A 288,358-nucleotide genomic window follows, 5' to 3' on the forward strand; every position below is an offset into this window, starting at 1 on the left:
TCTTACAAAAAGAAAAAGAGAAGGCCAAAGCCCCCAACTCCCCCAAACGCCGGGCCGAAGTGATGGCCACCAGAAAAAAAGTTTTCAACGTCAGATGACGCAAATCACAGGACTCCAGAGGCTCAAAGGGAGGACCAGTCAAGACCTCCAACACCAAAGAAAGATCCCAGGAAGGAAAGGACCGCACAGGATGAGGAAACAAGTTAAAAGGGCTCTGAAAAAATCTAGGCATCAAATGACCCTCATCAGAAAGATTACGCCACAGACCCCGAAAAGCCTGAATCGCAGCCCACTGCACCCGCAGAGAAGCCACAGACAAACCCAACTGGGCCCCATCCTGCAAAAACTGCATCACCTCAAACAGAAATGCCTCAGTAGGATCCAGCAGATGACACAAACACCAGGCAGAAAATACTTTCCACTGCCGACCATAAGACAGTAACGTGGAACGATGCCGGGAAGCCAGCATAGTCGAAGTCAAAGGGACCGGAACCCCCAAGCCCGTCAACCCCCTCCGTTCAATCTCCAAGCCGTCAAGTGCAACTGCCGCAATGACCCCAGAGGAAGGCAAGGAAACACCAGTGGCGAGGGAAGGAGAGGGAGAGCCCACATGTGATCGGAGGCCATCAACCAAAGCAACAGAAACCAATTTGCCTGTGGCCAATGCGGAGCGATCAAGAGAACCTTGGCCATCAGTAGATGTACCATCACCAGAAAAGCACAGAGCAACTGGAAGGGCAGAAATGCATACAGAAGACCTTGAGGCCAAGGACACAACTTCCCGTCCACCGCCAAAGCCATAGGGCAATGAAACTGGGAGCAAAAGCCCCTCACCTTCGCATTCTCTTGGGAGGCAAACAAATCCAACACCGGAAGACCCCACATGCGCACCAGACGATGGAACAGAGACAATTGGAGGGAAAAAATCCGGGATGAAGGAATGACCCGGCTCAACAGATATGCCAGAACATTGACCACCCGTTGAATGTAGGTGGCCCAAAGAGACAGAACCCACTCCTAAGCCCAAACGAAAATGTCCCTCGCAATTCGAAACAGAGACCGAGACCTGGTCCCACCCTGCCTGATCATGTACAATTTAGCCACCAAGTTGTCCGTCCGGAGAAGAACATCCAAGCCCTTCAGGGACCCCTGAAAATGGACCAGAGCCAGAAGAACCACTTTCAACTCCCTCCAATTCGAGGAGCGACCCGACTCCTGAGACGACCAAAACCCCTAGACCTGTTCCTACCCCAGCCATGCGCCCTATCCGGAGAAACTGTCAATGGTCGTCACTACAAACGGCTGTGAAGGAGACAAGGGCAACCCTTTTCAAAGATCAGCAGGCACCAGCCACCAACCCAACACCCTGCAAACGACTCCCGACACAGGAATCCTCACCCGAAGAGAGCCTGGAGCTGGAGACCAATGAGCGAGAAACCAGTTCATCAGGCAAAGAAGATGAAACCGCGCCCAAAGCACCAGAAAAACCACTGATGCCAAATGACCCTGCAGACGCAACCACTGAAGGACTCTGGGAGCACTCTGCGACAAGATCGACAATACCTGGGACTGGAGGCACAACAACTGCTTCTCTGACACAGTCACCAAGCCTTGGAGAGTCAGAAAGCAGGCCCCGAGGAAAAATAGATCCTGGGAAGGAACCGAATCTGACTTCCTCCAGTTGACGAAAAACCTGTGACTTTGCAGGACCAACAGTACCCGTGTCACATGACTCCTCAACAGAACCTGGCTGGGAGCCTGAATCAGAATATCGACCAAATACGGATGGACAAACACTCCCTCTGAATGCAGAAGAGCCACCAGATGAGCCAGCACCTGGGTGAAAATCCAGGGAGAGGATTTGAGGCCAAATGGCAGAACACAGAATTGAAAATGGTCCTGGCGTACTACAAAGCAGAGGAACCTCTGAGACGACAGGTCTACGGGAACATGCAGGTAAGCATCCTGCAGATCCAGAGACCCCAGGAAATCCCCCGGACTGATCAGAGAAAAAATCGTCTGAGTGGACAGCATCCAGAAAAGCACAGACTTTATCCAGGAATTCACCCACTTGAGGTTGATCACTGGACGAAAAAACCCTGACACCTTTGGAACCAGGAACAAGACGGAATAAGCACTCTGTCCCCTTTCCCCCACAGGAACTCGTGAGATGGCCCTTTCACTAGCAAGTCCCGGACACCCTCCATCAATGCCCTCCTTACGGCACTGTTCGCAGGCAGGTGCGTTGGACGAACACCCGTATCTGGAGGAACCACATTGAAGTCTATGGCGTAGCCATTGTCCACAATGTCCAGCACCCAGAGATCGGTGACATCCCCCTGCCAAATGTGAAGAAAGTGCCTCAGACGACCCCCATCGGCCACTTTCCAGGCCCACAGTGATTGTCAGGAACCCTTCTTGAGGCCACCCCGACCAGAAGTACCAGATTTCTTAGGAGAAAAATGGGTCTGAAAACGACGTTTCCTGTTAGAAAAAGATTTGGAATCAAACTTGGGAGAAGAGCGAGAGTGCTTCCGCCAACCCTTGCCAGACGAAGAACCACCCTTGTAAGGCAAGGCGTGCTTCCTCTCCTTAACAGCTTTCAAAAGCATGGAAGGCAACTGATACCCAAACAAATTGCGACCTTCAAAAGGAAGCCGCAGGAGAGCAGACTTCTCCCCTGGATCCGCCTTCCACATTCTCAACCAGAGGGACCGTCAAGCCCCAATCAAAGCCCCAGAAGCCAGAGCCGAAGTGCGGACCACATCAGACGACATGTCAGCCAGCAACCTGTCCTGCTGTTCCATAACCGCAAGCAGCTCCGAACATTCAGAACCCTCTGGCACAGCCACCACAAGTTTGTCAAAGTCTTGCACCAAGGATTGGGCAGAATAAGCAGAGAAAATACCAGCTCTGAGGGCTAATTTCTCCGCTGCAAAGGCCCTCTTCAGACCCGAATCCACCTTCCTGTCAGTGGCATCAGCAGGAACGCAGTCCTCAGGATTGACCGCCGTCTTGCCAATCAAAGTAGCTAAAATGGAATCCAGTTTAATGGAAGGAGGCAACACCTCCTCCCCCTCCAGCAAGTACAACTTCTGAAAAAAGCAAGGAACTTGAGACTTGTCTTCATCCTTCCACTCACGGAAAACCATATCCTTAACCGGGCCCTGGAAAGGCATGGCAAACCGCGAAGGCATCTTATACTGAGGGAACAAGTGGGAATCAGTACCAGAAGGCTGAAGAACAGGAAACCCCAAATTGTCCCGAACATAGGTCAGAACATCCCACATCTCCTCCCTGGAGACATTCTTCCCACCAGAAGACGTAGAAGGGGCGTCATCATCTGAGGAAGAGGATCCCTCTGCCACCCCCGAAGGACGGGAGGCAGAAGAACGTCCAGGCCGAGGAGCCCCTGCCTGAAGGGCTGCGAGGAGCCCCTGCCTGAAGGGCTGTAGACACAGCCACCTCAATCATGTCCTGAACTTCCTCCCTGGACATGAGAGACGCAGGAACCCCCAGCGCAACCTGGCGCCCACCAGTGTTTTAAGGGGAACCTCAACATCCTCTCCCTCCGAAGAAGAAGAAAAGACAATCCTGCGCCATTTGAAGGGACCTGGCTTGGACATGATCCCAAGATGCCAACAGCAGCCACTAAAATAAATAAAGGAGAAACTCCCACCCCCCTACAAGCAGCAAATGAAAACAGTGCAGTAATTAACAAATAAGAAAAACGCAGGCAGAAATACCCGCCCTACCGCATCCAGGAAGATTCACAGGACAGGAGAAGCAGCCAGCACACGCGCGGCAAAGACCCGAAAGTGCAGCCCCAGCCACCAGAGAGCCAGCCGACTCCGTCAGTCGACCTGGAAGTAGCTTCCCTCAAGGCAGCGCCGCCAACCCATAGGAAGATGCGACTACCGGGGGACCCACCGCGAGGAGCACTGCACCCGCCGAGAGTCAACATGAGCCCCCCGGCCCTGCCGTGGAGGAGGAAGAGAAGGTAAGTCTAGCGGGCTAGACAAAAAGAACAGAAGGTGGTGGGGCGGGGGGACTTTTCAAAAGGGAAGGGAAGGGTCTAGGGGGAGGCAAGGATCCTCATTGGTTGGGAAAGGAAGGCGAGGGAGGGACGGGAGGTAATGTAGCCAGTGTTCATGTAAGGCGCTCCACTGCCCGTGGGCCGTGTTGGCGCTAAGCAGTGGTTGAAATGGAAAAACATAAGTGCATGTAGTCTCTACCAGAGTACCTGCTTGTTTCTGAGAAGTGCCGATACTCTCCAATTGAAACTTAGTTTTTATTGAGAAGTGCAGGTACTCTGCCTCTCAAAAGATAAAATGTGCTGCTACTTAGTACCGGACAGTACCGTCCCATTTAAAGCACTGGCGCTAAGTAACACTGCAAAAAACACGGGCGGTACCCATGCGTTCATCTGCAATGCCCATCGCTTTCCAGGGTAGTTTTGTTAGATTGTGACGTCAACGCCCCACCCTCCGGCAAATTCAGGTCTCTAGAACTAGTATGAACACTGCTGAGAAAAAACATATATATGTTAGAGGCCAGAAAGGGTGTTGTTGTCTTGATGTATGTCTGGAAAATCTGTGTAAATAAAAGGACTCCAGAAAACTAAACTAATCGTTAATTTTGGCGTCCTTTCTGACGCCTGTTTCTTTAAATTCTTCCCCTTTCTTTCGTTTTATTCCCACACCCTGTTTTTTTTTTTTGGCTGGTTAAACACTGACATCATCCCGGGAACTTTAGGGCAGGGCCACGAGTGCTGTGCAGTTACAGGAACCCGCCTCATTTTCCTGCAGCTTTTGAGCAGAGAAGGGCGAGTGAAGCGTGTGCTCCGAGGTAAGGAACGGTGAGGCTGCTATGACTGAGTACTCTACGTACGAGGCAGCGGGGTACAGCTGTTGTGAGGCAGAATCCAGGCAGTGTACTTGGGCTTCCCTACCTGGGCACTAAAAACACCGCGCTAGCTAGTTGTCTCTTATCAGGTGTGAATGCCGTGCTCGTTGCTCGCTCGTACTTTGCATTCTGGTAACTGTAGTCCTACATTTTTAAGGCGGGGAAACAAAACGACAAGTACCTAAATGCAAAGATAAGGGTATAATAGCCACACACACCAGGTATGGACAACTTAAAACTCTCGGCGTGGGGGTCTGGGGAGAAGGTGGCTACCTAGGCGTGCACCTACACCATTGCTCCGCTTATGCTGTCTTCTTTCTTTGATTCCAAAGTGCGTATGCCGGTTTTCTCCTCTTTAGTGTCTTTGAAGTACATGGTTTTGTAAGGCTGTGGTGAAGTGCAGTTTCTTGGGTGTGTTTTATTTTGAGTTATCTATCGGTGACGCAGCTCATTGTGGAAAAAACAAACACTTGCTACTGCATGCCTTAGATTGTTAGCAGCCTCGATAAGCTAAGCCTGGAGTTCTATTTGTTTTAAGCTCAGAGGAGTTTGCCGAAGCAAACACACTTGATGATTACAGGGCCTGGGGGTCTGTGAATTCGCCTGAACTGCTAGAGCGGGGACACTGCTTTCTCGTGGGGGAGTTTTAAAAGTGCCTGGAAGTGGCTCGAAAAGGTGGGAAGGAGTTTCACGCTTAAAATGGAGACTTCTAATGGTTACCAGTGGATGTCCGGCAGATTTGATCACTTATAAGCGCCCCTCACAGCTGGAAGACGTCTTCCCTGGATGGGCAGGGTTCTCGGCTGGCTGGGGCTGGGGCAGGGGTTTGGTTTGTTCAGGTGGAGGCCTAAACCGTGGTGACTGTAGCCTGTCAGTGACCTCAACTCTTCTCCATACGCCGCACCAGGAAACACCGCATGAAGATAACCAGAAGAATCGTGCGTTTCTTTCCTGCCAGCTGCAGCAGGAGGCGTTGGTTTCCTTCCTCCTTGCAATAGCCCATTGCTAATTCAGCTTCCTGTCTACGGCAGCGTGCTACGAACGTTTAACGTGTTCTGTGGAAGGCATTGTGGTGCTTGTGCCAAATTATTGTTTCTTGGTCCCTAAACCCATATGCTTAGGCCCCGAAACCCATATGCTCAGACCCCCCACGTATCCACATGCAGCCCTCGTGGAGTCCTGCTGGAACCATTTCAGAGTAAGGGTGATGCAATTAATGTTACATCCCAGAAGTCAAGAGGTGGGGAAGAATTCAAGATTCAAAGAAAAAGTCAAATATATTCAGTTTAGGGGTAAAGGTGTAAGTAGTAGTTCATTTGGGAGCACAGAGTCAGAAACATAATACGATAACATGATGTGGTGGAACGATGTCACTTACAGTACGCACGCTTTACATTCAAATGGCAACTTAACTTGCACACGCATACGGTTGTCTGATTAAAATATATAGAACACGAACGATGAAGGGTCTAAATCGGATTTCACCTAATACTTCATTTGTGCTTCGCTAGGTTTATTGATTTGTTTTGATACGCTTTAAATCTTTCTTTTAATCATACTTCAAAATTACAAAAAAAAATGTGCTGCAGTTGTGCTTTCTTAACTGCTGATATATTCTGAAATGTTTCTACAGTTTTACATTTTGTGGGTGTTTAGTAAAAAAAAAAAAAAAAGATACCCAGCAGCTTTTTCTTTCTCACTTCCAGTACCCCAGCAATATGACTTTACAAAATCCTCACTTTGTAGTCAAAGAAAGAAAAGTAAGCACCAATCTCTGGGTTAAAAGAATATGCAAAGACAGCATTTAAAGTAATTTTTATTGCTCATTCAACTTCTGAACTCGAGCATGGTTATTTTGGTGGTTCTGCAGCATCCCCTGCCTCTTGCCCGCATTTTGCACTAAACTAGGGGTGGGTTATAAATTCCACTAGTGTTCACAAGTGAGATTTGGCATCCCCTAGTGTGATTTTTGGTTGCTAGGAGGGCACCCGGCGAGGTTTCCCCAATGCGTGCAGTCTCGACTGTTCACAGTTGGAAAGCTGCCGCTTGAGTATTAAATCTACTCAAGAGGCGGCGCCCTCCGGTCCATTCACATTGTTTTTTTTTTTTTTTTTTAACACAGAACAAGCTCCAGATGCTGAAAATCAGCTTGAGCAGGGTGACATGCCTAATGCTGCCCATTCTTGGGGCTCTGCAGAATCTCATAGAGTTTTCATGTAATTCCGCAAATTGAAACTTTGAGTTTTGTCCATCCGTACCCCTAATTCCTGTTTCTGTGCTCTGATGAGAGATCATGGGGTGTTATCAAGGGCTATTTGATGTTTAGCAGTCTCTTTTCTGCTGCTGCAAGTCCTCTCAATTTCAATGGCTATATTAAATGTATTTGAGATGGGTTTGATTTGTGCGACATCTGGAGTGGTTACCTAGAAGAATTTCTCAGGAAAATAACTGTAGTTTCAGAGTGACATGAGTAGTCTGTCTCTTCTAGAAGCGTAAGCCGTACTGACTGTAAATAACCCCCACCCCAAGTCATGGAGAAAGATACCCTCCAGTTGCATAGAGCCCAAGTATATGTGGTGTGGGATGTTGTGTAAACATTAAACAACCCCCCTCCAATTAAAAAAACATGCCTATACAGTATGCAGACGCTTTCCTGTGTATTACCTTAAAGCTACTTTCTATAAATTGATTTTCCTGTTGGTCCATAGGTGGGGAAACACCTCTTTAAAACAAAAAAAAAAACAAAAAAAACTTTATTTCACATTTATTGGTGTTTGATTGCTTGTAGTGAGGATGTTGCTTGTCACATGAGTGAGAGGAAAGATACTGGATTGGAAACCTCCTCAAGTTAGCGTCCAGAAAATGGAAGATACTCGGGTACCATTAGTCCCCTCCTAGTCACTTCCTTTCACATGATCAACAGCTGACGGAGGGGCGAGTAAAAGAAGAAGGGTTGTGATTTTTTTTATTTCTTGTGTTTTTAGTAAAGTACCTAGGGATTCTTCCAGTATGTCCGAAATTGGTTGTTAACTTATGCTATTTTTGGGGGCAGATGTAAGCTATGACCTATGCAGTATTCTTTCAGCACGTAGGAGGTAGTGTCCTTTGGGGTAATAAAACAAAGTTTGCACAGTTCAAAAAGAAATGTCTATAGCTTTCTTCCTTAGGGGAGAGCTACAATGGTCCCTGTGGATAGCCTATATCAGGAACAAGAGCCCTCACTCACCAATTGGTGACATGCTTCATCACCGGACTTTGCTCCTAGTCAGACCGGCCCTGCAATATCTGACGGCCCCTCTTGGGGGCTTTTTACCCTGAGATCTTTTGAAGAAAGTTGCCGTAAGTGAAAACAAATAAGTGGGATTGGTGAGCAGAACTGTTTAAATTGACTAGTAGGACCCTATAGTAAAGTAATTTATTAAGGATATGGGCCTCTGTCAAGATTAAAAATAGATTTGGTAGGAGGAAGTGAGTAATGTCTATCTTACCCTGTTCATGATGTAATATATAATGTTAGAGAACACTGTAGTCTAGAAATCAAGTATGTTTGTGGCAGAGTTGGACATCCCTACACTGCCGGTCGAGTACCGGAGAGCGGGGCAGGGGTAGGTGCACCTGAGGCCCTGTCCGACACCCAAACATGCTGATGAATACATTGGCAGGACCACATAGGCTCTCTGCTTTTCCCGATGGGGCCCAACCTTTAATATGGGGAGGGTTCCTGTACCACAAAGTTAACATAGTTTACCATAACTGTGAGGATTAGGTATGATTTTATAACTTTTTTTGAGGGCCTGACTAATCGCACCAAGATCTGTATAGACTTATTTTAGTGAGAAACATGTTGACCTTCTACATTTAAGGCGGTGTAGGGATGTCCAGCTCTGCCACACACATACTTGATCCCTAGATACATGGTTCTCTGACATTCTCTATTACATCGTGAACAGGGTAAGACAGACATTACTCTCACTTTCCCTGACCAAATCTATTTTTAATCTTGACAGAGGCCCATATCCTTAATAAACTACTTTACTATAGGGTCCTACTAGTCAATTTTAAACAGTTCTTCTCACCAATCCCACTTTATTTGTTTTCACTTACGGCAACTTTCTTCAAAAGATCTCAGGTGAAGGGCCCCCACAAGGGGCCCGTCAGATATTGCATCGCCGGTCTGACGAGGAGCAAAGCCTGATGATGAAGCATATCACCACTTGGTGAGTGAGGGCTTTTGTTCCTGATACAGGTTATCCACAGGGACCATTCTGGATCCCTCCTCCACTAGGGAGAAATCTAGATGGACACATTTCTTTTGAAACTGTGCATCCTTTGTTCTATGACATAGGGGAGTGTTATGCACAGGACCATTCTTCAAGAACCCCCCCACCGTATAAGCCCTTCTCTTGTTTTTTGTCCTTTGGGGTAAGCCAGACCTAAGCTACCCAAGTTCTCATATTGTTAAGGCACGTGGCACAAGATTTGGCAGAGATTAACTGGGCGGTTGTGGTTTATGGCCATAAGGCTTAGAAGATAAGAGATGATTTGTGAAAGGCGTGGCTTCTGAAAGTGACTGGAGGATATGCATATCTTCTTGGGCCTTTTTAAGATACTATCCGAAAGGGTGGATTTTGGTGGTGCTTATGGGGCAGGCAACTGAAGGCAGGAGGAGGTAGTCTTGGGGTTCTGGTTGTGGTGCTCGACTAATGCATGCAGGCTGATTTCATGGTGTACCTCAAGCAATAAGGGACAGGGCTATTTTAGATGTGTGTGGTATAGTCGCCCATTAGAGGATGTATACTTATGCAGTTAAGACAGCAGGAAATGGGAGGAGGCTCTATTTTTTAGGTAAATGGGATAGCAGCCCATGGGAAGAAGTATATTTGTGGGGTGGGTGAGGCAGCAGCCAACAGGATGGTAGAAATTTATGTTGAATGAGACAGCAGGCAGTAGGCTGGAGCATGTTTGTGGGGTGGATGGGATAGTGGTCAATAGAAAGCCGCATCTTTTTGAAGCGTGTGGATATACACGACTGGAGTGTTAGACACTGCTGCAGGGTCACAGTGGGAAAGTGTGGTGAAGGTTCTCCTGCAAGGTTGTTTGCGGATTGGAAATATGAGTACATGCACAATGCCTATTGAGGACAAAGACACAGTGTAGAGCAGGGATTTTGATAATGTAGGCACAATTTGGACGTCGTTTAGGGGTCGTAACTGTGACCCCTCACTTGCCCATTGCAACCCCTGCCACTCCGTTTGTGACACCCCCTGGCCTCGGAGGGGGCAACACCCGTGACAGGAACACAGGAGCAGCTCTTCCTTATGGCCATTGGTTGGGTCTCTAATCTCCTTGTTTGTAATTTTTTATTATACTAATAGTGAATAATATTGTTTTATTCACTATTAGTGTAATACATTTACAATTTGCTAGAATGTCCCTCCCTGGCAGCTGAGGTACGTATCAATAATTTTAAATAAATGTCTGTTGTGTTCAAGTGAGTGTGTTTTCATGTGAGAGAGACTGTGTGTGTGTGTGTGTGTGTGTGTGTGTGTGTGTGTGTGTGTAAGTATGCATGTGAGTGTGAGTGACGGTAACGGTCAAATGCCATGTGATGTCACTTCCGCTGCCCCTGACCTTTTGGTGAATTGATGTTCATGGTTCGTAGTATGCCTACCCACATAGCTCCCATTTGGTGAGCATCACCATTTTTTTCAATAAAATACACATTTCTAAAAAGTAACATGCCTTGATAGTCCTCCATACCGTCGTCTTTCAAGCCTGCATCATCTACAAAGATGTATTTTTCCATCCATTTAAATGAGATCACCCCTTAAACCTCTGGCCACCCTGGATTCATTGATGGGCAGTTGTGCTGGTGTGAAGCAGTTGTGAAGCATGGGTGCTAGTGCAAGGAAGGAAAATTAGACCCCTGGCTGGATAGTAAAATGCAGTAATAATCGAGGTTCAGTGGGCCCGCAGGAATTCGGGCCGCGGTACAGCTGTAACCTTGACAGCCACGCCCCGGCTGTGCTGGTTTAATGGCAACTACCACATACTGTAGGGCGGATTTCGGTGGCAGCGACAGTCTGTAGAAACGTATGTTATTAGTCAGTATGTGCACAGGAGAAGTGACGGTGGTAACTGGGGGCAGTGCTGTAAACGGGCAGGCACTGTCCGGTAGTGTGTACCTGCACTTCTTTAATTTGAAAGGGAGCATGCCTACACAGCTGCACTAAATTTATTGCATTCTGCGAATACTCGGATTGTATTTTAACTTGTAAATCTGCACTAACGTGCGCACATTAGATTGGCAGACTGCATGCGTAGTTGCGAAATGAGTATAAACCCAGCCCCTTCTAGGAGAACATTCCTGTTTTTGCCTGTACGTTGGTGGGCAGCACGGAAGGAGGGGTTCGGTCTGTGACTGCTGAAGGGCGGGGACTGAGCAACAGAGTCTTGCATCCTCCCCACCGAGGGCTTCTTTCTTCCAAATATGGTGTAAAGCTTTTTAGGGAGGAGTGCTCGAAGTTAGCTTCCTGACAAAAAAAATTATACTCGGAGAACGAATGTGAGAGCCGCCTTCTTGTCCAGTTTCAGGAAAAGACTGAACTTCCAAATTTGGACTCTTGGAATGTCTGCCATTAGCTCATTAATGGAGGCCGCTCGCGGCGCGGACACGCCTGGAGGGATATCCGGCTGCTCTCGCTAATCTTGCAGTGGCAGCCAGGTAATCTTGGCACGGGAATAGCTTTCTGAAGTCAGGGAATGCACGTTTCGTATTGCCTTCGAATGGTTATTGTGCGTTTATCCAGTTTCAAATAGGTACCAACTACTCCGCGCTGCTTAGCAATAGATGCATATGTGCACAGACACAGTATCGAATTAACCATCTCAGCGGCTGTAATCTGCTCAGCCCTTAAATACCCAGTCTTCATGCATGGAGTCATTTTTTCATGAATTGGCTTATTTCTCACCCCCTCCCTAGTTTTGGTAGATGGGAGAACTGAAGCTTATGATGATTAAATAGATTTGCCCAGGATCACACAATTCGGTCAAGTGTGCAAGGTAAGGATAGACCATCCAATACGTAACTTGATGTGACCTTATTAGCCGTGTTAACCACCAGACCCCACTAAATGCCCCCTCCCTTATAATCAGAAATGCTCCGACGACTGAGACGCTCCCTTCAAAATGACCTCAGTCGGTCCTCAATACAAGATCACATCTGATCCAATCATAGGGTCAGGCTACAAGTGAAACAAGTCTAGTAGTTCTTCAAAAACCCCATCGGGTTTATAATCACCTAACTCCTCCAAAAGATAGTAATTGAAACCCCTCCTCCTACTCGAAGAACTAAAGCCTACAAACTAGTTGTCGCCTTCCTCTTATCAAACTAAAGCAACCAAAGCATGCTTGGCCTGCTAACATCACAAAGTCGTGGAAAGTTTGCAAAACTTCACCTCAATCCAGACTGGTAGACGAGCCTTCTAATTGCTGACCAGAAAGGAACTGGATTAGAAGGAAGGTTCTTATGTCCTCCACAGTCTTGGATTAGCTTCTCGTTGACTCGCTGCTTTCACGCACAATGCCATAGGTTGTACTTTGCACAAAACTATCTACATACATGGAATGGGAGTTTACGGCAGAAATCAGCAATGCAAAAATACTGACCCTATGCTCTAAGCATAACTATCTCTAAGCATGAACCCCCCTCCCTCAGATAACTACTACAAGAATCATAAGCATCGTTAAATGAAGTGATAAACTTCTAATCTAGAAATGTAGTCATATTTGCAAAGAAATCAATTCAAACTGCACACATCCATTCCACCAGCCAAGAAGGCCTTCCCCTAAGTAGCAAACTGTGATTCCAACCCGCACCCAAGAGAACCAAAGTGATTTTCAAAACCTTTGGGTGTGATCAAACCTGGAGCATTTAATCCACCAATGTAGGATTTGGCTGATTAATAGGGCAGCCAGGCAGTGTTTGCTGGCCTGGTCTGACAGATCAGTGTGTTGGCTGTGTTTTTTTTTTTTTTGGCTGTTTGTGGGACTTTTTGATGGTGTGATGGTTGGTTTTTTAGGTCGATCACGCAAGTTGTCTGATGTGTTGTAATCTATCTGTGGGCTTTTAACCACACCCACCACACACCCATCACTATCACTGGTTCATGGGCCTGCCTTTCAAAAATCCTTTGTTATAATTGGTAAATACTTTATGTTTGCCCCTCCTTGGGGCAGTTTTTTTTACCGCCTTGGCCATTGACCCTGTTACATGGATAATTGCACGATTGCCGATACGTTTGACCGTGAGTGAACTTCTCTCTCCTTTTGTGACTTTCCTTCGCTCTCACACTCATGGCAGCTGTGTCACTTTAAATAGGTTTGCTTATGTCAACTGTTTTACTTTTCATTTTCGATTTATGTGACAAGAAAAGTCCAGTTAGGAAATTACAATGCTGATAGCTTTAACTTGAGCAAACACAAGACCCATTGCATTGCAAATGCTTGTTTTACTATTGATTTTCCCTGGATTAAAATACATGTTGCCTGCAGCAATACCGAATCCATGCAGTCCCCATACCTTAATAAACGCATAAATTGTCTTTGCAAATTCAAATCACCACCAATTTGCAAATATTTGTATCTCAATTCTTTATTGGTTTTTGAAAGAAGAAAAAGAACAAGTATTGACCGATATTTCAGAATCCTCATATAAACATAAAGTGCAAATGATGCACAAAAGAAGTAAAACCGTGACTAAGAATAAAAAGGAATGAAGTACCATAATCACATATACAGATCAATCATCTCATCAATGTAGGTAAATGTATACGTGAACATTAATACTAACATAGACAAAATACCTTTAGTAAAAATGAATCTAACAATAGTATATGTTTAAATAAATTTAAGATTGTCGTATATCAAGAAAGGGCCCCAAATAAAATCAAATTCTTGTAAGTTATCATTCAATTTATAGATCATTTTCTCAAATTTAGCCAGTTTTAGCCATGATGGCTGTTATTATTTTGGTGCCCTGGACTATTTTATGACCTTATGTACTCAAAGATTGTGCAGGTGCCGCTCTATAATTGGGAGTTCTCTTAAAGTAGCCTTCAAAGAAGGTTCCAAGCAACTGTCAAATACGTTATAATTAAACCACTTCTAAAACTGACAGCCTTCAATCACAGCTGCTAGCAGTGAAGCTCATATCAGTTTTCCACATTGACAATGGATATAATCTCCACATACGCAATGCCCTTTGCAATATGAGGTTTTCCCCATTCATGGAACCAAGTCAAATTGACAATAGTGAATACTGCACCTTCTTCATGTATTTACTATGTCAACTGCCTACATTTGGGGTTCCATACAGAACAACTAATCCAGTTGAGTGAACAACACAATGCGATGGCTATGCTATGAGATTCGCACATCTGAGGGTGGTCAAAATGAAGGGATGTAGTATTTCTTAATTGCAAAGACTGTACCTGTGGTGGTGCTCTCTTGGTACCGTCACCAGGCCACCATGGGTTATTTGTCAGTTCTGGAACAAGGTCCCAAAACAGTGAACTTATAGAAAGATGGTACCAAGCACACAATTGAGTCCAAGCAGCTTTGATAAATACACAGTCCATTAAAGTATAAGCACTAGAGATGACCAGAGTTTTTTATTTTTTATTTTTATTTTTTTATTCATCACGTTTTTCCTCAAAGCTCTATATTATGTACAACACATCTGCGAAACGGCAGCCGACACACGTTTTGTCTACAAGGCATATAAGTTGATGTACAATCCTATATCCATGCAGTATTCCATATGAGAATAAAGGCAAAAAGTCTTACAAATATGGTTTAGTTCCAGAAACAGGTAGGGAGTACATGCTGAGTAAGACCAGGTAATAGTGTGATAGCAGAGACCGTGATATACCTCAAGCATGAAGGCCATCTCTAAACCCACTGCTCAACTGCGTGCTTTGGTACCATCTTTCTATAAGTTCCTGTTTGAGTGTTTTTGATGGTCGACATTGTGCCTTCTAAAACGACAGATTAGAAGGGAGCATGTTAGCCCAGTCCTTGCCATTCTCACCATTGTTCCCTGTCGAAACACATGATATTTGAAAATGGGATCCATTGCACATAAAGGCTTGGCAGCAGTGCGAGCTTGCATAGCTTGATGAAATGTTACCTGTTCTACTCCTAACTTTTGGAGTCGGTTTAGCCATAGAAACACCATGTACTTACATACATGGAAACATGCTCAACCTTGAAGATGCATTTAACAGGCACAAAGAATTAATCGCTCTGAAATGTACAAAGCAGAAAATATTACACAACGTTGGTAAATGCTTGCATTTTGTTTGCAACTTTTACTCTCTGTTGTACTACTGGACATGAAACTACAATTTGCTTTAGTGTGTTTTTATTTTTTTATTTTTTATAATAGTTGGGCACCCCAAAGAAGGAAAATCTCAACCCACCCGTCAGACTTGCATTTACTTAAAATTTTGTAAAGTCATACAGAGAGGAACCATCCTACTCAAGTTTTTTGCTGAATACTTTCTCAAAGTAACCACTATCACAATTCTGGAGGAACCTCCCTCCAGACTGACATGGTTTAAACTATAGAAAATGCGAACCACAAATCTTTAGAAGTATGTATCTACCTCATGCCTTCATCCAGCAAGTCCCCAACTGTTGCTGATTAAACTGATTGGATTAATTGATTTGTATTCCCACGTAGTGCTTTATACCAGTGAATTTTAACCTGAGGGCTGTGGACACCTTCGAGCTCCACGACTGATTAAAAAAAATAATAATATTAGAACCTTAAAGTACATATACATGAAAAGAAAAAATGATCATTTTAATTTTTAAAACACACTGTAAAAGCAAAATAATTTGAAACTGGAAGATAAAATTAACTGGGTATTCTTATCTTGATTTGTGGGAGCCATGAAAATATAGCAAATGGAATTTGGTATGGACAATTGGCTTAATTTAGGTAGCCATTTTAAAAAGAGAGCATGCATTATGAGCTAGCAAACTACTTCATCTTTCAGAAATAAAACTACATTCTGAAAGGCACCAATCGCCTCATTACAATTTTGAATTTTGCCTTATTTTTTGTTTGTGTATTAAATAAAATAGTCCATGTTAGAAATGGGGTCTGTAGTTGGCAGAGGTATACACCCTTGTCCAAGTAGGGACCATAGCCCTAGTCAGGGTAAGTCACACACAGTCCAAATTATCCTGTGCCCACCCTTGGTAGCTTGGCAGGGAGCAGTCAGGCGTAACTTAGAAGGCAAAGTGTGAAGTATTTGTGCAATAAATCTACAGTAACACAGTGAAAACACCACAGAAACACACCATGAAATGTCAGGCGCTCCACCTTTCCAGCCCAGGAAGACACATTCAGTATGCAGATGTGACTGAAGTGTCCTGTGTTTGTGGTTGTCTGGGTGAAATGCACAAGGGAGCTTTCAACCAGCACCTACCTGACGTTGGTTGGACACTGGTTGCAAGGCACAGATGGCTTTAAGTGCAGAGAAATGTTCATTTTCTAAAAGTGGTATTTCTAAAATAGTAATATTGAAGCCAATCTGACCAATAAGCAGGACTTTCTCTTACCATTCTGGCATTACTAAATATGACCTGGTTACCCCCTGCAGATCAGAATCTACCACTAAAAAACTATGAGGGCAGTCCTAATGCTAGCATTTGAAAGGAGCAGGCCTTAATGTAGAGGAAAACACATTTAGAAGTTTTGCACTGCCAGGACATATAAAACACATATGTACATGTCCTGCCTTTTACCTACGTAGCACCCTGCGCTATGCGTTACCTAGGGCTTCCCTTAGGGGTGACTTATATGTAGAAAAGTGGGAGCATAGGACTTGGCAAGTACTTTTAAATGCCAAGTCAAAGTGGCAATGAAGCTGCACACACAGGCCACTTTAGTAGGGACTTATAATAAACCAAATATGCCAATTGTTACCATGTTTAATGGAGAGGGCATATGCACTTTAGCACTGGATGTAGTGGCAAAGTGCGCGGAGTCCTAAAACCAGCAAAAACAGTGTCAGAAAAGTGGAGGGAGGCACGCAAAAAGTTTGGGGGTGACCACCCTAAGGCTGTCGGGTCTAACAGTTCATAATATGTGTATTTGTTTGAGGTATACCTGTTTCTGTTTTGTTTTTAGGTTCAAATCATATAAATTACCAAGGCAGTGTCCTCCTACTTCCAGTAGTAATTCATTTGGTGCCACAGAAGTTAAAACTTTTAAGAACCACTGCTTTACACCAAGCTCCATCTATGTATTTAAATTTAATACATCATTGTTACCACACATGCAGTGTGTGGTTACCAGTGGTGTTGCAAATGGTGCTGCACTGCCAGAGAAGGTTGTAGATGCAATTTTGTGTGTACCAACAAATGGAAGCATGTACCAATGAGGGTGATAGGCCCAGAAAAGGTACTGGAAAAGGTTTGAGTTGGAAGGGCCCATCAAAGTGGAGTATGTTGGCAGCAGGGACTATATACTTTATTTTGCATGAAAAAGTACAGATTATTCCCAAAATGTTCTTTGTTGAACATGCTATCGCAAAAAAAATCTTTTGGAAGTGAAAACTGATCCTGATTAATTACCAGTTTCAACATTTAAAACAGTGTGTGAAAGCACTTAGGTGGGTATTCCACTGGTGGAGGATGAGAAGACTGTGGTTTGGTCAGTAATGAGAGAAATGCAACATTTCCTCTTAGTCACCCAAGATTTTTCACCTTCTGTTGAAACCTATAATTTTGCTGGCTTTAGAACTCTGCGCTTTACTACTGCCCCTCAGAAGTAAAGCAGGGTGCATGATATTTAAAAGTAGGACATGTAGAAATGTAAAGTTGACATATTTTTACAGTGACTAGCACCCCCAAATCTATTTATACTGTGCCAGGCGTAGCTGACATATGTAGAAAACCAAAGTACAGATTAAAAATCCAAAGATTTGTATCTCGGAAATGGTGTTAGCTAGCAATATAATGTTACATTTATTTTTCATAGTTACTAAAAATTTAATCCAACGGTGAAGTTGGAGTCATAAAAATATTAAGGGAACATAACTTTTACTAATAAACCTTTTACATGCTTGAGCTTCCTAGAGGCTAAATTTGCCTTTGTTCTCTCACTTCTGCCACCTAGTATTAGCGTTGAAGAGGTGTCAAAATTACTCCCAAAGCAGAGAACAAAGACCTTGGTATGGGGAGATGTTGGTGGTGCTTTGGCAGGATGACTAGTGGAGTTGGGGGGAGGAACTGGATTAACTTCAAAGCCAGCTCCCAGTCACAGACAAATGGTAGCTCACACATGGGCAGGGCCCTTCCTTTGCATGCCAGGCTGGTTCCAATCACAGTGGGCCTCTCTTTGAAATACCCATGTCAAATGCGATGGAATGTTAAACCCAACCTGACCGGTCTGTTGGGTTTTTACATATAAACACGGGGGCACACTTGAAAGGAAGGGAAACTGAATACCAAAACAATTCTTTACGTATCCATTATCTGGTTGCCGGAAAAACTACTTTGTTCTACCAGACTTCTGTCTCAATATTTATTGCGGTTACTTCAAACTGCATTTTGACAGTAGATGTCCCACTCCGAAGGAAGATGCTTGCAACCTTAGCATCATCTTGGACAGCAAGTGCACCATGAAAAACCAGATAAACAGTCTCTTCCGCCTGTTTCCTCACTCTTTGCAATCTCTGTATGATCTTCAAATTACTTCCCATTGACACCAGACGAGCTGTCACTCAAGCCCTAGTCACCGACCGGCTGGACTACAGCAAATCACTCTAGATAGGATGTACCACGCATCACCTGATGAGACAACACACCACACAGAATTCAGCGGCCAGACTCATCCTCAATATTCCCAAATGGACCCATACCACCTGCCACCTCAAGAAGCTCCACTTGCTCCCCATTCAGAAACAAATTCAATTTATGATGCTGATCCACACCTATAAGGCCCTTCACAATCCAGGGCCAGCATACGTTAACCACTGCCTCAATTTCCATCAGCCCTCCAGACACCTGCGCTCTGCTTCCCTCTCACACATCCACGGAAGCAACAGTGGAGGTTGCTCCTACCCTTACCTTGTTCTGAAATCCTGCAATGACCACCCCCTACACCTACAGACCTCTTCCACTCTTCTGGAGTTCAGGAAGGGACTCAAGACTAGGTTGTTCAACTGAACCCCTCAGCAGCTATGCTCTCAGTGCCTGGATACCTTGCAGGTGATTAGCCAGGCTCTAGAAAGCCTGTTTGAGAGATGTGAGAGGTGATGTGAGATGTGAGAGGATACCAGGATTGCCATAGTACACTCCATATACACATACACACCTGCAGCCTTCAGATCTCAAGATTAGCGGATAAGGTTAGTTCTAGGAACATTTACACCATTGGTTAGGGTGTGCCTAGGAGTAATTCCAACCCACTAGCTTGTGCCAGGCATAAATAAAAATGGCATTTCCATGCACCCTCTTCAGAACACTCCTCGAACTAAGGAAGATCAACAGAGGACTGAATCTGCCATCTGTGACCTGAGAAGAGGCCTGAAAGGACTGAACCTGGCCTCTCTTGTACCTAGGACAAGGAAAGTGGACTCCAAGGGTCATAAAGTTGACACAACAAGCTACAAGAGGCCTTTCCCTGCAACCTCCCAGCTGACTAGGGTCAGTTTGACCTGGACTGAACCCTGCTCTTTGCCAAACACCCTGTGAGTCCCTGATGTCTGGGGGGCTTTAGAAGGAGTCTGTTTCTGTTGTGGATTTGGACTTTAGGGACTAAACTGTTAAGGTAAAATATTTGATCGGGACTAACATGGTTGATGAATTTGACCTGTGCTGGATTGCAGTCATTGTCAAATTACTTCTAGGTCTCAGTCTACCTTGACCATTGACTATCATTCACACTTTTTTCTTTTTGGCTCTGTTTTTACTTAACAACTGAGGAAATTAATATCTGCTGTTCCAGGTGTTAGACTTCTGTTATTTTAGTGTCATATTTATTTATTATTATTATTTTTTTTTAATATAAATTTCACTCAGGTTTTCTAATTCAATTATGGATTTCTATTATTTAGAATTTTGTCTTTATTACCGTTTTGGTACCGCATAAGTACTTTACTCATTGCCCTAAGTGAAATCTGTGTGCTCCATGCTATCGCTACCGGGGAGTTAAGCTCATGTTAATTTAGTGACACTAAGGGTTATGATTCACCCTGACAAGGGTTACAATTGTTCTTTGAGTTGGGTAGTCACACCTCAAAATAATAATTCAGTTTCTTACAGGTAGCAGTTAGTGGGCGTTCTGTGAAAGTGTAAGAGTTGTGAGATGACTTAGATTTTAGGTGTTTCTGAATTAATTGGTGCCACCAATTTCAGTTTGTACTACCTTTTTTACTGACTTTTATTGTGTGTATATAAATATAAAAAGGCTGTATGCCAACAGCCTCCATGGCTTCCACAGGGCTGATTTAGGGAAAGACTTGTTGCCAAGGATTTATTTTTAATATTTAACGCACAGGCTCATTCTGAGTTAGAAAAAATATTCCATGTGTCTCAAAAACCTCCCACATGTGTGCCCTGCGCTGCCTTCCATCCAGTTTGTGAAGCAGTAGTAAGATGCAAGCAGAAGCTGGAAGTAATATTTATTTTGCTTCAATAATGAGGATCACCCATGCACTAGCTTTGGAAATGGGCATCGTAGATAGGGTTTTATTGTCTAATTGACATTTTCTACAGTGAACTTGCTATCACTGAAGCGAATACGTTTCCCTGTCAACTGCATAGTAATGTCTTCTATGTACTGGTTTTGGGATAAACAAAAAAACCTCTTGATGCACATTATGTTTGGGTCATGGGGAATAGTTCCTTTTTTAGTAGACCCTAGTACTGTGCTACAAGGCAGTTGCCTATTTTCGTCATTGTGCTCAACCCTCATTTACTGTGATCCCGCTCTAGCTAACGGCCTCTGGACCACTATCTGAGCTTTTTGTTGGGGGGGAGGGGATGATTGGAGGGGTGTTTTTTTGCGTATGTTCATTTTATTTATTTTTTTGGCCGTTTTATATAGAGAGATCTCGACTCCCAGGTATTAGAGCGCGTTACATGAGCACCAGTTAAAATACATCTTTTCAATCACATTTTTTTTTTTTTTTCTTTTTTTTTTAGCCACTGGTAGATTAAGAGGCCAGAATTACTGAATGTTGACCCAATGCGGAGAATCGATCCTTGTTCTCCACTTGCAAAGTCAGCAGCACTGGTCGGAATGCCTCATCCTCTTTTCTCTCCTGAGCAAGTCTCACCTGTCCACTGCTATAGAAACAACTGCCTATCTTAGGCTCAACCTAGCCATAGGATCATTCATCAGTGCACCGCTTCTATCACCATTATCTTCATCGCCACCCACCTACACCCACAATTTCAATACCTTCGTCAACAGTGGAAGCCAACTTTTCAAGTTCATTCCTGCACCTGCCACATCAGCCTGTTACAAGTAGTAAATCTCTTCAAATCTATTCTTGCGTCCGAATCAGTATAAACACATTAGATTTCAGCCAAATAAAGTACTGAACATGCTGTTGTTATATGGGATTTCTCCCTACAAGCTCCAGTCCCTAGAACACGCCTTTCACATCTTATTCAACCTCACTGATCCTTGGCCTGCAGCTTGCTGACCTTTTACTTACCACGAACAGCCCTGTCCACATTTCTTAATTTAGTTTCTTTCAAGTGCACCAATTGGCCTAACCCTTACCTATCTTCTTAACCTGCTTCATAACAAGCCACTACCCCATCACACTCAAATAGTTTACATAATCACTTAATGCATATTTTGCTTCCCACTCCCTATTCCACAACTCTGGAGCACTCTTCCCAGCACTATATAGGCTGTCTTGATCATTGTCTTAAAAAAAAAATCCTAACTCTGCATGACCTCTATCTTGAATGCCTTTGGCAGCATACAGTCCCAAGTGAGTCGTTTATGGACAAGGGACACAGCATTGTTAAGATTTGCCATATGTTGTGACCGATGTGCTATATATATATTTAACTTGGTGAAGTATGGCTAGTCTTAACCTCCAAGGGCAGGTGTGGCGTGGGATCTCCTATTACGCCTGGGTGAAGCTAAGTTTGTGAGTTCACCTAAATTGAGAAATGCTACAAGCCTCCGCTTTGATCTCAATCTCAGCAGCTTATTCCATTGGCGCTCTAAGCAAACTTTGTGAATCGAACCCCATGCCTCGGGTAAGCTCCTGGGCAGTGCACTGTGACCTGCTAGTGCCTTGGTTTGCTACTGACAGGTTACACTCAAAGGTCAAATTTGATGCGATCTGAGGGGCAGAACGTGCCCATAATTTTTTTTAATTTGACCGAAACCATTCCCCTACTTTATATTGAAAGGCAACTGCATTGGGCAGCGATTTAAGTGGGCAGGATCTGAAGGGCACAACGTGACCATACTTTAAAAAAAATAAAAAATTATGATATCAAAAACAGTTCCCCTACTTTTGTGAAAAGAAAACTGTCCTGGTGGTTAATTACGAGAGCTGAAATGTTTCAGCTGAAATATAAAGCAGGACGTCTCCTGTACTTTGAAATCAAGAGACAGGCGAGCAGCTAAGCAAGCCTTCTTGCCAGGGTGCCTACTTGCCTGAAAGAAATGTAAATGTGTGCAGTTGGTTAATTTACAATTTTAAAGGATGCTTGGAAGCCAGTATTGGCTTTAATTCATGGAATCACTTGAAGCTTCCTGATAACACAGATTTATTCTTTTTGTGTGGTATTGCAGGATAGTTACCAGCGACGCGGTGTGTGCTTGGAAAGGATAGTTATTAAAAAAAAAAAAAATAATAATCCCTACCTACAGTTTGGGTATTACTAAAATCTATATTTTGCAAGCCCTTTTTTTTATCTTAAACCTTTTTGTGAATTTTATAGCAGCCTATCTTCTACTGTGTTCAATGCAGGTTTGAAATACTGACTTGCATACCCACAGGGCTCTCTGCCACAGTCTAGGACCTGTAGCATTAAACATACACAGTCACTATTCTCCACTACACCAACCAGGACTCATTTCTGTGGCTCTCTGGTTACACACACACGAACCTCTGCAGTGCATTAACTAATAGAATGTTCATAAAGTATGAAAGTACATTACCCACTGAGCAACTTAACTTGAATTTATTTTTCGTTTAAGCAGTTTATTTTATATGTAGTTACCTTAAGGTTAAAGGCCAAAATAAATTAGAGAATATTGTGTTTTTTTTTTTTTAATTTATTTTTTAGGCTACACTTTGGACCCTGCCCTCATTCTCCCTATCCCCATGTGCACACGTCATCAGAGTTCCCATACCTTTCTTAATGCAGTTGGACCACTGGTACTGGGACAGTTAATTCCTACATTTGGGATACTATGGTAGAAGTGGAAGGGGTGAGTCTCCTCTGCTGTGGAGCCGGGGAGGGGCAGATAGCTAAAGAAACATACCTTCTTGACAGGTGCCAGCTGCCTGAAAAAAAATGTAAATATGCGCATTTGGTTAATCTGCAAATGGTAAGGCTTCTTGGGAGCCAATGTTAGGTTTAATTGGTGTAGTAACTTGAAGTGTATTCTTTTTGTGAAGTGTTGCAAGGTGAACTAATGAGCTGTGGAGTGAGTGCTTTTAAGAGGCAGTTAAAAAATGTTTGCACTAGGTACAGTCATATGTTGCTCAGATCTATATTTTGGAAGCAGGTTTTTAAAATCCTTAAACCTAAATCTTTTTGTGCACTTTGTGGCAGCCTATCTTGTACTGTGTGTAATGCCGAACGTACATATTCACGGTGCTTTCTGTTGGAGTATCGAATCTTGTAAGGCCATAAACGCACAAATCACTATTCCCCACTGCACCAACCATTAATCAATTATGTGGCCCTCTGGTTACACACACACACACACACACACACACACACACACACACACACACACAAACTTCTATTGCTTACTGCAATCACTACAGATATCAGTGATCGCATTCACCAATAGAGCTTTCACAACATTAAATTAAACTAATTTGTGAGAGATGCATTTTAATTTATTTTCCATTTAAAGTGTGTGGTATGTTATATGTAATTATTTGAAAGAACCAGAAAATAGTTGTAGTATATTTTGTTCCTTTTAGCCATGCCTTTGACCCCATCCCCACGCTCACCGCCCCCGCCTCCAGTGGATTCGGGAATCGCAGTTCCCATTCTTTTTAAATTAATTTTAACCACGGATTACACTGAGGCATGGACGGGAACTTATCAAGCAGAGCCCTGCTGTGCTTTGTTAAAGCCCGCTCTGGCCAGTTCAGAGCAGTGAACCCAAAATATATGGCGCCCTGCTTAACCTTATGAGGTATGTTTGGTATGTTCGGTCCCGTGGTGCTAGAGTTTAGCAGTAGAAAACTTTCCTCCATAAACGTTCACAAACGCACTCGACAAGTAGCCTCGACGTAAACAAATGCATTTTGGGTGTAACATACAATAAAGTGAATATAGATTGCACATGTGACTTGTTCTATTATTTTTCGTCATTTTTCCTGGAAACTAATGTTGACCAACCTAGAGATAATCCGTAATGATACTTATTGGTAGAAACACGGATGCATTGGTTTCAACACGAGCTAAACCACCATTGTACATGGCATTGAACAAAAATAAAAAAAAACCTAAACAACAATACAATAATGAAGTGGTAAAAATGTATACCTACAACGACCATGGTATACATTCACTACTCATATCTTTAAATATGTGTGTTGTTTTTACTAGAGTAGCGGTGGGTATCTTTTTCAGACATCTAGCCCCTCACCCACATCCTGTTTTATACCCCAACCATAGTTATTCGACTATCCCCGTGAGCTCTACATCATACACTGGTCCGTATCCAACTTCTGCCACCACTGCCATCTTTCCCTTCTCTGATCCTTATGCGTTTTCTCCTTCTATTACCTTTTTTGTGATGAATCTCCTTTCACACATCAGCAAAATAGCTTACCACTGTACCTGAGAATCTGGAAGCCCATTAACTTCTCTCCCTAGGAGCTGTAGGCACAGTCCAGTCTTTGCTATCCCAAAGTCTAAGTACAGCAGGTGCAGCCCTTCTGAGTGGGCAGCCTCTCTTTGTGTGGGTCCAAGGGCAGCTGGGCAGCTCTTTTTCGGTCCTCTCTCTGATTCTAGTATGATCTGAGGGTCGGGTGCCATATTAATCCCAGGAAAGTGTCCTCAGGGAACCATGCGGTCACTAGCCAATGGGCTACCGGCCCCATCCTGCCTATTGAGGACAGTACTGTGATGTGTTTCTTCTGGCTATCCCAGAATGCCACATTCTTGTCCCTTTCAGGATGTCAATGCCCTAACTTGGTTGTCAGGGCCTTTTGTAGCTCACCCTAGAGGTGTGGCTACCTGAGGGCCACACACAGACAGTAAAACCTATTTGGGGTGAGATTCCCCTCTCTGCCACTGTCTCCATGTGGTCTAGAGGAACAAAAGGCATCCTGGTGAGGGGTGTTGGGCCCGGCGCCCCTTCAAAGGCCCTTTGAGCTCACACTTGGGCTAACCAACCACAAGTGATCATCCTGCCACAAAAGGTGTCACCTTGCTGCTGCAGCAGTGCCTTTATTCCTAAGCCTGAGAGTCCTTCACATGTCTCCTGGGGTGGTTAGAAAGCTGTGCGTGTGCCTTTGTGAGGCTACTGGACAAGCAGAGCACAGAGTGGCAACTTTTTAAAAATATGCCTACCTTTCAATAGTGATATTAATTTCAACCTTGCCATCAGGTCGCATTGAATGCCAGAATTGATTTGATACCTGGTATGAACTAGTTTGATAGTCTCAGTCAAAAGTTAGCTGGGTTGGGATGGCACCTGGTAACCTTGTGTTAGCCAGTGGGGCTACCAACTTTACCCACAGCAAAATGGCAATTTGGAAGTGTTGCTGTTAAGACTTATCAGAAAACATACAATGTACTTAACAAAATACAGCTCCCTTCCATAGGACTCCGTAGGCCTTCCTTAAGGAAGACTTATAAATAATGTTAGGGGATAAAATTACTTTGCCATTGGTTTGAATGGCAAAGTCGAACTGGCAGTGAAAATCCTGCCCTTCTAGTCTGCAGTGGCAGGCTGGGAACCATTTTGTACTTTGTCACGCAGCCCTGAGCGGACAGACTGTCTTATATGCTCTGGGAACAATATACTAGGGACTTGCACCTAATTGGCAAGGCCTGAATGACTTATATCGAAAAACCACCAGCATCAGCCCAAAAATATGGGGGTGAACATGCAAAAGGAGGCATTTCCTTACACTTGCATTAATAAAGGTTGAGCAGGTAGTAACAAGGTGAAAATTACCATCTGTGTACATATGTGATTTGGCATGGTGAGGACCAGACACCTGATTTATGGGGGGTGGGGTGGGGGTAACTGGATGGGAGGTGAGGGGAATATCTGCCAGACTCAGATTAGACTGTCCCCACACACTAGCTCTCCCTCCGTGACCCACAAGAAAACGTCCATTCATCAAGGCCCCTCTGATCCCACGCATTAATCAACCTGCTCCTGCAACAGTAAGTGCACACCATTCACTGGGAACAGATGTCTGTTTTTTGCTGCTAATTTCAGGACGTATGTGTCCCATATCATGATAGCCGAGTGTGTAGTACCCTTACTGCCCAAAGTGATAAGCATGTCAGCCTCAGTTGTTGCCTATGTGTTTACGTCTCTGAGCCAGGTCTTCGTGTCCGGTGGGAACAGGACATTTCCAGGCTAGCGCAATGTGGTGCTTCAACAAAACCAGTGCCAAGTTGATAAAACAAAGGGCATACTTGTCTTTCTTTGCCCTTGGCATTAAGCCAAGCAGGTAAGTCTCTAGGGTCAACGCGAGTGGTTGTTCCGTCGTGTCCGACACCACCTCCAGCACCGCTGCACATGTCAGTAGCAATGGAGGGCAGAACCAGACATTATAATAAAAATCATGGACTGTCGTCTTCTGAGACAAACCAATGGTGCCTTGGGAAACATGCACTATGCAAGCTGGGGTGCAACATATGTCTGGTGGACATGATTAAATTGTGTAAATTTTAACCTAGAGTTCATTAACATTTGTTAAACTTGTCTTAATGCTTGGTCCCATTGTGCATAGGATATCTTGGAGCCCAGGCAGTTTTCCCACTGTTTATTTATTCATTTTCTTTCCCCTTTTTCTTTCTTTTTTTTATTTTCTTTCTTTCAGAGCCCCACATTGCTTGTTGTACTAATAAATCGGAGTATGAGGCTGAGATTTCCTTTCTCCCCTGTCCATGTGTAAGCATGCATTATGGTATATCTCATTAGGCCGGACCATCCAGCCCCCCATAGGTGCTGTAGGCCCACCACCAGAGCAGTGTGGGACATAATAGGCCTGGTCCCATCCCATGATGCACGTGCATGTCCTGAAAGGTATATGAGATCCTCCACCTTGTACCAGTCACCCATGAGGTTTGCCCATGCCGCAATCCCCGGTCTGCAGTTGTGTGTATCAGTAAGCTTGTTAATGACATGTATGTTCCCAAATAGGTAGACCCAGGGCATATGGATAAGGCCCCTCTACCAATAGGCTTTTGCGGTGATAGCTAGTCTGCCTAATTCCTGTGAGGATTGATCAAGATCCAGCAAGCAGCCTAACACCGAAGGACCCTTTAGTGCCCTATGCATGTCCACTCTTTCCTGATTTGGCCCATCACTCAGCCAGCACATTGGCGATTGCAATTAGACTACAGCATACCACAGCTCATAGTCGGGGCACCAAAGGCTCCACTTTCCAGTCATTGTTTGCACCCGGCTGAATGGTACCTGCTTCCGGTTCATGTCACCCATTATATTTGAGAGCAGACCATGTAGGAAAATGGGGAAGAATCAGCAATTTTTACTATCATCACATGTTCCCATCTGGGAGAACTGTAGACAGATTGCTGGGAGAAAGTGATTATATATTAATTATCCCAATATCCCGTAGTCCACATTTATTAGTAATAATGGATAGTAGGATCACACACCCATAGGTTCTCTCCCTGGTTTTGGCAGGACTACTATTAGAGCTTCAAGGAGATATTGTGGTACTTTACATGACTTCTTGGTTGCCTGGTACATTATCAGCAGTTTCTGTGCTCGTTGTGCTCTACAGGACGTGTAGAACTCCAATGGTAGGCCATCTGACCCAGGGTTCTTATGTGCCATTTGAATCATGGCTGTATGTATTTCCTTGAGTCGTATGGGTTGTTCCATTTCTTGAACGTGTATCCGGTCCATTTGTGGCAAGGTGATCAAGGAAAATCCAGTCCATCAACAAAGTATCCTCAATTTCTGGGGGGAGGGGGGCAGATACTGGATATAAGGTTCATGAATAGCTTATTTATGCCCACATGGTTATTCTGTATCAGTCCTTCCTATCTTTTCATAGCCCCTATTATGATTTTGCAGATTTCCAACCTCAACAACTAAGCCAGAATCCAGCCTGGTTTGTTCCTCTCCGCGTGTTGTTGGGCTCAATGGACTCTTTAGTCCACCATGCCAATCCTGCAGTGCTGCTCCACATGCTCTCAGCGTAGGGCTCAAATTCAACATCTAGATCTGGGAAGCCATCTGCCTCAGCAAGTTGTATCCATTCTACCGTGAGGATACTCTTTCTTAGCGTTGCTGGAGTGCCCCTGGTAGTCTTAGTGCAGTGGCTGCGTACTGCGACTTTTAAAGGCTTCCAATTCCACTGCTGCATTAGAGGCTGAGCCTTTATTTTCTGCAACGTACTGTGAAATACAAGTGCCTATCATGTCCTTCTAAGATGGATTCAGAAGGCCCCAGTATGCAGACATCACATGGGCATCGAGTCTCTACCCTGCCCCTACAGAATAGCAGCTTAAGAGGGCAGTGATCTGAGATTGTTTGGCCCAAATATTTGGTATCTAGCACATGCGGACAGCCAAAGATGCCTTGTTACAGAAAATGTAGTCCAGTCTTTTGTGTAGGAGGTGGGCTGGGGAGTAGAACGAGGGCTCCCAAGTGGTGTGATACATCACCTGGCATGTATCTAGGAGCTGTTGAGTAGCAAATGTGTTACTTCTCCCTAAAGCCCTGTGTGCCTGGCAAGGGGGTGTAGGCTGGTGACCTATCTGAGTATCCTGTATACAATTGAAATCACAACTCCGGACGCTCGGGCTGGAAAATCCTGCACCAGTGTCCGTGGGAGTGAGTCCAAACATTCTGAGTGATTGCCAGTTGGGACATACACAGCCACGAGTACTAGTGGATCCCCATCCACACCAGGATCCCTCCCCATGCAAACGTGTATGTCGACCCATATACTTGCCCCTTCCACCTCCTGGCAATTATCTGAAGTTCTGGTGCAGTAAAGTGTCTCATCTAGGTATGCAATGTATGCCTTCATGCACTGTAGATATGTATGAATGTTAAGGCGTGTAATGGGTGTAGCCGCACAGTGTATGTTCTGAGACCGTATTGTGCATCAACGAGTACCTAAACTCCTACACATGCCTCACGACACCATAAGTGCATCAAACCCCCAGTCCTCTGATCCCAGCCACTATCTCCGCAGATTCAGATCCATTTATTGAGGGAACCAACAGTAACAACAACAAACCTAAATCCCCTTCCCGGGGAAAGACTAAAACATCATCTTTGCCATTACAGAGCACAAACCAAAGAATGATGCTTGGAGCTGCCTAGTTAACCATTCCTGCTTGGGTGTTGTGAGCATGGCCCAGGGAGTTAAGGACTCCGAAATGCGGGGTCCATTTCTGTGTCTGTATGTAAACTGGGATATTCCTCACTACCAATAAAAATAGAAGGTCTAATAGCCCCATCCTCCGCTAGCCAAGCGTCAACATTGAGTTCTTCACCCTTTAAGTCAAATGATGACATCTGCTGCCCTGGGTGTCAAGACGGGGCCTCTCAGATATTTCATGCAATGCCTACATAGAGAAAATTATAGCAATCCATGGCAGCAATAAGAAGCCAAAATCTAGAAAGCTTGTTAAAATGTATCTATTATATTTTAACTTTTGTATCCGTACATCTGTTTGTTTTCTTATGCTTGAGCGTCTAGTGTAATCCAGGGATACTTTCCAAGTCTCTAAGAAATAATTCAGTTAAAGTATTGTGTAATCCATATTTTCAATGATATTGGTATGATAAAGTGGTAGAAAGTTGTTGGTTATGGCATTCAGTAGAAAAGAGATCCTTCAAAAGACAGACCTAAAGATGGTAAGTGAGTAGTGGTGGGTAATAGAGGAAATCCGAAAGGAAGAAGAGTTTACTCCCGTTCAGCCACATATATGTAAGACGAGCTACAGACAAAGATCCTGTAGGCAGGCTGTCATGAGGCGGAGCGTGCACTTCCACCCTTGGAGCCCTAAATGAAGAACTATTTGTTGTTAAACTAGTCTATTCCTATCTACACAGGCAGGTTAAGTGGCATGATAAAGTATGCTGCGCAATGGCAGTGAATTCTGAAATCTTAATTAAAATAGATTTATTAAACTGGCTTCATCATGGAATAAGGCACTACATGTGGGCAGAAGATACTTTATTGAATACACAATCAAAATCGAAAGCTGTCACGCTTCCATTACTCATTCCTGCCATTCAGCAAAGTTCTAAACTTTAGCACAAGAGTTTTCTAAAACCTTCCTAGCTTAGACATCCTACAGCGCCTTGAGACCCTCACGGGTGAGTAGCAGCGCTTCACAAATACTGATTGATTACTATTGTCATCTTATCAGCTAGTTTTCTAAACATTAATTAGATAAATAACGATGCATGCAAACTACTTTTATCATTTCCAAATTGTTAAAACCTCCATGTCCTGCCTTTCAATTCAGGTCTCCAGTTACTTGACCTTATCTCTGGATAAGACGCCGCCCTGTATTTCATTCTTTCTCTTACAACTGATTTACAATCTTGCCTACTGAGGCTGGAATGTAGCCCTAATCCTTCCTTAGTCATTTACCTATGCATCCCTAATATTCCCTAATGTAAATACGTTGACATGTATTTATTCACTAGCGCCATCAGTTTGTCTATTATTTTTAGGGTCGAGCCTGCGAGTGCATGCGCCTCACTTGTGAGACTCTCTTGTTTACTGAAAGGGATTAGAGCCTGCCTGTCTCTTGTGATTTATGCATGTCAGCCTCACTATTCTGTGCAGCATCCCTAATTGGATACTTCATCCGAATCGTCATTTCCGATGCCTGCGGAGCTCAGATGACGCATAGTTTAATTTAACTTGATTCAGTGCCTGTCCACTTCTCCTGTCTTGATTCGGTACTAATTCGCACTATTCCCAATGCCTGCATCTCCCTCTGTAGTGCTGCTTTTTTGTTGGATTAAGCATTTTGCAGATGTTGCTACTGCCTTCGTAGCACTTTCTTTTTTTCATTTTCGCGGTGTGATCTTACCTAAGCCTGAATGACTTTAATTAAAATGTCACATTTTACGCAGTGTATTACGTTAGGGTAATGGAGGTTAAATGCGACGCTGGTGAAAGAGAGGATGAAGATGTGCCGCCTTTTTCACTTGTGGACCAAAATTTGGTTGACTTGCACCTCCCAATTTTACACCAATTAAGATTATTATTATTATTATTTTTTTTAAATCATCAACAAATCTAAATTTAATTTGGACTGTCACACAATTTTTTTTGTTCATGTTCAGCTTGCTATGTAGAAGCTTTCCAAATTCGTGCACACATTTTTTTTTTCTTTTTTTTTTTTTCCCCCAATAAATTGAGTACTTCAAAAGCCGCTAGTACTTGGACAAATGTGCAAAAAAGGCTTCTTACCCACAAGCATATTGTACGTTGAGAGTACAGCCTTGCATTTAACAATGCTGAAATGCACCGCAGCTTTTCAACCTTTTTATTTTCAGCCCACTCCAACTACTTCAGTCTACCCAATCTACCTCACTAGTCTCCCTCAACCTCCCCTATCTCAATCTTCTTCTATCTACCCCACACAATGTCCCCACTCCAATATACCCCACCTCAGTCTACCCCACTTCAACTCACACCAACCTACCCTACATCAATCAACAACACTGCAATCTACCCCACTCCAGTTTATCCCAGTCAACCCACTCCAATCTACTCCCAACTACCCCAATCTTACCTACGCCAATGTAACCTACCCCAATCTACCACACTTCAATCACCCCCACCCCAGGCTACCACGCTGCAATCTACCCAACCTGCCTCAATCTACCACACCCCAATCTACCTTAGTCAGCCCCAGTCCTCCCTCCCCAGTCACCTCGCCAGTCTCCTGCTCCAGTCTACACCACCCTACCCCAATCTACCTCATCCTTCCTCGATATACCCACCCCAATTTATCCAACCCATTCTACCACACTCCTATATACCCCACCCCAATCTATCACCCCATTCATTTTTAGCCATGTTGATCAGCAGCCACACTGGTGTGGAGTATGGCTGAAACACATTGCCAAAGTCAATAGCTTTCACATAGGTGAGACCCATTGGCTTTGCCAGTGCTTGTTTTATGTACTTGTGAATATAGTATTAGCCCTTGGGATGGCCTAACATCCTGTGATTCTGGGCTAGTCACTTATACTCCTTGTGTCAAATAAAAAACAAAACTGACCTGTGTAATGCAGTTTGGTACTAATGCCCTTGGGTCACGTTTGTGCTACATAAAACTGAAACACAAACTAAGAGGCACATTCCAAAGACTCAGAAGTGGAACTTATTTTACTCTAATAATCCTGTTCATAGAGAATTTCAGTTTGGGCGTGCACTGTATTCATAACTATTCTAGAATAATGAAATGTACAGTATCTCTCTCGAGCATCTTCAGCGCTCAGTGTTTCACTTATGTATTATACAATTGAGTGAAGCACAAACCATGCCATGATTTCCTTTGGAGCATTAAACATAGAACGATCGAAAAATATGGAAAGGAGGATGTATATTGCAAGTGACAAAAAAGAAAAACAGGAATAACAGTTCTCCTTTAGGGAAGTGGAGAAGTGCCTCGGCGGGATACAGGCACCAAGTCCACCTTCATTTAAAGGAAAGACGGATTAATTCAGGAGAAGATGGGTAATACATAGGGTGGAACAGAGAGGCAATAGTTTTTTGTTATCCTAGATGGAGCTGGTAAACAGCTGCTACATTTTGAATGCATATTAGATCAGACCGACCTAGTGGTAGGTAGGCTGATGAGAAATTAACTATAGAAGGCATCTGGCTCGAAGTGGATCGGGTACCTGGAAGACACATGGTGACATTTAGTGCATGGTAGTATGCCTTGGCAGGGAGAAAGATTAATTGAAACTGAGTCAGGATGGGAGGCCTGCACAAGAGGAGAACATACACAGTGATAACGTATTGTTATATTATGTGGGGCAGAGGCACAAACCCACTCTCAACAGGTAGTGGTATTGGGGGATAATGTATTTGACATTTTATTAAAACATTGCATAAAAACTTTAACATGTTTGAAGACCCCATGAAGGGTTGAAGATATGTAACTTATATGTAACTTCCTGAAGCTTGGACTTTCCAGTTGTAGGCCTTCTTCCTTGCTAAAGTCCCTAGAGACACATGAGAAGACCACCTTCCTGGCAAGATAATGAGGAATATTACGATGGATCACTTTAACAGGAAGCTAGTCAAACAAGCATTGGCAATGCCAATCGATCTTGCTTGCATATAAAGATAAGCGCTACCAATTGACGTGCACGCTAGTGCAGGGCTTAGCACTATATCAAAAAAGAAAAAAGATTGATGTTGTACCTTTTTTTTATATTTCTGCTGCAGTTTTTCTAGTGACCAGTAGGCGGCATTGAAAGGCACCAAACTGGTGTGCCTGGCTCTGTTTCCAGTGCGTCATTTGGAGCAGGAAGAATGATTAATCTACCAATGACCAAAACAAAAAAGCTCCTGTGGGCAGGTCAAACACAGAAAGGGAGGAAAGCAATAAATAGGAGCAAGGTAATTGAGATTGATACAAAAATGATCCAATCTTGATCAATGATTCACTCTCTGGGACATGTTAGCGTTGCAGTTTTAAGACAGATAGCTGTAACTGTCTTTATCAAGACCGCAGGACAAGGACTTATGTTATATGGTCGCACTTGTGAATGCAAAGAAGAGTGTGAAACAGCAATTTGCATGACTCTCAGAAGGGCATATCTGACATTCAGTAGACCAGCAAGGAAGACATTTGCCCTAATCCAACTAGGACATCATTGAGGCCTACGCCATTACCTGTAGGTCTTGTTCAGCGGTGCAATTTTTAAAGGTTTGCAAGCAGGGGAAGTTAATCTTTCATACATTTTACTATGTTGTTGATATATAAGTTGTGTGAGCGTTTGCTATCTAGTGAAGTGCCCTTTGCACAGGCACTACTGTAGCCTAGATTCATTCTGTCTTCAAGACTGATTTGCAGTTCTGAATTGAAGGAAGTTTCTAGAAGAAATCTGGCCGTTTGGGCGCTCCTTCTTAAGTGCTGGTGAAATACACAATCCTAGATAAAAGTTACATATTTGGAGAGGTCACAATATTTTCTTCTGAACAGACACAGTAATGGTGGTGAACATCATCTGTTCACTTATCCAAAGAGCTGCTTGTCTGTCCTGTTAGATTAGCTAGTGGCACAGTATGGTCTTTGAAGGGCCTGGAGCGGAATAGAGCATCTGGGGGCTCCATGTGGAATTCCAGATAGTTGGATCTGGAGTCCACCATCCTTATCCATAAAGCTCACTTTTGGCACAACGAGGCAAACCAATAGAGGTGCAATGGATAACCATTGAAGCTTTGAAGGCCTTGAATCGATATGGTCTACAGTGTCCAATGGCAAGAGGTCCAGGAGAAGGCAGCAGCCTGCTTCTCCGAGGTTCCTCAGACTGAGAACGGCATCCATATACGTAAGATGGTTGTTTTGATGATGCTATGCCCAGGTCGAAAGCTGAATTGATACTTTACCAAAGTGGTCGTTTTTCGACACTTGGTTGTTAAGGATGCAAAGGCGTGCAGGCACGATGACATGATGGTAATTACTTCTGTATACGGAGCACTACGGAGAAATTGTGGGAAGGCGCGCTTAAATTATTAGCTCCCAATTTTACACCGATAACCCGAAATCACAAAGCTAGTTTTAATTTCAACTAGTACACCAACACGTATTCTGCATGTCTCTTTTGAATAATTCTTGTTGAAGTTGTTCTCAATTAATATGAACCTTTCAGATTGTATTGTCTTAATGGCTTTGCCTTTCTCCTGCATTATTTTCCCTTTAATGTACTCGCTCGTGTTTAATTCTCTCAATCTCTAAATGCAGTTACCTGCGTAAGGGGACTTGCTGCCGGGTTGGATGCCGTTGATGATCCGGGTTTATCGACATAATGTATATTTTTTCTTGTGAAACGTCAAAGTAATTGACTGGGATTAAGTACTATGCAAACTGTGCATTTTTTTGATAACCAAGGCGTCTTTTAAAAGTCCGATTTCAGTTAGTTTCATACCCGTACGTGCTGCAAATCTGCCAAGAATCTGGACACCTGCATCCTGTCGAGGCTGCCTTTCTCAAAATGGTGATTGATCGTCCGAGTCGACACCAGAGAAGGTATTGCATGGCTGGGTGCGGTTTTTCTTTCACTCTGACTTTAGTAATTCAGCATCCGGGACCTTTTCCGTGTGAGGCGACGGTTGTAGGAAGCCGGGGAGACTGCAGATAAAGTAGATTAAAGAACACTTAAAATTCAGTGTTGATTTAGTTAATCTAAAGTGAAACTCCCAATAACCTGTACCAGAAGATTACTTGCAGCAGCTCCAAAGGAAAGAGTTTTGTCCTGCGAGCTGTTGTTTAAGAGCTGGACTGCTTCAATCCACCTTCTCTGTTCTTCTTGCCTCAAACCTCTAGCATTACATGCTCTCTGTTTTACTTAATGCTTTTGGGTTCAGTAATGTCTAGCCCCCCAGTTAAGCGCTCTGGAGCATGCGTATCTAGTGCTCATTAGTACTTCTAGTTTGGGAGTTAGGGTGAGTTGGGGGTGTCATTTCACAGTGTTCAACCTGCCATTCAGTGCAGTAAGTAGTTTAATGTAAAATGTACTGCCCTTGGCAAACAGCAGCCGAGCATTGGGCTTCAACAGGAAATGAGCGTTCTCATGGTTGCCCCAGAGAACATGGTTATTCATCTGTACGTTTTCCTCCTCTCTACTCCGAAGTCCATACCTAGCAGGAGCCATTTGGAAATAGGAGCATTGCCTTCATCTGATGAACATGTAAGTGTTGCTCAAATTAGAATATACCTTTTAAAAGACCAGAGGCGTCTGGCAAAGCAGGAAACGGTATTGCTGGGAGAGTAGTTACAGCTCCGGGGTCTGAGGACTGTCTCTCGGTAACACGTTGAAATGGTTCATGTTTTATGCAATTCTTTGGAAGCAACAAACACAATTCTTTCCCTGGTGTAATTTGTTAACAGTTAAAAAGGAGTCATGTATTCAGTTTCCAGATAAGGAATGCAGGTGGGCCTCAATCTGGTGTGGGCACTATGTGGGCCGGTGAGTTTGTGTCCAGATGTCCAGCCTGAGGGGTTCATGGTCGCTGTGTGTGTTGTGTCTTGCGTGGCTATGTGTACCTAACTACATGTGGCCTCTGACTTCATGGTGTTTGGGAATGCATGCGTCCCTATGGCCATTTATGCTTTATTGGAGCCAATCTCCGGGGACCGTTGTGGTGTTGCTGAGTATGTGTGGGATCTGATCTAAGCTTGTGCGTTGAGCTGTCTGCTAAATGTTACCCCACTTATGACCTGTCAGTCATTAACCTTCAGGCCTGGGCTGCAGAGCCTGCCTGACTATATACCTTCATGCTGGGGATGATAGAGAGTTCACGATGGAGGAATCCAACATGGGTGAATTCATTTACTTTGTATATGAAAATGCATTGTTTGTGGTGTCTTGCTGTTGTTTGTATTGACCCACTGTCAACATAAGAGATTTTGGATGCCTGGAGCTGCATGTTTGCTCAGGATTACACAACCTGGTCATCACCATTTGACCATATGTTTAGTGTAATTGATCATTTCTGCTTGCAGTGCTTTTTGGTAAAACCTTGAAGAGAACTGAAACTGTTTTCTAAATACTGGGTTCTATTTTGTGAAAGGGCATGGAGTCATTTGTCTCAGAAAGGTCTAGGAGTCTACATTTGCTATTTCCACTGTTCTGTTCTGAACAGTCAATGTACGCCTAAAAGTAACAGAGTATATTTACTTCGCTCAGGATTCTACCATGTTATAGGTTTTTGGATGTGGCTTGGCAGGGATGATCCTTTAGATGTGAGGAGAATCGAGGAAGTCTCAGATTTGGCGGATGGCTTGCTACTCAAGTATTCCAATATCAGGGACCAGTCCATGAAGTTCTATCAAATATTTTGATTATGTCTTCAAGGGATCTTCTGAGTAGGCTTATACCTGCCCAGATGCTTATGGCCTGTGGTTGTTTCCTACTTATAAAACCTGGCGCAGCAATATTTTCTCCAGTTTCTAGCATCTCTGATAGACTGGTGAGCTTGTGTGTTTTATATAAATGGACGTGTGTCCCAATACAGAAGACTACAGTGTGATATTGGAGTATCCATTCTGTGGAGAAAAAATTAAAGAGTTTAGGATTTTTTCTTTACACAGTAGGGTATGTTGTCAGTTTATTTCCCCTTTCCTTGCAGAGCTGGAGGTACATTCATGACAGAAGGCAAAGTATTTGATGGTAACCACTTGTTCGTAATCTGTTTACCACCAACTGATGCTTTCTGGCGTTTGTCATCAAATCAGGATAAGAAAAAAATTATCTTCTCATTAGTTGCACAGTGGACTTTTGACCTCCACTGGATGATGCGGGAGGGTGAGGGAGCAGGGCTGAAATGTTAGGTGGATGGAGGAAGATCGGATTTAAAATGATGGCTCAATTTCAGTTGTCCAATACATAGTCACAAACAGTTAGGAGCACACCTGCCTAACATCCCAGCAAATAATCTGCCCCATTGCATCATGATAAATGTAGTTTCCTCAAAAAACGAACTCAGTTACTTTTAAATATTTCACCTCTAAATAGGTGCAGCCTTTGCTGTGCATCTCTGGACACATGTGTTTCTGGGTTAATCCCTTCTTCAGCAGAGAACAAGTTTGCGGGGTGCTGGAAATGCTGCCATTAATCATCCGGTTTCAATACCTCTTCACTAGCATGCTCCAGAGCTCGTCAGCCCAGTGGCTCAAGGGAGCCTTTTTAAAGTCACAAACAGTTAGGAGCACACCAGTCCAATACATAGTCAACAGTTCCTGATCACTTTCTGGACAGCCGTGTTTTTTATGGGCTTCACATGCACAATAGTTTTCTAAAGCAAGGAGAAAACAATCACAATGGTTTTGAGCCCTTCTGTGCATAGGATGCCACCAAAATTGATCTTGAATGGAAAATGACTACCTGGGGTAGAAATTGCTCAATTATTCAGCCCAAAACTGTGTTGCTATATTATTGCCAAAAAATAACAGTCAGGTGCGTGTGTGCATATGCATACCAGGATGGTGTAAAAGACATTTGCCAGAACCCTGCAATAATCTACTTTTATTTTATGTCGGCATCTTAGGTTCTTGCTAAAAAAAAATACTTGGTGTTGCAACAAATTCAGAAAAGTCTTTCACTCTCCTATCTTGCGTGACTATTTTTAGGTCGGTCATTAGATGAGACCTTTTGATCTTATTACAATTCTCCATAACTTACAGAGGCTTTCAGCAGACCCTCTTTCTCCATTGGTCTGTCGCATCATTCACGTTTTTCTCCTGCCCAGTTCTGCATTTAGAACTGGGCAATAGGGCAGCCCTCTTCAACCATTGGCTCCCTTCACTGTTAGTGAGGGCTTTCTGCTTTTTCACAAGGAGCACATCTACATATTAAGTAGTGCCATGGACTACTAATGCAGTCTATGCTTTTCGAGACTAAAATCTATTTTTACTTTTAGCCAATTATTTTTTCTTTTTAGATGGATAAAGGTTGGCGGGTCGCTCAACAATATAGCTATAATTATTTTAGCAGTGAGCCACTTTCTGTGTGTGAAGCCTCAATCTGAAACGTGTTTCAGCACGTAATGTTCAAGATTGCCTATTGGTTTACTTTTCTTTTCACTAATTCTGTAGCTCCTTGTAGGCTGGTGCATCTCTGTGCCGGGAAGGTTTTGTGGCTAGGAGGACTGCCAGGTTAAATACAGATGAGCCCGCTAATAAAGCATGCAATTATACAAGAATCATCTGGCAGCAGGTCTTCGAATTAAGAGGATACAGAGATGGTCGGAATAAAATCTAGTACATCACGGTCAGGATAGAGGGGGGAATATAAAGTACGGGGTTAGTGTGTTCAAGCCAAGCGTGGATAACACAAACGCCTTGCTGCTGTATGTGTGAACAGAGGTGGGCAATCACTTCTGTGCCCTATTAAGTGTGATGGTGACTCAAGATCTGCAGACAGGCTGGAAAGGTTGGGTGCATGTCAACCAGCAGTGTTAGCTTGAGCTGCTAAAGAATGTACTGTTGTATCCTCCCTGCTACAGGATAACATCAACTCCTATGGGTTAGAGTAACAACCTCTGAAGAGCTGTAAGAAACGCTACTGTGACCCCCCCCCCCTTCACCCACTACTAGTCTGGAGGAAAAAGCATGCAAGCGATAGAAAACGGTTAAATAAAGTCTGCGACAGGTAACAGATCACTGGCTGAATTCACTTTGTAGGGGGGTTTCAGTGCTAAAGTCTTTAGTATTAGAAATAGTGTAGCATATCCAGCGGGTAATTGGTTGTGTTACCAACGGGTCTAAATCTGGAAAATACCTTTTATTAATACCAGTTTCCTTACTCTAGAGGAAACATTATTAAACTGAAAAGCGTATTTTATGCACACTTCTGCTATGCGAAAAGTACAGTAGTTCCCAAGAATTCACAACTTGTGCTATAAATGTTTGAGCATACGCAGATAAAACAAGCATTTACAATGCAATGAGTCTCGCTTTTACTCGAGTTAGAGCTTGTGGCTGGGATGAAAGACACACCAGAGGAGGGGCCATAACACTCTATAACAGGAGAAAGCGTGACATAGTGTGATGACCAACAAACATGTTCACTTAGTAAAATTGCCTGGGAGGGAAGTCTGCACACAAAGGAGCACATTTCACAAAATGTACCAAGAAAAGTGAAGCATTTAAGACAAGCACAACAAAGAATGAATAGCGGTACTGGGCCTGGTTAAAAGCCCACAGAGAGATTACAACAGGCCAGAGCGCTTGCGCTCAACCCTAAAAACCAAAAACAAAAAAAACTATCCGGTGTAAGAAAAGGCAGAGCATATATTACTAAAAGTTACTAATTTATCTTGCAGTCTGATACAATCTTAATGCAAACAGTGTTCATTAAATTCAGCGAGGTATTGGCAGGGCAGAGACGTGAAAAGGTGGGTAAAAGTGCACGGAGAGGAACAAGGCAGAATCGAATTGGAACGAACAACTGGGAAGCAAAAAATTATTTGTTCCTATAAAGTTGAAATACTATGCAAATCACGGACCAGTATTTTATGTGCAATGCTCAGTGGGATGCTGCTTATGTCACGGCGATCCTCTTGTTACGGTACAGTAAAAAAAAATATAATCATAATCTAGCACAGTGAGTTATGAACTGCAATCAAAGAGCTGCATGCAAGCTGCATGGTACAAGTTAGAAAATGATGCCTTTTCTCAGTTTTTGATTTTCCTAATTGATTATCCTAATTTTGCTAAAAAGGGCTTGTTTGGGCAGAAATAAATTATTAGTAAAGTCAACCCTAACCACAATGTTGCATTCCAAATCCTGAGTTAATGCTTCCCCAGACACGCACTCCTATAAAATGCCTACCAGTATGGATGACATGTGAATCCTACACCTGGTAGTCCCTTTTGTCTCATAACATTTTCTGTACAATGAAACGATTGGTCTCTGTAGGTGTGGGTGATCTAAAGTGCTTCAACACCCTATGCTGTTAAAGGCTCTATTTAAAACAAAAAATGAAATACACGTGATAGAGGGGCTATGGAGAGACGAGGGGCACTGTTAGAGGGTGATGGTGAGAGAACCACTGAAGAGTCAAAATAAAGATTGCTGTGTCCTGGTGCACTGTAAGGTCACCATTTGTTATGCTTTAAAAACGAATGCAATTAAATGCATAGTGGAAAATGTGTTGTAGAATGAACTGTTTTTGCCATTTTCCCCAAAAATTTTGTTGGGAGGAAGAACACCCACCAAGCCTCATTGTCGTTGTCAGGATCGCACCTTACGGGGGCTGGTTTCCAGGGCTCCTTTGGGTTCCCAGTCCGGTCCTGGGTTTGGTACACATATATTAACTCAGTGTAGCAAATTTAATAGGTTTGGTTGCTCATAGGAGAGCTACCTACAGATAGATGGAAAGCTACCGGTACCAAATGAGCTACTTGTGTAGAAGCCTGTGCTTAGATACAATAGTAATGACATTACCAAAAGTGCTACTGAAATTTCATGTTAGTGTGTGCAACGTAGAACAGTGGTCCTGTCCGTATCTAAAGCACACTTTTGAAGAGTCACTGGATGAAGACATACATTTTAAGTTTAAAGCAGTCAGTATTTTTGGGGTGTCAAATGTACCATCTGTCCAGTCATCTAGCCATGTGCTCGCAGCATTCAGCAGTTCTGTTGTATTTGACCACTGGTGTTACTAGTGGTGTTCGTGCAGGTTTAAGCCACTGCATCGGATCTTGATCAGTCGAGAATCTGTATTTCCTCTAAAAGTCAGCAGAACGAGCCATAAAGGTCAGCCTCAGAGGCAACTTTAACTTGTTATGTAGATCGGTCAAAAGTTTGTCCTAAACAAACGCATGGCTGTAATCCTCCTGAGAGGTCCTGAATGCAACAATAGTGGAATATCCTTAGTCCATGGTAGAACAACCAGCTAATCCAGTACAGGTAAGGGGGACTATTGACAGTCATTTTTTGTTGTAGATGAGGAAAATCCCGTGCAGTGACAAACCGTATATTAGACTGGTACGACCTAGTCTGGCTCTTTGGGCCATATGTACGAACACATTTTCCCATTGACAGAGAATGGGAAAAACCCTTTGCTACATCTGGCCCTTTGCTCGAAATTGATCTAACCACATTCAAACCAGCAACAATTGGCGCAGCAGACTCCTCACAATAAATTTGCATTGGCTCCCAGTATCCTTCAGGTTCATATGAACATTTCCGCAGTAGTACTCAAGGTAGTTATCTCATAATCTGTGAGAAGGAGACCCCTCTGTACAGACGCTCCAGTGGCCGCTGCTATCCAATGACAAGCCGATCTGCTTCTTGAAGGCAGAGGATAGGTCAAGGGCTCCTAAGGTTTATCTTGGGGTATTTCCCTAGGACGGGCATCATATCGTGTTTTTTTTTTTTATGAGCTTATTATCCGAAGAAGTGCAACAAAGTAATTAAAGCTCCTGCAAGGTACTCCATATATAACTTATCAGAGTGCAGATACCTTTACAAGAGATTACATGAAAAGGCTGTTCACGCAGTTTTGTTTTATCAAGTAGAGATAGCCAGTTGTTCAGCAATGGTGAAAAAATGTAAATTAGTTTGATGCTCTTCACAAATGGTTCTTCGACGCAGACTGGAGTTGAAGAGGCTTTAGGGTAAGGGCCTTCCTTGTTCATCTAGTCTAGCCGCGTGTTATGATTTCTTTTAATTTTCATCTGCTGACTTGGAGTGTGCTTCTTGTCCAGCTTCCCTGTTGCCATTTGTTGTCAGTGCTTCTCTGTGGCTTGGATACCTTAATGCTGAATTTCGCTTTTCATAATTGAATCTTGCTGGCAGCGGTCTAGTAATGGAACATTTCCCTTCCGTCTGAGGCAGGCACCAGTAATAGGAGTAAAGCGAATTAGGCTACACTGGGCCTGGAAGGAGCGCTCTCTTGCCTCATTTCCTGGATAATAGGAGCTCGTGTTAAGCGAAGGGATAGGCCAGGTCTCGTTCATGTTGTTTCATTGGTTTGATGGATCAAAGAATTCATTGGGTTCCTTTTTTTTTTTTTTTTACCCCAACAATCCATTATTGAGTCCTTCATTACTTGGCCATCTTTTGTCAGTTACATAATAGAGAGGTAGAAAGCAGAGATTACACTCTGTTTTCCTTATCTGCCTTTCCTCGCAGCCTTTCGCTCTTTTGCAGAATGCAAAATGTCGGTTAACAAATATATATCTGATCAATATATGTAATCTCGCTATACTGTAGAACCACTTGTTCATATTCCCTGCAATGGTCCGTGCTCCAGGGCTATCTTTCTGTGGCTCGAATAGCCTCTTGCTGATCTGCAGGACATGTCTGTGGTCCGAAACAACAAGTATTCATATTTATTTTGTCCATTGGACAAAGTGACCCAACCCCCTGGAGCAGCAGTTCCCAGTACCACTTTATGATCTGTGAAAAAGCACTATTTGCAGCTAAGGTAACACACGTATCCATAATTGTAACTTGTATCAGTGGCTCATTAATGCAAAGTCTTTACTCTCAGGCTGAGCCCTCTATGCAAATGAAGTGACCTCGGCTTGCACTACGGACAGTGGTTCCTGTTTAAACATGTACACACATTTTTACACATTCAAACAATTTGAGGCTAGCTAGAATGCTTCCATGATGCACTCTGATCAGATGTAAATACTTTCAGAAGCTTGAAAGCAGGACAGATTATTGTTTCCTCTCGGAATAAATTGTAAAAAATATGCAGTTTTGAAAAAAAGGTTTTGCTAAACTATCGTGCAATTTTAGGTACCATTTCTTTTAATAATCCAGTAAAACATATTTGATATATACAAGTATTTCAAAAGCAAATTAAGTACTGCATCAGTGTAAAACCAATGTTTTGCCACGCTCATTAATGGGTTAACACGAAAATAAACAAACTCTCGCAAAGCCAATAAGTCTGGCAATGGTTTCCATCCTTTGACCTTATCATTCTATTTCTTGTTTTGAAATAGTTTTCATAAAACTTTGTTGTGGGAGCTACTGGGCCATATATGGAAAACAAAAACACATGGGAACGTTTGCTTATGAAAAAAATCTGCTGAGCATTTGCAAGTTGACTTTCACTACAACCCCTGTTCCCCAGCGCTGGGGAAAGTGTTGAGTTTGCCTGTGTCTTGAATACATTTTCATCCTTTCTATTTTTTGGAAGAGGTTAGAGAAGGGTTGTTGAAAAATATTTAAAAAGTAAGTTTGTAGTTGTGCATTGATTCAAAAAGGGCATTCCAACCATGAAATACATCCCACACCCCTGCCATTGTGTAGATTTATGGAAAGGCTGGAAAAACCCGGGCATTGCTAGAATCCAAAGTTTGATGTATAAAATAATCGAAAAGGTTATTATCAGAGCTCTGACATAATGAGAATATTGCCCAATGTCACCTGGTGACTCAAAGGATCAGGTGGATTTATTTACAGGACAAGTAGATTTATGAAGCATACGGTTCCATGGGCAAGTAGATATTTATTTAAATTCTACACCACTGTTTCCAACTCAGTTACTTCTAAGACTACAACTAATATTTGTACCCGGTGTCGCTTTACATAGGCAGTGGAGCAATACTGAATGTAGGTAAAATTCAGCCTCGATCTTATCTGTTTCTCTTCTGCCTATGCAACATAGTTTTTCCCTAGATTAATAATATTTGGGGTTATGTTGAGCAAATTGCCAAATCTCTGGGAGGTATCCAGGCATGTTTCCATTCGTGAACCGATCCACCTCCTTTTCACTATTGTCTTTTTCAATCTGTAGCTGTTTGCTTCTGAATACTAAGATTACAGTACATAGGATATAGATTGGGCTATCGATTTACCTGGATTTAGAGTATTTGACTTCAAGTGGATAATGTGATTGTTCCGGGATTGGCTCTCTCAAAACAAACATTCACTGAACTTGTGGTTTTTTAAATTTATTTATTTTTTATTTTTACATCCCATAGAATGGCTTTCCTCCATGTACAGGGCTTCACCTATTGCTATTTGCCTTTGGGGTGTATCCTTCCGCTGTTACTCGAGGGCTTGTATTGATCTGCATGAAGGACTCCTTTACAAATCAAGCCCTCTCTGTCCACTCCTGCGAGATGTCTCCCATGTACCAGCTATACTGTATTAACACTGCATTAATTAGCACATTAGACTCAAAGTTGTCGGATTTGCAACTGCCTCTCTTTTCTCTTTTGCCATCTTTGCACCTTCTTCCGAACGAATCCCTCTGCAAGCAAAGCACCTGTCACCATGCCTCTAAGCAATATTATCGCAATCTAAAGGCAAGTTTTACAAATAGCCATTTTGCATGTGAGCCTTTTGTGTTGCTCGGACATTCATGATTCCAGTCCACGGTCCTACACTGAGATATATCAGTGGGTGGGAGCGCTTGTGGCCTTGTTGTTTGTGTAACATGCAAGTCCCAGTTCATAATTTGGTCAAGGTTAACGGCCTTTCAGTCTCAATATCACAGATATCCTGTATTCAGCACTAATCATTTTTTATTGTTTATGATTAGGAGAGAACGTTCAGTTTGTTATGCACTACACAAAATGCCATACCACTGTTTGTGTGGTCATATACCACATACTGAAAAGTCACATTTTTGAAAATAATTTTTTACAACCAGGATGCGGTGTGAAATGGTCAGGGTTCGAATGACCAACAACTGGAAGTACATCTGTCAGCATAAGCGCAAAAAATGAGAACACTGTTGTCCAATGTGCACTTTCTAGGTATTTGAACATATTCTAAAGTGAAACCATATTTTCATTTTATGAACTAGTTGTGACAGAACTTTCAGTGTGAACTTTCCCATGGATTTGTAGCGTCAGAATAGGAGTTCACACAGAAGTCCAGTCAACCTCTTACATTTGGTGTAAATTTGGATGAGTGTGTGTGTAAGCTCGATCAACCTTGTTCATTGCCCCCATTCTAAGAGGTGCCATGCTTTTGAAGGTGGCAGCCTAGGGTGATATACATTTTTTTTTGGGTTTGTTTTTTGCGGGTTGAAGTCTAGCATTTTTCCTCTAGGATACATATTTCGAAAATAATACTGGTTCAAGCAGTGTGGAAAGAGAGTGGAGCCGGAGGTGTCTGAAATTCTTCATGCGTAACTCTTTTGCGACTTACATTAAAAATCTGCATGTTCTTCTTTGTGAAGGAGAATCGCTAAAACGTTCCACTGAAAAAATCAGTGCTGTGAAAATAAGGGGTGGATTAAGGAAAAGTCTAGGTTAACAAGTAGCCTTGCCCTATGCCCCACACTGGATCAGCCAGTATAACTTGTTAGTTGTAGTCTGAAGGCTAACCTGTTCTGAGAGACTCATTTATAAGCATTCAGTTCAGCTATTCATTCTTGTCTGTAGAAACATGGTTGCTTTTAAGATGCTGTTAAATGATTTCAGATTTAGAGTTAAACCCGCTGAGTATTTGGGAGAAACATGGCCATCAAATCCTGTGCTCTTATCGATTGTAGGTATAGACATTTCTTTGTGTAGAGATTGTAGGGAGTTGGTTTTCGTGCACATATCCTATTCTTTGGGCTTTGTTGATATCTGATCTCAGATGTATGTACTTTATGAAAAAATGTTCATGAAAAGATTAATTCAAGCCCCCTACTAGGGACTATTATCTGGTATTGCTCGTAGGGGAACCAACACTCGTGGTTCTACACTAAATTCATAGTGGACTTCTGAGCCTGATGCCTCCCCGATAGGGCCCACCAGGAATATTTGGAGGGTTTCTGACCTCACTAGTAGGGGGCTTGAATTAATCTTTTCATAAACATTTTTTCATAAGGATCAGGTACGTACTAGGGTTCTGAAGAATCGCATGAGATCTTTTTTGACTCAATATAGCGAGAAACATGTTGACCCTTTGATTGAGTAACACAGTGACTCTGTGTGCTCTCCTCTCGTACCAGCTTTACTACGAGTCCTAGTAAACTGTTTATGTTTTTGTTTAGGGAGTGTAGACATTAATTTACCATATCCCTATGCAGTGTTTTTTAATCATGTCAGGGGTATAAATATCAGAACAAAAGACTAATTTTTAACTTTTTCTATACCAATCCTTTTTTCACGACTTGACTGGTTTCACATCATTTGTCAAAAGATCTCTGGCAAAGTGCTCCCCTGTGGGGCCCGTCAGGCATTGCAGTGCCGGCCTGACTAGGAGCATGGCCCTATGATGAAGCATGTCACCGAAAGGTGAGTGAGGGCTCTTGCTTCAAGCATATTGCTTTCCCCTTTTTTGGAAACCTTTGGTTTAGTAAACCAAAACCCCATATCACAACAACCCCCCCCCCCCTACCCTCTTTGTAGTGTTTTGGAACTGCGTGTATACATTGTTTGGATCTATTATTGGGAGACATACACACAGGACCAGGAGTGACCTTTCTCCAAATCTCCCGCAATGCCCCTCCTTTGCTGTAGTTTGATAAAATATAAAATAGCCAGTGGAAAGGTGACTATACATAGTGTCATGCAGACAACATTTAGGAGTTTAGTGAAAGAACAGAGAGAGTATAGAGACACACTGTTTCATTGTGGCTGCATAACGTGCGTGGCGGAGCCTCAGGAAAATATTGGGCAAGGACCCAACGCATGCAGTCCCAGTGTTTCCAGGGTCAGAGGCACACCGTATTGGTCCTCTGCAGATGCAGGGGCACAGTGTTTGAATCCACTGCAGATAGCGGAGACGGGGACACCGGCAGCTTTTGAGACCTGAGGATCTATGGGAAATTGACATAGAGCTCACATCCCCAGACAATATATAGGACCATAGTAGCTGATCTATGGACTGGTACCTGCCACTGTTCCAAACTGGAAAAATTAGGGGGGGGGGGTGATGAGCAAACACATACTTAACGTTCTCGAAAGGGATGGGGTGTTCCTTAAAATATTCGGTAGTATTCTTCTAGGGTCAATTTCGTAAGTATTATTTGAAGAGGAAAAGGCCGATTTTCCACAACTATAGTTTTCCAAAAAAATCAGTCTCTGCTGCTAAAGAAGCTACTATTCTGCGTCTGTGAGGGGAGTTGAGAAATGGTGGTGCCTGTGTATATTTTAAGCTGTAGCGATGCCACATTTATTAACTTCTCTGAAGGCGGAACGTGCTGTGCTTGGTTTTTGGAGCTTAAGTGGAGCATTCTTTCACTAGCAAAAATGGAACGTTTCTTGAAATCTTAACTATTGTGGTGAAATGTATATATGGGCATTCTTTAGCTTCACGGTGGAACGGTTTTATTACTCTGGCCTAGAAGAGAGCGCGTTGACCGCAAAATGACAGCTGCCTCGTTCTTACTTCAGGAAGATTTTAAGTCAATCCCTTGATTAATCAGAATTCCAGACCAACCGGTGACATTCAGGAAAGTGAACTGAGCCTCCCCTGTCAGACACCGGGTTGAATAAGTAGTCTAGTCTACTGATTCGCGTAGTCGGTATTGCTGTCAAGTGGAAAGCTCAATCCTCCACACCACACACATTCCGCAGCGTTTTCAGCTTTTATTTACGTTAGTTACCCTCGCACCTGTCTGCCCTGCAAGCTTCCCCAGGCCATTTTATCAAATGTTTGCTTCCGTGTGTAAACTTATTTTTCTGCATTGTTTCTTGCAACAGTCGGCTCCCAAATTCTTGAGATTTGCAGACCTTGATGTAATGTGATGTGCAGCATCGTGCATAGCTACTGGCTGGGCCCTGAACACTAGAGCCTTCTTACCTGGTTCCTGCCATGTTTTGCCCCAGAGCTTAGCATGTTGGGACATTTAGCCCATCGTTTTAGTGGGGATACTTGAACTACAAGTTCCAGACCCTAAGCTATGGTGGCTAAAAAGATACGATTAGACAGAGTCAAACGAACTCATGAAAGTGGGTGTTTAGTGGCTATCAATTTGTCAAGGATTTCGGGCGGTAGTCCTGTGTACTGAATATAAAAGTTGCGAAAAATGTCTGTGAGCTCGTGTGATTGGATAGCCCAGAATCAAGGGTGATCTGTGAAGCTACTCTTTAACTAAGCCAGACCGCTGTTTGTGACTAATGATGGCTGGCGCGTTCTGTGTGATAGTGAGGCGCTAGATTGTGAGCACAGAGGAACTCGTTGTGGGAAACACGCTGCCCTCAGTGGGGTCCGCTTTTGACAACTTGAAAAATCAGAGCCATCTACAGTCTACATCTGCACTTTTCTGCCAGCAGTCTTAAGGGAACCTCTTGTGACTTTAGCAGCACATTCTGCTTGCTGCTCCCTCCACTATGGCGTGGAGTGCAGCATGCTATTTAAAAGCATGGTCAGGTCAGTCACGCTTTGCGTGAACATTTTGGGTCACATTTTATTTCCAGTTGCATACCTTCTCCGATGCTTAGCAGTGTCTTACCATGGATTGTGTGCACTTGATTCGTTATGTTCTTTTGCCTGAAAGTGTTACTTTCAGTGAGAGCTGATTTCCATTCCGATTACAATTATTGATTAATTAGCCAGACAGCAGATGCAAGATGTTGGTTCTCAGAGAAAATCATGCTTTCGTGACGGAGGTGTGTTTGGAGGAGAAAGGAAAATGAAGGGTGACCTATCCAGGACGGGCGTTGAGGAGAAAAAATAAATGAGCTCCATTGGTTAAAAAAGCTTCCATCTGCATGCATCCCTCTCCCAGCAAGAGTGACGGAGTGGTAGTGGTGTCAGAACAAGGTCCACGTGAAGACTTCAGATTCTGCAGTGTAATCTGATGTGAGTGATGTGACAGGTCGGATGATTGTTAGTTCACCTGAGGGCTATTTCCTGATGGAGGCAAACTGCTGTTATCGTGCCTACTACATAGGCCACCACATGGGCCAGATGTACACAGAAGGCCCCTTAAAGCTTTGCTGGTTGTAGAGGGGTGCAGCTGGGGAAAAACAAGCTTTGGGAAAGCTGATGGGGTTCGCCAATGCAAAATCTATAGGCTTTGTCAACTGTTTTTTTTTTTTTTTTTTTTTTTTTTTTTTTTTTACATGTTGCACAGCAGTTAAGCTTCTGTGCAACATGGTTTAAAGTAAAATATTAATACCAGCAGTCTATAACATGGGGTGGTGTGTCAACTGTCTATTGAGTTCTCTTCCCTTAAGGTACGGGGGAGGTATAACGTCTTTGAATGCTATTGTTGTTATGGACTCTCTGAGAACTTAGTGTCCAGTAGTGGAGTCTCTTGCATTCAGCTGCCAAGGATCTGAAGCACCTCTTTGGAAACAAACAGACCATACCTTTGGCAGCATGGTCTCAGAGTAATTGAATGTCTGGCGCCACCTGCATCCCATGCTTGTCACAACCTATGATCTTCTTCTCTCACCTGCAAACGCCACAGCAACAACCAGTGTTTGATGATAGTTGCTGCTACCGAAGACGCCCGTCAAGGGCAGGATGTTAATAATGGCAAGAGGACTGAGGAAGGAATGACCTTTGCATTGTGGCCATATTTGAGCAGTGCCAGGTTAAACTAACAAGCGCAGAGCTTCCACTTTTCCCACATTCTGAACTCCATGGTTAGCCCGTCTACCAGAGTCTGGTTAGCTTTAACGTATTTCAGGCATGCTTGAGAATGCCTTTTCAAAGTGTAAAATATGTGTAAGCTAAGTCGTTGTTTGTATCTTTTCGTCCATAAAAGGACCACGTCTTTTTATCCGCTTTATATAGCGTGAACTCGATCCAAAGGGGTTGAAGTGCTTTACATGAGCACCAGTTACACTACACAAGGTCGCATTCATTTTTAGGCACATGGAGATTAAAGTGATTTGCTCATAATCACAGTTGATCCGACCCAGAGTCTCGAACCTAGTTCCCCAGTTCTAAAGTCGACAGCTTTCAACATAACTGACATCCTCTGGAGTATCCTAGTGTGATAAATAAGCCTTACTGTTTTAATGAGCCTTCAAGGTTAAGCACAGTTGTTCCTTCAGTGTCACTATCACTTTGTAAAATTCAAGGCTCACATTACTTGAAGAGAGAATTGTTCATGTATAGTGAAGCTTTACGCTGCAGCGATCGTGATGGAGGAAGAAGGACTGAAAACAGCGTTGGGAGGTTTGGGAGGGGACAGCAGAGAAGCGCACTCAATAAGATTTATGTGGAAAAGTAACGAAAGAGTACCTGCGGCCACTAGAAGGACACTAGCCACCAGAAGCAGTAATTGGTCCAGGCTCCATGGCAGGACAAAGAAGAATTGAAGGTCAGGAAGAATACTGAGGCGAGGACGAGGCTCTGGACAATAGAAAGCAAGGAAATAGGAGTGAATTGAGAGCAACGTGGGAGCCAGCCAATGGTAGGAAAATGTAATTAATGGGCGGGCTCTACGCTTCTTTATAAGATTTAAAAAAATTAAATACAAGAGATTTTGCAAGCACACTGGAATCGCTCTGCTGTCAGAAGTAGTAGGCGAATGTGACAGGCAGGGCTTATATGGCCTGTAGGTAAAGTGATGTGACAGGTCAGATGAGCAGACCGCACAAGATTTGTATTCTGAATTAAATTACTTTTTGTGCACAATTCTTTGGTTACAAAGATTTTTCTTTCAGGACACAGTGGCCATCGTTATTTAAGGCTTTTTAATCAAAACTTACGATTTTACGTGTGCATTTTGAACTTTTTAATAAGTAGAGTTGGAATTATTCTAATACTTTTTTTTAGAGGGGGGTGGGTAAGGAAGATGAAATGGGTGGAAGAAGGCTGGTTGGGAACCTCTCAGGGCAGTTAGGAATGGGTGGGTATTTTAATTGCTGCTCTACTAACTTCTTATACAGAAAATGTTCGTGGTCTGGCCCATTCCGTAACTTACAGCTACAGTTTCATTAGGTGACGGAACTGTAATTCTGGGTATATGTATAATTGTGACTAAGTTTATTCAATGCATTGCCTCATTATATGGGTACCTTATAGTTGCCCGAAGCCTTCTCCTATTAAGACCCCGCCTACGCCAACTGACCTGTGAACTTCTGTTATGGTCTTTGCTCATAAAGCAATGGCTTTCTTTGCTGTCTCGGTTCCTTGCTCCTGAGTTTTCTTGCTATTCTACTTGTTGTCCTGGCCAGAGGAACATTTGTATGCGTGGTCTCTCCCTCTCACCATTTCCTTGCGGTCTCCGTTTCCCCTTTTCCTTCCCCTGCTCTCCCCAGCACCTATTTGCTTCCATAGCACCCCCACTGCTTTTTGAACCATTCCAAAATGGCCGCAAAGCATATTTTAATAATGTATATCAACCCATTCCAAGATGGCATGGCAGCCTCCTTAGAATGCCTCTTATGTTTAATGAAAAACCAATACAGTAGCTTGGCCGTTTTAGAACGGTTTTTGTGTAAAGGAGGGCTAAACCAATACAAGTACCAGCAAAACGAATAGGTTTGGGCAGGAGTGTCTAAGGTGAGACCTATGCCAAGGCTTGTTCTCATTTATAATTAATGGCACGTATAGGCCACCGGGGGAAATTCATCACAGTAAACATGTACTATTATTTATTTTAACAACATTCTCACCAACTCATGCTTACTCTGCTTGAATAAAAAGTTAGATCTTTCTCGTGGTCTCTTCAAATCGGAGGTACCTCCATGCCACAGCGAGCAAAAGCAAAGGAAGGAAAATGCCTTCATAGAGAGACCGTACTAAACACATAATTTATGGTAAATACCATTTAGACCTAGTGATTTTCTGCTTTGCTATTGGGCTGAAATTGTCGATAAGTTCTCTCTAGGGAGATAAGTTCTCTCTAGGGAAATATTTTCCAGTCTTGACAGCAGAAGTGAGTTGAGTGATACTTTTGAGGTTTGTTGCAACTCTGAAACCTAAGGAAGAGTGTAGCTGTATGTTTTTGGTGCAGTTTCTGTTACATCTCTGTTTAGTTATTTAGGCTACTGTCTCACTGCGAGTATGGTCATGGTTTGTGGAAAATGTTCGCCTTTTTGCAGTTTGCCTCCTTGCCCGGATAATAATTATATTCTTCATCTCGTCCCTGTGGCTGCTGCTTGAGTGCTCAAAACTTGTCTGTCTTGTTTTGTCTGTGTGTTTTTTGTTTTTGTTTGGTTAACCATTCCTTACTTCTAAAATCATCCCTGCAAAATTTGGAACCGCATGTATCCACAAAACCCTTCCATCCGGTAAACTGACAGTATTTTTCTGCCAATTTAAAAAACAATTAAGATCGAATGGAACAGACATGTCGATCTGTAATTACCTGCTGTCCCTTCCCCATATCCCTTGTCCACTCCTATTACATACGTCTTCAGTGATCCACAAGTACCCCAAACGGGGTGACAACATTGTGTGATACGCATCTCATAGCAAACGGCCAGAAAGTTTTCTAGTCTGTCTTTTTAGTAGCCTGTTTTTGTGGCTGCCATCACATTACAATTAATTTCCCACCATTACCCTCCTACCCGCATTATTACCCCATCCTTACAACTTTACACATTTTTCTCTCGCACCATCTGCCCCTAGCTTTTACCTTTTGGCATTCCGTATCACTGTTGCTATTTAGTAGGTCTTGTTCTGTTCTTTATGAGGACTCGCCCTGCTCTCCACCTTACCTTCCCTGGTCCCTCAAACAACTTTTTGGATGCCTTTTGGCTTACTGGTCAACAGTGTCATATGTACCAAACCCCCACATTCATACAAATATCGGAATGGGCATCGTCGCCCAAGTGTAGGTCCATACAAGCATAGTGTGGCATCCCTTGGTGATCTTGTTTGGCCATTCGAACTAATGGCCACTAAAGACAAACTAAAAACAACTCCTACTGCCATTGATCTAATCATTTCCATGAAGGCCATCCAAAACACACTCTACAAATCAAGACTGCCTAGATTTTTGCCTCACTGGTCTGTCCTGCAACTGTGGTTTTCTGTCTTGAATATCTGTTGTATGAAATAAAATAAAAATACAGGACTATAGTTGATCACATGGTACTTTCAATTTTTTTTTTTTTATATATACAGCAGAACTTCGATAGGCAGTTATCAAGCAATTTATCACTCCAATACCACCAATTGAGTTCCCGCTGTATAAAACTTGAAAACACCATGAGGGCCACTGAAAAACAAACAATGACAAGTAACCGGTAGCTATGCACATCGCTCCAATTTTGTCCATAAGGCAGGGTTGACGAATTTATATGGCAATAAAAGTCTACTTATGCTTTTACAACACCAATAGCTCTAAAATTTGCAAATGTGAGACATATTGCATTGCAAATGCTTGTTTAGATTTAGCTTTAACTCTATCTGAAGGTCCAGTGCTTAACATGGGCACCAGTTACATTACGTAAGATCACTGGCATTGTTTATAGGCATGGGTAGATAAAAAGAATTGCAGGATGTTGAGCTGACACTGAGACTTGAACCTGATTCGCCAGTACCACAGTCAGCAGGCTCTGACTGTGATTCCACATCCTGGGTGGAGGGAGAAAGACAGCAGAAGCCACTTGAAAGCTCGACTCGGCCAGAAGGACCTCTAGCTGAGTCAGAGCCAGGTTTCAGGCTCGAGTCTGGCTCTAGCGTTCAGTAGCTCACCCACCTCTGTCACAGCATGCATCCATACCTCTGCAAGCTTGCAGGATTCAAGATCTGTTTCTAGACCCGCTCCAGCCTCGAAGGCTTCCTTGTTGATAGTCCTTCGACAATCATTGTTAGCAGTCTGGTGAATAAGGAACAAACTACCATTAATGAAATCTCAAGAGCAGGTCCTGGAACTGCACAGTAGGCTGTGATGCTATTTAAAGCTGGCCATCATTTGACCATCGACTCGAGTGATTTCATTTTGTGCTCTGCTGCGTGCAGTTGTTTTCCCTCTTCTCACCAGAACAGGGTCGTACTGTGTTGGAACGTATTATGGAAGTGTACAAGGATGAGAACGTTTCCATCCGAGAAAGGTACAGCTCTGTCTCAGGAATGCACATTTGGACCTGGACAGTTCTCAGGCATGTTTTCGACACAGACCAATTGCAGCCAATGTTTGAATTCCATAACAGAAGGGAAGGGGGTTACCAGAATCTTCTCTTGAGTTAGTTTAAGGCATAAAAGACAAGGAAACTTGGCGCTAAGACAGGAACCCACCGGTGGAGTGGATGTGCTGCCTGGGAGAATTTTGAATCCATGCGTGGTCTGCTGCCTCGGCTGTCGGAGGGTTCCTCAGTCATGGTGTTGGCTAGGATGACGGATTTACCCCTCATGGTGATTCATTTTAACTTTTGATTATTTAGTATATATATATATATGCATAAACACATATATATATATATATATATATATATATTCACTGTTGATGCATTGCACTTATGTCTGATTGTTTAGCTGCTATTATTTTTCTTGTGCATACACGTTTTACTTCATGGGAGTGAAATGCTTATTTTCATACATTTGTGTGCTTTTATTTGATGTCTGGGAAGTGCCTTAATAAGTTCAATACTCAGACTAAGAGTGCTGTTTTCTTTGACATTGTCTCCTCTTATTTCAAGAAAGAGCAACACGTAGGCCAGTAGGGACTAATGTTCTCAGACTGCACAGTTAAATTAAGATGATAATCATGAGAGACACAGGTTGAGGGTCCAAGACCTAATCCCCCGTCGAAGCATCTTTCTATAATGGCCAGCCCCTCACCAGACCACAAAGATCTAAACAGTGGTCTGCTGTTTAGAAACTCTGACATATCATGGATCACTGTGAGTGCACACTTGGGAGGATAAAATATACTTTTTTTTTTTTTAAGGTCCTAGCGAAACCTGCACAGAATGGTGTATTGCAAACACAGCTCTGAGGGCACATATGTATGTCACATACATGGTTAGTTGTGTCAAAAATCCTACATTGCCAGTGGAACATTAACATTCATTACCACATTTGAAAATATTCATAGAAATTGCCTATGAGTAAGGTAAATATTCTAACAGTGTTGAAATCAATGCTCCCAGTAAAGTTCTTTAAATCTTAGGACTGAGTGGTGGACGAAAGTAGAGCCACTGTGAACTAGTTTCTCTTCACACTAAAACTTTATGTTCGATGGCATCTGTCGCTGTAGATACGCATGTTTTGCAATAGCTCGCCATCTGGTGTTGGGCCGGAGTGTTACAAGTTGTTTTTCTTCGAAGAAGTCTTTCGAGTCACGGGACCGAGTGACTCCTCCTTTTGTCTCCATTGCGCATGGGCGTCGACTCCATCTTCGATTGTTTTTTTTTTTCCGCCATCAGGTTCGGACGTGTTCCTGTCGCTCCGAGTTTCGGAACGGAGAATTAGCTAATTTCGGAAGATTTTCGTCTGTATTGTTGCGTTCGGGATCGGCGTACTTAGATTCAACACCGCATCGAAGATCGAAGAGCTCCGGTGCCCTTCGGGGTAGTTTTTCGATCCCCCGTCGGTGCCTGGTCGGCCCGACCGCGTGCTGAAGAACGCCGATGGAACGGACCCCGTTCCGTTTCTGCCCCAAATGCCACAATAAATACCCCTATACAGACCAACACTTGGTCTGTAACCTGTGCCTGTCACCTGAGCACAGTGAAGACACCTGTGAGGCCTGTCGTGCGTTCCGGTCCCGAAAGACACTCCGAGACCATCGAGCCAGAAGACTTCAGATGGCGTCCGCGCCGACAGCCCACCGAGAGTTCGAGGAGCAGGAAGAGGAAGGTACCTTCTCGATCCAAGAATCGGACTCCGAAGGATTCGACGATACACAAACCGTGAGTAAGACGTCGAAAACCACACAAAGGAAGATTTACAAGGCACAGGGGACGCCACTGCCATCAGGCCATGGCTCCACCCATAAATTCGGTGACCGACCGTCGGCACCGAAAAAGGCCCAAACAGTGCCGAGATCGTCCGACTCCGGTCGAGACACCGGCACGCAGCCTTCTCGGGACCGAGAAAGTGCTGGAGACAAGCCTCGACACCGAGATGCCGGTGTGGACACGGCTTGACGCCGAGACAGCGGCACCGAAGAAGATCGACGCCGAGAGGTTTCGGCCCTGAAAAAGAAAAAAGTCACCTCGGAGCCGAAAAAACACGCAGACAGGGTTTCGGTGCCGAAACAAACTGCAAGCGACCCAGCTTCAGGCTCTTATACAGAAGAGCACTCGCTAACCTCCCAAATGCAAAAGCATAGGTTTGAGGAGGAGCTACAATCAACTGATGTGGACCATACGCAAAAGCGTATCTTCATACAGCAGGGGACAGGAAAAATAAGCACCCTTCCCCCCATTAGAAGAAAGAGAAGGTTGGAGTTCCAAACTGAACAGACACCACAACCAAAAGTGGTGAAAAGAGTTACCCCACCACCCCTCTCTCCTCCGCCCGTGATTAACGTCTCACCAGCACGAACTCCATCACACTCCCCAGCTCACACCACCATAAGCCAGGGTGACCAAGATCAAGACGCATGGGACCTATACGACGCCCCAGTGTCAGATAACAGTCCGGAGGCATACCCTACGAAGCCATCTCCACCAGAAGACAGCACCGCGTATTCTCAAGTGGTGGCTAGAGCAGCACAATTTCACAACGTAAGCCTCCACTCAGAACAGGTCGAGGATGATTTTTTATTCAACACACTCTCCTCCACCCACAGCTCATACCAAAGCCTGCCTATGCTCCCTGGTATGCTCCGGCACGCGAAATAAATCTTTAAGGAGCCGGTCAAAAGTAGGGCAATCACACCAAGGGTGGAAAAAAAGTATAAGGCGCCTCCTACAGACCCGGTTTTCATCACTACACAGCTGCCACCAGACTCTGTCGTTGTAGGAGCAGCTAGGAAAAGGGCCAACTCTCACACATCTGGAGATGCACCACCCCCAGATAAAGAAAGCCGCAAGTTCGATGCAGCTGGTAAGAGTCGCAGCACAAGCTGCAAACCAGTGGCGCATCGCGAACTCACAGGCACTACTTGCGCGCTATGACAGAGCCCACTGGGATGAGATGCAACATCTCATTGAACACCTGCCCAAGGACTTACAAAATCGGGCAAAACAAGTGGTTGAGGAGGGACAGACCATTTCCAACAACCAGATCCGCTCCTCCATGGACGCTGCAGATACAGCTGCACGGACAATTAATACATCTGTAACTATCAGAAGGCATGCATGGCTCCGAACGTCTGGATTTAAACCAGAGATTCAACAAGCAGTTCTCAATATGCCTTTTAATGAAAAAGAACTGTTCGGTCCAGAAGTGGACACAGCGATTGAGAAACTCAAAAAAGATACGGACACTGCCAAAGCCATGGGCGCACTCTACTCCCCGCAGAGCAGAGGGAATTACAGCACATTCCGTAAAACACCCTTTCGAGGGGGGTTTCGGGGTCAGAGCACACAAGCCAGCACCTCACAAGCAACACCGTCCAGTTACCAGGGACAGTATAGAGGAGGTTTTCGGGGACAATATAGAGGAGGGCAATTCCCTAGAAATAGAGGAAGATTTCAGAGCCCCAAAACCCCTACTACTAAACAGTGACTCACATGTCACTCACCCCCTCCACACAACACCAGTGGGGGGAAGAATAAGTCATTATTACAAAGCATGGGAGGAAATCACTACAGACACTTGGGTTCTAGCAATTATCCAACATGGTTATTGCATAGAATTTCTACAATTCCCTCCAAACATACCACCAAAAGCACAAAATTTGACAACACACCATTCCAATCTCCTGGAGATAGAAGTGCAGGCACTATTGCAAAAGAATGCAATCGAATTAGTGCCAAACACACAAATAAACACAGGAGTTTACTCACTGTACTTTCTGATACCAAAGAAGGACAAAACGCTGAGACCAATCCTAGACCTCAGAGTAGTGAACACTTTCATCAAATCAGACCACTTTCACATGGTCACACTACAAGAAGTATTGCCATTGCTAAAACTACATGGCAACTTTAGACCTCAAGGATGCTTATTTCCATATACCAATACACCCATCGCACAGGAAATACCTAAGGTTTGTATTCAAGGGAATACATTACCAATTCAAGGTACTGCCTTTCGGATTAACAACCGCACCAAGAGTATTTACCAAATGTCTAGCGGTAGTCGCTGCACACATAAGAAGGCAGCAAATACATGTGTTCCCATATCTAGACGACTGGCTAATCAAGGCCCATTCGTTAATACAGTGCTCAAATCACACAAATCATATCATACAAACCCTCTTCAAACTAGGGTTCACCGTCAATTTCACAAAATCCAAAATTCTGCCGCGCAAGGTACAACAATACCTGGGAGCCATAATAGACACATCAAAAGGAGTAGCCACTCCAAGTCCACAAAGAATTCGAAATTTCAACACCATCATACAACGCATGTATCCCACACAAAGGATACACGCAAAGATGGTACTACAACTCCTAGGCATGATGTCTTCATGCATAGCCATTGTCCCAAACGCAAGACTGCACATGAGGCCCTTACAACAGTGCCTAGCATCACAATGGTCACAAGCACAGGGTCACCTTCTAGATCTGGTGTTAATAGACCGCCAAACTTACCTCTCGCTTCTGTGGTGGAACAACATAAATTTAAACAAAGGGCGGCCTTTCCAAGACCCAGTGCCACAATACGTAATAACAGATGCTTCCATGACAGGGTGGGGAGCACACCTCGATCAACACAGCATACAAGGACAATGGAACGTACATCAAACAACACTGCATATAAATCACCTAGAACTTCTAGCAGTTTTTCAAGCACTAAAAGCTTTCCAACCAATAATAGTTCACAAATACATTCTCGTCAAAACAGACAACATGACAACAATGTATTATCTAAACAAGCAAGGGGGGACGCACTCCACGCAGTTAAGCCTGCTAGCACAAAAGATTTGGCGTTGGGCAATTCACAACCAAATTCGCCTAATAGCACAATTTATACCAGGGATCCAAAATCAACTCGCAGACAATCTCTCTCGAGATCACCAACAGGTCCACGAATGGGAAATTCACCCCCAAATTCTGAACACTTATTTCAAACTCTGGGGAACACCTCAGATAGACTTGTTTGCGACAAGGGAGAACGCAAAATGCCAAAACTTCGCATCCAGATACCCACACAAACAGTCCCAAGGCAATGCCCTATGGATGAACTGGTCAGGGATATTTGCTTACGCTTTTCCTCCTCTCCCTCTCCTTCCTTACCTGGTAAACAAACTCAGTCAAAACAAACTCAAACTCATATTGATAGCACCAACTTGGGCAAGGCAACCCTGGTACACAACGCTGCTAGACCTATCAGTAGTACCCTGCATCAAATTGCCCAACAGGCCAGATCTGTTGACACAGCACAACCAAAAGATCAGACACCCAGATCCAGCATCGCTGAATCTAGCAATCTGGCTCCTGAAATCCTAGAATTCGGGCACTTACAACTTACCCAAGAATGTATGGAAGTCATAAAACAAGCCAGAAGGCCATCCACCAGGCATTGCTATGCAAGTAAATGGAAGAGGTTTGTTTGCTACTGCCATATTAATCAAATACAACCATTACACACAACTCCAGAACATGTAGAGGGTTACTTGCTTCACTTACAAAATTCTAACCTGGCTTTCTCTTCCATTAAAATACACCTTGCAGCAATATCTGCATACCTGCAGACTACCTATTCAACTTCCCTATATAAGATACCAGTCATTAAAGCATTCATGGAGGGCCTTAGGAGAATTATACCACCAAGAACACCACCTGTTCCTTCATGGAACCTAAATGTTGTCCTAACTAGACTTATGGGTCCACCTTTTGAACCCATGCACTCCTGCGACATACAGTTCCTAACCTGGAAGGTGGCATTTCTCATCGCCATTACTTCCCTAAGAAGAGTAAGCGAGATTCAGGCGTTTACAATACAGGAACCTTTTATACAACTACACAAGAATAAGGTCGTCCTAAGGACCAATCCTAAATTTTTGCCAAAGGTTATTTCACCGTTCCATCTAAATCAAACAGTGGAACTTCCAGTGTTCTTTCCACAGCCAGATACCGTAGCTGAAAGGGCACTACATACATTAGATGTCAAAAGAGCATTGATGTATTACATTGACAGAACAAAAAACATTAGAAAGACTAAACAACTATTTATTGCATTTCAAAAACCTCATGCAGGAAACCCAATATCAAAACAAGGTATAGCCAGATGGATAGTTAAATGCATCCAAATCTGCTACCTTAAAGCTAAACGACAGCTGCCCATTACACCAAGGGCACACTCAACCAGAAAGAAAGGTGCTACCATGGCCTTTCTAGGAAACATCCCAATGCAAGAAATGTGTAAGGCAGCCACATGGTCTACGCCTCACACATTCACCAAGCACTACTGTGTAGACGTGTTATCCGCACAACAAGCCACAGTAGGTCAAGCCGTATTAAGAACATTGTTTCAGACTACTTCCACTCCTACAGGCTGATCCACCGCTTTTGGGGAGATAACTGCTTACTAGTCTATGCAAAACATGCGTATCTACAGCGACAGATGCCATCGAACTGAAAATGTCACTTACCCAGTGTACATCTGTTCGTGGCATCAGTCGCAGTAGATTCGCATGTGCCCACCCGCCTCCCCGGGAGCCTGTAGCAGTTTGGAAGTTACCTTCAATTATTTATATATGTATCATCTCAACCTTAAATAGGTGCATACTTAGTCACTCCATTGCATGGGCACTATTACTACAATTCAACTCCTACCTCACCCTCTGCGGGGAAAAACAATCGAAGATGGAGTCGACGCCCATGCGCAATGGAGACAAAAGGAGGAGTCACTCGGTCCCGTGACTCGAAAGACTTCTTCGAAGAAAAACAACTTGTAACACTCCGGCCCAACACCAGATGGCGAGCTATTGCAAAACATGCGAATCTACTGCGACTGATGCCACGAACAGATGTACACTGGGTAAGTGACATTTTCATTTTCATGAATTGGCTGAAGGGTATACTAAATTTATTGGTAGGTAACTGAATTAATCGCACTGATAGCTTTCGAAACAAGGATGTCCGATTTTATGAGATGCTCTAAATTCTATCGAGAAGCTTGCTCTGAAAATGGAGATGAACATGCAGCTTTTGGTGCTTAATGCACAAAAGTCAGCATGTTCCCAAATTTAACAGGGGTATGAGCTTTTCAATGCTTAGTTTGAGCCGGTGGGGTTTCCGGCTCATTTTTGTTTTCTGGCACTTAGTTTTCCTCATCATACATTTCGAGGGAGAATGAGAAAGAAAAATACAAACTGGAAAGAAGGAAAAGGAGACAGACTGAAACATCATCAACAAAGGAGAGAGGAGGAAACTTGCAAGAGTGAGATAAAGGGGCAGGCAGTGTCTGGCAGTGGATTAGAGGCCTGAGCTGGATTCAGGACTCGCTGACATTTAATGATTGATTCGGATAATTAATTGGTGGGATACATGTCGCACGACTTGTCATTGGGATCCCATTCTCTGTTGTGGCCTCTTGCATGTGTGCTCTCACATGAAAGAGCACACACTTGACCATGCGCCTACGCTTGCACGCAGGCTGTCGTGCTCAGTTCCCGTCTCTCACGCTTACATTCTTGCTCAGGTACTCTCACTCTTGGACACTGTATCTTGGCCTCTTTCTGTAGTAAAGCCGCATGTATGTTAAGAGCCTAAGAAGGTATGTTGGTAAGCATCTGTCATGGCGGTTCGAAACCCTTGTTGTTCATAGATGGATTTATGCGTAAAACTGGAGAATTTATTTATGCCGCCTTCATGTTACTCATCATTTTTTATAAAAAGTGACCAGGGTGCTAAGCTAGTGACAAGGCCATGCCATGCAGAGTAACGTATTTGAAGGGTATGTGATTGTTTCACTTTTTGCCTTAGGGCCCAATTCCTTTTAATACCAGTGCAGTAGTTTGGCCTTACTTGCGTTATACTCCACTTCATCCCCAAAAAGCTGCACCATCATTTTATAATATTACTTTATTTTATTGTTATACATGGCATGAACCTGGTATCAAAGGATAGTGGATAACTTAATCAAGCATCATGAGAACAAGCCCATAACGCAAGGTTATATTGTGCGCCAAGTAGTCTACTGGTTTCAGGCTTATATGATTTGAAACATACAAGGAGTTTGTGATGGTGAGAGGTGACACGGCTGCCTAGAGGAGGATGGTGCTTTCAGTGTGTGTAGATGTTTCCTGAGTTATTCCAGTGAGGGGGAACAGACAACAGGTGTACTGGAAGTGGTCATGGGCACGGAAGGCTTCCTGTCTGCTTTCTGGATCTCCAGCCGTACTAGGAAGAACCCTTTAAGAGTCACAGAGGCTCACAGAAGTATAAGACTGGTTAGCAGGCTATTTCATGGCAGTGTCGGATTGGGATCACAGTTAGGCCACAAAAAGTGGACCACACACTCGGAGAATGTTGTTTCATGAAACATCACTTGGTTAGTCTCTGGGGTCTCATTTTTAGAGAGATGTTCTGTATATAAAACATTTTAAAGCTTATAGAGCCTTTAGCATTGGTTAAAACTAGAAGCACTGCAGTTCTAAAACTGAATACTTACTTGCAGTCTTAACACTCTGCACCCTGTAGTTAGATACCCTTGTCCAACCAACTATCCCTGCAACTCTAATCATCACATATATCGGAAATCGAATACAAATTTAAGGTGAAAGGGTTAGGCTGGAATCTATGGGTTCAGAACTTCTAATGGTTTAAACAAGAGAAAGAGCAGCTCTGAATGTCTTCCTTGGGGAATAGAACCTCTAATTGTGCACAGTAAAGAAATACATGTTGCTTATCAGCCATAAACATTTTGCAAAACACTCAATAGAAATTAAATCGAGCTCCCTCACAAATGTTACACTTTTCCCTTAATGTAAGTACATGTTTCTCCAAGACTTAACTGTGGTATTCTCTGGGACACCTTGATGATGGAGCTGGAAAACTAATTCATTTGTTTACTTACTTAAAGATTAAACATCTTGCCCAAGGTGGGAAGATACCCATTCCCAACCAATATGGTGCTGGATATTGATAATTAAACCAGAAATCTTACACAGAGACCAGTGGAAACGTGTTAAGTCAGGATCTCTAAATACAGAAACTACAATGACCAAGAAAAAAAGAGGTCTTAAAATCTCATGGCTTCATCTCTAGCCAATTCACGATGAAGGGGCTTTGAGGAACAGAACCTGCAACAAAAAGAATAAAGATAGTAAGTTTACTTTTTACTGCACAGAGTTGGGGTTTGGCCCTTTGGTGCTTCTGGCTTAGGAGAGTAACTGGACAGAAAAGAATAGGTGAACACTCTATAGGTTTGTATGGGAGGGTCAGGTCTTCTTTCTGTCTAAGCCTCAGGAGCTGGACTGGGCCACTGGAGGTATAAACATGGATGTCTTCTTCCTGGGAAAGGCAGGAAAAGATTAGTGCCCAAAGAGATGAACAAGTAGGCACAAGCAACAGCCTGCTCAAGGAGGTCTTCTGTGCTCCTGAGAGCTGGGGCTGGACTGGTCAGGTCTTTGCTTTGGCTTACTGCTGTGACTTCTGGATAAGATCCTCTTATTGGGGGGCGCTGTAGAGTCCAACTTGAAGTTGCCTGATACAAGCTGCTGTTATGTTCTTCACCAGGCTAACATAGGCATGAAGAAAATGTATGCATTCTCAGCCCCACTTCAGAAAGTGTGCCTTACTGGCTGAGAAAGGGGATGTGGTCAGAGCCACGAGGCAGAAACCAACAGGCCTGCTGTTTTACCACTGGTGCAGGCAGCAGAGTGAGTGAGGGTGGGTTGTGGCCATTTGGAGATGAAGCAGGAAATCTGAATGTTCCTTTCTGCTGGGGAGGGAAAGAAAAGCCACACACCTCAGCCAAAAAAGATCCCCATTGCAGGCTGAGGAGGGAGTTGCTGGAAAATATAAATACAACAAGATATTGGTATTCTAACAAAAGCCTAGGCCCTCCCTCAAATATAAAAAGCATACAAAGAACATAGAAGCAGAATTGTGCATCCAAGAAGGAGCACAGAATGTCTTAAGTGTCAGAGCTCAGCCCCCGCTACATAGAAAACCCAAACAGTGAGGCACTAAGGAGAATTAAATTGAACTTTTGCATCAGTGTTCACTGGAACGCTTAATTTGTCCCTCTCTGGAAAAACTGGACATTAATTACATTTTGGCCAGAAAGGTGAGGTGAAATGACCGCAGAACCTGATCTGAGTAGGTCTGGCACCTGGTTGATTTGTTACTGACATGGTCGGTATTTTCATCTGCTGGCTGGTATTTAAATAAATAAATCAACCAAATCCAATCTTTTTTTCCTCTTATCAGTACATGCTTTGCACAGTAATCATAAGGGAAAGCACTTTAAAACTTGGTCTAAAGCTGCCTTAATGATCCGTGGCTGTTAGTCAGGGTCACTGGAATTATGTGATTGTGTGGCTGCAGAGATTTTCACATAAATGTAGATTTGCCACACACAACATCAACTGCCGCATGATCTGCAGATTTCATGAAAAAAAAAAATGTTGGTTTCTAGTTTGAACGATTCAAAAGTTGTTAAAAATGCAGCAACATGTGTTGCTGCGCAGTAGAAGACCCTTTGCAAAGGTTGACTGATCATGTTTCTGTTGCTTATTGCAATACTTGGGTGTTAAATGGGTACTAATGAAGAAAATATGAACACCAGATGTTGTTATCCTAACAAAAGCCTAGGACCTCCCTCAATTATAACAAGCATTTGCAATGCAATGGGTCTCGCATTTGCTCAAGGTAGATCTTTTAGCGTTGTAAATTCTTAACTGGACTTTTCTTGCCACACAAACTGAAAATAAAAAGTAAAACAGTTGACAAAAGCGAGCCAATTAAAAGCGCAGCCATGAGTGAGAAGAGAGAGACAAAAGGAAAAAGAAGTTCGTTCGCAGTCAAAGTTATCGGCAGAAGTGCAGTTATCCATGTAACAGGGTTGATGGCCAAGGCGGAAACAAAACCGCTATAAGGAGGGACAAACGTAAAGCAGTTACCAACGAAAACAAAGGATTTTTGAAAGGCAAGCCCATGAACGAGTGATAGTGATGGGCGTGCGGTGGGCGTTGTTAAAAGCCCAGATTGATACCAACACGTCGGAAAATCTGTGCTTGCACGCTTCTTGCTATGTTCAACCTAAAAAGCACACAAAGAACATAAAAGCAGAATTGTGCATACAACAAAGAGCACAGAATGACTTAAGTCATTGGCAAAGCATAGCTCCCGCAACACAGAAAAGCCAAACAATGAGGCGCTAAGGTGAATTAAATGGAACTTTTGCACTTATTAACAAGTTTAAAAACAACTAAATAATACTATCACAAAATGTGCTGCACTGTGCTGCATAATTTGCCCTTTCTTGACGCATAATTTACTCCAACCTGCCACGTAATTTGTGCCTCCTCTGCACACAACTCCAGTGGCTCAGCTAATAGTTAAACTAAAAGACAAAAAAGCTGTGTTAAAAATGCTGATGTGTTTATACAAAGAATCCTCTTGAAGTATCATAATGCTCTGCTGTTTGCAGAATCATAAACTATGAATAGACAATTATTTTTTTATTGCATTTTTTTCAGAGTTTTATATAGTATGAACTTGGCTCAAGGGCACTGGAGGAGATTCATGAGCACCAATTACATTACACAAGTTCAGATACATTTTTATATTAGGGCCTGGGAAATGAAGTGATTTGCCCAGAATCGCAGGATGTTGAGACATGCTTGTTCCAGGGAAGGACACTGGGGAAAAGGTGACAATTAGCCAACAGCCATAGCAACAACTGCAGTGCCTAAACATTTTGTGGATGGTTACACTCTGCCAGCAGTTTGGTGATGGTTCAATGTAGTTCCTTGTACCACACTGCAAGCACAGATCTGTCTGCAGCAAAAACACATTCTCTGGTCGTAGCAAGAGGTTCACTCAAGAGTGTCGCAGCGATGCCTGCTCCGCCCTTCCCCTCTTTCCGAAGGCGGACATACTCGGGTTACTCTCCCAGAGGTAGTGGAAAGCAGATACTTGGTTTTAACAATGCTTGTTTTTTCTTTTCTTTGCGTGCCCCCGTTCTTTAACTTTATGTTCATTTCTATTTTCAAAGCCGGAGTGCTTTGTTCACGAGCATTCTCTGTGCCATAGTCTCGACAGGAAGCTGGGTCTACTTAACGAGACACTGCTTTTCCAAGTCATCGATGGCCAAAAATGTTTCAGTGAGCACGGAGCAAGTAATCTAATCTCGCGAGGCTTGGCAGGTTTCCCCATGCACGACCTGGCTCCAGGAGCAGGCCTGAGCTGGGTGAATGTTTTCGCTATAATGCCTAAAACAGACCTCTGTCGAGTACCTTGGCTGCGCTGATTGAGAAAGCATGACTTCGGTTTACTGGGGCTTGTAGGGTAGAAAGGGGCAGATTTATAAATCTCATCTGGGGGCACTACTGATGAGAAAACAAAGGTGTGCAGGAGACCTAACTATGCCGCTGCCTGTTAATGATCGAACTCTGCAGCACAAATATTCGTGGCAGCACATATCCGTAAAAAATAAGCCGAAATCAGAGGAATTGTGCATTAAACCATGTTGAAAAAGGCAAATTGTGCATCCTTACTGCAGTGCCTCGGCTTTCAGCGTACGCCTCCGCCTTGATGATAGTGAATTGACTCCCTCTACTCCAACAACTTGCCCCGTGTCCATTTTTTAAGTTTATACCATGGGAGCACATAGTGTGCATATTGGATTGAGAAAAGCGTTTACCGGCTCGGCAGCTTCCACGATTATAGTTTTTATGCAGGTGCCCTTGCACTGTCCATTCTGGAACCGCGTATTCTGCCATTACAGTCAGTTAATTAGGACTTTAATCGGAGCCCGCGGATTTGTTCACTTAAGTCAATTGCAGAAATGTTGGCCCTGTCAAGAGTTACAAAAACTGGAGAACTTTTTCAAATGCAAGAAATGTTCAATCTAAAAAACTGCATGTCATTTTCTAAATGTTTTAAATCTGTGTGAAATCATGTGTTTTTCATTGAAAAATCAATTATATGTGTAGGTGGGAGGTGAGGGGGACAAATTGCCTAATCTCATGTGAGTTGCTCATCCACTCGTAATTTTAACCTAGATTTGGCGCCTAAAAAGTTGCCCTTGTATTGATGTCCTGAGGAGCTTGTGAAGCACGCAATATAACAAGCGGCGGACAGCGAAGAAAAGAACAAGCCTGAATGGTCTATTCTCATCTCTCTGGGGCCAGTAGTTTGAATGTGAACTCAGCAACGGAAGTGCTGCCAGATTGCAACATGTGACCGAGGTCACAACGTTCCACCTGACTACAGCTCCCGAAATGCAATATGGTGTTAACATTTTGGGCACGGAACATTTTATCCTGTGTCATGAAACCACTTTCGAGCACCACTTTAGAAGCAGGTCATTAGTGGGAGAGATAACCGGCTGATGATTTTAGGAGCCTGAAACTTTCAACTTTTATTTCATGCTGATGTGGTCATTAACTTCATGCTGGAGATGTATGGATTTCAACAAGCGCATCATAGCTGCAGGCTGTGTTTTGTAGCAATTTCTACCTGGATGTTCAGGTTTTTGTTGTTGTTGTTTTTTAAATGATCCCCAGCAGTAGCTCTGGTCTTCGTTTTTTTACCTGGACGCCGGTTATGTTCCCATGGAGTTTTGGGCGATTAGATTGTTACTGTTTGACCTACTCAGGTCTAGTTAATCATTAGACACGAGACCGAGCCAGAGTTTCGCCACAGAACAATGGCTGATGCAATTAGTCCGGCTGATCGTGCAGAAGTGTGTCCTTGTGGAAGGTTCTAAATTAGCAACCGATTCTCACTAGAATTTAATGTCAGATTCTGCAGATCTCTCTCCCACTAATGGGTGCCTGGAAGTTGACTAACTAGCAGAACTTGAGCTCTAGGGATGAACTGAATGAATACAATTTTATTATACTGTTCTCTCTGGGGAAAAAAACGCCCGGCAGTGCGATCACCTGCAAGGTTTTGGTGAGATATTCGGAGCTGTAATTATGTTATGTTGCGATATTTCGTTTTTTGTGTAGCACAGCATTTGTCAATTGCTTGACCTCTTTGTACTGTTGGGGGTCTTGGTTGAAACTGTTGTCTGCAAGTAGCTTGTTTGAGACCTTAAATAGGCTGTAGCCAATATTTGTCATGCAAGCTTCGTGTGGTCCTTGTTGGCTTGTCCAGGAGGCTTGTGTGTTATTAGTAGTCCATTCAAGGGTGTGCCAAATGAGAAGGGGCTTGGGGGGGTCTTCATCTAAACTCTTATGTGTGCATGGTTTGTTGGTGGTTGAGGGCTCATAAGTGTGTTGTTGGAACCTGATCAGCTAATGAATATGTTTGCGGTTGTTTAGACTTTTTTGTGTGTGCATAGTGCCAACATTGGGTGCCCAGAGCTAGAATAGGTCTATCAATGTTTGGCCAAACCAGAATTTATGGCTTTGGTGTTTATGTGGTTGTGATTCTATACAGTTTACGTATTGACTAACCTACACACTTCTCATAGTCTCTGCTCTCCAGTAATGTGTCTGGTGAATGGTAGCTCGGTTGGATAAACTGATCTGCTTTTAAGAAGCAAAAAAATAAATAAATAATTGTATTTATTTTTTTCACTGAAAAAAACAAAGGTTACACGGACATTATAGTTAGGTTCTGAATTTACTCGTACAAAACCTTAGAAATTCAGCAGTTATAGCTATTTCAAGTAACCATAGTTCAAGCCCTAAGGTAACTGTAACTATAACCGCTATAACCTGCGCCCTCGCCATGCACAGTTGTCTCATCAATCATTTTATTGCAAATGTTGCAGTGATAATAGCAAAGATGGGATAGACGTGGCCATCAGTGATCTAACGCGGAGTTATTAACTGTGCATGGTGATGGCGCGAGTTATAGTTACCTTAGGGTGCGAGTAACTAGTTGTATTTTTTTTTTTAAAACTTTTTTACTGGGACTTGGCTGAAGCTGAGTCCCAAGATGGCAGCTAACACTTCATGGTTTGAAGTGTTGCCAGCCAATCGGAGCTGTGCATTCCCCTGCACAAGCTCGTCTTTGTTCGCGAATACTTCACGGCCAGAGATATACAAATTTGTACTTCCTTAATTTTCTCAAACTACTGAACGGAATTACACCAAGTAAGCAAAAGCATAATCTGCATACTGAAAGCTACCTTTCTGCCAAATTTGGTGTCATTCTGTCCAGTGGTACAGGCTGTAGTCGTGTCTAAATGTCCTTTTGGAATTAACATGCAAAGCACAATTTTTTTGTGTGGGTCCCTGGTGTGTGCATTGCACCCAGGCAAAGGCTTACATATGGTAGGTCGCAGTGTTTAACTTGCAGCGCCGAGAAAGAAGTAAGAGCTGAAGCATGAGCAGACAATTTTAGTATGCAGCTAGGAGTGATTCTGCTGGTCCCTCTTGTTAGGTCGAGCGTGCAAGCGCTTTGACCTGTTGCAAGAACTGTGGGATTTTAACCATGCCCACTGCATGCCCATCACTTTCACTCATTCGTGGGCTTGCCTTTCAAAAATCCTTTATCATTGGTAAATGCTTTACGTTTGTCCCTTCTTCGGGCGGTTTTGTTACCGCCTTGTCCATCAACCCTGTTACATCGATGATTGCACAATTGCTGATTCGTTTGACTGCAAGCAAACTTCTATTTCTTTTTGTGTGTCTCTCCTTTGTGCTCATACTGGCCATGACGCTTTGAATTGGCTCGCTTATGTTCACAATTTTACTTTTCATTTTCAATGGCAAGAAAAGTTCAGTTAGGAATTTACAGCGCTAATAGCTCTAACTGAGCAAACGCAAGACCCATTGCATTACAAATGCTTTTTAATGTGTGTGACTGAACCACAAACCCTTGTACACCACTCGTTGTTTCAGGTAGAGGCAACCATTCTTATAATCTTTAAGGGGATTCCTGAAAGAGATGAGAGGTTCACTGAAAGGATTGTATTAGATGCCATCCCTAACCCTATCTATTGCAGTATTAATTAGCACTTGTGGTACTTTAGTGTTCAGTTTTGAATTTGATCTGGGGGTGACTAGATTGGGACCTTGAGGGATGGACTTTATAGTAGTCATCCAAAATGCAAGCCCGCTGTATTATATACTGTTTTGTAGCACTAGTTATAGTGCCAGTGGCAGATCTCTATGCATTTGAAGCATGGCCGCTCTAGATCGTGTAGGTTGTTTCAGAGAGGTGGTGGATGTCTGAAAGTTTCGATGTGTCCTGCGACTTTCCTGGTTTTGGGTTGCCATGGTATTATTGTATCTAGTGGTAAAGCCTGGGTGTATGTTCCAGTCTGCTCAGATTTCTGGCAACCTAAGATGGGGATTGTTATTAGGCCCACCTAGCGGAAGCATAAACCTGCTCCTGATGGCTACACTGATTACAGTGGGGTGTGATGGTGCTCAATTATAGTGTTTTCGAAAGCTTTATCGGGAACTTGCCTTGGTCCTTTGTTTGTCTTTGAGCACAGTTGAGTCCAGTGTTTGTTCTGACTTTGAGGCTGTTCTGTGTTGTGCAGCCTTAAAGCTAGTTCACCATCCGTATTTCGGGAGACTCTAAATCTTTACTACCTTTGTGAGCTTTAAATGGTCTTGCATACCTAGTTACTCAGCTAGCTGGGAGTTCCGAGCTTTGTCACTTAAAATGCTGTTCCTCCAGTAGGTCTTTAAAAAAACAATAACGACTGGATTCTGCTTACTTTACAATTTCCATGCATTTAAGAAACGATTTGCCTCCTGTTGCTGAGAGCAAGGTAGATTTCCTCCAACTGCATGGTTTTTACTCCGTCGTTCTCTCATAGTTTCTCTGAAACTCTCAAAACGTTCCGGAATTTAGTGTCACATACTTTTCCGATTGGTTTATATTTGTGCATACGCATGGTTGCTTTCTGTCGGCTGTTGTTAAAGATGTGCTTGCCTGGGCACTGCATTTCTGTTGAAGAGTCTCATTTCCTGTTAAATTCATTTTAACAGGCGGCTTGACAAGCAGGCAAACTGGAACCCAGCATGTTGTTAATGGTTTCCCCCTATTGTTACTTTTAGATGTGGCTAGGTAGCTTGCAGCTATGCATTTTGGCTTTTCACAAGCAATGCGTTTGTGGGAATAGCTGACTTGAAAGCATTTGTCTTGTTTTTACTTTCAAAATTAGTTTTCTATAATTGTCTTTAGTTGGGCTGTCGTTGACATATTGGTTACTGCACATACTCTTATTTTCATATTTTTATACAATCTAACTGTATGATGTCACGATTTATTACTCCAATTATTGAAGAATAAAGACATAATTTAGAGGTTTATCGAGGCCAGTTAGACATGCGGTGTATGCTTGAGTACATATTTTTGCAACAATTGTTATTCAATATTAAACATTTTGTTGAATACGTGTTAGTATAGTGGCCAGGCGCCTTATGCTTGACAAAATATTGTACGACTCTAATTCTTCCATTTTATTTTCATGATTTAATTTTGACAGCAAGAGTCCCATGATATCCTACCCTCCGACCAGCTTGATAGTAGGCCTTTTAGATGGTTTGATAGAACTCCTACATCGCGAACAGTTTAATAGCTACATTGATGAATATGAAAGACTAAACAAAACCGTGATAAGTTACAGATCGTACAGGAGGTTTACACTGTACACAGTATTTTTGCCCGATGGCAAATGGAGAAACCCATTTGGCAGGAAAGTATACAAGACTTTTTCAGAACTTGGGAAATTCCATTGTATGGTGCAATGCTGTTCCATCAAAAGAGTGAACAATACCAGAGACACTTTTGTTTTGGGGTCTTCTCTTTGAATTTTAACCGAGGGAGGTTTGAATCGCTATTGTCCAGTCCATCTGTTTAAAGCAGAGGTCTCCAAACTTTTTAATGCCTCGCCCCCCAGTTGAAAAATAAAAATAATTCCCCCCCCCCCCCCCCCCAGAATTTTTCCCAATTATTTTTGTAAAGATGGCAATGTTTAAATATGTCTAGACTTATTTAAAGATGGTAGAAGGGGCCGGTCCACCTGTAAAACATGGAAGGGAGTTATATGCTCAATGTATGATCACTGTCCAAACGTGGGTACAACATATCACAGTGTGTGACATTTATATGATAGAGATGCACATCAGGCATGTAGACACTCCAACAGACATACCACTGCAAACTTGCATTGACACTGACACTCCTGTGAGTGATAGACACACATATGCAAACATGCACTGGCCCTAACAATCATGTGGTGCTAAACCTGACTACACGCTTTGTGGCTAATCCATTTCAGATGGTACTCCATTTCATCATTTGTTATTGGGTGACAATTGCAATGGCACTTTCCTGGTGAACTGCAATAAAAGTGACTCAGGTATTGTGGCTTGTGCATCAAGGGACTATGAGTAACTGTGTGATTGACATGTGGGTCGATTTGCATTCAGGAATTATCGTGCTTTCAGTGGTCCATAATAGGTGTGCCAGTGTTGTATGTAGGTAACATATGCCCCATTGGCAGTGTCCCCTAAGCCGTATATGCCCCCCATGACAACATGATGGCAGGAATCCTGTGTGTGTAATGATGACAATGTAGTGCTAAACATTGCAGTTAAGTACAGTTACCTTTTTAAAAATACAATAACATGCTTCTGCTCAAAACAAAGGCCTGTTATCTGTATAATGCTTCTTTTGGCCAGAGTCCGGCACCCCCCCCCCCCCCCGCCCCAACCCCGGGATCACTTGAGGCCCCCCTAGAGGGGCCCGCTCCCCAGTTTGAAGACCTATGGTTTAAAGCTTCTGGGATAGTTCTCAGTGTGTCTGCAAAGTACGCATGCTTTCCTTGGGTGATGCAATGACCATGCATTTCAAGATGGAAGACCTGGATCTTGAGTGGTGTACTCTGCATGAAAAAATCATTCAACGTGTATGTGCATGTTCCACCTACGTCAAAGAGGGCTTTGGTATCATTCTTTAGGGATGCTCCTGTCTTGACAGGTTTGCATGGTAGGTTACTTAAGCTACCCTATAGACAACTTGCAAGCATGTGCGTTTCTGCTCTTTCTCTCCCGCTATGTTGCGCTTTCTCACCCATCTGCCTGTCTTCCCCATACTGATCTCTTATTTCTTTCTACACAAACTCTTCCAGTTGTCTCCCTTGTGTTCTTCACTTCCCCTCCCGCTGTTTTTCTGTGGTATTCGCTCCTTTGTGCTTCTCCCCCACCACCCCACTTATGATGCTTTTTCTCTTCCCCCTCTGGTACTCACAGCCTAACAACTGTGGTCCTTTTTTAATACAAAAAAAATGTTTTTCTTATTTGCTGCTGCAAGCGGCATCCACTATCTGGGATCAATTACAAAAAAACAAGAAATGGAGCCCATGGCATTCTGCTGTCACACACATGCATTCTGATGCATGTGAACATCAGTGAAATGACGCAACATCGATTTGCTTTTTTTTGGTATGTTTTTGACGATGCTGCACAATGTCTCAATGCTGTAAAGCCCAGCAAAAAGCAATTGGCAAAGCCAATTTGTCCCATAGGAAATACCTTTTGGCTTTGCCACTGCTTGTTAAAAATTGTAACTTCTGAAATTGTGTACCAGTTGAAACAAATGGAACTTGCCTGTGTATAGGTACACTCGCATGTATGGGATTGGCAACATATAGTTCTCTAGTAATGGACTTGGGTAACGGTTTTCAATTCCACAACTAGTTATCAGTTTACCCACCTATTTTGATTGGAGTTAGGAAAGAGACCCTGGGTAAAGGAATCAGAACGGAACAAATTTAATTTTAATTACAGCATCCACATTGTTTTGTATTCTGACATACACACAAACCAAACATCTGTACTGTTAATTCAGATCTCGGATTAGTTATTTTTAGGTTTAGCTAGACAGTGCATGCCCTGTCTCTGTGAGACATGGTGTTTACATACAGTGGGCTTACAGCCCACATTAGTTTACCATTTGTTATCTTCAATGCTGCTTTCATTTCCTTCATCCCAATTTCTCATGGCATGCGGACGTCATGTCTTCTTGTGTTTGTCCCTCCTTCTGGAGCGTGGGCCAGTGCTCCCGTTTCTGGAGATACTTATTTTCTGTGTTCAAGCACTCCATATTAGCGCATGTGTTTTCAGTCAGTCTCTCAGTTCCCTGTCCATGTAGCTTTTTATTGTTTCTCCTTTCCATGTTACTTCTTTTCCCTCCTTACCCTGCACTCTTTGCCACACACTTTGCCACTACCCTCTACACCATCCTACACCACTGCTCTCCACACCACTGCACTATGTGTAGTGTTAAGTTATGTTTAGAAATAGGAGAGCCAGGGACACAAATTGGGTTCTCACCTTTAGGTGTTTTGTGTGCCGAAAGATTCCAAAGGTGCTCACCTCCCATGTGTTGAGATGTGTGAACCCTATAAGGGTTTTTAGTGTAGTGTAACCTGAGTGCCAGTAGCTCAAAAGAGCGGGCAGAACCCGGGGTTGGAGGTCAGGCAGCGGGGGCAATTTGACTGAGTGTCCGGGTAAAGACTATGTAAACATACTGGCATGAGGTATGCTCTGTTAAGGGTTAGAAACAGTATGTTTTTGAAGCAGGAGTTGTGAGATACGGTTTTTGGCAACTGGAGTGCTTTGTCCCACTCTCTCATGCAGCGACACACAAATGCAGCCACCCATTTCGGGTGTAATGATGTAAGGGGAACCTGCATAAGATCTCGTATAACCCTGTAAATCCTGGTGATTAGGTGACGGCCTGTACCCATGAGCAGGATGGAGTGGAGTACTGAGTGTGTGGGAGTTAGAGGGGCTCTCCCTCTGTCACATTCCAGAATGTTTAGCATTTGTGCACAAGTTGTTTGAGGACCAGGAACTGCCCAATTAGGAGTCCGCTTTCTTCCACCAGTTGTCACAAAGGGAGGAGATGAAAGTCTGAGAATAGGTCGCCAACTGAGTGTATAGAATGGTCCGTCCACGCCTGTGGGTCTCTGGATATGTAATAGCCTAGATAGCGGGACAGCCCAACCAGGGGAAGTGTCAGGGCATAGAGCAGAATATCACAACAGTGAACTCGAGCTATGCACTCCCTACTAGCTACCGTGACTTCGAAGGACCATGTGTCTGAGGGTTGTGGCTTCAGGAGTAGGATAGGTCCCTGGCGTTGGTTGCCGCCCCAAGGTAGCATGCTGCAAACATCTTAAGGGTCTGTGAAGAAGTGTTATCATCCACTATTATTTTAAGTCGAGCCAGGAATAGGAAGGAGAATTGCGCTTCTTGCCCTCAAGGAATGAGGAGCGCTGAAGCTGGACAGCGCTGGTATAGTCTAGGAATAGAATAATGACCTTGTCCTCCAGCTGTAGTGGGCCCGCACGACTGGCAGCACGGAGAGTCACATCCTGGTCCTTGAAGTGTATATGCTGTTGCACTCTATACCATTCTACTGTGCACCACTCCATGCCACAGCACTGTGCTCAGCTGCACCCTATGGCAGTGCACTCTATACCACTGCTTTCTACTCTACTCTGCACCACTGCACTCTACGCCACACTAATGGGCTCTGCACCATTCTGCTCCACTGCACTCTACTCTGTGCCACTATACTCGGCACAACTCTACTTTGCTCTGCTGCGGTCTACACCACTGCAGCCTGTTCTGTACCTATCACGGTTTACACTGGGCTTACCGTTGAAGTTGATGAGAGTTGGGGAACAACCCAGATTCCGGCAGGTTCTGCTCTGGCCGAGGTAGGGGCGACCCCTTCCGGTAGCCACGGTGCTGTTTGACAATAGCAAGCCACTACAGTCCGTGCCCTCCAGAAAGAGTCCCAGAGGAAAAACCCCAAAAGGGTAAAAAACCTCCAACAGGAACTCCCTGAAACAGAAGGAGGACACAAGGACGTTAGAACTGAAGATCCGAGAGTACAGGAAAACTGGAGACGAAGACAGGTCAAGAATAACTGGATCCACAAGAGGAAACCAGCCGGAGCGTGACTACCACCAAAGGAGTGTTGCAACGCAATGAGCAAGAAGCTGAAGTCCCCTTATATACCCCCTAGAAAGGAAGTAGAAAACAGGAAGTAGAAACACCACCATCTTGGATTGGGGAAGAGGTTATATCAATGAATAAAGAACATGCGTCTAAACAAAGAGAAACAATGCATGCTGGGAAGAGAGGAAGTGAGCAGCATGCTGGGAAAGAGAAGGACATGCATAAAAGGGAATCATGTGCAAAAATCCGGCTTTTGCTTGTGTGGCCGGTAAGTGGTGGAAAAACAGGGTTTCTTAATACACCTAATGTACCAGAATGTAAAGCGCACTAAATGCGCTATGCGCGGCAGGTTCGAGACCCAGCTTGGAGTCTCATCTCCTGCCGCGTCTGCCCTTGCAGAGAAAATGAAAGAAGGGGGCGCGGAGAGTGCCGCAACCCCAGGCCTGATACGCGGCTTCCCCCGCGGCCTGCTCGCAAGCCGCAGCTTCCCCCGCGGCTTGCCTGCTGGCCGCGGTGTTTATTGAATGCCGCGCCGCCGCGGCCCGTGCTTGCGGCCGCGGCGCGACAGTACCACTCTACACCACTGTATTCTGCCACTCTACTCTGCACCACTTTACTCTACTCTGCAACACTTCATTCTATGCCACTCTAGTCTACCCCACTCTACTCTGTCACACTGCACTCTACACCATTGCACTTATCTCTATGCCACTGCACTGTCACTCTACTCTGCTTTGTAACACTCTACACCACTGCACTCTAAGCCATTGCAGTCTTCTCTGACACTGCATTCTATGCCACTCTACTCTGTACCACTCTACTCTATGCCACTACACTCTACTCTGCACCACTCTACTCCACTGCACTCTATCCCAGTGCACTACATGCCTCTCTCCTCTAGACCACTCTTCCGCTGCACTCTACACAAGTCCACTCTGCCTTTCCTCTCTACGCCAGTCTACACCTTGCCACTAGAAACAATTCCATTCTACCCCACTCCACACAAAGCCACTCTGTGCCACTGCTCTCTATGCCACGCCACTCCACACAGTGCCACTCTATGCAACTCTACCCCACTCCACACAATGCCACCACACTTCACTCTACCCCACTCTCCTCTTCACCACTCTGTAAAACACCACTCGAGTCACTCCACAGATCTCCACTCTATGCCACTCCACTATGCGACTCTACTCATGCCAGTCTACTCTGCACCTTTGCACTCTACTCTATGCCATGCCACTTCTCTCCACTCTACTTGCCAATGCTCGTTTTTTTAATCCCATCTCCAATGAAAGTCAGAGTTATTTATCTGCAGTTATTTTCGATAGAAGTCCTATTTCAACAGCAGGCTGAACTGGTCAGTGCACATTTACAGTTTAAAATGTCTGTTTAAAATGTCCACCGTTCTTGTATCTTACACTGTACCTTGCTGTAAGTTTAAAGGTATAGTCTTGCTCCAGTCAGCCACATGTTGGTGGCAATAGTTTCTCCCATGTCGTGTAGTTACTTTGGCTTGGATTCTTCACAGCCTCTGATACCGCGCCCATGGCTGAAATCCAGAGACTGGGCGTTGTAATCTCGTTTGTCCAAGGCTGCACTCTGTTGACTCTTCGGTTGTGTCACACTTCACATATCGGTGTGTAGTATGGGGTCCCATCAGATTGGAGTTCTTAATGCCCATTTGAGAGGGGTGTGATTAGGGCGTTTAATTTTGGTGGTAGGTGTTGTGGGTTTTAACAGCTTACTGACAAACGTAGACATTGGTTTTAACTATTACTGATAAGCTCCAGGCCTCTTCTGCTCACCATGACCATGCACATTTCTGGATAAATTCACTCAGTTTGATATTCTCTGCCATATTCGGTACCGTAGAAGACATTGTTTCTGTTTATAGCTTTAAGTATTTACTTTTCCTTTTAATCCCGTTTTCACCGTCCATCAGAAATTTCAGTTCTCACTGGCTGATATTTACTATTCAGTTCATCCATTTTTTGTACTATGGAATACTGGTCAGAGAGTCCGCCTCCCCCCGTTCCTGTCAAAAGCCACCAAGACCATCTGCGGAGTACCCCAAGGATCCTCTCTGAGCCCCACCCTTTTCAACCACTACCTGGCGCCGCTCGCCAGCATTGTCCGTTCCACTGCCTTAACATCGTCTCCTACGCAGACGACACACAACTGATCCTCTCACTCACGAAAAACCCTGCCACCGCCAAGACCAACCTCCACAACAGACTTCGCGCCATCGCCAAATGGATGGAGGCAAGCCGCCTCAAACTGAACTCGGATAAGACCAAGATCATCGTCTTCGGCCCCAACAAATCAGCATGGGATGACTCCTGGTGGCCTGCCACTCTAGAAGCTGCTCAAACTCCCACCACCCACACATGCAACCTCGGCTTCATACTGGACTCATCGCTCACTATGACCCAGCAAGTCAACGCCATCTCATTCTCATGTTTTAACACCCTCCACATGCTTCGCAAGACCTTCATATGGATACTCATTGAAACCAGAAGAACGGTCACCCACGCCCTCGTTAGCAGTAGACTGGACTAAGGCAACGCGGGAACAACAGCCAAGCTCCAGAGAAAACTTCAGCTCATTCAGAACGCCTCAGCACGACTCATCCTTAACCTCCCTCGCCACAAACACATCTCAACCCTCCTCCGAGACCTCCACTGGCTCCCCGTCAACAAAAGGATCATCTTCAAACTCCTGATCCATGCTCACAAGGCTCTCAACGATGCCGGCCCTGCCTACCTCAATGAGCATCTCAACTTCCACGTCCCGACACGCCATCTCCGCTCCGCCAACCTCACCCTCGCCACCGTCCCCCGCTTCCACCGTACCACAGCCGGCGGCACATCCTTCTCCCACCTCACCGCCAAGACCTGGAACTCCCTCTCCGTCAACCTACGTCTGACCCAGGACCTTCCGACAACATCTCAAGACCTGGCTTTTCGCGCAGTAGCACACCCCCCTCCTTCCCCCCCAGCGACTTGAGACCCTACCGGGTGAGTAGCACGCTTAACAAATGATTGATTGATTGATTGATTGATTGACTGCTTGTTTATTGAGTTATATCGGACAGTGCAGGTTTAGCTGTCCTATGTAGAAAAAACGGAGTACAGATTAAAATCCTAATTCTGAATCTTGGGACAGGGGCTAAATGAAAAAACAATTCAACCATTTTAAATAGTGATTAAAATCCAATTTAATTGTGAAGTTTGGTTTTTAACAAATATAAAGGGAAAGCAACTTTTAGAAATGTGGATTTTCCTTCCCAGAAGTTCCTTGAGACTTGAGGGCCTGATCTAGAGTTTAGCGGATGAGTTACTCTGTCACAAACGTGACGGATATCCAGTGTGCCATATTACGATACCCGTAAGTTTTATAAAGGAACTGTAATATGGCAGACAGGATATCCAGCATGTTTGTGAAGGAGTAACCCCCTCCGCCAAACTCTTAATCGGGCCCTAAATTTGCATTTGCTCTCTGACTTCTCCCAGTCAGTAATTAGCATTTAAATAGGTGCAACATTCCTCACTGGAGCCACACAATATGTAACTGTGATTGGCATGTTAACCTGAATGGGCATGGATAACTCCTTAGGTATCAGCAGAAGTCTTTTCGTTGACTTTACAGTGCCAAATCCTGCTGAGACCTGAGAGGTCGGTCAGGTTTACATTTAACACTAGAGGTGCACATGCAAGAGAGAAAACACAATGCCAAGACGATTCTTGTGTATCCACTGTCTGTTTGCTGGAAAACATTGATTTTTTTTTTCTTTTTCTACCAGACATCTGTCTCTTGGTTTATTGGGGGATACAGTGGCTGCTTCAGACTGGAATTTAGCATTTACTGTGGGAGGACATTACCACAATACTCTTCTCTTTCCCACCCCCTCCACAACACACACTCAGGTCTTGAAGCACAGGTTTTCCCCATAACCCCTTAGCTGCTGCTAACCTCCCCTACCCGGCACCCCCCCACCCCTCCCCCAGTGCTGAGCCCTGACCTTTTTTGGCTATTTGGAGTGGTTTGTACTAAGGCCTCCACAACATTATTCCCACATAAGGTATTGTGCCAAATTTGCATCCTTTTTCTCCACCATTCTGGTGATTGTAAATGTACCCAGAGGTTGTGGATTCCCCTTGAGCAGACTAAGAAGATAGGCAAAATATAGCAACATTTAGAGTTTTTTTTTAGAAAAATGGTGAAAAGGACTCCAGATAAGTCTTGTTTTTTCTCCCCAAGAATGGCATCTACGGACGGTTTGCTGTACTAAAGTCACCATCCTCACAGCTTTCAGGAACATTCAGAGCTGAATCTAAAAACTTAATTTTGTACCACAGTTTTGGCATTTCTCAAAGAGGTATCCTATTTTCCCTATTTTGTTTTTGCTCTCAACCTACTTACTGTTTGTGGTGAAAAACCAGTGTGAAACCCATTAGTGATCCATAAAAGCTATAGATTGCTGAATTTGGGATTGTATCTACTTTTCAGAAAAGGAGCATATGTGTAGATCCCACAAGGTTTTGCCAAGGACAAGAACTGTTGAAATAAAGAAATACTGAAAATGAGTAGGAAAAATAGACATTTGTGACATTTTAATCTTTAACTTTTTGTAACAAGGACCGATTGACAGAGGCAATATACGATTATGTCCGCTAGACTCTTTTGGTTGTGGGGATATATAGGGTTTTAGGATCTGCAAGGACCCAAGATACCAAGAGTCAACAACTTAGCTGCACCGTAAAATGTTTTTTCATTGAGTACAGAGTATAGACCAATTCTTAAAGCGAAATAGGTAGAGAGAAAAATGGGTATCAAGGAAACCTATGTGTTTCTGAAATGGACACAAGATATAGAGTTTAGGAGCAGTGGTTATTTCTACATCTCTGAATTTGTGTACCCTTACTAGTGTATGATTTGGAGGGTATTTTTTAATAAATGTCATCTTTTTTAATACACTTGTGTACATTTGATGGGCACAAATGATGTGAAATCCAACAGGTTATAACAAATGTTCTAGTATTCTATGCTCCCACAACTCTCATGAAAGAAATTGTACCTCACTTTTGTGGGTAGGTGTAGTCTCCTGACAGGAAACAGCCCAAAACACAACATGGACGTAGCACATTTTTCCACCGAAAACTGGCACTTTTTCCAGTGTGAGCAGCTCGAGATATTGGACACTAGCTCAGCCGGCACACAGGGAAACCTAGCCAACCTGTACATTTTTCAAAACTAGACACCTAGGAGTTTCTAATGTGGGCCCACTTGTGTACCTCTCACCACGTCTTTTATGCCCAGAGTCCCTTACAAACCTCAAACTTTTACTAAAAAAAAAAAAAAACATTTTCCTCACATTTCTGTGATGGAAAGTCCTTGAATCTGTGGGGAGCCACACACTTTCTTTCACCCGACATTCCCACAGGTCTCCCTATAAAGATGGTATCTCACTTGTGTGGGTAGGCCAATGCCTTTGACAGGAAACCGCCCAAAACGCAGCATGGACACTGCACGTTTTTACACCGAAAACTGACGTTTCCCCAAAGTGGGTAGCTTGAGATTTCAGACCCTAGCTCAGCCGACTAGGGGAAACCTAGTCAACCTGTACATTTTTTAAAAGTAATGGTATCCAAGGTGGGCTTACTTGTGTGGCCTACACCATGATTTTTGACCCGGAATCCCCTGCAAACCTCAAAATTTGACTTAAAAACACATTTTCCTCACATTTGAGATGGAAAGTTCTGGATGCTGCTGGCAGTCACCAGTCTTTTACCAGCCAGCGTTCCCCAAGACTCCAGAGAAAGAAAAAAAAGTACCTCACTTGTGTAGGTGGGTGACGTGCCTGTGACTGGGAGGGGCCCAAAACGTATTGTGGTGATAATAACTAAGGTGGGTGTACTAATTAGTCTTGGTGTAGGGAAATGTATCAAACCCAGACATTTCTGAAAAGTAGATGCCAAGGAGAGTCTAGGGAGATATTGCTTGTGTGGCGTCCCCAAAGTTTTCTTACCCACAATACCCTGCAAATGTGAAACATTGAATAAAACACTATTTTTCCTTGCATTTTTGTGACCTAAACTACAGGAATATGCAGGGATCCACAAATATTTTACCACCCAGCGGTCTCCAACTTGTCTCGATAAAAATGTTACCCCACTGGTGTGCCTGGGCCAAGTGCCTTCGACAGGAGTGGATCACACATGGTTTCCTTGATACCCAGTCCTTGCATAAGGGTTACTGTTGACTCTGGGGTAATACATTCCTGATGCAGGCACTAGGCGGCACACAAGGATTTCTTAGTAAGGGCCATTTTACCACCACAAATATAAAACTGGTACTAATTTAATACATTTTATCCTCCACTCATACTGGTTTGTTTTATCACCTCCAGAAATTCTGGTTTCAAAGCATAAATACTTAACAAAGTATCTGAATTCAGAAACCAAGCTTTCTGAAAAAGAGCCATAAAGCCTGTTCACTGCACCAACTGCTGTATGGTCCATCCACACGCCATTCACACACCACACAAGACTTTCAAACCTCCGGCCATGGGCTCAGTCCAACCGATCAGTGTACTCTCATCAACTTACCGCCTCCAGACAAGGACCCATCACATTCATATGCCACAGGACGGAAAACGTTTGACTACATTTTACCACCTGTCAAGTAACCGCCTCCTTCTTCCTGAACCTTACTGAACACATGCGTAGTGAACCTTTACTAATGGCTCCCATGGCAGCCACATGAGACTCAGGAAGACATGTCGTTCATGAGCCTTTAGCACACTCACTGTGCTAAACCCAATGCTTTCCAGTTTGTGAATGTAAGTTGGGGTTGTCCAAAGATGCCTTGCCAGGCCTATTCCTCAAACTGAGCAAGCATATCTACCTTTGAAACTAAGGCAGGCATGCTGGGAAACTTTTGTGACGTTCCGTAAAGAGAATGTCATAAACAATGGAAAAACTGTAGTTTTTGAGACCCAGGGTAGTCCATGAGAACATAGCATGGGTCCCATCCACAGTTATGTGCAGTGCTGTGACTGTAATACACTTTCATACAGCAAACTGAACATCTACTAAGTTCTGACGGAGGATGAACATGGCAATAAGGTCAAATGTTGACCCATATGTGTCATAATAATTCAGTGTGAGCACAGCACTAATGGGTTTGAATCCATAGGTAAAGATGAAGTCACGGCTTGTGTATCTGTACTACCGTTGCTATCTGCTTTCTACCTATGCAATATGTCTGGGAAAGCACACCTAACGTAAGCTTTTCATACCCATTCATGTCTCTGTCCTCATCAGAGGTCTGACTAATCCTGTATAATTGCCAACTGAACCTATACTAATGCCTTCCATCCCTAACTGCCTGAAGCTCAAGAAAACATGTCTTTCATGTGTCATCAGCACACTTACTGTGCTAAATCCAAATCCTTCCAGTTTGTGGATGCAAGTTGGAGGTGTCAGAGTATGCCTTGCGAGGCCTATTCCTGGATCTGAGCGAGCATATACACCGCTGAAACTAAGGCAAAGATGCTGGGGGATGCTGCCTACGGTTTTAAAAGTGAAAAGCCACACAAATGTCTTGTGGGACTCATTCACTGACACTTCTACTTTTGCTTTAAAAGTGTGAAAACTCGATTAGTAACTTGTAACATACACAATGTTATTGAAAAATGGTACAGGACACAATATCTTGCATGATGATTGTTTTCTAGTCTTATACTAAAAAAATAATCATACAAGATATTGGGTCCTGCACCCCTTTTCAGTAACATTGGTTGTGATACAAGTTAATGAGTTTGAACACTTTTAAAGCAAGTGGAAATGCTGGTGAATAAGTCCCACAGGACATTTGTTTGACCTATTACAGTTACTCTGGTTCTCGTGGGCAATCAGGGTGGTCCTTATGTAGCATACATAAGTTCCCTAACACGCACTTTAAAATTCACTCACACCTCCAACATTTTTCCCCACAGGGTACTATGTAACAGTGTGGCATATGTTCTGTCCACCAGTATGTGCAGTGTGGGGACTATAATGCACTTGTCAATCTGCAAACAGAACACCTGCCACGTTCCGACAGTGAATAAATGTGTTGAGCAGGCCATAAGGAAGTCCATGTTTTCCTGAAGTAGAGGAATTTAAATTCTGTGGCAGCTTCTCTAACAAAGTAGTGGCTCATAGATGTTAGGAAAACATTTCAATGGCGGTGCATGGATACCTAACGGCGGCGGCGACTCCTCAGTCAATTTCCCAGAAGTTTGTTGTATCATACTGAAGCATAAAGCAAGTAGGAAAACAAAAACACAGGCCTGGGGACAGTAAAAATGACTCTTTCCACGCTTCAAGCACACTTTACAACAACTAGATGGTTGTTCCTTTTTGGGTGTTTTAGGAATGTGATTAGCAAAGTGTCGCTCCTGCATCTTTGTCACGTAGCAGCAGTGAGACTTTCAATCACAGACAACTGAAAGTCTAGGAAAGACATAAGTCTTCCGGTGGTTGTCTGACAATAAACAACATACCTATTGTATGTTGCTATCTGGATGAGGTGGGTAAACAGTTTCTTGTACCAACTGCGAGTTTTATGACTCATTGTATGGTTGAAGAACCTGGTCGTTCTTGTCCACCCCGCCCATATACTTGTAATCAAGTATACAGGTTGGCTTGTGGACTTCGGTCATTTGACCCCAAACAATGACAGGGGAAGTGTTCTCATCATTAATTGTAGTGAGCACACATCACGCCTATCTGAAAACTTGACTGCGAGCAGTTTGCTGGCATGATATGCAGTATTCTGGGATTTCTGGAACTTCTTGCAGACAAGCTCCTGCTGGAGTCCTTTGTGGTGGCTACGAACTGTACCGCACGCCACTGTGCCAGCTTTGTGAAGCTCACTGAACATGCCTAACACTGTATTGAAATTGTCCACATAAAGGTTGTAACCTTTGAGAAGGATTGGCTGGACAAGCTCCCATATAGTCATTCCTGTGATCCCCCTAGTGTGGGAGGGCATCATACAGGGTTTAGAGTGGAGTCCTTCCCGATATACACTCTCACGATGTACACATAGCCAGTAGAGCTGTCACACAGCATGTATAGCTTGATTCGATAGCGAGCTCTTTTGCTTGCAATGTACTGCCTGAACAACAGCCGCCTCGTGAACAGGATCAAGGACTCATCAACTGCTATATTCTTTCCAGGAGTATAAATCTCTGGAAGCCTGGCAGACTACTGTTCCACAACAGGCCAAATTTTGAACAACCTGTCATGGTCTGGATGGTCCCAGGGCAGTGCAGCAGAATTGTCTTTGAAACGCAGCGTGCGCTGCAATAGCCAAAAACCATCTCTGTTCATGTACGGTGCAGAGATGTGGTGGTTACCGAAACTGTGCGGGTCGACCAGTAGGACTGCAAGGTTGTTTTCTGCAGGAGCCTCATTTGATTTGTTTTAAAGCGCTGGTAACTGCTGGCTTTACTAATCAGCTCAGCTATCCCCACAAAATACAGATCTGTTCTTTGCAGCAGGCATGTTAATCCTCTGTGCAATTTTATGGCAAAACTATCACTAAAGCCAATCTCTCTCTAGTAGGAATGTAATCAGAAGAGTCGCCTTTATCACCTTTACGTTCTTATTGCTGCACAAAAGTTGTGTGTGTGTGTATGTAAAGAGTCTCTCTCTCTACACACATAGATCGCTTTTTTTTTTATGTATGTCTGGTTTCCCAGGAGCTATTTAAAAAACAAACAAAAAAGATGGCTCCGGTACAAGGTCCAAACATTTTTAGCAGGTTATTAGAACCCTTCATGGCATTATAGGTCTACAACACGATTCCTCCTTTGTATCCTGTCTGCGAATGAGTGTACTGTATTTACATTTTTTACGTGCATAGTTTTATTTGTGTGCAAAACATTTAATTTATTGCTATTGGTCTTTGTTTTGATCGGGATGTTTATTTTGTAAGATCTTTTTGCAGTTAAACATTTGCACCTCCAGTTCTAATAGCTCAAATGCAAGAAGAATATGAAAGCCCTAGAAGCTGTTGTCATTACTGTGTTTCCTACAGCGACCATTTCCTGTTTGGTGTTAAAGCAGTCCTCAGAAGGTGCCTCTTCAGATACTTAATCGACTCGTAGAATTACCCCAGATTGGAAGTCTGCAGAGAATGAATATATCGGCTTGCATTCAATTTGAACACAGTTTAGAGACATAAAACTCGTATTCTCTACTGTAAGCTACACCCGGGCATTTGTACCTCTGGTGAAAAATATGGCTTGGAAATCACTTTAAGGTGTCCTTGGCACAAAAAGGATGAAAAGCACCTTAAAGCCAAACCTGAATTGCCTTTAACCACAGACCAGTCGCCTGGACATTCTGGGCTCCTTTCCATACCTTGCTGAATAATGAACATATCAGTGTGTAACTGAACACCACCACAGTGTTACTAAAACCTCACGCTTACAATCCAGTCTTCATCGTGCCATTGGTCTGACACCCAGTGTGGCCAGCGCATGCATAAACATATTTAAAACCTGACTGCTGGGCCAAATGCCAAGCAATGTATAATTAAATTAAGAGGGGACCGAAGGGCTTACCAGCCCAAGGAGAAACTGGGAGTTGTAATGGCTGACTTCTGCCTTCTAACCGGCCAGGAGGGCAGGAGAGAATTCACACTACACTAGGCTAAATTGAACCTAAGGTGCCACACTCCAGATCGCTTTTCAAAATTATCCCAGTTTTTGCCCCACTTCAACTGGTTTACTATGTTTTGGTTTAAAGGCACTTGGGTAAAACAGTTGGTGTGCATTCTGTAAAGGAACTGTTACCATGTTCACCGCAGCTGCTGCTCTATTAACCAGTACATCTCTTGTATTTTTTATTGATGAAAATAGGGTACCCAGTGAGTCTTGATGGATATTTTCCAACCTATCCACCTTTCTTACTCCTTCGTATCTCTTCCATATCCCGAATCTGCCTTCTCCCTTCTTACAGCTTAGCCTGTCTCGCCCACCTCAGACAACTACTGCTTCTGCCTGTTCCCATTTAACATCTATTCTACAGCCGTCCACCACCCTGCAAACTCTTTCCCCTCATTACCCAGGCCACTGGTGTATTTACTTCAACTCCCCCCCCCCCCCCCCCCCACCCATTCCCCCCCCATTGCCTCAGCTACTCATATGGTCTTGTTGCCTCTTAGCCTCCATTCTGCCCTGCTGCTATCCTTATAACTGCCTTAACCCAATGTCCACTCCGCATTCCAAAAGGATCTTTTGGGCATATGCGTAAAATTAGGAAGTTGTGCCACATCCTCTGGATGCACCCATGCATTGGTGGTGTAGTAGAATTGTACTCCTATGACCATCCTTGATGTCTCATTCAATTTATCAGTGTCCATCGAGTATGTCTTCCAACTCTATTAGGGGCCTGCGTGCGTTGGCTTGCTCTGAAGATGCCCATTTAAGGAAAACAATGCTTGGATGCTGCTTCCCCTAGTCTAGCGGTTCTGCGTCTCAGTGAAGTTTGAGACAACCTTTTCAGTCGGTGAAGCGATTGGCAGAACCAATTTAGTCCAAGTTGTGACCAGTACAAGCAACCTCATTAAAAACATCTTGCCAGGAGGCCCCTATGCAGAGTTATGTATTATGCCTGCAGGACTACAGCACCATAAAGTGACTTTAATATTCTTTTCCTCAGACTATTCTCTTATTTACAGGACTCTTTGGTGCCTAACAGAGGTTACCTACCAAGCTCCCTTGCAAACTTCACAAACTTTTCTCACATCTGCGTAGATCATACCAATTGCCGTTGGCAATTTGTTTTCTTAGCAATATATTCAGGTGATTTCAATATGTTTTTCAGACATGACTTTCCCTTGGCGAATCAATCAATATTTCTATAGCACTGCTAATCACCCGTGGGGTCTCGAGGTGCTTTTTCCAGGAACAGGTTCCTGCGAAAAAGTCCTTCCTCTATGAATCCTTATGTTTTTATGTTTTCTGTCAGCAGCTCTTTCCATTCTTGAGAGTGTCAGACAAGTCAAGTTTATAGCTGATTATGACATATTGGCTCATTCACTGCACACTTACCAGATCCACAGCCCTGGAAAAATAAGCTGAAGCAGAAAGTTGCCCCTCCTCTTAGACAGGTATAGGACTGTGCATCCAAGACTGCAAATCTCTTGACATCATTCCTTCGATAAATAGAAATCCTGAGACCATTTTTGCTGAAGATCCCGAAGAGTTATCGGGGATCACGCTGAGTGGGTCCCAAACTATTCTGTTGACTATGTGAGGACCCATATCAGAGCCTTCTCATTCTTCCCATGCCTGACTTTGTTACTACATTGATCGTCTGACTCAGGACCACTTCTTTCCTTGGAAATGTCAAAAGTGACCTATGCACTGCTTCTTATTCTTTTCATTTGAACGACCTCCATCTTCCTTGGGCTGACCTGTGTCCGCGACTACATCAGTGTTGCACTGCAGCTCTTTTGACTGGCATCCATGGCCATCCCTTTGAGATCCAGACAGTTCACATCATTCCCTTCTCTCTGATGTACCTGGTCAGATCAACCATGGCTGTGCTTTCTGAACTTCTGGATCCTCTGAAATCTCCTTGTCATATTCCTGACACACAAGTCTATAGTGTAGCAGAAAGTGCTCCATTTATGACTTCATGTGGAAATGAGTGCAAGGTATCACAGATAACGCTGGGGCCAGTTTCTCCCCAATCTAACAGCCAATTTATCAGTGGTGCTTCCCCTCAGTTCAGCTTGCTTCTAAAGACAATCTCTCAACTTCAGCCTTCAAGCTGGCAGACCCGCAACTCGTTCTGTTTGGAATAAGGTTCCTGCATAGTTCACTACTTGTGATGTCTCCAAGTGTGATTTCTTTGTGCACACCTACAGATTGAACCCTAAAAGGCAGTTCATGAATCTACAAATTGTCATCGTAGGGGTGTTCTTGAAGATCTCCAACTGTAAAAACACCCCCACCAGTAGGACTTTTATGAACATCTGTGAACCTTCACCAGGACCAAATGACAGTTTTGCATACTAGAACTGTTGACTTTCTAATATGAACCAGAGGGACCTCTAGGGAGTCTAATAAAGCAATATATATATTGATAAATGTCTTGAAGTTTGACTGCTATGGGAACATTTCTGCTACAATTCCTGAATATTGCCCTTATGCACCGGACTACAGTCTTATATTTTGGGTCATGGCATCCCCAAAATCGCCGACTCGGAAGCTGTGATTGGGAGTCCTGTTCGTTGTCCATCTCCCCTCTGTTCTCCTCAACTGTACATTTGGGCTGTCTTGCACCCCACCATAACAAATGATAACGCCCAGTGACCGTACAAATGCAGTTGATTTGACTTCATACCAGAAATTTGACCTCAAACATAATACTCTTGCTTCTCTGTCACAATTAAAATGTAATCTTGCATAGCCAAAAAATGATTGCCTAATCTTTTTCTGTTTCCTTGATTCCCGCATCATCCTTCTGCATCCCTCTACTTTGGAGAAGGAAAGCAACCAAGTTATTTCCTGGACCAACTACATTTCTGTTGCTGTGCTAGCCAGACTCTAGCTCCCCTCTGCTAGAATGGTTAACAGTTGTCCTGCAACTACCCTGGTGTAACCTTCCTGAGTATGTCTTGAGAGACATCAAAAAAGAGACCAGACCATTAGAGGGATGTTTTTGCTACATTTCCAGCACACAGGCAGTGCATTGTTTGGTGAAACACTTAAGTGAACGATAACAAAAAAAATCGGTAAATTGACCAGTTTGAACTTCGCAAATACCACCTTGGAAAGACTAGGACTTGAAACTTTGCCTCATAAGGAGGAGCTTTTTCGTCCAGTATCGATCACTTTCAAAGCAATCGTTTCTGAGATAGTGTTTGTGAATGTGTAAGTTTCACAACATTTTAAGGGACTCCTGTGAATACATTTCTGGGGAGTGCACATGAAATGTGTTTTGCATCTTAGCCCAAATAATATAGTAAAATATTGTTTATGGGAGGTCTAAAATAAAATTAATCGGTCGAATTAAGGTTTAATGCAAAAAACATTGTGCAATGAATCTGTTATGAGTATTATGTATAGACATTAGCTCGGTTAGAGGCCTTCACACAAAACTACTGACACCGTTGGTCTCAATAGTAGAAATAGTTTAATTAATTCAGTGATTTCCTATTGAAAACTGAAAAAACTAAGCTACTTAGAACATATTTATAAAGTAAGTAAATGGCACCTGATTTACAGGATTAAATCTCTCTCTTCTCCTCGGTTGTATTGTTACATTTTGAAGAGGGAGACGTCAGTTGGAGCAGTGAGTGTCGGCTTGGGCATAGCTATGCCTCGTTGGCACGGACTTTGGCTTTTTGGCTGACACTTATGGGAGCATGTTGTGTCCATATTGCTGTGGAAACTGTTTCTTGCCTGGCACAGTGTCATTGTACGTGTTTGAGCAAAGTGCGCATGTTGGCCCTATCGACTGGGCGTGTAATACTAGATTTGGGAATTGGAAGGCAGGTGGACTGGATGAATCGGCTTATTGTTTGTAAGGACAAACTGAGTCACTGGGAATTGGATTGGGGGTGCCTATTACACATCTAGTGTTGTGACGCATTGATTTACATTTACTGGTGCTGTTTATATTCAAATGCCAGCCGCTTAAGGCCTGGCATATCTTCTGTAATTGTGCATTATGTTGTCATTGCTATATGGGCACCAGGTTCTCCGATTCTACCTCACTGCTCTAAACCTGTCTTGATATTACCAATGTACTCATGTGTCACTAATTTCTCAATTTATACTCTAAAAAACCAAGGAAGCCTCTGTGAAACAACTCCTTTTCCATTGATGTTCATATCTTAAAAAAATCTTAATGTTGTATTTCTACATATCAGGATCTGCTTGTGTGTACCCATGTTTCCAAGGTCTCTTTCTGTAATGTTTCTTGTTGAAAGTGCAGCTATTCCAACTGTAAGGAGGTTATGGGTGTAGTAGTGCCAAGGACAGAGGTAAGAGCCCCGAGGGCAGGTGTAATGGGTGCACCTGATGTTGATTGAGGGGAAAAAAGGGGGTTTGGTGCGTAAACGTCTGTACTAGTAAACCAATCTTGAACTTTTTTTAATTGTCTCAATGTTTTTGCAATATTTGGGTTATCAAACCCCCTTTAGAGAATATGTGGACTGCTACTAGGGTATTTGAGTGTTAGGCTCACCATAATAGATGTGTTTGTAGCTTCCGATCAGCTGTGGTATAGCCAGATGCCGTGCACTACCAGGGGCGAGGATCTGCTGGTGGGTTCAGAGAGGATGGGATTTCGTAATATAAATTGAAAGGTACTTGTTTTCCATGGCATTTGTAGCAAAGTAATTAGATAAACATAAAAGGAAAGTATCTTTGGTTGTTTTAAGTTTCCAGGGTATTTGGAAGTTCATAGTGTGTCAAGCATGCTGTTTGTTGGTGTCCCAAAACGATGAATTCAGTTTCTTCCCTCTGCTGTTTGTAGTAAGGACCCATAACTGTGTCTCGGTGTTTTATCAGCTTTCCAGACTTCTTTTCTCTTAAGAATATGGAGAGATAGGAGCTTCTGCGTGTTAGTAAGCCGGGCAGTGCAGGAGAAAGCATTCCTTAGTCTCTGCTCCTGCAGGGCCACACTGTTGACTCTGTTTGTGACTTGCTGACTACTAGTCCATTTCTGCTTCCAATTTGTGGTCTCTAGTTTGTATTTGGACTATAATCTTCCAACTAGTTACACGTTAGAGAGGAACCTCTGTTCTTAGGGAAAGTTCTGATCTTGTCCGAAATTGACTGAAAACTCACCTTCAGTCTCCACCATTAAATTCTGGTTACAGAAGAATTCACTGTTCCTGAAAAAACACAATATGGTCTACTGTTGCCCTTGAGTGACTTTCATGTGTCTGTTGTCATTGCAGCCTATTGTTCTTCTTTATCTAATAAATCAACCTGGTGCATTTCCCACCCATGGGTTTTCTAGGTCCTAAGGTGATATCAGCATGATGACATGCACTTCTTTAATTCGGCATTCTATAAGCCCACAGCAGTGGCCAAGGATCTGGGATGCTTCTCGGGAACCATTACCAGAGAGTGATAGCCATTTGCTCCGATCAGGGTAATTCTGACCTGTGAGGCTTTTAGATGACAATGGAGCCTAGGCTTTGACTCCCCTCTCTCACCCTTTGCTATTGGCTATTTGCTGTATCGTCCCAGCCTATAGGCAGTTCTTCTTTGAAATGCCTTGGGGGTATTTTACATCTTAGACGTGTCCTTGATCATTTCACTGCCTGTCACATTAAGCTTTAGAACTTTATATCATCTTTATAGAGAAAGCATTTTTTTTGCTACTTTTGTCCCCGGCATTTACAAAGACAATCGGTCTGGCTTTAATATATTAAATTGCATTTGATCATGTAACACATGTAAACAGCATTTGTGAAAGCTCGGGTTTGCTTTTGGTGGCACTTAATAGCGAGCCCTATTGGCTTAGAAAATGTCCGTTAACGCTTATACACACTTTTACTGTACAATCTATTAACGGGCCTGTCGTTCAGGTGTAAGGATATCTGGAAATCTGAGATTGTCAGTGGAGTGTGCGTTTGCATTGCGTTTAACAGAACTGCTGTAATGCGTAGTGCCTGAAACCTCAACCTCATGCACTTCATGAAGAGACACTGCTGAGCATCAATTAAACATCTGATGAAGGTTGGCGTTTGAAGACCTTGGAACATTTCTCCTAAATGTTTAGTCATTTAATCACACACCTGCAACAAGTTAGCCCAGTTTGCAGAAAATGTCCAAAGCGGTTATGTTTGATGTTGTAAATTGTGTCTTAGAGTGGTGCCTGCTGAGTGGGGAACCGGAGCATAGATGTTCTGCAAGACTGGGATAAGAAAGCGTTTGCTGAGCCCGCAGGACTCCCGTTTTGAACAATCTGATTTACCCCCCCCCCCCCCCCCCCCCCGCCCGCCTCCCACACACAACCATAAGCCCCCGCCCAATAAACAATGACTCTACCCAAAAGAGGAGTTTTATGCATGGAGGTGGTGGTTATTTGATACTTCTGTGAAGCAGAATTCACTGTACTATAGTCACTTGATAAATTCCATAACATTCTCGTAACCTCAGTTCAGTATTCTTGCAGGATAACATAACAAGTACACAACATCCTGCAACTGCTAACCTGTTTGCAACACATCTTGACTTCCTCTTCAAACCCTGCTCTTCCTCTCGTCCCATTACATGCAGATTTTTCAAGACAGGATCTAACCAGACCATTCTGGAAATACAACTCGAGCGACTTCCCAGACACGAAGTGCTATCAAACCAATAAGTCTGTTGTGGATGAGACCGTATAATATTTGGTGGTGTATGAATTTTGCATAATTATGTTAAATGCTGCTAAATTTTTTTTTTAAATGCAGTATTTTAACCAAAACGCACCCTCTTATCCATTTTGGCCCTGGATGAAGCAGTATCCCTGAGTGTAATACTGTTCTCCATGATTGCAACTGATACAGTGTTAATACATCCGAATTTCCTGAGTAAAGGAGCAACTGTCTCAATTTCACTAGCTGGGAAACCCTGCCAGTGAAATCCCACTAGGCACACAGGCTGCGAGTGCAGCACGGCCTTGGCTTCTTCCGATCTCCACCTATGCCAAGGAAGGGGGGGGACAACTAATTCGAATTTACTCTTATTCGGAGCCTTTGTTTAACGTGGAACTCTTCTTGTAGAAGGCCTGCCAGGCACTGGGCGTCAAGCTAGTCCAAAATCTCAACTGCTGATGTAGAATTCCAGGCTTCCAACATAAGATCTGAACAAGCCAGATGCACAAAACAGATGTCACACTAGTTAATGAACATCCGATTTTCTAGAGTGGAAAGAAAAATATTTTTGCCAAACTTAAAAAATGGAAGGTCGTGCCCGTGAAAACAATTCCAGCACGTATGTGGTATTTATGACAACTTACGAATACTGTTTTCTGTTGTCGGCCTGATGGGATGTGGTCTTGTTTGTTTTTAAACCTCTGCTGCTGAAACAATCCCTCCTCCTCCCTTCTATCAGTGGAAACCTGAAAAGGGAGCAGTGACGAAAAGCCTTTCACAACAGATGATTATCTTCAAACTGTAATGTAATAAAATCAGTGGGCTGGGCAGGTCTCTCAAAATGAGTTCAAATCGAAATTAAATGACTAAACTCCGACTAAACTTCAGAATGGATGACCTCTAGTTGGAATCTGCATTTGGTGATCCCATTTGCAGTTTTTTACTGTGGCTTCTGAAACTGTTCTCTAGTTCAGTTGTTCTTAACCATTTGACTTCTATGGCCCCCCCACTTAATTTTTACTGGAACATAAGGTGCCCCCTGAATCATTATTAGAATCCAGTGACCCCGCCACAGTCATTACTGGAAGCCAGGGGGGCCCGTCCTAAGCATTTTCGATGATTTGAACCATAAAATAATATGCAAATAGTAGAGCTCTTTAAATTCATTTAAGCCCACTCATCGCGCATTTATATTCTGTTTCGTGCTTTTGCACTGCTCCTACACATCAATCCGAGGAGTCTAATTAATTTTTAGCCTCCAATTTCAAATTCCTTCACAATTACAGAACGTATTAAAATGTTCAGGTTGTACATTGTGCTTTTTCATTCATATACACTTTTATTCTTCTATTTTTATTTAATTTTCTAAACAGATGAGGGCCCCCTAACTAGGACTCGCGGTCCCCAGGCCACAGGTTAAGAACCGCTGCTCTAATTTATTTATTTTAATGGTTAGTTTGGTTGATCTGAATTTTAATTGTGACCCATTTTAAAAGGTTTCACATACTTAAAGCCGAAAGATTGACAACATATCTGATCATGCGAGTTATGCTTTGAGTCCTGATTTATAGATGTCAGGGTGACCTTTTATGTGTTGCATTACTTACCCATCAAATATTCACTAAAAGCCCCTTAAAAATCTAAAAAATAAACCTACATCTTATCAACAAATCAAAACCTTGTGATAATTCCATGAATAACTATCTGCTGCTCTCCCTTTCCAAGATGGCTGCTGTATCTCGTAGGCCTTTTCTTTTTCAAATGAGTAGACGTCTCAACCAGGAGCCACTGAACATGAATCATCCTTACTATCATAAAAAAATGAAAGATCCCTCTTTGATTAGTCGTTGAGTTAGTTTAATTTACTTCATTGTCGAAGGACTCCAATAAATTCTGCCCATTATGCGGTCTCCTTTTGTTTCATAGGTTACACCAGTGGTTTTTCAGCACCATATAATTATACAACACACAGCAACAATGTTTGAATTTTTCAAGGTTTCCCAAAACTGCTGTCACTCCTATTCCTTTTGCCTGACCAAAGGGATTATAAAAAATGTTTCTTAAAACAAACGTTATCACTAGAAACAAATAGTAGCATTCTTCTTCGGAGACAGAAGTGTGCCTGAAGATTGTGAACAAGAGAATCTTGCCCCTAGAATCTATTTATTATATTCTGCACCTCTGGGATCGTACTGAGCCTTTGTACTTTCTCCTTAAGTACAGTTTTGTCACTAATGCCTTAGACTTGAGCATGTGCTGTGTAAATTGCAGATATAAAAGTCTGAGTAGAATCTTGTCATTTTTAGCATGCAGCAAGTGGGTTCTGTCCATTTAGTCGCTCAGGATTCTTTTAATTTTATTTCCCGTTTTTTGGACTTTTGCTTTGAGTAGGTCTCACAGTCCAGTTGCCGTGAATTTACCACAAATGAGATTGAAGGTAGTAAGTGCTAACTGCCAGTGTCAGTTTTGTAAGATGAAACTGCAAACGTGCAGGCCGTGCATGAGAGCATCTGGAGAGCTCCTTACCTGCGCACAGGTAGACTATTGCAGAAGGGACTCTTCAGGGATTAGTACTGACTTGGAGAAAGTCTTATTACGTGAATGGGCATTCATAGTGTAGGTCTGTAGTGTTTCAGAAGTTTGTGGTGCTTACACTTTACTACATATCGAAGCTAAAATCTACACTAAAGTACTTTTTTTTTTGTGCACTTAGCCAGCCTACAAGCTCTAGCGAGGTACCATTCAAGGGGTAAACATGCAACAAGCATAGATTGTACAGTCTCTAACATCCTATCTGCATTCCATATGACATATTTCATATTTCCCTGGTTTAGCCCATAATCTGATTTCAGGCCTTTGTCCCCTACTGGGCCATGTTAATTACTCTTCTCCCTAGTAGAGGGATCAGAGGCCTCCCTTCACAATAGTGCTGATGACAGTGATTGACTCAGTTCCTGAAAAATAAAGGGGTGGGGAGCAAATCTGCATCTGTTAATTAGATTGTCACACTACACCTTGGATGGATTAACAAGGGCGAAGAGCCAGACCTCTAGAGTCAACACAGGAGGGGTTTGCCTTTGAAGTTTTGGTGGGCAGGGATTAGGTAGCTGTGCCTGCTAGGGGTGGCGCTAAATCTCTCAGGGGAGTTCTTTCCACAAACAACTTGAAGTCACCATATTGGATTGTCACAGAATGTTGTGCAGAAGGGCTGAGACAGGGTATCTGGCTTCTAGAATTTCCCACCTGTTCCACTTGCTACCAGGAGCAAAACAAGCCCAGAATCATCCTGGTCGGCTCAAAGGACTGAGACAGGAAACTGCTTACCTGAGTTGCTCATCAAATATTCAGAACCTCATTAGCCCCTGCAGGGACTAATTTGCCAACCTGTTTCCTTCTGTGGTCACCCCAAAGAGGCAAGGGCACCACCAATGTTTTTCTAATGTGTTGTCGGTGGGATGCTGGAAGTGCAACAGCCCCTCCAGATTTCCACCAAAAGTTGCCCCAAGTCTTCCAAGAGGTTATATATCATGTCACTGGGAGAGGTTTTACTAGATTCTAAAACTCTTCCTGAGCCTATACTTTGTACATAGGGCTTGGGAGAGCAGGGGCCCCTAGTGGTAGGTCTTAAAGTTAAGTTTGCAACCTGTTAAAAGTAAAAGAAGGACTTGTGGTTTTGAGTTTGCTTTATTGATAATGGCTGACAATGTAAGGTTTCATATTTTAATGAATGCTTTTGAATATTGGTACTACCCCCCCTTCCCAATTGACTTCAGTGGAGGTTTAAAACATGTAATGTATATTGGTATCATCCCCATTGACTTCAGTGGTGTTACATTGATGAAGTATGTGGGGTTAATTCTACTGATTTGAAATCCTGTGCCTGTCTTATTAATAATGACACTCCCCTTCTTTTGTGATCCTACATCTAGTAAAGGTGGTAGTACAATGTGAAGAGGGTGTCATCAAAGGTATTCCCATTTACCTGACTGTAAATTTGTAATTAATGTATAATATTTGAGTGTTTGTGTAATAAAAGTACCTCTCTTTTTAAGAGAAAAAGCCCAAGTCCTAAGTGGACAATGGTTTATTGACAAATAATTTATTGAGTGTTGTTGGATACTAGTGTGCTGGGGTGTAACTAGTGCACACTACCACCATTGCTCTCCTTTGCTACACAGAGAGAGTTAAGTGCTACAAAAGGGGTAGTTGGTTACCAGTAAAAAAAAAAAAAATCCAGACTTATTACTTGTGAAGAGCGTGCATCCTTTGCAACTAATAAAACAGTTTCTTACACTGCCTTCATGTTTGTTGCATATTGCTATGGCAAATTGTTGTTCTCAAATCAGAACTTTTTTTTGAAGAGGGAGCGGGTGTTTAGAAGACTCAACAGGTTGATTACCTCTAGGATTTGAGGTCTTTAATCAGAAAGTGAACCAATATCGCTGCTAGGCCATACAAACGGCAGACTAGTACACAAATGTCAATAAAATAAAATGCTCCTATTGGGAAGAAAGGGATGGGGTGGAAGGAAGGGATTGGGGCGAATGGTTATATGTTTGTAGGGAAGAAGGGGTTTTCCACTCTGAGGAGAAGTGATTGTCTCTGGGCATCTGGGGTAATCACAAGCAGTGCTGCTGGCTGGTACACAAGTTCCTGTCCAAATAATGACTGAGCGTAAGCAAATGGCGACTTACCAAGTGTGGTTATATCTGATAAAGCGTCTTGAGTTTGCAGGTGTCTCACATTCATGCCAGGTGCGAAAGAATCAGTTGGTGGGTGTGACGGCAGTGGAAAGGAGACGTGCCATGTCAGCGTTGTCTGAACTGTTTGGCGGGGCTGTGTGCATGTAGGCCGATAGTGTCGCTAAGGTGGAGTAAATATTTACATGTTCTGTGCTAGACCTCAGACGCCAAGGAAAAGGGTTGGACAGATGATGATGCAAAGGTTGGCAGCACCAGCTCAGCATAGTCACTGATGGGAGTGCTTACTGCCTTGTGGACAAGCACTCGAAAAACTTTTTATTTGAGTGTTACAGAGTCATGTTTACCTAAAATCCTGCTGACTTTTAAACACCTGATGGATTTGCTGTTGCCCCATAATGATTGTGTGAAATCCATATATGAAATTGTTTTTATATTTCCATAGTTACAATTCTTATCTTTTGTTGTCAGACATAATATTAGCAAGCAGAACGTTAACAGTAACCATTATATTATGAGCGCGTTTTTGTAAAAATATTTAGTGCGTTACCCTGGTAAGGGTATTGGGAGATTTGTGTTATGTATGGCTGACCATCTCTATCGCATTTCAAAAAAAGCAAGTCCTGTACTGTTTGCTTGGGTTTATAATCCCAGGAATCCCCCTTTATTGTTCCCCTGTCTGCATAGTCTCAATTGTAAAGCAAGCAAAAGTAGAGCATGCAAGCTCGCTTCCTACTGCTGGTCATCAATGGTTGTGTAAAGGAAGATACAAGGCAGTGAGGGGACAACCTGACGTGCCCGCAGTCTACAACTATGGGCTCCTGATGAATATTATTCAAACTGTGCAAGTTCTAAGCCCCATAGCTCTTCTTTCATTTGTGTACGTTTTTTAATTGGCCAGCATCAACTGGATGACGGTCATATCCTGTTCTAGGACCTTGCAGGGCCCTGCCCTGAAAATGTAGTTTTGTTCCTATCTCTGGTTTAGGGGGCTGATTCAGGTAGCCCCCATATTTCCTGAGAAGGCATCTTGTTGATTTTCTTCTCTCTACTTTGCTAAGGTGAGTCCATGTTATATGTGGTGTTTTTTTAAGCAGCTGCGTCTTCGATTGCTGGCCTCTATTGCTCACAGTCACTGGGTGTTTTAAATCCTTAAGCAGAATGAAAACGTGTTATTCAGTGTTGACTGTGAGCAGATGGTAAGGATTTGTGCTGGTGTTGGAAGCTCTCTGGCGCACTGTCGACCGAAGAAGAGACCTTTAGGGAAGTGGGTTTTCTCATCGAGTGGCAGACCTAGACTTGTTATTGAAAAGTCAGGCTTGGCCTACCATGTGCCGGACCCTGAACAAGACCTCCCAACCCTCCTCACTGGCCATATTCTGGAAGTCTGGCTGTTCCCCCAGAGGCTTGCCTACTTCTGTTATTATATGACTAACAGAACACAAAGGTTTCTTTAAAGCAAGCTAAAGATAAGACTCGTGAGTCCTACAAGAGTTTCTTGTGGATATTATCAGTCATGTACAGATAGAGCGGAGGGCATGCAGTTGGGGTATGGGGACCCTCCCACACAGTTTGGCTTCTTGCAGGTTGTCTCAGTATGTTATGGATCCTTCAGGAAGCTGCTCGCCCAGTACTGTTTACTTGCCACCTAGCACTCTTTTTTTTGTGGAGTAATGTATGTCGTAAGATCTAGTGCTTTGGAATGTAACAAGGAGAAGTTAATTATTCAGTGTTTAAACTTCAAATTTTGTTTGCTTTGAGTGAGGTTTGGGAAGCTAGTGGCACAATTCACAGCAGTGCTCTGGCACATAATATTTTAAGCTCGGTGATTCGATGTTATGTTAGTGATTTCACAGAGCAGTATTGCCTTGCTGCACCGTCTGGTCTTGAGGATTAGGAAGAGTATAGCAAGTCATTGCCTACATATATTTACTTTATAGGTGAAGGGTGTAAATGCACTTAGTTGTAACTACAATCTTGATCATGAACTCTAATATTTAGAGTTCTCCTTTCTGCTATTTTGAGGCAGTTATTAGTGTAAACAAATGTATATTAGCATTGAAGGAAAAGAAAACACCATTTCTTTAACTTGTTGGAGTGAAATAGCTGTATATTGCTAAAAGCAGGTCTGAATGGGGAAGGTGCGTAACAATGCGTTGTTTTCCAAGGTAGTGGTAAAGGAGATAGGAGCGGGCCAGTGAACTTAAAGGGAGTGGGGAGAGATTAAAATCTGGTGGATTCAGGACATAGAGGTGAGGAAATTGAATGGAAATAAAATGTATTGAGCTTTGGGATTGAGGGGTAATAAGAGACCAGGAAAGTTACTGGAAATGAGTCACATGTTGGGCTTTATTGGATGTGGAAAGAAGTCCTTGGAAGTGAGTTAAAATGAAACCTGCTCAATACTTTACTGAGGGGTGCTGATAGGACACAAGTTGGACTCTTCTAATATCCGTTTCTGAATCTCCACAGATACAAACGTTACCATGGCCAACAAGGGACCCTCATACGGACTGAGCAGGGAGGTGCAGCAGAAAATTGACCAGATGTATGACCCAGATTTGGAGCGCGTTCTTGTGCAGTGGATCATTGCCCAGTGCGGGTTGGCGAGCGGAGATGATTCTGATGCTACCTCTGGTGTGAAGGAACCCGAGCATGAAGGCAAAGAGGGCTTCCAGAAATGGCTCAAGGATGGCACGGTGAGCAGCGCGAACTCATATAGAATCCACATTGGCCTGTTTTTATCATGTTTTCTTTGTGTTTTGTTTTCATGGGCTCTTTTGTACAAGACGGCTATTCAAATGCTGTGATCAGTGCGTCCATTTCACACTATCCTCTTCTGCTGTCTCTACTCAGTGTTTTATTTGAATCCATTCAGTATTGAGTGAGCTGTACATTGTTTACTGTGTCCGGTTAAATCTTCCCCTTAAACATGACTTCAGTATTGTCAGAACTAAAGGACATATAAGGCAATAAACATTTATTGACCTATATTATTGTGGAAAAATCTCAGACTTGCTACACTAACATTATTTTCTTAAAACAATTACAGAACCGGTCAAAATTTTGTGGAGATAAGTGAGGGGCTGGTAAAATATTGGTAATTGGTGAATGTTCTCCTAAACGGACTCTAAACCCATGTTCGAAATAGCCTTTTTAGACCGTGCTTTAAAAGCCGCACACTGGTAAAGCACGGTCTAAAAAGGCTATGCAAGAGAATTACGAAAATCGCTATGCAAAACTATTTTAAATGCGAACTAGTTACCAACATGTACATTAGCGCCCAAACACATTGGCCCCGGTGCAGTTATACAGTGGAGACAATTCCCAGTATCTGGCCACAGTAATGTCTAGCTGGGCCATTACCAAACTATTGCGAGGATGCCCTTTAGGAATGAGGCATAACTAAAGCAGTCTGTTTCTACACCAATTCCCGCATCTTTTTCCTCAGTTCTGGAACATTTTTCACAGTGGAAAATAAATCAGTATTGCAGTGTTCTGTGGTCTATATGGCTCGACATTCTTAAATTAATGAGAATAGGCCTTAAGAAAAGTTGAAGGTTAGTGTTAAGTGGGTTAAACTAAGTTTACACAAAAAAATTAATGTTTTTTGTAGCAAATAAAGTCCCCTATTGTAGACAGTACACGCACAAGGTCAATTGTGAACTTGGTAAAGGCTACATAATTAACAATATTCGTTCATTAGTTTCAAAATATACCTTTTAAAACTAGAAGTGCATGGCTTTTTGATTTTTTATTTTTTTATTTCGCATTTAGATTTTCCTGTGAGTCTAATTTTATTATAAATGCTGCTCAGAATTTTATTGCAAAAGTTTTAAGTACGCAGCAATATATTTTGAATTACTTGGTTTGTATTAGAAATTTCCCCAAAACATTTCTGACTGAGAGGCCAATAGGAGTGGGTATCAACATTTGGACGTGTCACACTATTGGTAAGGTTGACTCCAGTGCGAGGGGTATGACGTCAATAGGCAACAGTGTTTTGCTCTAGGTACGTACTAGAGAGCAGACGTCATTATTCCACAAGTCCATATACCTAAGAAAAGCTACTGTTGCCCAAACACCTGGCAAAATACTGAATCCTGGCCCACTAATAGCAATTTTTCATTCTCTTGGTAGAACTAGTTGTTGGATTCAGTCTATATTACTTAGCCAAAATGAAGCATCCCACCTGATCCTTATCTTCAATTTCATCACCTCAGGATAAATTGACCATTAGATATGTGGGTCATGATTTGCCCCATTATAATGGCTCCAAAATTGCTCCATAATTAAATTCCTCAATGTATCACGTGGTATCTTCCTCCAACTTGCGCTCAATAATTGCTTGATAGAGTAGTGGTGTATTTACATCCTCAATGGGCTCAGTAGATGATCCATATCTGAGTTCCTCAGTTCCCCTTGGCAAATTCCCTCACACTGGCTGTTTAATTACATCACTGCCTAGGATCTGCATTTTCTCCCTACAGTGAGCCCAGCATTTAACACTTTTGAGTGGAACCACAATTCTGTATTCGTCCTCCCTCTTTCGCAAGATTGTCTTAATGGCTAATTTCACCGTTCGGTGGCTACTGTAGATTTTTTGGCCTAAATACACTTGTGAACGGCGCTTTTATGCTGAAAATACAGAGGTATGCGTCGTAAAAGTGGTTGTGGGAAGGAGAGTGGAAAGGATTTTTCTCCACAACTAGGAAATCAGACTTTTCAGTTTTCGTAAGACGTTTTCAGACTTCAAAAAAAAAAAAAAAAACATTCAGGCGAATGATTTTGTTCAAAGTAAGTTAATGGGAGAGACACTACCATTTGTTTTTCCTCAAAAAAATCTCCAAGCAAATTTGGTAAGCATGTCAATCTTTGAAACCTGTTAGAAGCACACATTTTACAACTTCACCGTTTCAAAATGTGAACCCTATTTTCCTCGTCGTTGTAGTATCATCCTGAGTTGCACTTGGCTGTCAGACTTTCTTTCAGCGAGGAGCGTGTTTTGTGCTTTTGATGAAATAGCCCTCGCCCTCCTGCGTGTTGCTACTCTACCTGGTGTACTGGTCTATAGTTTAACGACCTGGTTAACTGATGCCAGTGAATTTTTCTTAGAATAGAAGTTCGCCATCTGTACCAAAACCAGTGCCTTGTATACAGGGTTTCTAAGGTCATGTAAACTAAGGATTGGAAGTGTGATCGCTGGCAACCACAACGCTGTCCATGGTAATTGAAGGTATTACATCCAAGTTTGGCTGTCAAGTTAAAAGGTTTGTGTAAAAAAAAAAAAAAAAGGACGAGCATTGGGAAAGCCAGTATGGTTGGCCTTGACAAGCTAAAGCTATTGCTATTTTTTTAAATTCTTTTTATTACATGAGATGCCACACAAATAGTCAGAAAAAAGAAAGTTTGCTTCTAGCAGGCTGGTGCACTGAGATCATATATGTGAACCCTTTTTAGTTTTACACTCACTGAATTATGAATTAAGATTCATATTGATGCAAAGAAAGTGTATTATAGGCTTTGAATTATTGTGACTTGAAGGTTTAGTTTAACCCCTTGGGTGCCTTGGACGTAACTGTTACATCCTAAGCCACGGCGCTCGTTTGCCGAGGACGTAACCGTTGCGTCCTGCACCTAGCCCATGGGGGGAAACGCTAGTGCTCCCCGTGGGCCTCTCCTGGGCAGGAATGGAAGGGGAATCGCTTCCCTTAACACCCCCTTCCTTCACCCGGTGATGTCTGACGTCCGCGCTCAATCACGCACGGACTTCATCAGAAGTTGCCACCAATTTATTTTAAAGACATTTCTGCCCCTCTTGGGGGCAGATCGGCATATTTTAATTAATTTGATCTGCCCCGAAGTGGGGCACAAAACACAAGACAAAAGGGATAATTATTTTTTTTTTTTTCAGGAGGGGAGCAGCCCCTTAGGCAAGGATTGCTACCCTGGGTGCCAAATTTATTTTAGGCCATTTCTGCCCCCAGATCGGCCTACTTTTATTAGGCCAATCTGTCCCCAAGGGGGGGCAGAAACCACTAGACACCGGGGATTTAAAAACAAAATGTACATAAGGAGAGTGACCCCTTAGGCAAGGGTCGCTCCCCAGTGAGGGCATATTATATTAGGGCATTTCTGCCCCCTTTGGGGGCAGATAGGCCTATTTTTATTAGGCTCTTCTGCTCCCAAGGGGGCTGCAAGCCCACTAGACACCAGGAAAGATTTTTTTTTCAAAAAGAGGGTGGGGGTATAGCCATTGCCCTACCCCAAATAAATGGGGACAAAGTTGTGCTACCCACCGATGGGCAGATGGGTCAAGTACCCCCGATCCACTAAGCTGCACTTTATATGCTTTGGGACCCGGCTACATAGAAAAATCTACCAGACCTACACACATCTGAAAACTAAACATCTGGGTGAGTCCAGGGTGGTATACTTTACATGCACCCCACACCATTTTCTTACCCACAATGCCCTGCAAACCTCCAACTTTTCTTGAAATCATACATTTTCCCTATATTTTTGTGATGGAACATTCCGGAATCAGCAGGAATCCAAAAAAATCCTACCACCCGGCATAGTTTCATCTATACTTATAAAACTTCTGCCCACTTGTCAGCCAAAAGCGTTTTTTTTTCCTTTCTTCAAACTGCCTATTAGGACCTGCTTTGGTTCCCTCTCAATTTCGACATGTTTTTGGCTCTTCCCTGTCGCAGGCTCTTGACCCACCTACACAAGTGAGGTATCATTTTTATTGGGAGACTGAGGGGAACGTTGGGCGGTAGGAAATTTGTGCCGGTGTGGTGTTCCCCACAAAATGTGAGGGAAAACCTTTTTTTTTTTTTTTTGTGCTAAATTTGAGGTTTGCTGAGGATTCTGGGTAAGAAAACACTGGGGGAATCCACGCAAGTCACACCTCCCTGGACTCCCTTAGGTGTCTCGTTTTCAGAAATGTCTGGGTTTGGTAGGTTTCCGTAGATGGCTGCTCAGGCCAGGACCAAAAACGAAGGTCGCCAAATTTGAAGGTTTGCAAAGGATTCCCGGTAACAGAATCAGGTGAGAGCCACAAGTTACCTCAACCTGGGTTCCCCTAGGTGTCTAGTTTAAAACATGCATAGGTTTGGTGGTTTTTTCCAGGTGCCGATTGAGCTGGAGACCAAAATCCACATCTAGACACTTTCCAAAGAAAACACCTCAATTTTCAATGTAAAGATTTGATGGGTCCATGTTGCGTTTTGGGTAGTTTCCTGTTGCGGGCACTGGCCTATCAACACAAGTGAGCTACTATTTTTATCAGGATACTTGGGAAAATGCTGGGTGGAAGGAAGTTTGTGGATCCTCTCAGATTCCAGAACTTTACAGCACCGAAATTTGAGGAAAGAGTTTTTTTGTTTTTTTTGTTTGTTTGTTTGTTTTTTAGAAAAATTGTGAGGTTTGCGAAGGATCCTGGGTGCCAGAACCTGGTGAGAGTACCTCAAGTCACCCCATTTTTAATTCCCCTAGGTGTCTAGTTTAAAAAAATGTGTAGGTTTGCTAGGTTTCCCTAGGTGCCGACTGAGCTAGAAGCCAAAATCTGCAGCTAGGCACTTTGCATTAACAGGTCAGTTTTCTTTGGGGAAAATGTGATGTGTCCACATTGTGTTTTGGGGCATTCCCTGTCGTGGGCACCAGGCCTACCCACACAAGTGAGTTACCATTTTTATCGGGAGACTTGGGGAAATGCTGCGTGGAAGGAAATGTGTGGGTCCTCTCAGATTCTAGAACTTTCCATCACCAAAATATGGGGAAAAAGGTTTTTTTTTTTTTTTTTTTGGGCCAAATATTGAGGTTTGCAAAGGGTTCTGGGTAACAGAACCTGGTGAGAGCCCCACAAGTCACCCCATCCTGGGTTTCCCTAGGTGTCTGCTTTTAAAAAATAAACACGTTTGTTAGGTTTCCCCAGGTGCCGCCTGAGCTAGAGGCCAAAATCCACAGCTAGGCATTTCCCAAAAAAACACATCAGATTTCAATGTAAAAATGTGATGTGTCCATGTTGCGTTTCCTGTCGCGGGCACTAGGCCTACACACACAAGTAAGATACAATTTTTATCGGAAGACTTGGGGAACATAGAATAGAAGAAAAAGTGTTATTGCCACTTGTCTTTCTCTACGTTTTTTCATTCCAAATGTAGGACAGTGTAAAAAAAGTCTATTTGAGAAATGCCCTGTTATTCACATGCTAGTATGGGGACCCCGGAATTCAGAGATGTGCAAATAACCACTGCTTCTCAACACCTTATCTTGTGCCCATTTTGGAAATACCAAAGGTTTCCTTGATACCTATTTTTCACTCCTTATATTTCACCAAATTAATTGCTGTATTCCTGGTATACAATGGAATACCATTGCAAGGTGCAGCTCATTTATTGTCTCTGGGTTCCTAGGATTATTGATGAACCTACAAGCCCTATATATTCCCGCAACCCGAAGAGTCCACCAGATGTAACAGTATATTGCTTTCAAAAATCTGCCATAGCTGGAAAAAGATATAGAAGAAAACGTGGCCAGAAATGGCTCCTTTTTCACCTCAATTTCAATATTTTCTTTTATTTTAGCTGTTACTTTCTGTAGGAAAACCTTGAAGAATCTACACAAGTGACCCCTTGCTGAATTTAGAATTTTGTCTACTTTTCAAAAATGTTTATCTGTGTGGGATCCAGCATTGGTTTCATACCCATTTCTATCACTAACTGGAAGGAGGCTAAAAGCACAAAAAATAGTAAAAATGGGGTATGTCCCAGTAAAATAGAAGAATTGTGTTGAAGAATGTGTTTTTCTGATTCAAATCTGCCTGTTCCTGAAAGGTGTGAAGATGGTGATTTTAACATCGCAAACCCTATGTTGATGCCATTTTAAGGGCCATTTTTGTGGAAAAAAAACAAAATTTTAGCCAATTTCTTCGCCTCCTCCAGAGGAACCCTCAAACTCTGGGTACGTTTTAAACCACAGGTTAATGCCTTAGTGAAGTCTTGCTATTGGACCCTGAAAATCCTGAGGAAAATCTTACCGTTCTTGAAGCAGGAGGAAAGAATCACGGTTATGTTGGCATTGATTATGTCCAGAGTGGACTATTGCAATTCATTGCTGCTGGATATTGATGAGTGCACTCTGAGGAAACTGCAACTAATTCAGAATAATGCAGCTCGTATGATTCTGGCATTTCCACGTTTAGCTTCGGCTTCCCTTAGCCTAAAGTCTCTTCACTGGCTGCCGGTGGGCAAGAGGATTATTTTTAAATTTCTCTGCCTTACCTTTAAAACACTATATGGGGTTGGTGCAGAACACCTGGTGGACAGACTCAGATGGTATTGTCCAGGACGCGCCCTAAGATCGGAGAAGTCTTTTCTGATCCAGGTCTGTAGGACGCACAGAGTTAGGTGGGGAGATAGAGCATTCACAGTGGCGGCTGCCAGATATTGGAAGGGTCTACCTCTTGATATCAGGAAAGAACAGAACTTCGCGATGTTTAAGAAAAGGGTGAAAACCTGGCTGTTTCCTCGGTAGGGTTATTGGCTCCAGTCGTCTTCTTATCCTTTATGTCCTCTAGCGCTTCGATGCCAAGGCCGGAACGCGCTTTATAAATGCCCATATACATACATACATACATACCTTTAGAATCTCTAGGATGTTGGGAAAAAAAACTGGCGTTGATAGCTAATGTGGACAAAAAATTATGAGTGCCAAAGCACAAACTACCCCAAATATCCAAAAAAAAGGCCTGCCACTTGAAGGGGAAAAGGCCTGGTAGCGAAGTGGTTAAACACAAAGGTGACTGAAACAATATACCTCTGGCTAAGACTGATAAAATGAAGTGTTGGTCCACCTGGCGTGGTACTGAAATGTTCATTTAGTGGATAGGTATTTTTGGTGGGTAGATATTACTTTTCTCGGAGAGGCTGCAGGCTCCTTGCACTGCCTGGTTGTACTTCATGCGAGAGAACCCTCCTATATCCCCAACGTTTTTTTTTTTTTTTGGTACGGCCTGACGCCATAAATATTTTGGGGAGTGCTCCCTGTGTTCCAGGCATGTGGCATAGAGCCTTTGAGCCTCTTAACATGGCCTGCCCAGATACTAAGGCGGGCTGTAATCCAGAAACAAAGCGGGTTTCGCATTGTAGCTAGTCTTGTAGTTGTGGACCTCTTCTGTGTCACTCAGTGGCAATTTTGTTTTACGTATTGGGTTGCTTCCGCACATTCTTTTGCCTTTTAAGCATTGAAGAGATAGGCTATTATTAAAATGTTGTCTTTTGCCTCTTTGTTCTTGATGGAGAATTGTCAGGTGGCTAGTGCCATCGTTAAACTTGGTGATTGCAAAAAGGTGGAGGTTTACTAACCTCTTTGTGCTCTATTTACTCACGGGTGACTTGTCCATTCAAGCAGTGGCAGCTGGTGAAATTTGAAAATGGTGGGGCGTAAGATTAGATCTGCATGTATTGCATACGAGCAAGCAAGGCCGACTATCCATAAAAACACCCCCTTGCCCACTTCAAAAAAAGTATAAAATAAATGGGATACAATGATACGTTTTCCAGCACAATTTATTTTGGAAACTGACCAAAAAGCAATTGTTTTTTCTGACCTATGTAAATGTATTTAAAAAAATTCCTTTATTGTCAAGAGAAACTGACCCTGCCCAGGGGTGTGAACAGTATTCCACTATAGTAAGTTTGGTAGTCAATATTGTAAACATATTATGGCAGAACAATATTTTGCCGTTTGATAGTGTGACAGCTGTGCAGACACCATAGAATAACATTTGGGCTCTCCCCACGTGCTCTGTAGAAACAAAGAATCCTACCGAGCATGGGAGATTCTCTTGTTCTCAATGGTCCAGCAACGTTTTATAGAAATCATGCATCTCCACCCACATTAACTGTGTTTTTTCACATACCTTTAGTGTAACGAGACATGTATGAGGGTTGCGATGCAGAGGGGGGAAATGGGGCAAGCACAATATAGAACAAATTACAGGGAAAAAAGAAGGGCCCAGGAGTCCCTGGTGGGGGACCAGGTGGTGAGAGAATAATAATAAAAAAGTATTCTTAATGTGGCTGTCACTGCACAGGATGTATCATATATGTGTAGTTCCCTGTGCAGTGTTAGTGGAGCAGAGGTATCAGGGCCCAGGAGTTTCAAGCGCCATTGAACCAAATAATGACTATCTTTCCCTATCCAGGGAGAGGAGGATGCATCCATTTTCTAAGCTTGTATTTGGGCCGATTGCATCATTGCAACGCCAGTGCTCTGCAGTAACATTTATATTCACTGTACATTTTTCATGTTTCTCCAGAAGAGAGGGGATCGAGACAGGGCAGAGAGAAGAGGGATAAATACGGAGGAGAGATGTGGGTCACCTAGGGAAGGCTAAACAGTAGTGCTGACACTGGGATCAGACAGACTCCGAGAACATACACAAGAACAGGAGAGATGAGCAGGAGCGTGGCGCACACACACACACATACACATTTTTCTAGCAGCAAGTTATGAAGTGAGAAGCAGGCAATGCTGGCGCTGCAAAGGCAAAAGGAAAGGAGCCGGACTCTCCTCTTTCTTGGGCTGATATTGACACAGGGGAAAACAGTAGAGCCACCAGCATAATCATATTGCTGGGAGCCACAAGCATAATCATATTGCTGGGTGATAGGTATATTTTTAAATCTCTTTTTCATCTACAAGGATTTGAACTGCGTGATCTTCGAGTTTCTCAGTTTAGGGTTGGGAAACATGCTCACTGCACATTTTCCCCTTTGCACGTGCTCCCTTTCAATTTAGTATCCAGAACAACTGTTTTTAAGGGATCATGTCTTGATACTGCTCTGTCCTTTGCACTGCTGTGAAGATGCAGACTAGGTATACGCATGGCAGTTTCCTTAGGAGTAAGGTGCACGTACAAAGCTCACGGTGTACATCTTTAATAGCAGTGCACGGACACAGTGCTGATAGCTGCAGGTTATCGCACAGTACAGCTGCCACACTATCATCAGTGGATGGATCCTTAGCAGCGCTATGCAGATACCATGCTAGTGTTTTCCATGTCTGTAGCGGCACATTTTAGATTTCCTGTTAGCATACCCCTGCTTGCGTTGATTCTTCTACATATTGTGACGTCCCCTGCCATTTCCATTTTGTGCTCCTGCATAGGCCCAGGGGACAGATGTCTGCCCTGACAGCTGAAAATTCCACAAGACCAGTTCTCCCCTCTGGTTGTGTTTTCATTTCCTCCAAGCCTCGTGTATGGTGTGTATGTAATAAGGAGAACAGAGAGCCTATATGGATACAGCTTTGGGGGAATAATAGCTAGAGGAGGAAAGCAGGAAAGATTGCCGGTACTGCTGGGAACAGATTTAAGATCACACTGAGGCAGAACATAGGCATGGGCGCCAAATTAAATGTGGCGTGGCCCTTTGGTGAATTAGATAGCTAAAAAGAGACCTATGCGTACAATATGGGGCAGTTGAGAATTTGTAAACACGCGTGGTTTAAGTGTTTTGCAAGGTCGGTGTTAGAAATTGGGTCTTCAGTTGGCAGAAGTTTGTACCCTGTTGAAGTAGGGACCACAATCCTAGTCTTGGTAAGTCAGTCACCATAAATTCACCTGTGCTCACCCTCTGGTAGCTTGGCAAAGAGCAGGCTGGCTTAACGTAGGAGGCACTCTGTAAAACATTTGTGCAACACTTGAAACAGTAACACAGTAAAAACACCACAAAAAGATTACACACCAAGTTAGAAAAATAAATTATAATTTTATGAGTAACCAAAATCCAAAAGTAGAAGTCGAGATATGAATTTTTTAAAGACTATCTGCAATTGTAGTGCTTAGAAGCTTAAAGTGCCAACCAGGGCTATCCGGTCATGCTAGACTGGGGTAAAGTCAAAAGTTCAGGCTGACTGCAGTGGACTGCGCGCTGGCTACAGGGACCAACCTTGTATCGCTGGAAGACTATCTTGTATGGAGGGTTGTGTCAACGTCAAAGATCCAATGCGAGGAGTATAGGAGATGATGCAAAGGTGATGTTGGTTCCTGTCCGCTTAGTCAGAGATGCTTCATCAATCCTCGAACAGTGGTGTGCCATAGAGCCCTTTGGGATGAAGGAATGCACGCAGTCGAGCCGTGCAGCTGGTGATGCGAAGCTGATGCGCCAGGGCTTACGGTGATACGTCAGTCCAGAGTTGTGCAGTCGGTGATGCGAAGTCCTCGTCCTAAATGGCGAGGAGAGGGTTCAGTGGTTCTGATCGGAGCAGTCACAGCAATGCATGGATGTTCGTTGAACACAACTGCAGGTTCCACTTCCAAGGGACCAGGACTGCATTGGAATATCTTTGCAGGGTAGAAATCGGTTTGTAGAGTCTAGAAGCTGTAGCAGAGATGAGTGAAGTCTTTGGTGGCCCTGAGACTCCAGAACAGGAGGCAAGCCAGGAAGCCTTTGCATTCACTTTGGTTCTAGGGATGTAGAGATGCAGGTCCAGTCCTTCTCACTCTCAGGCAAGGAGCGCAGGTTCAGCAAAGCAGGAGCCCAGCAAAGTCCAGCAGAGTGACAGTCCAGTTATCAGAACAGCAGTCTTTCCTGACGGAATGTGCTCCGGCCCAAAAGTGTACTGATTTGATGGTAACTGGGGTGCAGTACTTATACCCAGTTCTGCCTTTGAAGTGGGGGAGACTTAAAAGAGAGGCCTTTGAAGTGCACAAACTCCTGCCCTTCCTTTCCTGGCTCCAGGCATACTACAGGGAGGTATGTGAGGACTGAGGACCCAGCCTATTCAGGTGTAGGTTTCAGCGCCACCCTCCCATCCTGCTGAGGATGGGCCATCAAAATGCAGATGGCCACTCAGTCACACCTACGCTCCCTTTGTGTGTGGCTGTCCCTTTGTGTGTGGCTGTCTGTGTGGGAATGCAAAAGAACCCAGCTGTCACCCATCCAGAAATGTATTCAGAGACTGGCAGAGGCACAGAATGGTTAAAGTGGCATTTTGAGAATTGCAACTTAAAATCCATCTCTTAACTCAAAATATCTATCTGGTCCCAATTGAAATTTACACTTATAAAATGTAATAAAGCAATCCCAATGTTAACCTGTGGGAGAGGTAGGCCTTTCAGTAGTGAAAAAACAATTTTAATAATTTTTACTACTTGGACATGTAAAACTTAAAAGTACATGTCCAACATTTTAAATCATCTGAATCCTGCCCCTGGGGATGTCGAGGGCCTTACTTAGGGGTGACTTATATGTATTAAAAGTAAAGATTTGGGCCTGGCAAGAGGGTTAACTTGCCAGGACAACATAGCAGTTTAAATCTGCACCCACAGGCTCTCCAATGGCAGGCCTGAGCCATGTTTGAAGGGCTACTGAAATGGGTGGCACAATCGGTGCTGCAGGCCCACCAGTAGCATTTCGTTTACAGGCCCTGGGCATATGTAGTACACTTTATTAGGGACGTATAAGTAAATGAAATACACCGGTTGTGGATAGGCCAATGTTAGCATGTTTTAGGGAAAGAGCACATGCACTTTAGTACTGGTCAGCAGTGGTAAGGTGGCCAGAAACCTAAAGCCAGCAAAAATGATGTCAGCAAAACAGGAGGTCAGAAGGCAAAAACGTCGGGGAAACCACACCAAGGATGCCTGGTCTAACAGCAAGAAAGGCTGCATGGATTTGAGCTTCCACCAGCAACTTATTTTTAATCAGGGAAATTTACAGTAATCCCCCACCTTCCACAGCAGACCATAAAAGGGGCCCACAAAACCCCACACACTGATCTGCTAGAGCAGCTTTTCGGGCATTGCCCGATTGCCCTGTAAGTCTATTGGAACCTGTACAGATGAAGATAGAAGCACCTAGAGAAGGGAATGTCACTGGCACTGCAAGAAAGAAGAAAATAACTTGAGAGGATAACGTAGTATCCAATCCTGGCACTGCAGGGAAAATATGAAGGGACAGTGAGAGAAGGGGGTTTTGTTGTCATTGCGTGAAGCCCTGGAAGGTGGCTAAGCGAGTTAGGTGTTTTTTGCTGAAACTTGTCTGGTCACGAGTCCATACTCGGCATGGCCCACTCAGCCTTTTATTCACCCAAGTTTATACGGTGGCTCAGTAAGTAGCCTTACAAATTGTGAAGCACTTGCGATTTAGAAATAGTAAAAGTGTTGCAGAACATGTTCACAAGTTTTAGTAGGCACTTCAGAAACAGCAGACCATTAATGACTTAGCACAGAAAATAAAAAAGGATTACCACGAGCACTGATAGCGAATTATGAATGTGTTGACAGTGTCTATGACTGCCTAATTTAGGCCTGCTCAAAGACCGATCCTGCGTCCCCTTTGCTTTAAAATATTCTAAATGTAATGTCTGCAAGAGTAACATGTACATGTATATTGCAGTCACCTGGGCTTCAGCGGGAGCAGAAAAGTTCTCCAAGGGGCTTCTGCCATGATTTTTGCTCCTCGCTGCTGGGCTCACAGTTCCTTTGCTTGAAAGCGGGTTGGAGGAGGATGAGGCGCAGATTGCTGATATTTACAGGAGGCTCTGTGCTTGCTTTCTGTGTGTAGGCAGGACCAAATACTGGTGTGAGCCACTTCAGACGTTGCAGTCACAGTTATCGTGAGTGACTGAGGCGCGCCCCAGATTCCTTCTACAGTGACGCCATAGACTCCACTCTGTGCCTGAACTCTACCTTGTGTGTGAGGTACCCAGCCTCAGGTCTGTTCACTGTAAAGTCCAGTATAAATATGTAAAGACACACACCGGCGCACTTCACCTTCTGAAAGTACCTTTTTTGCCTGATCCTCAAAGACAGGGTCAGATTAGATAGAGAAAGCCGTGGGACACACATATTGAACTATTGGATTTTTTACTGTGACATAATTAAAATGACTTTGCCAGGCACTCAGTAAATGGCAGGGCAACTCACCAGTGCCCCTTTTCTACTGGCCGCTGATGCTGCCAAGGTGTAGTAAGTGTTTCCAATCAGATAAGAGAAAGTTGTGGATTCTTGTTGTTTGATGTCTTGGAGAAGAATTTGCTCAGCGTTTGAAAGAGAAATATTAGGAATTCTTACTGAAAGATCAGTAAGGAAGGCAACTTGAATAATCTTTTTGTTAAGCGTAAAATGTTTGGACATGTTCTTTAAACCTTTTTTTCTGATCCTGATTTTTCTAGGTGTTATGCAAACTAATAAACAGCCTTGCTCCAGGGTCGGTAAAGAAGATTCAGAGGTCCACCATGGCCTTCAAACAAATGGAGCAGATATCACAGTTCCTTCAAGCCAGTGCGGCTTACGGCTTGACAGCGGCTGACCAGTTCCAGACCGTAGACCTTTGGGAAGGTATGGACTTCTTAGGAAGAGCAAAATGAAGGGAATACTGTACTATAAATGCCTTGCTGTTCATTTTCCTTGTACCAATGTGTGTTTTTTTTTTTTTACGTCGGGCACGCAGACCAATTGCATGCAGTATAGACTTAGCTTTATGTCCACCCTTTGCTCATGAGTCAATGGGTTTCTTGTCCATCTCAGTTCCTTGCTCCTGATGTTTATGGATTTCTTCCCAATCCTTGATTTGTCCCACCAAAGGAACATTTTTGTCTTACTGTGCTTTGATTGGATGACCCATATCCTCCTATTGTAGACATGACAGCTAGGATTGCATTTTCTGCACCTCTTCACCTCTTCCTTCTCCTAGTAATTACATGCCCCCCCCACTCTATTATTAAATTATCCACTCCTAGTGGCTACTTGTCCCTAACCCTACTCAAGCACTTTGATTCTCTGATGCTGTGCCACTCACAGAAGTCCAGCCCCGCATTTGCACGTTATGTCACCTTTAATTATTTTTTTCTTTGGCTTTAAGAAAAATCATTCCTAGGTGGCCACTGCGCATGCATGTGTATGTGTCTTTATAAAAATGTTCTTAAAGCGAAGAGCACCATTGCACAATAGTTGCTATGCATGCTGGTGACCAGGCAGCAGCCACCTTGGAATGCTGTTTCTTTGACTTGAATAAAAGTCATTTAAATATTAACACCACACATGTGCCCTCACCATCTGGTTAAAGATTATAATAAAATTATTGGCTAAGTTAGTAGTCCTGTGAAAGATATTGGTTTTGCCAATGCTTGTTAAATTGATTTACTTAAGATATATTGCTTGGAGAACATGTGCACCTGGATTATGTCTCCATTGGGTGCAGTATGAAAAATACAGTAATACGTACGTCGATGCCACTGAAAATACAAAGGCTAGATATTAACCAAATCAGTTTAATTCAGTTATACATTGCTCCAGTTAACTTGTTTGATATAACAAATCCTTTCTTAAACTCGACCTGCGAGTTAATATGATTTTCCTTAGAATGGAAGCATCCTCTTTCAGGAGGTACTCAAGTCGTGGTGGTCTTAGTATAAGGGGTGGTAAACTCTGCTCTATACTAAGGGTGTCATCACGAGGCTCGCGTGGCAGTTAGGACCGCCGCTGTTGTGGCAGTCTGACTGCCACATTAAGACCCTTGAGGTCAGATTGCCAGGGCTCCGCCTTCTCTGCTGGGGTCGGTGATCTTGACGGGTTGACGGCGGGTGCAGATCGCACTCAGCCAGGGAGGCCATACATGCAGCGCCACCCTGCTGATTACGACCTGGTTCTCCGCCAGCCTTTTCATGGCGGTTTTACCGCCATGAAAAGGCTGGTGGAGAATGGTGCAGGGGGCTCACGGGGGCCCTGGACTGCCCATGCACTTGGCATCGGCCGTGCAGGGGTCCCCCTGCCCAGCACCCTCAGTGTTTACTGTCTGCTGTGCAAACAGTGCGCATTGCAATGGTGCTAGTGCACCCTGCAAGCAACCGCATTGCCGGCAGCTCGATTATGAGCCAGAGACAATTCTGCTGCCACTTTTCCGCTAGGTTGACTGGTGGAAACCTCGATTTCCATCTGTCAGCCTAGCTGGAAACTGTTAATGAGTCTGGCGGGGAGGTAGCCAGTGTGGCAGCAACCTGCCGCCATGGAAGTTTGGCGAACGGGTCTTCCTGTCTGCTGAGCTCCTAATGAGGCCCTAAATGCTTCATAGATGTCTTCCTCAACAAAACTGGATATGTACCTGTTTTGCCGCTAGATGTTTGCATTAGAAATTCTCCTGGTGAAAATGTCTTAGTTACTGTATTAATTTCGTACACAAAAACTCTCTTCACACCAAATGTTGCAGCATTCACAGTAGCCTGAGGAACACTTTTAGAGTATTTGGTTCTGTGGGAGGCCCTTTTTTTTGCTACGGTATAAACAATGTCCTTCAACCTTGCAGCCTGCTTTAGCAAAGATGTCTGTCACGGAACTCACTCCCTTCCAGTGTGTCAGTCTACAGTGATGTGCCCTGCCCTACTTGAAGTGCTGAGAAGGATATGCGCCATGCCAATGCGAATAATTGGAGCTCCGTTGAAGACAATGAAGTGGCTCCGGGTTAACAATAGCGTTCTGCTCCAACATTCCAATGCTTTTCTTAGTTTCTCCACTTTTAATTTAGAACATTCTTCCCTGAGTGGGTGGAAAACTCTAATATCCTTATTTCCATTCTGCCTTGGGCTGTACTGGTTGTTAAAAAGCATCTCCGGACTAGAACTGTGATTTAGCTCCTTCACCAAGCCACATAGACCTCGGCAGTGGGCCATAAGGTTATATTGTGACATGCTGTTTTAAATTCTCACAATGGGAATTTAATGACAACAGATTAAGCTTGAAATTTTAATACAAAGGCTTATGTTTTGGACTATGCAGTTACCTGTAATGCAGTGATGACCTTTGTGAGTATGAAATAATCAGTGGCATGTTAAATATTATTTATTGATCACCTAGTCGGTGCAGTCATTAACCGCAACACTTTTGAAAACCCCCCCTTCTCACGTACGTTAAGAGCTTTCATGATTCCTTGTTCCACGTGTGGGTAGCCGTTTCGTTTTTTCTTTACATTTTGCAATATGTAGGCCTATGGATACCATTATAAAATCTGAACTAAGTCTGGGAATGCAAAGATCAAACCAAAACTTGGGGAGATTTGCATGGACCTGAGAAACTTGACGTCTCTGAAGGTACAGTGACTAGAGTTGTATTGTGATTCATGGGTACATTTTCTAATTGTGGTCAGCCTGATAATCCTAGTCTATTAGTATCATTCTGTTAAAAGCAGTGGCTGTTTATTTTTCTTGAAAGCTTGATAATTTGTACATAAGGGATATTTGACTAGGATTACTAGAAGACTCCCATGTTCACTAGACATCATAGATACAGCCCTCTCCCTTATACAAGTCACTACTGTATTCTGGTAGTTCAATTTTATTTGTTTCAAACATCTTTATTTGGTTTACCACGAAAACATAAAAGGGTTAGAAAACATTAAAATTTTTATACATTTAAAATACAGTCTCATCTTTGCAGAATGCAAGCTTCGTAGCCATAGAAAATCCATCAATGCAGCTAATTAAAACTAAATAAAAATAGGATTGATCGAGGGTATAAAAAAAGAGTGCACAGCAATAAAACAAAATATGTATAAGATGTTAAACATATACCAATTGACTTCTAATTTTCCTAACCTTCAACATGTAGCTAGCAATAGCCAAACAAAGGATTGGTGAGTGCAGTTGCTGGACGAAAATGAGGGCAAGTTTGCACTGTCTAAAATTCAGATTTTGCAAGGTCAGAATAACATAGCGCCACTTAGTACCAGAAAATAAAACAACAAAAAAGTGAAAGTTACATTTTGTAGAAATGCTGTCACATGGACAGGCTGGGAGAACCGTCTGATCATCGTAGATCTAAGGAAATGCGACCAGATAGTGGGCTTTATGCAGAATGAACCTGGTGCATATAAATCTCTGCTATAGGTATGCAACCAAATATAGATAGGGTTCAATCCTTGGTGAGGATGTCAAAGGTAAAAGTGCAGTGACTGTGCGCTTAATGCACCCCTGGTAAATTCACACTGTATCTCAATAACTGGTGTATAGGGCCTTCAGTGTGGCTTTGATCATAGAGTGGGGTGCCCTCAGGATTCACAAAATATTCTTTGATGCCTAAACTCAGACAGCGATAAATGTGCCAGTGCCCAAAGCGCCCCTCTGACACACTCGGCTGCCGCATTTAAATAGAATATTGAGACATCGTAATCCTAAATCCATCTTGGGCCTCTTCAATCTCTTTACAGCCACTCCCTTCCCCTTCAGCTCACTCTTGCAGCTTTCTGCTTTCTTCCGTTGTGATGCCGTTCTGTCCTTCTTTTTCTCCATCTTTCCCAAATGTGTCTTTCGTTCACAGTAAATCCCTAATGCTGAAAAATAAGTGCCGGCCCTAAAAAAATAAGCGCTGGTGGACCCCATCGGTGCAGTTTAAGCACTGGATGTATTTCAGCCTAGGAATTATATAAGCGTGTTCAAGCATATTCAAGTAAGTCACAATGGCGCTATTAGGCTATGGTCTATATGGAGTGCCATAAAAGCAGTTGGACGTAACTTCATGAAATCCTCCAAGTAAGCCATCCTCATTTCAAGGTGACACACACAAATAGAACAGCTGTTGGGTACAGCCAACAATCTTCTAAAACGGGCATTCTCAGTCTTTTGCATTGAGTCGACATTGACATAACCCTGTATGTCAGTCCCATAAAGCAGCGCTGATGCACATTTTGACTTGTATATAATAGACATCTCTTTTAGCAGATTGGTACTGAAGATAGAGTCAAAACGAAATACTGAATTAATTGACTGTTCAAATTTTAAAGCCCTCATTTTTTTAAGGTCCAGCACACAAGCGCTGCATCCCTTTTGTAACCTCTCTTTGGGCTTTTAACCACGCTCATGGCACGCTTGTCACTTTCGTTGGTTAGTTGACTTGCTTTTTAGAAACTGCTTGCTTTCATTAGTGAAAGGCACGCATTCGTCATGTCTTTTCCAGTGTTGACCCCCTCTAGCGCACCGGCCACTACTGATGACACATGAGGCTTTTTATTTTCCACACAGTGCGATTGGGCTCGTTTTTTTCTTTCTTTCAATTTATGTGGCAAGAATAGTCCTGTTAGGAGTTTAGAACGCTAATAGCTCTAACTCGAGTAAATGCGAGACCCGTTTCATTGCAAATGCTTGTTTCAAATGTGACCATTTCCTGACTTGTCGAGCTATACACCCAAGTAAGTAAAAGTATCCACACCAGCGATATTAGTACCCTTGATAAAATGTGAGTAAATCCCCGGGTCATAGTAAAGGTCTTGCTATGATTACCTATTAGATCCAGCGCATCCATAAAAACTGAAAAGTTTTGTTAAATTCTGCAGTTCAACGCCAGTCTAGGCTAGCAAAATGGTGGTGTCTGCATACAGGAGTGCCAGTGTTAGGCGTGACTTTACCTTTGGCACATCCTTTGCGCCTTTCGCTAAAGTCTCTTCAATATTATTAATATAAAATTTGAAAAGAAAGGGGGCCAGGGCACATCCCTGCCTAAATTCTTTTAAAAAACAGAGCATTCTCAATTGCACCCTAAACGGACTTTAGCTGTTGAACTGGCGCCAAAAAGGGAAAATTAATAAATGAACCCCCCATTTCAATCATAACAACCCAGAATTTGGAGTGGTTGACAAAGTGAAAGGTACACAAAAGGTCCATGAAGACCAGGAAAATAGTGCCCTTTTTGGCTTGTGAGTATTTATTAATTAGAAGTTTAAGATTGAGGGTTGAGGCATTGTTCCTTTTGTACCCTTTTTGGAAACCATACTGTATGTCTGACAGAAATCCTGTGTCTTCGGCCCACGTTTCAAATCTTGCGAGGAGAATGGACCCCGCTACTTTTATCAGTGAGAAATTTAGAAGGGAAATCAGTCTATAGAAATTGAGTTAATTTTTGGCAACTTTTTTGAAAATGTACACAATAATTAAAACAGATTAAGTTTGCAGGTGTCCAGTTCTAGCGGCAGCATTTAAAATGTTGGTCAGAAAGCCACGGCAAAGATCTAAATCAATCACAAAAATGGCCATTGGGATACCATCGGCCCTGGGACTTTACTTTCCTTGACTTTGCAATAACCAGTGAAACTTTCTTGTGATGAAAATCTAGAGAAGGGACTGAGGAAAAAACGTGTTCAGTCTAGCTTCCCTAGTAGTACCCCGGTCTCCTTGAGATAGTTGATATGTATTTCACTAAAAAACCCAATCTAGAGCTGAAATTAAGGTTTCTATGACTGGGTAAGAGTTCTCCCTAAGATGCACCGAATTTAAACCATGCCAGAAAGTCAAGCTATTCTTTAATTTGCCAGCTTCCACTGACTTTTCCCTGGCTTCCTCTTTGAAGTATTTCTTTCTCTCTAAAGTAATCCTTTATAGAAGGATCTGCATACTATCACTATCATTTCAAAAAGAAATCCTTTTGTGCGAGCACCAGTGGATCTTTTTAATGCCTCAGTAGAGCCGGCCAATGGCCGAGGGACACACTGTGGAGGTAGTGCGGGTGTTGGCCATTAGTCGTCACTCACTAAAAGGGTTATAATGTAATTGTGCAAAATTTGCCCCACAAAATCAGCAGACTTGAAGTTCACAACAGTGCAGTCTCCAGGAGACAATTTCTTACCCTTACACAGCCAGAGAACCCTCCGAATCGTTGGCATGTTGCCACATAATTCATCTATGTAAACCACTCTTGACCCTGTCCAATGAATTGATTTGTTTCGAAGTTCTTCGCAGACTTCATGTTAGTCTTAATAAATTAACCAACTGTTCATAAAAACCAACACAACAGTTATGGCCTCAGGATGTAATTGTAGAAATTGCGAGCAACAAGCCTTTTCTGGGTTAGAGTAAACACCCTGGGTATGCTAACAGGGTTGCTATTGTCTTTACTTCCGGTCTTAGTATGCTGCTGTTCTGTAGTAGGCAAATTCAGGGCAGATGAAGTATTAACAGTCTCTATACAATTATTCAGATTTGCTTCATCCTTGGATAACCTGTTGCTGACCTCATCACGTGCACTCCTAATATTGTGCTCGATATTAAAGAAATCTGTGTTGATTCTATCCAAAACAGTACCCAGAGAGCAGCCGATTGAATTTAATATCACTACTATATCATCCGTACCGGAAACGCTTACCCCAACGATTTTGTCTCACATGGTTGCTGATGGCAATGATATAGTTTTGGGATGAGTTATTCTATTAGCAGGCTTTTTTTAATAGCGAGTCCATAGGTATACTAAGTGGAGCACAAACTAATAGTTGAGTCTGTTGCAACACAGGGGTTTTCACTTCTAGTAGAGGTCGAACTAATCAAATTGCCTCCTGGTGCAGTACCTGGTGTGGCAGGGTTAGTTCGAAAAAGGAGTTGCGTCTGCAGTTGCTTTTTGTGTGATGGAAAGATGCACCTCAACAGTGGCAACTTCCTTATTAATTGCACCTATGGCAGTAGTTAAATCAACTATTGAGGTCGAAGTCAAATTATCCTTACCCAGTGCAGAAGTGGTTTGATTTCCTGTTCCCATGTCAATCTAGGAGTACAAAAGTAGCTGAGGTTAAGAACTAAAAGAAGGGGCCAAGGGGATGACACAACTCAGACTCTAACGGGCTCTGACAAGATGAGATGGGCATCCTGGCCTGGTTAGCGGAAAGGCATCCCGGTCTGCAGGCTCTTGATGGTGCTTCTAAAGCCCTGGTCGATGGACCCCCCCCCCTGTACACCTCAAACCCTCCTGAAGCAAGGTGGCTCCTCCATAAGGGCAGGGGAGCACCACCCCCCCATCTCCCCCAAACTGTGTTTATGATCGTTTTGGGGGGAAGGGGTGGGCTATGGGGTGCCGAGCATCCCCCCCCCCCTACCCCTCAGAGCACCTGTGTGTTTGGCCAGCCATCTTGGGCCTGCCAAACACACATGTGCAGAGGGCTCTCTCCAGCCCAGCAACTGTGTTGCTGGGCTAGAGAGAGCCTGCACAGGCTCAGTCTGCCTGGTAGTGCCCTGGCTGGGCGCACCCAGCCAATCCGAATGCTGCTCTTAGCAGCGCCAGGATTGGCGCATTGCAGGCTTGGGAGCCTGTGGCTGCCTGCAGCGAGGAGACGGAGGAGCAGAGCGGCGATAAGGTAAGTGTATTGTTTCTTTTTAAATTATTTCTTATTTAATGTAATTCTTTCCCACCACCCAGAGCTCCTAGAGCAAGGGCTTTTGGGCAATGAAGTCCCAGAGCCATGGAAAGGTCACACAGCAGCACAGCGTCCCACTCTGCGGACTCACAGAGGTGCTTATGAAGCTATGGTCAATGGACACCCCAAATCTCCACCGCATCCCCAGCCCCCGATTCCTCTTGGGGCAATAGATCTTGGGTCATAAAGTCAGAGTCCTGGAAAGCCCACACAGCTCTGCGCCATGAGCTGCGGGCTCGCGGTGGTGTTTATGTAGCAATGGGCAATAGAACCCTGCCCCTCCTGAAACAAGGGATCTTGGGCAGTGAAGTTTCAGAGCCAAGGAAAGACCACACAGCAACAGTGTCCCATAATGTGGGCGTGCAATAGCGCTTACAAAGCGCTGCTCTATGGACCCCCTGCCCCTTCTACAGCAAGGGATCTTGGGCACTGAAGTCCCAGCGTCCTGGAAAGCCCATACAGTAGCACAGCGTTTGGGTGTAGTAGTCTTGGTATGCTACTAGGGATACAAGCAAATTAACACGATCATCAACAAGTACTTATAAAAGGCAAGCCTAGGATTGCATGCATGTGTCCTTGGGAAACAAAGCTAAATGTTTACCCCACATTTGCCACAGTGCCATGGCATTTTATTTTTTAGTTTGAAAAAATCTAAATAGCAGCAATCCAAAAACTATATCGTGTTATGCCCTTCGTTACTGATGTGAGTTTGTGAAATGGTGTGTGGTTGGTAAAAGTTTTAAATCATCAGACTCGATACAACCAAATACGTCTCATTGAAGGCATGAGGAAAGCTGTCCCAGTTTTTATTGCTTTGGCTTCGATGCATCATTAGCGCAGTTATCACCTCGGGCGAGCCAGCCTAAACTTGTTCTCGAACTGTCCGGGAATCATTGTTATTTGGAAGATGAGCACACTTCTATGTGAAAGCCTTACAGCGGGTACATGCAAGGTCGTCCCTCGAGTTCCGGCTGCCTAGATGAAAACACTCCAGTGTGGCCCATCTCAACACTTAATTCCCAGCGCGCATCCCTAATCCAGTGCCAATTTAATCTGTTCTGAATCACAGATTTTTAGAAGAATAAGTGATCTTAGAACTCCCTCAAAGTGAAAAGGTTGTAAAACAAGCTACTTTTTGCCTTGGTTAGCAGAGCTGAAACACAATTTCCCCATTAATTTCATAAACAAAATGTGTTTTTTTCAAAGGTAATTTTTGAGTGTTGAAAGGGAGGGGTGCAAGAAATAAAAACACAAGCACATATTTTCGTCACTCAGTGACTGCTCTGAAGTCTGTTGTTGAGACTCAGGCAAGGCTGAAAAGCATCCTTGACATAGCTTCCTTTTTCAACAGAAAGTTTAATATTATTCTGATATGCATAATGCAATATACGTCAAACAAGTCTGTAAGTCTAGACTACGTTGTTTAGGGATAAGGTACTACTGAGTCTAAGGTGCATAACAGTTATAATTATTATTATTCAGAGATACATTGAGGACTTGCAGAACCTGATTTATTACTCTGTCACAGAAGGACGCAATTGGTACACGATTTCTTGTCACATAATATGTTTAATAATGACTATCAAGTAAGTACCTTTAGCCATGCACTTTGAATAAATCACCCATTTAAACGTTTGGGTATTATCCCACATTTTGTACAGGATTTGCTGTTTGAGGGCCACTTAAAATATGTTAGTAATCCAGGATTTCTTTCTTATATTGGAAGTAGATTACTACTTTTTTTAACATTCTTTTTTTACTATATATTATCATGTTATTTACTCCTTTTTTGACAGCAGGTACAAGAGGACTTTGCTGTTCTTCTTGCCTCCTCAGCCAAATGTCTAGTGTGCTGTGCTATGTCACAGAGCCTGGCATGAGAGGTCACAGAGCCTGCCTTGATTTCATGAGGAAAGCATCAGATGGATTCTTCATTAGATGTAGGAAGGTCATTGATAAAGAAAATCCTCTTGAATACTATTTGGCAAGCTGATTAAAACATCCTGTACAAGGTCCTTGAATGCCTCATGCCTTCTAGGCTACTGCTCCCATACTCTTTGGAACACAGTGGCACACGTTTTAGAGCGTGTCCTGGACAACCTTCAGACATCCCTTACTAAAGCTATTCAGATGGTCATGATGTAGCAACATTCCAAATACATTCTGGCTTGGATACAACCAACTGCTTAGATTGAGCAATAGGTACGAGTGTGGCACTTCGGCGCCATGCCTGGATGAGGTCTCCGGGCTTCTCTGAGATGGCCAAGCATCTCTCATGGATATGCAGTTTGTTTTTTGGGACAAAGCAAATTCAGCCCAGGAACGGTTTGAAGAAAGCATGGCACATTCCTTAGATCTTTTTGTTCCCACCAGAAGTCTGTTACGGAAGGTAAAAAAAAAACGTGTTCACCTGGTGCCCACCCTGTGATTAAGTAAAGCCACCTTAAAATGGTGATATGAAAACCCTTCAGCTGAGTAAGGTAGTCTTCATTTTCTTGACTCAAGAGCCACAAGGTGGGAACAGCTGAACGCCTCAAATGGCACGTCAGCAGTCAACCTTAGGGGGAGCAAGGAAACCTGGCTGAGGCAAGTTATGGTAACGTCGCGCAATGATTTCTGTTCCACTATGCTTGCCACTTGCACTATTTATTTGTACAATCTTTAAAATCTCAGTGTTTATTATTTGATTCACTTCCAGTTTCATATGACCATAACATTCCAAAGAACCATAATCAGACTTCCAGTTATCGTAATCTTCTTTATCTTCCAGCATTGGTAAATGGTAAGATGGGGATGTCTCTTTGCCTCTAGTAAGGTTTGACTTGGAGGCAATATGGACTCGGAAGAATGTAAATTAGCAAAAGGACCATAAAATTGACTAAGACGTAATCAAGAATCTTCAGTCCGCAACCACCATCAATGCTTTTCACCCATTACCAATCACTTGTAAAAGCCATTGTATTGTTCATGGTGTGTGATGCTTTCATACTTTTGAATATATGAACACTCTGTTATTGTATGCCTAAAGAAACTTTCAAACACTTAAGCTTGGACAAACTCCGCCTCTGGTACAGCACAGAATCAAAATCTGTTTTGCTGTATTAGTCCTTTGAGCTCCCAATCGCTCAGACCATGCCCAAGGCAATGGCAGCCGAGTTTGCTTCTTCCTGTAACATTTTGGTAATTCAGTGTATCTCGTAGCTAGGGAGTCCCATTCTGTAACATGGGAAAAAGATGGCTAAAAATTCGACAGTCTCTAAAATGCCTCAAGGCTATTTCTTATGCAAGATGGGCTTTGATTCGGGGTGTCTGATGGCTAGCACAGCATAGGCAGGGTAGCAGGATCTAGCCCAGTCTTATGAGTAGACAACAGGGCTAAGTGTTTCCCACAGACATGAAAGGTTCCATGTCGATCAGCTGTGCCAATAGTACTCCAGAAGAAAGTTAAAAAAAGATAGGAAAGTGGTTGGCCCAGTCAGTGCGGGAAGGAAAGACGTCGTTTTTTGTCATTGCACTCTACAGTGATACTGCCACTTCAGTTTCACCAGCCAGTCTGTGGGCAGTACGTGCAAGGTGAAGAGCATAGAGCAAAATCTTTTTATCGGGTAAGTGCATATCCTGGTCAGAAAACTGCATGAGAGTGGTGACAGAGTTACAGTCAGAAATGAAGCGCACATGTGTAGATAATCACACTGTACTTCATTTGAACAGGGCTGAGACCACGGGCACTCCTCCACCAGAGTTCGAGCTAGTGGGCACACATCCAGCAAGAAGAGAGGTTTATATTGTGTTCTGCTTGTACTGCTCCGGGAAGTGCAGGAAATTGTCATCCTTGTAGAAAGGTTGTTCCGGAGGTGTGCAGCAGGCTCAGTACCTGTCACTTGCCCCTTCCAGACATAACCATTCAATGATCCAGCCAAAAAAACTTGCAGAGAAGAGGGCCAGCCTGGCCTAATGAGAGATCAGATGCACTACGGGTTTCCAAAGCAGGAACATTTTGGGTTGCAGGTTCAGGAGTGTTTTGTGTTGCAGCTACACCGTATCTCAGTCCTGTAGTCTGCTTGCAGTGACTCGTGGATGTAGGGAAGCAGCCCACAGCACTTGACTGCAGTGTTCATGATTAACAGGTTATGGTGCTGGTGTTGCCATTGGGGCTGGAGTGCTGACTTTTGGTAGTTAATCTTGATATTTAACCAAAGTCCTGGCTGCTGATCATGACCGGATTTAGTAGAGCTGGAGTATACTGCAGCTTGGAACTGATAACAGAAGCTGTGGAGACAACAATCAGTTGTTTGCAGTATTCTAAAGTCACATCATCATTCCGGTGTAAATTGAGTACAACTGGAGGGATGGTGGGAGGTATAAGCCCTCTCACCATGATCTCATACAGACTAAACATAGTCTTTTAATTAGGGGTGACTCTAAATAACCAGAGTGTCAAAGGCAGAGCATTGAGTGTCTTGAGGCTTTTCCCACTGCAAATCTTAGATATTTTGGTTTTCAGAGGGATTTTAGCGGTGTTGCACAATATAGGTTCTGGATAATGCATAATATCATGGAAAGGTTTTGGAACAGGAGGACACAAAATGAGTTTCTTTCACTCCTTACCCTTAGGTGGATTCTAAACCTGGAGATTAAAATCTCAGAGTAGTGATTTGGCTGCTGTAATTGCACCAGCTCGAGCACCTGGGTAGGCTTCAGTCAATCCTGAAACATGCACACTAAGTTCAGTACATACCCATAGGAGCAACTTTGGAGCATTTAGATAAGGTCAACTTGCACATGGACTGCAGGACCCCTGGGAGAGGCAGCTCGAATAATTTTGACACCCTTTCCAACATTGTAGGCTTTGCAAGTAGCACAGGTACGACAACTCTGCGGCCACTCGAGAGGATGCAGTGTGGGAATCTATAAGTGCCTGGAGCACAGATCATGCCACCTGTCATAATCTGAACAGCACCTTGATATAGTCAAGCTAAAAAATTCAGGGGTGGCACGGAGGCAATCCCCTTTCCCTTTTCATCACTCCACACCGAGTTTTTTTTTAAAAAGGTTTTTTTATTGTGTTTAGCCAGGTGCTCTTTTCATTGTGTAGGACACACTTGTGCAACTCGGAAATAAACCTTAAGGTGGGCATGAGGGGCGGCTCTGGATAATACATAATACCTTGCACAGGTATTATGCTGTTGGGACACCTACAGAATGAATTCCAAATGGGGAGATAGAGCAACTTTTCAGCAGCACATTACTTGGGTCTTCACCGTCCTCCTCCCTAACTCTTAGTTTGTTGTTCTACTGGGGGCGCATACTTGGGCTCTCCTACCCTTTGGACGACTGCTCTGATGCACTGCTTTAGAAGGGTGGGGAACAGAAAAAGATCACATTCGGAATGGCAAGTGGTGTCCTATCAGCATTTCATCTGCTGCTTGTCTTACCACCCTCCTGCTTTCAACTTGTATCGCTGTTGCTTGCCACACTGCCTGTGTGGAGTCTGCCTCTGCCCCACCTGCTGACTGGCACTGCTGTAATCCCAGGTGCTGCCAGCAGAGCACACCCAGCATCACCTGCCAATATAGGGAAACTTAAAACTTTAATGCATCCTCCCACTTTTCCTCTATTGTTTCAATACTGTCACAAGTCATTTGGGTAAACAAATAAGGAGGGGTAGCACAGTACAGGCACAAACGCAACACTGCCCCTTAAATGGTTTATTTTCTATCTCAGTTTCTCATGTTTGCTTTCAGCTCCTGCACCTGAAATTCCTACTTTTATTTCATGGCTTACTCATACTCATTTACGAAGTGTAGGAAACTGGGCTTCTTTGCAGATGCAGTCCAGGGCGTGGCACCCCCACCCCCTGCCCTGACCGGAGACCCATTTGGTACCAGGACAGGTGGGAAATTATATAGTCAAGAGATGTGTTGCACTTGCAGGCTGAACACACCCCTAGCCAAGGTAATCCTGAAGTGAACATGAAATTAAGAATTCCACCATCTTGTGGTCGTGGAATTAGGAATTCTGGGACAGGGGAATGCTCACTCCCCACAGGAAGTGGTCATCTAGGGAGTGTAGTGACCCCAAGGGTAAGTAGCCCTTTGGCTAATTCCCTTCACTCCCCTTACTGACCCTAAATTGAGTATTTAGGGGACCCACTGACACCAGGAAAGCAGATCAAGTCTGACTCGACCACTGGGACCTGAGAAAGACTGAAGATGGACCAAGGAGAGAAAGAGCAGAAGACCTGCACCAAAGATTGCTACTAAACCCTGCCAGGCAGCCTGTGCTTTGAGAGTCAAAAGGTGGTCACCCTGCCCAAAACCCTTGAGGACTGGCCAACACCTCAACAAACAGTGAATATCTCCCTTTCCCTTGGAGCAGAGGAGCTGCTGCCCTGTATCTGCAGGCACCATTTGCAAGATCCAGTACTCTGTCCCTTTGGCCATCGGGCCCTCTGATGGATTTATGAGCTAAGAGAAGACTGTTTGGAGCCGAGGACGTTAGCCCCATCCTTGAGACATTGACCCCTCCCGGAGGCTTCCTGCACATTTACCTGGGGTAATTGCCCCTTGCAGCAGCCATGGCTTGTTAGTGATCCAAACCGGACTCCAACAGCACCAAAGCAGACCTACCATTAAGGGACGTCTGGATCTACAAGACCATTCAAGATAGGGGCCCCACTTCCCTGTTTCCCCTCTTCACTAGGTCACCAAGACCCAGAGCCAGTCTCTGATTACTGCGACCCAATGCCTCAGAGCACCTCTGCACCTGTGCCACGTAGCCCGTGTCCAAAGGAGTCAATATTGCCCACTGAGACCCTATGGAGCTGATCCCACCCTTGGGTTTGGCAAGGCTGAACTCCCAGTCGCCACCTGCAGGCTCTTTCTGCAAACCACCTCTACCGCAAGTGCCCTGGTGACAAGAACCTGACACCTCAGGGCACGTCTGCACCAGGCCACCCCAGCTCGAGGAGAAGAGGACCAAAGGTGTTCCTATGTCCCCGAGCATCTCAAGAACTAAGCCCCCTTGTGGGCTCACCCAGACTGGCCACCAGCTTGCAGTATCTTTCTGACCGGACCGTTCCCCACTGAAGTGAACGGGCCACCCAACGCCGTACACACCTGTGCACCAGGAGGCCCTAAAGCCTCCCGAGGTGACCTATTGGTGTGACCTTACACTTTGTCCCATACTCGCCTTTAGTTCCAGAGCGTGGTCCTGTAAGTCGCTGTTAAGACATGTGGCGAACATGTTGTTCTCCCATAGGATAAAGTTACCACACCAACAAATTGCACTGTCAACTTTGAAACTGTAAGAATTGATATCTCGAAAAGTACTCACCAATTTCTGTTTATCTTTGTGTCTACATTTTTATATAAGTATGTGATTTTTATAAACTGGTGTTTGGATTTTTTTTATTGAGTGTGTGTCTCACTTACAGGATCTATGTGTGCGACAAATAAGTTTAACTGCTGTCCCACATTATCGCAAAAGAGAGCTTTTAGGGTTTTCATTTTAACCTTGGTCATGTTTTAAGTGTCACCCTGGACTATCTGCACAGTGTCCCCTTACATTGTTTCACTACATAGATAGCCAGCTTCGTACAGAATGATGACCATTGCTCTGGACTAGATTTGTTTATGTGGGTCTTAATTTTTTTTTCTAAAGTTTATTCAAGCACTCAGTATCAAAGGGGCCTTCTTTTGGAAAATACTCCTTATTCTCATCACCATTGCACCTTACCCAATCCTGAATATACCATACCTGCTTGTGCATTTTCCATTTTGATGGTACATAGAATGAGTGGGAGTCACTTAAGATGGGGCTTTATGTAGTTTACATTTTTTAGCTCATTTTCCTTACTAAGCTCCTGTTCATAACCAGGTAAACGTCTATGTGCCTGTTAGCTTTGTGCCACTGCCCATCCTGTGGAGGGGGCTGAGATAGATGGAGGGCAAGGGTGGGGCTAACCACTCTTCCCATCGGCACTTGCAGAATGTTCTAGAGTATGTTCACACTTGTCTTCTGACCCCTTTGCAACTGGAGACCACAGCCCACAGAGGCTTGCGGAGACTCCGAGGTGGCTACCTCCTCATACCTTTTGACTTCACACACTCATCGACACAGTACTGTGTCTTAGGTAACCATCGCCCATGCCCTGCACTTTCTAGAGTCCCCTGCTCCTATGCTGTGGATTTCATGATTGCATTTAGCTCCATGTATCTTTTCAAAATACATTTTTTCCTTTAGTCACCTGCCCAACTGGCAAATCTTAACTCTGAATACTAAATCGCATAACTAAGGGCCATATGTACAAACACATTTTCCCATAGACACAGAATGGGCAAAACTGCTTGCTACATCTGGCCCTAAGTTCACTAATAAACACAAGACTTTATATTTCATGAGATTTTGATTACATGGCTGCTATCAGACCTGATCAGCAAGCCAAACACTGGAGCCCGCACCAGATTCCCCAGTGGAGAATCCTTTATCTTGCCTCTTGTACTCGTGACTGTTGTGGGGAGCTTGGTCCAGCTCTGGTCACTGCATGCTGTCAGGTACAGGCCTACAGCACAAGGTCAGTCAAAGGAAATCTTCTTGAAAGGATTGATACCAAAAGAGAAATTAATAGTCTGTGAATCATAAAATCAACCGAACAGAATTTACCCCAGCATGGCTGAATGTAACACACATGAAGTAATGGCAAAGCACTCATTTGTACTCTAGTACTTGTAAGTTTCGAATAGACATCTGATTTATTAAAAAAGGAACACATTGGTGTCTAGACCGAGACCATCAGTACAAGTGACCTTCAAATAGCAACAATAATATGAAAACATTTAGTCTAAGCAAGCTAGTTTTCATTATCTTGCCCTGGTAACAAAGAGTTGTGGAAGCTTAACACAGAGACACTTCTGAACAATGTTCGTAGAAATCAGAAAAACATGTCTGAAGCAAGCTAATTGTGCTGGAATGTCTGCTGCTTGGCATATAGGTGTGTTCCCCTGTCATGAGGGTCCAACTTCATGTGTATCGTTTACTGGGGCTTTTTGGCGCTGGTGTCATGCTGAGCATGTGTAGAAGGCCTGCCCCTCGCTATGCGAGGTTTCTGATTGCCTTGAAACAGTCTTGAAAAAATAACATTATTCATGCTTTCACCTTCAATGCTGGGGAACAAAAGCAAAGAGGGGCATCAAGGTGGGATAGAGCACACAGGGAGATGTGTGTGTAACGTCACAATCATGGCCAGAATCCCTTCCCTGCATACTGGATTGAATTGTGAAGCAGTCTGTGACTGCTTGCCCTCGCTACATGGGGAGTTCGGTATGGAAAGGGTAGTATCTAGTCCAGTGTCCCAAGCCTTGGCACGAGGGACACCAATTGCACTTGACCTCAATCACTATGGTTGGGGCCCCCTAGCCCTGTTGCCCTGTGCCCCCCCCCCCCACCCATTCCCAACCCCTTCGCCCCCTCAACCCGACCTCAACCAGATCTGACAATAATGCAATGATTTCTATCCACATGCGCCTTATCACTGTTTATCATTGTAGTTGTTCAAGCGTATCATTGTCTGGTGCATTTCAGGTTAATTGTCACTTCCATTTCAGGAAAACCTCTCAAAATCAATTGACATAATTACCTTTTTGAAAAGATAAAAGATCTCGCCAATACAACTTCAGTCCAGTTGCCGCCATATGATCAGTTATCTAGTTGTGCACTTAGAAATGCAGGCAGGTCTGTCGTTAGGTGTGCAGATATTGTGACATATAATGAGGACAAAGTGAATTTCTACCCGAATTATCATGAAACAGTCCATATTCTGTCGTCCCTCATATTATAGGCAGACACATAGGGCCATATGTACGAAGACATTTTCCCATAGACATATAATGGGTAAAATCTTTGCTACATCTGGCCCATAATGCCTACCAATGCCATCTGACTTGTGAGTCCTCACCCTTCCGCTTAAACCAATAATGGAGCCTTGGGTACCTCCTCTAGAGGGTTTGCTCGGTGCCATGGAGACTGAATAAGGCATGTGGCCATGATTCTACAGTTGCTCTTGCAGGCTTAGTATATGACGGCAACTGCACTCCGTTCTGTGGGTATACAGGTTGCTTGCTATCTCGTGTTCCACAGAAGACCCTCTCTACATAAAGCAAAGCAATTAAATTCCATATTATGCTATATTTTATTGAGGGTACAATGAACTGTACTGGTACATCATCTTACTGTAGCCTTGATATTTCACTCCATTAATGTGGTGGCCAGGCCAGGAACGTTTTCCTGTTCACTAATATCCTTTGACAGATGGTGACCTAAATATAAAACACCATTTTAAGGCCTAATGCTGGCCTTGTAATGGTGGGAGTAGGTTCGCAGTGATGAGTCTCGGAAAGCTAACCATAGGAATGCCCCTGGAGCCTACTGCAGTGATGCCCCTGGGCTAATCGGTTTGTTATCTAACCGTGCGTTGTGTAGCGGACTCACTCCACTAAACTGCAGATATGGGTGCCCCTTTATATCTGGACTCATGGATGGTGAGGGGTGCTGCCAGTAAATCAGGGCTAAGTTGCCCAAGACCGATGAGCAGTTATGTTACGCTTTGCATCTAGGATACAGTAATTTGGTATTAGATGCCGCAGTATGTTAAAACATTGCAGCCAACACCTGCTGAGTTCCTGCCCCTGCCTGCTGAACGTGCCCTTCCCCTTTCAGGTGATATTGTTACATTGAGTAATAGTGGAATCTGGTATTTACAGACCTTCAGAGCGACAAAAGTACTGTTTGAAGTTTTGCATCAAAAATGATTATATGTGTGTAGCATCCGTGTTGACTGGTGTATAGTTCTTTATGACCACTTGTTGTGGGAGTAGGCCTGTCTTGCTGCATCCTACACTATCCTATTAACCGCCAAAAACACTTGGTGAAAAGAATCCCTTATCTACAAAAAACTGTATTCCAAGCCTTTCCCCACAAAGCTAGAGCTATATACCAGGCTGTGTTTGGTCTAAAGTTACAATGTCGAATAAAATGAAGTTCATAACTGTGAAAGTGCTTGCATCTGGATTCAATGACGTCTGCTGTTGTGTCTTGCAGGAAAGGTGATGCCGAGTGTACAGAGGACCCTCATGAACCTTGGTGGGCTCGCAGTTACAAAGAGCGATGGCCGCTTCAAAGGGGACCCCAGCTGGTTCACCAAGTGAGTAGTTACATCTACCCCCAACACTTGGCAGAACTCGACACTCGCCGCCCTTGTGTTACAGAGAGATACTGCTTGGAATCCTGAGCCTATAGGCGTGGCCACTGGAACTATAGATCAGTGTTTTACCAAATTATATGGCAGGCTTGACTAACACGTGCACCAAGAAAGGCCAATTATGCTGTGTGATGCTGCACATTCTGTTGTAACAGTATTTTGTTAAATTATCATTTTAGCACATATTTGCACTCTCTGGGCTAAAGGATCACATCCGTACCAGTTTTACACCTGAATATTGCAATCAGCATCTGAAATGTCACTAGTACACCTTTGCAAAGGGTCAGTACTGTGTGTCATTTTTTTTCGTACCTTTTGATCCGTTTGAGCTAAGCAAAAAATATTCATGAAATATACCAGTTTTGCTACAGATGGTCTGTCAAGTGCCTAAAATCCATAATTGTGTGGAAATCGCAGCAGCTGCAAAACCATAATTCCAGTGGCCCCTCGTGTAGGCAATACTGGTGCATTCTTGGATTTTTGGCACATCTAAAGGAGTCTTCCAAGCTCAGTTTAGCTACTGTTAAGCGCTTTTAACCGATGATGAGCGAACTATTCAAATCTTGGGCTCCTTGCCTGAGGTGACTCGTAGGCTTCCCAGTCGAGCCGCTCTGTGCGGTTATCCGGAGTAACTCGCGTTATTCCCCGAATCTGTTTCTCAGTTGTATACCAGATGCCTCGAAAGGGCTCTTAACAAGTACAGTCATGCACATTAGGTAGTGTCATAATATATAGTCACCAAAATGCATGTTTTTCCAAACAAAAGTACATCCTGTCAAATGTTTTTGGTAAAGTAGACCCCTTGTTTTAATATTCAGTGTTGCTACAATTCATAGTGGCATACAAAGCATTGACGTTATTTTTCAATAACAGCTTGTGTCTTTTGTTTTTTAACACTGTTCTATTGCACAAATTCATGCCCATTGTATGTGTTCACCCGAAGACAGGCCTAGGCACAGTGCTTGCCTGTAAGTGGCTTGACATTTTGGGATTTTGGCGACAAATTCACATGCTTTGTAGCAGCAAGAAATCAATGCTTGGTCAGCATATCCCATTCCTGCCTTGTAGTGAGATCTTTTGTCTTGGCATAGAATTGGTACTATAGCATACACAATGGACCCTCTCTTGGCAGTGATAAAAAAAAAAGAAGAAATGTCTCACCTGTAATCAAGACTGGCTTTAGTGCAGGTGGTGCCCAGTGAGACGGTCATTTTTTGGTCGACATCGCCCCCGAAAAAAAAAAAACACACACGACCCCGGCCAGCCTGACTTTCTCCTCGGATTCCCTCACTACCACGGGGAAAAAGTGTCCATCTTTTCATAGCCTCTTTCACATACATTTCATTTGTTTTAAATCACTGGCAAAGGCTGGCTTTACTAATAAGAATGTATATCTACCCAAAGGAACCCTTGCAAGCAACATTAGTTACAGATAATGAAGAACTGGAGGGGAAAAAAACATAATGTTGTAACCTATTTTATGCTGTTTGCATGCAGTTCGTAACAGTTCTGTATTAGGGTTGTATCTAATGAACTGCAGTAACAATAGAATCCCTGTGACAAAAGCAGTAATCAACATAAAATACAGATCTGTGATCTGCACTGTACGTTGTCTTTGCAGCAGGTATATGAACCCTCTGCGCTACTCTATGGAGAGTCAAAACTGTCACTAGACAGAACTCCGAGATCTCTCTCTAGAAGGAACATTATTCACAAGAGTTATCTTTACATTTTTATTGCTGCCTGAAAGCTGGATGCACAAGGAACTCTGCAGCAGGTGTTTTTAATTGTAAGTTATTGCTAAACAATAATTAGGGTCAATTGTGGTTGACCACAATTAAGGTCAGCACCTTAAGGTCGGCGTCCAGTGCAGCTGCACCAGTGACACTGCCCCTGCCTGTAATATCTGTCTACGGGGAGTCCTTATATTTTTCTGCACATATACAGCCTCATTAAGTGGTGATGGTGGGGCTGAAGTAAATAATGTAGTCCAGTAGCTCTTCTCTTGTTCTTAAGCATTACAGGTTTTGGTCCCAGAATAGAGAATTGCATGCAAGCCCGAAATGACCTATGTCTTCTTATGCACGTGGCTCCTGATTCCAAGACTTTCTCCTGCAGGCATTTTATAAGGGGTGGTCCCACATTTGCTAAAACTTGAAATTGGGGAGGGCAGTATATTTTTTTGCCTGACTTGTTATTGTGCTCAGGGCCTGCTTAGCCACATTTCTGTGAGGCAATATTTAGTACGCAATATTTTGGTACCATACACAGGTGATGTCTGGCTTAATGGGTGGGATTACTTTGTATAATTCATTTCAGTTTTTGGTAAGGTTCCACTGTGCTATTAGGGAAATCTGTATGGCCTATAGTAAAGGGGAAATTCAGAAGAACTGTGATTAGAAACTAAGCACTGATGTAGTGCAGTAACCATACAACACTCACCGTTGATTTTAACTGTCACTGCGGTGAAGCACAACACTAGACTATCAGGCAGCTTGGGGTTCTGGCCTCCTTTTAGGTCTTCTTACTCTGCTCCTGTTCCTTGATTTGACACCCCTATTTAATAAAGTTGACACGATTATTTTTAGTGTACTACGGCTGGTGGGTTTTCTACATTTCTCATTGGGTATTAGGGTTGCTTCTAAACTGCTCTACACTTGGTTCGCATCTGCAATTGCCTGGATGCTTAGCTGTAGCCATGAGATGAAAATGAGCTTTTGTAAATCCATCTACAGAGAAAGAATGTAACACTACAGCCTGAAACCCATTCTTTGTTAAAAGTTATGAAGACAATTAAAGAATACATGGTTCAGTTTAATTTCCTGAAAAACTGTTCAGCCATTTGTGGTTCCTTCTTGCTGCCTACTTTTTTTTTAAAATGTGTACAAATTACAAGACTATTTAGAGGGTTACAACATTATTTTTTCAGGCAGTACCTGCAGCAATATTTTTATAAAGTGAACTTCCTCAGAAATTGTTCCACCAATTAACAGCAAATAAACTGGTGAATCCAACCCCCTTGTTCAGGTTGTTGCTTGTGTTTTAAAGTTTAGTGAGTGTTTGTCTTGTATCGAGGTAATGCCCAAGTCCTCCCTCTCTCTTGTGCATTAGCAGAGACTATCTTAGAAGCTAGCCTTCTACACTAGCTGCACGAGTGAATATATTTTTAAATTCGCGTCTGGCGAATACGTACGAGTTATCCATTTAGTGGATATTGGTGTCAACTCAGGCTGTATTTTGAAGTGCTTTGCCTCTGAATCAATTAGGCCGCTTTATCAGAGGGGCGTGGCACTAGAAACTTTATAATGATGGTGATTGGCATGTGTTTCAGTCAAACAAACGCTTGTGAATGCGTTCTGATGGTTAGTCAAGGTGTCATGTTTGGTGTCTGGCCATTGTGTGCAGTGTTTGATGGTTGTCTTGATCAGAAATTCATGTGAAAAGGTTGGTATTATCACACCTAACGTTAATTCAAATCTGGATCTACAAAAACAAGCTTATTCTGTAGTGTGGATGGCAAAGCTATACTGCTTGTAGTCCCAGCAGTGTTTTTTCAGCAGATTGAAGCTACACTGTGTAGCTTTATATGGAATTATAAAATTCTTCGTTGAGCTGTGGAGTTTCTGAATCTCTTGCTCAGCCCAGGAGGTTGAGCTCCTCCCATCCTAAAGCATTACTACAGGCCCGCAGGGGGGCATTGAATTTTGATGGTCGTGAGTATGAATTTCGGCATTGTGGACGCTAAGGCCTTTGAGTGTTGCATTTTCCTCCTTAGTTACGTGGAATCACGTTTTACTATAATAAAGTTATGATTAACACTCAAAAGAATTTTACTGACATGGAAGCTATAGCATGAATATTTTCAAATCCCAGAGTTTACTAGATAAGCAGGATTTGCTGGTTACCGCCGCTCCAACATTGCTATTTGGGGTTGGGGATCCTGTCTTCCTAGTCGTCGGCTTGAAAGGCCATTAGAACACGTTTATAGGAAAAATTAACTCTGAACAAGTCCAGAATCATTGTGGCCTGGTTGAGGTGGATTTTTTTTAAGTATGTATAAATTTGGATTCATTGAGCCAAAGTCCATTCGTGTTTATAAATTTGGAGTCTTTCCATTTATTTTAACTGCTTTCCTTCCAGTGCAACCAAGGAGGGTGTAATAAGGCATTTGCAACACACAACTGGTAGGTGGGTAGAGCATCCGAGTGAGGGGGTCATGTTGTCTGAGGTGAGGGATTGTGTCACTTAGGGTCATTTTTTTGTTAACTCTGCCAGTCTGAAGATGCAGCATAATAAAATTAGATTGATTTACATTATACGCCTACAGAGTTTGTCATTGGTGATGTAGATTAGATTTAACAATGTGGAGAAGAGGCTGCCAATCTAGCCCACTTGTTTGCTTTGTGTAGCATGCGCCAAGAGTTATGTAGATATAGAGATATATATATATATATATATATATATATATATATATATATATATATATATATATATATATAAGGAAATGCAGTCCATGGTTTGGACTAGATTGAGTCCGTCATACTGGGGTATTCAACTCTGGACCTACCAGAATACGAATGTGTAGTTTCCACAACAATAGTAATGGAAAGACTGTGTATAACGAGACACTCGTTGGACACTGAATTCCCACATACTCGCTACTGGTGGAAATAGCTATTTTATTGAGTGCCACTGACAGGCATCTGCATAGCATATGGTAGGGTACAGTGAAGCAATGCTATATAATGCGACATGATGCAGCTCACTGGTTTTGTAGAAATCCATAAGCATTTAATGTGTATGATCTATGTAAAGTGATTTTATATTTTTGAAACTGTGTGCCTACATTTGAAAAGTAATAAACAAAAGAGGAAATGTTAGTGCAGAAAAATCAAAGTATGCAAAACAACCTTTAGGTGTTGAGTCCAGTTCATTAACACCATGGTGAGAGATTTGTGGTCCTGTTGAGATGATCGCGTTCTCATGGTTGTCAGAAGTGTGTGTCTGATGAAATCTAGCCCTTTGCAGAGCGGGGATGCTGAAAGACCCTGCTTGTCTAACCTAGAGATGTTTTGTTGCTCATATGAGGGAAAGGAATGGCAGGCTGAAAATAAGTTGACATGATTGGGTCTTGTTCAACTTTCCTATGTATCAGAAGGCCATAAGAAATGGGACCGTGTAGTGTTCAGACAAGTGGATGAATGTTGATAAATTGAGCATCCTAAAGATTGTCTAAAACTGTTATAGGACAATTAATGTCCCTGGGTCACTAACATTTCGCTTTGTTACTGCTTATTTTAGAAAAGCTCAGGAAAATCGCCGGGACTTCTCAGAAGACCAGCTGAAACAAGGGAAGAGCGTGATTGGGCTGCAGATGGGCACCAACAAGGGAGCGTCACAGTCTGGCATGACTGGCTATGGCATGCCACGCCAGATCCTCTGACCAAAACCACCTAAATCTCGGATCTTGTGTGCTTTCCCTTGCCAAATCTTTCCAAGATAATAATTGCATTGTTTTCTGAACTCTTCTCTCACGCTCTCTGGTTATTGTTCAAGGTGTTCCTGCAGATACCATATCCACAGTTTGGAGAAAAAAAATACACAGCTTCCTTTTTAATGAATCTATGGTTTCAACCCTCAGTTGAAAAGTACCATGATGCAATCGGCTTTAAAGAACACGTTGACATGTTTGCCTGCATTGCTTAGGTTAGCTATCTTTGTTAAAGTGAAACACTTTGCCTTAAGTAAGCCTCTGTTTCCTTATTAAGATGAATTTTAGAAACTGAATGCTCACTCGTAGTTAACTCTTGTTTTCAGGATAGTTGTGAGACAAATGCTCACTTGAGGTGTGGCTTTAAACAGGGAACACCAAAGACCCCCAAAAGAAATATCCAAGAGGATTTGTTTGACAGTGACCAATAAGTCTCAAGGCAACGGGTGGTAGTGTTATCTATGCTTGATGCTGTTTCTCCGACTACCATCATTCCATTGCAGCATTTTAAAGTCTATGGACTGCACACTTTGATTCTTGCGCTCACAGCATTTCAACATTCCACGCAGTGAAACTCTGCTCTTTGGCGTTGAATCTTTAAATGTTTTGCATTATGGTGTCTGTATATGTATTGTTCGTATGCAAGGAGGAACCCCTTGGATGTTGGGGGAAAACTGTTTCTCTGTTGTACAAACGATATTGAATGTGTGTTCGTTTTCAGTTTGGGACTGTGGGTGAAGATGGGATCCATGGCATGAACAATGTTTTTGACATTCTTGCCCTCAGCAAGATGTAATCCATGCCTGTGAATGGTGATCGGTAGGAGTCCAGTCTTTTGTGTGTTTTAATCCCATCTTAAAAGGCTTCTCTAAAATGAGCCACACAACTTTGCTGCCTGTATTATTCTCTTACTGTGGTGATATGCTGTGGAATGTATTCTGGAATAAAATAAAGATTGCCCAGTCTATTTCTAACTGAAGGTGTGTAGAGTTTTCAGTGCCACCAGATAGTAATGTAGATAAGTGTGTTGAAATATATTTTCTTAGGAATGGTAAATGTTTCTGTTCGATGGCATATGTTGCTGCAGATACACATGTTTGGCACAGTCCGCTGCCTGGTGTTGGGCTCGGAGTATTACAAGTTGTTTTTCTTCGAAGAAGTCTTTTTGGTCACGGGACCGAAGGACTCCTCCCTCCTCTGCTCCATTGCGCATGGGCGTCGACTCCATCTTAGATTGTTTTTTTTCCGCTGTCGGGTTCAGACGTATTCCTTTTCGCTCCGTGTTTCGGTTCGGAAAGTTAGTCAGAATCTCGGAAGAAAGCGTCGGTATTGTTCCGTTCGGTATCGGGATAGTTAGGTACATCGACACCGATCATCGGAAGTCTTTGGGGTAGTTTCGATCCCCCATCGGGGCCTGGTCGGCCCGACCGCGTGCAACATCGAAGCCGATGGAACGGACCCCGTTTCGTTTCTGCCCAAAATGTCACAGTAAGTATCCTTATACAGATCAGCACTTGGTCTGTAACTTGTGCTTGTCCCCCGAGCACAAGGAGGATACCTGTGAAGCCTGTCGAGCCTTCCGGTCCAGAAAAACACTCCGGGACCGAAGAGCCAGGCGTCAACAAATGGCGTCCACGTCGACAAAACAACGTTTCGACGAGGAAGAGGAAACCTTCTCGGTTCCGGAATCAGAATCCGGAGACTCCGACGTCGAACAACAGCAACAAACTGTGAGTAAGACGTCGAAAAGTAAATCCATCGACAAACCGAAAGCCCAGGGGACGCCACTGCCAACAGGCCATGGCTCGACCCATAAAGCAGGCGACCCGTCGAAGGCGCCGAAAAAGGGCACGCCCATAGCGAAGACACCCGACTCCGGTCGAGGGACCGCCATGGAGCAACCTCGGAGCCGAGAAAGCGGCTCCGAGAGACAAAAACAAGATACCGGCACCGAAAAACATCGGCACCGAGAATCCATGCCGAAAGGAACAAAAATTCTGTCGGTGCCGAAACCGAAAAAAGATTCTCTCGGCGCCGAAAAATACCACACCTTCATCCTACTCAGAGGAACAAGGAATAAGTGGCCAAATGCACAGATTTGGACAAGAGCTCCAAAGTGTAGAATCGGACTACACACAAAAGAGACTGTACATCCAGCAAGACACAGGGAAGATATCAACCCTTCCCCCAATCATGAGGAAAAGAAGGATCGGACTTCCAAAGGATGACGCACAACCACAAGCCAAAGTGGTTAAAAAAGTCACGCCTCCGCCCTCTCCACCACAGGCATCGCCGGCACAAACACCGCCACAAATGCACTCACCAGCGCAAACTACCATAAGTCATGACGATCAGGATCAAGACGCTTGGGACCTGTATGACACCCCAGTGCCGGACAATGATCCCGAGTCATACCCCACAAAGCCGTCACCGCCAGAGGACAGTACCTCATACTCGCAACTGGTGGCTAGGGCAGCAGAATTCCACAATGTCCAACTGCATTCCGATCCTATAGAGGATGATTTTTTATTTAACACCCTCTCGGCTACACACAGCCAATATCAATGTCTCCCAATGCTACCAGGGATGTTACGGCACGCAAAACAAATTTTTGAAGAGCCCGTAAAATCAAGAGCCATCACCCCAAGGGTGGATAAGAAATATAAACCACCACCCACAGACCCAGTGTTTATTACTTCGCAGTTACCACCTGACTCCGTGGTAGTAGGGGCAGCTCGCAAGAGAGCAAATTCACATACATCTGGCGACGCCCCACCTCCGGACAAAGAAAGCCGAAAATTTGATGCGGCAGGGAAAAGAGTAGCATCACAGGCAGCCAACCAGTGGCGCATTGCAAATTCACAAGCGCTGCTGGCCAGATATGACCGCGCACACTGGGACGAGATGCAACTTCTCGTAGACCATCTTCCCCAGGAATACCAAAAAAGGGCGCAGCAAATAGTGGAAGAGGGACAAACGATCTCAAACAATCAAATCCGCTCTTCACTAGACGCAGCCGATACTGCAGCAAGAACAGTCAACACTGCTGTCACCATAAGGAGACACGCTTGGCTACGCACTTCAGGCTTCAAACCTGAAATCCAGCAGGCTGTCCTTAATATGCCCTTCAACGAGAAACAACTGTTTGGCTCTGAAGTGGATACAGCCATTGAAAAACTTAAAAAGGACACAGACACGGCCAAGGCCATGGGCGCACTCTACTCCCCGCAGAGCAGAGGCTCTTTCAGAAAAACTCCATTTAGAGGGGGTTTCGTGGCCAACCCACAGACACCACCAGCCAACAAACAAGAACCACACCATATCAGGGTTCCTTCCAAAGGGGAGGTTTCAGGGGATATCGGGGGGGGTCAATTCCCAAGGAGTAGGGGAAGATTCCAGACTCCAAAAACACCGCCACCTAAACAGTGACTTTCAAGTCACGCAACCCCTTCACTCAACACCAGTGGGGGGGAAGACTAAGCCAATTCTACCAATCTTGGCAACAGATTACAACAGACAATTGGGTATTAGCAATAATCCAACATGGCTATTGCATAGAATTCCACAACTTCCCACCAAACATCCCCCCCAAAACACGCAAAATGTCACCACAACATTTAGAACTTTTAGGACTAGAAGTTCAAGCACTACTGCAAAAGGATGCAATAGATTTAGTACCAGTACAACAAAAAAACACAGGAGTTTACTCCCTGTACTTTCTAATTCCAAAAAAAGACAAAACATTAAGACCAATATTAGATCTCAGGACACTAAATACCTACATCATATCGGACCATTTTCACATGGTCACACTACAAGACATCATTCCACTGCTCAAACAGCAAGATTACATGACCACATTAGACCTAAAGGATGCGTACTTTCATATACCAATACACCCTTCTCACAGAAAGTACCTACGGTTCGTATTCAAAGGAATACATTACCAATTCAAGGTGTTGCCATTCGGAATAACAACTGCACCAAGAGTGTTCACAAAATGTCTAGCAGTAGTAGCAGCACACATCAGGAGACAACAGATACATGTGTTCCCTTACCTAGACGATTGGCTAATCAAGACCAACACAGTAAAAAAATGCGCAAACGACACCACATTTGTCATACAAACCCTTCACAAACTGGGGTTTTCCATCAACTATACAAAATCACACCTAGAACCGTGTCAGACACAACAATATCTAGGGGCAACCATCAACACATCAAAAGGAATTGCCACTCCAAGTCCACAAAGAGTGCAGGCATTACACAAGGTAATAAGTGCTATGTTTCCAAACCAAAAGATACAAGCAAAATTTGTGCTAAAACTTCTAGTCATGATGTCATCATGCATAGCCATTGTCCCAAACGCAAGACTACACATGCGACCCTTACAACAGTGTCTAGCATCACAATGGTCACAGGCACAGGGTCAACTTCAAAATCTGGTGTTGGTAGACCGCCAAACATACCTCTCGCTTCTATGGTGGAACAGCAAAAATTTAAACAAAGGGCGGACATTTCAGGACCCAGTGCCTCAATACGTTATAACAACAGATGCTTCCATGACAGGGTGGGGAGCACACCTCAATCACCACAGCATTCAAGGACAATGGGATATACACGAAACAAAATTTCATATCAATTACCTAGAACTGTTAGCAGTATTTCTAGCGTTAAAAGCCTTCCAACCCATAATAACACACAAATACATTCTTGTCAAAACCGACAACATGACAACAATGTATTATTTAAACAAACAAGGAGGAACACACTCAACACAATTGTGCCTCCTAACACAAAAAATTTGGCAGTGGGCGATTCACAACAACATTCGCCTAATAGCACAATTTATTCCAGGAATACAAAACCAACTAGCGGACAACCTTTCGCGAGACCACCAACAAGTCCACGAATGGGAAATTCACCCCCAAGTTCTGAACAAGTACTTTCAAATTTGGGGAACACCCCAGATAGATTTGTTCGCAACAAAAGAAAACTCAAAATGCCAAAACTTCGCATCCAGGTACCCACACCGCGAATCACAAGGCAATGCTCTATGGATGAGTTGGTCAGGGATATTTGCGTACGCTTTTCCCCCTCTCCCTCTCCTTCCATATCTAGTAAACAAGTTGAGTCAAAACCAACTCAAACTCATACTGATAGCACCCACATGGGCAAGACAACCTTGGTATACAACTCTACTAGACCTTTCACTAGTACCGCATGTCAAACTACCCAACAGGCCAGATCTGTTAACACAACACAAACAACAGATCAGGCATCCAAACCCAGTATCATTGAATCTGGCAATTTGGCTCCTGAAATCCTAGAATTCGGACACTTAGACCTCACACAAGAATGCATGGAGGTCATAAAACAAGCTAGAAAACCTTCCACTAGACACTGCTATGCATCTAAGTGGAAAAGATTTGTTTACTACTGCCATGCCAATCAAATACAACCATTACATGCCTCTACTAAAGACATAGTAGGATACTTACTACATTTGCAAAAAGCAAATCTCGCTTTTTCATCTATAAAAATACACCTCGCAGCAATATCTGCTTACCTACAAACTACTCATTCATCGTCTCTATTTAGAATACCAGTTATTAAAGCATTCATGGAAGGGCTAAAAAGAATTATACCACCAAGAACACCACCAGTTCCTTCATGGAATCTTAACATCGTCTTAACAAGACTCATGGGTCCACCTTTCGAACCCATGCATTCCTGTGAAATGCAATATCTAACCTGGAAGGTCGCATTTCTCATTGCAATCACATCCCTCAGAAGAGTAAGTGAAATACAGGCATTTACCATACAAGAACCATTTATTCAAATACACAACAATAAAATAGTTCTAAGAACAAATCCAAAATTTCTGCCAAAAGTAATCTCACCATTCCATTTAAATCAAACAGTAGAATTGCCAGTGTTCTTCCCACAACCAATTCTGTGGCTGAAAGGGCACTACATACATTAGACATCAAAAGAGCACTAATGTATTACATTGACAGAACAAAGCTAATCAGGAAAACAAAACAACTGTTCATAGCTTTTCAAAAACCACACATAGGAAATCCAATCTCTAAACAAGGCATTGCTAGATGGATAGTCAGATGCATTCAAACATGCTATCTTAAAGCCAAAAGAGAATTGCCTATTACACCAAAGGCACACTCAACCAGAAAGAAAGGTGCTACAATGGCCTTTCTAGGAAACATTCCTATGAGCGAAATATGTAAGGCTGCAACCTGGTCTACGCCTCATACGTTTACTAAACACTACTGTGTAGACGTACTAAATGCACAACAAGCTACAGTGGGCCAAGCTGTACTAAGAACATTATTCCAAACTACTTCAACTCCTACAGGCTAAACCACTGCTTTTAGCGGAGGTAACTGCTTTATAGTCTATGCCAAACATGTGTATCTGCAGCAACATATGCCATCGAACTGAAAATGTCACTTACCCAGTGTACATCTGTTCGTGGCATTAGTCGCTGCAGATTCACATGTACCCTCCCACCTCCCCGGGAAGCCTGTAGCCGTTTAGAAGTAGATCATAAATCTTAAACATCTGAACATTTGTAAATAATTATTAGAAACTCTTATCGTACATACATATTCACTCCATTGCATGGGCACTATTTATACCAAACAACTCCATCCTCACCCTCTGCGGGGAAAACAATCTAAGATGGAGTCGACGCCCATGCGCAATGGAGCCGAGGAGGGAGGAGTCCTTCGGTCCCGTGACCAAAAAGACTTCTTCGAAGAAAAACAACTTGTAATACTCCGAGCCCAACACCAGGCAGCGGACTGTGCCAAACATGTGAATCTGCAGCGACTAATGCCACGAACAGATGTACACTGGGTAAGTGACATTTTCATTAATAGACCATATGAAGTCAGAATGTTGCAGTGGTGTGAAACTGCACTATTCTTGGAGCATCACAACATACTGCATCCACTTACGGTGTACAATCTCTTGGCCCATGTTTCCGACTCGTGCAGCACAGTACATAAGTGTTAGAAATTTCTGTTTAATCCAGAATATTTTCAGTTCCCATTCTTTTTTATTTTTTTTGCTTAACGGTAATATTTTTTAAACAAAAAACCTTTAAACAAAAACTACCAAGTTCCATGTCAAAATATAAACAAAACAGCACCTGAGCATTTTGATTATTACATATCAATTCTATGTTTCTGCTCATCTAAATATACCTTATTTCAACCGAGTTTTGAATCCCCAGTTCATACATATGACCCAAAATGACTATTTATTTCATCTTTAGTGGACACAATCCCGAATGATAAGCTCTGGAGAATGGAACGGCCAACACCATCTTTAGGCAACCTGTTTCCTATGCCACGACTCTTTCAGCAGATGTAATTGATTAGGGTTGTGTATCATAAAATATTAAATATAGGTTCAAGGAAATAAAACGGTGTCACAGCAATCTTTCCTTACAAGTTACATTGAATTCGATTTCCGTTTTCAAATTTACAATATTTTATGCTGAAGCTAACCACATTATTCTGCTGTTTTCTCTTTAGTCACAAAATCTTCAAACATCTCTGTGCAGCTTAGCAATTTGCAATTCCACATCTCTTCTCCTTTCCTTAGCACCTCTACTGAAAGGAGTAATTCACCACAAACTATCTTCCTTTCTTGGTGCAGTCTTCCTCTATGAATTTTAATCACGATTTGTTGTGCTCTTTCATTGTAAGCTCTTGCTGTCAGAAGCCACATTGACTGAATGAGCCATAGCAAATCTTCTCAATACCGGATTCCCTGGGACCACTCAGCTACCTTTCACACTGGATCACTCCATTCTTCTCGCTACTGTTTCTTACTTTGGGCTACTATGTTCTCATCAATCATTGTTTTCGTCTTACATCTCTTGCACCTCATCACTTGGGCTAGACATTGCTTTGCCTTTCCTTTTTAAATTTTTAGGACTCTACCTAGGACTCCTTATTTTCTCCTTCTATACCCTTAATTCCTCCTTTGTTTAAAAAAAAGAAATATATATATGTTTATTAATTTTACTGCAGTTATTCCAAGTAAGGTAAATAAATGCATGACAAAATAAATCATCCAGAACTCATAAGGATGATAATAGACCTTTTTTCCACCCCAGTCAATTAGATGCATGGCAAATTACATCATCCCATACTCATAGGGCTCATAATAAAAATGGTTACCATCCCAAACAATCTATTAAATACAGGCCCAGCAAGATAACAATCTTTTCTCTCCTCCTCCTAGCGCTTAGAATGGCAGTGCTTCAATTTAGTCCCCATTAGATGTACATCCTAAAGTGCTAAATGTCAAAAAGTGCCTGTGCTCCCTTAAAGTGCAATTATTCCAGGAAAGGTAAATTTATTTAAAAAAAATACATCATCCCAAACATACAGGGTCAATAATAGAACATTTTCCCACTTCAAACAGCCGATTAAGTATTTGACTAAATACATCCTCCCCTACTTTTGGTGATCGTAATAAAAATCAATTTCCTCCATCAAAATCTCTCCTCCCAGCGCTTGGGATGACGATGCTTCAATTCAGTCCCCAGTCATTGTGCATCCTAAAGTGCTATAAGTCAGAAAGTGCCAGTGCTCAATTTGAAGTTAAGTTCAACATGTCAAACTCGATACTAATATGACCTGCAAAAAGAATAAACCCCCCAAAGTGACTAGGGCTCAACCATCTCCAAAGTGCCTTGGCCTCTATGAATATCACGGAAAACTGTGCTCTAAGCCAATACACTGCTGCGTCCAAGACCATTTCCAGTGAAATCATGCAGAGATCGATTAACTCTAGCATGGTACCAAGATTCGCGTTTGCTGACATTCCATATTTTTCCTTCCCGTTCTGCCAGCCTTGGAGCAGAGGCGATCTCTAAAAAGTGACAATCGGGAAGCAGGCGATCAGCATTGCAATAAATGTAAAGTGCTCCGTATAGTTTTGCCCTGTCATCTCACCATCCCAATTTCCCAAAAGTGCCATTTTCAGGGTCCTGTCTGCTACCTAGAACACACCCTTCCAAAACATCTCCACAAGACCAGAACGTGTGCAGCCAGACCTCTACCTGATCAGATTTCCAGCACTTTTTGGATGAGTTGGGCAACATCCTATAAATTAATTGAGAAGTAAGGTACAGCATCCATCCATCCATTAAAAAATAAAAAAAGCAATACGGTGGAGATTGGGCACTCAAAGGGTTGATTAACTAAGGTTGAAATATCTTTCCCAATGTTTCTTTTAATTTTATCCCCACATAGCGTTCCTATTTTTATCTTATCTTCAGAGCTATGTCATCCTAGCCCAAATACAATTATTTGTACCCCTAACTCAAAGTGACATTGATTTTATCATTCCAGAACAGCTGTCTAGCACTATTACTTGAAGAATAGACATCCCCCTGGATAAATTGCTAAAAAATTGCCCTTATTTGGGTCTACCTAATAAATGAGAATGCACATGTGATGTCTTTCCCTAGAAAAGGGCTTGGGGAATTTCAACCTGACCCCACTAAATAAAAAAACCCACCTTTCTGATAGAATAATCTGCCTGTTTTTTTTTGTCTGAGAGTCCGAGTAGAAGAGAGGGACTGACAGTAACACAGTAGAGTCTCTGCATTAACCTGGGAGATTCTCGATTTAATAAACAATATATTTTCAATAACCAGGTGAAATTTAGTAACTTATAATTAACTTTTTAATGCAATTTAGGTTTTGAACATGTCACCTAAGATCGGGCACCACCAAATTCTTAAACATGAGTTGAACAATAGAGTTATCAAAATTGGAGATGAAAACTGACGTGCTGGAGTTGCAAGATGAAAGATGCCATGTACTGTTTCTAGAAGATGAGAAGTCCGACATTTCTCTCCCTCTTGGGCAACGGTAAAACTTTCAACTTTACTCGTGGACATTTCTGTATCTACACTAAAGATGAAATGGCTTGTTCCATTTTTTTTTTTTTTAATGAGGCCTCTAACTTATAAGGTATGCCTTAAAATAGGATGAGGAACAGTGGTAAACTTGACATTTCAATAAGGGAAATTTGCCTAATAACTGATAAGGGTATGATTCTCCATATTTCTAAATAAATGAAAATCCTTTCTTATCAAAGGTTTAAAATTATTATTCAAAACTTCCTCGGGCTCCTCTGAATAAAAAAACCCAAATACTTTTTAAGACCTTATCTATAATTTTCTATTAAAGAAAGGAAGGACATCTGTGGAGGTAAACAGCAGACATTCGGTTTTTGCTTAATAAAGTACATAGCCCCTTATATTTGTCAAGGTCTTAATCGACTACAAGCCCCTATTAATTTTAAGAATGGTCTGGTTTAGAAGTAAGGTCAAGTTGACTGCATATAACTTTATTTTAGAGCCCGTGGGGAGGGAAGATACAATATTTATATCCTGGCGAATGTACTGCGCCAGACGCTCAATAAGAGGGGCAAATAATAAGGGGGAAAGAGGGCGATCTTGACAGGTGCCCCCTTCAATATAATTTGATCTGTGGGAGACTTATTTATTATTAACTGTGCTGTCAGTAGTAACCGAATTGATATTGTAAACTAGGATGGAACCTGAAACTTCCCCAAAATTTGAAATAAACACCCGCAGTTTACCAAATTGAAAGCCTTCTCGGCATCTAGCAGAACGATCATCACTGGAAAGACATCTGCCGTCACTATATCTATAAATTCAAACGTAAAATGAATATTGGAGAATAAATTCCAGCCACTGATAAAAACATTCTGATCCCCTGCTATAAGTATTTAATATATCTGTGATGCCTCTTTGGTCGTGAAGAAGCTAACGATCTCTAATCTGATCACATCTTCCAGAATGGATGTCACCCACCTCTTAATGCTGCTTGGTATAGGGACGGCACATTTAAAATCGACCACCCAAAGATCCATCAAGCCGCTAGCATAGTGCAAAATATCGCCAATAGAAAAAGGAGTCCCTAAAAAAAAAATATCAGTCCAAGAAGCAGTGTTAAACTGTTTAGAATACTAAGTGTAAGACCTAGCTTGTTCCTTGCTTTCCCACCACCCATTAAAGGAGCAAAATATCTTTAAATGTCTTGAGTGTCTTATTTTGCACCCTGCGCAGGTTAGAGGAATCAAAACCCAAATCCAGTACAAAACTGAAGTAACCCCCAAATAAAGCCTCGCTCTGCAAGTAACTTATGCCCATATTTATGGTCGGTTTGCGGTTTTCGTGTTTTTTTTTGTACGCTAAAACGGCACAACCATAACTCTATATTTATATTTTGGTGCTAGAACCGTCTAGCATCAATATTTTGGAGTTAGCGCCATTTTTAGGATGCACGAACCCACTTTGTGTCAATGAGATACAAGGCAGGTGTTCCGGTCCTAAAAATGACACTAACCCCCTAGCGTCATATTTATCTCCCGGCACACGCGAGGAGGAGGCTGACCTAAATAATGGCGCTAAGCCAGACCAGGCGTTAAGGACCAGATAGGCCAATTTCCATTATGAAACACCATGGAATGGACACTAGGATGCCCACCACAAGCCCCAGAAATACCCCCACCCCCACCACAGGGACACTACAGGAGGAGGAGGGCCCATCCCAGCTGAGTTGCAGGTAAGTATTTTGTAATGTCTGTGGTGGCCATTGGAGTGGTGGGGAAGATTCCTTTCTATACTTAGACTTAGTCATTTTTTGGGCTGCTTGTGTGTCACAAAATGATGCTAGGATGATTAGGTGCAGAAATGTTGCCACTAACCAGACTAACGTCATTTCTGACCCACTTGCACCATTTCCCCTAACTCCCTTTCTCACCTGCTAGCATAATTTCTTTTGACCCCAGGCAGTCCTTAAAACCATAGTGTGTCATTTGTTAAATATGGCGCACAGATGGTGCTATGGAATGGCGTTAGCTTGCACTTTAAAAAAAATGACGCACAACTGCGTTACTGTAGTTGTGCGCCATTTTCCATAAATATGGGCCTTAATTCCCAACTTCAATAAATGCTTCAGATTATCGGTTACCAGACCATAGTAACTTTACGATTATTTTTCTGTACTGGGAGTATTGCCCTTCACTAGGGTCAGCTTTAGAGTGGTGAAACTGGTGCGGCTGCACTGAGAGCTGACCTAGAGGGCGTGGCACTGACTTCAGTGGGGTGGGGGGAGAGAGGGGTGCTGTGTAAAGCAAAAACTTTCGATTTTAAAACACCTGCTGCAGAGTTGCTTGTGTGTCTCGCTTTTAGACAGCAAAGAAAATGTCAAGATAACTTTTGTTATTAATGTTCCTGCTAGAGACAGTGAGAGTAGAATGTTGCCTAGTGGCAGTTTTGACTCATCATAAGGTAGCGCAGAAGGTCAGTATGCCTGCTGCAAAGAACAGATCTGTATTTTAAAACAAATTAAATGTACTTAAGAAAGGGGCTATGGAGAAATGAAGGGCAAGTTTGCTGTGTGGTAGTGAGGGAACCTGGGTTTGAAGTCAATGGGTGCCCAAAAAGACTGTCACACCAGGCGTAACTAGCGCTAAAGCCACCCCTGCCCCCTCACCATCTGTGATAAGTAGTTGGCATCTCACTTGCAGTGCTTATTTTAGCCAAAATTGCTACTCCCCTTTGGGTGGAGTTATCAGATGCCAAAAAGCAGTCCCGGTGCCTAAGAAATCGTACCTTGCTGGTTTCTTTTGACCTTATGCAATTTCACCCCGCCTCAAATCACCCCCCCTACCCTCTCCAACACCCCCCCCCCCCCCCCCCGACCAACCCAGAACCCCGTAGTCCTCGAATGCGAAGTCCTCTCTTTCGCTCCATATAATCAGTGCTCTGGCAAAGCACCTGGTGCGGCTTCAGCATCTGGGCCCCTTTTTAAAAAAAAATATATATATATATGTTTTTTATCCTAACCACATTCTATAAGCTAGCCTCAGCCTTCATTTCCTAGAAGAGAGAGAAAATGTCTTCTCTTGCACTTTGGAAAAGATTTGAAATCTCCCAGGCCATAAGACTTTCAACTTGGCCGGTTGGATTACTTGAGCTTGCACTCTTAGTCTTAAAAGCATTAATCATCTGTTTAAACTCCTGCTGTCGGCAAGAGGTGTCAAAAGACACACCAGGGAAGAATTGGAAGGAAAAATCCTTCTCTATATTCATAATTGTACAACAGACAGCCTTTCTGAGGACCTTCTCCTGATTATGGAAATCCTGAAAGAGCACGAGTATTGTGCAAGGCTTTCTCCCATCCTTTGGCACCATTCCTGAGGGTACTCTATAGGCCCTAGCTGAAAAGTTATTTCAGCACATAAGAAATAAAATTAGATACAGTCTGTAATTTCCAAGTCTCTTTCCCATCTCACTGGAATTTCAAGAAAGCACAGGTTGGATCTGTGAGATCGATTCTCTAAATCTTCAATCTTCCCACTCCTATTCTTCTTCTCTTTCTGTATATGCTGAGCCATCTGTGTACGATTAATGACTGCATCTTCCAAATAAGATGCTTTCTGCTCCACCTCTGTCAGACAAACATTCAGATCCATAGTTTTTTGTCTCTATTGACTCCAATTTTTCTTTCAATTTGTTAACTAGGCAATTTGTGTGGCTTTAATTTCCTCCACTTACTTTAGGAGAAGCTGAAAATGGAGAGATTTGTTTTTTTACCTTGGACACCACCCCCCCCCCCCCCGCCCAAGCCCCCACTCTTGGCCAAACACAGTAGGATTCAGTACGAGGTCCTAACTTAAGATTCAAAGCTCAATTCCCACCTTTCTCCCAAGAGCTGGAATGGCCGTCAAGTCGACCCTGAGGGAATGGGGGCTCTTTCCCATCTCTTATTATTACCAAGTGTTTTCTCTTCCAAGATGGAATCTGGTGCCCGCTTCTATATACATGCCACCATTAAACATTTCACCCCAAGCTCTCCCCCTTGCAAGCCTCTGGAATATTGTTTGTTTCCGCTAGGGGGGCCCTCCTGGATGAGATAAGTGCTGGTTCTCTTCCCTTACCGAATGTTCTTTATCTTTGCCAATATGGGCTTCTTTCTATGTATTTGGAACAAACAAAGACCAAACTGTAAACAAACACAGACCCAGTTGATAGTCAGTCAGTGTTCAGAATCCAATTGGCACATTGCTCATTCTTTTACTATAGGAGGTTTAACAGGCGCACACGACAGCAAAGCAGGGGAGCCAGTGTTGTATTATGCCACTTAGTCAACATCATTAGATGTCTCAGAAAATGAGAGGGCAGCAAATCCTTGTAAACAGAACGGGCTCCTCAGAGAAAGAAGAAACTCCAAGAAGGCAAAGTCTCCTACCAGGCTGTATCCAGCAGCATTCTGCGGAACCATCAAATAGCATATGGTGGCCATGAGTCAGACCACTTTAAGGCCTGGGTCGGCAACCTATATTAGCCAGCCCTCTATATAAGGGGAGAACTCGCCCATGCGGAGTTTGCACCTCCGCCGCCTACAGGTGATCGGGAGCCGCCATAACTACTACCTTTTGGTTCAGCCAATCCACCCATATAATGTGGCAGAGGCAAAGCCTGTAATCGTCCAAAGCTGAGGCTTTGTTGGTGTGCTCCTCTTACCCACTGTTTGGCTGTACTTTTACTTGCTGACTAGCATCACTGCTAGGTACCATTTTAACCACTTTCTCTGCCCTTGACAAGACCATGGTTAACTTTTGCTTTTCAATTAGTTCAGCATATCCTATCGGCCCCTAACCCTTAACTCCTCTAGCCTGTTTACAACTGAAATGTTATTACTTGCCCTTCCATCTCCATCTGTTCTCCTGTTCTGATTCACACTTCACTCCGTTTTTGTATCTTGTCTTTCCACTTCTCCCTCACCTGTAGTGTGTGCCTAATGGATTGCCGCCAGTTGTCATTTTTATTACACTTACCTACTATATTGCATGTTTACCATTTCCAACATTATACATTTGTATGCCATTGAGTGTTTTGAAGTCTATTTTGAAAGTAAGTTGCAAATATTGAAATTTAAATTGTTAAACCTACAACTTGAATATCAAAGGGCAGAGTAGATTATAGAGAGCGATTTTAATATAAGACTTGATCTCAGCATGTTCTAATACCTTTCAGGGGAAACAATGGAGGCTGTTAACATGCTGCAGGAAATAGTCTATTACACCCCAATGACTGGCCACAGAATGCAGATGACTTTTTCTTGAGTTGCATTTGGCATATGCCAATAGGAGTTCATCCCTCTGCCAAACAGCTGGGAGAGCTCTTAAGTATGGCTTACAGACAAAGGCAAATGATTGTTTCACAAGAATTGTTTCCATTCTGCAAGTGTTTTAAGCCCTTAGCTGCTAGGCTTTCCCCCCCTCCCTCCCCCAGTGCTGAACCTTTTTTTTCTAGTTAAGGTATCCATGCCAAATTTGCTCCTTTTTTTCTTACATCCCGAGGATTTTAGAGAAACACAGGATTTGTGGAATCCCCTAGAGGGGACCAAGAAAATTGGCAAAATATAGCTATATTTTGTGTTTTTTCTTTTTTTTAAACAAACAGGGAAGTGCTCCAGATAAGTGTCTGCCTTTTTTCTCCTAAAAATGGCATGTGTGAAAGGTTTACTGTACTAAAGACACACCTTCCCAGCTTTTGGGAACATGCACAGTTAAATCAAAAAACCTTATTTTGTACCACAGTTTTGTCCGTTTTCTAAGAGGTAGCCTATTTTCCATATTTTGTGTGCTCTCAACCTACTTCCAGTTTGTGGTGGAAAACAGTGTGAAACCCATGGGTGAGTCTGAAAAGTTATACATTTCTGAAAACTATACAAAATTCCAAATTCAGCAACAGGTCATATGTGTAGATCCCTCAAGGTTTTCCCAAGTAACAAAACTGTTGAAATAAAGAAATACTGAAAATGAGTAGGAAAAGAACGGGCATTTGTGACCTGTTCATCTGTAACTTTTTGTCACAATTGCAGATTGACAAAAGCAATGTACCATTACGTTGGGTAGACTTCTCTGATTGCAGGGATATCTAAGGTTTGTAAGCTCTCCAAGAACCCAAGGTACCCCGAGCAAACCATGTACTGCACCGTACAATGGATTTTCATTGAGTACAAAGCACAGACCAATTCTTATAGGGAGATAGGCAGAGTGAAAAATGCGTATCAAGATAACATGTATTTCTGAAAAGGGCACAATATATAGAGTTTAGGAGCAATGGTTGTTTCTACATTTCTGAATTAGTGGGTCCCAGTACTATTGTATGATTTGGAGGGTATTTTTCAAAATGTCATCTTTCTTATGCACTAGCCTACATTTGAAAGGCACAAATGCAGACACATCCAACTGGTAATAAAAAATGTTATACTATTCTACGCTCCCACAAGTCTCCCAATAAAAAATGGCACCTCACTTGTTTGGGTAGACATAGTGCCTGCGACAGGAAACAGCCTAAAACGCAACATGGATGCAGCACATTTTTCCACCCAAAACTGACCCACTTTTTCCAATGTGGGTAGCTCTAGATTTGGACCCTAGCGCCGCTGGCACCTAGATAAACCTAGCCAACCTGTAAATTTTTTAAAACTAGACATACAGGGGTATCCAGGGTAGGCTGACTTGCATGGCTCTCACCACGTTTTGTTACCCAGAATCCCTTGTAAACCTCAAGCTTTGACTCAAAAAACACATTTTCCTCACATTTCTGTGGTGGAAAGTTCTAGAATCCACAGAGGGCCACAAACTTCCTTTCGCCCTGCATTCCTCCAAGTGTTCAGCTAAGCACAGCCCCACTTGCAACTGAATAGGCTGGGCTCTGCCACCACACAAGGGGCTTAACAACCCTATAATGTCAGTGCAGCCAGGAAAGGGGAGACAGGAAGTTCCTGGAACTTCAGAAAACCTATCTGGAAACTTCTCCAAACTTCTAGGAGCAGGGCACCAGGGTATGAAAATAGAGCTCTCTGACCCACTCTTTAGTTCACTACTGCACCTGCGGAAGGACTCTGAGGGCTACCTGCTGTTGTGACCTGCTGTGCACTCTGCTAGACTCCTGCCTTATGTGGAAAGACTGCTTTGCTGCCTGGATCCTGCTTGAAAGGCCAGCCCTGCAGCACTACCTGCACATAGGATTTCAGAATTGACTCCAATAGCTAGTTTAGCTAGTCTCCTCTTCTGAGCCACAGGGACATGACAGGCTCCCACCATCTTAAACCTGCAGCCTGAGTGAGTATTGAACTCCCAATAGGTTTCCACCCATTCCTGAACCCTTTGCTGTGGTTCTAAAGATGCCCTGCTTGCCATTTTGCAGAACTGAGGACTTGCTATTTTGTATCTTAAACTTTAAAAATTCAGAACTTTGGTTCTACTAATTAGATTTTCATAGTTTTGGTGTCAAATAATTAATTAGACGTTCTCTATTTGATTCTAAATTGGTTTGGGGTTGTGTGCATTTTAATTGTGCTGCTGTTTGTGTACTGCATAAATACTTAACACATTGCTCTAAGATTAGCCTGACTACTTTTTGTGCCAAGCTACTCAGGGTCATGCACAGGTTTTGGGTGTGGGAGGAATGTAATCAGGGAAGTGGTGATCTTTCACTCTAGCCATATCCTCCACCACTCCAACTGTAGGAACACTTGCATGTTCAAGTACAACAAGGCTGTCTATCACTGACTGCTGAAACTGAACAAATGTCATCTGAATCTGGAGAACAATCCTTAAATACAACAAAAGCATTGCAGGTTGCTAAATGGAATAAATAGTTAGCAAACGTCATATACCAAAAGTAAGCCTTGCGAAAGGCAGTGTAAGGCTCCAGCCTCTGATCTACTCTATTGACACCACCCATGTGCTTATTGTAGTGTAAAATGCACACAGGTTTGTACACTTCAGCAACCTGACAAAAAATAGTCACAGGTGAAGTACTTTCATCATGAATGTTTGTCAGTATGCGGATATCTCTCGTCTGAGAATTTCACAGCTAGAAGTTCATCACTAGGTAAGGCACTGCCCTCTCTGACACTTCTTACATACAAGCTTTTTAGAGTAACCTTTATGGTTTAGGGTAGATTGTGCCACAAGCGACAGTGTTCACTTTGAACAATTCCCTGAACAGTTGCACACCAGTGTAGAAGTTATCTATGTATAAATGGTGACCTTTCTTAAAAAGTCCTCTACCAACTTCCCACACAATTTTCTCACTAACTCCAAAAGTGGATGGACATCTGGAGGGGGGGGGGGGGGGGAGGGCAAATAGTGGAATCTCCACCAGTGGATAGCCTGAAATTATAGACCTATCCAGTAGTTATCTCAGACAGCAACAGAGCATGTTGTGGAATTGGGATGTACATGCTAAGAATGTACTGCCTGAAATCTAGGCCTGGGCGGTAAACTCCGGTTCGCGGGTGGAGTTCATAGAGTTTTGCCTACTCCGTGCTCTGCTCGGAACGTGGAGTTTGGCAAAAACTCTGGCTTAGCCGTGTGTCAGAGTTTACCGGCGCTCACCCCTAACCACAGCACTCCTACTTGGGAAATACCTCATCCGGAGCTAGAATGGCATTCTCCATGGAGTTCGTGCAAATGGGTATTCGTATTTTTTAAACTGAGAATTTGCCAGTCAAGGGGGTGCTGGCAGCTGAAATGTACATGCTCACTGGAGAATGTCACAGCCAGAGAATTGTGTTGTCATTAGAATCGTCTCGACACAGTCTCGCTTTTAAAATGAAAGATGGAAAGGGAATGGTGATTACTTAAGGGAGGGCTATACTGCCACGTCTACTGAAAGGAGGAAGGCACTTTTTTTTTTGTGCCTTCCCCGCAGAGCACAGAGAAATGAGCAGAAGCAATCCGGGAAGGAAAGATGCTAGGTCAGTGGCTCTCACTCCTGCTGCAGTATATGAGCTGTGACCGCACTGCACCGCCTGCTTTTGATGTGAAGGAAGTCAGTACTTGGGTAAATAGGGCAGAACTACCCACCTGCGTTTATGCCATTCATGCGTGGTAGGAGTTATACAACTCTTGTTACCCCGAGGAGCCACGCGTCCTGCCTGGTGCAGCACGATGTCCGTGCACACCTTGTGTGGGGGAACGCTTCCTGTCTAAAGCGATATATGTAGTGCTATGTATCTCAGGCAGAACTCGGGCCTGGGATGCTGGATTGCGATGCCTGTCGTGGTTGATGTGCTGACGTATTCTTGCATTGTGTGCTGGTCTTTCAGGGAGAAGACGGCAGTGGAGAAGGAGCTGAGTGAAAAGGAGGAAACTGTCAAGCAGAGAACCAGCAAGGTTCACCACAGCGTGCCGTGCTGCTGCATGCATTCCTGAGGTGCTGTTGTAACTAACCATAAAATAGCACTTTAGCTGAGTCCACTGTCCCACCTAACCAGGGAAGAACAAAAATATGTGAACATGCTACAACGGTGCATGCCTAGCATGCGCACTATGGAGTAGCAACTGCTGCTATCAATGTGGTTGGTTGGAGTGGAGAATAAAGCTATTTACAGCTGTGACCGAGCATGTCTCCCCATTGGCAGCATCATGTTACTTTTTCATGAGATTATTGTGTTTCACCTGCTGCCCTTTTTTGCTCCTGTGTACATAAGTGCGGTAAGAGCAACCAGTGCACTCGATTACAAAATACGTTTTTGTGGTCTGTAGAGACATTTGTTCATCATATCTTTCCAAGTTGTTCTATTTTTCCCCTCTATATTTTTATTGCTATGCAGAAGAACAATCAACTAGAAAAGACCATCGACTGAATTGGTAACAAAAACATCTATATTGAATAATTAAACGGAAGGAAAGAAAGAGTGCAGCATGGGTACTCCTGTATAAGATCCAACTGTGAAATTCCGTAGAGTTTTACATGCAGCGGAATGCCAGAGTGTTTTAGATAACTCCATTGAATTCTGCAGATTAGAACTCTGTGAGTTCCACCCACCCCTACTAAAAACCAATCTGCCCTTGAACAGGACCAAACACTCATCCAGTTATTTCTTTCCCTGGATCACAGATCTCTGAAAATCGATCTACAAAGTTATCAAGGACATGCTGCATCTTAAAAAGACAGTCACAATAAGGGTGATCTTGTGGCAATGCTGAAGCATTATTATCGAAATGCAGCATCCTAAGCAGAAGCAAATACTTATCATGACTCATAGTTGCAGGAAATATAGCCGTTTGCCATCAAGGGACTTGTAGCCCAATATGAAGACTGCAACAGCTTCCTTATCAATCCCATCCTAAAAGTTAAACCCAAGAACTTTTTCAACTCATCCAGATTTGTGGGAGTCCACCGGCTCGCTCTAGAGGGGGGCTTAAGTATGGCACTATTGTCCCTCAAATACAGTTCAGCATACAAATTAGTCTGGTCCACAATCTCATCCACAAATATATTGTCCATAAACAAAGGAAAGAAATGTATAGACAAAAAGTTTTCAGTATTCACTCTACACCCTACGATACCAGTAAAGGCAGGCAATTCTGGCTGCCCCATGTTTTGGGGCAACCCAGAGTTCAGAACTTCCAATGGGAAGCCTTTCAGCCCCAAGCTGCAATCCAGATGCCTCTTGCTAAACTATCGGCACATCAGTGTCCTTCTTTAAAAGAGGCACTTCCTCCGCACTGAGAGTGGCTTCATCATCAGATGATTCCTCTCAGACAGAAAATTCACAATACACATTGTGTACAAATCCAAAGATAATTTCTCACATAATAAAAGAGATGCTAAATATGCTGCTATTAATATACTGTTTACAAAAAAATCATTCATGCAGGGAACTGATACTCATTTAGGGTAAACAGTACAAAAAACGTTTTCTTACCAAACACATGCAACTACACAAACTGTAGCTCTACCAGTGCCGAAACCACAAGCAGGTGTCGCAGAAAAGGAAATCAAAAGCTTTGCACTACAATAAAAAGGAGAAATAAACCATTACAATCACAAATGCAAATGATGACAAGAAATAAAAGTTAACATTATAAAGCTCTATTTCTGCTCATCACAACCCAATTGGCAGCCACACACATAAGCAGCCAGAAGCTAGTTGAGAGACACCACCAGCAAAATCCCCAGTCAAAACACACTGCCAGCCAAGTGCCAGTCCACAGACACCGCCAGTCTATACACACTGCCAGGCAAGCAGCAGTCTACACATACTGCCAGTCAAGAGCTAGTCTACACACACTGCCAACCAAGTGCATGTCTACCCCCACACCTTCAGCCAAACTCCAGTTCACACACACAGAAACTTCCCTGGTGTGGAGTGGGCCTACAAATATCACCAATCTGCCCCTACTGCCCTCTGGTGGGCATTGGAATAACCCAAAAAAAGTCTGGCCTAAAAATAGCCGATTTGCCCCCTGGGGATGGAATAACCAAATACATTTTCCTCCAAGGAGAGCAACTCTTGCCGTAATGTATGAAAATAAATAAATCCCTGATGTTCTAGTGGGTTTCAGCCCTCCTGGGGTCAAATTGGCTGAAAGAATGGCCGATCTACCCCAGGGGGGCCAAAACATGGAAATCCACTCCAAGCAGACACAGGGGGGGAAAGGGAAAAACTTTTATTTACCCCTGTGTCTGTTCCTCCCCCTCCACCAAGCCCCCCTGGAGAAGGACTCACCTGAGAGGGTCCTCTCACTAAGACGCACTGGAAGCAAATGGCTTTCAGTGCGTCATGGCTGCATTTGATGACAGCGCGCTGAGCTTGCACCAACATCATCACATCGTCGACAGTGGATTGGGGTAGCAGCGGAAGCACTTCCCTCGTGGGTGGGTGTGAGGATGGAATGGTTCCGTCCTTAGCACACACACACACTGTGTCTGAGGACAGAAATGTTCCATCCTCAGCATGGAACAGGTTACGTTATTTGAGAATAATAACAGTGATTACCTATCTATAATTGATCTATGTAAGTTTGTAATTTAGGAAATATGAAATGTAATCTTGAATTGGACATTGAGTACCCAAATTGACTATGCACAACATATAAAACACAAGCATTAGAAATCGTATGTGTGCTGAAAGATGAATTATGTGAGGACTCTGTCTTTAATGAGGCACATCCATGGGATGGTATATATGCATAATGAACAAAGTGGCAGAATGTTTCCAAATGAATGGAAAAAATGTGATGAATAATGATGCACAGAAAAAAAGTGGAGTACATGTTCTAAGCCCCCGGTTCAATGGGGAGTGCCAAAAATTAAAATATTTAAGAGGTAGTGCCTTAAGAAAAGCCAAGAATGTGACTTGTGTTAACCTTCAAGAAAGTAGGTTAAAACCTATCACAGTACTATAAGAGAAAGAAATGATTATATGACTACCTTGAAAGAGATGTGGGAGATTATCCAAAAAGGGACTTTGGAGAGAGAGAATTCTTGGGGGTGCCTGCATGTCTAATCCTCAAAAATAAGTAATTTCCATGGTCTGTGATGTCCCCCTGATTTAAGACCTATCACCTGCCCATACTCTTTAAGATGTATTACTTAAATCCAGAACAACTGAAGCATTATCTAAGGTAATGTTGATGAATTCTTCCAAGTCAGCAGGGGTAGACTGCATGGATGGATCAATTCCTGAATAGGTGGCTTAGAAGTTAATTGTTCCATTTAGATGGATACTCAGAATAAAAGAATTATAAACACTTATGCACTCTTGTAGGGGGGCCTTCTTTAAACCCTTTTTAAATAAAAGGAGCAAAGATAACCCTGTCTGCTATCATTTTATCTGTTTGACGGATATGCTATCTAAAATGTTTGCTAAAGCTGTGTCAGGTTGAATGACTGATGGAAGATAAATTATTTGGTACATATAGAACTGGCTTTCAAAGTGAACAGTCCGTGATGGAGCAATGCTCTGTATTGTGGGAACTTACCCATAGATAAATAGAAGCAAAAAAGAAATCCCCATATGACGGCATTGTCAACTTCTTGGCAGCTTTCTCGTCCACATGTTGTACTCGACTATGGAGTAAACTGAAGGAATGGAAAATTCCTAGAGGGGTTGGTTATTCAAAGTTATTCTACTTTTATACTGTGAAATCTGGACCAGAGTTGAGGTTTCAACTAATGGTAAATTGATGATAGAGATCACCCATTAGTATGGTGTAAGGCAAGTGTGCCTTCTACAACAATATTTTTTGTTTCTTTTTGGCAGATCTACCAGGAACAAATTGTTAAAATGTTTTTTTCGCCAAAGATGGTAGGTTTACGAGTTGAATGTCTGCAGACGATCTGGTGTGAAGCTTTATTTCGAATGAGAGAGTGTAAATGTCAGATGTAATTTGGGAGGTTTAATGACAAAACTGAAGAATAATATGGAAATGAGTTTGTTGGATAAATTGCACCTTCTTTGAGTCATCTGAATTTTGACTGCTCATTATTTTCACCACTTCGGTGTGATTATTTAAGTGCAGTATTGACAAAATGTAGATGGCTAACACAGTTTGCAATAATAGAGCTGGTGGGAGCCAGGAAACACAATTTACTTCCTTCTAGAGTATTGATCAGCCTATAATTCCTTCACTCTATTTTACCATTCTGCAGGAAACTATTTGTTCCACCTGCCTCCTTGTTAGGTTCATTCCTCTTACATTTTAGCTCATCTTAGCTTGTTGACTCCTTTTATCTTTGTTTGCAGTTGTGTGTTTCATGCCTGACATTAAAATACACGTATGCCCTATCATATCCTTTTATTTCTGCCCTTGTCACGCTATGTCACCATTTGTTCATATTGCACTGCTTCCCCGATTTCACTAGTCCAGCCTCCCTGCTGCACTAGGATGTTTTCCATACTAGTTTGCAAACTCTAGAACCCAATTCCATCATGCCTTCTCGACTAGGAGTCTGTCAAAACTAAATCCTTGCTTTATTTTTAATTGGACATTTACCACTTGCCTGACATACTTATTTTTCAGCTGCCATATCACTTATTTTGTATCCGTAGGATTGAAGACTCCTAGCATTATATCCATGTGACAGCATGCACATCACTTTGTCATCCTCGCCGACCAGTTATGTTTTCTTGCACAACGACACGAGTCATGAGTGCCCAGATAAGTGCTTTAGATTTAGAAAGTGAGCTGTCCTCCAACATGTGTTCACAAACAGGAATTTTGTCTAAAGCAGCACACTCGTTCCTTAAAAGAAAAAGCTGTCCATTTTAGATTGAACTGCAGGGTGGTCTGTTGTTTCTTTCAGGCCAACATTTCTGCCTATGTAGCCTATCAAAGGAGGTTCCAAATAGTGGCGTGGCTAATATTCATTAGGCAAGTCATTTTGCGACCACCTGCAACTGGACATTTTGTGATACAGCATATGTTGCATTGTAAAATTAAGCACGGATCACAAAAAGTCTGTGTGCAATTCGCAACCACTTTTTGTGACCAATGTTTTTCATACATCTGGCCCTTAGTGTTCTATTCTGAACCTAATCACATCCTCTGGACTTCAGACACCCTCAATATAGCAGGAGGTTTTGTGGAAGCTATGAAGGCTGTCATCATTCGTACTGCTTTCCTGGAATAGTTGGTAAAAGTGCAACTTTATAAAAATATCCTGGAGAATTATTTACGATCCTAACTCATTTCCTGGACTATTTTTCATTTGCTGGCAAGTAAAGCAACAAAAAAAAAAAACCTTCCAGCGAAGACTGTCTCAGAGGGGTGTTGGATACTCAGTGAGAAAGTCGCCTCGCCAAGTACCGCTGAATCTACTACTGGGTCCTTTGTTTCCTTTCCCAGGAAGGAAGCTTAGTGTAATGGATGGATGAAGGTGATGATGAAGCTAGGGCAAATTCTATTTGCAACAAAGCATGACTGCGCTCTGGCAGTGTGATATAAGGTGGGTGAAACGGCGTGCCTTTTACCCCTTACGTAGTAAATGTAATATTCATTCAAATTGTGTGTCTACGTGACATATCTTTCATTAGTCTGGATATGAAACGTGTGCAACGACATACCTCAAGCTGGAAAGTCGCACGAGATATTGGCGGGAGGCTTGTGCGATAAAATGTCTCCGTTGGGCCGCAGTTCGTTTCATGCTTTCCACAATACATTTTCTGCTCGAACCATACTCTTGCAGGATACAATTACTTAAAACAATGTAAATAAGACAGACAAAATTATACTGAGAACGCAGAGCGGTTGGATGAATACTACGTCAGATTTCTCTCGTATAACGAACAATTCAGCGGGCCTCCCGTATTTATACTTTTTTTAGCGCCGCATTTGCGTCGTTTTTTGACGCAAAAACGGCGCAAACTTGCAAAATACCATTGTATTTTGTAGGTTTGCGCCGTTAGCCGTCAAAAAGCGGCGCAAATGCGGCGCTAAAAAAAGTATAAGTGTGCTCAAACTGACGGTTGTCAGCAGGTTGCAAATGGGGGCGGAGGGCCAGGCGTTATGATGCTGTTGGCTTCGCTGTTTCAGAACATTGGACTTAGTTCCAAAGCAAACATTTATCATAGTGCAACGGCAGCAAGGCTTTGTTTCAAAGGGAGATAGTTCGGAAACATAATCCCTTCCATTTCTCATTTCACACAAACATCTTACAGCATTAAGGTCTGTGTATGACTATCAGGTTTAAGTTAGTTATACTTGTAAAATAAAGCTTCCAAAAGAATCTAGAGGTACGGTGTGAGTGTAGTGAGAAAAGCAAGAGAGGCTTCATACTATCAAAAGGACATGCATGGCTTCACTTTCAATCTATTATTCGTAATGTTTATTGTAAATTACATAATTTTGCCCCTTCCGCGTCCTTGGTGAGCGTTTGAGGCTTTTTCGCCAGAGCCTACGTGCACTTTGGGTTTAGATACAGCACAGATAAAAAAAATGCTTGTCTGATGCCAAGCACTTCTCTGAAGTGAGTGGCATTCCCAGTACTCTCTCTTGGATTTAGGAGCTCTTTAACAGAGTTTCCGTCTCTGTCTGATCCCAGGCACTCATACTGTTTCCGCACAAAAGAAGTGATACTGTGGATGCTAGGTGCGGTTGAGGGGATGTAACCAGAATTGCTGTTGTTCTGTTTCACCAATTGGGCTTCCTGCCTCTATCATAACTCTGCTCCCGGATAAATAACTCCACCTCCCTCTGAAAGATCTCCACTAAGTAGCTCAAACAATTAATCTGACCACAGGGCCTCCTGCATTTCCTGTACTTCGCAATAACTGTGAGTAGTTAAGCCTGGTAGCATCCCTAACTATGTCTTCCAGCCCGTAGAGCCAACGCAGTGCCTCCGTAGTACTGGGCTGACATCCTAGGAGTAGGTGCGAAAAGGATGTCTTTGCCCAAGCAATGGCTGCCAAGGTGCGTTCCGACCAAACTAGAAAGAAAGCAGAAAGTGATGCCATGCCAGTGCTCCACTCAGCCAACAAAGGGCAATGCTGTTCGCCTGTGATAGGTAAATAGATAATGGAGCACTGAAATAATCCTTTTTTCACGTGAACCACAGCCAGGCAGATCTGCGCCCATCCAACCTACAGCTTGGCTCTTATCCGTGTGTGTCACATCAACATCTTCATTCGAGCTTTTCACCAAGAACCTCAGTGTGGGGGCTAAACTGTATTTCAGTGGGGTGGATTGGAGTGGTTGGGCACTCTTACCATGGGAAGGGAGGCATGCACATTTGGTGTTCACCGTTTTCTTCAACGCCACATGTAACCTTTGAGGGACATGCTAATACAGACTACGTACATTTAAGTGCGTTTTGGATGAGTGTTTCGTGGCTGTATCATGGAAATTGTCAGGACGATCCTGTATGGAGTCATGGTAAGTGCTGTGTCCCCTGGGAATAATTTGAAGTGTACTGTCCACCAGACATGTCCGTGGTCAGATCGGTAGACATTGTTTTGATTATTTTTCAGATTGGATGACCAGTTCTCGAGTTATTTTCGGTTATGAGACTGAGGGGCATATTTATAGGCCCCTAGCGCCACCTTGCACCACATTAATGTCATTTCTTTTGATGTTAATGTGGCCCAACAAGGCCAAAATCTCTGCGCTGTATTTTCAGAGTGGTGTGATGCATGCATTGTGCCACTCTGTAGCCCTTTACACTACATTATGCCTGCGCCAGGCATAATGTGTGCAAAAGGGGTGTTCCCCCGTTTGGGCAGCTGGAAAAATGGCATAATGAAATCTATAAGATTTCCTTGCGCCATTTGTTACAGCACTTTTAACGCCTGCTCAGGAGCAGGCGTTAAAAGGGGACTTCCATTCTTTAGAATGGGCCCCTCTGTACTCTGCAGGAGCTGTGCCATAATTTTGGCGCTACTCCTGCAGAGTACATCAATAGCGTCATAAAAAATGACACTATTGCCCCCTAACCTGCGCCATTGTGGGCTGTATTTTAAATATGACGTACACATGGTAGTAGGGGGGCGCTAAGAGGCACCGGGAAAGTGGTGCTGCACTCGGTGCAGCGCCCCTTTCCATAAATCTGGCCATGAGTGCCTTTATTTAATTAGGAGACCCAGGGTATTGAGTAGTTCTAATGAGAGTTATTAAGGATTTTTTCTGCTTTACTTCTAACTTGATTTACTCTTCCTTTATGAAAGCAAGATATTCTTTGGAGACAAGGTATATACTACAGGAGTGGACTTTTCTGCACCCTTGATTATTGTTCAGCCACGGTGTTTTGGGTACCCCACTATTCCCTACACCATACACTTTTTAGGTCGTTTTCTCATTGGTTAGTTTTGGTGATATATTTTTTAAGGGACACTGTGGTTTTCTGATTGTGGGCAAGCAATGTACCTCAATGCTTTGGCATATTGTTGTTAATTTTATGACTTATTATTAAGTTAATGTGGTTGATGTTTGTGTCTGCAGGATTGCTTCCTTCCCAACGCTGAGTCCTTATGATGGTCTTGTAGACCTCTCCGGCCACCTGGGACTGAAAAGTCGACAGTTTATCCTCTTTCACTCAATGACTACACCTTGTGGTACTCCAGTCCTTGTATGAGCAAGTTGAGAGATCAGGGTTTAACTACTGCGACTGTAGATTTATCGATTTATTTTGTTAAGAGGATTTTGTGCTTCCTGATATCCCTGCAACAAGTGTATAGCATACATTTTTTAGGGACTTTGTGCGAGTGCCAAGGTTGATATATTAATCTATTGATGTGTATGTATTGCTGCATATAATGTTTTTGTACTATATGTATTCAGAAGTTGTATAAATAATTGATCCAGTCATAGAATAATATATTTTTGTTATAAACAATACGCCTGTGTTTTTGCATACATGAATGACTGACTGATGGGCTATGGCAGGATCATTGTTATGACCTGTTTAAAGTATTGAAATGATGTGTAAATAATTCTCTGGGAATATTTGCATTTGTAAATTACACTTTCTAGAAGTGGCATTTCCAAAGTATTATTGACAAAACCACCTTTACCATTGGAAAGGGTTTTGTCTTTGTGAATCCAATGATAGTAAACATTATGAGGCTGCTCCACTGGAATACACTGTCGCAGCTAGGATTAATTGTTAACTGTGCCCCCATGTTCCGCTATGGGCAGCTCAGCTCACAATGGTGCTAAAACACACATGGGTATTCTTCACTCCATGGGCACATGTACCCTGGTGCATGCACAAGCCTGCAGGGGCAGGCTGGACACAAGTTTAATAACACCACAAAGGTGCAAGTGTGCCCACAGAGGCCTGCTGTGACAGGCTCATTGTTTATATATGAAAACAACAATGTGCAAGTGTGCACATACGGGTAAGATGGGCCAGGATCAGTTTATATGAAACCACAATTGTGTAAGTGTGCACATACTGGTAAGATGTGCCAGGCTCAAGGGTACACACACTGGCCTGCTAGAAGAGGCTCAGGACAGATTAAAGTATTATTGTGTAAGACTGCACAGAGTGGTGCATGCCACTTCCTAACATATGTAGGGAGGGCGTGCACACTTTCACTCTGTACTTACAGTGGGAAAGCATCCAGGGCCCTAAAGCCACTCCAAGAGGATCAGCAAAACCTTAGGGAGGATGAGACATCCTAGATAGGGAAACCCACATGGGGGTTGTCCCCTACCAGGGCATGGGACACCCTTGTGTACCTGACCTGCCATCTGAACACCACCTGTTCCGCCCTCTGGGGTAGCATAAGGCCTACTCAAGGTTGGCCAAGGTGGGGGTGATGCTACCCTGAGAGCATGTACACCTGCGCCTCCACAGACCTGCACTGTCAGCCCTAGTACATGTTGGTCAGGCTATTCTGGTGGGTGGCGCACTCATTGCAGCGTCCGACTAGTGGCCAGGGCCGTACCCACCCTGGGTATGTGGTGTACCGTTTTTCAGGTCACTCCAAGGTATGGCACCTCAACCAATCATGTATGTGCCCCTTCCTGGCATGTGTAGGAAGGGTGCATGCACTTTCCCACTTAAGTACAATCGGACAATGCCCAGAGTCCTGAGGGCACGCAAACAATCAGCATAAAAACAGGAGGAAAAAGCAAAAAGCTTCAGGGAAATCCCCTAAAAAAGGGCCATGTCCAAAGGCTCCATAATGATAACTATTCCCAAGTCAGACAGGGATGGGAAAGGGAGTTAACAAGAACGCAAAGGGGTCTGACATGGTTACATGCTAGCTCCCTCTCTCTTCTTATAATTAATGACCTGGGTAACAGACTTATGACTTGTATCCACAGTGCTCCCAAAGTAAATGATGTCCCAATTCCAGTTTTACTATTTGCAGACCACACCGTCTTAATTTCACAAGCCCCCGTGGGCCTCCAGAACCTGCTGGATAGTTTACAAAATTACTGCAATGATAAGAGCTTAGCAATTATCATCCCAAAGGTATGGTATTGAACCCATACAACGCCTTTAGGGGGAGCATTAAGCTGGGTGGAATCCCCTCGGACAAGGTTTCCACATTCAATTACTTAGGAATTAGAATCAACAATAGATTATCTTGGAAACCTCACATTGAGAAGAGTAGGGATAAAATGATCCGTAGAGATGCATCATTTTTAAGGTCACATAGAGCGTACTTCACCAATTTGGTGTCTGTAGCTGTTGATATCTACAGAGAGAGTGTCCAGTCAGATGCCCTTTATAGTGAGGAGGTTTGGGAGTTTGAAAACGTGGACGTACTCACTTTATGAGAGAATAATTTTACAAAAACATTAGTTAATTTATCCCAAAGCATACCATTTATTCTGTTATTTTTTTACCCGAGTCTAAAGAAATCAAATGTATTTCTGTATCTGGACCTTTACTGTTTTGGACAAGATTGTTCTCCACACCCAAACTTACATGGTTGGCATTCAGGAGATCTTGATGCTGGATCATCAGGCTGTTACTTTGCCCTGACTTCGGCATGGGTCAGTGTGTGGCTGAGCACTTTAGGCCTCTAAGGAATTTTGTGATCCTCCATCCATATTGGCGGATGCCTTCATTAGTTTGACAGAACAATATTGGAAGGTTGGGTCTTAGCATAAATAAATTACACTAAGGGCAGTCTATAAGAGACATTTATGGTCACACAACCAGCACCAGCTTTTGAACCTTAAGATGTGATCTCCCCAGCCTGGTTTAGAACCCTTTGTTTAGGCACTGCATTTTAGGAATTAGAAGTTTTACACACAAATGGCATAAAGGTTCCTGGCAGTGTACCAGTAGTTTCGTTTTAGGTTTTTTATAATGTTTTCTATTTGGATTGTGTTTTTTATGAGTTGGCCTAATAAACATTTTGATTATTTAGGACATGAGGACCGTGTGTTATGCCTGTACTCTGCGAGGACAGCAGCTAACTTCACCTGCCAACACCACTCCGGGCATTCCTTGATGGACAAGTGAAGTGTCTTCAGGGACGCTGTTACATCCAAGAAGGATCCAATCATGGAATTGCTATCATTGTTGAAGACTGCGAGGCACATAGCTATCATTTGGATGTTCATCTGCTCAGGAGGATAGTGAAAGGGAAATTAATTCACGTCACCACCTCGATGCGCCAAACACATGGTTCATATTTCGTCTGATAAATGTAGAAAGTTGGTCTGGCATAAATGGTTGTAGGACTTTACTTCAACTGCTTTTAGTTCCTGTTTTTTTTCATGCTACTTTCACTTCACACATCTGATCCATAACATGTACCATAATAACTATCATTAGCAAGCCATACATTGAATTCAATTACATATTTTAATTACTTAAACCATGTTAAGAAAGCACTTATTTAGCTCATGTACACCATACGGTTTCTTGGCGCTGCTGGGAACAGTAACAAGGCCAAACTAAATGCTAATTCACGTACTATGGTAGATGATAGGCTTATCTGAACAGCTAGGTCTTCGATTCTTTCCTGAACTTCAGAAAATGAGCCAGGAGACTACTGTTCGGGGCAAGGAATTCCAGATTTTAGGGGCTTGCACAGAAAACCTGATGTTACCCATCCATTTTCTGGTAAACTTAGGGATAGTTAGTAAACTAGAAGTAGTAGAATTTAGTTTCCAACCAGGAAAATATTTTTCAATTCTTGTTTTTAAAAACTGGGGGCTCTGGTCCAAGAAAAGCTTTAATAGTTATGCAGCAGACTTTGAATATAATCCTTTTTTCCAAAAAGGAGCCAATGAAGATCCCTTAATAAGGGAGTAATGTGACAATTTCTGGGCTGTTTAAATATCAGCCTAGCAGCCTGATTCTGGACAACCTAAAGTCTATGCAATTGAATTTTTGGAAGGCAGATATATAAGGAATTGGCAGTCAAGACAGGAAGTTATTAAGGCCACAATCACCATGATTAATGCATCTTCAGTAAGAAACCTAGATATCTTTTTAATTTTTCTGAGTGTCAGGAAGTGGGTTGAGACACTGAGGTTTCAAAGATATCTCACTGTCTATGGTAATACCCAAGCTTTTTGATATATTTGTTTTTTTAGGTGGGAGGTTCCCCCATCTATGAAGGCCGGGTGGAAAGATTTTGTATGTCAACTTGGAAATTCAAAATGACAATTTAATTTTTTTGGGTATTGAGTTTAAGATGTTACTACCCATCCAGTCCCAAATAAAATGCATAGTAGAAAGGACGTTTATGGCAATGGAACCATCCAGTCTGAAAAGTAACTGAGAGTAATCAGTATAGTTGTGTATTGTGCAGTCCATGTCACCTACTGCCTGGATGAGGGGTCATATGTAAATATTGAACAGGTGTGGTGATAGAGCGGAGCCCTGAGGGACCCCACACATCAGTTGGACCCCTGTGGCTTTGAAGGAACCAAGAAGAACAGACTGAGTGCGGCCCTCCTAAAGATATTTCATCCAATCAAGAGCAGGACCCCTAAGGCCAGCAGCCTCTACATACAATTTGTGATTAACTGTGTTGAAGGCCGCTGAGAGGTCTAACAAGACTAAAGCAGAGATCAGATCTTCATCTCAATCCATGCACGTCATTGAATACTAACAGCATTACTGACTTAGTGCTGTGTGCTGGGCGAAACACAACTTAATGCATATTGGGAATTTTCAAGATGTGAGCAAAGAACATGTTCCACATGAGCTTCTAGACGTTTAGCAGGAAAAAGTAGCAAGGAAATAGGTCAATAATTTTTAAAAAGGCTCATCACCTTGTTTTTTTCTGAAGTGAAATTACATCTTTCTCTTTAAATGGTTTCAGTACCATTCCTTGTAACAAAGAGATATTGAATGGGGACAAGAATGCGTCGAGAATTTCAGGAATAAAGGATTTGAGAAACTTTGGGGAACAAGGATTGTTCTGTGAGCCAGAGTTCACCAATCAATCAATCAGGAATTTGTAAAGAGCACTACTCACCCGTGAGGGTCTCAAGGCGCTGAGGAGGGGAGAAATGGGGGGGGGGGGGGCTGCTACTGCATGAATAGCCAGGTCTTGAGAAGTTTCCTGAAGGTAAGGGGGTCTTTGGTCTGGTGCAGGTGGGTGAAAAGAGTGTTCCACATTTTGGCGAGGTCGGCGTAGCAGAGATGCCGGGTCGGGGTGTAGAAGGAGAGTCATCTGTTGAGGTATTCTGGTCCGGTGTTGTGCAGTGCTTTGTGAGTGTGGGTGAGGAGTTTGAAGGTGATTCTCTTATTGGCTGAGAGCCAGTGCAGGTTTTTCAGGTGGTCTGTGATGTGGAAGTGGCGGGGGATGTCTAGGATGAGGCATGCGGAGGCGTTCTGGATGCGTTGCAGACTCTTCTGGAGTTTGGCCATGGTTCCTGCATAGAGGACATTGCCATAGTCCAGCTTGCTGCTTACGAGAGCTTGGGTGACTGTTCTTCTGGTTTCAGTGGGTATCCATTTCAGAGTATGCGGAGGGTGTTGAAGCAGGAGGAGGAGATGGCGTTGACTTGCTGGCTCATGGATAGTGAGGGGTTCAAGATGAATCCTAGTTTGCGTGTGTGGTCGGTGGGAGTCGGAGAAGTTCCGAGAGTGGCAGGCCACCAGGAGTCATCCCATGCGGAGGGGGTGGGGCCGAAGATGAGGACTTCCGTCTTGTCGGAATTTAGTTTGAGGCAGCTGCTCTTCATCCATTCAGCGATGGCCTTCATTCCTTCGTTGAGGTTGGTCTTAGCAGAGTCCTTGTTGAGGGAGAGGATCAGCTGGGTGTAGTCTGTATATGAGATGATGTTGAGGTTGTGGGATTGGGCGATGTTAGTGAGCGGGCCATGTGGATGTTGAAGAGGGTCGGGCTGAATGACGAACCCTCGGGTATGCCGCAGATGATTTTGGTGACCTCTGAGTGGAATGGGGGGAGGTGGACTCTCTGGGTTCTGCCGGTGAGAAAGGGGGTGACCCAGTCCTGGGCTCTGTCGCGAATTCCAGCATTGCTGATGCGTGAGCATATAGTGTGGTGGCAGACGGTGTCGAACGTGGCCGAGAGGTCCAGGAGGATGGCCATAGACTTTAGCTAGGATAAGCACTCCTCATTAAGAGCAGGGAAAACAGAAAGGGCAAGAGAGTTCCTGTCCGATGAAGTTAGCAATAACTCCCTGTTACCAGTTCAGATGCTGTAGTTAACTGTTTTAATTTTTCAGTAAAATATTTGCTTAAAACATTACAGAGGTCTTGAATAGGGGTAATCATTGACCACAGTCTATCTGACTTAGAAAGTTTAGTCACAGTTTTTAAAATATTATTAGATTTAGTAATAGACTGCAGTATTTTAATAAGAAAAAAAAGAGTTTTAGGCGCTCATGTACAGGGAATTGGCGTAGGGCAGCGCCGCAAGTCTTCTTGCGGCGCTACCCTATGCCAATGTGAAAGGGCAGGAATGCATCCTATTCATGAAATACGATGCATTCTTGTCATTTCCCCCGTGTGCTGGCACATAATTTGTTGCCTAGCGCCAACGCAGGCGCCCTTGGCTCATGGTGAAAGGGTGTTTGCATTGCATGCAGGATTGTTTTTGTGCAGGAAGTGACACCTTCCTGCACAAAAACAATCCCAAGAGGCTCTTTCCTCTTTTTATGTGTGCTGCAGAATGCAGCACATATGGAAAAAGGAAAGAACGGGGAGAAATAAAAATATTTTTCTGCATTACGCCTGCTCTGGGGAGGCGTAAGGTTTTGGTGATGCCCCATGTTTACCTGATTAAGTAAATCTGGGGCAGAGTCAAAATCCATGTGTGTTGCGTGGGAAAACCCATGGCAACACCTATGGCACGCCTCCATGGCACTGAGTAAGGTCACGCAGTGACTTGTGCTGCATTGTCTTACTCCTTATCTATGAGGCTACTGGCTCTGCGTGGCCTCATATATATGGTTGAGAGGCTTGAGCCACCGGAGCATCAAAAAAAGTGACACTCCGGCGTTGCAAGTCTCTCTATAAATATGCCCCTTCGTGTCGTAACAACAAAGCTTTGCAGTCATTCAAATCCTTTTTAAAAATTATTCTGTTACCAGAAGAATGGTCTCTGAGCCATTTCCACTCTAAATGGTGGAGCTTCAATTTTGTGAGTTTTACTTCGTCAGAAAACCATTGAGAGGACTCAGTCTGTCTGGTAATTTTAGATTTACACAGATGTCCATACTTATCAGTGGCTTTAAGCAACCATTGAGAACCTCTGTTCCCATTAAATGGCCATCCTAGCGTGGAGAAGGCGTGGAGTCAAGAAGAGTTACACAGAAGCTATCCTTGTTGTCCAAGACAATTTACGAAAATGTGCACATTTTATTCTCTGTTTGTGCACTGACCCAAAACCCAACTTTAAATTAAATTCGTTTTATACTAATTAATGCTAACTGTAAACCAATCCATTCATCTGTTCAAATAAATTCAAATATATTAACATTTACCAATAAGCTTATTGTAATCATAAGGCTAACCCTCAACATATAGTTGATTCAGTTTACATCAAATGTAACTATTCTCTATTGAGCGAAATTACACATCACTATTATTCTAAACCAAATGCTAACCATATTTTTAGCTCTCAACTTATATATACCAAATACATGTGCTATTAATCTATTTTAATATTAAATATTATTCTTATTTTAGATCAAATATAATTAAATGAAGTAATATTAGTAAATGTACCTCTAATTGATGCCAAATCCATAAATAAGATGGTCATAACGTACAATCTATTTGTCGAAATAGCTAGGTGATGAGAATATACGTAAAGAAGATTCTCCTCGATAACGTCTTCCAATACAGACAAGTATAGAACATGGTGGCTGTAGATAAGTGGTTTGCTGTAATAATCTCAGTGCATTATCAATTCCTCTAGCCCAGTAGTAGAACAATAAATTGGATGCCACCCATCCGCTCCTCGGTTTTGGCCCATTTAGAACAGGTTATGTAAAATCCTAATGACAAGTGCACCAACAGAGCTCACAAACATTTCCCCGTCACACATGTACCAGTGATAGCAACCAGTTACTGCAAACGTTATGCTCATAATTTTCACAAACATGTCAAACAGACAAAAATCTTAAACTCAAAGCGTCCCTGCATGCTACAAGTTTCGGGACGTATTTACATAGAGAGGCAATACGCAGCTCCCCTTGTTCCTATCACAAATGGGTGTCGAGGAGTGCAAAGCCCTTTGAGACTACAGGTTGGAGAGACCCTTTTGACGCTATTCCAAAAGGGTCACCCTAAGAGCACAATTTAGGAGCCGTCAGGATCAGGACCTCCACAAACTATTGGTAAAAAGCAGGAAGACAGGCAGTCTTTTAGGGCCAAAAGGGAAAAAATGCAGCAGTGGCACATCTGCAAAGTTTGTTAGGTATTTTCGCCCTTCAAAGTGGTCTTAGATGGTTGTTTTGTTACTAACTTTCCATGTTAAGTAATATAGAACATAGTAATATAATTAGTACAGTTATTATACTATACATACAACTGTTTATACATTCTCAGTTCTTTTGTTTGTCTTGCTGGTTTGTTGCTCAATTGTTGTGTCACACATCATATGCAGAATGTTGCCTAATTAACTTATTTTAGATAGTCCAGTACTACCAAAGGTGATTTAAGATTCGACTCACTGAAACTAGTTTACCTCAGCATGTACCTTTGTAGCTGGTAGGAGACCTTAAACACAGTACACATTGGGGGTGGCCGCGATCTCCAAGATGGCGGACGCAACCTCTGAGCTCTCGTCCATCTCCCTCTTGAGCCTTTTTTCTTTGGTGCTGTTGTGGCCACTGGCAGCTCCCAAAGCCGCCTCTGTTTCTCTAAAGACTCCAAGGGTGGGGCGCAGCATAGCAAAACAACCAGTGCTGGTCACTGAAGCAGTTGCTGCTGAAAGATGAGGGCCATGCATGGCCTAAGATGGTAGACTGGAGCTGTGGTTGGGTTACTGGTCTTTGATTGAGACTACTCTGTGAGTGAGAGGTCCTGGGCCCAAAAACAGAACAGCGCACGGCTGGTGGTTGCTGGCACTGTAACCTAATGGTGGAGAGACTAAAGTCGCGCTGTGCCTCCCACCCATCCTTCTTCCCACTGCTGAGGGCCCACTGCAGCCAGCCCCTTCCTCCATCTTCATAGGCCCAAATACTTGGGGCCCTGCCAAACTGACAAGTCCTTCCCGGCTGCTAGATGATAAAGGGCACCGGCATGCAAGACAGCACGACTCTCTGGAGGAATTCCTCCCTTCCATCCTTTCACCATCTCCTCATATAGGGCCCTTCCTCCCTCTCGCTCAATTGCGGCCAACCGCCTTGAAACATCCTCTGCCGCCCCCATTTTCTCCGGAGGCAGCATTGAGGAGCACTTGGAGAGATGGACCTTAGCTCCTCGGGGCCTCCACCTCTGGATCCCGGCCAACAGAGGGCTTAAGTGCTTGTGCAGCCTGTGACAAGTGGATCCCACACCTGCTGAATGAGACTGCGTTTTCTCCACTGCTGATCCCCGTGGATGGCATGGAGCAATGCTGAGGCCAGCTGAAACCAGTTGTTGTTCGGATGGTTCACGAATCCAAAGGTCCAATACACGGTGAGGACTGCTGTACATAGGGCACAACAATGCCCTGGCCTTTCAGGTGCAGACCAAGATGGATAAGTTTACAATCCCTGCCCGGGATCAAAGGGAGGACTGCGGGAAGGAACCCCAGACCCCAAAACCAAATGGGGGTGACGACACCTCAGTGATCCTGCAAGCTATCCAGGATTCAAAGTCGGCACTGGAAGCCAAGATAAGTGAGGTATGGGTAAGGGCTGCCCTGTTGAGGCTGGACCTCCATATTGCAGTGACCAGAATGTCAGAGGTGGAGGGGAGAATCTCCAAGCTGGAAGATCCAGCCTGAGGGCTCACAAAGGAGGTGTCTGGACTAGCAAAGGCATCCAGAAGCCTCATAGACCAGACGGAAAATGTAGAGAACAGAGCCCATAGAAATAACTTATGATTCATTGGGTTTCCCTGGACGGACACTGACCGCCTGTCTTGTTTCATCATCGAAAGGGCACTTAGGGCCTGATTTATACTTTTTGCTGCAAAACTGCACAAATGCAGTTTTGCGGCAAAAGGTATAGCGCCGGCTTGCGCCATTCCACAGCGTCAGCCTGGAGCCATATTAAAGGAATGGTGCAAGCTGGCGCTACGCTTGTTCTAGTTTAAAAAAAATATGCTAGCCAGGAGGGGATGGCGGTAGGGAAGGAGGGGGTTGTGGGTCAAAAAATTACAGTAGCCTGGTTAGAGGCAAAAAATGCCTCTAACCAGACTAGCGCCATTTCCTGATGCACAACCACCGAAAACATGACTCCTGTCTTAGGAAAGACAAGAGTCATGCCCACCACCCCAATGGCCAGCACAGGGGACAAGTGTCTCCTGGGCATGGCCACTGCACCCTGTGTCATGCAGGGGGCCCCAAGTTAGGGCCCCTGTTGGCACTTTAAAAAAAAGTTAAAAAATACTTACCAATACTTACCCTACTTTCCTGGGATGGGGTCCCCATCCTCTGGTGTCCCTCTGGTGTGGGTGAGGGTGTTCCTGGGGCTTGGGGAGGGCACCTGTGGACCCATTCCATGGTGTTTAACCCCTTAACGCCTGGTCTGACCCAGGCGTTAAATAATGGTGCAAAATTTGATTTATTTAGCCCCTCCTCCTCCTGCGTCATTTTAGCACAGGGGATAAATATGCGGCTATGGGAATAGCACCATTTTTTAGATGAGAACGTTTACCTTGCATCTCATTGATGCAAGGTAGGTGCAGGCATCCCAAAAGTGGTGCAAACTCCTATATTTGATGTTAGACATGTCTAACATCAAAATATAAATATGGAGTTAGGTTTTCACCGAATTTGCGTCAAGAAAATGACGTAAATTTGGCGCAAACAGAGTATAAATATGCCCCTTAGATTGCTGGCACAGAAGCCCCCACTGAGCTCCCCACTATGCCCCATGATCAACAAGATCCTAAATTACAGAGATAAAGTAGCCATCCTGAGGGGATCGTGGGCAATGGGCCAACTATCATTGCAATCTGTTCTTATCATGACCTTTCCAGACTACACATGCCATGTAAAAAAACTGTGCAAATCTTACAACCATTTTAAATAGAACCTCCGCGCCATGAATCTACAATACATGCTCCTCTACCCAGCGAAGCTGCATGTGATTCATGCCTCCAAATGGCACTTTCTTGAATCATCTGAAGAGGCATTGGATTGGCTGACAGAGCAGCGTCCACTTACAGTGAATCAAATTCCACAATGGGTGGTCTCCAAGCCGATGGATTCACAGGGTCAGGGAGTGGTAGGCCTGCTTGGCTGTGACGCCGGAAAAAATCTCGGATGAGGCAACAGGGGCCCGGTGAGGCAGAGGCCTGCTCGGAATCTGAAGGTGAATGCAAGAGATTGAATGATAATCCACTCATCCCTAGGTTGCTCCCAAAGCCAACCTGGGTGGCATGGAGGTGGACTAGTAGATGGGACCCACGGTTGGCACATGAGGGCCCCCTCTGGACAGGCCTCTGGTTGGACCAGGTGGCGCAAATAAGGGGTTTCAAGGTTGGGACTGAATGAGAACATCACGATGGTGGATGTATGAAAAGGTAATCATATGAAGTCCTTTCAAGGTCTCCAGATGTGGTCAACTTATACAGATCTCAATTCTACCAATGCTTGTAGCTTCAACATACCCTGCCAGACAACCGAGAGGTCTTTTTCAAGGTTTGTGAGTACAATCTGCTGGAAGTGGGCCTACTTATGGGTCAGCCTGGGGAAAGAAGGGATATCCCAATGATTACACACTCCCCAACCCTGTGATGCCCTTAAAAGTTTAATGGGAGTGGTGGCTAGGTCCCCTGGAGGACACAGACTGGAGGGAGGCATGCATGGCGCCCCGTACCATGGCAATCTCTGCACACATACACCTACTTCAGCTTAAAAATCTCCATCATACGTACGTTATGCCCTAGCAGTTGTGCAAAGCACAAAGACTCCCTGTGCCCACCTGCTTTAGATGTCTGTAACATGAAGGGGATTTCTACCATATGGATGGGGGTTGTCAGTCAGACAGCGCTACTGGTCGGAGATATTCACCTCACTATCAAAGGTACTGAGAAATTCAGGCCCATATTTATACTTTTTTAGCGCGGCATTTGCATCATTTTTTGATGCAGAAACAGCGCAAACTGGCAAAAAACAATTGTATTTTGTAAGTTTGCGCCGTTTTTACGTCAAAAGGAGGCACAAATGTGGCGCTAAAAAAGTATAAATATGGGCCTCAATCACAGCTTCATTTTAGTTCTTCTGTGAAAAGATATTGTGTCGCCTAGCTGAAAAGGTTCAGCTGAAGTAAGGGTTATACCGTTCCTCCGAGGGATGCTAAAAATCACAGTGTAGCTTGAGGATGGAACAAGGAAAAAACGTGGTTCTTACGGTTTACAGAAATTACATGTATGGGAAATCGATATCGATTCCTATTGGTCCTGCAGATAACTGTGTCACTTCCACAATCTAGACCACTAAAGCAATCTTTTTGGAAGCCTTCAGAAACTATTTTTCAAGGTCAAAGTGGTGTATAAAATGTTAGATACTGCAAAAATGTCTATTGTTTCTTATGGTGGCCTCCAGTAAAAACAAAGCTGAGGTGCTGGTGACATAGTCAGTACCAGACCACAAGCCCCGATAAGGAAGCCATTGCATGCCCCTGTCTTTCTTAGAAAAGAGTGGTTGATCACATGTCCTAGCCTTTCTTAGAAAATGCTTATCTGGACAGCTTCGGGTCACATCTACTTCATTCTATGTTTAATGTCTGCCCGGATCCCTGAAAGCCACATTGCTGATCCTTCGGTTAATCTCAGATAGTGCTGCACTACCGCTTAGAAAGCAAGAGCTATAAATGAAGGTGCAGAAGGTTAGGGAAGGGAGATATCTGCAGACAAGAGGAACATGCTAGAGGAGCTGTGACATGATGAGAGGCAAGTCAAAGAGTAATAAAAGTTGAAAAAAGCGTGTCAAAACGATAGTTAGAGTGGCTACCCAACCCTTGCCCTATTAGTAGTCCACACGGCTACAGATTTGTGATCCACCAAATAGTCATGAAGAATGCATGAGAGATTAGATTAGAAGGATTAGGCCTTTGTGGCAGCAGGCACGTGGTTCCATGGAGTGATACAGGAGGGTGGAGACTGTGACTAATATATGGCACCAACCACACCTACTACTGTTATGTATGAAAACTTATCTGACTAGCAGCCTGCCTACAATCCAGAGCTCAAAGATCCGGCTGAAAGGCATCCCCGAAGGTGAGCACCACACACTGCTCCTTGGAAACTTGCACCACATAGGTGAAGTATCATCGGACATAGTCTATCCTCCACATATTGCAGACTTACCCCAAGCTGGGGTCTGCAGCTGCACTGACTCTGAGACTGGAAATGAGAGAAGATGATTGCCATTGCCCACATGTCGCATGGCCACTCCCGCTCTATAGCCCATCTGTTTTTTAGGTCGAAGCCTACCAGACAGTGCAGATGTCTGATTTGCTAACAACATCTTGGGGACATTCAGAAAACTTCCCTAGGAAAGCATGCCACCTGTTATTTACCATTGGCTTTGTGGTTTGTAGCTCTAAATCAGGGCCAGACTGGGACCCCAAAGCAACCTTTCCAAATGTTATCAGACCAACCCCCATAGGATGCATAGTAAGCAAGCCTGACAACCACAATGGGTTTTTGGGGGGAATTCCCCCCCAGAAAATTTGGGAACAAATGGAAAAGAAACAGTGCATTTTACAACACATTTTTCATTATATATTCAATTGTGTTCGTTTTAAAAGCATAGTAAATGATGGCTTTACAGTGCACCAGGATACAGCAATCTACATTGGGGCCCTTCAGTGATTCCCTCACAATCACCCTCTCACAGTGCCTCTCATCTCTCCAAAGTCCCTCTCTCACAGGTATTTAATTTGTTTTATAGCGCCTCTCCTACCAGCATAGGGTGTTGGAGCACTTATACATCACACACACATACTGAGACAATAAATCATATGTGTATTAATCAATGTATAGAAAATGTTACATAAAACAAGGGAGAGTACAGGATGTAGGATTCACATGTCATTCATACTGGTAGGAATGTTTAGGAGTTCTTCATCTGGGGAAGCATAAACCCAGGATTCAGAACCTAACACAGTGGTTAGGGTTGACGTTACTATTAACAGTTAATGTTTACCCAAACAACAAAGACTGGGAAAAAACATAACTTTCTAACCTGTACCATGTAGGTTGGATACAGCTTTTTGGCTGTAGTTCATAGTTCACTGAGCTAGATTATAATTATAACTTAAGAACTGTGCAGTAACAAAATGATCTCTGTGACGCCACTGAGCATTGCACATAAAGCACATAAAATACTGTTCTGCAGCAGGCATATAAACCCTCTGCACTATCTTAGATGAGTCAAACCTGCCACTAGACAAAAATCATTGTTGCCTGAAACTGTTGGCTATACAAGGAATGCTGCAGTGCTTTTAAAACTGCTGCACTGGTATAAAAGTGGCCCCCCAGTAACAAAAGCAACACCCAACCCTTCCAGCCTCCCTGGGAAACATCCGATGCCTTGTACGGCCAGTTCAGCCTTGCTCAAATTTGCTCCCTTTCTATTTGCTGGCTCTGTTTGTTTTAGGCTGTCCAGATCAAGTTCATCCCTTCCCTTGTCCAGACCTTATATACTGTATTCGTCCAACAGTACTTGATTTCTGTAAACAGGCCTTTAGATGTTATTCTTATCTTGCCACATTTGCTGTGCATTCAGACACAGAAGTCAAATATCAGGCTTTCTCTTCCAGGAAGCTTGGTGTTTACGTTTCTTTCTCTGACTTTAAAGTGAGGGGATATATGTGGCAATCATGCTGGCTCCAGAGAGTGTTTCAGGAAGGATGTACAATGTTATTTTTTTCTCCCACACAAAAAATGAAGGCCCAGATTTAAAAGAAAATGTTGTAGCATGACGCTGCACCAAAATTGGAAGCTTCGCGCTCCGTCATTTTCACAACGCAGGAATACGCCGTATTTAATAAAATATGTGCACTCCTGTGTTGTCGTCTGCGCCAGCGCTCAATTTGCTGCTGAGCGCTAACGCAGCCACCCTTGCGGGGGAGATTGTTTTTGTGCAGGAAGGGATCCCTTAAATGGTGATTTGCTTATTCTATGTGTGCTGCAGAAAGCAGCACACAGAGAAAGAGCAAGAACGAGGAGAAATAAAAGTATTTCTTCTCATTGTGCCATGCTAACGCCACCCCTGAGGTGGCATTAGATTTAGGCGCTGCCTCAGATTTACGAAACTTCGTAAATCTGGGGCAGTGTCAAAATGGAATGTGTGTTTCTGTGGCACGCCCACAGCAACACCAGTTGCACGCCCCTTCGACGCAAAGTGCTGCATGCGAATGGGCTGCATTTACAAGGTGGCGTTAAGCCACAAAAAGTGGCCTAATGCCACCTTGTAAATACGGTGCATGGGATAGCCCCACCGAAGCTACATGAAAACTGATGCTCCAGTGGTGCTAGGGGCTTTTAAATATGCCCCTAAATGTTTGTAAATGAACTGTGCAGATATTTCAGAATCAGAAAAGCCCAAATGTAGCAAATTTTTTGGCTATTCTAAAATGTGGTGAAAACAAACATTTTAAAATGATCAAATCAAATCAATACACTAGGTGATGACATTTCCAGACATTATTTATGTCTATACTTTTATAAGTGAAACGGTATGTCTGTACTAACGTAATGGGGATTTCAATTGAAAATGTATTGTCTGTAATAGAAGTGTGCTACCACGCCATGCATATTCCACTCTACGCCACTCCACTCTGCACCACTCAATGCCACTGTAGTCTACTCTGCGCCACTCCACACCACTTCACTCCGCACCATTGCACTCTACTCCACTCTGCACTACTCCATTCTACACCATTGTACTCTACGCAACTGCACTCAACGTCATTTCACTCTATGCCATTCTACTCTGCACCACTCTACCCTGTGCAAATGCACTCTGAGCCACTCTACGCCACTGCACTTTTCAATACTGCACTCTTCAACTCTGCACTCTACACCACTCCAGTATATGCCACGTCATGCTGCACAACTCCATTCTATGACACTCAACTGTACGCCACTCTGCAACACTTCACGCTATGTCACTGCACTCTATGCCAATATTCACTATGCCAATACACTGTACTCTGTACCATTCCACTCTCTGCACCTGTACTCTACGCCAGTCCACTGTATGCCTCTGTAATCTACTCTGCACAACTGCACTCTGTGCCACTGCACTCTACACCTCTGTATGCCATTCTTTTACACCACTTTACTCTATGCCACTGCACTCTACCCTGCACCACTCCACTCTACGCCACCTCACTCTACCCTGCACCACTGCACTCTACACCACTGTAGTCTACGCCTCTGTTCTCTACACTACTGCACTAAATGTCACTCTACATCACAGCACTCTGACACTACTATGCAACACTGCACTCTCCACCACTGAGCTCTATGCCACTCTACTCTTCACTACTGCACTCTATGCCACTGTACTCAGTGCCACTCTACTCTGCTTCACTATACTCTATACCACTATGTCACTGCACTCTACTGTGCACCTCTCGAATCTACGCCACTGTATTATACAATGCTTTATTGTATGCTGCTGAATTCTATGCAGCTGCACTCTACGCCACTGTACTCTACAACACTCTACACCAATGCACTCTGCACCAGCCCACTCTGCTCTATTGCATGCCACTCCACTCCACTATAACTTACTCCATGCCATTGCACTCTACTTTACTCTGCACCACTCTATGCCACTCTACTCCACTCAACATCACTCTATGCCACTGCACTCTACTCTACACCACTGTAATCAACACCACTCTACTCTGTCACTGTACTTTATGCCACTCTATCCTACGCCACTGCACTCTTACATTTTACCCTGTACTACTGCATTCTACACCAATGCACTCTACACCAATCTACTCTGCATCAATCCACTCTATGACACTTCACTCTGCAGCACTCCAGTCTACACCGCTGCACTCTATGGCACTATACTCTACTCTGCACCATTCTACACCACTATACTCTGCACCACTCTACTCCATAGCACTCTACACCACTCTATTATACTCTGCATTCTGTGTCAAAACACTCTGAACCAATGCACTCTACTATATGAAACTCTAATCTACACCACTGCAATCTACGATGCTGCAATGTACACCATGAATTCTATGCTGCTATACTCTATTCCACTTTACTCAGCAACACTCCAGGCCAATGCATTCTACACCAGTCCACTCTACTCTATGTCACTCCACTGTACTCCACGCTACTATGCAACTCCACCCTACTCTATGCCGCTCCAATACAAGTCACTCTATGGCACTGAATTCTATGACTCTCTACTCCACTCTTTGTCATTACACTCTGACACTCCACTCTCCTCTACACCACTAAATCTTAGCCATGATGAACAGCATCTAATAGCTCCTGCATAGGCCAAACCTGTTGGCTTTCCAATTCTTGTCTGTCTATCCCAGCCTCGGAGTGGCTCAGTTGTCCGGGAATGGGTAGAAGAGCATTTATAAAGCACTCGTCCATTCTGTAAGCCACTCAAACGTGTTCCATCTTAGTCCTTCTGTACTTTTCCGTTAGATATATCACTTTAACAAGCATAGTTACAGAGAATGATGGAATTGTTTCCTCACAGCAATGAATTGTATTGGAACATTTTCATAATGCATTGTGGATCTAAGGAGGCTAATAACCATTCTAAAATTAAAAGGTTTCTGGCAGCCCTTGGCAAAGGTGTTAACGTTCCTGTTACTATAGCACCAGGAACAACAATTATTTAGTTTGTAGACCAAGCTGATGCAATTTCCTGGATCTGATCTATGAATCTATGCTAATCTCTCTGCTAATGTTGCTGAGCGCAGCTAAAGTTTGTTACCAGGAAAATATAATTGTAAAGCCAGCATTAGCACGTGTTCATGGAGCTTTTAACGTTATTTCGTGATTAATACGCTTTTGTCTCCTTACATTTTGCCACCACATCTTTTAATATGTTCAATTTGTCTGATTTCTTGAAATATAATATTAGTTTGGAGACATTATACACTCTCATAGAGACCCTCTACTATCAACTGTTGTTATGAGATGGGTTGTTTTTTTGTGTCAGTTTTTCTAGTACATTTCTAGGTTGAGCATGCAAGCGCTTTGACCTGTTATAAGTATTGTGGGCTTTTAACCAAGGCCAGGGCACGCCCATCCCTTTCACTCGTTTGTGGGATTACCTTTCAAAAATCCTTTGTTATCATTGGTAAATGCTTTACGTTTGTCCTTCCTTGGAGCGGTTTTGTTACCACCTTGGGGATTGACCCTGTTACATTGATTACTACATGATTGCAGATACGTTTGACTAAGAGCAAACTTCTTTTTCTCTCCTGCTCATGGCGGCCATGGTGCTTTGAATTACTCGCTTATCTCACCTGTTTTACTTTTCATTTTCACATTAAGCGGAAAGAAAAGTCCAGTTAGGAATTTATAGCGTTTATAGCTCTAACTCGAGCAAACGCAGGACCCATTGCATTGCAAATGCTTGTTTCTCTCCTTTTGTTGTGAATATAACAGAGATCGCAAAATGGAAAATTCCCCACAGGATGCGTGCTGCAGGAACAAATGAAATTGCACAAGAACTTTACATTTATTAAAAGAAATGTCAATATATTTTATTAAGTGGTGGGAAACAAGATTGTTCTCAACAATTTTATTTGTTGTTCGAAATTGTGCGCAGCTTGGACAGACGGACGGCCAAGACTAATTAACCAGCACTTCCCAAGAGTAAGGTTACATCACCAAATTGTAAGCATCAATATCATACTCCTTAATGAAATCAGAGGAAATAACTGTAAAGATCCTACATCAATTGACCCTTTAGAAGTAAAAACGAATAATTGGAAAATCATCCCAAAGTTTAAAAATAAATAAAAAAATCTTGAAGTTATGCCATGGCAGGGAAAATAAATGTGGCCCATTAACACGTTTTTTAGAGTAAGGGTAATAATAAACATGCAATCACACATTTATTGCTAAAGTGCATAGAGCAAATTCGAGTATATTACTGTAGTGCAACAAAATTGAAAATTGAGGGGGTTATTCTAACTTTGGAGGAGGTGTTAATCCGTCCCAAAAGTGACGGAAAAGTGACGGATTTACCACCAGCCGTATTACGAGTCCATTATATCCTATGGAACTCGTAATACGGCTGGTGGTATATCCGTCACTTTACCATCACTTTTGGGACGGATTAACACTCCTCCAAAGTTAGAATAACCCCCTGAATGCTTTTTACAGTCTTAGAGATTATCTTGTGATTTATCACGTCTAGTATGTAGACAGGGTATACTGTTCCAGTAGTTGCAACTGCTGGTCTGAAGGCCAATATCGTCTAAATTCCCTCCCAGAAAGGCAATTGGATTGTTGAAACTCCACTGTGCAAAAGGAGCGTACATCACGTGAGCATAGCAGGGAGAGGAGCACAGAGCCACTGAACGCCTCTCCAGAGCAGGAGCAGGACTCCACTGGAGTAGGAGTGGGAGCACAGACTGTGGCCACAAGGGGAGCAGGAGACAGAGCAAGCTCTACCCACCCGCAGCAGAGAGTCGCAGAGGCCACTAGTCGTGCTCCTGCTGTCCTCTTGCTGAGTCAGACCTCTGCATCCTGCTGGGTGAGCGGTGGCTCCGGCAATGACACCCTTAGGTGCAGAGTTGTAGTGCGGCAGAAAGAAGACGTGCCAGTGCAGCTCGCGCCCCCACCAGAAGTCAGGGAAGCTGAGAAAATGCTGCTGCACTGTGTTCTCTCAGTCTCAGCATCCCCGTGCCCCCCAATGGTCCAGTATTTAGCAGTGGTGACTGGTGAACTTTGAGAGTGGTGGGGCATAATACTTGCCCTGGGTTGAAGTGAGTATGCAAAGCAAGTGAGCCCAACCTCAGCCTAGCCTCTTCCAGGCAGGGCTGCTTGGCAAGCCTAACAAGTTTCCCAGGCCCATGCGTGATGTGCTGCTCCAATCCAGGTATTTTCTTTGAATTCTAGGGCGTGTAGTCCTGTTTGTTTCTTTAGAAACCAGGCTAAAAAGTCCCATAATTAAAGAAAAAAAAACCTGGACTGGAGTACAACATCACCTAAGGAACTGCAAAAGTTGGCTGATACAGGAGGGATGGTTTTTACCCGTAAGAAATGTTTGAAGAAATGGGGTTCAATAGTACATTTTAAAGGAAAAGGCTCATGTAAATGTGTTTAAAAAGCCATAAGGCCTGAAAGAGCACTCACTAAATTAAATATTTAAGATTTTTTGTGGTGCCCCTCTTCCACATGCCATGAGTGATCCCATGGCCCAAAGATTACAAACAATATGCCAGAACGGCACCATTAGTGCCACGCGTATACAATGAATACATTTTATTTCTAAATGTACCTCTGATGTGGGCCAGCATTTTGTCACAGTTGCCCCCATTTCCTAGGTCACTGTTGTCTCCCCTACAGCAAGAATTTCTCCAGTGTGCTAGAAGCAGTATGTTTTCTTGGGTGCTCCAATGCCACTCATTATCTTCACTGTGCTAATGCCGGAATTTCCTCCAGCATGCCAGTGCTAGCATTTGGCCTTGGATGCTTGTATAAGCAAGGACAAACTGCAGGCTTGCAACCTAAACTCCACATTATCACTCACTTTTTTTTTGTCATAAATTCCTTTTATTTGGCATGAACCTTAAAAGTATAAAAACAGTAGAGTGTACAAATTCATTTTAAAAAAGGGTTTCCTATTACATAATACATTCACATACCAAATTCTTGATTCAATCTAATTCTTGTTATCCCGCTCTACTTACATAATTCATTAAGTTATTCCACCCTTAAACCAATTTCATTTCCTGACTTAGGGCCATATTTATACTTTTTGACGCAAAACTGCGCCAACGCAGTTTTGCGTCAAAAAAATTGCGCCGTCTAACGCCAATTGGAAGCGCCATGCGGGCGTCAAATTTATACTTTGACGTACGGCGGCGCAACCAACAGGTGGGAGTCATTATTTCGTGACGCACACAGCGTCGGTCTGTCGTAAAGGAAACCAACGTAAATGCGACGCACATCACTGTGGGTCGATTTACGACAGCGCAATCGTGAAAACGCCTTTTTTTTCACGCTATTGCGTTACATTTTTGCGCGAAAACTGCCCTTTCAGGAGAGGAGACCCAAAATGGATCCTAGATGCCCCAACAGACCCCAGGAGGATGAGAGCAGACCAGGAACCAGCCAGGAGGAAGCACACAGGAACCAGGAAATTTTTTTAAAAAAAAGAAAGTGTCGCTTCAGTGCAGAGGAGCAGGAAATCCTGGTGAAAGAGGTGACGGAACACCAGCACCAACTTTTCATCTCCTCAAAATTGCCACTCAGTAGGAGAGAGGCCATCTGGAAACAAATTGTGGACAAGATTAACAGTGTGGCTGAAGAACGCCGGACAGTCACCGAGTGTAAGAAACGCTGGCATGACTGCAAACGTAGGACCAAAGAGAAAATGGCCAGGAACAGGAAGGCAGCAATGCAGACTGGAGGGGGGAGTCCAGCACAGCAGGAGGCCCTGGACCACATGGAGGAGATGGTCGCAGCCGTCATCCCGGAGGAGATCGTCACAGGGATTCAAGGACTGGACAGCGCAGACTACCACGACACTACGCACATGCAGGGTAAGTCGCATGGGGAATTCAAATGCAATAATGAGGATTGTAAGCAGGGGGGGATACCTACTACACAATGCATGTAAGTCAGCACATATATGAAGTGGCATGGGGAAAGGGGCACGGCAGGGGGGCATGCCCAGTACTGACCGAAGCTGGGGCACGACAAAATACAGCAACAACAACAGTCCCACGGGGACATCCTGTAATTACAACAAGAGAGCCAAGGGAAAGCAGTGACAGGTGGGAAGGACACTACCTCAAATCCACATCCAGGCACTTGTCTTGCAAAATCTATTCCCCATCAACTAGGTCCCTACCTGTAATGCTGTAGCAAATACAACAACTGCAACTTAACTGCCACCACAGTTGACAATAACACCTCTCATCTCTGTGCAGCTATAGTACCAAATGGCAGGAACCCCACCCTGGAACATACATACCTAAAATAGGGGGTGAGGATGACATCTGCAATTACTCCTAGAAATAAGACAAAGGTACCAGTACACTCAAATGCCGAATGTCCATAACTGACACATACATAACCCTAAGTAAACAGCAATAGGAGCCACACAGCACTAACGACACACACATGCTGCATACGTCAGGGTCCCTCACGTGCCTGGCTAACAAGGCTACATCACTAATGTCATACTGCTCAGACAACAACATTGAGGAGGGGACACAGGCAACTGGTCACTGAAACACATCTGCACAGTCTTACAAAAAAATAGGACATTCATACGATAAACAGGTCAATCCAGTAAGACACACATTATACCCCATCATATACAAACATCAACAATGTTTACATCCATACCACATCCTAACATTGACATGCATAGGTAATGCCACGTAACATGTACAGTTCATGCAATGTGAATAAAAAGTGTATGGGAAAGTGCCTGAGAGGCAAGTGTGCTGGCAGGGCAGTCACAACACCCACAGTCAGTCAAAGTGTAGTGTGGCAAGTGAAACGTATACTTTGCGCATTAGCCTCAGGCTGGAGGCCTTTGTGCATCTTACCCTGAATGTACTCATACTCATTTGCTCACATCTAAGAGCCTCAGAGCACTTTGCACTAAATGATTCTCATTGGCCTTCCTATCAGTTAATGTAGCAAATAGTCAGTCCTAGGGTGTTGTTAATTAGTCAAATCACCCTGTTTTGCCTACTTCTGCACTGGAGTTTGCCAGAACATATTCACTCTGTGCCCCAGTCAAGGATACCGTCTGGTACGTTGCTGATAGATGTGGTAGGGTTGAAGGTTTGGCATTCCTGCGTAGGGAAACCTTGTCATCACCATGACATATGTCTTTTAAATTCACTTCCTCGTCCCAAGACACGCATGGGGGAGTTTCCAAACAGAAAATCACAACTAGATGCTGCCTGCCTTGCTGCTGATGCACAACCAGATCCCAGCCCATTCCTCTGATATGAGGGATGATGTCTCCCCTGTGATTCAGACAGGCAAGCTCCAAACTTAACATGCTGTGCTAAACATAGAACAAGCAGAGGGAGAGTAGAAACTGTTAGGCACCATGATAGCTGTGTACTAATGTATTACTCTCCTGCGGACTATTTCAATTCTAACAGTGTGTATTGTTTGGGTTATTGGGGCTCACACCTAAATTCCTACAAGTCAGTTGCACAATGAAACTTCATATCAAACAAATACTGTCTTTGTCATTTGTGTATGGGAACATACCGGAAAAGATAGAAATGTGTAGGACCTGAGTGACCACCACTTCCCTGAGAATTTCCAAAGATGTCATGCGCTCGGATATCTAAACATTCCTTTGATGTGGGAGACCAGAGGCACTGCTAGTCTGTCTGAGCTAAATTGAATATCTGGGTGACAGAGTTATTTACAAGTGGGTCAAACTTAGTCCCCCACACCATTAGCTATCCTGCTGCCTAGAAAGCCAAGAATCACATGTAGGATAATGAGAGCCCACCCAACAAAATGTCCCTCCATAACAATAGTGAAACACCGAGTGAGGAGTAGGACAAAAAAACGCCTATTTCTAAATAATTACAAAGCAACACCTAGAGGCGACCTGGCAGACATGTCTGAAAGATCCATATCATACATGTGACACACAGGTGGGCCATAGGCCTACAACAATGCCCTATGACGGACAGCAGATACCAAGACAAACACAGAGTACAAAGTTAAGGCATCCAAAGGCTTGTATCTTAGTGCAAAATTGTCACAACACAGACACACTAATTGTACCCTGTTTCATTGCAGAGGAACACGGATCTCCTGCCGATATGCCTGTCCATGAGTTCTCTGATGACATGGATGACGAGACCATCAACCTCCCACAAGAGACCCTTGACATGGTCCTTGAAAGCCTCCAAACCCCACCTTCAGTCACAAGGAGGAGCACAGAAGAAGCAGCCACCACAGTAGAACCACCCGCCACCCCAATTGTAAGACCTGCCAGCTCCAACACAGCTGAGGACTCTGACGACACTGGCACCAGCTTCGAAAGAACAGTCGTTGGGGTCCAGCGGGAGCTGGCCAAGGAGGTGCGGGTGGGGATGCAAACTATGGCAGCCAGCCTTGAGGGGGTGCGTTCGTGCATGTTGTCAACTGCTGATCAGGCAGCTGCAATGCAAGCCAGAACATCGCTCTTGGAGGAACTTTTAAAAACACAGAAGGAAATCTGCACAGCTGTCATCCAGTTGACACAACAACTCCAACTGCAAGCCATTCAACGTGTGCACGAATGCAACATCGAACCCCTCAGGGCCGACCTGGCTGCCTACCATCGGGATGTGGCTGCCATTCTGAAAAACCAGAAGGCCCTCCTTGCTGCAGTACTGCCCTTCATTACTCGACAGGGATCAGCCCCCGGGATGTCTGCCTCCATGTCTTCTAACACTGAGGTGTGTGTTGCCCCTTCACAACCAACAACAACAAGGATACACCAGGCAACACACACATCAGAAGAAGACATGGAACAGATAACATTCACATGCAAGAGTACCCGGAAGCCCTAGTCCCTGCACCATGGCCTACTCTGACCAAGGTCCTACGTTTTGACACATGCCAGTCTCACTACAACTACCCTCAATGACTGTTCGGCAATCCACTGTATGACTTGTCCCCATTGGCAGTGAATGTTTCTCTCCTACCATTTGGCAATTCATGTTCCTCTGCACCGTCTGTGACCTCACCCCAGCATGTGAGGAGCATCATCCACACCCCGTCTGTAGGATCACCATGTAAGAATGCACCAGAACGGACTCAGAAAACATGGTGAATGGACATTTTGCATTACACCACCTAAAAATAAATATCACTTGCACACCTATTGTGTCTCTGTGTCATTTCACACTTCAACTGTGCAGTAGATAACTCCAAAGTGGCTGTGTGGCAACCATGTTGATTCTCTATACTACTGTCCTGATTTCATGTATACTGAAACATCTGTGCAGTGGCCAGGATTGCATCATAGCTTTACTATACTGAGGAAAATAACTGATGAAGGGACTAAGCACACACAATCATGCTGTGTTGGACAGAATGATGCACCATCTACAGCTATTCTAGACAACTAATGGTGGCTGAGAAATGTAGGCACCATGCGATACTAAAATTGGAAATTATGCTGTAAAATGAAAGGAATGATAAACAAATTACACTGCATCAATCACCCTTACGGCGTATACTTCCATGAAGGAAAGTCATGCTGAATCAGTACACACATGATGTAGGTCAGCAATGACAGCAACAAGACAAGAGTGTGAACAAATCCTCATCTACAAAGCTCTCCCTGAACTTCACAATGCTGTCCGACCTATCTATTTACCTACAATAACAAGTCGGGAAGCACTCTTTGTGAAGTAGGATACATACCAACCCCAAACCTTGATGATCAATGCACACTACCAATGTTGGCTCTCCCAACTGGTGGATACTTACCAAGTTAGCACACGGGTAGCTGGCATGTTAAACCTCATTAGCCTGGGGATAGCGAGCATGGAACACAAATGTCATACTAAAACTTTCTTCTACACTGATGTCAAGGCTATGAAAAGGTAGCACCTAACGCATCAGGTAAAGGGTTAACAACATTTTTATTTCAAAGTAGTAATAAAAGAGGCAACTAAGGGAAAGGTAAACCTACACTAATCTAACCTGACTACTACTAACCCACAACTGTCCCTAACTAACCTAAGCTAAACTTACTCTACACATGTAACGAAACGATCTAACCATCAACCCCCCACCCACCATTAAGAGACAAGACACATGCAGGACAACACTTACTAACCTACACACATACTATACTATCCTAAACAAATATATATTTTTTTGTAATTTTTTTTTTGGATTTTTTTTTTATTTTTGATTTTTTTTAATTAAACAGGAATCCCAACATTGCCCCCCACCCACACAAAAATATTAGATAGAAAGAATAAGGACCCCCCACCCTCTTACCTAACACTAACTAAGCTAATTTCCTATACTTATCCTATAACTAACCCCCCAAACCCAACTAACAGTATGAAAAAGGAAAGAGGTGAGAGGGGAGGGGTAAAAGTTCAGGAGGGCAAAATGACTACAGATTTGCCCTCCGTAGTGTGCGCCGGATGGAGCGCACCTTCTTCTTCACCTCATTCATGTCCTCCGCAAGGTTGTCAACCTTGCGGATCAACCTGTCCAATTTTCTGGACAATGCCTGGAAGGCTGCAGGGTCAATAGGAGGGTCAGTGCTGGTCTGCGTGCCGGTGGAGGTGGAGGTTGTTGCTAGAGTGGAGTGGCCACGGGACAGCCCTGCTCCCAACACACGGCTGGGTCCAGGTCTGGATGAAGATGCCTGGTCCGTTGCTGTGTCCCCTTGGGCAGACCTGGTGGATGTAGTGGCGGTGGTTGTTGGTGGCACCGTTGGGGGAGCCTGTGGTGTGGCATACCACGCCCCGGAGGCCCGATCCGAATTATATCTGCGGGCCATCCTCCGATACCCACACTGCACCTGCAGGATGTGCCTGTACCTCATTGCACGGCGCTCGAAATGGTTGCGCTCTGCGGCACTCAGGTTTGCAGCTGTGAAGAGAAAAGGGAAATATTGAGCATTGAATTTACAGTGGGTTGAATACCACCATGGGTCATTTGTCCATTACTAGAAATGTATTTTTTGCAGCAATTGTTACAACATAGTTCACAGAAAGGCTCAGAGGAAGTACATGTGAATCATGCATACCTAAGGGCATATCACACCTAGCATATACATGTCTCTACATGATGGATGACATCACCCTAAACTACTCAACCAAATCATACCTAAGGCATGAGACATTATGGCACCAGCTCTTCCGCATACTGATTTCACTACATATGTCATTCTATTTGATAACAATCACACTCCTCACTCAATGGCATTTGGAATTAGTTGTGTGCTAAGATTGAACCCCTGGCCCAGAATCATATGTCCACACTAGGGGTCAGATGTAGGAATCTTGAAAAAACAACTAGCAATTTGCAAAGCAGAACGGTGTCTCTGACACCGTCTGCGAGTCGCTATGGGGTCCCGAAAACCCACCTCATGAACATCAATGATGTGGGTTCCAAGTTGCCCCACCTTAGCGACTATGGGCACTCACGGGGATGGAGGCCTGCTGGGACCAGCAGAAATCCATAGACGTGACTGCTTTTAAATGAAGCAAGTAATTTTTCCCCAAGTGTAGGCCGTTTACCTGAAAGGAAAATGAGCTGCAATTAGTTTAAAAAAACAACAATTCAACTTGGAAATTTTCACGGTAATTATTGGTCCCTTAGGCCACTGGCTGTTTTGTGCAGGATTATTTTGGTCCACTCACAAAGGTGAAGGTTTACAACGAGGACCCCTTCCAGTCAGCAAGTTGGTTACCATCCACTTCAAGTGGATGATAACAGCTACTCACTTTGCAACTTTGTACTCGGTTGCAAATGGGATTGCCTACCACTGTGATTTGCAAGTAGGTCTAGTAAACCCCTTTATCATTTCCATTTTGAAAAGCATTTTCCTAATATGTACATGACCACCAAATACATTTTGGAATAGGAAACAGACGTTTGCAAATCACAAACATATATTTATGCCATTTGCAACGTGTAGACATTTTTCTCACTCTGGCCCTAGGTACTAACTCAAGTCACAAAAGGTGTTAAGTATGTGTAACATACTGGTTGCTACAGTCCTAGGTACCCTGTTTCACAGTAACATCCCAGTCTTTGTGGGTGGTGTGGGAAGAACAACCAACAATCCCATGTTCAATGCACACCCAGGAGTGTACAGAAAGTTCAACAAGTATGTGCCTTCACACACAACACCTATGAAGGGCTAGCAACACGTTGTAGTCAGCCCAACCTTGTCACATCCCAGGTCCACACATGTCAAAATGATATGACTTAGCCCAACATAACATACTATTAGTGAGGCATGTTTTAAACACACACAGAGGAGGTAGAACACCCATTCACATGATTCAACTGAACACCTAGGCCATTGCACTCAAGTCACATACACTTCGAGTTCACCTTGTGGAAGTACATGGCCCCGGAAGATCCGACCTACAGTGTACACAGTCCATCCTCAACTAGGAAGAAACACTTGTCATCAAAGCCATGTGCCTAAGCTATCTGGGAGACTGTCAGTCTGATATGCAGACTCAGTTGATGGCAAGTCCCTGACCAAGTGTAACATTGACCAGTGTATTCCAAATGATTCATACCATTCCCAATTGCCGCCCTAATTGAATGGGCTACAACCCCTCAATCTGAGAGATGACTAGGTATTGCTTTACAGAAACATTATTCAAATTTGATATCACACTAAAACAACAAAGCCAATGAACGGCCAGCACATCAAATCATGAATTCTCTTGAACACACAGTAATCCATCATGCTTCATTACCAAACAATGTAAATAGCACTCAGGCGACACTCACTGTAGGTATCGGGGTCGTCAAAATGGGCCACCTCTCCCACGGTGTACGGGGCTGGTCCACCTGTAAAGCATGAAACAAAGATTATACTCAGACTGGGTGAACGGACAAATAATTTCTGTTACAATGACACTGTGTGAATATGACATGGTAATGATAGACTTTCACACATGCTCATCCTGCATGGATGACTTTGTATTCAACATTATCATTGGATGAGTCTCCTGCTCCAGTGTCACACCCTACTACACTCATGCAGTGGCCAGGACAGTCATGTGTCGTCCAAGTTAATCCTCAATTATTATGCCCCAACAATAATGTTAACCATACATCTCAGCATGTGCATCCCAGAGAGACATTCCAAAACTGGTTCCATGAGGACTGCATGACCACTCACAATCAAACAGGCTATGTGGACAGGTTCAACACACAGCAACCAGACACACATGTGACATATGTGTGAACAACATGACTAACTTCATGTGACGTGAAGGCAACACACATGTATAGCATCATCATGTGTTTCCAATTTTCTGTCTAGCTATGGCGTCTGCATATGTAGGTATGTTGTTTCTACATGACGTACTCACTGGCCATTATGACCAGTGGAGTACAAATAGAGCAGTTCACGTGTTGCTTTTCTGACACAAATGCAACACTACATTACATGCAGCTACAGGCATCTGGTATGTGTTGCAAAAATGAGCCATCGGACTGGTAGCATAGGTCTTCATACACATTCTGCAACAAATACACATTAGGACACATATGTATACCTTTGTAGCGCAGCATTTGCAACATTTTGTGACGCAGAGAGGGGGCGACTTAGCAAAATACAAATAGATGTTGGATTTTAATGCTGTTATTGCGTGTACATGTGTTGCAAAATATGGGGATTTATGTGTATAACCATGGGCCTAGGTTTCCCTAGCATTACACACAGTCAGCTACTTATTTTGCAGATTGGCTAACAATCATAACATGTTCACACACAGATTTCTATCATTCCCATTTAATTGATTTTTACTCACCAACATGGCCACCAATCCGGAGTCCCAGGTGGTCCAGCAGGTCCTGTTCCCTGGTGATCAGATCTGCCCAGCGGTGCTTGAGTTGGTGTACATTTCTCAGACTCCCATAGACCCGGACCAGGTGATGGCGCACCTTCTCCCACCGGATTTTCCTCGCCTTCGTGTGATACCCCTGTATCACACGGCCCCCAGCTTCCAGCATTAGTGGGAGGAAATGGCTTACTAGCCATATGAACCCCCCCAATTCGTCTTCACCCATCCTGGACAGGCGAGGCCTACCTGTCAAATTGAGAGGACTAATAATGGACTAAAGAAATATGAAAGTAAAAGTGGGAAATGGGGAAAGGTAGAGGTGGGAAAGAAAAAAAAGAAGGAGAAAAATAGCCCAACTAACCCCCCAAACTATGCTACCCACAACAGACTCCCACAGACAATACAAACTATCACAGGTATAGACAAAATAACACTAAACAGACTGAGACAATGTTATACAACAATAATAGATTGACACTAAGACAAAATACAAGGCACACAGGACACAAAAGCAGTAAAACACAGGACAACACCTTTCACACAACCACACAGTCTAGATAAATCTGAGACTGCAAAGTGAAAGTGAAAGTTAACTCCCAGTACAGATTTTGTAAACAGGATATCCTATTACATCACTTCCTGCAGAAAATGGCCGCCGTTTTTATTTTCCCGTTATGCGTAATATTTTCACGCATACACAGTTGTGCGTCATTTTTTTTTGACGCATTACAGTGCACATGATGCGGAGTGAAAAAATATGATATGAATATTAATAATTTATAATGTACATGAGATGACCAACATATTGTCCATGTAGCGTCAATTTTACCACGCATACATCATGGGCGTCATTTTTTTTACACGTACAGTAGTGCACATGATGCGGAGTGAAAAAATATGATATGAATATTAATAATTTATAATGTACATGAGATGACCAACATATTGTCCATGTAGCGTCAATTTTACCACGCATACATCATGGGCGTCATTTTTTTTACACGTACAGTAGTGCACATGATGCGGAGTGAAAAAATATGATATGAATATTAATAATTTATAATGTACATGAGATGACCAACATATTGTCCATGTAGCGTCAATTTTACCACGCATACATCATGGGCGTCATTTTTTTTACACGTACAGTAGTGCACATGATGCGGAGTGAAAAAATATGATATGAATATTAATAATTTATAATGTACATGAGATGACCAACATATTGTCCATGTAGCGTCAATTTTACCACGCATACATCATGGGCGTAATTTTTTTTACACGTACAGTAGTGCACATGATGCAGAGTCAAAAATATTGTGGATGTAAATTACACTTTGAAGGCGAAATATTAAGACACTTTTGGATACATTTGTATTTGACTCTGCATTGTGTGCACTCATGTACGTGAACAAATTATGACGGCCATGCTGTATGCGTAGAATATGGAGCAAATTTATCCTTATGTCTTCATGTTTTTAGCTTTGGAAAGGTGATTTGTCATAGTCAAACGGTGCGATGTGATACACATTTGTGTTTGGATATGACACATGTCCGTTGTTTTATGTATAGAAGGCATTCACACTGTAATGTTTGGGATACGTTAACTAATGTATTGACCATATTTGACGACATATTTGGTGTAATTGCTGATGGCTATTTTGAAATGATGGATGGGATACCATTATGTATTCCGTCTCCAAAATGTGTCCACATTTATGATGGTGATGCTTTTATCTGTAGTCCTAACAGGGAGTGGGAGAGTCACTTTCAGTTTTTATGGGGCTGACCATGTCCCATTATGATTTTGTGTTTCAGATTTGTATTGGACTTGTGACATGGAGGCCACACATGTGCCTTATGCATGATTCTTGTATGTTTTGGGGGCGGTAGAGGTGGAGTTAGGCCCCCAGCACCCTAGGATTTGACCATCCAGAATAGCTACTGTATCCATGGAGTATATTTATTATATCATGGCAAACCTGCAGCAGCGGGCTAATGTAAGGCCATATGGTATGAATGACTGTTGACCATTCATTGATCTCATTAGCCCATTTGACGTTTGCAGTAATGATGAATTGGAGCTAACTTGCATACCATTTTCCTATGACTATGTTTGCAAGACTCTCAGCGTTCCCGATGTGATAATGAGAAGAATATTTTGGTTGTCTGTGTCCCTTTCTGCATAAACTGGTTTAGTGTCATGTTACAATCTTCCTGCTAGGTTCAAACTGGGATACAACTGTGATGGTCTACTTTCAAATATTAGATTGATTGTATGACATATGTGTACATGTGTGTGGGAATGTGGATCCACTATCACCTGTCTGGGTGTATGTTGTCACTGTAACTTCAAGGTCTCCTCCTGAGTTAGTGGCAGCTGATGTTGTAGCTATTGTGTATTGCTCATATCACACACTTGAGAGAAGCCATTGATGACATGGTCACGTACACATGGATGGTCCCACCCTGTCTCTGAACACGTGTGATGTGACTTTCAAATGATCTCCAATTTTGGGCTGGATGAGAGACTGTTTCAGTTGTTTGGATCCGGCATGTGTAATTGTCACATTTGTACTCTTGTTGGGCTCTGTGTTTTGTAATGTATCATGTCACATCCTACCCTCTGTGCATACATTTGTGATGTTTATTTTTGGTGTGATGAATGTTATTGCATTCTTGCTCAATGAGACGACATTCATCTTCAGCAATTTCAAACTAAAGGTGGTCAGAAATGAATAGGCCAAAGCATGATGTGGTGTTTGTTATCTGTGTTTATTTACATGTGTGGAATACAAGTGATTATGATAACTTAAGTAAAAGAATTGTTGACAAGCTGTTGGCGCCTACGCACTCCTGCTGCCGTGTTAGGTTGTTCCCCCTCCTGTTGCAGGCCAGCATCCTCCTCATCATCATCCTCAGGCATGTCTGGGTCCGGTTCAAGGAGGGGAATGTTCCTTTTAACACAAATATTGTGTATTATGGCACAAGTGAGTATGATCTTACAGACCATCTCTGGGGAATAGAGTAGGCTACCGCCAGTGATGTCAAGGCAGCGGAACCTTGACTTTAGGATCCCAAAGGTCCGCTCCACAATGCTGCGTGTCCTCTTGTGGGCGTCATTGTATGCCCGCTCAGCAGCAGTATTTGGGTTCCCATATGGTGTCATTATCCAAGGCTGGATGCCATACCCCTGATCAGCTGAAAGAGAAACACAGAATGGTATCAATTAGATGTAGGAGGCACTGTTGTACGTATCTTTGATGGAAGTAGTTGTGTTGTGTTGTCTGAGACTATTTTGTGTACTAATGTGACAACCTATGGTTGTTGGTGGAAACGTTGGCATTGGTTTTTTTCCTTGGCTGAGCAAGTGTTTGTTGGCTAACTGTTTGTCAGCAGGATGTATTGGCTTCTCAAGTACAGTGTGCCCTCCCTAGCATTGTGACTTGTGATACAGGTGTCCGTGTGTCCTCACTGGGGGTGTGATGATAGTTCCATGCAGAGTTGAAACATGAGAGTGTATTAGAAACGTTCATATGAACATACCCAGGCCATCCCATCCCTTAAAACTTATGCAATGTATTAGTGTACAGGTTATTGTGAGCCTTCCAATTTGCAAGGTGACATTTAGGCAACCACAGTCATGAATGTCTTCACACTAAGCTGTAGTGTAAATTCCAATGTGTGAGAGGTTCAATGGTGACTTTTGAAACATGGCTAGTGATGTGAGTACCTCAGTGTGTTCCTGTCTAGGTGTTGCTATTGTGGTGTATGGGTTGTTTATCCTAGAGGGTTTCTGTGCAGTGAGTATATAAGTAGGTTTTTGTCCTTACCAACAAGTAGTCCATTACCATACCGTCCATCCTGGAAGTGTTGGTTGATGGTGCAGTGACGGAAGATGAATGCGTCATGTACACTCCCAGGATATTTAGCCACAATGTTGCTGATCAGTCCTTGGTGATCGACTATGGCCTGCACGTTGATGGAATGTGTGTGCTTCCTGTTGCGGTAGAGGTGTTCTGTAGCAGCAGGTGGCACAAGGCGTACGTGTGTGCAGTCGATTGCACCAAGGACGTGCGGAAAGCCACTGATGGCGTAGAACCCCTGTTTAGTTTCCTGCTGCTTCTGCAGTGTGTTAGGGAAGCAGATGTGGCGGGGTGTCAGTCGAATGATGGCATCCAGTACTTTAGGCAGGAATGCGGAGAAAGATGGTTGTGATATTCCACCAACCAGGGCACCAGTTGTCTGAAAGGAGCCACTTGCCAGCATGTGAAGTACGGCAAGCAGCTTTGTTTCTGTTGGGATAGTGCGGGGAGTCACTAAATTGGGGGCCAATTGCTGTTCAATATTTGTCAGCAGCTGCTGAATGGCCTGCCAGTTCAACCGGTACCTCTGGATTATGTCTCGTCCCCTGAGGCCATGCAGGGTTGTTCTTGGGCGGAATATCCTGTCCTGCCTTCTGCGCTGTCTTTGGGGTCCCTGCTGTTGTTGTTGTAGCTGCTGTTGTTGCTGCAGGGCTCTGCGTCTCCGTGCACGCTGAAGAAAAAGCACCTCCATGTCTCCCTGTTGCTGCTCTGCTGCTCTGCTGCTCTGCTGCTCTGCTGCTCTGTTGTTTGTTCTGTGTGTTCTGATTAAGTACAGGTGTGCTTGCCCCATTTTAACGCCTGCCCTGACCCAGGCGTTAAAATTTCACGATTTTCGTGCTTTGCGTGATTTTTTTGCGCCGCCTGCCGCGCGGGAGTGGTTTTTGCCCGGAAGCATAAATACAACGCACCGCTATGTGCGTCGGTTTTTGGACGGGAACGCCTACCCTGCATGTCATTAACCCAGGGCGGGGTGCCGCTTCCAAAAACTGGTGCACATAGCGCCATTTTCCTTGTGCGCCGGATCGGGCGTCAGGGTTTAAATATGGGGCAACGTTTGCGCTGAAAGTGCGTCAAAATTTTTGACGCTCAATCGGCGCAAACGGAGTATAAATATGCCCCTTAATCTTCCAGACGCACCATGCCAACCAAGTTTTTCTGCATATATGCCATTATTTATACTTTTTTAGTGCCGCACTTGTGCCGTTTTTTGATGCAAAAACGGCGCAAACTTACAAAATACAATTGTATTTTGTAAGTTTGTGCCGTTTTTGCAGCAAAACGCGGAACAAATGCGGCACTAAAAAAGTATAAATATGGGCCATAATTCTAACAGGACTCAGGTCCTTACAATATCATAAAGTGAAATATGCTAACCAAATTATCCCACATACAATTCTAATAAAACTCCAGTTCTTACAATTTCATAAAGTGCAATTTCCAATATAAAGTGCTCAGCATTTTACTTCACGCCTCGCTATAATGTGGCAAATCTTCTATAATACCTTCCACCACTATAATTTTTAAATAATCAATTATAGAAGTTAAAACTCTCCAATCCCCTTAGATTCCTACATTATGCCGGACCCTATAAGTCCGGTTAAAACCCCTCTTAAACCATTTAAAAATAGGCCCAGTGCACAGGTTACATTAAAAAATCTCATGTCTATAAGTAGCCTCAGCGCTTGATCCCGGTCAATAATATTATATTCCTTAAAAATGGTTTAAAAAACTTCGTACACACTTCTAAAAACCAATAACAGTCCAAAAGTAGGTGTTGCATACTATATTTCTGTTGTAAGCCACATGTGCATAGGCCCTGGGTATCCTTAAGAAATGCTTTTACTTTAGGATCCCTATAGCCTGGATTCAACCCAATTTGGAACTGTAACACTAAGGGGGTCATTACAACATTGGCAGTAAAAGCCGCTTACCGCCGTGCAGAAGACCGCCGATACACCGCCGCGGCCGCGGAAATCCGCCACAGCTATTATGACACACATCTCGGAATGCGCCGAAATTCAGACACCCATACAAGTCCGCCACACCAAAGGTCAGTGATAAACTGGCGAAAACAAAACCTCCACCGTCACGCCAACAGAAACACGCCCATGCTATTACGACCCACGAATCCACGCGGCGGTCTTTCAACCGCGGTATTCCATTGGCGGTACACACCGTGGCACTCGAAATACACACACATCTCCAAAACACCGCCACATTGGACAATTCGAAATACACACACCTGATACACATACAAACACCACTCCCACACCCAACACAATATAAAACACACACCCACATCACCCACAAACCCCTACGACCAAAAATTAGAGACGAAGGCGACAGAGAGAGCACAGCAATAGACAACCCCACCACACAGAGGCACACGACACCATCACCCACACAACATCCACGCACAAAACACCCCACACCACTACACATCACCACACTCATCACCACATACACCACCCCACACATCACCTACACCACCCCATGGCATGCCAAAGACACCCTAGGTTTTCAGAGGAGGAGCTCAGGGTCATGGTGGAGGAAATCATATGGGTAGAGCCACAGCTATTTGGATCACAGGTGCAGCACACCTCTATAGCTAGGAAGATGGAGCTATGGCGAAGAATCGTGGACAGGGTCAACGCAGTGGGACAGCACCCAAGAAATCGGGAGGACATCAGGAAGAGGTGGAACGACCTACGGGGGAAGGTGCGTTCCGTGGTCTCCAGGCACAACATCGCGGTTCAGCGGACTGGCGGCGGACCCCCACCTCCTCCCCCACAACTAACAACATGGGAGGAGCAGGTCTTGACCATTATGAATCCTGAGGGCCTCGGAGGAGTCGGTGGAGGAATGGACACTGGTAAGTCAAATCTTAACTATCATATCCCCCACCCTACCTGCATGCTATCACACCCCCCCACCCTCACCCCCTCCCCTATCACTCTAACTCCTCACTAATGTACTAATAACACAAACCACACATCCCAACACCAAGCCCTGCATGACACAACAAAGCATGGACACCCATCACTAAAGCATGCCCACTGCACATACCCATAACACCCCCTAACCATCATCACACAAGCCCCTACACAGGAATGCTAGCACTGGGGTACACGCTCACCCACCCATTGCACACCATGACACACACAGATGCAATAATCATGCTTTTATGCCCCTGCAGGACCACTACATAACGTCACCAGACAGGAGGGTCCAGACATCTCTACCCCACCCACAGGAGAGGCCCACAGTGATGACAGCAGCTCTAGCCAACTGGATCCAGATGACCAGCCCTGACCATAGTGGGCCTCGGGACAGTCGGTTCCCCTCGCACAGGCACAGCCCAACACTGACCTTCCATCCTCTGGAAACACCAGTACAGCACCCACCCAGCGGGCCCATACCTCCGTCCCCAGGACACATCAATCAGCTGTGTGTCCACCACTACAGGGAACCCAGGATAACCCACCACCCCAACAACAACAGGGACCTGGGGGCAGTGGTAGTGGGCACACGGTCCAGGGGACGGAGGCCCAGAAACACAGGGGAACTGGGAGTGCTGCTGTGCGACAGGGGGCGGACAGGCCAAGGGAACCCACTCTCCACGAGGCCCTCTCCTCCATCATGGGAGCATACCACCACTCCCAGGAGACGATGGCTACGGTCCTGGCCAAGTTTCAGGAGACCCAGCGCCTGCAGGAGGAACAGTATTTGGGGTTCAGGGAGGAACTCAGAACCATCAGCTCCGCCCTGGGCACCATCGTAGGGGTGCTGAAGGACATACAGAACACCATGAGGGACACCGTGGCACTCCAAGGGGCCCCTGACACTAGCATGGACGATGAACTGCCCACCACCTCCGCCGGCGCTAGTGGACAGGACGCCCCGCCACAGGAACACCACATCAGCACCCCACCCCCTGCAGACGGAGAACCACCCCACAAACGGTCCCTGAGATCCAGGAACAGGACAGAGCACGATGGCAAGACCCCCGCCAAGAAATGAGACCACCCTGATTGTCATCCCACTGTCCCACTTTGTAACCCTGTCCATATTGGAACTGCCCCAGCTCCACTTCCTATGCCCATATGGGCAATGAACCTGTGAGACTAATAGACTGGACTCTGCCATGGACATTCCTCCACCACCACCCATCAACATTTTACCACCCCCCTCCAATAATTAGCACATCAATAAACACCCTTGAAGCACAAAACAATCTGGAGTCAGTCTGTGATTTTGAAAATGTGTATTAGCTATGACAGTGACAAAATGCTTTTTCAAATGTAATGTCAACATACCTATTTCACACATCACAAGTCCATGAAGGATGCAAGCAGATGGCACACGTTGGTAACCACACCTGTGAAACCGTAATGGAAATGTACAACTCAGTTACCAAATACTGCTTGTAATTGACAGACAGGATAGAGGTAGAAGTGTGAAAGTAAATGTATTAGTAAAGAAAGTGTTCTCACCTGTGTGTCACTGGAAATATTGCTGTATGACTGAGTCCCTGTTGTCAATATCTTCTTCCTCTGCTTCCTTCTCATCACTGTCCACAGGCTCCACAGCTGCCACAACACCGTCATCTGGACCATCCTCCTGCAGAAAAGGCACCTGGCGTCGCAAATCAAGATTGTGAAGCATAGAGCAGGCGATGATGATCTGGCACACCTTCCTTGGTGAGTAGAATAGGGAACCACCTGTCATATGGAGGCACCTGAACCTGGCCTTCAGGAGGCCGAAGGTGCGTTCGATCACCCTCCTAGTCCGCCCATTGGCCTCATTGTAGCGTTCCTCTGCCCTGGTCCTGGGATTCCTCACTGGGGTCAGTAGCCATGACAGGTTGGGGTAACCAGAGTCCCCTAATAGCCACACCCGGTGCCTCTGGAGTTGACCCATCACATAATGGATGCTGCTATTCCGCAGGATGTAGGCGTCATGCACTGAGCCAGGGAACATAGCATTTACCTGCGAGATGTACTGATCTGCCAAACATACCATCTGTACATTCAAGGAATGATAACTCTTCCGGTTCCTGTACACCTGTTCACTCCTGTGGGGGGGACCAGAGCTACATGGGTCCCATCAATGGCACCTGTGATGTTAGGGATATGTCCCAGGGCATAGAAGTCACCTTTAACTGTAGCCAAATCCTCCACCTGAGGGAAAACGATGTAGCGCCTCTTGTGTTTCAGCAGGGCAGACAACACTCTGGACAACACGTTGGAAAACATAGGCTGGGACATCCCTGATGCCATGGCCACTGTTGTTTGAAATGACCCACTTGCTAGGAAATGGAGCACTGATAGCACCTGCACTTGAGGGGGGATTCCTGTGGGATGGCGGATTGGTGACATAAGGTCTGGCTCCAACTGGGTACACAGTTCCTGGATTGTGGCACAGTCAAACCTGTAGGTGATGATTAAATGTCGCTTCTCCATTGTCAACAGGTCCACCAGCGGTCGGTACACTGGAGGATTCCGCCATCTCCTCACATGTCCCAGCTGACAGTGCCTAGGAAGGACAACAGCGACCACAGAGTCAAGCAATTCAGAGGTATGTACCCACAGCTACACAGAACACGAAACAAAATCCAAAAAGTTGTCATTATGTGTGTTGAGTCCAGGCCTAGGTATGTGTGACGCAGTTGAAAATGAAGCCATGTGGGCCCCTGAAATGGCGGATGCCTGACCTCTAAAGTGGGACAATGAGATGTGAGGTAACTGCACTGGCGTTGTACACCGTCGCGGTAGGCGGTCGTAGACCGCAGCACAATGCTGCATTGGTTAACATTGGACCCTATGGATCCCAGGAGCCAATGACGAAGTGCGCCGGCGGTGATGATACGCACCGCCGCGGACGTCACCGCCGCGGACGTGACCGCCATTTTCTAACAGTTCAATCACTCGATACTTGATCTTCGACAGGAGAGGACCTACATGGCAAGTGCTGCTGTGACCTCGGTCTGGAAGAGACAATGGCACGTGCGTCTGGGGAAAGGGCTCCTGCCTTCACTGCACAGGAGTTGGAGAAGCTCGTGGACGGGGTCCTCCCCCAGTACACGCTACTCTACGGTCCTCCAGACCAACAGGTGAGTACATAGGGTGCAAGTTGTATGGGCTATGCCTGGGTGGAGAGGGCTGGATGTAAGAAGGAAGGGGGCAGAGTTCTGCGAGCATGAAGGAGTGTGAATGCATGTGCCACATGGCAAGGGCAGGGATGTGGGCCACTCACTTCGACGGCGCAGTTGGTAATGACTTCTCTTCTTCCCCTGTAGGTCAGCGCCCACCAGAAGAAGGATATTTGGCATGCCATCGCCAAGGACGTCCGGACCCTGGGGGTCCACCAGAGACGGAGCACCCACTGCCGTAAAAGATGGGAGGACATTCGCTCGCTGGAGCAAGAAGACGGCGGAGGCTCAGCTGGGGATGGCCTCCCAACGTGGGAGGGGTGCCCGTCGCACCATGACCCCCCTGATGTTCCGGATCCTGGCGGCCTACCCTGAGTTGGATGGGTGCATGAGGGCATCACAGCAGACACAAGGGGTGAGTACACTCTCATTCTGCTGACTTTGCGCGCAGTGGAGTTGTCTGGGTGGGGGAGGAGGGCTGTGGGTTCCCCTAGGCCAGGGCGAGTTCCGTAGGCTAGGCCCCTCCGTAATGCAGGCCATGTGGCACTCCACCCCACCTCTGTAGAGTGCCAAGTACAGGTATACATGCCCCTGTGTCATCTATATGTGCTGATGTCCACCATAGCCATGTAAGCCATATCCCAGGAACTGCATCAGTAGAGCCCAAGAGCGCGGCGTAGTGCAGGGGGCTGCTGTGTCTGTATTGTCCGCAAACGGTAGCAGTAAGCCAGGCACTCAACCTGTCTTTTCTGTTCTTTTGTGCATCAGCATCATCAGGCGGAGGTACAGTGGCACCGGAGCACGAGGGGGCTGCATCCCACATGGCCATGGAGGGCCACACCACGGACTCCGAATACACCAGTGGGACGGAGGGCGAGGGGAGCTTCACGGCGGTCACCGGATCAGCAAACAGCGACACGGACTCGTCCTCCGATGGGAGCTCCCTTGTGGTGGCGGCACCATCTGTGCCCCCCACTTCTACAGGTACAGCCGCCATCCCCCCTACCAGCACCGCCCTCCCAGCAGCCCCTCAGCCTTCGCCCCGTGCCCACTCACCCAGGAGGGTGGGCATCACCTTCGCCCCAGGCACCTCAGCCCCTGCCCCTGTCACCTCTGCTGCACTCAGTGAGGAGGCCATTGACCTCCTCAGGTCACTCACTGTTGGGCAGTCTACCATTGTGAATGCCATCAAGGGTGTAGAAAGGGAGTTGCAACACACTAATGCATTCCTGGAGGGCTTTCATTCTGGTCAGGCTGCCCTTATTCGAACCCTGCAAACTCTGGCCTCAGCACTGACGGCAGCCATTGTCCCTGTCTCAAGCCTCCCCCCTCCAACTTCCTCCACCCAGACCCAATCCCCTGTACCTCTGCCTATCCCAAGCACACCATCAGACCAGCCTGCACACACCTCAACACACAAGGGCAGCTCAGGCAAACATAGGCACCACACATCCCACAGGCACTCACACAAGCATCACCCACATACAGACACAGCAACATCCACTGCCTCCACTGTGTCCCCCTCCTCGTCGTCTCCCTCCTCCCTCCCAGTCTCATCTACAATCTCACCTGCATGCACTACCACTACAGCCACTAGGACTCGCACCAGAACACCCAGCACCACACCCCGCTCACCTGCACTCACCACCCCCACTACCATTTACACGTCCCCTGTGTCCTCTCCCAGTGTGTCTGTGACGCCCCCTCCCAAAGTACACAAACGCGGGCACACACAGACCCAACATCCATCCACCTCACGACAGCCTCCAGAACATGGACCTGCACCCAAATCATCAAAAGTTACACCTCCTACAACAACCTCCTCTTCCTCCACTCCCAGACCCCCTCCAGCTACCCGTCCCAGTGTTTGTCAGAAACTTTTCCTGAGCAACATTGACCTCTTTCCCACCACCCCCCCTCCAATTCATAGGTCCCGTAGTAGCACCTCAGCCAAAAAATGTCCGGTACCAGTGGTGCCTGTTAGAGGTATGTGGAGTGCACTGGGCACCAGGGCAGCCAGTGTGACACGGAGCCAAAGCACAGCCAGTCCCCCCCCTGTGAAGCACCAGAAGTTGGACATTGCCAGACGGGAGAGGGTGAAGACTCCTGCCAGCAAAGCCGCTCACAAGGGTCCCGGGGGGAGTGTCGAGTCAGCTGTTACTCCTCCCAAGGTGGGGAAGGGGCAGAAGAAAGCGCCAAGGTCTGGGAAGAGCAGCACGGCGGAGAAGGCCGCCATCATCCCCGCTGCCCAGGACGCCACCGCTAGCCCCATCGTCACTGGTCAGGAGACCACCGCCAGAGTCATTGCCCGGGAGGGCAGCACAATCGTCACTGGTCAGGAGACCACCACCAGAGTCAGTGCCCAGGAGGGCAGCACAATCGTCACTGGTCAGGAGACCACCGCCAGAGTCATTGCCCAGGAGGGCAGCACAATCGTCGCTGGTCAGGAGACCACCGCCACAGTCAGTGCCCAGGAGGGCAGCACAATCGTCGCTGGTCAGGAGACCACCGCCAGAGTCAGTGCCCAGAAGGGCAGGCAGAGTCATTGCCCAGGAGGGCAGCACAATCGTCACTGGTCAGAAGACACCCGCCAGAGTCAGTGCCCAGGAGGGCCCCGGCAGCCACAGCCGCGCTGGGCAATGAGGGACCGTCGTGGCACACACCGCTGCACAGGTCAGAGACAGCAAAGTCAAGCACCGCTGAACAGGGCAAAGACCGCCATGGCAAGCACCGCTGAACAGGTCAGAAACTGCAAAGTCAAGCACCGCTGAACAGGGCAAAGACCGCCATGGCAAGCACCGCTGAACAGGGCAAGCACCGCTGAACAGGCCAAAGACTGCCATGGCAAGCACCGCTAAACAGGGCAAGCACTGCCAACTCAAGCATCGCTAGCCCATGTGCGGCAGGGGCAGTGACGGAACTGGGACCGTCACGGGGAGAGTGATGCACTCTGGGCACCAGCCCCCCTCCAGAACCAGTGGAGAACAGCATCCACTACCTCAGTCCTTCACAGGATGAAGCACTCTGGGCACCAGCGCCCCTCCAGAACCAGTGGAGAACAGCATCCACTACCTCAGTCCTTAACAGGATGAAGCACTCTGGGCACCAGTCCCCCTCCAGAGCCAGTGGAGAACAGCATCCACTACCTCAGTCCTTAACAGGATGAAGCACTCTGGGCACCAGTCCCCCTCCAGAACCAGTGGAGACTGTTATCCACTTGAGAGTCTGTGGCTTTGCACTCCCCAGGATGGTACAGTGGGCAACCTACCCACTGCAAAGACTTGTGAGACTGTGGCTTTTCACTCCCCAGGATGGTACAGTGGGCAACCCACCCACTGCAAAGACTTGTGAGACCGTGGCTTTGCACTCCCCAGGATGGTACAGTGGGCAAACCACCCACTGCAAAGACTTGTGAGACTGTGGCTTTGCACTCCCCAGGATACATCAATGGGCATGGAGCCCCGTTGTGGATATGGCGTGGTGCTGTCATCCGGCTGAGGTGCCCCCCCCTTCCCTTCCCCCTGAGTTGCCTGTTGTATTTCTATCTGATGCCCCTGCAGTGTTCTCTCCGTTTCTGGACAGGTATCGTGTGTGGGCCTCGCCCATGCAATTTGGGCCCAGTGGTCCACGGACATTGAATGGTGCATACCTGCCCTACTAATCGTGATGTATATTTTTGGAATGTGTATATATTTCTGTATATATTAGCTTACTGTATTTTGATACATTACAATGGTTGTACTCATTTCCTTTTGTCTTTGCATTCTTCCGGGGGGTTTGGGGGTTGTTACTGTGATGTTTGGAAATGCATTGGTGTGTGTGTTGTAGTGTGCGAGGGTCGGGGTGGGGGTTTTTGCGTGTGTGTCCCTGACTTTTGCCTCCCCTATGTCGTAGGTGCAGTACTCACCGTTGTCTTCTCGCAGGCCTGTTTGTGGTATTACCGCTGCTTTAACACCGTCCACTAGGGTTGTAATGACCCCCTAAGTCCCTTAATCTTGGGTTGGGTAGTGCCTCTATATAGGGAAAGTTTTCCGGATTCCTACATCCACCTACCATAGCCTGAGTTGAAATTTTGCTCTCTAAATACTTCAGATCTACTTCTCTTGCCCTTTCCTTCGCCATTATTCGTAGACTTAGTTTGAGATTTGTGCACCACACACTGGTTGCCAGGTAAGCCTAAGAGGACGCAGATCTTTTCTAACCGTCCTCTCACTTGTAACGCCCAATGTAACTCACTTCTTGTTATTTCTTTTTTGCACAATCTTGCGATTTCACAAATCCCTTCATCTCTTATACTCAGTCAAAACTTCAGTACAGCTTGTAGACCCTGGTAAGTCCATGCCGTCAGTTGACTTTCTACTCCTATAGCTTGTAGCATACTTGATGGGGGCAATGAGAGCATGCGCTTTACGCAAATGCTTTCTTCTGTCTCCCAATTTAGTTTCCCAGAAAATGTTAAAACTTCCACCCCATATTGAAACTGGGGACATACCAGGGCATTAAAAGCAGAAATAACGGACTGGAAGGAAGGACCCTCATATTTACTACTGAATTGTTTCAATCCCCAAACTGATGATAAAGCATTATTTTTTAGGGCTTCAATATGATCTTTCCATCTCAATTTTGCGTCAAACCACATACCTAAATATTTATATTTTTTTACCTTCTCTATTTTTTCTCCTCCTAGGCGGTAGATGAATACACTTTTCTCTTTCCCTATAGACATTATTTTCATTTGATCCATATTGATTACCATTTTTTTCCTTTGACAATAGGAGTAGAACACCTCCAGTTTCCTTTGTAGCCCCAACTCCGTCATATCCATTATCACTAGATCATCAGCATATAATAAGCAGCATGCACGCCATCTATTTTTGGGCTCAGGCCTTTAACCTCCCGCAACAGCGCTGGCAGGTCTGACAGAAATAATGTGAATAATATTGGGGCCAACACACAGCCTTGGCGGAGACCATTCCTTATGGGGATCCTTTTTGAAAGTGAACCACTCGTGTCTAAAATTACTTGGGCCCAATTTTGTGAATGTAGTCCCTCAAGGAGAAATAATATATCTAAATCAATCCCTTACTGTTTTAGCATATCCCATAATAATTCCCTATCTACCAAATCAAATGCGGCACGAAAATCAACAAAACAACAAAACAGGCTTCCTCGCATTTCAATTGATTTTTTTGCAAGTGCCCACAGACTGAAGCAGTGGTCAATTGTCGAGTTCCCTTCTTTAAATCCACCTTGTTCTACTGGAATCAAAGCATTATCCTCTGCCCATTCTTTAATTAACCCCAGCAATATCTCTGTAAATAACTTTTCACCTACGTCAAATACGCTTATCAGCCGGTAATTATTTGGTTGTGTTGGATTCTCTTTTTTATGAATCGGTCTTATTATGGCACCCTTCCAATTCTCTGGAAAACGGCCATAATCAAAAATTGTACAAAACGTGGTGTGAAAAAAATGTGTCCACCAATATATGTTCTTTTTTATTATTATTGCTGGGAGATTGTCTGGACCTGCCGCTTTAGTTAGTTTCAAAGCTGAAATGGTTTCTTTTATTTTTTGTGGGACAAAAGCTAATCTTGTATTCTCACCAAGCCTCCTAGTAACCCTATCACCTTCCTCGTCATTGATACCTTTGATTATAGTAGACAAATACTTATGCCAGTCCTCTGCTCCTAGTTTATGCCAGTCCTACATTGGGGTTTATTGTGGAGACTATGCAAACCATATCCCTTTCTCCCCCATCTGTGATTCCTCTTTATCACCAGCATTGGATGTTTGGAAACATATACTGACTGTTGATTTAATGACTGTATTATAGCTGTTTCCCCTCCTTCTTTATTTTGTTCAGGGGGATCAAGGGTGTCTATTCCTTGATCCCTTTTGTCCAATACAGGTAGCACTAATGCTGGCATATTACTATTAATACATTTCAGCTCATTTGTTATCCCTTGCAATTGATTATTATGTACTTTACCCAAACTATTATTTGCTGTCAGCACTTCTAAAATTGCTTGCAGTGTCTTTTGCATTAGGAACATTACATCTAGTAGTGACTCAGCGGGTACGGCAGTGGTATCTAACGTAAATGCAGACTGTCTGCCCAAGGGCGAAGACGGCATAAGTGCACTTATTTCGCTCTCCTCTCTGTCAAGTCCCTCCAAGCCTCCTACAAAACCCTCCCTCTCTTCCATTCTCTTTGAACCAGGGCAGGACGGAAGTCCCACTTCTAATCTTATACCACCCCTGGCTTGCGTGGGAGGCATGGGGATGAAGACTGCCTATGTTCTAATGAAACCTTACGCAATTCGCCTCCTCCAGCCCCTCCTCTAGGAACAAATCCTCTATCTGCAATGAGTATGAGATGTGAAAGTCATTCCTTCTGGGTCGAGCGATTTCACTCTGATTAGGATCAAAGATATTATTTCCCTTTGATGCCTGTGATATATAATGAGTCTTTTAAAAATATTTCCCAACAAATTCTCTGATTGATACTCCTAGTGGGGTGTAGGGGGCTGGCCTGGCTTGTAGTGGGTACCAGATGTACTTACACCTTGTGCCAGGTCCAGTTATCCCTTATTAGTGTAGAAGAGGTGTTTCTAGCAGCTTAGGCTGATAGAAGGTAGCTACGGCAAAGCAGCTTAGGCTGAACTAGGAGACATGTAAAGCTCCTACTATACCACTGGTGTCATATGCACAATATCATAAGAAAACACAATACACAGATATACTAAAAATAAAGGTATTTTGATTTTATGACAATATGCCAAAAGCATCTCAGTGAGTACCCTCAGTATGAGGATAAGTTATAAACACAAGATATATGTACACAAACCAAAATTATGCAGGTTATAGCAAGAAAAGTAATGCAAGCAGTGTAAAGTTACAATGGATTGCAATAGGAGCACATAGGTACAGGGGCAACACAAACCATATACTCCAAAAGTGGAATGCGAACCACAAATGGACCCCAAACCTATGTGAGCTTGTAGAGGGTCGCTGGGACTGTAAGAAAACAGTGAGGGTTAGAAAAATAGCCCACCCCAAGACCCTGAAAGGTAGGTGTAAAGTGCACCTACTACCCCCAGAGAGCACACAAGTCGTGATAGGGGGATTCTGCAGGAAGAACAAACACCAGCAATGCAACAACAATGGATTTCCAGACCTGAGTACCTGTCAGACAAGGGGACCAAGTCCAAGAGTCGCGACAGTGTCGAGAGTGGGCAGGAGCCCAGGAAATGCCAGCTGTGGGTGCAAGGAAGCTGCCACCTGTTGGAAGAAGCTTGGTGTTCTGCAAGAACGAGGAGGACTAGGAACTTCCCCTTTGGAGGATGGATGTCCCACGTCGTGAAGAAGCTTGCAGAGGTGTTGCCACGCAGAGAGACCGGAAAAAAGCCTTGCTAGCTGCAAGGGTTGCGGTTAGGGTTTTTGGATGCTGCTGTGATCCAGGAGAGACCAGGATGTTGCCACTTGGATGAGGAGACAGAGGGGGCGCCCAGCAACGTAGGGAGCCCTCACAGAAGCAGGCAGCACCCGCAGAAGTACCTGAACAGGCACTTAGAAGAAAAGTGAACCGGAGTCCACCCGAAGTCACAAAAGGGAGTCCCAGGACACCAGAGGACAACTCAGAAGGTTGTGCACTGCAGGTTAGAGTGTCGGGACCCAGGCTTGGCTGTGCATGAAGGAAATCCTGGAAGAGTGCACAGGAGCCAGAGCAGCTGCAAATCATGCAGTACCCAGCAATGCAGTCTAGCGTGGGGAGGCAAGGACTTACCTCCACCAAACCTGGACTGAAGAGTCACTGGACTGTGGGAGTCACTTGGACAGAGTTGCTGAGTTCCAGGGACCACGCTCGTCGTGCTGAGAGGGGACCCAGAGGACCGGTGATGCAGTCTTTTGTTGCCTGCGGTTGCAGGGGGAAGATTCCGTCGACCCACGGGAGATTTCTTCAGAGCTCCTGGTGCAGAGAGGAGGCAGGCTACCCCCAGAGCATGCACCACCTGGAAACAGTCAAGAAAGCCGGCAGGATGAAGCGATACAAGGTTGATAGTAGTCGTCTGGCTACTTTGTTGCGGTTTTGCAGGCGTCCTGGGCAGTCAGCGGTCGATACTTTGGCAGAAGGTGAAGAGGGAGATGCAGAGGAACTCAGATGAGCACTTGCATTCGTTATCTGGTGAGATTCCCAAAGCAGAGACCCTAAATAGCCAGAAAAGGAGGTTTGGCTACCTAGGAAGAAGGATTGGCTACCAACAGAGGTAAGAGCCTATCAAAGCATTTCCAGAGGCTGGGGGAGGCTACTCCTCCCCAGCCTTCACACCTATTTCCACCAAAGGGAGAGGGTGTTACACCCTCTCTCAGAGGAAATCCTTTGTTCTGCCTTCCTGGGCCAGGGCTGCCTGGACCCCAGGAGGGTAGAAACCTGTCTGAGGGGTTGGCAGCAGCAGCAGTTGCGGTGGAGACCCCAGAAAGGCAGTTTGGCAGTACCTGGGTTCTGTGCTATAGACCCAGGGGATCATGGAATTGTCCCCCCAATGCCAGAATGGCATTGGGGTGACAATTCCATGATCTTAGACATGTTACATGGCCATGTTCGGAGTTACCATTGTGACGCTGTACATAGGTAGTGACATATGTACAGTGCACGCGTGTAATGGTGTTCCCGCACTCACAAAGTCTGGGGAATTTGCCCTGAACGATGTGGGGGCTCCTTGGCTAGTGCCAGGGTGCCCACACACTAAGTAACTTTGCACCCAACCTTCACCAGGTGAAGGTTAGACATATAGGTTGACTTATAAGTTACTTAAGTGCAGTGGTAAATGGCTGTGAAATAACATGGACGTTATTTCACTCAGGCTGCACTGGCAGGCCTGTGTAAGAATTGTCAGAGCTCCCTATGGGTGGCAAAAGAAATGCTGCAGCCCATAGGGATCTCCTGGAACCCCAATACCCTGGGTACCTCAGTACCATATACTAGGGAATTATATGGGTGTACCAGTATGCCAATGTAAATTGGTAAATTTAGTCACTAGCCTGTTAGTAACAAATTTGGAAAGCAGAGAGAGCATAACCACTGAGGTTCTGGTTAGCAGAGCCTAAGTGAGACAGTTAGTCATCACACAGGGAACACATACAGGGCACATACTTATGAGCACTGGGGCCCTGCCTGGCAGGGTCCCAGTAACACATAGACTAAAACAACATATATACAGTGAAATATGAGGGTTACGTGCCAGGCAAGATGGTACTTTCCTACACAACACCCCCCCCCAAACGAAGTACAATAAGACTAGCCATGACCTGATGAGTCTTCATTGTCTAAGTGGAAATATCTGGAGAGTCCATCTGCATTGGAGTGGGTACTCCCAGGTCTATGTTCCACTGTATAGTCCATTCCCTGTAGAGATATGGACCACCTCAACAATTTAGGATTTTCACCTTTCATTTGTTTTAGCCAAAGTAGAGGTTTGTGGTCTGTCTGAACAATAAAGTGAGTGCCAAACAGGTATGGGCTCAACTTTTTCAGTGCCCAGACCACAGCAAAGGCCTCCCTCTCAATGGCAGACCAACGCTTTTCTCTAGGGGTCAACCTTCTGCTGATAAAAGCAACTGGTTGATCCTGGCCCTCAGAATTCAGTTGTGATAAGACTGGCCCATACCCCTAATTCAGATGCATCAGTTTGAACAATTAATTTCTTGGAGTAACATGGGCTTTTTAGGACAGGTGCAGAGCACATGGCCTGTTTGAGCTCCTCAAAAGCTTTCTGACAGCTAGCTGTCTACAATACCTTTTTAGGCATCTTTTTACTGGTGAGATCATTAAGTGGGGCTGCTATGGAGCCATAGTTTTTAATGAATCTCCTGTAATACCCAGTGAGGCCTAGGAAGGCTTTCATCTGGGTCTGAGTTGTAGGGGGAACCCAATCCATGATTGTTTGGATTTTCCCCTGAAGTGGTGCAATCTGTTCTTCACCTACCAGGTGTCCCAGATAAACCACCTTTCCCTGCCCTATCTGGCACTTTGAGGCCTTGATAGTGAGGCCTGCTTTTTGCAGGGCCTCCAAAACTTTCCAAAGGTGGACCAGGTGCTCATCGCAGGCGGAGCTAAAGACAGCTATATCATCTAGGTATGCTGCACTAAAAGCCTCCAACCCTTGCAGGACTGTGTTCACCGACCTCTGAAAAGTGGCAGGTGCATTCTTCAAACCAAAGGGCATCACTGTAAATTGGTAGTGCCCTCATATAGTTGAAAAGGCAGTTTTAGGTTTAGCATCCTCAGCCAATTTGATCTGCCAATACCCTGCAGTCAAATCAAAGGTGCTTAGATACTTAGCTGATGCCAGTGTATCTATGAGCTCATCTGCCCTGGGTATAGGGTGAGCATCAGTTTATGTTACCTGATTGAGACCTCTGTAGTCTACACAAAACCTCATTTCCCTTTTTCCATCTTTTGAGTGAGGCTTTGGTACAAGCACCCCAGGACTCGCCCATGGGCTTTCAGAAGGTTCAACCACTCCTGTTTTATGCAGTCCCTGACATGGTCAGGCTGCCTATAGATTTTACTTTTGACAGGCATGCTTTCTCCAGTATCAATTGTGTGCTCACACCAAGATGTGGTGCCTGGCACAGTTGAAAAGAGTTCAGAAAACTGTCCAAGGAGATTTATGCAGTTGTCTTTCTGTTCTGCAGTCAGACAGTCTACTAAAACTACTCCCTCCACTAGAGCATCCTCTTCAGTGGAGGAGAAGAGATCAGGGAGAGGGTCACTCTCTTCTTCTTGTCCTTCGTAAGTTGCCATGAGCAGGGTGAGATCAGCCCTGTCATAGTAGGGTTTTAGGCGTTTGACATGAATCACCCGAAGGGGACTCCTGGTAGTGCCCAGGTCAACCAAGTAGGTGACCTCGCCCTTTTTTTCAACAATAAGATGGGGTCCGCTCCATTTGTCCTGGAGTGCTCTTGGGGCCACAGGCTCCAATACCCACACCTTCTGTCCTGGTTGGCACTGAATCAGAACAGCCGTCTGGTCATGCCATTGCTTCTGGAGCTCTTGGCTGGCCTGAAGGTTTTTACTGGTCTTTTTCATGTACTCGGCCATTCTGGATCTTAGGCCAAGTACATAGTCCACTATGTCCTGTTTGGGAGCTTTTAAAGGTTGTTCCCAACCCTCCTTCACAAGTGTTAGTGGACCTCTTACAGGGTGTCCAAATAGGAGTTCAGTGGTCCTTAGAGGAATTGCTTCAGGATATCTTGTGGCATGGTCCACAACCACCAAGATAAACCTATTGCCTGAAGCAGTAGGTGGGTCAAGGGGGCCAACTATGTCAACCCCTACCGTTTCAAAGGGGACCCCAACCACAGGTAGTGGAATAAGGGGATCCTTTGGTGTGCCACCAGTCTTGCCACTGGCTTGGCAGGTCACACAAGACTTACAAAAATATTTTGTGTCCACTGACATCCTAGGCCTGTGAAACAGGGGGACAAGCCTTTCCCATGTTTTTATCTGGCCCAAATGCCCAGCCAAAGGAATGTCATGTGCCAGAGTTAGGAGGAACTCTCTGTACTTCAGGGGAATGACCAATCTCCTGGCTGCTCCAGGTTTTGGGTCCCTTGCCTGTGTGTACAAGAGGTTGTCCTTCCAGTAAACTCTATGTGAGTCACTGACATCCACATGTTGCTGCTTGACAGCTTGCTGTCTGAGACCCTCTAATGTGGGACAGGATTGCTGTGCAGGCCCCCCTCCACCCAAAAGCTCAGCAGTGTCTGATGCCAGCTCATCTGGTGAAGGTTCTGCACACAGAGGAAATTCTTCTTCCTCAGAAGGAGAATCATCTATAGAGGGAGGGATAGTGGGTAGGGATTTACCCTTGCTACCCCTAGCTTTAGGGAGCACTTGGTCCATTGTTCCAGGATCCAAGTTACCCTGTCCTTTTTGCTTTTTGGCCTGAGCCCTTGTCAAAGAAGAAATATGCCCAGGAATGCCCAGCATTGCTGCATGAGCCTCCAACTCCACTTCTGCCCAAGCTGATATCTCTAAATTGTTCCCTAGTAGACAATCTACAGGTAAATCTGAGGCAAACACAACATTCTTTGGACCAGTAACCTCCCCCCCCCTTGGTTGAGAATCACAACAACCATGGGGTGGCTAAGGGTGTTGTTATGAGCGTCTGTCACTTGGTACTGGTGACCAAGTAGGTGTTGTTCAGGGTGTACAAGTTTCTCTATTACCATGGTAACAGTGGCACCTGTGTCCCTGTAGGCCAGAACCTCAACACCATTTATTAGGGGAAGTTGCTTGTACTTATCCATATTAAGGGGACAAGCAACCAAGGTGGCCAAATCAATGGCACCTTCAGAGACTAACACAGCCTCTGTGGTCTCCCTAACAAGACCAACCCCAACTAAATTACCAAACGTGAGCCCAGCTTCTCCCTTGGATTGGCTATTAGTTTGTTTGCTCCCACCACCACTGCTATTACTAGGGGCACTAGAATTTGCAGTAGGGGTTGTGGTAGTGGGAGGTTTGGTGTTTTTCTTTGGACAACTGGCATCAGTTGTCCAATGGCCTTTGACTTTACACAAATAACACCAAGGCTTTTTAACTTGATTTGAAGAGGATTTGGACCCACCACCCCAACCAGAGGATTTTTGTGGGCCTGATGAAAACTCAGTTTTACTTTTGTCCCCACCCTTGTCAGAAGACTTGCCATCCTTCTTCTTGCCATCCTTGTCACCCCCTGTATGAACTTTTCTGTTCACTCTTGTTCTGACCCATTTGTCTGCCTTCTTTCCCAATTCTTGGGGAGAGGTCAGATCTGAGTCCACTAGATATTGGTGTAACAAGTCAGACACACAGGCGGTCATTCTGGCGGTCACCGCCGAATGACCGCACCGCGGTCAAAATACCGCGGCGGCCATTCTGGCTTTCCCGCTGGGCCGGCGGGCGACCGCCAAAAGGCCGCCCGCCGGCCCAGCGGGAAAGACCCTGCAACGAGAAAGCCAGCTCCGAATGGAGCCGGCGGAGTTGCAGGGGTGCGACGGGTGCAGTGGCACACGTCGCGATTTTCAGTGTCTGCAAAGCAGACACTGAAAATCTTTATGGGGCCCTGTTAGGGGGCCCCACGACGCCCGTTCCTGCCATCCTGTTCCTGGCGGTAAAAACCGCCAGAAACAGGATGGCGGGAAAGGGGTCGGAATCCCCATGGCGGCGCTGCAAGCAGCGCCGCCATGGAGGATTCCCTGGGCCAGGGGTAAACCGGCAGGAAACCGCCGGTTCCCCTTTTCTGACCGCGGCTTTACCGCGCGGTCAGAATGGCCCAGGAAGCACCGCCAGCCTGTTGGCGGTGCTTCCGCGGTCCCCGGCCCTGGCGGTCATGGACCGCCAGGGTCGGAATGACCCCCACAGTTATTCAGAATATGCTCTCTCAGAATAAGATTATACAGGCTTTCATAGTCAGAAACTTTACTGCCATGTAACCACCACTCCAAGGCCTTCACTGAACAGTCAACAAAGTCTATCCAGTCTTGTGAGGACTCTTATCTGGTGTCTCTGAACTTAATCCTGTATCTGTATTTTTCAGTGGTTAAGCCAAATCCATCCAAGAGTGCATCCTTCAAAATGGCAAAATTGTTAGCATCACTTTCTCTAACAGTAAGGAGCCTATCCCTACCCTTTCCATTGAAAGATAGCCACAATATAGCAGCCCACTGCCTTTTGAGGGACCCCCCTGTACCATACAGGCCCTCTCAAGTGCAGCAAACCACTTGTTGATGTCATCCCCCTCCTTGTAAGGGGGAACTATCTTGTGCAGATTCCTGGAATCATGCTCTCTAACAGGATTACTATCAGGAATACTGCTATTGCTGCTACCATGGGGTCCAAACCCCAATCTCTGTCTCTCCTTCTCCAGGTCTAGGGATTCCCTGTCTAGAGCCAGTTGTTGCTGTTTAAGCTTCAGTCTGGTCTCTTCCACTCTCAACTTTTTGAGTTCCCTTTCTAACATGTTGTCTTCAGGGAGGGTGGGTTGGGAATGCTTGGACACAGAGGATAAATTGGAAACAACAGAGGGAGATCTGTCCCTAAATGACTGAACTCTAACAACCTGGCCTCCAGGAATAAAAACATCCCTACTATGATGGGAGCTCCTATTACGACCAGCATTGCTAGGTGGTCTGCTAAGGGGCAGATTTGGAACAGAACCCTCCCCACCTCCCTCAAGGTTATCCCCTGAGTCAGAATGGGAGCCATCTATTAACGTCTCTTTTGAAGTGCCTGTTTGGGACTCATCATTCACAATAAGCATGTTATATAGAAACTCTTTTGTGGGGTTCTTTCCTATCACTAAACCTCTATCTAAGCAGAGACTCCTTAGGCTCTTGTAATTTAAATTGTCATAGGTAGTATTGAACATTTTAAGAGCAGACTCTACATCAGACATGATAAGAGAAGGTTTAGAGACAGTGAGAAGAGAGAAAAAGTTTCAGAACTTTTTAAAGAACAGAGAACAAAAACTTTTTCTAACTTTTTGGAAACTTTTAGAAGTTTTAGAATACTTTTCAGCACTTAGTAGAAAGTGTAAGAGGAGAAAAGCAAAACTTTTTGGTTAGGTGTACATACACTGAACTTGTTTTGTATATTATTCTCTTATGAAAAGTACACATTGACAGAGTGGTAAGTAGTTACAAGTACTTATCCCACTGCTGCACAACCAACGTAGGAGGCTGGCCTGGCTTGTAGTGGGTACCAGAGGTACTTACACCTTGTGCCAGGTCCAGTTATCCCTTATTAGTGTAGAAGAGGTGTTTCTAGCAGCTTAGGCTGATAGAAGGTAGCTATGGCAAAGCAGCTTAGGCTGAACTAGGAGACATGTAAAGCTCCTACTATACCACTGGTGTCATATGCACAATATCATAAGAAAACACAATACACAGATATACTAAAAATAAAGGTATTTTATTTTTATGACAATATGCCAAAAGTATCTCAGTGAGTACCCTCAGTATGAGGATAAGTTATATACACAAGATATATGTACACAAACCAAAATTATGCAGGTTATAGCAAGAAAAGTAATGCAAGCAGTGTAAAAGTTACAATGGATTGCAATAGGAGCACATAGGTACAGGGGCAACACAAACCATATACTCCAAAAGCGGAATGCGAACCACGAATGGACCCCAAACCTATGTGAGCTTGTAGAGGGTTGCTGGGACTGTAAGAAAACAGTGAGGGTTAGAAAAATAGCCCACCCCAAGACCCTGAAAGGTAGGTGTAAAGTGCACCTACTACCCCCAGAGAGCACAGAAGTCATGATAGGGGGATTCTGCAGGAAGAACAAACACGAGCAATGCAACAACAATGGATTTCCGGACCTGAGTACCTGTAATACAAGGGGACCAAGTCCAAGAGTCGCGACAGTGTCGAGAGTGGGCAGGAGCCCAGGAAATGCCAGCTGTGGGTGCAAGGAAGCTGCCACCTGTTGGAAGAAGCTTGGTGTTCTGCAAGAACGAAGAGGACTAGGAACTTCCCCTTTGGAGGATGGATGTCCTACGTCGTGAAGAAGCTTGCAGAGGTGTTCCCACACAGAAAGACCGCAAACAAGCCTTGCTAGCTGCAAGGGTCGCGGTTAGGGTTTTTGGATGCTGCTGGATGTCGCCACTTGGATGAGGGGACAGATGGGGTGCCCAGCAACATAGGGGGAGCCCTCACAGAAGCAGGCAGCACCCACAGAAGTACCTGAAGAGGCACTTAGAAGAAAAATGAACTGGAGTCCACTCGAAGTCACAAAAGGGAGTCTCACGACGCCAGAGGACAACTCAGAAGGTTGTGCACTGCAGGTTAGAGTGTCGGGGACCCAGGCTTGGCTGTGCACAAAGGTAATCCTGGACGAGTGCACGGGAGCCGGAGCAGCTGCAAATCACATGGTACCCAGCAATGGTCTAGCGTGGGGAGGCAAGGACTTACCTCCACCAAACTTGGACTGAAGAGTCACTGGACTGTGGGAGTGACTTGGACAGAGTTGCTGAGTTCCAGGGACCACGCTCGTCGTGCTCAGAGGTGACCCAGAGGAAGGACCGGTGATGCAGTCTTTTGTTGCCTGCGGTTGCAGGGGGAAGATTCCGTCGACCCACGGGAGATTTCTTCAGAGCTCCTGGTGCAGAGAGGAGGCAGGCTACCACCAGAGCATGCACCACCTGGAAACAGTCGAGAAAGCCGGAAGGATGAAGCGATACAAGGTTGCTAGTAGTCGTCTTACTACTTTGTTGCAGTTTTTCAGGCGTCCTGAGCAGTCAGCGGTCGATCCTTTGGCAGAAGGTGAAGAGGGAGATGCAGAGGAACTCTGATGAGCTCTTGCATTCATTATCTGGTGAGATCCCCAAAGCAGATACCCTAAATAGCCAGAAAAGGAGGTTTGGCTACCTAGGAAGGGGGATTGGCTACCAACAGAGGTAAGAGCCTATCAGAAGGAGCCTCTAACGTCACCTGCTGGCACTGGCCACTCAGAGCAGTCCAGTGTGCCACAAACACCTCTGTTTCCAAGATGGCGGAGGTCTGGGACAAACTGGAGGAGCTCTGGGCACCTCCCCTGGGAGTTGCAGGTCAGGGGAGTGGTCACTCCCCTTTCCTTTGTCCAGTTTCGTGCCAGAGCAGGGCTGGGGGATCCCTAAACCGGTGTAGACTGGCTTATGCAGAGATGGGCACCATCTGTGCCCATCAAGGCATTTCCAGAGGCTGGGGGAGGCTACTCCTCCCCAGCCTTCACACCTATTTCCAAAGGGAGAGGGTGTTACACCCTCTCTCAGAGGAAATCCTTTGTTCTGCCTTCCTGGGCCAGGGCTGCCTGGACCCCAGGAGGGTAGAAACCTGTCTGAGGGGTTGGCAGCAGCAGCAGCTGCAGTGGAGACCCCTGAAAGGCAGTTTGGCAGTACCCGGGTTCTGTGCTAGGGACCCGGGGGATCATGGAATTGTCCTCCCAATGCCAGAATGGCATTGGGGTGACAATTCCATGATCTTAGACATGTTACATGGCCATGTTCGGAGTTACCATTGTGACGCTGTACATAGGTAGTGACATATGTACAGTGCACACGTGTAATGGTGTCCCGCACTCACAAAGTCCGGGGAATTTGCCCTGAACGATGTGGAGGCACCTTGGCTAGTGCCAGGGTGCCCACATACAAGTAACTTTGCACCCAACCTTCACCAGGTGAAGGTTAGACATATAGGTGACTTATAAGTTACTTAAGTGCAGTGGTAAATGGCTGTGAAATAACGTGGACGTTATTTCACTCAGGCTGCACTGGCACGCCTATGTAAGAATTGTCAGAGCTCCCTATGGGTGGCATAACCACTGAGGTTCTGGTTAGCAGAGCCTCAGTGAGGCAGTTAGGCATCACACAGGGAACACATACAGGGCACATAATTATGAGCACTGGGGCCCTGCCTGGCAGGGTCCCAGTGACACATAGACTAACACATCATATATAGAGTGAAATATGGGGGTAACATGCCAGGCAAGATGGTACTTTCATAAACGGGGTCCCTGAGGGATTTTCACTGCTGTCTCCATTGTCTCTCTGGGTATCCTTCTGATCCAACAACTGAGGTATATTTCCTCCTTCACCTTCTTCATAATTCCCATGTAATACCTCTGAAAGCTGAAGCACCCCCAAAGTCTCCTTTGATTTAAGACCTGTCTTTGGTCCCTTTTTTATGCCACCTGCCCTAGCTTTGCTCACCGGCATACTGTGTGCTGTTTATTGTATACCAGTACTATTCTAGGCACTGGGTAATATTCGATGATACATCACAGTACTTCACACCCCACGAGCTACACTGTAGGGGTTCTTTTAATTCTTAATTAAGCACCGGGGTAGCAAACTGCACTGGTCTAGTACTGTAGTGTAGCCATTTTTAATATAGCTTTCTGCGCGTTTGCTTAAAGTATTAGGCCTCTGTGCACTTTGCCCTAGATGCATTTTATTTAGCCTTGCACTGTTATTTTACAATAACCAGTTTCACGGTCTGGTTTTATTTCCTTCTATCACACTGTTTAGCTTACTTCAGCACTGAAGTTCTCAAACAATACATTCTTGCTCACTTTGTGCTTCAGTCAAGTATACAGTCTGGTACATTGCCGATAGACGTGGTAGAAGTTTAGTCTTTAGGGTTCGTAGAAAGTACACATTCTTAAGTAGGGACGTTTCTTAGAACACCGGCGTGTTAGTTATCAAAACACTTCCTAGTCCTGGTACACGTAAGAGGGAGATTCCGACCAGGAACCCACAACTAGACGCTGACTGCCCTGTTGCAGATGCTGATCCCGATCACAGGCCTTTGCTCAGGTATGAGGGTCGATGTCCTCCCGGGGAAACCTAAAAGGAAGGCTTAGAACTTAAAATGCTGTGCTCAAAATAGAACTTAGGAGAGAGAACGTAATCTAGTTGCATTATGATGGCGTTATTCTTATGTTTCACTCTCCTCGTTACCATTTCAATCCCACTGTGTTGTATGGTTCTGGTTATTGCGGCTCAAGCCTTGTTATCTAAAATGCCGTTGTTTTATTAAACCAATCTCTAAAATCAAACTGCCTTTGTCATTTATATATGAGACCACACTGTGTATGAGAGAACTGGTTGAGACCTGAGTGACCACGACTTCCCTGGGAAACACTATGTGATAGGCTACTGGTGGTACAGAGGAGTCGAAGGCTTCGGTACGGTGAGTGATTTATCTTTATTTTAAATATAGTACAGTTCAAAGGGTGTAGAGGAATTGTTCTTGTCTGTATGTCTTGCTGAGTCTTCTTGTCATTTAATTGTCGGGTATTCTCTTCTCTTTTTAGGTTTGGTGGATGTTGATTTATCTGGTTCCCCTCGGATACCGGAAAAAAACCACAGAGGATATCACAGGTAAGTCGACTGTGGGGTACTTTGCGTGTTTGTTTAGGGATGGCATGCAAGGAAGGAAGGTGCTCGGGGTTTAGTGGTAAAGGGGTAGAAAAGGAAGTGCCCAGTCGTGGGTGTGGGTCTCAGGTGCTTTACGGCACGCTCTTACTCTTACCACTCAGAGCTGTGCCCAGAGTGCTCCCCAGTCGTGCCCGGCTGTTCCCTTTTCCCCAGGGTCCCCTCCGACCCTTCCCTCTTTTCCCCGGCTCCCCTTCCCTGTGCACTACTACTTCTTTTATAAGCACTCCGTCCTAAGAAGGACCGTACCTGGTTTAGCCACGACCCTCCAGGGTCGTGGCGGGATTTGTAGGCGGTTAGGACTCCGGTTCGAACAGGAACTGCCTCGCAGGTCTCCGAAGTTGCTTCAGGGGTGCAAATCCCCTTCTCCGCGGTCGGCGTCTCCTCTCCTTCCTTGGCGTTCGGCGTCTTCGTTTCCTCCGTCTCCTTTGATTTCGCCCAAAACTCCTCCCCGTTGCAGTCCTTCGTTTCTTTTCTTTGTGGGTCCCGGAAGTCCAGGCCCGCAGCGTCTGGTGGCGTTCCCATGGTAACATGGGAACGCTGAAGCGAGTCAAGAGAGACGCGCGAACTGCGCCAGTTGGGAGACTCACTAGACGCGGTCGAGGTGACCCGTCTACGCTCCCCATCCCATGAACGGGACTGGTAGAGGACCGGAGAGGTGGGGAACCGTGACAGATAATCGGCAGGACCCTGCTGAGTACCCGAAATGTGGCAGACCTGAAAAGTAAAAGGCTGGAGTTCAAGAAACCCTCGCAGTACTCTGGAATTGGAGTCTTTATGGGAGGCCAACCAAGTGAGAGGGGCATGATCGGTATAAAGAACGAAAGGTCTGCCTAGGAGGTAATACTGTAAGTTCTCCACAGCCCATTTAATAGCCAGACACTCCTTTTCAATAGCGGGGTAATGACACTCCCTGGGAAGAAGTTTCCTGCTGATAAAGACAATGGGATGCTCTTGACCCTCCTTGTCAGGTTTGGCGAGGACTGCACCCAAACCAACATTAGAAGCGTCGGTGTATAAATGGAAGGGCATAGAAAAATCTGGACACATAAGGACTGGTTCGGTTGTCAGGGATTGCTTTAAGTGCTCGAAGCTGACGAGCTGAGAACCGGATAACGGGGTTAAAGTGGAGGATTGCTGTTTTTTCAGATCAGTGACAGGGGCGGCAATCGTGGAGTATTGGGGTATAAACCTGCGGTAATAGCCCACGAAGCCTAAAAAGGAGCGTATGTCTTTCTTGGTCTTTGGTATCGGTACTTGAGATATGGCCTCGATTTTACTCTTCTGTGGTCGTAGAGTCCTGTTACCTATTATATAACCCAGATAGGATATTTGTGTGTTTCCCAGGGTGCATTTTTTTGGATTAGCCGTCAACCCGGCGTCCGCCAAGGCCGTGAAAACCTTGTTGAGATGGCATAAATGATCGGACCAAGTGTCACTAAAGATTACAATGTCATCCAAATATGCTGCTGCAAAGGTATGAAATGGTTGTAGTAGCCGGTCCATTAAGCGTTGAAAGGTAGCTGGGGCCCTGTGGAGACCAAAAGGCAGGACAGTAAAGTGATAAAGGCCTGATGGGGTCACAAAAGCTGTCTTCTCTTTATCCCCCGGTGCGAGGGGAATTTGCCAGTACCCTTTTGTTAGATCGGGGGTGGATAAGTATTTGGCTCTTTCTAACTTCTCTAATACGTCATCTACACGGGGAATAGGATACATGTCAAAGAGTGATATGGCATTTAACTCCCAGAAATCGATGCAGAATCGAACAGATCCATCGGGTTTTGGAACGAGAACCACCGGGGAGCACCAGGGGCTCACAGAGGGTTCGATTACCTTTAGGGCTAGCATTTTTTTTATTTCTTCCTCGATGATGTTTTTCCGAGCTTCGGGAATGCGATAGGGGCGGAGCCGAATAGTCTGGCCCTCGGGTGTTTTAATTTTGGTGGTGGATTAAGTTGGTTCTCCCTGGCGTCTCAGAAAAAAAAGTGGTGCTGTCGTAATAGGGAGGATAGCTGTGCTTTTTCAATTTCGGGCAGAGAACTATTCAAGCATGGAGCTTCTACTGGGGTTTTGCCGCTAGTGGGATAAAGGTCCAACCCTAGACCCGTGGATGGAGTGACAAAAAACCCGTCAGCTGCGTTGCTACTGACATCTTCTGGTTGTTCCCATTTCTTTAGCAAATTTACATGGTATATTTGGGTTCGTTTTGGATGTGGATGTAACTCGATGAGGTAGGTGACGGGGGAAACTGCTTTTATCACTCTATAAAGTCCTTGCCATTTAGCTAAAAGTTTATTTTCAGAGGTTGGTCGCATTATGAGAACTTGGTCATTAGGGTGAAAAGATCGTAGTTTAGTCCCTTGATCGTAATACTTCTTTTGGGTTGTCTGTGCTTTCTCTAGATGACTTCGCACATCTTCCCATATGGTATGTAAATGTGATTTTAATTTATGGACCTACTCTAGTAAGGGTTTTCCCTCCTTTTCTTCCTCTTCCCATGTTTCTGCGGCCATATCAAGGAGACTACGTGGTTGCCTTCCAAAAACTAATTCAAAAGGGCTGTATCCCGTGGAGGATTGTGCATGAGTCCGGATGGCATAAAGGACCAGAGGTAGCTTCTGATCCCAGTCCTTTCCAGAGTCATCTACTATTTTCCTCAGTAGGTTTTTTATGGTACGGTTATAGCGTTCCACTAAACCGTCTGTTTGGGGGTGGTATACCGCAGTTTTTATCTGTGTGATCCCTAATAGCTTGCATATCTGTTTCATAGGGCTTGACATAAAAGGGGTGCCCTGATCGGTGAGGATTTCCTGGGGAAATCCTATTCTAGAGAAAAAAGTTATCATTGCTTGAGCCACTGTTTTCGTAGTCATGCTGGATAAGGGTATTGCTTCGGGGTATCTCGTAGCATAGTCTACCAATACCAGAATGTAAGTATGACCTCTGGATGAGGGAAGGAGGGGTCCTACCAGATCCATACCTACGCGACTAGAAGGGATCTCAATAATGGGTAGGGGATGTAATGGAGCTCTCTTGGGGGATCCTGGTCCCGTTAACTGACACCTAGGACATTGTAGACAATACCTTCTGATGTGGGCATAGACTCCTGGCCAATAGATTCTCCGCAAGAGATACTCCTCAGTTTTTTCACGACCGTAATGACCCCCCGCCCCCGGCTGGTTATGAGCTAAGAACAGGACCTGATTTCGATAGGGTTCGGGTACCACCAACTGTTTCTTCTCCCCCTTTGTAGACGTGGTAATTCTATACAGAAGGTTCTTCTGTATTAAAAAATAAGGACCCACCTCATTTGTGGATTCTGTTTTAGCTATGTTCCAGGCGTGACAGAGAGTAGGGTCTTGCCGCTGACTATCTCTAAAGGAAACGGCTGCCTCGCCGGTTCCTGCTACTAGTTTTCCAGACTCTGGCTCCTTCTTGGACTCCTGATACTTTAATTTTTCTTGTCTTTTCTCCCTCCGGGTTAGTTTTACGCGTTCCGGAGGACTCTCAATGTATGTGTTTGAAAAGGGCGCTTCTGTCCACCAGTCCGGGGATTGTTGGGGTATTCTGGTTTTATCGAGAAGATCGTAGAACCTGATATAGTCCGTCCCGATTATACAATCTTCTATCAGCCTGTCCATAATCCCCACTGGGAGGAAATCGTGGTACCCGTTCCATTCTATCCTGACCAACCCCAGGAGATACTGTTCCTTGTCCCCATGAATACAACAGATAGTGACCCACTGGCTTTGTGTTGGCTCTGGTCAATTCAAGTCCTTGCGTATTACTGATTAACTACAACCTGAATCAATTAAGGCGTCTATGGGATTTCCATTTATTTTGATGACCTGGTTGAACTTGTGGTTTCCCTTTCCTGTACATAAGACCCGGCGTCGGGTAACCCCGATTTCCATCGGTTCGACCCCGTCATTTTTCCTGGGACATGCCCTCGCAATGTGTCCCCATTCTCCGCAACTAAAACACTGGGGTTGTTGCATAGGATTACCCTCTCCAATTTTGTGTGGTCCGGTTTCTTCTACTAGATGTCGGGGTGGATATTTTGGAGGGGCCAGGGTCGGTCTTACTGGTGTTCTGGGGTTTAGGGACTTAACATCCGCCGACCGGTGGTAGGCACAGGCGAGGTCTATTGCTAGATCTGTATCTACCTTGGGATGTTGTCTTATCCAATTCCTGGTGCTATTCTGGAGAGAGTCAAGGTACTGCTCCAGAATAATCGTTTTTATGACATCTTCCCTGGTTGTCCCCAGTGGTCCCAACCATTTTAATCCCAAGTCTTTAACCCGAAAGTAAAAAGTAAGAGGGTCCTCGCTCTGTCCCCATTTTACTTTTCTAAACTTCATTCTGTAGTATTCTGTATCGTGACCGACCCTTTCAAGATTGCTACTCTTAATGTCTTTGTATGGCGTGGTGCCTCCTGGGTTAGCGGCCTGGTAAGCTGTCTGTAGGATTCCCGTGAGAAGAGGTGAGATATATTGTCCCCGCCGTTCTTCAGGCCATTGGGCTGAAGAGGCTACACGTTCGAAGTTGGTGAAGAAGGAGTCTGGGTCTTCCCCTTCTTGGAACTTTTGTAAGACAGAGCTCAGGACATTAGGGTGTACCTTGCTGGCTGCTATGGTGTCAGTTAATTTCTGCAGCGCAGTCTCATGTACTAGCTGGTTGTTAGCCATGATCGTAGCTTGGCTTTTTAAGGCTGTTTGCAAGGCTTCTCTGTCTTCTTTTGCCTCACGTTGATATGCCTCCCAGACCAGTTGGAGGTGTCTTTGGCCCTCCGCCAGTTGTTTAATCATGTCTTCAAGCGTGGGTTTTTCCCCCATTTTACGCTACCTCACAGTAGCCTCTCAAATTACGAAATCCCACTTCTGACACCACTGTGATAGGCTACTGGCGGTACAGAGGAGTCAAAGGCTTCGGTACGGTGAGTGATTTATCTTTATTTTAAATATAGTACAGTTCAAAGGGTGTAGAGGAATTGTTCTTGTCTGTATGTCTTGCTGAGTCTTCTTGTCATTTAATTGTCGGGTATTCTCTTCTCTTTTTAGGTTTGGTGGTTGTTGATTTATCTGGTTCCCCTTGGATACCGGAAAAAAAACACAGAGGATACCACAGGTAAGTTGACTGTGGGGTACTTTGCGTGTTTTTTTAGGGGTGGCATGCAAGGAAGGAAGGTGCTCGGGGTTTAGTGGTAAAGGGGTAGAAAAGGAAGTGCCCAGTCGTGGGTGTGGGTCTCAGGTACTTTACGGCACGCTCTTACTCTTACCACTCAGAGCTGTGCCCAGAGTGCTCCCCAGTCGTGCCCGGCTGTTCCCTTTTCCCCAGGGTCCCCTCCGACCCTTCCCTCTTTTCCCCGGCTCCCCTTCCCTGTGCACTACTATTTCTTTTATAAGCACTCCGTCCTAAGAAAGACCGTACGTGGTTTAGCCATGACCCTCCAGGGTCGTGGCGGGATTTGTAGGCGGTTAGGACTCCGGTTCGAACAGGAACTGCCTCGCAGGTCGCGTAGTTGTTTCAGGGGTGCAAATCTCCTTCTCAGTGGTCGGCGTCTCCTCTCCTTCCTTGGCGTTCGGCGTCTTCGTTTCCTCCGTCTCCTTCGATTTCGCCCAAAACTCCTCCCTGTTGCAGTCCTTCGTTTCTTTTCTTTGTGGGTCCCGGAAGTCCGGGCCCGCAGCGTCTGGTGGCGTTCCCATGGTAACATGGGAATGCTGAAGCAAGTCAAGAGAGACGCGCGAACGGCGCCAGTTGGGAGACTCTCTGGACGCGGTCGAGGCGACCCATCCACACACTAAGATGTCATGCGCTCGGCTGCCCAATTGTCTCTTCCCTTTGGGAGAGATGAGGCACTGCTAGTTAGCCGGAGCTCAACACGGAGTTGGGGTGACAAGGGTCCTCCGCCGTGGGTTGGACTTAGTCCCCCACACTGCGAACGATCTTGCCGCCCAAAAATCCAGTAGTCTCATTAGGATAATGAGAGCCTACGCGACAGTACCATCCACTTCCGCACCACCACCAGGAGCTAACTGCCGGCACTAGGGCTCTATTTTTCCTCCCCCAGAGTTACCAGGGCCCCCAAGTTGGAGTCAAGGTGGCCTGTGCTCCTCTCGAACTGCAGGCCGAGACCCACTGAGCAGCTACAGCTGTCCACGTTGTCCAAATGCACCACAATACACAATATCCAGGAGTTTCCTTATGTATAAAAACGGGGCTCAGAATGGATTCCTTTTCTTCTTATCCCTTGCAAATGGACTTCCTCGCCACCAAAAAACTCAACCCCGCAGCGACTTTCTCGCGGTACTCCCGCGTTAATGGTGCTTTAGTGGCGACTAGCACTCCCGTACTCCCACTTTTCCACAGTGTCCACGGTGTCCTTCTCACTGCACTGGTGCTACCACGCCCCCTCCTGCTGCTGTTACTGCTTACAGTTTGCTGCGCCCCTTATTCCACGCCAACCCTGTCCTTACACTCCCCTGGGCATAAGCGCGTCAGCGAAAGCCCGGCACCCCCCAGTCCACAACAAGGCACAGAATGTGCCAGGAGGCAGGGGGCAGGTCCCAGGTACGGAAGCACAGATGCGGGCACAGGAGCCAGCAGCACTCTGCACAACACAGCTTGGCGGCAGCGGTGGCGGCTCGAAGAACCGTTTCCGGGCCGCAGCGGAAAGCGGAAAATGGAGTGCTGCTTGGAGGTATGCAGGTTAGGTAAGTGCTATGCGCTAGGCACTTCTTACCAGTGTGCTGGTGTGCTGATGTGCCGATATACAGGAGGTTTGTTGCTGGCTGGAGTTGCTGAGGCTATTAAACCGCAGCAAAAATGATGGCGAAGCAGGAACAATGGCAGGAGAAGTGGCAAATACGTACAACCCCTCGCCCACCCACAAGCCGCACTCGATCAAACGGGCCGCTTCCGTAGGCAAGCTACGAGGAATTTTTTGTGGTGTGCCAAGACAATGAAACCTGACTCTCTCAATGAATTAACTTCTTTATTTACAAAATGTTCTATGGGTGCCTCTTAATGTCAAAATTGACGTCCATTGTTCGATCAAGCATTTAATCATGGGTGCCCCTCTTCCACATGCCATGAGTGATCCCTTGGACCAAAGATTACAAACAATATGCCAGAATTGTACCATTAGTGCCATGCATATACAATGAATACATTTTATTTCTAAATGTACCTCTGATGTGGGCCAGCACTTTGTCATAGTTGCACACCCATTTCCTAGGTCACTGTTGTCTCCCCTCGGCAAGAATTTCTCCAGTGTGCTAGAAGCAGTATGTTTTCTTGGGTGCTGCAATGCCACTCATTATCTTCACTATGCTAATGCCGGAATTTTCTCCAATATGCCAGTGCTAGCATTTGGCCTTGGATTCTTGTATAAGCAAGGAGAAACTGCAGGCTTGCAACCTAAACTCCACATTATCACTCACTCTCATTCTTCCTCATCATTTTCTCTCAATCACTTGTAGTCACCCTTTCTCTCACTCATTCTCACTTACATTCATTGAAACTCTTACTCGCACGTACAGACTCACACTCACTAATACATGCACAAGTTCTCTAACAAACACACTCTCACCCTCACGCTCCCTACATACTTTTAAAAGCATTTCATTTGACTCTGCAGCCGGCGAAGGCCCCATCTAATCTTCTGGTGCTTCCTTGTTTTATTACACTAAAGGCCTGTTGTTGGCAGTAGGGACAAGCAAGTGGCTATTGCTGTGATACTTGGTGATCTCAATGTTTACAGGAGAAAACGTAGTTTGAAATATATTGACAATTTAGTGCCTGCAAAACCCGATTTGGAAAAAATCATCTCCGCACAAATGGTATCTTGAGCATTTTGTTTCCAAAGGATGGGAATAACTCAATCTGATGAAGGGCAGAGAGCTGCAACAAGCCCTACTACTGATGAGCAACTTACCTTTTTTGCAATTACTATGAAGTCACCCTCAATGCGGAATTATTCATTATTCGTTTGCAACAGCAAAACAAAGCCCTCTGAAGTGTTAATAATACCACATTCTTGACACTATATAAAACTGTTGTTAAAAAACACAACTGAAATAAATGACGAGTTGTTACATTGTTTTCAATATTAAGCGAATATTTATCAGTGCCAATGCAGGAAAAATCTAAAAGGCAAATATCTCTGTAGTGTTATATACGAGCAGTGCATCCTTTAATTAGAAAATAAAGTATTGGCAACTTTTAAAAGCCCAATTGCAGAAGTATTCAGTATCTCTTGTCACTAGGGGCTGATTTTTCCTCAGCCGGGCTATTTTGAAGGTCAGAAGAATACATTCCTTCTACTAAGTAGATAACGTTCAAAATGTCCTTTTAAATGGGAGAATTTGACTTTTTTGGAGCGAACTATAACTGGAATGGATGCAATCGCTTGTTGATTGCTCGCACTCCCTTGCCGCCTGTTTTAAATACCTGTATTCATAATCGGAGTAGGCTCGTCTTCATACCAGTTGAAACTGGAAACCAATAAGTACTGGTGCAATCGCTCTGCTGTCCGACGTGCCCGGGGTACTAGGAGCTGGGGCCTGTGCAGTCTGTCAGAAAAAATCCTGCTGATGAGTGCGCAAGCACCCATGCTCAGTTTACTGCTTGCAGTTGTGCCAGTTTTTAATCACACCTTCGCCACTCCTCGCAGGGTGGGGTAAATGAGGCTAGGGGCCAGATGTAGCAAAACTAGGTTTTGCAACTCGGAAATTGCGACTCCGAGCGACTCGCAATTTCCGAGTCGCAAAACCATATGCAGAAAGGTGTCTCAGACACCTTCTGCGAGTCGCTATGGGGTCGCAAAGACCCACCTCATTAATATTAAGGAGGTGGATCGCAATTTGCGCCCCCATAGCGACTCTGGGCACTCACGGGGATGGAGGCCTGCTGAGAACAGCAGACCTCCATGTCCGTGACTGCTTTTAAATAAAGCTGTTTTTTTTTTTCCAAGTGTAGCCCATTTTCCTTAAAGGAAAACGAGCTGCACTTAGAAAAAAAACCTGAAACCTTTAGTTTCGGATTTTTTCAGGGCAGGTAGTGGTCCCTTGGACCAGTGCCTGCCCTGAAAAAATAATTGTGGGTCCAGTCACAAAGGGGAAGGGGTCCCATGGGGACCCCTTCCCATTTGAGAGTGGGTTACCATCCACTTCAAGTGGATGGTAACTGCGACTCCATTTCCACTGCGACTCGCAAATAGGAAGGGAACACCCCTTCCTATTTGCGACTCGGAAATGCATTTTGCGAATCGGTTCCGACTCGCAAAATGCATTTCTGCATAGCAAACACGCGTTTGCGACATCTGGCCCTAGGGTTCTCCACACCACCCTGGGAGAAGTTACGGAAGGGTGGGATCTGATCTGGCTCCTTTACAGTGATTGACATGCAGCCTGGGCATTACCAGGCTTAAAACTGAAACACCCTGGCTGATTTTGCCTGTGACCCTGCCTGGAGGAGGTTCCTCAGCATGGAAGGACAAAACTGTCTGATGACATCACAGGCCTCCGGGATATGAGACTGACAGCCTGGCATACACTAACTGATGTTTCAGCAGGCTGCACAAATGAAAAGGGAGTACAATAGATGCTCACTGCCGCTTAGCATGTTACTGTTATGCTTTATTTCATTTTACCTTGATTGTTAACAAAAAATAAAACAAAAAATATGTCATTAAAACAGTGTAGGCGCAGCTCCAACGCTCACCTTAAGGAGCCACCGCTGAGATCCAGTCTTCAGGTTCTGGCATAGGTGTATTGAGGTGTACTGAGGCTGACTTGTTGCGGTCAGGGAACTGAGGGCACCAAGACATTAGGGCCCATATTTAAACGTTTTCACGCAAAACTGTGCTAATGCAGTTTTGTGTGAAAAAGTTTACCTCTGGCTAGCGCCATTCCAGAGCCCCAGCCGGTTGCCATATTGAAGGAATGGCCGCACCGTGGGCTAACGCCAAGGAAAATGACTTTAGCCGGGTGGGTGTGACGGTATGGGGGAAGGGTGTTAGAGAAAAAAATAAAAATAAAAAAAATAACTCCATTTCTCAACGCAAAACCTACCATACCGCATGACTCCTGTCTTAAAAAAGACAGGAGTCATGGCCACAACCCCAATGGCCAGCCTAGGGGACAAGGGTGCCATGTAGGGGGGCCCATTTCAGGGCCCCAAATGGCACTTTTAATATTGAAACAAATACTTACCTCTACTTACCTATACTTACCTGGGATGGGGTCCCCCATCCTCCCTCTTGTGAGGGTGGGGGTGTCCCTGGGGAGGGCACCTGTGGGCTTATTCCATGGTGTTCCACCATGGAAATAGGCCCACAGGTCCCCTAGCACCTGCCTCAACCCAAGCTTTAAATAATGGTGCTAAGCAAGCTTAGTGCCATTATTTAGGCCCGCCTCCCTCCCATGCACTATTTTTGCACGGGAGGATAAATAAGGCGCTAGGGCCATATAGTCATTTTTTGCCCGGGAACGACTACCTTGCGTCTCATTAGCACAAGGTGGTTTCCCGCTAACAAAAAATGACTTTAACGCCAATATTTTTACGTTAGACTAGTCTAGCGTCAAAATATAAATATGGAGTTAGGTTTGCTCTGAATTAGCGTAAAAAATGCTGCTAATTCAGCACAAACAGAGTATAAATCTGGGCCTAGGACTTCAGGAGCTGCGGTGAGGCGAGCACGCTGCCAATGCATGTTTGCATTTTGAGAGCTCTATGCAGGATCTTTCACAATTCTTTTAAAATTGTCTCTTCCTTGCTGTTATTGTGACCACCTTGTCACTTTTTATGAGATTTATGATCTCCGCATTCTTTAAACCCGTCCAGTGAACCCTACAACTGTCATAGGCCGATATGCCTGGGATGGTTTGCCGCGGCTGATATCAGCCTGTGAAGCTCCTTTAGAGGCACCCCTGAAGGTGTCTTTCAGTTATTGTTACTTGCCACTTGCCAGAAGAAGCTGTCAGTGGATAGACGGCAGCTAGGTGTAGCCAATCTTATTGCCTAGTCTGCACTACTAGGCCTGCCAGAGGTCCCATTGAGACAATGGGCCCTTTCTGACACTGTACTCGCAGGGGTAGATGGAGCGCCAACATGAAAGCGATGAAGGAGAACCGTAAGATCTGGCAAAATCTGAGGGGCCGTCAACCCAGCTAATAGACTAAATTGTAGGGGCAAAAACAAAATTAAAAAGAAAAGCAATAACTGACATATTGTCAAAGAAGAGTTGTGGGAGGTGGGGGCTACAAGTGATACCCCATCACAGGAAGCGCCGAGCGCTGCATCGCCTACTGTTAAGAAAGCAAAAACCCAGTTATTAAAAGTGGTGCCACCCGTCAATTAAACTGTAAAGGCATGTTAGTAGAAGCAAGTAAGCAATGTGGGAGATTCACTCAGCACTCCTCTAATCACTTCTCAATGGCGAGCCTCAGTTTGATGAATGGGAGGATAACTACAAAGCATGCCATTCATTGTACACTCATTAGGCTCACCAGTTCCATGTGTTGGTCACCCTGCACAATCAGGAGTGGAAAGAGCCATTACAGAGGCTGAAAGGAAAAGGGTGAAAGTAATTTGCCATTACTAGTAATCCAGCCTGGCTGATGTCCCCACTCTGGGACTCTCTTATGAAATATGGAAATTATATCTTCGGCACTCCGATAAACTAAAGCTACAGGTGAATTTGCTTAATCCATTAGCAGTTCATGTCATTGGATTAGACAGGGGGTTCCTAACCTTTGGACTTCTGTGGACCCCCACTTTATCAATACTGGATCCTGGGGACCCCCCACTGAATCATTATTGAAGGCATAACAAAGCAAGAGGCAGTCCATCATTCCAAGGCATAGGTGACCTTGTGTTTTTTTTACCTACATTGGAGCAGCAGTATAAATTAGGGGTGGGCGGAACTTGAGAAGTTTTGCTCTGCAGAATTCTGCAGCGTTACCTAAAAACTCAGCAAGATTTCTCTGAGTTCCGCGAGCGGCAGAATTTCGGACCATCGTGCTGCTTGCGCTGATATTAAGCGCTGGGAGCTTGTCCTGCATTGTTAAATTAGCACCACGCGCAGTGCCAGAGGGCGCTGCTTCTTTCTGCTGCTTGAGTAAATTTTCTACTCAAGTGGCAGCTTTCGCAACGCGAACGGCAAATGTCTCAGTGCTAGCAGTGGTGACCTCCTGCAGCTGTCCTCGTTGAGAAAACTGGCCAGGAGGCAGTCTAGCTCACAACTTTTTTCTTGCTTGTGCTCACCAACTTTATGTTGGTGAGCTGAGCATTTGAAAACCTCTACCTTGCGGCGGTTGGTGGAGTGTTTGGCGAATTTGATGCTCCAAATAAAGCGCAAAGTGGGCAAAGTTCCACAAACTCGCCCAATGGAGCGGAATTTACAGCCCACCTCTATTATAAACCTTTAAATGTGGATGGTATCATCCCTAGGGATTTGAGAGCTACACAAATGCCCGGTGTGACATCACCTGCAGGGTCTGAGACTGTTAGTAGACCTTGTCTGCAAACAAAGAAACTCAAGATGCTACCCAATTAGGAGTCCAAAGGCAAACATGACATCCTTAACAGAAGTGCCATACTTACATTTGTTGGTGCTTTAAAGACTTGGGCCCATATTTATACTTTTTTAGCGCTGCATTTGCGTCATTTTTTGACGCAAAAGCGACGCAAACTTACAAAACACAATTGTATTTTGTAAGTATGTGCCGCTTTTGCATTAAAAAGTGGCGCAAATGTGGTGCTAAAAAAGTATAAATACGGCCATTGGACCATATAATCTCTAACCATCTTTAATTTGTATAATTCAAGCCACTACCAATGATGCAAGGCAGGGATATTTCTGTGACCTCCTCATCTACTCAGGAAATAGCCACCTGAGTTAAGAATTTAGAAATATGTTCTTTGAGTGGGACATAGAGGTTTCATTTCAGGGCCCCCTGCACTATCCCACTCTTTAGCTCTGAGCCCAACAAATCCTGCTTTATCACATAGAGGCATACATAGAGATGCTGTCAGCTTGGGATGGCATAAGAGTGAATATGAATGCTTACAAGTTACCCGCGCCCTTCCGAATGTTTCTCACCACTAAATTCACACCTTGCCTCCTTTTCTTAATGTCGGTGACTCAGGGTGCCTATTTTTAATAGGGTTCTCCTCTGCATGAAACCTGTATCTGCCTCCTACACCTGGAAATGTACATATCGTCCTTAGTTCCATGTTAGGTGTAACAAGAACTGACCAACTTATGAGTATTGATTCACCTGCTGCTTTCATGAGAGTCAATGGTCACATAGCATCCACAGTTATAACATCATCTGAATAACACAAGCCTCAGGCTGAATATAGAAAGAGTGACCTGGAAGTCTGTTGGCGGCCTATCTGCAAGGCCCAAGGTGTCGATGTTGATTATTCTCTTTTGTAATGTGGCAGGCCTCAGGGCTGTGGGTCAGCTTTATAGACACATTTGCAATAATCTGCTTGCAAGAATCCTGGGCAGTAAAGCCAGTACACTTAAGTGGATCTAAGACATATCATCTTGTTGCAACTTCTTCTCCATCCGGCCAACCACTATGTGGCCTGGCAATTTACCTCTGATTCATGGTTCACACCAGAACCGTTTTATACAGAGCTGATATACCTTTCTATCAGTTACTCAGCCTTGAATTTAGGGAGGATACAAGGTTTGGTATTATACATTTTTACAACACCATCCCATCTGTTAATAGAGATTGTGTTTTATCTAGGTTGGAGCTGGACATATTGTCATAGTGGCCGTCTTCTTCTGGATCTGCACAATGCTTTCCAAGGCCCACTTCTAGACAACTCCAACTCAGTGTGCTTTTATAGTGATGATGATTAGAGTAGGCAGGCGAGGGGGAGGGTGTGGAAAGGGAACAGCGGGGAAGGAGATCTGAAAGAAAAGGATTAATACACAAAGAAAATACCTTCAACATGAATAACACTGTGCTGTCAACCTCTCATTGATTCCTCAGCGTTGTAAGAATCAGACACACTGTTGGCTTTGAAACGCAGTAAGGATAGTGACGATTTACGTTGTTGAATACACTAGGATATTTCTCATACTGAGAAATGTCACACACATCACCAGTCATACATAGGCGTGATCACACAAACAGTTATAAGCACTGTTGACACACACAAAAGATTTTCTACAAAGTATAATTTATCAATAATGTTCACCTTGTCTTCTTATCTGCACGCACTCTGTTTCATAAACCAAACTGAGCCCTAAGCCCAAGGCTATGAGATACAGACAGTGGGTGTTGGCATGGAAATCGGGACCACAGGGGGTGCCGGCCTCAAACTCTGGATTGTAGCGGGAGCCGGGCTGCACTGGAAAATCTCTTGCTGTCCAGCATAATGATCTGCAATGGGGGAAGGCAGTCCTGGAAACGCCAGGTCACCAGAGGATCGGAACTGCTGCTCCAATGATTACCAAGGAATAGTGAGCAGCTGTCACTGGGCGGGCCACCTATATCTGAGGTTGGGCTACACCCAAGACACACCCAAGATGGCTGCTTTCCAAGGAGGCTGAGAAATGGAGTTCTGTGGGCTCCATACTGGAAAAAGGAAACAAATGCATTTTACCCATAAGACAGAGAGACAACAATATTAAAGGGGTGCATCATCATACCAAATGGGCAGGACATAGCAGCCACCAGTGTGAAGAGCATGCGAAATGTTCTCACTACAGTGGGACTAACGGGTGTAGCAGTCACCACAGGAACAGGAGGCAACCCACAGGGTGCTGCGCTGTTTGACTGGGACAGATCTTAGAATGTACATCGCCATGGTGCTGACAGTACTGACTCTCACAAGCACGTTCTAGGGCCCAGCTTGAGGGGATGGAAGCGCGGATGTAAACAGGGAGCATGCATATGGTGCGTGGGTATCGAAGAGTCATTCTCTGTTCTGTATACCAACTACCAGATGGCATTCCTCAGCAGTTTGGAATCTAATATGGCATGGACCTCGTATTCCCATTTCCCATGAACCAATACTGGGGGAAGGTAAGGATAACAACATCGTGAGGCCAATTCCATGAGCGATGTGTAAAAAACAGGGTCAATGCACAAGGCAAGGGGGTTCACTTGTCACACTATGGGGTAAGGACCTATGAACTTGGGGTGGAACATATGCAAGGGCTTGAACGTAAGATGACATGTGGACAATCATACTTTATCACCCAGCTGATACACTGGCCTATAGTGTTTGTCATATTGACACTTGTATGTCTTTTTAGCCTTTTCCAAGTAATCACGAATGTGAGACTAAGTCCAGTGAATGTGCTGTAGAGTGTCTTTCACAGCAGGAATGACATTGGACGAGCAAGGTTTTGTAATTGGTAGTATGTTGGGATGGTAACCATACAATAAAAAAAAAGAGAAGTGCCAGTGGAGGAGTGATAGGAATTGGTATAGGCTATTTCTGCAAGCCAAAGTAGGGATACCCATAACTCTGCAGCTTCCTCTGCATAACATCATAGGTATTGCTTCAGGGTTTGATTCAACTGCTCTGTTTGACCATCCATTTGCAGATAATGACTGGTGGATAATGTGGAGGCGATTCACAATGCTTGGCATCAAGTCTGCCAAAACTGAGATGAGAACTGAGAATCTCAATCTGAGCTGATCACTGTAGGGAGACTGTGCTGTTGTACTAAGTGTTGTAAGAGAAGGTTTGCCAGTTGACTGTATGTTGGTAGATTTGTGCATGCAATGAGGTGAGCATGTTTGGTGAGGCTGTCCACTACAACTAGGATCATTGAACAACATTGCACCTTCTGGAGTCCTGTAATAAAATCCAAGGTTATATCTTCACATGGTTGGTTTGCGGTACGGAGAGGTTGTAGTAGACCCTTAGGTTTAGAATGGTCAGTTTTGTTTTGAGCATGTTTCACATTCATTTACCATGGTTTTGACATCTTAATCAGAAGTACCACTGCACCAGTTCAATAGTCTTTGGAAATCTTGGATGACCTGCTGTGGGAGTGGCATGTAACCAGTGGAAAACAGTTTGTTGTAGTTCTTTGGTAGGAAAAAAATGTGAGACTCGTCTACCGGTAGTCCTTGTTTAATGGTTTGTTTGGGGTGCTCTCTAAGCCATTTCTTTCAGTCTGTAATTTTAAAATGATCCCGAAGGATTTAAAAAAATGTGTCTGTCTGGGCTATAATGGATTGTGGAGGCTAAGTTGTATGTACTGTTGTGGAGTCCTGTCAAAAGAAAGCATCAGCTTTTTGATTGTCTGTTCGAGGTCAGAAAGATAATATGACATCAAATTCTGCAAAACATAATATCCACTGCTGTTGTCATGATGTGAAGAGTTGGGCGGAACTAATGAACTTCATGATAAGATGGTCTGTGAAAACTGCAATGGTTGGTTCAGCCCCTTTCAGATAGTGTTGCCGTTCTTTGAGAGCTCCCTAATGGCTAGAACCTGTTTTCCTGCGATGACTTAGTTTTGTTCAGCCTCACTGAGCTTCCAGAGCATGTATGCAACAGATGTAGTTTTCCTGTGTCATGGTTGCTTTGTGAGAGCACTGCCCAGTAGCTACATCTGACGAATAAGCTTCTACGATAAACAGGTTTTCCACATTGGGGTGAGCCAGGATCAGAGCTGAGGTAAATGCTTTTTTTTAGGGTTGTGAATGCTTTGTCAGCTTTTAAGTCCCCCACAAACTGTTCTTTCTTTCTCAAAAGTATTGTAGTTGGTGCCACTGTACATGAGAAATGATTGATCAATAAAGCGGCAGTAAAAAATGGGTAAAACCCATGTTTCAGACCAATGAGATTATGGGCCATTTAGCTCCCACTTTTATTTTTCTTTATGCTATTTGCATTCCAGAAGGTGATAGCATAACACCCAAGAATTCCACAGTGGGGATGTGAAATTCACACTTGCTGAGTTTGCAGTAAAGGTGATGTTCCCAAAGATCTTTTTAACATGATGTTCATGCTCGGCTTTTGCTGTTTGAACAGATGAGTATGTCGTCAATATAGACTACTGCGAACAAGTCAAATACTCTCTTAGAACATCATTTAAAAAGAACTGAAACATGACTGGAGCTTTGCAAAGCCCAAAGAGCATTATGGTATATTCAAACAAGCCATAACTGGTCTTAAAGGCAGTTTTCCACTCCTCCCCAGACTGCATTCATAGTAGATGGCAAGCTCTCCTAAAGTCCAGCTTTGTATAGATCACTGCTGGCTGATTTGACCTGGTCGAGGACTGGAATAAGAGGTAGTGGGTACTGATTTTTCACTGTGATTTTGTTTAGTGCTCAATAGTCTTTATAGATCCTCAGCTCTCCACTGCCCTTAAGAACAAAGAAGAGTGGAGAAGCAGCTGGGGATTTAAAGGGCTGAATGAACGCTTTGGCTTAAGACCGAACAAGCTATTCTCACAAAAACTGGGTTTCCTGATCTGACAAGGTATAGATATGGCAGGTTGGTAGATTTGCCTCAGGAATCAGGTCTATTGGACCATTGTATGGCTTATGTGGTGGAAATTCCTCTGCTCCTGTTTCATCAAACACATCCGCAAACATGGTATTCTGGGTAGGGAGTTTGATTTCTTTCTCTGCTGCAATTTGCAACTCAACAGAGGGGTTGGTTTTGACATGAATACATCCATGTTGGCAGAATGCTGAAGTAAAATGTATTGTCCTTTTTTCCAAAGTCTATGTGAGGGTTGTGAAGGATCAGCCATGGCATTCCCAAAAGAAAGCCATATTGTGGGGCTTTGATCACATCGAGTTTAATAGTTTCTGCGTGACTCTGTGGGCTCCATACTGTAAAAAAGGAAACTAAGGCATTTTACACATAAGACAGAGAGACCTCAATATTAAAAGGCGCATCATCATACCAACTGAGCAGAACATTGTACCCACCAGCGCGCAGAGCGTCCAAAATGTTTCCTACCACAGCCAGATTGGCAGGTGTGGCAGGAACAGGAGGCAACCCACAGGGTGCTGTGCAGCTTGGGTGGCGTGGGTCCTAGAACGCACATCGCCATGGAGCTGATACATAGATTCCCTCACACTAAAAGGTAGCACAGATCTGGGCTTGGTGTGGGGGGAGATCTTAATATCTATCTCTACCCTACTGTCTTTCAGATGCTTGTGGTCTTGTAGATGTTGATGGAAACCCACAGACCCATTTTTCACTTGACACATATGGAAATAGTCTCAACTTTATTAAGACTAAGGCCCATATTTAGACTTTTTAATGCCATTTTTGCGTCATTTTGTGACACAAATGTGGGTCAAACTTACAAAATATAATTGTATTTTGTAAGTTTGCACTGCTTTTACATCAAGAAATGACGCAAGTGCGCACTAAAAAAAGTATAAATATGGGCCTAAGTTTAACATTGAGTTTGTCAACAAATCTTTTTAAAACGATGTTCCTTTTTCAAACACATATGTGGATACGGGAGAAAGTTCTCTCATAAATGTTATTCTATCTGCTAACTTAGATTTCAGTGTTGAAGAATTTATTAGTCACTTGAGCTCTTTTAGTGATTATCTCCCTCAAAATGTCTCTATTAACATTTCTCAGTGGCAGGTCATTTATCTTTCATAAAGGTATATAGCAGACATCTGGCTGCAGAGAAGGAAGTGCTCCAGGATCAAGTGGAAGTTTATGGATGTTGCGGCTTTGGTTGAAGACAATTGTATTGTTCAATACATGTTTAAATGATGAAGTGGATCCTAGCAACATCATACAGGCCATTCCTTCTCTCCCCGGGGCCATCACTGAGCAGGTCCTTCACATTATTTATAGGTTTGATAGTCCAATACAGCCCCAGTTGCAAAGCCCCAGGCCCTGATGGTGTTCCGCAGGACTTTTTTTTAAGAGCCAGTTAGAACTCTGGGCACCATTGCTAACAAATGTCCGGTGGGCAGCGGGCCCTTCCAGCAAATTGCCCACATGGTCAGAATCGATCATTGTGCCCTTATTTAAAAAGGGGGAATGAGGGGACATGCGTTGTTACTGCCCGATCTCTCTCCTGGACTCAACAGTGAAAGTTTTGCAGTGTGTCCTATTGGCACATCTTGAGACCTTGGCTGAGGAGACTAGAATACACTCAGACATCCAGTATAGGTTTAGGAGTGGGCTCGGGACTGAGGATCAGTGTCTCAGCCTTTCCCTTCTGCTTGGCAAGTAAACCTTTGCAGAAAAGGGCTCTCTATTCTTGGGTTTTATAGATCTGCCAAGTGTCTTTTGACTGTGTGTCCCTTAGTAAACTTTGGAGTATTATGGAATCTGGGTGCGGACAGATCCACAAAGTTAGGCAAGGCTGTTTACATTCACCCTTCCTCTTCACTCTTTATATTGATCAGTTGGAGAAGGAGCTGGTTTCAACATGCAGGGACATGCTCCAGATTGGTCAGCATCACATACCAGCCCCGCTGTATGCGGATAAGCCATCCATAGGAGCTGAACCCCTTATGGTGTTACAGCACCTACTAGATCAGTTCTTAACCTTCATGAAAGAGTTTGACTTGAAAATGAATCTAAGTAAAACTTTTGACATGTCTTGTAGCTCCAAACGCATTGACACAACAAATTTTAGTTACCTTGGTGTGACCTATAACATTAAAGGGACTCAGTATCCACATCAGGAGATTAGAAACAGACAGTCTTCTAGTAGCATTGATTCCCTCTTCTGTTTTGCCGCAAAATGGGGCAAAAGATCTGGCCGTCAAATATTGACAATTTATCAGGCTAAATGCTTCACTGTAGCGACTTATGGGGCAGGGTTCCTGTAGTGCTTAATTTGTGCTTGTTGTTTCCGGTGCAGAGTACCAGCACTTATTTTTCTGCTTCAAGCACTTACTGCGAGCAAAAGACACATATGGGAAAGACGGAGGAAGAGAAAAACGAAAAAGCATCACAATGGGAAATTGCAGAAAGCTGCAAGAGTTAGCTTAAGGGGCATGGAGTGGCTTTCAATGGATTGAAGAGGCCCAAGATGGCTTCAGGACTACGCTGAGTCAGTGTTCCATGTTCGCACATTTAATTGCAGCAGCCGTGAGTTTAAGTGGAGGGTTTTGAGCACCGGCACATTTTTATTTAACAATTAAGCACTGGGGTCTGGGGAATTAATAAAGCAACTGTGCTCCAGATGAATGAAAATAGATTTGTCCATTGTATGCTCTCACTTCCCCAATGTACTGCCACATTCATTTGCCTAAAGGAGCCAGAGCTGTTTCCTTTGGAGGATAAAGTACGGACTTGTCCGTTTTTGTGTGGCACAGAGTCTGGACCAATGAGCCACTGGCTTTAAGTAGTGAAATAATGGAAAACTGCTTGTCCATGGACTTGAAATTCCATGGCTGAGGGAAGTCATCATCATCTTTATTCGGTCATATGTGTGAGCATAAAAGCACAATAAAATGGCATACAACACATTACAATTGTGCACAGTTTGGTTTGACCACCTAAAATAATAGTCATTAAAAAATTAAAACAATTGTTAAAAGCTATGATTATTCAAGCTTTAGTAACAAAGGATAGCTGTCAATCAGTTAACAATGGTCATATAATTTCAGTAACTGCCAATCGGGTATATGCTGTACAATCAGAGGATAGGCCAGCCCTGAATCAAAATTCATAACGCATATCTCTTTCGCTATTTCAAGGCATACACAATAAAGTTCAAGATTGAAAAACATTTTGAAGGAGGATTCAAGACGTTGTCAGAAGAGCTGGCCCTCTTGATGTGTATTAAAACGTCTACCACATAAAATATGGCAAAGAAAATGTTTTCTAAAAGAGTAGTACAATGTGTAAAATAGCATAAAGTGCTTTTTTGTTTGAGGAGACACCCCATCGTATGGGCAACTCAGCAGTGAGGTGAACCAGGGGCCTGTAATAGGAAAGGCCACTAGACAATGTTGACTGTTAGCCGTTTGAGATACCGTCTTAATGTGGGGGACTTTATACAAACTAGAAATGGCTCCATGCTGTAAGTGGTTGAAAGTGGCAAGTATAATTGGCCAGTAACCATATCAAGTGATTTCATTATCCTGGCAATCTCTTTATGTGCAAAAAATCTTTTGTTAACCAGCTCTTTTCTATGGGAGCTGATATCACTCATTATATCAGAGAGGCTTCTCAGATCCAGATCTTGTAAGGTATTTTTAACATACTTTAGCCAAGGGATGGCTAACATATTACTTTGTTTCAGGCAGTCCTCGACTATTCTGCATGTGAAACACAATTCTGGTGTAGCCCAAATTTTGATCCATAACAGGATAGCAGCCAATTTTACTGTCTCCTACAAATAGCCTACGCCCACTTCCCGATGAGAAATGAGGATCAGTGTGGATTTCTGACTGAATAATAATCTGTTTTAGAATTTGTTCTCAGCGACCTGACAGTACCTCACAGCAGTATGCCCCCACACACCAGCCACATATATACCAGTTGAAAGACATTTACTTTTGTAAAGCATAATTATTTATTTAGGGGGCTTGTGTCCCAGTTTTTTTGTGAGTCTGAAAATAGATCTGCATGATGCCGCCATCATCAGAGACCTCTGGGTTATTAGTCTTTCCCAATTCATACTGGCATTGAACAAGACCCAGATAATTAAAATTCAGTGTCTTCATAATAGGAGTCTCCCCAATAAAAAAATCTTTTGAGCCAGTATTTTTTGGACCACGGTCACAATTCAAGATTTTTTGTGGTTCAAACCATGGATAAAATTGTTAAAACTATTCTAAAAGTGCTAGTAGACCATTTGCTGTATGTGCTATTAAAACTGTGTTGTCTGCTTAAAAAAGTACAGGGACCATGCAGGAACCAAATTTGGGAACATCAGATGTACCTGAGGTTAAAAAGGTATCTAAAGCATTAACATAAAATGAGAATAAAATGAGGGCTAGTAAGCAACCCTGTCTTACCCATGTGTAATTTGTATAGGAGAAGTATGGTCTCCAAGTTTGGTATTTCTAGCGCAGGAGTTTTAATAAAATATTAATGAGTATTCATGTATTCTGAGTAATGGATTTGCGTAGAAAATGTGTTAACCTAGAGAAAAATAATTCACGCATTTGAAAATGTGATCACGATGAGTGACCTTATTAATGGCTTATTAATATGAAACATGGAGCTTATTTTTGATTAATGTAGTAATGTCATATTGAGGGTTATGCATTAAGTATTAGCTTTATTAATTGAAAGCCTTAACATATCGGAGGTCTTGGCCTAGTTGCATGGCCTCATGTCAAGCTGTATTTCTAAACCGACTAATGGAATGTTTGCTTAGAGAATTAAATTGTGATTTTCCACTGTTCTGTCCAAACGTGCTCGTAGCTAAAAGTCTTTCTCATGAGAACCGCTTGCTAGAAGATGCTGTTCTTGCTAAATGTAACATTATGAGTGCAATGTGTGTAAGACTGACTTTCTCATGAGGAGAACAATAGAGACACTGACTGGAGTATAAGCTGCAACAATATTGTTACCTGATGAGCCGGACGATGAGGACATTACCGGAGAAGCCAATCACTGACATGTGAACGGAGTACTAGTAGAAATTACAGATTTGAAGTTTTTGTTTTTTTGGACAAAGTGTGAACATGCGATCCCTTGACCAATAGGGACTTGAGAAGTGGTTTTAGGAAATCTAACTTAGCCGGATTGCACTGAGAAGAAACCAGCATTTGCCATTTGCCATTCGCCATTCTCCCCGTTCTTCTTGAGGGATTACCTCTATTCTTTCGAATTGCTTAAAGACTTTGGCCCGTATTTATACTCCGTTTGCGCCGAATTAGCGTCGTTTTTTTTTACGCAAATTCGGCGCAAAACCAACGCCATATTTATACTTTGGCGTTAGACGCGTCTAGCGCCAAAGTATGGGCAAATAGCGTCATTTTTTTGCGTGAACGCCTTCCTTGCGTTAATGAGATGCAAGGAAGGCGTTCCCGTCTAAAAACAGACGCACATAGCGGTGCGTGGTATTTATGCTCCAGGGCAAAAATCACTCCCGCGCGGCAGGCGGCGCAAAAAAATGGCGCAAAGCACGAATAGCGTGAAATTTTAACGCCTGGGTCAGGGCAGGCGTTAAAATGGGGCAAACACACCTGTACTTAATCAGAACACACAGAACAAACAACAGAGCAGCAGAGCAGCAGAGCAGCAACAGGGAGACATGGAGGTGCTTTTTCTTCAACGTGCACGTAGACGCAGAGCCCTGCAGCAACAACAGCAGCCACAACAACAACAGCAGGGACCCCAAAGACAGCGCAGAAGGCAGGAGAGGATATTCCGCCCACGAACAACCCTGCATGGCCTCAGGGAACGAGACATCATCCAGAGGTACCGGTTGAACTGGCAGGCCATTCAGCAGCTGCTGACAAATATTGAACAGCAATTGGCCCCCACTTTAGTGACTCCACGCACTATCCCAACCGAAACAAAGCTGCTTGCCGTACTTCACCTGCTGGCAAGTGGCTCGTTTCAGACAACTGGTGCCCTGGTTGGTGGAATCTCACAACCATCTTTCTCCGCATTCCTGCCTAAAGTACTGGATGCCATCATTGGACTGACACCCCGCCACATCTGCTTCCCTAACACACTGCAGAAGCAGCAGGAAACAAAACAGGGGTTCTACGCCATCAGTGGCTTTCCGCACGTCCTTGGTGCAATCGACTGCACACACGTACGCCTTGTGCCACCTGCTGCGAGTGAAAACCTCTACCGCAACAGGAAGCACACACATTCCATCAACGTGCAGGCCATAGTCGATCACCAAGGACTGATCAGCAACATTGTGGCTAAATATCCTGGGAGTGTACATGACGCATTCATCTTCCGTCACTCCACCATCAACCAACACTTCCAGGATGGACGGTATGGCAATGGACTACTTGTTGGTAAGGACAAAAATCAACTTATATACTCACTGCACAGAAACCCTCTAGGATAAACAACCCATACACCACAATAGCAACACCTAGACAGGAACACACTGAGGTACTCACATCACTAGCCATGTGTCACAAGTCACCATTGAACCTCTCACACATTTGAATTTACTCCACAGCTTAGTGTGAAGACATTCATGACTGTGGTTGCCTAAATGTCACCTTGCAAATTGGAAGTCTCACAATAACCTGTACACTAATACAATGCATAACTTTTAAGGGATGGGATGGCCTGGCTATGTTCATATGAACGTTTCTAATACCCTTTCATGTTTCAACTCTGCATGGAACTATCATCACACCCCCAGTGAGGACACACGGACACCTGTGTCACAAGTCACAATGCAAGGGAGGGCACACTGTACTTGAGAAACCAATACATCCTGCTGACAAACAGTTAGACAACAAACACTTGCTCAGCCAAGGAAAAAAAACAATGCCAAAGTTTCCACCAACAACCATAGGTAGTCACATTAGTACACAAAATAGTCACAGACAACACAACACAACTACTGCCATCAAAGATACGTACAACAGTGCCTCCTACATCTAATTGATACCATTCTGTGTTTCTCTTGCAGCTGATCAGGGGTATGGCATCCAGCCTTGGATAATGAGACCATATGGGAACCCAAATACTGCTGCTGAGCGGGCATACAATGAGGCCCACAAGAGGACCCACAGCATTGTGGAGAGGACCTTTGGGATCCTAAAGTCAAGGTTCCGCTGCCTTGACATCACTGGCGGAAGCCTACTATACTCCCCAGAGATGGTATGCAAAATCATACTCACTTGTGCCATATTACACAATATTTGTGTACCAAGGAACATTCCCCTCCTTGAACCGGACCCAGACATGCCTGAGGATGATGATGAGGAGGAGGATGGCCTGCAACAGGAGGGGGAACAACCTAACACCGCAGCAGGAGTGCGTAGGCGCCAACAGCTTGTGAACAATTTTTTTACTTAAGTTATTATAATCACTTGTATTCCACACTTGTAAATAAACACAGATCACAAACACCACATCATGCTTTGGCCTATTCATTTCTGACCACCTTTAGTTTGAAATAGCTGAAGATGAATGTCGTCTCATTGATCAAGAATGCCATTAAAATTCATCACACCAAAAATAAACATCACAACTGTATGCACAGAGGGTAGGATGTGACATGTTACATTACCATACACAGAGCCCAACAAGAGTACAAATGTGACAATTACACATGCCGGATCCAAACAACTGAAACAGTCTCTCATCCAGCCCAAAATTGGAGATCATTTGAAAGTCACATCACACGTGTTCAGAGACAGGGTGGGACCATCCATGTGTACGTGAACATGTCATCAATGGCTTCTCGCAAGTGTATGATGTGAGCAATACACAATTGCAACAACATCAGCTGCCACTAACTCAGGAGGAGACCTTGAAGTTACAGTGACAACATACACACAGACAGGTCATACTGGATCCACATTCCCACACACATGTACACATATGTCATACAACCAACCTAATATTTGAAAGTAGACCATCACAGTTGTGTCCCAGTTTGAACCTAGCAGAAAGATTGTAGCATGACACTAAACCAGTTTATGCAGAAAGGGACACAGACAAGCAAAACAATCTTCGCATTATCACATCGTGAACGCTGAGAGTCTTGCAAACTTAGGGGGTCATTCTGACCCTGGCGGTAATTACCGCCATGGCGGAGGTCGGCGCTAGCACCGCCAACAGGCTGGCGGTGCACCGATGGGCATTCTGACTGCGGCGGTTCAGCCGCGGCCAGAAACGGGAAGTCGGCGGTGTACCGCCGACTTCCCGCTGCCCTTGAGAATCCGCCATGGCGGCGGAGCGCACTCCGCCGCCATGGGGATTCTGACACCCCCTACCGCCATCCTGTTCCTGGCGGGTCTCCCGCCAGGAACAGGATGGCGGTAGGGTGTGCCGCGGGGCCCCTGGGGGCCCCTGCAGTACCCATGCCAATGGCATGGGCACTGCAGGGTCCCCCGTAAGAGGGCCCCACAAAGAATTTCAGTGTCTGCTTTGCAGACACTGAAATTCGCGACGGGTGCAACTGCACCCGTCGCACCTTCCCACTCCGCCGGCTCCATTCTGAGCCGGCGTCCTCGTGGGAAGGGTGTTTCCCGCTGGGCTGGCGGGCGGACTTTTGGCGGTCGCCCGCCAGCCCAGTGGGGAAGCCAGAATGACCGCTGCGGTCTTTCGGCGGGAACCGCTTGGCGGGCGGCGACCGCCGACCGCCGCGGTCAGAATGACCCCCTTAGTCATATGAAAATGGTATGCAACTTAGCTCCAAATCATCATTACTGCAAACGTCAAATGGGCTAATGAGATGAATGAATGGTCAACAGTCATTCATACCATATGGCCTTACATTCGCCCGCTGCTGCAGGTTTGCCAGGATATGATAAAAATACTCCATGGATACAGTAGCTATTCTGGATGGTCAAATCCTAGGGTGCTGGGGGCCTAACTCCACCTCTACCACCCCCAAAACATACAAGAATCGTGTACTTGTGAACTAAACACATGCATAAGGCACATGTGTGGCCTCCATGTCACAAGTCCTACACAAATATGAAACACAAAATCATAATGGGACATGGTCAGCCCCATAAAAACTGAAAGTGACTCTCCCACTCCCTGTTAGGACTACAGATAAAAGCATCCCCATCATAAAGGTGGGGACATTTTGGAGACGGAATACATAATGGTATCAAAAACCTCATTTCAAAATAGCCATCAGCAATTACACCAAATATGTTGTCAAATATGGTCAATACATTAGTTAACGTATCCCAAACATCACAGTGTGAAGGAGGTCTATACATAAAAGTACGGACATTTGTCATATACAAACACAAATGTGTCTCACATCGCACCGTTTTACCATGACAAATCACCTTTCCAAAGCTAAACACATGAAGACATTTGGATAAATTTGCTCCATATTCTACGCATACAGCATGGCCGTCATAATTTGTTCATGTACATGAGTGCACACAATGCAGAGTCAGATACAAATGTATCCAAAAGTGTCTTGATATTTCACCTTCAAATTATTATTTACATCCACAATATTTTTGACTCTGCATCATGTGCACTACTGTACGTGTAAAAAAAAACACGCCCATGATGTATGCGTCGTGAAATTGACGCTATATGCACAATATATTGGTCATTTCATGTACAGTATTAATTATTAATATTCATATCATATTTTTTCACTCCGCATCATGTGCACCACTGTACGTGTAAAAAAAATGACGCCCATGATGTATGCGTGGTAAAAATGACGCTACATGGACAATATGTTGGTCATTTCATGTACAGTATTAATTATTAATATTCATATCATATTTTTTGACTCCGCATCATGTGCACCACTGTACGTGTAAAAAAAACGACGCCCATGATGTATGCGTGGTGAAATTGACGCTACATGCACAATATATTGGTCATCTCATGTACAATTTGAAATATTAATATTCATATCATTTTTTTTCACTCCGCATCATGTGCACTACTGTACGTGTAAAAAAAATGACGCCCATGATGTATGCGTGGTAAAAATGACGCTACATGGACAATATGTTGGTCATCTCATGTAGAGTATTAATTATTAATATTCATATCATATTTTTTGACTCCGCATCATGTGCACCACTGTACGTTTAAAAAAAACGACGCCCATGATGTATGTGTGGTGAAATTGACGCTACATGCACAATATATTGGTCATCTCATGTACAATTTGAAATATTAATATTCATATCATTTTTTTTCACTCCGCATCATGTGCACTACTGTACGTGTAAAAAAAATGACGCCCATGATGTATGCGTGGTAAAAATGACGCTACATGGACAATACGTTGGTCATTTCATGTACAGTATTAATTATTAATATTCATATCATATTTTTTGACTCCGCATCATGTGCACCACTGTACGTGTAAAAAAAACGACGCCCATGATGTATGCGTGGTGAAATTGACGCTACATGCACAATATGTTGGTCATCTCATGTACAATTTGAAATATTAATATTCATATCATTTTTTTACACTCCGCATCATGTGCACTGTAATGCGTCAAAAAAATATGACGCACATCTGTGTATGCGTGAAAATATGACGCATTACGCGAAAATAAAAACGGCGGCCATTTTATGCAGGAAGTGATGTAATAGGATATCCTGTTTACCAAATCTTTACTGGGAGTTGACTTTCACTTTCACTTTGCAGTCTCAGAGTTATCTAGACTGTGTGGTTGTGTGAAAGGTGTTGTCCTGTGTTTTACTGTTTAAGTGTCCTGTGTGCCTTGTATTTTGTCTTTGTGTCAATCTATTATTGTTGTCTAACATTGTCTCAGTCTGTTTAGTGTTATTTTGTCTATACCTGTGATAGTTCGTATTGTCTGTGGGAGTCTGTTGTGGGTAGCATAGTTTGGGGGGTTAGTTGGGCTATTTTTCTCCTTCTTCTTTTTCTTTCACACCTCTACCTTTCCCCATTTCCCACTTTTTCTTTCATTTTTCTTTTGTACTTTTTTACACCTCTCATCATGTCAGGTAGGCCTCGCCTGTCCAGGATGGGTGAGGACGAATTGGGGGGCTTCATATGGCTCGTAAGCCATTTCCTCCCACTGATGCTGGAGGCTGGGGGCCGTGTGATACAGGGGTATCACACGGAGGCGAGGAAAATCCGTTGGGAGAAGGTGCGCCATCACCTGGTCCGGGTCTACGGGAGTCTGAGGAATATACATCAACTCAAGCACCGCTGGGCAGATCTGATCAGCAGGGAACAGGACCTGCTGGACCACCTGGGACTCCGGATTGGTGGCTATGTTGGTGAGTACTAATCAATTACATGGGAATAATAGGAATGTGTGCGTGAACATGTGATGATTGGTAGCCAATCTGCAAAATAAGTAGCTGACTGCGTGTTATGCTAGGGAAACCTAGGCCCATGGGCATACACATAAATCCCCATTTTTGCTACACATGTACACCCAATAACAGCAGTAAAATGCAACATCTATTTGTATTTTGCTAAGTAGCCCCCTCTCTGCGTCACAAAATGATGCAAATGCTGCGCTACAAAGGTATACATATGTGTCCAAATGTGTATTTGTTGCAGGATGTGTATGAAGACCTATGCTACCAGGCCGATGCCTCATTTTTGCAACACATACCAGATGGCTGTAGCTGCATGGAATGTACTGTTGCATTTGTGTCTGAAAAGCAACATGTGAACTGCTCTATTTGTACTCTACTGGTCATAATGGCCAGTGAGTACGTCATGTAGAAACAACATACCTACATATGTAGACGCCATAGCTAGACCGAAAATTGCAAACACATGATGATGCTACACCTGTGTGTTGCCTTCACGTCACATGAAGTTAGTCATGTTGTCCACACATATGTCACATGTGTGTCTGGTTGCTGTGTGTTGAACCTGTCCACATAGCCTGTTTGATTGTGAGTGGTCATGCAGTCCTCATGGAACCAGTTGTGGAATGTTTCTCTCTGGGATGCACATGCTGAGATGTATGGATCACATGATTGTTGGGGCCTACTAATGGAGGATTAACTTGGACGACACATGACTGTCCTGGCCACTGCATGAGTGTAGTAGGGTGTGTCACTGGAGCAGGAGACTCATCCAATGATAATCTAGAATACAAAGTCAGCCAGGCAGGATGAGCATGTGTGAAAGTGTATCATTACCATGTAATATTCACACACTGTCATTGTAACAGAAATTATTTGTCTGTTCACCCAGTCTGAGTATAATCTTCCTTTCATGCTTTACAGGTGGACCAGCCCCGTACACCGTTGGTGAGGTGGCCCATTTTGACGACCCCGATACCTACAGTGAGTGTTGCCTAAGTGCTATTTACATTGTTTGGAAATGAAGCATGATGGATTACTGTGTGTTCAGGATAATTCATGATTTGATGTGCTGGCCGTTCATTGGCTTTGTTGTTTTGGTGTGATATCAAATTAGAATAATGTTTCTGTAAAGCAATACCTAGTCATCTCTCAGATTGAGGGGCAGTAGGTCATTCAATTAGTGCGACAATTGGGAATAGCATGACTCATTTTGAATACACTGGTCAATGTTAGACTTGGTCAGGAACTTGCCATTAACTGAGTCAGCATATCAGACTGACAGTCTCCCAGATAGCTTAGGCACATGGCTTCGATGACAAGTGCTTCTTCCTAGTTGAGGATGGACTGTGTACACTGTAGGTCGGATCTTCCGGGGGCATGTACTTCCACAAGGTGACCTCGAAGTGTGTGTGACTTGAGTGCAATGGCCTAGGTGTTCTGTTGAATCATGTGAATGGGTGTTCTACCTCCTCTGTGTGTGTTGTAAAACATGCCTCACTAATAGTATGTTCTGTTGGGCTAAGTCATATCATTTTGACATGTGTGGACCTGGGATGTGACAAGGTTGGGCTGACTCCAACGTGTTGCTAGCCCTTCATAGGTGTTGTGTGTGAAGGCACATGCTTGTTGAACTTTCTGTACACTCCTGGTTGTGCATTGATAATGGGATTGTTGTTTGTTCTTCCCACACCACCCACAAATACTGGGATGTTACTGTGAAACAGGGTACCTAGGACTGTAGCAACCAGTATGTTACACGTACTTAACACCTTTTGTGACTTGAGTTTGTACCTAGGTCCAGATGTAGCAAAATGTCTACACATTGCAAATAGCATAATTTGATGTTAGTGATTTGCAAACGTCTGTTTCCTAATCCGAAATGTTTTTGGTGGTCATGTACATATTCGCAAAATGCTTTTCTAAATGAAAAAAATAAAGGAGTTTACCAGCCCTACTTGCAAATCACAGTGGTAGGCAATCCCATTTGCTAACGAGTACGTGGTTGCAAAGTGAGTAGCTGTTATCATCCACTTGAAGTGGATGCTAACCAACTTGCTGACTGGAAGGGGTCCTCATTGTGAACCTTCACCTTTGTGAGTGGACCAAAATACTCCTGCACAAAACAGCCAGTGGTCTAGGGGAGCAATAATTATTGTGTAAATTACGAAAAATCAATTGTTGTGAATTTAAACAAATCGCAGCTCCTTTTCCTTTCAGATAAAGGGCCTACACTTGGTGACAAATAACTTGCTTCATTTAAAAGCAGTCACGTCTATGGAGTTCTGCTGTTCCCAGCAGGCCTCCATCCCCGTGAGTGCCCATAGATGCTAAGGTGGTGCTAGTTGGAACCCACATCATTGATGTTCATGAGGTGGGATTTAGGGACCCCATAGTGACTCGCAGACGGTGTCAGAGACACCGTTCAGCTTTGCAATTTGCTAGTTGATTTCCCATCAATTCCTACATCTGGCCCATAGTGTCGACATCTGATTCATGGCCAGGGGTTCAATCTTAGCACACAACTATTTCGAAATGCCATTGAGTGAGGAGTGTGATTCTTATCACATAGAATGACATATGTAGTGAAGTCAGTATGCGGACGAGCTGGTGCCATAATGTATAATGCCTTAGGTATGAATTGTATGAGTAGTTTAGGGTGATGTCATCTATCATGTAGAGACATGGATATGCTATATGTGATATGCCCTTCAGTATGCATGATTCACATGTACTTCCTCTGAGCCTTCCCGTGAACTATGTTGTAACAATTGCTGCAACCAATACATTGCTAGTAATGGACAAATTACCCATTGTGGTATTCAACCCACTGTAAATTCTATGCTCAATATTTGCCTTTTCTCTTCACAGCTGCAAACCTGAGTGCCGCAGCTCGCAACCAGTTTGAGCGCCGGGCAATGAGGTACAGCCACATCCTGCAGGTGCAGTGTGGGTATCGGAGGATGGCCCGCAGATACAATTCGGAACGGGCCTCCGGGGCGTGGTATGCCACACCACAGGCTCCCCCAACGGTGCCCCCAACAACCCCCGCCACTACATCCACCAGGTCTGGCCAAGTGGACCCAGCAACGGACCAGGCATCCTCATCCAGACCTGGACCCAGCCGTGTGGTGGGAGCAGGGCAGTCCCGTGCCCACACCACTCCACCAACACAATCCACCTCCACCGGCACCCAGACCTGCACTGACCCTCCGATCAACCCAGCGGACTTCCACGCATTGTCAAGGAAATTGGACAGGTTGATTGCAAAAGTTGACACCCTGACGGAGGACATGGCTGAGGTGAAGAGGAAGGTGCGCTCCATCCGGCGAACACTACGGAGGCCAAATCAGTAGACATTTTGCCCTCCAGAACTTTTACCCCTCCCCTCTCACCTCTTTCCTATTTCATACTGTTAGTTGGGTTTGGGGGGTTAGTTATAGGATGAGTGTAGGAAATTAGCTTAGTTAGTGTTAGGTAAGAGGGTGGGGGGTCCTTCTTCTTTATATCTTATCTTTTTGTGTGGGTGGGTGGGTGGGGGGCAATGTTGGGATTCCTGTTTAAAAAAAAAAAAAAAAAAAAAAAATCTATAAAAAAAATATAATAAAAAAAATATATGTTTGTTTGGGATAGTGTAGTATGTGTGTAGGTTAGTAAGTGTTGTCCTGCATGTGTCTTGTCTCATAATGGTGGGTGGGGGGTTGATGTTTAGATCGTTTCGTTACATGTGTAGAGTAAGTTTAGCTTAGGTTAGTTAGGGACAGTTGTGGGTTAGTAGTAGTCAGGTTAGATTAGTGTAGGTTTATCTTTCCCTTAGTTGCCTCTTTTATTACTTATTGGAAATAAAAAAATTGTTAACCCTTTACCTGATGCGTTAGGTGCTACCTTTTCATGGCCTTGACATCAGTGTAGCAGAAAGTTTTAGTATGACATTTGTGTCCTATGCTCGCTATCCCCAGGCTATTGAGGTTTAACATGCCAGCTACCCGTGTGCTAACTTGGTAAGTATCCACCATGTGGGAGAGCCACCATTGGTAGTGTGCATAGATCATCAAGATTTGGGGTTGGTATGTATCCTACTTCACAAAGAGTGCTTCCAGAGTTGATTTTGCAGGTAAATAGATAGGTCGGACAGCATTGTGAAGTTCAGGGAGAGCTTTGTAGATGAGTATTTGTTCACACTCTTGTCTTGTTGCTGTCATTGCTGACCTACATCATGTGTGTACTGCTTGAGCATGACTTTCCTTCATGGTAGTATACGCTGTAAGGGTGATTGATGCAGTGTAATTTGGTTATCATTCCTTTCAGTTTACAGCATAATTTCTTGTTTTAGTATTGCAAGGTGCCTACATTTCTCAGCCACCATTAGTTGTCTAGAATAGCTATGGATGGGGCCTCATTCTGTCCAACACAGCATGATTGTGTGTGCTTAGTCCCTACATCAGTTATTTTCCTCAGTCTAGTAAAGCTATGATGCAATCCTGGCCACTGCACAGATGTTTCAGTATACATGAAATCAGGACAGTAGTATAGAGAATCGACATGGTTGCCACACAGCCACTTTGGAGTTATGTACTGCACAGTTGAAGTGTGAAATGACACAGAGACACAATAGGTGTGCAAGTGATATTTATTTTTAGGTGGAGTAGTGCAAAAAGTCCATTAACAATGTTAGGTGAGTCCGTTCTGGTGCATTCTTAAATGGTGATCCTATTTACAGGGTGTGGATGATGCTCCTGACATGCTGGGGTGATGTCACAGACGGTGCAGAGGAACAGGAATTGCCAAATGGTAGGAGAGAAACATTTACAGCCAATGTGGACAAGTTAAACAGTAGATTGCCGAACAGTCATTGAGGGTAGTTGGAGTGAGGCTGGCATGTGTCAAAACGTAGGACCTTGGTCAGAGTAGGGCATGGTGCAGGGACTAGGGCTTCCGGGTACTCTTGCGAGTGAATGTTATCTGTTCCATGTCTTCTTCTTCTGATGTGTGTGTTGCCTGGTGTGTCCTTGTTGTTGTTGGTTGTGAAGGGGCAACACACACCTCAGTGTCAGAAGACATGGAGGCAGACATCCCGGGGGCTGATCCCTGTCCAGTTATGAAGGGCAGTACTGCAGCAAGGAGAGCGTACTGGTTTTTCAGAATGGCAGCCACATCCCGATGGTAGGCAGCCAGGTCGGCCCTGAGGGGTTCGATGTTGCATTCGTGCACACGCTGACTGGCTTGCTGTTGGAGTTGTTTGGTCAACTGGATGACAGCTGTGCAGATTGCCTTCTGTGTTACTAAAAGTTCCTCCAACAGCGATGTTCTGGCTTGCATTGCAGCTGCCTGATCAGCAGTTGACAGCATGCACGAACGCACCCCCTCAAGGCTGGCTGCCATAGTTTGCATCCCCACCCGCACCTCCTTGGCCAGCTCCCGCTGGACCCCAACGACTGTTCTTTCGAAGCTGGTGCCAGTGTCGTCAGAGTCCTCAGCTGTGTTGGAGCTGGCAGGTCTTACAATTGGGGTGGCGGGTGGTTCTACTGTGGTGGCTGCTTCTTCTTGGCTCCTCCTTGTTACTGAAGGGGGGGTTTGGAGGCTTTCGAGGACCATGTCAATGGTCTCTTGTGTGGGGTTGATGGTCTCGTCATCCATGTCATCAGGGAACTCATGGACAGGCATATCGGCAGGAGATCCGTGTTCCTCTGCAAAGAAACAGGGTACAATTAGGGTGTCTGTGTTGAGATCATTTAGCACTAAGATACAAGCCTTTGGATGCCTTAACTTTGTACTCTGATTTTGTCTTGGTATCTGCTGTCCGTCATAGGGCATTGTTGTAGGCCTATGGCCCACCTGTGTGTCACATGTATGATATGGAGCTATCAGACATGCCTGCCAGGTCATCTCTAGGTGTTGATTTGTAATTATTTCGGAATATGCATTTTTTTGTCCTACTCCTCCCTCGGTGTTTCACTATTGTTATGGAGGGACATTTGTTTGGGTGGGCTCTCATTATCCTACATGTGATTCTTGGCTTTCTAGGCAGCAGGATAGCTAATGGTGTGGGGGACTAAGTTTGACCCACTTGTAAATAACTCGGTCACCCAGATATTCTATTTAGCTCAGACAGACTAGCAGTGCCTCTGGTCTCCCACAACAGAGGAATGTTTAGAAGTCCAAGCCCATGACATCTTTGGGACTTCTCAGGGAAGTGGTGGTCACTCAGGTCCTACACATTTCTATCTTTTCCGGTATGTTCCCATACACAAATGACACAGACAGTATTTGTTTGATATGAAGTTTCATTGTACAACTGACTTGTAGGAATTTAGGTGTGAGCCCCAATAACCAAAACAATACACACAGTTACAACTGAAATAGTCCGCAGGAGAGTAATACATTGGTACACAGCTATCATGGTGCCTAACAGTTTCTACACTCCCTCTGCTTGTTCTATATATAGCACAGCATGTTAAGTTTGGAGCTTGGCTGTCTGAATCACAGGGGAGACATCATCCCTCATATCAGAGGAATGGGCTGGGATCTGGTTGTGCATCAGCAGCAAGGCAGGCAGCATCTAGATGTGATTTTCTGTTTGTAAACTCCCCCATGCGTGTCTTGGGACGAGGAAGTGAATTTAAAAGACATATGTCATTGTGATGACAAAGTTTCCCTACGCAGGAATGGCAAACCTTAACCCCTACCACATCTATCATCAACGAACCAGACGGTATCCTTGACTGGGGCACAGAGTGAATATGTTCTGGCAAACTCCAGTGCAGAAGTAGGCAAAACAGGGTGATTTGACTAATTGCCAACACCTTAGGAATGACTATTTGCTACATTAACTGATAGGAAGGGCAATGAGATTCATTTAGTGCAAAGTGCTCTGAGGCACTTAGATGTGAGCAAATGAGTATAAGTACATTCAGGGTAAGATGCACAAAGGCCTCCCGCCTGAGGCTATTGCGCAAAGTATACGTTTCACTTGCCACGCTACACTTTGACTGACTGTGGGTGTTGTGACTGCCCTGCCAGCACACTTGCCTCACAGGCCCTGCACCATACACTTTTTATTCACATTGCATGATCTGTACATGTTAGGTGGCATGACCTATGTATGTCAATGTTAGGATGTGGTATGGATGTAAACATTGTTGATGTTTGTATCTGATGGGGTCTCATGTGTGTCTTACTGGATTGGCCTGTTTATCGTATGAATGTCCTATTTTTGGGTTAGACTGTGCAGATGTGTTTCATTGACCAGTTGCCTGTGTCCCCTCGTCAATGTTGTTGTCTGAGCAGTATGACATTTGTGATGTAGCATTGTTAGGCAGGCACGTGAGGGACCCTGACGTATGCAGCATGTGTGTGTCGTTAGTGCTGTGTGGCTCCTATTGCTGTTTACTTAGGCTTATGTATGTGTCAGTTATGGACATTCGGCATTTAAGTGTACTGGTACCTTTGTCTTATTTCTAGGAGTAGTTGCAGATGTCATCCTCACCCCCTAATTTAGGAATGTATGTTCCAGGGTGGGGTTCCTGCCATTTGGTACTATAGCTGCCCAGAGATGAGAGGTGTTATTGTCAACTGTGGTGGCAGTTAAGTTGCAGTTGTTGTATTTGCTACTGCATTACAGGTAGGGACCTAGTTGATGGGGAATAGTTTGTGCAAAACAAGTGCCTGGATGTGGATTCAGGGTAGTGTCCTTCCCACCTGTCACTGGTTTCCCTTGGCTCTCTTGTTGTAATTACAGGATGTCCCCGTGGGACTGTAGTGGTGGCAGTATTTTGTCGTGCCCCGGCTATGGTCAGTACTGGCCATTCCCCCCTGCCGTGCCCCTTTCCCCATGCCACTTCATATATGTGCTAAGTTACATGCATTGTGTAGTAGGTATCCCCCCCTGCTTACAGTCCCCATTATTGCATTGTAATTCCCCATGCGACTTACCCTGCATGTGCGTAGTGTCGTGGTAGTCTGCGCTGTCCAGTCCTTGTATCCCTGTGACGATCTCCTCCGGGATGACGGCTGCGACCATCTCCTCCATGTGGTCCAGGGCCTCCTGTTGTGCTGGACTCCCCCCTCCAGTCTGCATTGCTGCCTTCCTGTTCCTGGCCATTTTCTCTTTGGTCCTACGTTTACAGTCATGCCAGCGTTTCTTACACTCGGTGACTGTCCGGCGTTCTTCAGCCACACTGTTTATCTTGTCCACAATTTCTTTCCAGATGGCCTCTCTCCTACTGAGTGGCAATTTTGAGGATATGAAAAGTTGGTGCTGGTGTTCCGTCACCTCTTTCACCAGGATTTCCTGCTCCTCTGCACTGAAGCGACACTTTCTTTTTTTCTTTAACATGTCCTGGTTCCTGTATGCTTCCTCCTGGCTGGTTCCTGGTCTGCTCTCATCCTCCTGGGGTCTGTTGGGGCATCTAGGATCCATTTTGGGTCTCCTCTCCTGTAAGTGCAGTTTTCGCGCAAAAATGTCACGCAATAGCGTGAAAAAAAACGGCGTTTTCACGATTGCGCTGTCGTAAATCGACCCACAGTGATTTGCGTCACTTTTACGTGGGTTTCCCTTACGACAGACCGACGCTGTTTGCGTCACGAAATAATGACTCCCACCTGTTGGTTGCGCCGCCGTACGTCAAAGTATAAATTTGACGCCCGAATGGCGCATCCAAATGGCGTTAGACGGCGCTAAATTTTTTGACGCTAAACTGCGTTAGCGCAGTTTAGCGTCAAAAAGTATAAATATGGGCCTTTACGTTTTCTGAACTTTGATGCTGAATCCTGATGCCTTGCTGACTGAACTGATGTCCTGATGACGAAGACTATCTTAGCTTGCTGATCCAGTTGAGGAGAGGTATACTTTTACCCGTGTGTTTGTTATGCCTATTTGCTTTTTTTTCTTCCAAGGTACCAACCGCACTGTTTTGATAGCGCCATTGTTAGATGTTTTCCAAATTTGTGTTTACTAAATTATTTTGCATGAAGCCCAACATGCTGATGCTAATCAGATGTTAGATAAGGATTCTCACTAATGAGAATTTGCTATAGGGAGTAACGTTTTATGTTTTTCTCTGCTGAATATAAATTTATGTAATATTGTTTGCACAATTATTCTTGTTATTGATTTGCACTGTAACTTTAGAATGTGTTGTGGTTCATGCTTTGATTAAATTGTGTGTCTTTCGGAGATTTGTTCAGCCAGTGATGTTTCTGTATGTTTATCATTTAATTTTGAGATTATCATACGTGACCTTAGCATTGTTAATATAAGGAAATATTCAAACTTTTACTAAAAAGTGTGGTTATTCATGACTTTCAGTCATGGTGTGTTACAATTACTGACTTCATTGATTACTAATGCTATTGTCATTCATTATTGGTGTTGAGGATTAATTATTGATCTGCCTGTACTGGATCTATGGTGGGAACATCTTAATTGCGAGTCAAAAGTTTTATCAACCTATTCGCGTCCCCTTGTAAATTTACTTATTAAGGTCAGACGCGCTAACAGTATATCTTACTTTTATGTGAGTATCCAAATGGAGGCTCCTTGGAAGATGCAACAGGGGAGGCTCACCCCCTGCTAGCCCAATCATATCCCACGATTTGATTCTGTCCACTAAGTCAAAGGAACAGGAGAGGTACATAAGAGCCATATGTTGACATATTTGCCCAAAATCAGTGACAGATTTGGAGTTTGTTAAGTGGTGCCCAAGCCGAGCAGAACCCATTTTGGGCTTCTGAAAAGAGAGAAGTCAAGGATTTGGTCTCAAGCTTGTCCAGACCAGATCTGTTTGAAAATCGGACATTTATCCTCCCTAAGCAAAAGGACAATGAGGGATATGTGTAACATACTTGATAAACAAAAGATAAGAAAGTTTGGCAAAACATGAAACGGTTCCTTTAATAAAACATTACGGTCAGGAGAGCAGTTACAGAACATGGGTCTAAAGACTGTCTCTCATTGTACATCGGGTTGAAGCAAGTTTTATACATTTCTCTGGGTGCAGTAAAACCATAAAAAAGCAAACGGTTGTCACTGAGTTATAGATACAATTCCAGACAGGGAACGCAGGGGGGTCTCGACCTGGCGTGGACACAATGTGGGCCAGCGAATATGTGTCTAGATGTCCAGCCTGAGGGGCACGTGGTCACTGTCTGCGCTGTGTGTGCTGTGTCCTGTGTACCTAACTACATGTGGCATCTAACATTATGGTGTTTTGCGAATGGACGCACCCTTCTAGCCATATCCGCTTTATTGGGGCCAATCTCTGGCCCATTGTAGTGTTGCTGCCTATCTGTGGGACCTGATCTAAGTTTTCCTGTTTGTGTGTTTGGCTGCCGGCTGAGTGTTACTCCACCTGTGACCTGTCAGTCATTAACCTTCAGGCCTGGGTCTCAGAGCCTGCCTGACCACGTATATATACCACGTATATATGTGCTGGGGTTGACAGAGAGTTCACAACGCGGGAATCTAACAGTGGTGATGTGACTACGTTCATGTTCAAAACTTTATTGTTTGTGTATAAAAATGTCTTGTTGTTATGCGCATCTTGATTGATCAATCCAATACCAACACCTTTTCCACAGGCTACTAACCATTCCCCACTGTAGTAATTGACAGCATAACCTTGATTCATGCCCCTGTGGCAAGGTTTCTGCACAAAGCACTTTACACATAATGTTTTGTGCAGTTTCAATTCCAAACCTAGTACTATCAAAACTCTCCTGAACAAATTGCCCTTGAGACATTGCACACATGCACTTTATTGTCTCCAATGTTTAGAATCCTGATGAAATAATGGTGACTGTCTATACTTCTCTTAGACTTGTAATGAACATTAGGAAGACTTATCAGCTTGACCACAGATGACTCTTCTGAGTCTACTTTCAAGTTGTGGTGCTGCTTGGTGTCTCATATAATGAGCAGGAGCACATAGTGGGTCCTCTTATCCAAGGTTATGGTCCTCTACTTTTTGGGGAGGTTGTCAGGTTAACATGCTCTCTATTCAGGAGGGTCTTGACCCTGAATTTGTATTTTTTTAATATTATTTCTCACACTCCTAACTTTGAAGTCTGCAGAAACCTGGAGCTCCCAAATTTATATTCTGCTTTTGAATTGTTTTACCTCTTTTAACATTTAATTGTTTTAACTTTTTTTTACATTATGTTTGCCCTCCACTGATTGTATATCCCCAGCCACTTATGCTATCCAGTGTAAAGCACCATTGGCATTTTATCTACCCAAGGCCCTAGACTTAATCTGTCCTGCAGGATTGTTTCCCCTTTACATCAAAGCAGTTAGGAATGTCATTTGGGTAGGTGCCCTGGTACAAAGGGTTCTACGTATGTTGATTTTTAGTTAGTCACCTTGAAATCTTGCTTATGTATGGCTTGTTTGATTAAACATTCCACACAATTTTGCACACACAGGCCTTTTTCTTCTCCGCGTTCCTTGATTAGCACCCAATGAAATAGCAACAGCTTGTGTCAGTCATTGACTTCTGATCACGTTTAGGAACATATATTATCATGACTGCTGTCAATATGCTGGGTTTTGTCTTGATTTGTGGTGCAACGCCGAGGTGTTTTTCTTGACCCCTGGACTAGTAGGTCACACCGCGGACAGTGGCGGCAGACAGTGGCTGTAAATCTCAAGGAGAGGGGCAGGGCGGGCACGGAGACAGGGGGGAGTGAAAATAAAAAAATAAAAAATCAATCAATCAATAAATAAACTTATCTTAAGGGACGTCGCCTTCTCCTGCCACCTCGCACTCCTCTTTCATCGATGTGGTGTCCTAGCATTCACTGGGACACCAGCACAGGCTTCCTAGCACTCCTGGAGCTGCTTTCATGCTAAAGCTAGTATGAAAGCAGTGTCAGGATTGGTCTGAGCAGTGTGAACAGCTACTCAGACACAACCCCGGGGCCTGTGCAGTTTCTCCAACCCGGATGTTCAACACAGCCGGGCTGGAGAAACCTAAGTGCACATATGTGTCTGGCCGGCCTGAGACAGCCGGCTAAACACGCATGCATACTTAGAGGCACTCTCTCCTCCTCCAACCTCCCGTGGCCCAGCCCAACCCTCCCTTCACATGCTGCTTGCTGATCCAGAAGTAGAAAAATAAAACAATAGTGAACTATCTTTTTATTTTTCTGCTGCTGGCTCAGCCAGCGGGGCAACGCTCCATCGCCATAGGGAAGGAACTGTCCCTGATAGCGGACAATTTATCGGAGGTTTTTGTTCTCCTTTGTCCTTGCTCTGGTAGTTAGATTAATGTGTGCATCTGTGTAGGAGGGTGTTAAGCTCGAATTTGCATTTTTAACAATCTTTAAATTCTTCCATATTCGGAACTGTATTGGAACTGGGAGATGCCAAGTCTTATATTATCCTAAGTGTAAGTAATTTTAAGTATATGTATTGTTTTAACTTCCCACAATATTATTGTATAGTAATGTACTTTGTTGTACTTTTATGGTCTCCTTTTTAATAAGATTGAATACATTTTTTAAATCTGAAAAACAAATTTACTTCGTGTTGGTGGTTCATCCGCCTTCACGCGTGTCTGGACAGTGGAAAGTGGTCGATTTGGTAACAATGTCCTAGTTCAATGTACTAACCTTTCTGTCAGAAGCTCGAGACATGTGTGACTTCTCTGCTGCGGAAATCGCGGGAACGTCGTGTATTAAGTCAGAACTGCTGGCAGACTCAGTGGGTCTACAGTCCGAGTCGGCATCCGAAATATGTTTCAAATGCTAAACATGTGGGAACTGTTTCGGCATTCATTCACGGTGCGGTAATGCCCTTGGCCGGGATGTGCTGCAGCAGCACTGCAGTACGCAGGCAGACAGACAGACACCCACTGGAGCTTGCCTGAGGGTTGATGAGCCCATGTCTACGTGTGTGGCACGCAACAAAGGGCACGCCAAAGAAACCTTGCACAGACTCGAAGCAGACTCCTACGAAGACTCCTGAAGACTCCTACGCTCACGAGAGTGTAGCCGCTCAAGAATGACACATTGTATTAGACGATTGTGAACTTTGGGGCAGACAGGGGCGGTAGGCCTGCTTAGTGGACCAGCTAAGTGGTTAAAAAATGTTACAAATATTAGACACAGGGTTTTCATTCAGCTCGCCAAACGCCCACTGTCTGGGCAGATGACATTTACTGACAGTGCTGAAGGCGGAACAGACCCAATGAGAAAAATAATTACTTCCAGGTTTGTGTTCTCCCTATCATTAACTCTGTTTGTTAGTAGCACCCCCTTGGCCTTCACTTATTTTAATGCCTGTCAGCTGCACCATCACGATTACCCGATACAGAGCAATATAGGTATATGATTGGTGAACTTCTTTGAGAGATGCTTTAACTTAGCGTAGTCACCTATAAGGTGATTCTAAATTTACGCCATCACGTTATTCAGAGATTTAGCTTGCAATCTTTGAGACTGAAAAACTGGCGTTCTCCAGGGAATTTTTTTCTTCAAACATCTAAACTGTAACTTGTTCCTGCTGTGAAATTCGTGGATAACGAGCTGAAGGAAGCGATTGTCTGAGGTGTGTAGATTCACAGTACAATTCACTCATAAACACGGACTGTAGAAGAGCACAGCACGGCTGTTTCGTGTCAATTTTCCGTCAGATTAAACCACATAGTCCCCAGTAGGAAAATTATTTTGTAAAACTTTAATTTTATGGAAAGACTGTTTCTGTTTTAACTTCCTTTCTTAATAAAACGAAAGCCGGGTGTACTGAAGGAACACAAGAAAAACGATATTACTCAGAGGCCTGGGAGCCTCATTAATTTGGACCCTGTTAATCTTGATGTGGCTGCTAATGCACTCGATGGAGGGATCTGTGATTTGTCTAGTGTGAGAAATTGGGTTGGTGGTCGAGGGGCCTGAAATCCTGCTCAAGCAACAGCCACAATCCTTGGATGAACCACAAAAAGTTATTAAATTAATCAGTGCTTAACCCTCTCCTTTCTTGGCACAAAAGCAGTCACACTTAACTTAGAGGCAATGTGTAAAGTATTTATGCAGCACTTAAACAGTAATACAATGAAAACACTACAAAAGAAAAATCCCCCACTAATTTAGAAATATAGAGTACATTTTAATAAATTATTTGACACCAACACAACAAAAATCCAATTAGTAGAACAGGAGATATGAAATTTCAAAGTTTTAAGGTAAGTAAAGCTCCTAAAAGCACTCACAGTTATCTGGTTGTGCTAAACCAGATGAAAGTCACTAGTTCAGGCCAACCATGATGGAGCATGGGCCAGATAGAGGCGCCAGGTTAGTCCTGCTGAAAAAGTTACATTCTCAAAAGCTGGCGTAAAGATTCCAGTTCATGGCTGAGGAGGCTGTGAGGAGCAGGGAAAGTGTTGCAGATGGTCATCGCAGTAGTGCGCCGAGCAGGCCTGGCATCATGGACAGTCGTCACTGTAGCACAAAGATCCTGCCTGGTGACACAGGCAATCGTTGCTGGAGCTTTGCATTGGCGGTCACCAAGGCTGTTGATGCTGTAGGGTGAAGTGCGGATCTGGTGTTGCTGGTCTTCGCTGGCTGTTGCTGTGCGCAAAAATTCTGGTTAACTGGAGCTTTGTGTTTGAGGTCAGCAAGATCTTGACACAAACATTTCCGTTTGTGGTCTCAATATGCCCAAAACCTCAGGATCTCTCCTTTGCTTCAAGGAGAAGTTTAAGTGATGCCACACCAAGGGTACACAACTTGGGTAGCACCTAATGGAGATCTTTAACTTACTCTAGCAGAGGCTAGCAGGGCACAGGCAGATGGCGTTTGCAGTATCAGGCAGGTCCAGTACAGCAGGTCAGCTGCTCAGCAGCAGAGAGGCCTCTGGAGCTTGCTGTGTCCCTGTGCCTCAGAAAAGGAGACCAACTAACTAGCCTTTGGAGTCACTTGAGTAGCCTGAAATGAAGTGAGCAGGGCTTCATTCTCAGACAGCAGGGCAGGCCTCAAGCAGCAGGGCAGAACTCAAGGAGCAGGGCAGTCATTCTTCTGTAGTGTTCACAGGTCCAGGAGTACACCGAAGAGTGGGTATGAACATCCTAGTTTAATAACTCGTGCCAGCTTTGAAGTGGAAGAAACGTTGGGAGTTTCCCTCCCACAGAAGTTTCTGGAATTCTCTGGCTCCCAGCCTGGTCCACTGTGTCTGGGGCACAACAGGTTAGTGTGAATTTCTTTGTGTGTGTGCTGATGCAGTATCTTTGAAATGTAAATGGGGCTGTGAACATGTCACGGGGTGCTTTCCTCGGCATCAGCACGTTGCTGAACAAAGGCCCACTCCAGACGTCACCAACTCAGAAAGCTATTATAGCACAGAGTTATGGTGAAGCTAGTCGGGGGAAAGGGAATTAGGGAAGGGAACACCAGGGAGAGAGACCTGAAAAGGAAAGGTTAGAACAATATGCATTCACTAATTCATAGAAAACGTAAATCACTTATAGACTCTTGACTAAATGTGTCTCCGAGATATCAGGTGGAAACCTCTTCTGAAATGCAGGCGAAGCCCCTTCTAAAACACGACCTCAGATTTAAGAGAAGGCAAGAACGTTTAATTATGATTTTACACAGAATATCAATCCTGTAATATTTCTATATTCGCAACATAAACCTTTGATCATAACTTAGAAAATCTCAAAGACTTAAATATGTTTTTTCATGTTTTAAGTTATTCAAAGAACAATGAAAACTTTGATTGGTTCATCTCCAAAATACTTTCACATTCATAACAATAAATGTCAAAAAGGTTTTACTCATTAAAACATAAAGTGCCTTACTTAATAACACCAGGAAGCGATTTTACTCAAGTTGTCTAAATCACTTAGATCGTTGTGCCAAGAAACCTTTCCTTCTATGAATTGAAGTGCCTTATATCTGGGAATTGAAGTGCCTGAATTATCATGCCCTGAGCGCTTTACCTCTAAGAACTGAAGCGCTTGGAATTACTCAGCCCAAAAAGGCGCTTTACATCTGTGAACGGAAACACCTTGAACTACGTGTGTACAAAGCGCGTTATCTCTGTGAACAGAAACACTTTGAATCATTGAGCCAAAGGAGGCCTTTCCATCTGTGAATGGAAACACCATGAATTACATGTGCACAAAGCGTGTTATCTCTATGAACTGAAACGCTGTGAATCACTGAGCCAAAAGAGTGCTTTAAATCTGTGAACGGAAACACCATGAATTACATGTGCACAAGCGCGTTATCTCTGTGAACTGAAACGCTTTGAATCACTGAGCCAAAAGAGCGCCTTACATCTATGAACGGAAACACCATGAATTACATGTGCACAAAGTGCGTTACCTCTTGGAAGTAATAACTTCCTCCAAACTTGGATTCAGCAAGGCCTTACCGCCACGAGTACGACCTACTCGTTTTTGGGTGCACCTATGGACTCTGGTTAGACGATACTCTGCCATTCAGAAACTCTGGACTTTTCCAGAGAAACCTCCACGAGGTCTGGCTGCATCAAAGTCTTCAAAATAGTGAGCAACGTGCTTGGGTGTGGCTGGGCTATATAGGCCTGCCACACCCCAAGATGGCTGCTGCCTCTAAAAACATGGGAAATGTAGTCCCTTCATAGGACAGCACTGATCAGTGCATCTTTACCACCAATGCCCTGAACCTGCAGCTACGTGAGCTTTACCACAGGGCATACAACGTTGATGGCCATTCTTGGAACAAGCGGGGATGCCCAGTGGTGCGCATAAAGCGCAGCAGAGTTGCGCAGCGGAATTTCGGGCAAGACCTGGACCATGCCTGGCCTTATTCCTGACATTACACCCCTCTCCCAAGCGTGGTCCAGGGCCTGGTTTATTAGGATGGAGGAGGTGAAATCGTCACACCAAACGTGGTGCATGAACATGTCTTTCAGGTTCCCAAGAGTAATTTTCCGGTCCGTATCCTTTCCAGGACACCAAGTACCAAAGGGAAGAACCCCTAAATTTAGAGTCTAGAATAGCTCACACCTCATACTCCCAATGACCTTGAACTAATAGAGGAGCAGGTTGTGTGACGCTTGAGGGCGAAGGTGGTTTAAGAAGCAAAGTGTGAAACACTGGATGAATTTTCAAAGATGACGGTAATTTTAGCTTATATGTTACTGGGTTCACGTGTCATATTACTTCATAGGGCCCTATGTATTTTGGATGAAACATATTTTTGTTTTTTGAATACAATGTTTTTTGTGGACAACCAAACTCTATCTTCGGTTGTATATTGAGGACCCGGTTGGTGTTTTTTGTCATATTACATTTTGTATTATTTCTTTGCTTGACAAAGATTTTTTTGTAATTGTGCATGTATCTTTTGCACATGTGTTAGCATGAGCTTGAACGCTAGAGTGGTTTGAGTAGATGTAGGTAACGTAACTGGCAAAATATGCGGATGACATCCATATAAACCATAGAAAGGAGTTGAATTTATTGACGAGTGGTGAGAGTTATTGTAAGCCAGTTCTGCCAGCCATAAAAGATCCAGCCAGGTTGTCGGAGACTTTGCTGCATAACATCGTAAATATTGTTTCAGGGTTTGGTTTAGTCTCTCTGTTTGACCATCGGTTTGTGGAGGATAACTAGTAGATAAAGTTGAATCAACTTGTGAGCCTTGCACCATTGTTGCCAGAAATGTGCAGAAAATTGTGTCCCTCTATCAGAGAGGATAATTCTTGGAAGTCCGTGAAGCCGAACTGTATTTTTTAAGATGATAGTCGCTAAGGCATCGGAAGTTGGGAGTCCTTTACAGGCAATGAAATGTGCATATTTGGTGAGACTGTCTATTACCACTAGAATAGTTGTAAATTGTTTTATCTGCGGAAGATCAGTGATACAATTCGTAGAGATATGTTCCCATTGATGATTGGGAACAGGTTGAGGTATCAATAGACCTTTGAGCTTACTATGTTCGCTTTTACATCTTGTACATACATCACATGATTGTAGCATTTGCTTAAGGCCGTGAACAAATGTAGGCCACCAAAAATAACTTTTCATGAGTTCTATTGTTTTTTGAGGACCTGGGTGACCTGCCAGAGGATGCTTGTGTAACCAATGAAAAGCTGTCTCTCTTAACTCTTCAGGAGGCAGAAATAGTCGAGATTCATGTAGAGGTAAGCCTTGTTTAATAGACCTCTTGGTGTCTTGTTGTAACCACTCTTGCCACTTAGTGATGTGAAAATGATTACGAATGAGATCGAAAAATTTCTCGGCAGCTATTAAACACAACACTTTTGAAGGTGTTGTAATAGGCATGGGTTTATGTTCAGTAGGTGTGATTGAAGAATCTTGTCTAGATAATGCATCGGCCTTAAGATTATCTATTCCTGGTCTGAAAGGCACTATGAAATCAAATTCTGCAAAGAAGAGCATCCATCTTAGTTGTCTTGGAGTTAGTAGCCTGGCAGAACTCATAAATTGTAAATTTCTATGATCATAATGTACAGTTATGGTGTGTTTTGCTCCCAACAGATAATGTCTCCATTCTTCAAAGGCATCACGAATTGCTAGTAATTCTTTTTCTGCTATGGTGTAATTCTGTTCCGCTTCATTCAATTTTCTTGATGTATATGCTATGGGGTGCAATTGTCCAGTTTCTCGATGACGTTGAGACAGTACGGCAACAACAGATGCATCAGCTTCCACTATGAATGGTTCTTTCACATTAGGGTGAGCTAGAATGGGAGCGGTAGTAAAGGCCTTTTTTAAATCTTGAAATGCTTTTTCTGTCTCTTGGGACCAGTTAAAGACGACCTTTTTTCTTAACAACTTGGTGATTGGGCCACCTTTTGAGAGAAGTGATGGATGAAACATCGATAAAAATTTGCAAAACCCCAAAAACATTGAATATCTCGCACTGATTTTGGTGTGGGCCATTCGGATACATCTTGAATTTTTCTTTCAGTCATTTGCATGCCGTCAGGTGTTAGAATGACTCCTAGAAATTCAACTTCTTTGGTATGGAATTCACATTTACTTAGTTTACAAAACAAATTATGTTTTTGTAGAGTTTTTAATACTTTTATAACTTGTTCTTCATGTATATCTTCAGAGTTTGAATAAATCAGAATATCATCAATGTAAACGATGACAAAGATGTCTAGATATTCCCTTAGAACATCGTTTAGGAAATATTGAAAGGCTACTGGGGCATTACACAGACCAAACGGCATCACTAAATACTCAAAAAGGTCATATTGAGTCTTAAAAGCTGTTTTCCACTCATCTCCTTCTCAAATTCGAACTAGGTGATAAGCACCTTGTAAGTCAAATTTAGTATAGATAACTGCAGATGTTACCTGGTCTAACAAGACTGGTATGAGAGGTAGTGGATATTTATTCTTAACTGTGATCTTATTAATTGCTCTAAAGTCAATACAAAGTCTCAAATTGCCATTTGCTTTAGGTACGAAAAATAGTGGAGAAGCCGCTGGAGATAGTGATGGCCGGATTAACTTGTTGGCTAAATATTGATCAAGGTATTCTCATAGGACTTGATTTTCTTTCTCTGATAGTGCATAGATCCTACGATGTGGTATATTGGCACCAGGTACAAGATCGATCTGACAATCGTACGGCCTGTGAGGTGGTAATGAGGTTGCTTTCTTTTCACTGAAAACGTCGGTATATTCAGCATACTGTGATGGTAACTCAATTTCCTTCTCAACTGCAGTAGCTATGGAGTGTTGAAGATTTCCTCCTTTGTTTTATTTTGATTGAAAACATTTCTTTGCACAAGAAGAGGAAAAACGCAAAACCTGGTTGCACCAGTCTATGCATGGATTATGTAACATTAACCACGGCATTCCTAGGATGAAACCATATTGAGGTGCTTGGATTATATCAAAACGAATTATCTCATAGTGACTCTGATTCTTCTCATCTTTACAAATCATTTGTATTTGTGAGGTTTGATTAGTAACAGGGCCTTCTGCCAACTCACTTCTGTCAACTGTATACAGGACTTCTGGAACCTTTTTCTTGACACTGGGTATATGCAGGTCTAGTGCAGTCTGTTGGTCCACAAAATTTCCTGAATCAATTAGAACTTGAACATTATGGTGGTCATTCCAACCCTGGCGGTCGGCATGAAAGCAGCGGCTAAACCGCCAACAGGCTGGCGGCAAAAAAAATGGCATTCCGACCGTGGCGCTAACCGCCAACAGAGGCCGCCACTTTAACACATCGACCGCCACGGCGGAACCAACAAACAGCGTGCCGGTCACCGCCAACAGACAGGCGGGAGTCAATGTACCGCCCACAGTATCACAACCCACCAATCCGCCACCTTTTCCGGGGCGGTATCACCGCAGATAAAAACCCGGCAGAAACCGCTATACCGAAGGGAAAACGCTCACCTCAATACACCCCACGAGGAGCCAGGACAGCATGGAACCGGAACTTCACATACTCCCAGCGATAGTATACCTGCTCCTGTACCAGGAGTACGAAAGCCGGCGCAGAAGACAACGTTGAGTACTGCACCTACGACACAGGGGAGGGGGAGGCAAAAAATTACGGGGACACACATTCGCGACACACCCACCCCCACCCTCACCCACTACAACACACACATCAATGCATAGCAAAACATCACAGTTACACCCCCCAAACCCCCTGGAAGAATGCAAAGACAAAAGGAATTAGTTTGAAGCATTTGCATATATCAAAAAAATACCTATTTAAATATTAACAACAAAACACAATAATAAATACAGTAATGTACAAGTCCGAGCATTGTAGCAGGCATTGTCCGTGGACCACTCGGGCCAAATCACATGGGCAAAGCCCACACAGGATACCTGAATCCAACGGAGAGAACACTGCAGGGGCATCAGATGGCAAAACTATAGGCACCTCAGGGGGAAGGGAAGGGGGAGCACCTCAGCCGGATGAGTGCACGACGCCAGATCCACGAGGGGCCTCCATGCCCACTGTTCAATCCTGGGGAGTGCAAAGCCACAGTCTCACAAGTCTATACAGTGGGTGGGCTGCCCACTGCTCAATCCTGGGGAGTGCAAAGCAACAGTCTCTCAAGCCGATGACAGTCTCCACTGGTTCTGGAGGGGGCCTGGTGCCCAGAGTGCCTCATCCTGTGCAGGACAGAGGTAGTGGATGCCTTCTTCCACTGGTTCTGGAGGGGGCCTGGTGCCCAGAGTGCTTTGTGCAGGCCTGCCCGACACAGACGCGGCCCAGCCCCTGCCGCTCATGGGCCAGCGGTGCTTGAGACTGCGGTGCCCAGGTCAGAGGTGCATGAGACGCGGTGCCCGGTTCAGCGGTGCTTGAGATGAAGGGCCCAGTTCAGCGGTGCGTGAGACGGCGGTGCCCAGTTCAGCGGTGCTTGAGAAAGCGGTGCCCAGTTCAGCGGTGCTTGAGATGAAGGGCCCAGTTCAGCGGTGCTTGAGATGGAGAGCCCAGTTCAGCGGTGCTTGAGACGGCGGTGCCCGGTTCAGCGGTGCTTGAGATGGAGAGCCCAGTTCAGCGGTGCTTGAGATGGAGAGCCCAGTTCAGCGGTGCTTGAGATGGAGAGCCCAGTTCAGCGGTGCTTGAGACGGTGGTGCCCGGTTCAGCGGTGCTTGAGATGGAGAGCCCAGTTCAGCGGTGCTTGAGATGGAGAGCCCAGTTCAGCGGTGCTTGAGATGAAGGGCCCAGTTCAGCGGTGCTTGAGTTGGAGTGCCCAGTTCAGCGGTGCATGAGACGGCGGTGCCCGGTTCAGCGGTGCTTGAGATGGCGGTGCCCGGTTCAGCGGTGCTTGAGATGAAGAGCCCAGTTCAGCGGTGCTTGAGATGAAGGGGCCAGTTCAGCGGTGCTTGAGTTGGAGTGCCCAGTTCAGCGGTGCATGAGACGGCGGTGCCCGGTTCAGCGGTGCTTGGATGGCAGTGCCCGGTTCAGCGGTGCTTGAGATGAAGGGCCCAGTTCAGCGGTGCTTGAGATGAAGGGCCCAGTTCAGCGGTGCTTGAGATGAAGGGCCCAGTTCAGCGGTGCTTGAGATGGAGAGCCCAGTTCAGCGGTGCTTGAGACGCGGTGCCCGGTTCAGCGGTGCTTGAGATGGAGAGCCCAGTTCAGCAGTGCTTGAGATGAAGGGCCCAGTTCAGCGGTGCTTGAGACGGCGGTGCCCGGTTCAGCGGTGCTTGAGATGAAGGGCCCAGTTCAGCGGTGCTTGAGATGGCGGTGCCCGGTTCAGCGGTGCTTGAGATGAAGGGCCCAGTTCAGCGGTGCTTGAGATGAAGGGCCCAGTTCAGAGGTGCTTGAGTTGGAGTGCCCAGTTCAGCGGTGCTTGAGTTGGAGTGCCCAGTTCAGCGGTGCATGAGACGGCGGTGCCCGGTTCAGCAGTGCTTGAGATGAAGGGCCCAGTTCAGCGGTGCTTGAGATGGAAGTGGGCAGGTCAGCGGCCCCGGCCATGGCGGGGTGCTCATTTCCCACCTGACTTGTGGCTGGCGGTGTCCTCCTGGGCAGCTGGGCCGGGCCTGTTGGTGGGGTCATGCCCACATGGGATGGGGCTGGTGGGCCACTCCTGGGCAGCTGGGCTGATGGCGGTGGTGTCGGCCGTGCTGCCCTTCCCAGCCTTCCCAGTTCGCCTGTGGCCCTTCCCCACCTTGCCCGGTGTGGCAGCTGTCTCCACACTCCCTGGCGGAGGCCTGGTCGGGGTTTTGGTGCCTGATGTCATCTGCCTCTCCCGCCGGCCACTGCCTATCTTCGGGTGTTTCTCTGGGGGTGGGCTGGCTCCGGACCAAACTGGCTGCCCTGGTGGGTGGGGCACTCCACTGTCCCTGGCAGACCTTGATGGCAGGGCCCGGTTTTGTGGGGGCTGAGGTGCTCAATCAAGTCATATGACATGGACGGGGTGGGGGAGTTGGTGGGAAGAGGTTGAGTTTCGACAGGAAGAACTTTTTGGGAGCAGTGGGATGGGTAGGTGTAGTGGTTATGGGAGTGGAGGAAGAGGTAGTGGTTGTAGGAGGTGTATGTTTTGTTGTTTTGGGTGCTGGTGCTTGGGCTGGAGGCTGTCGTGAGGTGGATGGCTGTTGGGTGGGTGGCTGCCTGCATTTGTGTATGTTGGGAGGGGGCGTCACAGACACACTGGGAGAGGACACAGGGGACGTGTAAATGGCAGTGGGGGTGGTGACTGCATGTGTGCGGGGTGTTCTGGTGTCTGTGCTGCTGAGGGACGTAGTGGCTGAAGATGGTGTGCATGCAGGTGTGAATGTAGAGGTGACAGGGAGGGAGGAGGGAGACGTGGAGGAGGGGGACACAGTGGAGGCAGTGGCTGTTGCTATGTCTGCATGGGTATGATGCTTGTGTGAGAGCCTGTGGGATGTGTGGTGCTTATGTCTGGCTGAGCCCCCCTTGGGTGTTGAGGTGTGTGCAGGCTGGTCTGATGGTGTCCCTGGGATAGGCAGAGGTACAGGTGATAGGGAATGGGTGGAGGAAGTTGGAGGGGGGAGGCTAGACACAGGGACAATGGCTGCCATCAGTGCTGAGGCCAGAGTCTGGAACGATCGCTGAAGGGCCGCCTGACCAGAATGAATGCCCTCCAGGTATGCATTGCTCTGGTGCACTTCCCTTTCTACACCCTAGATGGCATTCAAAATGGTAGACTGCCCAACAGTGAGCGTCCTCAGGAGGTCAATGACCTCCTCACTGAGGGCAGCAGGGGTGACTGGGGCAGGGCCTGAGGTGCCTGGGGCGAAGGAGATGCCCACCTCCCTGGGTGTGCGGGCATGGAACAAATGCTGAGGGGCTGCTGGGAGGGCGATGCTGGTGCGGGGGGTGGCGGCTGTACCTGTTGTTGGGGTGGCCACAGATGTTGCCGCCACCACAAGGGAGCTCCCTTCAGAGGACGAGTCGGTGTCACTGTTGTCTGCCCGAGTCCCCGCTGTGGAGCTCCCCTCGCCCTCCGTCCCACTGGTGGCCCTCCATGGCCATGTGGGATGCAGCTCCCTCGTGCTCCGGTGCCACTTCTCCTCCGCTTGATGATGCTAATGCACACATGAACAGGAAGACCACAAAAAAGGGGGGGGAAACAAAATAAAGACATGTTGAGTGCATGCATTGGCGACACCGTTGGCGGACAGGACAGACACAGAAGCCCCCTGCACTATGTCGCGCACTTGAGGTCGACTACTCAATCCCTGGGACATGGCCTGCAAGCCTATGGACGCCATCCGCACACATAGATGACACAGGGCCATGATCTCCTGTACTTGGCACCCTACAGAGGTGGGGGGCGGGGGCATAGGGCCATGCCTTACGGAGGGGCCTAGCCTACAGAATTCGCCCTGGCCTAGGGAGACCCACAGACCTCCTCCCCCACCCAGACACCTCCACTGCGCGCAAAGTCAGCAGAATGAGAGTGTACTCACCCCCTTGTGTCTGCTGTGATGCCCTCACGCGCCCATCCAATTCGGGGTAGGCCACCGCCAGGATCCGGGACATCAGGGGGGTCAAAGTCCGACTGGCACCCCTCCCACGTTGGGAGGCCATCCCCAGCTGAGCCTCCGCCGTCTTCCTGCTCCAGCGGCGGATGTCCTCCCATCTCTTCCGGCAGTGGGTGCCCCGTCTGCGGTGGACCCCCAGGGTCCGGACGTCCTTGGCGATGGCACGCCAAATATCTACCTTCTGGTGGGCGCTGACCTATATGAAAAGTACGGAGGGAGAAGAGAAGTCATTACCTTCTGCACCGTCAATGTGAGTGGCCCCCATCCCTACCCTTGCCATGTGGCACATGCAATCACCGTCGTTTCATGCACGCCTCAATCTCCCCCCTCCCTCCCCCCCCAACTTTCATCCACCCCACTCCACACAGGCATAGCCCATACAGCATGCTCCCAGTGTATTTACCTGTTTGTCTGGAGGACCGTAGAGTTGCGCGTACTGGGGGAGGACCCCATCCACTAGTTTCTCCAATTCCTCAGTGGTGAAGGCGGGGGCCCTTTCCCCAGTCGCTTGAGCCATTGTCTCTTCCAGACCGAGGTCACAGCAGCACTTGCAGTGTAGGTCCTCTCCTGTCGAAGATCAGGTATTGAGTGATTAAGCAGATAGAAAATGGCGGCCACGTCCGCGGCGGTGCGTACCGCGACCGCCGGCGCACATCGTCATTGGCTCCTGGGACCCATAGGGTTCTATGTTAACCAATGCAGCATTGCGCCACGGTCTTCGACCGCCACGGTGTACGACGCCAGCGCAGTTACCTCACATCCCATTGTCACACTTCACAGGTCAGGCAGCCGCCATTTCAGGGGCCCACATGCCTTAATATTTTAACTGCGTGACACATACCTAGGCCTTGCCTCAACACTCATACAAGCCATTCTATGGATTAAGAATCATGTTCTGTGCAAGCTGTAGTTACGTACCTCTGGGATGCTTGACTCTGTGCTCGCTGGAAGAGAGACATGTCATACTGACCTACAGGCTTGACCGTGCCACAATCCTGGAACTGTGTGCCCAGCTGGAGCCAGACCTGATGTCACCTATCCGCCAACCCACGGAATCCCCCCTCAAGTGCAGGTGCTGTCAGTGCTCCATTTCCTAGCAAGTGGGTCCTTTCAAACAACAGTGGCCATATCATCAGGGATGTCCCAGGCTATGTTTTCCAAGGTGTTGTCCAGAGTGTTGTCTGCCCTGCTGAAACACATGCGGAGCTACATCGTTTTCCCTGAGGTGGGGGATTTGCCTACAGTGAAGGGTGATTTCTATGCCCTTGGACATATCCCCAACATCATAGGTGCCATTGATGGGACCCATGTGGCTTTGGTCCCCCCCCCACAGGAGTGAACAGGTGTATAGAAACCGGAGGAGTTATCATTCGATGAATGTCCAGATGGTGTGTTTGGCAGACCAGTACATCTCCCATGTTAATGCCAAGTTCTCTGGCTCAGTGCATGACGCGTACATCATGCGGAATAGCAGCATGCCCTACGTGATGGAGCAACTCCAGAGGCACCGTGTGTGGCTAATTGGTGACTCTGGATACCCCAACCTGTCATGGCTACTGACCCCAGTGAGGAATCCCAGGACAAGGGCAGAGGAACGCTACAATGAGGCCCATGGGCGAACTAGGAGGGTGATCGAGCGGACCTTCGGCCTCCTGAAGGCCAGGTTCCGCTGCCTCCATATGACAGGTGGATCCCTATTCTACTCACCAAAGAAGGTGTGCCAGATCATCGTGCCCTGCTGCATGCTTCACAACCTGGCTTTGCGTCGCCAGGTGCCTTTTCTGCAGGAGGATGGTCCAGATGGTGGTGTTGTAGCAGCTGTGAAGCCTGTGGAGAGTGAAGAGGAGGAAGCAGAAGAGGACGACATAGACAACAGGAACACAGTTATACAGCAGTATTTTCAATGACAGACAGGTAAGAATACTGCCTACTACATGTACTTAACCACTACTACCTCTCTCCTGTCTGTCGTTTTCACCCAGTGTATGGTACCTGAGTTGTCACTTACCTTTGCGATTTCAGAAATGTGGCCCTCAGTGTGTGACATCTGCTTTGTTTACCCATGGACTACAGCTGTGTGACATTGGTATGTTGGCATCACAATGTAAATAAGCATTTTGGCACGGTAATGTCTGATACATTTGTTCAAAATCACAGCCAGACTCCTGAGTTTTTTGTGCAATAACTGTGTTTATTTGAGTGCTCTATATTGTGGGGTGGTTGCAAATTGGTGAGGGGGGGATGGTGGAAGAATGTCCATGGCAGAGTCCAGACTATTGGGATCACAGGTGCATTTTCCAGATGCCTGTGGAAAGTGGAGCTGGGGCAGTTTAAGGATGGATAGGGTGACAATATGGGACAGTGGGAAGACAATCAGGGTGGTATCCTTTGCTGGCGGGGGTCTTGGCATCTTACTCTGTCTTTTTCCTGGATCTCATGGACCGCTTGCGGGGTGGTTCTCCTTCTGCAGGGGGTGGGGTGCTGGTGGCCTGTTGGTCCTGTGGCGGGGCCTCCTGTCCACTAGCGCCGGCGGAGTTGGTAGGCAGTTCTTGGTCCATGCTAGTGTCAGGGGCCCTTTGTGGTGCCACAGTGGGCTGCAATGAGGTGGCTATCACATTCAGCACCCCTATGATGGTGCCCAGGGCGGAACTGATGGTTCTTAGTTCCTCCCTGAACCCCAAATACTGTTCCTCCTGCAGGCGCTGGGTCTCCTGACACCTGGCCAGTACCGTCGCCATCGTCTCCTGGGAGCGGTAGTATGCTCCCATGATGGTGGTGAGGGCCTCGTGGAGAGTGGGTTCCCTGGGCCTGTCCCCCCCCCTGTCGCACAGCAGCCCTCCCAGTTGCCCTGTTTCCATGGGCCTCTGTCCCCTGGACCGTGTGCCCACTGCCACTGCCCCCAGGTCCCTGTTGTTGTTGGGGTGGTGGGTTAACCTGGGTTCCCTGTAGTGGTGGACACACCGCTGCTTGACGTGTCCTGGGGACAGAGGTATGGGCCTGCTGGGTGGGTGCTGTGCTGGTGTTCCCAGAGGGGGGAAGGTCTGCTGTGGCCTGTGGCTGTCTGAGGGGAACCGACTGTCCCGAGGTCCCCGATGGGCCGGGCTGGTCATCTTGATCCAGGTCGACAGAGCTGCTGTCATCGCTGTGGGCCTCTTCTGGGGGTGGGGTGGACATTTGTGGACCCTCCTGCGCGGTGACATTGCGTTGGGGTCCTGCAGGGGTATAAAGGCATGATTATTGCATCTGTGTGTGCCAGGGTGTGCAATGGGTGGCTGCCCGTGTCCCACAGTGCTTGCATTCCTGTGTGGGGGCTTTTGTGACGGGGCTTTGGGGGGATGGGTATGTGCAGTGGGCATGCTTTGGTGATGGGTGTCCATGCTTTGTGGTCGCATGCAGGGCTTGGTGTTGGGATGGGTGGGTTGTGATGGTGAGACATTTGCAAGGAGTAGGAGTGATGGGGGTGAGGGTGAGGGTGGGGGTATGTATTGGCATGCAGGTGGGGTGGGTGGGATGAAGTAGTGAAGATGTGACTTACCAGAGTCCATTTCTCCAGATACTCCGGCTAGGCCCTCAGGATGCAGGATCGCCAAGACCTGCTCCTCCTATGTTGTAAATTCTGGGGGAGGAGGTGGGGGTCCGCCGCCAGTCCTCTGCACTGCAATGCGGTGTCTGGATACCACGGAATGCACCTTCCCCGTAGGTCGTTCCACCTCTTCCTGATGTCATCCCGATTTCTTGGGTGCTGTCCCACAGCGTTGACCCTGTCCACTATTCTGCTCCATAGCTCCATCTTACTGGCAATGGATGTCTGCTGGACCTGTGATCCGAATAGCTGTGGCTCTACCCGGATGATTTCCTCCACCATGACCCTGAGTTCCTCCTCCGAAAACCTGGGGTGTCTTTGCGGAGCCATGGGGTGGTGTGGGTGATGTGTGGGGTGGTGTGTGTTGTGATGTGTGGGGTGATATTTAGTGGTGTGTTGTGTGCGGTGCGTGGAAGTAATGTGGGTGATGGTAATGTGTGCCTGTGGTTGCTAGTTTGTAGATGGTGGTGTCTCTCTCTGTGCCTCGTTCCTAATTTTTGGTTGTAGGGGTCTGTGTGTGATGTGGGTGTGTGTTTTATATTTAATTGGGTGTGTGGGAGTGGTGTGTGTATGTGTATCAGGTGTGTGTATTTCGATTTGGCCAATGTGGCTGTGTTTTGTAGGTTTGTGTGTATTCTGAGCGCGGCGGTGTGTACCGCCAATGGAATACCGCGTTTGAAAGACCGCTGCGTGGATTTGTGGGTGGTGATAGTGTGGGCGTATTTCTGTTGGCGTGACGGTGTCGGTGTCGGTTTTGTTTTCGCCAGTTTATCGCTGACCTTTGGTGTGGCGGACTTCTGTGGGTGTCGGTATTTTGGCAGTTTCCGTGTTGTGTGTCAGAATGACCGTGGCGGTTTACCGCAGCCGCGGCGGTATGGTGGCGGTCTTCTGACAGCGGTAAGAGGCTTTTACCGCCGATGTTGGAATGACCCCCTATGTCTTTTGCCCTGCACAGTCATTTGTACTAAGATTTGGAAATGTTTGACATAACGATTTGTGCAAGAGCACACTAAAGGGATTGTCAATTTGCCCAAAAGGTCTCCTTCATTTTTTCTTGGGCACTTTAGTTTTCCTGTGAATTTTCTAAAGCAACTGCTATCTTTTTCTTTGTCACAACTGTTGGATCAATCTTGCCTTTGGATTTCTTTTGGCACTCTCTTATAAAATGACCCTTTTTTCCACAATACAAACACTGACCATTTGTTTGTTGCAAGTCTTTCTCCTATTTGGTCAGTGGTGGGCGAACAGTTCCGATATCCATCGGTTCTATCATAGAATCTGAAGACAATTGAAAGTGTCTGGATCTTTCCATTCGACAATTTGATTTTTGCCATTTTTTCCTTGCTCCTTTTCTTTCCGAAAGTCTGTGATCTATCCGTAGGGTTAGATTGATAAAATCAGTACAAGTTTCTGGTTGTGGTTCAACTTGGGCCAATACATCTTTTAGTTGGTCTTTTAGCCCCTGATAAAATACTGCTGACCTTTTTTCCTCAGGCCAAGCATTTTCCACCACTAACCGGTTGAAGTGGGACAAATACGTTATCAAGTTTTTATTTCCTTGCCGTAATTCTAATAACTCTTTGTCTGCAGTCATAGTGATTGCGTGTCTGTCAAAAACCTTTACGAATTCTTCTACAAAGCGATGCCAGTTGTATAAAAGAGGGCTGTCTAATCGGACTAATGGCACTGCCCAAGTAGCTGCATCACCATTCAGGTATGATATAAGGAATACTGTTCTAGATTGTGCATCAGGAAAAGCATTAGGCCAACATGTAAAATGTAACTCCACCTGTGTCAATTTTTTTTAACCTTATTGGGGTCCCCAGAAAACCTCTCTGGTGCAGCTAAAGGAATCTCTGCCGGCACATTCACAGCTATGTTAGTAGATGCGGGAGGCGTAGGATGAGACTCAGATTCAGAACCATCTACTTTACACTGTAACTGAGTTATTTTATTCACTAAATCAGCTGTAACATTTTTAGAGTCTGTCAAATCCCTTTGAATCTGAGTTACTACCTGCATAAGGTTATCTAAGGTGGCCATTTTGCACAGCCTCCGTACAGACCAAGAGGAAAGTATAAAACTTGTGTGCTCACTATTCTGTCACGGGGTCCTTTCCTCGGAATCTGCACGTTGTTAAACAAAGGCCCACCTCCCGGCATCACCAACTCAGAAAGCTATTATAGCACAGAGTTATGGTGAAGCCAGTCGGGGGAAAGGGAATTAGGGAAGGGAACAGGAGGGAGAGAGATCTGAAAAGGAAAGGTTAGAACAATATGCATTTACTCACTCATAGAAAACGTAAATCACTTCTAGACTCTTGACTAAATGTGTCTTTGAGATATCAGGTGGAGACCTCTTTTGAAATACGGGCGAAGCCCCTTGTAAAACACGACCTCAGATTCAAGAGACGGCAAGAACGTTGAATTATGATTTTACACAGAATATCAATCCTGTAATATTTCTATATTCACAACATAAACCTTTGATTATGACTTAGAAAATCTCAAAGGCTTAAATATGTTTTTTCATATCTTAAGTTATTGAAAGAACAATGAAAACTTTGATTGGTTCATCTTCAAAATACTTTCACATTCATAACAATAAATGTCAAAAAGGTTTTACTCATTAAAACTTAAAGCGCTTTACTTAATAACACCAGGAAGCGCTTTTACTCAAGTTGTTTAAATCACTTAGATCGTTGTGCCAAGAACCTTTTCCTTCTAAGAATTGAAGCCCCTTATATCTGGGAACTGAAGCACCTGAATTATCATGCCCTGAGCGCTTTAAGTCTAAGAACTGAAGCACTTGGAATTACTGAGCCCAAAAAGGCGCTTTACATCTATGAACGGAAACACCTTGAAGTATGTGTGTACAAAGCGCGTTATCTCTGTGAACTGTAATGCTTTGAACCACTGAGCCAAAAGAGCACTTTCCATCTGTGAACGGAAACACCATGAATAACATGTGCGCAAAGCGCGTTATCTATATGAACTGAAACGCTTTGAATCACTGAGCCAAAAGAGTGCTTTTAATCTGTGAACGGAAACACCATGAATTACATGTGCACAAGCGCGTTATCTCTGTGAACTGAAACGCTTTGAATCACTGAGCCAAAAGAGCGCTTTACATCTATGAAAGGAAACACCATGAATCACATGTTCACAAAAGCATGTTATCTCTGTGAACTGAAACGCTTTGAATCACTGAGCCAAAAGAGCGCTTTACATCTATGAACGGAAACACCATGAATTACATGTGCACAAAAGCGCGTTATCTCTGTGAACTGAAACGCTTTGAATCACTGAGCCAAAAGAGCGCCTTACATCTGTGAACGGAAACACAATGAATTACATGTGCACAAAGCGCGTTACCTCTGGGAAGTAATAACTTCCTCCAAATTTGGATTCAGCAAGGCCTTACCGCCACGAGTACGACCTACTCATTTTTGGATGCACCTATGGACTCTGGTTAGACGATACTCTACCATTCAGAAACTCTGTACTTTTCCAGAGAAACCTCCACAAGGTCTTGCTGCATCGAAGTCTTCAAAATAGTGAGCAACGTGCTTGGGTGTGGCTGGGCTTTATAGGCCTGCCACACCCCAAGATGGCTGCTGCCTCTAAAAGTCCCTTCATAGGATAGCACTGATAAGTGCATCTTAACCACCAATGCCCTGAACCTGCAGCTACGTGAGTTTTACCACAGGGCAGACAACGCTGATGGCCATTCTTGGAACAAGCGGGGATGACCAGTGGTGCGCATAAAGCGCTGCGGAGTTGCGCAGCGGAATTTCAGGCGAGACCTGCATAGCGCCGGGCCTTATTCCTGACAGAACAGCTCCAACTCTTACCCTGTTTTATAGCCCATCTTGCCAACACCCAGACCCCCTACTGTTTGGCTGTCTGGGAGGAATATACAAAGACCAACTGCCAACTACACCTAGTCGTGTAACCCAGGAACACACTTCAGGCACTAAATGGTTAGGACAAGAAATTTTTAAGTTTCCCAAAAGTGCCATTTTCAGAATTGTGACTTAAAACCCGACTAGCCCATTTAAGAAGGATTTAAGTTACAATTCTTCAGACACCAAACATGAATCTTCTACCTGCTCCCAAATAAAAGTTATCACTTATTAAATGTTATCCTAGGTAAGTTTCACAATAGTGAAAAACTAATTTGTGAGTTTGTGAAACTTAAAAGTACAGATTTGTGAAACTTAAAAGTACATGTTCAACTTTTTAAGTACACTGTGCCCCTCCCTATGACATGTACAGGGCCTACCCCAGGAGCATCTTGTGTGTAATAAAAGAGAGCTTTAGGCCCGGTAAGGTATTTACTTTGCTAATTTGAATTGGAAGTTTAAAAGCTGCAATGGCAGGCCTGAAACATGTTTTAAGGGGCTACGTAAGTGAGTGGCACAATACGTGCTGCAGGACCAATAGTAGCATTTAATTTACTGGCCCTGGGTATATGGTATACCACTTTACTAGGAACTTATAAGTAAATTAAATATGTTGATTAAATGTAAGCCAATTGTATCATGTTTAAAGGAGAGAGTACAAGAACTTTAATACTGATTAACAGAGATACAGTGAACAGAGTCCTAAGGCCATCAAAAAAGAAATTCAGAAAACAAGAGAGGAAAAGGCAAAAAGTTAGGGGGCGACTCACCAGAGAGGGCCAAGTCTAACATCTAGTGATAATCTTGATTCATGCTATTGT

The 288,358-nt window shown here is 44.5% G+C and overlaps 1 protein-coding gene across 1 annotated transcript; it reads left to right on the top strand.

The window, feature by feature from the left end:
- Positions 1–4,729: 4,729 nt before the first annotated feature.
- TAGLN2 (transgelin 2) lies at positions 4,730–141,022 on the top strand. Its single transcript, XM_069217766.1, has 5 exons — positions 4,730–4,848; positions 101,594–101,820; positions 115,313–115,478; positions 134,398–134,500; positions 139,859–141,022. The coding sequence occupies exons 2-5, from the start codon at positions 101,608–101,610 to the stop codon at positions 139,998–140,000; spliced, it is 624 nt and encodes a 207-aa protein (XP_069073867.1). The 5' UTR covers positions 4,730–4,848; positions 101,594–101,607; the 3' UTR covers positions 140,001–141,022.
- The last annotated feature ends 147,336 nt before the right edge of the window (positions 141,023–288,358 follow it).

The sequence above is a fragment of the Pleurodeles waltl genome, chromosome 12 (assembly GCF_031143425.1).
Source record: "Pleurodeles waltl isolate 20211129_DDA chromosome 12, aPleWal1.hap1.20221129, whole genome shotgun sequence".
In the NCBI taxonomy this organism is placed as follows: domain Eukaryota; kingdom Metazoa; phylum Chordata; class Amphibia; order Caudata; family Salamandridae; genus Pleurodeles; species Pleurodeles waltl.

Coding starts and splice junctions, on each gene's coding strand:
- TAGLN2 (XM_069217766.1), top strand. CDS start 101,608: ATGGCCAACAAGGGACCCTCATACGGACTGAGCAGGGAGGTGCAGCAG. Junction 101,821..115,312: donor AATGGCTCAAGGATGGCACG/GTGAGCAGCGCG, acceptor TGATTTTTCTAG/GTGTTATGCAAACTAATAAA. Junction 134,501..139,858: donor GACCCCAGCTGGTTCACCAA/GTGAGTAGTTAC, acceptor TGCTTATTTTAG/AAAAGCTCAGGAAAATCGCC.